The 288358-nt window shown below is 39.4% G+C and overlaps 3 protein-coding genes and 1 long non-coding RNA gene across 9 annotated transcripts; 2 read left to right on the forward strand and 2 right to left on the reverse strand.

Annotated features, from left to right (window-relative positions):
- The first annotated feature begins 8254 nt into the window (after positions 1-8254).
- STAU2 (staufen double-stranded RNA binding protein 2) lies at positions 8255-173844 on the forward strand. Of its 5 annotated transcripts, none has more exons than XM_048938628.1 (15): positions 8255-8371; positions 27175-27382; positions 28825-28955; positions 33201-33360; positions 35993-36128; positions 59452-59611; positions 63784-63891; positions 70034-70246; positions 73666-73803; positions 77024-77155; positions 80857-80917; positions 93425-93732; positions 108921-109034; positions 171810-171898; positions 172742-173841. In XM_048938628.1, the coding sequence occupies exons 2-15, from the start codon at positions 27184-27186 to the stop codon at positions 172833-172835; spliced, it is 2043 nt and encodes a 680-aa protein (XP_048794585.1). In that variant the 5' UTR covers positions 8255-8371; positions 27175-27183; the 3' UTR covers positions 172836-173841. The 5 variants fall into 5 exon arrangements, with proteins under 5 accessions (XP_048794585.1, XP_048794584.1, XP_048794588.1 ...); XM_048938627.1 differs by lacking the exon at positions 8255-8371 and adding an exon at positions 9111-9229; XM_048938629.1 differs by lacking the exon at positions 8255-8371 and adding an exon at positions 9490-9598.
- LOC125690388 (uncharacterized) lies at positions 172976-180634 on the reverse strand. The gene is made up of 2 exons (XR_007375656.1): positions 175871-180634; positions 172976-175773 (listed from the first exon to the last, which is right to left on the reverse strand). It is a non-coding gene; the product is annotated as an uncharacterized LOC125690388 (long non-coding RNA).
- Positions 180635-209932: 29298 nt separating this feature from the next.
- Positions 209933-238221, reverse strand: RDH10 (retinol dehydrogenase 10). Of its 2 annotated transcripts, none has more exons than XM_048940868.1 (6): positions 237642-238221; positions 237079-237314; positions 218674-218772; positions 217116-217261; positions 216648-216779; positions 209933-214823 (listed from the first exon to the last, which is right to left on the reverse strand). In XM_048940868.1, exons 1-6 carry the CDS (start codon positions 237919-237921, stop codon positions 214700-214702), a joined length of 1017 nt encoding a protein of 338 aa, XP_048796825.1. In that variant the 5' UTR covers positions 237922-238221; the 3' UTR covers positions 209933-214699. The 2 variants fall into 2 exon arrangements, with proteins under 2 accessions (XP_048796825.1, XP_048796824.1); XM_048940867.1 differs by having other exon boundaries at positions 237079-237317; positions 237642-238217.
- A 712-nt stretch (positions 238222-238933) lies between these two features.
- Positions 238934-245354, forward strand: RPL7 (ribosomal protein L7). Its single transcript, XM_048940873.1, has 7 exons — positions 238934-239061; positions 239832-239934; positions 240505-240671; positions 241340-241477; positions 241795-241904; positions 242934-243144; positions 245290-245354. Exons 1-6 carry the CDS (start codon positions 239048-239050, stop codon positions 243140-243142), a joined length of 741 nt encoding a protein of 246 aa, XP_048796830.1. The 5' UTR covers positions 238934-239047; the 3' UTR covers positions 243143-243144; positions 245290-245354.
- The last annotated feature ends 43004 nt before the right edge of the window (positions 245355-288358 follow it).

The following is a 288358-nucleotide window of genomic DNA, read 5'->3' on the forward strand; positions in this document are numbered from 1 at the left end:
ACCCAGAGTGGGACACAGTACTTTGTGGTTAGCAGCTAGCCAGTTTTTTCCTGGTGGACTGGACTCTATCACTGAGATTGGAGGTTTTTAAGAGAAATTCACACCATTTGTCATCTCACCCCTTTCTCTGAAGATCTTTTCAAGAAGGCAGATTAAATGTGATGGTTTTGCTATGTATTTATATTGAGTCAGCAAAGAATGGCAGCTGTCATTCTGACAGTGAATTATTGCAGAGAATCAGCCTTCTCTCTTACTCTCTAAACTGTTCATGTCTACAGAAAAATATTGGTAGCTGTTTCACATGTATGAGATAAAGTACACTTTTTTAAAATTGAATGTAGACAATTTATTGATGGTTAGTACCTAAAAAGTATTAGTATTGGAAGTATGTATCACTAGGCAAATGAGTTGCAAATACCTGTAAAAAATACTCATTATCCGTATGATTTAGAGTGTATCTAGCCTGAAGTCTTGGTTTGCAACAGTATTTGAGTTTTCAGGGAAAGAAGAAATTGGGGGCATCAGCCTGCACTGATGTGCTGTATATCACCCTGAGTCTATTGCTCTTTTCAGTCTTTTAATGCATCTGTGCATTACCACGTGCCCCAAGCAGCAATTTCCATTTAAGCATCATGCTGGGGTAATGGATGACTTTGGTCTCCTTAATAGGCCGGACAATCCCGTGCTGTGAGTGTTTTTCCAAATAGTCCTGTGAATTGTGTTGACTGACAGGCGACACCATATGGAGATAAGCTGTGCTAACAAAGAGGGCTTGGAGGGATTAATGAGAGTTTGAAGATCAATTTTGATAGATTTCTGTGATTCTTAGAATATTGGTGGTGACTGATGTTAGCGTAGGAAGGTTTTTTGGAGAGAGCAACAGTGATTGCACTAAGCGGCATGTTTTACATTATGAATCGCTTGAAGAAAGGTGGATGAGGGCAAATGCAGAGGAACTGTGACAATCATGCAGCTGATGGAAAGGCCAGAGTTTTTTCATTTTTGGTCAAGATTAAAAAAAAAAAAAAAAAAAAAAAAAAAAAAAAGTATTGGAAAACTTGTATCAATTTGCCAGAATGTGCTAAATAAAGAAAAAGCACCGCCCCAGTCAAACTCCAACTGAAAGGGTGGATAGCCTTCTCTACAAATGGAGCTAATGGCTTTCTCTATACCTCTACATTAGTTACTCCAGAAATCCTAATGAAGTCTCAGACAAATAGACTTCATACTTTGTCAGACGAGATTCTGAGCTTTTGCAGATGAAAAGTGGATATAATGTGATACTTTACTGTGTGTTTTTGAAAGTCCTTTGTTATCTTCCTTCCTTTATTTAGTCTACAGGAATAGACTAAATTGTATCACTTGTGTTCTTCTTTGTATCCCAGATGTTGCAATGGAATGTTATATAGAAAAGCTTTGAACCTTTTTCTTAAAAACCATGCAAACGCTTCTTTTAATAGTCTTTACACTCATATAGATGTCATGTCTGTTTATATTATCTACATCTGTGCTACTTGGTAATTGTTAAACTCATTTCAGCATTTTGTGAAAGCTAACATTTTAAAGGTTTACTACTTGTACGTGATGTGAATTGGTGTTTTATTTGGAAGGCAAATTTCCTTACATCAGAGACTGTAGAAAGCTTTAGGTTGTACCGAATGATTTCATCTTCCTAAAATTCTGAAGCATAAATTCATGTAAACTTTTTATCCAGTATTGGATGTTCTTGAGTTAAGTATGACAAGAGGTGTTTTGTGCCAGCCAGCCCAGCCTGGAGCGTTGCTGAACCCCTCAGGGTTTAATGTCTCAGGATTCTATATGGAGCAAATCAAACTAAATGAATGGGAAAATTTCTGGTGATCTTGTATAAGCTGTACTGTTTTATGCCAAGAGCTGCCTTGAAATGCACAAGAAAGTCATTATAAAACCTGCCTGATTTTGAGTTGTACGGTTAGGAGTAGTTTGCCACAGTGTGCATTTACTTTTTTTTTTTTTCTTATTTATGAAACACTATTGCTAGATTTAGTCTATGGAAAAGAATCTTGCATCCGGTTTTATGCTAGAACTTGGCTTCTTGTTTTTGATCTCTACAGTAGTTTTATGTCTGGGTAAATGTTAAAGATGCTTTTAATAAATCTTGCTTTGGTCACACATTAATCTGTATTGAGATCAATGTATATCCATCTTGATATGTATGCTATATTTACCATATTTATTTTCAGCTAGTCATTTTCTTTAAAAGTGGTTTTTACATGTTCATTCTTTGTTTTCTTAAAGGTAAAGATAAAAAAGAACTAAAAAGAACTTGAGGAAAAGGAAGTGAGAACTTACCTGTTTAGGTCTTGAAGTTGAAAGTTAAGGGCTGCCTCTCTCCCAGCCTGAATTTCAGTGTTAAGGATATCTTTCGTTTTTATTTTTTCTTTTAATAAATGTATATGTAAAAACAATAATATACCTGGTTTCATAGAGAGTTGTATGCATAGTGAAAAAACTGATTGGAGAATGTTGGGGTGGTGGTCTTCTGTCTGTACAGATGTGGTGCATTATAGATTATGTTTTGTCTTAATGTAACTTTGAAGGATAAAAACATTTTCAAGGTGGGGATGTTTTGCTAAACTCTGAAGGTGAAGTAGACACTGCATTTGTTCAGACTTCCAGAGAAATTGAAAAAATGTGTATCTGTCGTAGGGCACTATACCTATTTAAAAAGTAGATATACTTTGTAAGCATTTTCAATTGCTGTTCATGTAGATTGGTGGTGCTTTGTTAAATACACACAACTCCACAATTTAAGTGGGGTTTATTCTTGCTTAAATTGTCAAATATCACAAGTGGTTAAAAAAAAAAAGAAGTGTGTGTATGTGTGTATATATGTAATGGATGAGAAAGGCCTGGCTCAGCTGAGTGTTGTAAAGCAACACTGTAGAAGAACCATCCAAATAACACATTTTGTGTTGTTTCTTAAAGTATTTTGAAACTCCTCTAGCCCCATATTGCCATTACCCTGACAGCACATAGTTACAAACTGATGGTTTGGTGACAGTGTAGGATAAGCTTCCTATGGATGTGTGGTTTTTAAATTTCCTTAGCAGACATGAAAGACCTTTACTAAGGATAGTAAACTTAATTTTGACAAGATTAGAAAGTCATGCTAAGGAATGCTCTGAAGTCCGACAGACTTCATCTAACAAATAATTCTTATTTTCAAAATACATTGTTATGATATTCTCTGATGTCCTATGGAAAAGTTCCAATGCTAGTTGCTGTGACATGCACAATATTTGGCAAACTACTTGCATGGTAAACTCATCTAAAAATGGCTACTTGGTATGTGGAATTGGGTAGTTAAATCACATTTAACATATGTAAAAATGCATAGGTTCTGTATTTCTAATTGATGTAATGCTATTTAGTAATGAAAAATGAAAGGCATAAGTCACAGAATCAGTAATTCTGTTAAAACAGGATATCATTTGAGTTGCAGTGCTGCCAGTTGTCCTTTTTTAGTGCTTCCATTCAAGAGTTCACTGTAAACTTATGAGTATACGTAGCCAATAACTTTGCTTTACTGTCCTATTGATTGTGATAAAGCTCGTGTATCATTACTGATCTCTGTTTACAACACTTGTAACTTTTGATTATTTTTTTTTTCTGGGAGGATAAAGAAGCTTTTTTCCTCTATGAAAACTCCACATAATGTTGTGTATAGAGGATTTCTTTTTCTTATAGTGTGAAGTCATGTATGACTAAGATAGTCCTTGTTCCAAGAAAACAGTCATTTAGAGTCTTACTCATTTGACATAGCTTTGAATTACTGTATAATTTTATAACCTTGCCCAATTGCCTTACATCTTTTTTCTTCTTTTTCCAGAAGACTTTTTCTTTTCTTTTTGGTTTAATGTCACTGGAAAATATAATTCCTTTTCAACTTGTTGTAGGTTGTATTCAATGTCCTGCAATAAAAGGAGTATTTTAAGAAGGCTAGGCTTTGTTAGTTTTATAATCCATACCACAGCAAGGTAGTTAAGATTGCTAATGTAGTTCACAGTGTGCTTTTTATTAGTTTACCTTGCATAGCTGCATTGAAAAACAAACACGCTGTGCATTATGGAAAGCACCTTTCTACTGATTTGCTTATGTTCAGCCTGGTTGTGATCTCTTAAATACACTGCAGGTCAACTTATTGCAGTACAAAAACATATTTGGCTATGAGTAAAATATTTAATTTTGATGTGCAACACTGTCCTGAACTGAAAGATTTTAAAAGCTCAAATTCCTCCTTCTTTTTGGTGACTTTGTCTACTGAAGTCTTTGATTTGAGAAATGTAGCAGGTATGGTTATGGTTAGGTGCACCCTCTCACCAGCATGGCCAGTGTTCTTAGTATGGACCCTGGTGAGCAGACAGAGCTCTGCTCTTGGGAGTGTGTCTTCGTATGTGTTTGAAGTGTGCTGCTGTGATCTGTCTGCAGTGAGGCAATAATTAGAAACCAAAGCACTGCCAGATGGGTGCGATGCTTTCTTGCAACACCATCAGTGAAAACAGCACCACGTCTGGACTTGTTCAAAGGCCTCTTTACATAGTCAGAATGCTATCAGTAAAGGGAAGGGGAAAAAAAATCTTGTAAACAGCAATTTATTTTTTAATTACAGAATCTATTGCTGCTTTGGCTTGTGATTACACTTCAGCTTTCCCATACTTTTCTCATGAGTAAAAGCAACATAATAAGTAACAAACCCTCCTAATTCAGAAGCAGATACACTATGATCTCTAGGTTAGTAATTCTTGTATTATTGTCAGTAATTCATCAAGATGTAGTTACAGCTGTCTTCGCTGCCTGCAGTCAGGAGATTTGAGGCACTGATTAACCTGAATTAGCTTTTTCTTTTCCTTCTAAAACATTGTGGTCTGTGTTTCAGAGAGATAATCCAAAGCTAGTTTTTTGCAAATGTGAGGAAAACATTAGAAATATATGAAAAGTTTTCTGTGTTCAGTGTAGATGGTAAACTTGTGTGCAGTAACTGAATACACACACACAAGTTCATACAGTTACCCTGCCTAATGACTAGATGTGCATGAATATGCATAACATTCTCTCCAGTTATAAGAAGGTGGGATGACTGTACATGAAGTTCTTAAAATTCCTTGTGTAGAAAATAAATTAGGAAGATGTGTGATGATGCAAATAGCTGACACAAAGCCAGTCATGTCTTTATAACCCAAAACAAATTAAATGTGTAAATTCAAAGTAGAGGTTTAGGCCTGGCTTTATTGCAGTTTTGGATAAATGAGCTAGAATAATTAATACTGCTAGAATAATTAATACTGCGTAGTTTTCTTAATGTATGAGTGCAATTATTACTATGTAGTATAAAATAATTTGCCAGTATAATTTCTTAATTTTCACTAGCATTGTTAAAAGGGAAGGCATTTTTTTAGGCAGGGCTTGATTATTTCCAGCATGGCTGTATGAGTACAACGTGAACAAATAATTTCAGGGAAATGCAATTTTACCTGCAAAGCAATCTGGATTTGGGTCAGTGGCCAACTAATGAAGAACTGCCTATCATACCTTCATGTAGAGAAAACTAGATGCAAGCTGGTGGTTGCAAAGTCAGTATGTCATTTTGTTTGGATTCACTTTGGTCGTGTGTTCTTGAACAATGATATTTTTGAAAGAATGGAGGACCTCAGACTTGTGCAATTAACTGGAAGCGATGAAGAGCATTGAATATATGATGACAAGCACAAGTTCTAATTCATTTCAATTCTGGAAATGATTGTGTGATTCATCTGCTGTAGGGAACTCAGATTTTAGATGTGAATCATGAGAGATGATGTGTGAGTGGTTAAAAGTTTGCTGCTCCCAAGTTCACCAGAAGAACAGTTTCCGTTAGCTGAGAAAGCTCTGTGTTGTATTTGTAAATTATTCAGTTGTATCGTGGTTTGTTCATGTCTGTCATTCTGTGTCCTGCACCAGGTAATGATGGTTTTAGGCACCTGTGTAACACATTGTTCATGAATGTACATTTTAAAAGTAGGGCTAAAAATGAACATTTTATCAACGCCTGAAAAGGTATGCAAGGGGGGCTGTAAAATTTCCATCCTCAAATGTTTTCAGAGCTAAACTGAATAACCTGAATAACCTGCTGGATTCAAAGCTACATCCAACTTTAACATCGACCCTACTTTGAAGGAGTTGAGAGGCTGTAGAGCAGATGACATCCAGAGCTCTCTTCCAACCAGTTCTACTGCTCTAATGTATAGGTTGAAAGCATGCACCTGCTTCTGTGGTTCTGTCCACTTCTTGTTAAATACATCACTGTGTGGTGGGTTTTTTGGAGGACATCATGGGATCTGTTGAGGAATAAAAACACATTTGTTGATGACAAAATGTTGGGCAAGTCACAGCACTCTCATTGTGTACATATGAAGAAGAGTGGCTATGTATGAACCATGCACCTCTTACTGTCAAAAATTAAGATTTTTTTTTTAATGATAAGTTGTTCTTACTGGGAGGTACTGACTGGCTTTTATCCTGTATCTTACAGTAGAAAGAAAGAAGTCATAAAGGTAGACAAAACTTAAATAATGACTCATGGTAAGTTTTTGGATAAAACGTTTTTGTTTTTTTATTTGAATTCAGTTTTCTTTCAGATGCACAGCATTTTTTGGCACAGTGTATTATATTAAGATATGAGATTCGTCTGAGTTTGTTTAAAAAAATTCAACATACGTTTTTAAACTAAGTTTTTACCTGTTTGACACTATCATGCAAATGTTGAATATCAGTAGCACAGACTGGAGATACTAGGAGCTTGTTGGAAACACAGTGACTGCTGAAAGCTCAGGTTCAGTACTTTGTGGTACAGTAGTGTTCTTCAAGCTAACAGTCAGTTAAAATTGCCATAAGTAAAGGCAAACAAACGTTTATAGAATCTGTCATGATCCAGCTTCTAAATTATCTTTGTGCAAAAGCTTTTGTAGTAGCCTCACAGAAAGTATTTGCATTATTTCCCATTAGTATATTATAGCAGAAGAGTACGTAAGGAATTACATCCTACTGTATTCTTGACCTCAATTCTTACATGGAATACAAGGTAAGGAATGCCAGAAAACTAAACAACGGAAGAATGAGAAGGGAAGGAGATGAAAAGCTACCCCAGCTGAATCAAGGGTGTGTATAAAGCTGTCTTAGCAAATGCTGCATTCCCGAAAGTGTATTTAAACAAATTATGTCATAGTAGTGTTCTGTAAATGTGAATAAAACCTCACTGTCACCTAGATACTCATAACACCATCTTGTCACTAAGCATCAGTATGTGTATTCGATGTATAAATTGTTTCTAATATACAGATGTATACACTGTGTCTGGGGCTGCATTGTTAGGGTGCAATTATACCCCCAGCAACTGGTTGGGCTCCATCTATCATCATGCCACACCAATTCCCTGCTTGGTTTCATGACGATGTTTTAAAATAGTTCCATGGAATAGCATAGATGCTGAAAGAAATGCAAATTTCAGCTTTGTTCTGATCATGAGCAAGTATCTATTGGTTTCAAAAATTGTATTTGATGCATCTGATGTTCCAAGATAGTCAGAAATTAATTTCACCTGTGCCTCAGTACTTTCATTTTTCTATCTACTGTTAATTTAAAGAAAGGCTTCATTGCTGAGAAATGGTTCAGCCTAAATCTGGCATTACGAAGTGCTTTCCATTTTGTTTTTCCTGCCCAGCCCTGTATTGCGTAAGTGACAAGCAAAGCCCTGAAAGGTGGCACTAGGGACGATGGTTTGGTAATAGAACCGTACGACTGCTGTTAGGCGGAAGCCCTTGAAAAGCTGCAGTGTTGATAACCTGGAGGGGTTTGCAGCCTCCCTGGGCAGCTGCTCGCTGGGAAGCCGATGTTTTGTCACTGCTGCTGCTTGGAGCCTCTGGGCCTGTGGTCACTGCTCCACGAGGGCAATACATAACAGCTGCAGCAGCTGCACTCCTCTTCACCGTGTGTGTTGCTGGAAGGAGCCGTGGTTCGATCGGACACCACGTAATCCGCACGGATTGAGATGCTGACATCAGTCGTGTTAATGACATTCAGCCTTCCTCTCACCACTCCTGCCTGGGAGAGGCGAGCAGCCTGAAAGCAGGGCTGTTAGGCGCCCGGAGGCAGAGCGAGATGAATAAAACCGAATTACAAAAGCGGTTCTCGTCTCGCCCCGTATCTTTTCGCGGCGTTCGTTCTCCCGGCCGCGCACGTAGGTCTGCCTGCATGCCCTAGCGAGCAGGCAGCAGCTCCCGGTGCGGCATCGGCATGGGCCGGGCTGTCGGTAGGGGGCGGGTCACGGCCGGGGGAAAACGGGAGGAAAGGAAAGGTAAAGCGCTGCGGGGCTGCTCTCGGACGGGGTAAAAGCTAGCAGCTCGGCGTGTGACAGCTGCCGCTCAGACGGACGATAACGCAGCTGGAGTAAAAGCTGATTCTTCCCGGCGGGGGGGGGGGGGGGGGGTTCTCTAGTGCGAAACTGAAAGAACCGTGAAGTTAAAAGGACGGCGGGCGCAGCAGGGCGAGTGACGGAGCTACAGCGGCTCATCCATCCGCCCGCTGCGAACTTGCGGGTGCCGCGTTCTCTGCTTACGCCGCTCTCGTACGGCCGCCTCGTTAGGAGCCGGCCCGGCCGCAGCACGCGTGAATAGCGGAGCTCCTCGCTCGGTGCCGCGGCCGCCGACGAGTTAGTAGCCGGGCCCGCTGGGGCTTCGTGTCCGCACGGCGCCGGCAGCGTCCGGTCCGCTCCGTTTCGTCCCTACCCGGGGGCGCCGCGGAGGGCCCGACGTAACCGGCCTCAGCGGCGCTGCAGGAAGGGGGGCGGCGGGCAGGCGGCCCCGGCGCCCGCGGTATGGCTGCCGCTAGAGGCGCTGCGCGGCCTCGCCGGGCCGGGAAGGGATGCGGACGGGGCCATTCGTGCTGCGGGAGCGGGGGGGAGCGAGGCTCCGGAGCTGCGCCGGGAACCCGCCGCGGGCGCCCGGGGCCGGAGGGGGGATGGCGGGGCGGCGGGCGAGGCCGACGGCGGGCGCGGGGCGGAGGGCGGCGGGACGGCGGTGCGGCGGGGCCGCGGCGGGAGCACCGGGGGGGGGCGGAGTGGTTGTGGCCGGCGGCGGCCGCCGCGGCGGCGGGGTCAGTTCTCTTTAGTGTTTGCCGATGTTGGAGGCGGCTCCGAAGCGTCCCCGGGAAGCAGGTAACGGGGCCCGCCGGGCGGCCCCGCGCCTCTCCGCAGTGAGAGTAGGGCGGGCGCGGGACGGGGGAACCGAGCCTCGGCCGGAGGGGAGGGGGTTGCCGCAGCCATGATGTCCGGGTTCTGGTCCCGCTTCTCCTCCTCCCCGCTGTCTCCCCTCCCGCCGGCGCGGCGGGGCCCCGGGCAGGACTCCGCCGACCCCCGGGCGCCCTCCTCCCGAGGCACCGCTGCGCCACGGCTGGATGGAGGAGGAGGGCGGCGGAGGCGGCACCGACTCCGCCATCCGCCCCGCGGCCCTTGCCGCCGCCACCTCCTCCTCCTCCTCCCTCGGGCGCCGGAGCCGGGCAGCGGACGGCCGCCGCGGGCACGCAGGTGGGTGACCCGCTGCAGCCCCTGGTCCGGCGCGGCCCTGGTTTTGGGGCCGGGCGTTTGGGCTCGGCTCGGCGGGGCTGCGGGCCGGGCCTGCCCGGAGCTGCGCGGGGAGCCGGTGTGGGCTGAAGCGGTCTCGCTCACCTTGGCCTGCCGTCCCCTCGCCGGCCCGGTGTGCTCGCTCCGCACGGCGGGTTCGGAAATTCCTCGTACAGCAGCGTTCGGGCTTCTGCACCTCGCCCATCCATTTGCGTTACGTCCATTGCCTTCGCTTCGTTCACCGTGCTCCTCGCCTGAACTTGGGACAGGGTGCTAAACTTTGCCAGCAGGACTGCGCTGTCGCGCTCCCAAAATGGATGTCAGTGTTCCTTCCATGAGGCGGCTGGCAGAGGAGCGGATCCCGGGGCTCAGCGGGCTCGAAGGCTGCGGGGCTGTGTTTGAGGTGGGGTGGAAGGAGAGGGATACGTTTTGCAGCAGGCCGAGGCCCTCCCCGGCCTTCAGGTCTGTGAGCAGAGAAGGCTCATCCTGAGTGCGGTGGGGTCTGAATGGGGCCACTGGGTGTGGACCTGCAGCTCATGGTGCTGCCTGCCCAGCCCACGGTGTCTAAGCAGCACCTTTCCTTGGCAGTGCACCCACCCAGCTCTGCCCTGTGGCAGGCAAGCTGTGCCTCTGCCTGCTGAGGAGTGTCCCCTGCGCAATTACTGTAGTACCAAATAAAGTTTGTTGCACCGAAGAGTGGGTGGAACATCCCTACTGCTTCTCCTTACTGAGCCTCAGTGATTACTGAGGAAATGTGTGTGGATTGCTGCAGGGCACAAGTAAAGCTATGGCTCCGGTGTGGCTAGGTGGGGTTGCACTGCACTCATGTGATTGAATGCAGGTGGCTCTGTGTCTCAGTGACATTACTGCTGCCCAGGAGTAAAGCCTGAGATGTACAGTAACTCCAGGTTGGGAATATTTCCTAAACATTGGGAGATTCCACACAGGCTTTGTTGTGACACTGCTGCCTGTAAACGGTGCCAGGTCTGACAGTTCCCTGAATGAAGGCTTTCTGACATCCAGCAGCGCTATGTGATTCCCAGCACCGACTTCCAATAATGGATCCTCCAGTTTGCCCTAGAAAAACTCCCGGAGAGGGAAATGCCAGCTCTCACTGTGCTCACTCAGATTCCAGGTGCTGGGAGCTGGAGTGAAGCTGCTGTTTGGTTGTGGTTTGTGAGGGAGAGTGCAATTCAGGTTTTCCTTGCTTTAAGGAACTTTGGTGATATTTGGCTTTGGCAGAGGCCATTCAGTTTGGGTTCTGGTCAGGCTGTGACTTGGGGACTTCATGGAGTTCTAATTCCCAGCTTCAGCTACCTCTTCCCTCAAGAGTAATGTCCAAGTAATATCACATTTGAATAATCTTCAGACCTGAGCTGTGAAAGTGGTTTGCAAAAGAGCTCCCTGATTTTACATGTAGCAAAACTTTGTCAGAGCTGTTTCAATGACTTGACCAAGTTTAAAGAGGCAATTAACTCAATCAGCTCCTTCCTTGGAGGCAAATATGAGGGCTGAGTCTCCCGCAGAAGTTTACAAACACAGCTCCTCCACCATCCTGGTGCATGTTGGTGGAGCTGGGTGTACTGGGGTTGTGAAGTGCCACGGAATGACCTTGGAATGGTGTTGCAGAGCAGATCAGCAGTTGCAGCCCTGTTCCTCCAGCCTCTGGGAGGGCTGCACCTGTCATGCTCTGTCTCTTCGCTTTGACCTGCCTGGAGCACGTGGCTATTGATCTGCTAGTCCTCGAAAAGAAGAGAAGCACTTGGATTGATTGTGTCTGGTCCTTCAAAATGCATCCTATTACACTACTGTGCAGCAGAGGAAGCAGATCTTATAAGGTGTGCATATGCAGTGCTACTTTTGTTGTGTGTTTACTTCATGCATACATATGACACCTGCATAGATTTCATCCATTGGAGAGCTGAATATCTGCTTCTTCACACCATATAGGTATGGTGGGGAAGGACCTAACCTGTGATCTGTAGCATAACTCTAAGAAGATAACTTCAGTTAATAAGCTGCCAAAGCTTCACTTTTCCTTCCTTGGCCATATCGGTCTCCTATCAGCAGCAGCATCAAGGAGCTCCCTCAGATAGGCCTGCCTTTACCTGAACCAATTATGTTATGTTTCTCATCTTTGGATTACCCCCACAGCCTGTATTTCTCACAGTGGTGCCTGATTTTTCTCTGTCTTCCCCAAAGAGGAAGAGAAATTAAGGAGGAGGATGCTTTCCTTTAGCACCTATGGGTTCTGTTGCTGGAGTCTGTGCAGGACAGCCCTTCAGGTGCTCATGCTTTCTGCTGGACTGACCATGTTAGCATCATACCCACGTGAAGATCAGGGTTGTGAGAGCCCATGCTGTGGTCCTGACCTGAACACCCCTCCTTTCCTGCTTGCTGTTCATTGCCTGCTGCTGCAGTACTAACAAGTTCAGGGGTTCTGTTTGGTACGGGGTGTATGAGGTATGAGGTGGGGGTGCTGAGAAGCAGGCAGGGAAGAGAATGAGGTGCACATCTCTGTGCAGGGAGGAGAGATCTGTGATGGTGTAAATGTGAGGAGAGCAGAGCTGGTTGGAGCATGAGGCAAACCTTGGAAAGAGGAGAAGTGGAACCTGTGCATAACAACTAATATATAATAAGAGCCAAGTGCCCTGCTCTTAGTGCTCATGTCTGCTCATTGTCAGGGAACAGTCACCATCACATTATCCAAAGTGTGTTTGTGTTAGAAGAGCAAGAGTTCAGTTAAAACCCGAGAAGCAGTTTGCCGTGCCTTGGTCTGGAAACTATACAGAATAGAAAAACTTGTCACAGGTTCTCATCTGAAAGTGCCTTTTGAAAACCTATCTCTGGTGGTGTAAGACTGAAGTCACACGTGTGTCTGTAGCTTGCAAAATTGGTTCATACTGTGTCTTGACAGCCAACGTTCTGTTTTTAAGCTGGTGGTAGTTGGAGTGTTTCCTGGTAGTGAAAACTGTGCTCCAGTGCTAATAGTGTCCTGACCTGTGTCATACCTCTTATTTTTGGTTTATTCAAGTATGCTGCTGTATAGTATGTGACTGATATATAACAAATTTATTGATACTTTATCTAATAAAATCAGACGATTATTTCTTTTTCCTAGTAAATAACTTCTTTCATATAAGGTGTTTAATTTTATAGTTCTCTATTCCTATGATCTTCTAATTTAGTCACTGCTGAAATGATAGTGGGGGATTTTTTTTAGACTAATTAGAAGTCAGCATTTGGGCACAGATTTCAGATGGTGTTTGAGAGAGATCATGGTAATAGCCAGTGGCTGAGTCATACAGCTTATACACTGGGTTGTCTTGCTATCCTTAGATTCTGGAAAAAGGCAGCTTGCTAAGATGTTGACCATAGTACCACACACTCAAAGGATGTATTTACAATCTCTTGAAAATCTCCAAAGGATTGCACTGACGTTGGTTGTGCTTACAGTTTCTCTGCCTGCCAGCTTTGAGGAACAGGGAACTAGTGCTTTTTGCCTCCTGGCTGCAGGAAACGTTTTTGAGGGTAGGAAACTGGGTTGTTCAGGGCAGCTTCTTGCAGCGCGAATGGTCCTCTGTGGGAACAAGAAGACTTCTAGGAAAGTCAAGAAACCTCATTTTTACTGTTACTGCTATTCCTAGTTTTTCTTTTTCTGTTTCTGTTTCTCTTCTCTTCTCTTCTCTTCTCTTCTCTTCTCTTCTCTTCTCTTCTCTTCTCTTCTCTTCTCTTCTCTTCTCTTCTCTTCTCTTCTCTTCTCTTCTCTTCTCTTCTCTTCTCTTCTCTTCTCTGTTATATGTTTGTTGTTTCCAGTTTCTTGTACAATAAACCCAATTAAGAGAAGTGGTGTTTGACAATATGAGGAAGTGTCAATATACCAGACACGGAGATTGATTTCTGTCATTGAAGTTATTCAAAAGTAATCGTTTATCTCACTTTTTGGAGAAGAGAACTTTTTCTGTGTCATCCAGACGACACATCCATACAACTGAAATGTTTTGAAGTGAGTGAATCATCATACACTGTTCCCAAGGTGAAACTGCAGAGTTGGTACAAAGAGGCGTTGGGTCAATTTGTAGCACACGCAGTTGTACTGAGACGAACAAAGAACTGTTTGTGGGGCATCTGGCTGTGTTATTAGACAGGATAAAAACAAAAAGTGGTCTAAATGTTCCTGTTAGAAATTCACCACTTTTTCCCCGCTTTTGATCCTCCTTCAGTCCTGCATACTAGCTTGCAGGGCTCTTTCCTTTTCAGAATGTGGTAAACATTTCTTCTTTTGGTTTCAGTCTTATGTTTCTAATAGTACTAAACCAGCCTGCTTTGAGCTGTCTGCCATCTGTGGTGGCAGCGTTTTTCACATGGACATTGCCAGTGTTGTATTGTGCTTAAGAGAAGAGTATACCTTCAGGATGTATTCTTTTTGCAACTGGTGAGAAGCTGGGAATCTTGATGAATAGAAAAAATGACTACAGAGTGGTTTTCATGAAAATCCTTCTGTCTGTAACTCAGTCCAGCACGCTTACAGGTCTTGTATGAAATAGGCAAACTCTCTGCTTCTGTTCTGCAATTAAGGATGTCTGTCCATCATGAAAGGGGCTGAAAAGTTGTCCTGGATTAGGAGGCAGGTAAAACCCACTCTGCTTTCCGAATACTATTTCTTAACTCTGTTAGATGAATCCATAAGGTTAGATGTGGGATTTGACCTTTTCAGAAAGGGAGAACAGCCCACATTGTCTTTTCTTCACTCTTTTAACTGGGTGGTCTTCATCAATTAGGCAAAGCATTGAGCAACTGAAAAAATCATTGAAGATAGTAAGACCAGATCCCATTTCTAGGTACTGATGAGGCTGTTATTCATGAGCATGTTCTGAATGTGGACTTGAAGCCAGCCTTAGGTTCCATTAATTCATCAGTTTTCTCCAGCTATTGTATTATAAGACTGTGAACTCACTGCAGTATGTGCTTTGGAGGCCCTTTTACAAATGACCATTACATTAAACAGTAGCTTTCTTTGCTATTGTTGCAAACGATAGCAAAGGGCAATGAAACTGGTGAAGGTTCTCGTCTTACCAGATGTGGCTGAGGGAACTGGGATTGCTTAGGCTGCAGAAGAGGAGGCTCAGAGGAGACCTTATCGCTCTCTACAGTGACATGAAAGGAGGTTGTAGCAAGGTGAGGGTCAGCCTCTTCTCCCAGGTAACTAGTGTTAGGACAAGAGGTAATATACTTAAGTTTGCCAGGATGTTCAGGTTGGATATTAGGAAAAAATTCTTGTCAGAAAGAGTGGTGAGGTAGTGGAACAGGCTGCCCAGGGAGGTGGTGGAATTGTTGTTCCTGGAGACATTCAGGAAATGTGTAGGCATAGCACCTGGGGACATGAGTTGGTGGGCATGGTGGTGATGGATTGGATAGATGATCTTAGAGGTTTTTTCCAACCTTTATGATTCTTTGATTCTAAGTCCTGTACAGCTTACATTTGCTTAGACACCTCTGCCACCAGGAGCAGAAGAGATGTATTTGCACTCAAACTAATATAGCTAATGGTCTAGGTCATTCTCAGTTTCCTGATTTCTTCAGTTTTGGCAGCCTAGTTTTTTACTCTAGTTTAGGCATTTTTCTCTTCATTTCACTTCATAAAGACAAGGTAGGGCAGTGCACTGTGGTTGTACTTGTTCAGCCAAGGCAGTTCTAGTTCCAGGACCCATTCCGCTTTATTAATTCAGATGTCTGTGCTGTTAACAACGGATTGCAAACCTCTGCTCCACAGCGTTGAGTCTGCACGTTTACCAGAACTTCTGTTTTTGACACATAACAGCCAAGATGTTGGTTGTCTTTTTGTCAAGGAGCACTCCATCTCTGGTACTCAGGGCCATTCTTGTTGGTTAGTGATAAGACTACATCAGACACATGTGTGTGTCTGTAATAGCATCTAATAGCATGTATTCTCTTGGAGATCTTAGAAAAGTGGGCCCTCCTTCCCTTTTAAAGTGTTCTTTATTTGATTTTTGTTTTGAAGGTGAGGAATAGGACTCTTAGATCAGGAATGGACTGGAACATTGACTCCCTGCAAATTCAGAGCAGTTTTTTCTTTCACTCTGATTTAGAGTAATTCCCAATTCACAGAAATTAACTTTATCCTGCTGGAGTTAATGCCCTGGGAGTCCTGAAAGCACAGTAAGTGGTAAGAAGGAGATTCCTTTAAAGTGAAGCTGAGAGCATGATCCATCTGTCCATTCAGTCATAGACCTGTACTGTTGCTAGCAGTTTTGGCATTCCTCCTATCTGCAAACTTCTTTTTCATTGTTACTCAGTTGCAGGTTCTGTTACCTTTTATTTTGAATCTTTTCACGTTACCACCGAATCAACTTCTAGTCAAAGTTGTCCTTTTATTTTGTCCTTTCTAATTTTATATCTGTGTAAAAGTTCTTAAAAGAATTTAAAATTTTAATTCACTGTTTCTGGTTATGGTTTTTTTTGTTTTTTTTTTCCTGTAATAGTTATGCTTCCAACTTTCTCCAGATTCAGAGTCCAAGTTATTCTGAATCATCAATGATGTGGATTGAGATCTTTTGCTTGCTACTTTGTAATATATCCTACTCCTAATCATTAATATGTAAGCAGTTGGAGGAAAAAGTCTGCTGCTTTTGTCATGCTGATTTTGTGTACTCACAGTGTGCTCATCTTGAACCAAATCTCTTTTCACTAGTCTCTTTTCTGCTGTTTGTTGTTAGTTTAATATCCTCCTCACTGATACAGCTATAGAGATTAACCTTTTGCCATCTTACCAGATGCGTGTTAGACTCTGCTGTGCTGGAATGTGTTTGCTCAGTGTTCAGCAGGTTTTTAATGTTTAGCTTCTGTCTGATCATATAGGCAGAAGTTTTTCTTCAGTGTTTTTTGCCTTTGCTAATTTACATCAGCTGAAAGGATCTGTAAGAATAACACTAGGAGTTTTCCCCCTGCCAGGATTGCCAAAATCTTCTGTAATCTGCACCTTCTTGTAGAGATAAGTATTTTTTGTCACACCACTTAAAAATTCCCCAAGCATGGATTTCTAATAAGGAATCAGCAGGCCATTGCTTTACTCATGCACTGTGCTGAGTTGTTGCTGATGACTTTTTGCATTCTCAGGATACTTAAAGAGTCTGAATTGATGGCTGCTTGTTGCCTGTTAGCTTTGTCCTCTTAGGTTTTCTCTGAGAACCTCCAGGCACATGTCTTTTCCCACCTGGTTTGCTGGAGCTGAGAGTTAGTGTCACCAAGTCACCACTGACTAAGTAGGATCTTTTCACTTCCATTTTTTACACTGTTTTCGTCGCTGAGCCAGGCTTGTGTCATCAGTTTTGCAACAGTGTGTGACCTTGCCCCCAAACTTAGCAACTCTAAACTTTCCTCCAGTTGAAAACAGATCTTCAGCAAGATAACACCTTGGTACAAGATAACACCTAGGTACAGCGTATCTAGTCTCAGTAGTTATTTTGCCTTTATTCATCAACTGGTGAGGGCTGCATGTGAGATAGGAAGAATGCTCTTTCTTTGGACTCTCTGAAGAGCTCCTGATCTGACGAGGTAGGCTGCATCTGTTAGCAGTGTGCCCATTCTGTTCCTTGGCAAACAGGGAAAATTCACCACTTGGGCTGTGAAATGCTCTTTTTGTTTAAATATACTTGTGAGGGTAATTAAAAAAAAAAAAAAAAAAAGGCACACAAACCAAAGTTGTATCAACTTCTTTCAGTAAAGCATAACATCCACTACTTTGTCCACTGAAACATCCTTTTCTGAAGGTCTTGGAACTCTTATGATGGGAGATTGATTATAGAGCGAGGAGGGCTGGTAGGAAGGGACTTAAGAATTTGTGAAAAGGAAGAATTTCTTTTTTTGTGAAGAATTAGGCATGTTTCTACTGCTTCACTAATCTGTGTTATGTGGAATGATCAGTAGTAGCTTGTCGCAGTCAGCCTAGGAAAACCAAAATCATTTTCTGAATGCCATTGATGTGTAATTTCTAGTTAGGGAATATGTTTTTACTCAAGAAGGGATTTTTGCGTCTTTCAGAATAAAGTAGGAGTTGCAGGAATGTTTTGCTTAGAATCATCGTGGAATAAAAGTGTTTTGTAATTTAAACACAATCAAAGCTATTTTGAGATGTTAAGAGTAAAATTACAGGTTGTTGGTACCAAGTGGAGAGAATACAGCTTTTTTTTTTAATAATAATTGAATAAGAAGCTAGAATCTGTGAAGGAGTTCAGCTTAGATGCTGATATCACAAATAAGGAACCAGTTACAAGTTTATGAGCAATTCTGTAGTGGCAGCATGTCAAGTCTGAGTCATGGTTTTTCATTGACTTAATCTCCTTCTGAACTTTTAAGCTGATGATTGATTGTTAAACTAGTGGCTTAAGCTGCCCTTCTTTTTGGCTATTTTTCTTCATGAAAAAGCTTAGTTACTCATTTTTGTTTTACCTAAGGCAATTGTGTTTTATCTGCTCATCATCTGTAGTTAAAAATGGTGTGACATCCTCTGCACACAGTGGCAACCAAGAACCATTTCAGTGTAAACTTGTTTTCAGTCTTGGTGCATTATGTAAATGGTTCACTCGAATGACTCAGAAAATACGAAACAAACAAAAACATACAATAATTCCTCATTTTACTGAAATTCAATTTCTCACGATTTCTGGAGTCACTAAATCTTCATTTCCTTGAGCCTTTCTGACATGTTTTGTATGGATCAGTTCTGGGATAGCTGTGAAAATTCAGCACTTAGAGTCAGTGTTGCAAAGTCTCTTGGTGATTGTCCTACTCCACTGACTGGAACCAGGTGAGGTCATGTTTTGAAGAAGTTACAGGTGTAGCTAAGGAGATGCATGTTTGCAGTTTCCAAGAAGTCACCGGTAGTTTAGATCACTTCCTTACCATGACAGATAAGAGAGTTATGATACTGCTATTGCCTTTTGGATTAGTGGTTGCTCCCAGTCAGAGCAAGCTAATACAGTGAAGAACATAACCCTCTAGTTTTGTGTATCTGATCAGTAAGGTGTCTGTATGCTAGTTTTTGGGATTTATCTCAAACCATGATGAGTTTGGTATGTAGAAGGCCTCTCCGCAAAGAGGGCTTTGGTGATCATCTTGCTGTTTGGTGGGGGGAAGTTTCACATTTTCTTTTCCATAATAATTCAGGGCATCCTGGCTAGGTTAAGCTGGTGGCTGTGTCTGAACCAGTATTTGGGCTGGCTGGTCCAGTCTTTTTATTGGGATAAAGTGTGTGGGAGCGTGCAAACTGGGAACTTGGTGTTGGAAATTTCTGCCTTTTTTTTTTTTTTGACCATTTTCTTTGATTTCTGGACAGCATCAGTGAAACAGGGTGAGTTCATCTTTTTGATGAGTTTATCTTTGAAAGATGGTGGAGATTTGCATGAAAGAGCCTAATCTTTCCCCTTTGTGCTGTGGGTTATGAGCAGGTTGAAGAGTGTTGGAATATTATGCCAGACTCAGTTTTTGATGCAGCAGATTGTCTTTTGTTATCTTTCAGTTTTCCTTTGGCACTGCAATCTTCGAGTTGATAGTCTCATTCATCTCCCTCATCGTTTCACACAGGAGTCTTGTAATTATGCTTCTGAGACTGCCTTAGGCCAAGCTGCTTTCCCCAGGAGATGTTTGCTCTGGTCACAGTGTGCTCTGAGGAATTTCCAGATGTTTGAATTTTTTTGTTTTGTTTCAGACTTCGCTTCGGTGTTCTTTGATATCAGCAACGTTTTCTAAGACTGGCAGTTCTTTTTTCCATCCTGCTTCAAGATACATATTAATGAAGTTTCTCTACTTTAGAACTCTGCTACTTATTTGCCAGTGCAGTTTCCCATTGACCCAGGTGGACCACCAGCATGCACAGGACTGGCGTCTACTTTTAATCATAGGGAAAGAAATGAGCTGTTTGTGTCTCCTGGGGTCACGGTGCTTTGCCGAGTGTTTGTGAGGCACGGTGCTGCCTGTGTTGCTCCTTTCTCAGCATTTTGGCGTCAGCCTTCCAGTTGCTATGGGAGCCAGAGGGATGGTTTGTCTTTCCTCTCCTCACTTTCTGCTGAGATTCTCTCATAGCACGTTTTTAGACTGTGTAATTTGCATGTGCAAATGATAACCAATGTCCTAATCTGTGCACTTTCTTTCATTTGTTAGGAAAAGTCTGGTCTTTGGCAAATGCTTTAGGTGTGGCTCTTCAGTCTGCGGTGCTTCTCACAGGAGTTTATTTGCTTCCATAATTATGTCTGTTAGTTTTAATAAGGTCCATTATCACTTGTTCGTCTAAGACAGGTTTGACAGTAGCCTCTGAGTAGGCTTCAGTTGTCTGTATTTCAACATGCAGTGCAGTTGGAGGTGGAAGTTATCTTGTCCTCAGCCATCACCCAGCTACCCAGAGATAGTGCCTGTTGTTGATCGCCTTGACTGTATTGATTAGTGGTGTAATGCTTCTGTTCAAACACATGCAGTAGTGCCATTTCGTTGCCTTTTTACAGTGAGGTTTTTCTGAACCATCTGCCACGTAAAATGTCAGATGTAGAATTGGTCTTTAGTGAGGACTTTTGCTTTTTTGAAGGTATCCATTTGTGATGTTTTAAGACATCTCAAATGGTGCTTTTAAACTGTGGATGGGCTACTGATTTTCACACTGTATTTCCTTTCACCACATAAACACTTAGCTTATATTTGGAAACCTGAATTACAGCTGTCTTTATTCCTCACCCGAATCCTTTGTATCTTGCTGTACAGCTTTGTCATAAGGTGCAGTTTACTGTTCTGGTGTGAGATGCACCACACATGTGGATGGCCTTACAGATCACACATTTTTTGTCTCGGATACGTTAGTGGTAGTTGCTTAAGCAATTTACTAGTTCAAAAACATTTGATTGTTCCATTATGTATCAGAAAGCAAATAAATATGTATTTCAAGTTGTATGAATCTTATCTCAGTTGCAGGATAAGCCATTTCTGTTCTAGTCCTCTTGCTAATACATGATAATTAATAGCAGTAAAAATCCTCACCTTTGACCTTTTTGTTTACTGAGAATGTCTTAGATTTTAGCCTTTTGATTCCATACTTAGTTACCTTATTTGCCTACTCTGTTTATGTTTGGAAATGTTCTTGTCTTTTCAAAATTAGTAACTAAAAAGAGTTGTTAGAGAAGAATTAAATCAGTGACATGTGAGATATTGATTAACAAGGAGCAGTGGTCTAGGCACTGATTCATGCTTTATGTAGCATCTAGGATCAACATAGCACTGTAGATTAGGAAATCAACATGGTTTCATTGTGAAAGAAATAAACATGCAAGATGAAACAGATTCCAGCATAGTCTTCTCAGTCCTTGTTTTTGGTTTTAATGTGCTTGTTCTGTGTGGCAATTAAAGAAAGGTGTGACTGGTGTTTGAAGAAGTGGCTGAAATTATTAGTGCAGATTTTTCATCTGTTGGACTTCCTTTTTCTTTTTATTCTTCCCCAAAATACTTTTCTGCTTCTCCGGGTTTCAGCCAGCAATGGAACACTCTTCAGAAAACTTCACTGATCATATATAGAAGTTTGCAAAAGATATTCCTCTGCAGATGATAATATCCTGACAGAAATAACTTCTGTGTTTTCTGAAAGTGTGATAGGATTTCATGTCCTGACCTGGCGAAACCCCAGAGATATCTACAGCTGCTCATTCTGCCTGCGTCTGCCCAGCCTTCCAGGATTTGTGTGTGCCACCTTCTGCTGCCCTCAGAAAGCCAAGGAAGCCACTGTTGAGAAAGTACAGCATTTAGTTGTTCCTCTAAGGTGCGGCTTAATGCTGAGCAAGCAAGTGAGCTTTCCTATTGGCCTTGCAGCTCCTTTAAACTCGAGTGTTTGTCTGTAATCTCTGTCCATTCACCTTCTTCATTGTGTACATTTTTATCTTTGATTGTAAATCGTTTTATCGACTTAACTAAAACGAAAACTTTTGATTTATTTCTTATACCTCGTGAAATTAAAATGTTTGTAAGACCTGATTTCACTTACTGTCATATATTACTTACATGTTAGCTAGCTTGTAGCTGTGTCCATGTTTCCACTGAAGTTAAGTTGTCCCATTGTAAGGCATTGTAGGAAAATAATAATAATTAAGAAAAAATGTAGGACAGTGTGAAGAAGCAGAACTTCAGTGTATGATTTGGTAGGGAAGCTAAGCTGATTAGCACTAGTTGAAAGGGCTAATTGCTTGCACCCGTGCCAGGTCATGAGTTTATGGCTCTCTGTGTATGGGCACAGACTCTTCTCTTATCTGTCCCTTGCTTGTGAGCTGGTTCAGTCAGGTAACTTAACAGGGAGCTCTGTGCTGGGGGAAGATTGGACACGGGATTGCCCTCAGCTGTGGCAGCTGAGTGTTAGGTCAGTTGGCTGCTGTCACACTGCCCTTCCTAGGGCAAGAAGCAGCAGATTGATGGAGGAACAAATGCTGAGTGCAAGCAGTATGAGGACTAGCACTGATGGAATCTTCTTTGTACACCCATTTCACCTGTAGTTTCTTAATTTTGTGTGTTTAAAATGTATACACAAAGTAAATTTTATTACTAATTCTAGAGAGCTGTCTGCTCACTGTTGCTTTAACTCATGTTCCTGCTAACCTGTTTCTGTGTGGCTATCACATTATTTGATTTCATGGAACAGAAAAGATTGAATTAACTGCTGCTTGGAAGGTAGTGTGGAGCTGTGTGTGTTCTGTCATCCCCAAATCAGCTGCCAGATACAGCAGTACCACAGTAAAACAAATCAACATGAAGCTTAAGACCTGTGTAATATTTATATATGTGTGTGTGCATATACATATATGGAAGTATATAAGTAGCAGGTATTGCCTACATATATTTGTAAAATGTAAATATTTGTGCATTATATTTTTGCTTTATAGATTATACATTTGTATCAAAATATTTACAGTAAAAGTGAGAAGCAGCACATGGGAGATACATTTCGTTTTTGGCAGTTTTGTATGCTATAGAATGAAATCATATCAGGAGAATAAATGGATTTCATGAATTTTAAGGCTAAACGCAAACCCTCTTTGATTAGGAGTCTATATTAAGAGCTCAGTGACTTGTGAGTTTTTGTAAAAGAGTTCCATCAACAAGCTAATAACTACAGCAGAGATTGGTCTGGAAAACAACATTGAGATGCTGCCCACTTGGACCCTAATCACAGGCTGTTATAATGCTGGTCCTGAGCTTTTCAGTATTTTCATTGTTGTGGATGATAGAATAAATAGCACACTTGTTAAAGTTATAGATGCTACAAAGCAGGGTTGGAGGAGACTGCAGACATTTCAGAACTAGAATTACATTTCATTATGATCCTGAAAAATTGAAACAATTGTCTTTTTTTTTTTATTATTTTTTTTTGGTCTTTTTAAGGGAATTCTAGGAAGACAGGAACAAAGTCTCATTAGTTGCAAAACAGTCAAGCTCACAAATAAAACAGCATGTAACATGCTGAGTAGCAGTTCTGTGGTAAAGGACCTGGAATCATAAAGATGACACTGTTGTGAAAAGCGAGCCCTAATTATAATCTGTATCTGGAAGTACTGAATGTATGAGATACAAGATGTCAGTGTCTGGTTCTCATTGTTAGCTTTTGTAAAACACTGAAGTAAATGCTATGTGCCATTGGTTTCACACTTGTTCACGGAATAGACTATGTACATTTAGTTGCATGACACAGTAGCGTGAGCCTGTGGTTAGCACGCTGCTTATGTGTGTATTTTCACATTCTGCTCAGATGAACTTCAGCCTTCCAATTGCTGTTTGGGTCATTAGCTTCTCCAGCTGTGTTGCTTTTTCCCATGGAAGCTTTTCTTTCAAGTCAAGTTTTTGCTGTTTGCAATGTTCACATTTTGAAAGTACATTTAACCTGAAAACTTTATGCTTGTCTTTCTGCCTCCCTTGCTGTCTTACCTGTATTTTTTCTTTCTTTGCTTATTAGATTAGTTTTACATACTCTAAGAATCTTTTAACCTCAGCATTTCATTTGTATCTTATGTCCCTAATTGAAGGATACAATGTATCCTTGTATGTTCTAGAAAAGCAGAGGAAATGAAAATCATTAGGAAAAACAGAAGTAATTAATAGTGTAATGTGTGTGAAGCTTTTGAGTGTGACGTGGGTTGTGCTCAAAAGAGGACATTCATGGGACATTCATGTTTGTTAAAAATATTCTGAATCTATGAATATAACTAAACTAACATATTCCGGCATACAGAAAAAATAAATGGAATACTTGACAGTGATATTTTCTCTTTAACATCTGAGGGTTTTTTGTTCTGTTTTTTAAAGTGAGAGAAAAATTCATACATAGCTTATACATCATTGAATGAGAAAGGTAATACCGAATTGCCTACGCCTACTGACACCTGTGTCATTGCCTGGATACAAGAGGATTTCAAAAGCTGAGATTAAGAAAAATGCAGTTACAGTGTATTTACATCCCTTTAGGAGTCTGGTGGGGCCTTTCTGGTGTAGCCGTGTAGGATAGATTAAGAGGAAAAGCACTGCTGTATTTCAGAAGGCACCGCAGGCTTTTGGCTCTAACTACAAAACGTGTGGCCTCGTGCCTACGGACTTCAGCTCTGCGTACATATCTGCAATGAGGACTGCAAGGCAACATCATTGCTGTGGTGTTGGCGTGGCAATTGGGGACTTCATAAAGGAACAAAGCTGGCAGTCAGCAGCTGCACAATAAAGAATTCCAACAAAGATCCAAGTGTTTAACTTTGTGCACCACGAAGAAAAACTCCTTTGTGGGCCCTTTGGTGTATCAGCCCCACGGAGGGAGCTGGTTAGCCACTTGAGATGAGATGTGTGCCCTGTTCCGGCCGTACCCGTAATGGCCTGATGAGTTAGCCCTCTTTTATCTGCTGGATTTTTCACAGATATACCTGCAGAAGATTTGCAGTTGTTTTGGTTATGTAACTGGGTTTTTGTCTTTGACAGCTCAGTAGGATCTCCCTGCCTCGAGCCCTACATTTTGGGTTGGCCGTGAGTGGCTCTGTGCTGTGGGTCCAGTGTGTGCTCACTGCTCCTAGAATGCCATGACACTGGTACAGAGGTGGAGATGAGTGGGAACATATAGGTTTTCTCTTACATCACAGTTTGTTTACCTGATAATATGTAAAGGATGTTACAGCTATATGCTCTCTTGTCTCTGTTGCAGTGGGTTTTTAGTACTGGTTACAAGTTAGTGATCTGTGTGTCTCACCTACTGTGGAGTTACACCTTGCAATTACATTGACTGCCTGAGCAGCTCTGTTTATGCAGGTTAATTTACAAAACAGTTAATGGTTTCTTCTACGAGTTCTTCAGCTTTGGACACAAAAGAAAAGTAGTAAAATAAACAAAGCTCCACATCTCTAATAGGTTGTGATGTTATTCTCACTTCCTACATACTTGATGGCAGTACAGAATGTCTTTTTTTCTCTTAAACTTTATTCCCTTTTGTTCTCCATGATCTTATTACCAAACTAATTTTTTATCCTTAATAGAAAAGGATCGGACCTATGATGGAAAATCTATGGTGGCAAATCAGTACATAACAGCTATAAATATATCTCATAAAACAGTTTTTATTTGACTAATGCTATGTTCTGCTTTCTTGAAAAGAAGAATAAGCTCTAAAAATACTGGAAGCCAGAGGGTTACTTGAGAACTGACAGGGCTGAGGTGTTCAGAAGTATCTCATACAGTATCATATGAGTGATCTTTCTTACATTCATGGTTGGAAACTAAAATGCTGTAAATAGTCTAAAGTGTTCCTTAAGCTTTAATTATAATAATGATTTTTCATATTACTTATGTTGATGTCACTTTAAAGATGATGTTTAATAACTGCGGCCTGATTCTGCTGTTATTTACTTTGATACTTACAATTAAGAGACTTTTTGAATTGATTCTGATTCATATAAAATATTTGAAATGAGTATTAAATACATAGTTATATCAAAGAGTTCTATATTCTCAGTCTCAGGTCCCTCTAATAATATTGCTGTATTCTATGACACTTTCTGTTAAGTGACAGTAAAATGTTGGCAGTCTGAATTTAGTCCTTGAGTTTGAACACATGAAGTGGTTGAATGATCTCAGCTAACTGTGCATGTATTTTTAAAGTCTGTCACTGTTAGCATTTTACTTAGGATGTTTATGAAAAGAGCAAATAATTGCACCTCAGCTTCATTTCTAATTATTATGTTTTCCATTTTGGCTTTCCAGAGATTAAAAATCAATGTGTCTTCCCTAAGTAATATAAATAGGCTTCCAATCTGAACATCATCTTCAAAGTACAGTTTCACAGTAATATAATTTTCATTATATAAGTGCAGCTGTGCTGAAGTAGTCCTACTGCACAGTGTATGTAGTGATGTGGCATTTTATTCCAAATAGTGCTTCCTTTTAAGAACTGATATTTGGGTATTTTAAAAAAAGATTTGAGAGGGAAGGGTTCAAAAATATCAATTTAATCACCCAAAAACTTGCACGAAGCCTACTTGTTTCAGTAACATCCTAACTGGGAAGGGTTTTTTTAGGTGTTAAATGGGATTTTTGCTCAGGAATAGAGAATTACCCAGCAAACATAACAAGGAACTGCACAGTGGTGATGCCCCGTGTGAAGTATGAGGTCACACTTTGTGTCCTCCTGCCCCTTGGTCAGAGGGACCAGAGCTGCAGCCAGCAAAGGACCCAGATCCCAGACGGTGTATTGGCTGTTAAGGGATCGTCTGCACTTAGCGTGTATGAGCCTTGAAAATACACTTGTTATCTATTATTGGATAGGAACAAGTGACAGTATCAGGCTGTCCTATTTGGATAAGATGATTGGGATCTGGCGTATTCCAAGGTGAATGCTTTAGGCACTGCATTTTTGGCAGTACAGGAAATCTGTGGTACCTCTGCTTATTTATGTCAGTGTTGAAATGTTCAACCTGTAGCTTGGAAAAGTAATTTTTCAGAACTTACTTTCTTTTTTTTTTTTTTTTTTTTTTTTTTTTTTCCTTTTTATCTGTCTGTTTTCTAGTTTGCTAACAGAAAAAAAAAAAAAAAAAAAAAAAGGATTTTTCTCCAGTGGCCCTCTTTGGTATTTTGCATGCATGCACTTGGAAAACTTGCTACTGCAATTTGTTGCAAATCAGTTCTCGGAGAAAGCAGCCACTGCTGATCTCACCAATAGGAGAGCTGTATGGAATTTTGTTCTAGAGCAGTCATTCTTTCTGCTGTTCTTTAGGCAGGGTCATCCCACAGTTAAGTAACAGAACCTACAGCCAAGACATGTGGGTTCTGCTCTGGTGCTGTTCCCTGACATTGAGCAAACCTCTCTATTCCTCTGTACATTGCTTTGGAAGTAATTTTTGCAGGGCCATGACTTCTGTGGATAGTTTTGTGACACAGATACAGTAGCAGAAAGAAATGTTGTTGATATCAATACTGTCATTTGATATAAAAAATGCAGAAGCACCCAGCTCACGCTGATTTGTTTATTGTAGTGATACACAATGGCGCAAGTTAAGATGCAGACAACAGCAAACCTGTCCGGCCCTCCCATGTCCCCCATGGTGCTACCCCTGCCAGTTACAGCCGCAAACACTCTGGGCCTGCCTTCTGCCATGAACGGATCCATTCCGGAGTCGGCTGCCAGCTGCAGCAGCCCCACTGCTGGCCTTGCAGACCCCGCACCCGTCAGCAACCCACCAGGTAAGGTGTCCCAAGTGCATTCAGTGTGATTGGCTGAGGGAGCTGGGATTGTTCAGTCTGCAGAAGAGGAGGCTTAGGGGAGACCTCACTGCACTCTACAACTTCCTGAAGGGAGGTTGTGGTGAAGATGGGTTTGGCCTCTTCTCCCAGGCAACAAACAGGACCCGAAGAAATGGCCGCAAGTTGTACCAGAGGAGGTTTAGGTTGGACATAAGGAAAAGCCTTTTCTCTCAGAGAGTGGTCAGGCACTGGAATGGCTGCCCAGGGAGGTGGTGGAGTCGCCGTCCCTGGCAGTGTTCAAGAGGCATCTGGATGAGGAGCTGTGAGATGTGGTTTAGTGCTTGTGTGGCAATGGTAATGGGAGGATGGTTGGATACATGATCTTGAAGGTCATTTCCAACCTTGTGATTCTGTGATTCTGTGTTCAAGAGAGTCGTTTTGTTCACTTGTTAATTAAAAAGTAAATATATATATATATTTTAAAAAAGGAAAAAAAAAGAGGTCTTAAGGAGGTTAAAAGTAATGAAAGAAGATTCTGTAGAAAAATATTTTGTCTGAATTGGCTATTTACTAAGTTAAGGTTCTTTAATTGAGCCAGATTTACAGTGAAGTGCTGGTTAATAATATAAAAGCTCAGAAAAGAACATGTCTGTTTTGTTGCATTCTGAGTATCTTTTACAGAGAAGTTTTAGTTGCGCAGGAAAGCCTCCAAGTATATTTCTTTTCCCTAGAACAGAATGTCTTCAGACGGCTTGGCAGTATTCAGTGTTTCCTTTGTAGCCTAATAAGTGCAGTATTCCTATGCTGAACTGGGTATAAAATACAGAAATGTTATAAAAAGTGAACAGGGAAAGCATGTGCTAAGGTTAAATACAAGTAACCTGAAAAAAGAAGAAAGCTAAAAAATGCTAAGGCAGAGTACATGAAGTAAGTAGTCTAAGGAAAGTAGAACAAAATCCTTAAATGGAGTGTAGAAAGATCTTTGGTAGTGCTTTGAGAGTGACTTTATTATTATGAGAAAAATTGAGAACTGGGAAGGAGAGACCATAGAGTTTCATCTGTGTTTTATATAGCAACCTTCAAAGTGTTGGCATGTTATTCTGAGAGCACAGTCAATTCACAGAACTAGTTATACTCCTGAGAATGAACTTTGACATAGGAAGTGTAGCATATGCTTATGCCCATCTCCACTGTCATCTTTTGTAGGGACATTGTGAAAATATATTTTTTAAATTGCATGTTTTCAAAATGATCATTATATAGTGCATATTATCTTACGATTAATATGTAAAAGGTATTTAAACACTGAATTTAGCATATTTGCAAAAAAATATTTTTAGCCAAAGTATTTTTTTTTTAAACATTGTACTACTATTGCAAAGTTGGCAAAGTTATGACGTGTACCTTTCTCCACAAAAGCTTTACAGACTCTTTGTTCACAGCTCCTCTCCAGGATAACATGGCAAACCCCAAAGAGAAAACTCCAATGTGTCTGGTAAATGAGTTAGCCCGTTTCAATAGAATTCAACCCCAGTATAAGCTTCTGAATGAAAGAGGGCCTGCTCATGCCAAGGTAAGGTCACGCTTCCAGGTTATGAACTAGATGTTGAATGGTGAACAAATTATGTCTTGATCTTGATAAGCACGACTCTAAAACACAACTATGCTTCTAGTGTAAAGGGTTTCTTGCACTTATCTATTTTGCTTTATTATTTTCAATTTCAGAAAGTACGTCTGTGTTTCCTTTCGAGCTCTGACTTATAATTTGAGTTTATTGTTGGTCTCTGTAAAGACCTCCTGAGGGTATCACCACCTTTTCTATGTCATTCTGGAGTGTGTGCTTTTTAAATGTGCGAGTCCTTCTCTCCAGTTGGTGTGCCTCTGATGATAATTAACTGAATTTCTTTCATGGTAACGCAGGCTGCTGTGGAGCTAGTTATATGTAGTGATAACAAGACTCCCAATATGATTCTAGAATTAAAGTTTATAGTGAGTTGGCAGTTCTTGTTATTTCTCACGTTGATTTGGATATCTGTCTTCATTTTGTAAGTATGAATTAGGATGCTTTCAGGTTACAGGGAACACAGCAGGATAGTCTCATAGTAATCATTTCAAATCATTTTGAATATCCTCCACCATTAGGCACTCTCTAGGGGAGGAGAAAGAAGCCTGGTAAAGTCAAAGAGAGAAAATGACATAATTAATAGCTGCATTGTACTGAACAGTTTCAGGAGTGACAAAACCAAATACAACAGTGGCCTTGAATTTGCAGATTAGTAAAGTGTCAGACAGCAATGAGATCCCCTCGTGCCTTTTGGCCCTCATTTCCCTCGCCCATCATGTCAGATAGTGTAGAGCTGATGTAGATTCTTGACGTTCTGATTTGGCTGCTGTTGTGCATACTGTATGCTGGAGGAAGTGATGCTAGCAGGTACAGGGCTGATGAGATTTGTCAGGCTTTCAGGATCACTCATCAGAAATGAGGATTGAGGTTCTCATCCTCCCCCTGAAAGCGTTTGGCATCAGGTGATTCACAAGTTGGTTGGCTGTGGGTTGTGATGTATTAACTTGTGCTTTCTGTAACTTTTTCCTATGATGTGGCATGTTCATTTTGTTTTCATGACTGCAGTTAAAGTGCTGCAATCATGCAAAAAGCTGTGGTTTGGGGGTTGGAACTTGATGATCTTTGGGGTCCCTTCCAATCCAAGCCATTCTATAGTTCTATGTTCTATGTTCTATGATTCTGTGATACGAGTTGTATTACATTTGTAATATATATATATATATATATATATATATATATATATATATATATATATATATATAACTTTTAGCAGAAGAAGATACAGCTCAGATAAATTCATTGCTATTTTCCTGAATCATTGGAATTGAGCCTGTGTTAGCTTCACTTTTGAAAGACAGATTTTCCATGAGTTTCTTAGTTTTTCAGTTTTTTGGTTCACCTCTCATTATTTTTAATTATCCTCACAGTGATCAAAAACTGTTACGTGCTGTACAGACTGGCTGTTGCTCAGAAGAATGTTAAGTGTAATTTTGTCCTGTGCAGCAAGTGAGAATGGCACAGGAGGAGAGAGAATAAAGGACAAATATGATAATGCAGATTGATACACCTTTAGCCTTTGGAAAGCACAGACGTGGAGATTTTGGATGTGTTAGCAGTTCTATGTAGTGTGCGGTTTAGTTTACCTGATAAACGTCAGTCAGTGCTAGAGAACATGACGTAGAGGATGTGTGACTGCATTCCATTTAAGGAATCTCACATTGCTTTGTTCACACACATACTGTGTTACTGTCCAGTAGTGGTTTTCATGATTTTCAGAGATGTATTCTACCAGACAACAGCCTCTGTTATGGTCATGATAAATTCCTATATATTTTTTTTTTCTGCTTGTCTTTGACAAGCAAGATTTTACAACGAGGATGAAATGGGATGCTAGAAACTGTGGAGCTGTGGGAGAAGCAATATTTCTTAACAGTCTGCTTAGAATGTCTGGAGGTCTGCCCACTTTCTGAAAAATCCGAAGCTCTTTATTAGCATTAACTATGTCTCCAGGTGGATTTGTCAGATGGATATCATCCTTTGTCATTTACTTCTATGTCAGCGGCATCCCAGTAGACAAACTTGAAAGAAAGAAAGACCAAGGAAATGAAGCAGTAGTACATAGATGTGGGCAAGTATTGGGGGACATAGCGCTTAAAGAGAGAGGCTGGGGAGAAGGAGCGAGTTTGGCATGCAGAAAAAGTGAGGGAAGAATTACCAAAGTGAAGGGGGACTGATGTCAAGAATGCAGCACAGTGAAAACAAGCACAAACTCTTTGCGTTTCTGCTGTCTTGTCACCAGGTAATCAGGTTAAACATAGGGAATAAATGCTGCCACAGAAAATTGGTGAGAAATGCTTGTCTGTTCATAGCAGAACTGTGAGCTTGAGCCTTAGCATTTGAAAATTTCATCGGCTATTTCAGGCTTTGTTTTTAGCCAGTTTTATTCCTTTAATTAAATTCCTGCCTTCTACCCATTTCATTAATCCTATTCCTACCTATTCTGCTGTTTACTTATTTATTTTTTCTTGGAGAAAGGTTTTATGAGAAGTGTAAGTAAGAAGGCTAGAGCTTCAAGTACAGAAATTTACTGAGCAAGTCCTTCATTAACTTGAGATGTTCCATTTTGCTGCTCTAACAAATAAATAAGGGGTTACAGGCAGTTAAATAGCCATTACTGATCATATTTTTATTGGCTATACTCTTTTTATGAAAGTATTACACCAATACTTTCTTGCAAAATATGTATATATAAACTTCAGAAGCAGAAAAAAAATCAGGTCTGTTAGTAATAAGGATATATGTTTATTGATTACTTACATAATTATGGGTATTTAGCTGTATTACCTACCTTAGCTTTCAAGTTTGGGGAGTAGTGTTTGGCAGAATGCAAAAGTAAGAGACTTTTTTCATTTCCCCCTCACATATGAGGAAATTGTTATGAATGCTGTGAAAAAGTGAAATGATGGTAGGAACTGTGATCCAGGGTCTTGCACCATGCTTCTGAAGCTTGCAGTAGGCCAAGATTCAGGCCTACAATTAGGATAAAAGTATGAATTTATGGAATTGAGTTCAAATGCACTGTGTACATGTGTTAAGAGGCTTCAGTTCACATGCCTGTGTGCAAGTACTTGATAAGCAGCAATACATGTAAAGGCAGATTTAAGGGTTGTCCATTATGCCTATCTCTAGATACCTGGTTCCAAATCTAGCTAATTTAAATCATTTTAAAATGTATAGAGCAAATAACTATCCAAATGAAAATTCTGCTTTATGCTGACTCTAATACATAGATTTCTTTGTGCTTGCCTCCAGTAAGGTACATCTACCTCAGAAGATGGGCTATCATAATTTACCATGTGTATCTGACAATTATATCCTGCTGTATATGGTTAGAATTCTTATGGAAAAGATTTGAGTTTCTTATCTTTTCTCCTCTTGTTGTTAGATGCTCAATTTTAAACAGAACATGTACATATCATTCAGAAGATAGATGCTATCTGGTATCTTAAATGTGCTTTCAGATTTACCTTCACAGCTTGCACGGGCATAGATACTGCTTGGAATAATCCTTTATCATAGATTTTGAAGTGTGTATTGTTCTGTCAGCCACCAGTTTCTGAACTGTAAATTTTTCTATACTTCCTATCTTTACTGTAGAATCCACATAATGGAGCTATAGTTTTCATTCAAAAAAGATAATAGTTTTTTTCCTTTGTTACCTTGTATCATTGCACATGTATGAGTTGCGACTCTGCCCTTGCAATATGTGGGTTATGCAAGAAATCCTTTCACTGTGTACAAATATTTTGGCCAAATAATATGCTGTCTTGAAGAGTATGCAGTCATTTATCCAGATTATATATCAATTTATATTCAGATTTATTACAAAACTGTATGGTTTTAGTAGCAGTCTTCACATGTTATTGACAGGTGGAAGTGACTAAGTTAAAAAGTGTGAAGAAATGCGGTCTTAACTGACCTGTATACAGTCTTCCATGACAGTTTGCACAGTTATTATTATTTGTTTTTAAGAGAACTCTTTTATGATGTTGCTGTTTCACTTTGCCATCTGAAACACCAAATGTTGTCCTCTGTTAAGGAACCACTGATCTCTGTAAGAATCAGATGTGTTATCTGAGAGTTTAATATAAAGTAAAGAGGTGATGTATTCTCTTCATTCTCATAGGTTTTCATACAGAATGATGTATGTGCAGTGATAATCTTGCCAGTGTTCACTTGTTCTTTGTCTTGAAGATGTTCACAGTGCAGCTGACTCTTGGAGAACAGACATGGGAAGCTGAAGGAAGCAGTATTAAGAAGGCCCAGCATGCTGCTGCTAGCAAAGCTTTGAATGAAACTACTCTTCCCAAGCCAACTCCTAGACCGCCCAAAAATAATGTGAACAATAATCCAGGTATGACATAATAATTCTTGTTGAAGAGTTGGAATAGTATACTACTGATTAGTAAGTTGAACAAGATGTAGGTTAACTTGGCAGATGACAATCAACCTAGTTCTTTCACAGACAATATTAATTAAGAACCTCTGCTGGGTTTGCACAGGAGAGTTTTTAATGAACAGACTAAGACAATTGAGTGTAAGTGAATATTGTTTACTTAAGATGTCAGTGAATATTGTTTACTTAAGATGTAAGTGAATATTGCTTACTTAAGATTCAACTGTATACAAAGTGATTGTATGTGATCAACAGTAAACAGAAAAGATAGGAACAAATTGACCAATATTGCCATGGCAAAAGCTTTTTTTTAAAAAGAGGATTATTTTAGCTATTTTTCCAATGGAAGAGCAAAATTTTACCAAGTCTAATCCTCTGAAATTATGTCTGGTAGAAATGTAAGCTGAAGTTTTGGCATGTTTTTTTTTTCTATGAGGGGTAGTTTCAGTTTCTGGCATTATAAACTTTCCTTCTTAGCAACTTGTACTATTAAAAAGCCTTAAACAGCTTTAAAAGTTGTTTGAACAATTAAAAGAACATACATTGCTGTCTTGCATCATTCATCTTGAAGCATTACCTGAATGTTGCCTTCTATACATGAAGCACCTTTTGAGTGGCTGACATCTCAGCTGCATGATCAGTTCTGTCTTATTTGAGAAAGTTAGTAAAAAAAACCTGTTCCTAACTTTGTTTCACACTAATATGAAAGAAGGAAAATAGTGAGGAAAAAAGACAGAATCTTGCTTTCTTACTTGCTTTTCTTTCTTTACACTCCTCTTCACTTTTTGTGTCTATTGGGCCTACTCCTTTCAGGCACTTTCTTACAGTGGAGTCATTTTGCAGTTAATGTCTGGGCTGTGAGAAGGCAGGACTAACTTTCCTTTAGAGGTTAAGAGTATTATCCTGAGCATTAGACATTAAGGATTGTTCACTAGTGATGCAATAGTATTCTCTTGCTCCTTTGGAGATCAGTGCATTGCTTCTCCAGGATGCTGGTTTGATCCTGTGTCATTCACAGGGTGTTTTTAGCTGTTCAGAAAGTGGGTGGTAAAGATCTCTGTAAAAATGGATCCTGAGATTTGATTCTTGACATAGCACAGTACCTCTCAGCTTCTAGATTTTTTGGGAGGGGGCTTTTAGCATGTTTGTAAAGGGAAAAGCTGCAAATAAAAGAAATAGGCATTAAAAGAATTTATTAAAAACTGTATCATGTAATACTGTATTTTGCTTTAAATACAGTGTATTGTATATTCGGAAGAGAAGGCTGCAAGGTGACCTGATAGCGGCCTTTCAGTATCTAAAGGAGAGCTGTAGGAAAGAAGAGGACAGCCTCTTTAGCAGAATCTGTGGTGACAGGGCAAAGGGAAATGGTTTCAAAGTAAAAGAGGGTAGGTTTAGGTCAGATATAAGGAGAAAGTCTTCTACAGTGAGGCACTGGCACAGGTTGCCCAGAGATGTAGTTGGTGCCCCATCCCTGGAGACATTGAAGATCAGGCTGAATCAGGCCCAGGACAACCTGATCTAGCTGTGCATGTCCCTGTTCATTGCAGAGGAGTTGGAGTAGATGACATTTATGGGGCCCTTGCAACTCAGGATTTTGTGATTCTATGATCTTGTTGTCAAAATGATATTTTTCCATTTTTAGTATATAGCTGGATTCATAGCATCCTTGCTTTGGAATATATCAAAATTGTAGCTGATGTAGTTTCTGAATAAGTACTGCATAAAAACTTTCATCATTCGATACATTTTAACTATTTAAAAGCTAGATTCAGTTGTAATTGTAAAAATATTTTGAGAAAATAATAACTCCTTTTTATTGTAATGTATGTTTAGCTCCTTCAAGGTTTTGTTACAACCGGGAAGTGAGGAATATGGTAGATTATTGTATTCTTGAAAAAAATGTATTCAGATGAGGCTATAGTGTAGCTTCTTGTTTGGCATGGATGCAACTGGGCAAGTGGTGGTGGTTTTCTGTTTTTGTGTTCTGTCACCAGTAGGTGGCTGCAGAGGCACTCCTGTCCAGTAGTTCCAGTTCCAGTTTGTTAGATGATTCCTGTTAGATTGTTTGTAGTTCTAGTCTGAGCCTTTGAAGACTTATAAAGAAAATACTTTTTTTCCAACTTCTGTCATAACATTACTAAAGGACTACCAAAATGTATATTACTGCCTGTTTGTTTCAGTGCCTCTTTATTTGATCTGTGATTTTATTTAATGGTATTCAGTGGGAAGAAACATTGCTCTTTTATTTTTATAATTTCAGATTGTATTTTATTATAAGCACTTTGCAAAGATTAATTACCAGCTTGATTATTATTCTGATTTTCTCTTTCACTTATGAAGCTCAGTCTTCTGAAACTGCATAAAGTCTTCAATATTCTCTCCATTGCCTTTGATTTAATTGGCAGCATCTATATTCCCATCTTGTAGAGGTGGTGAAATGTCATTGTAGCTATTTACATTTTAATTTAAGAGCAACAAATAGCTTCTGAGTTTATTACAGCTCTCTTGCTGCTCATCTCCATCCTGGGTGTGTGTTTTGCAGCATTCATGGTTTAAGTACCTTACGTGTACTCTTTTCTTTCCTCAGGCAGTATAACTCCAACAGTGGAGCTGAATGGTTTGGCTATGAAGAGAGGAGAGCCTGCCATCTACAGGCCATTAGATCCAAAGCCAATCCCCAATTATAGAGCAAATTATAATTTTCGGGGCATGTACAATCAGAGGTTTGTACTTTTTCCATTATTTGATCTTTTTTCTCAGTTCTTTGTTAACGTGCGTTAAATCTTTATAAACTTCATAGAATATTTCAGAGTAAAATAAAAGTAAGATTTTACTCAGGAGAGTCTGTGCAGCCTCATTTAGAAGCGCACAACCTCCTTTTAAAAGAAGACAGGCACCCAAAGCTTGAATGAAAGAAAGGTATGTAAAAAAATTGTTTCTATTTTTTTTTAATGTGCAAATTGGAGTTATGGTCTCCAGCTGTGGCAATAAGGATGCAGGGCATTAACCTCAGAGAGGGGTTTTTTTAATTATTATTGATATTTCCTATCGTGTTGTTGAGATCCTTAGCACTAGAAGTGAAACAGTCTTTTCTTAGAAATTGGTTATAAAATTAGGAGGGCTGCATTTTGAATGTTAGCTTGAAAACACTCTCAAGTTTCCCAATTTTTACCATTCTGCATTGTCGGTTATCTCAATTCCTTAATCTTCAGTATTCAGTGAGTAAAAATCCTTTATTTCACAGTTTAGAAGCCTATATTTGGAAATCTCCGTTGATCCTGTAATGACAGTAGTAACTTGGAGTAATCTTTGAGAAGACAGTATTCCAAATTTTGCTTTTAAACTAACAAATTTGTGAAGGGTAAAATAAGATTGAAAACTAAATGTGAGGGGCAGTTTTGTTAAATGGCCATCAAAATATCATCTTGAAAATGTCGTACATTTTTGAAATATCTTCATCTTTGGTATTTGCATGATTATAGTAGGGATCGAAAAACTGTTCTACTTCAGTCTGAATAAAATATAATTTGTATTAGGTATGACAATTTGAGACAAACTTCAGGTAATATGTGTATTTTTTGCAACCCTGAGGGCTATTTCTCTGAGATTTCATCCCATTCTTCCTATTCTTTCTTTCCCAGAGGAACTGTGTTTGATCAGCTCTTTGGGGATTAGACTAAAACTCCAAAAGTAATATGAACAGTTAGACTTTCCAACAGAATGTTTTTGCAGTGAAATATGTTACCTTTCTGCTAAGGGGTTTACTTAATGGATTCTGTAACAATTTTATGCACCTCATAATTATCAAGAAGAATATGACTATGAATGCCAGAAAAGTGGTTTTGCTCAAATTGTTCTTGTTTGAAGCTGAATTTATAGCAGTGTTTAAAAATTAGGCAGTTTGAAATGAAAATGCAAGATGAAACAAACGAACTGGAAGAAAACTGTTTCATTATTCTACAGAGCAGAATGTCTGGTTATTGTGTTACTTGTGTGCTATTTCTTGTTGCTGCTGACTCATATATGGAATGGTTTAAGTAGCTGGATATGGGGCCTGAAATGAGCTTTGTTGGTATCCAGAAATCCTACATTTATTTTAATTGCTTCTGCAATGACATTATTTTGACTATTAGAAAAAAAGGCTACGGTAGAAAAAGTGCAAGTTAGTAAGAAGCATAAAACAGGAGATTCTAGAATCTCAGCTTAGTTACTGAAATATATTTATGGAAGCAGAACCCCAATTTAGCAGGTACTAACTTTAAAGACTTCTTTTTCTTTGCATGGGAAATGAGTAGTATGTCTACTGCAGTCTTGAAGTTTACTTACTTCTTGAACTTTGTTCCAATGTTAGTGTACAGATGGTACATCAACGTCACTTTTAAAATGTATTTGATTTTTTGATCATAAAACAAATAGATGAGGTGAGACAGAGGCCAGGATCTCCACTTATCTGCTCTACTTAGCTGAGTGCAGTAGGCTGTGCAGGATGGTTAATAGTATGGTGGATGTAAATTAATAAGTAACTAAAAGTAAATAAGTAGTAAATAACTATACCTGCCTGTCTGCATGTGTGCACACACCTCCTGTGCATACACTTGCACATGCAGTAATACCAGAGGAAGGAAGAATGGTGCCATATAATAATGTCTAGGGACTTGTCCTATGTCGGAAATAATTGTTTATCATCTTGTTTTGCATCAGAACATGCTAGTTCATTATATCATTATCATGCTCCCATAAGAAAAGCACTTAGACTCTGTAAGGCATCATTTGAATGCTGTTTATTAGAGCTGACATAAGAAGAGAATAGCATAGATAATCTTATGCCCTTTAGATGCCATAGCATCCAAACCTAAGATTTGAAATATAGTGTAGGTAGCATGCTGCACTCTGTATTTTTCATTTTCATCAGTTTCTAACTCTAGATTGAGGAAATAGCTGTGTTATTAAAACAGACAGTAAGTATGCAGAAAAGTTGGAAGACTTTTTTTTTTTTTAATATTGTAACTAAATTCCCTTTTCTCATCTCCGTTTTAAAAAATGTGCTTTTCAAGTAGGTGAAGATCCAGATTAAGACTTGGAGATTGTTTGGGGGGAATTTGATTCTGGCAAGATGAATGACTTGAGGGGGAAAGAGTAAAGAACTGAGTTCATCTCAGGACATATCTTTAGAGCAGTTATACCTAGTGTTTCAATTGGCACAAAAGCTCCTTTTCAGGAACTCGTGAAAGTGTGGTCTAAGAGCTGCTATTTGCATGCAAAGCTGAGAGCTGGCTTCCATGTCAACCTAAAATGATTTGTGCTGAGGTGACCTTGATTCCTCCTCCTCTTCCCTTGCAACCAGTCTGTGTTGCCTTTCAGTTTTCCTCGCTCCAGCACTGGGATATGAGCTGCTCAGAAACTAATCATTTTTGGAGGAGAGGAGGGTGTTGAGAAGAGGAATGGATGAGTTACTGCTTGACTAACAATCTGACCTCAGACACCTTCTCACCTGGTCACAAGGCCTTGTGCTGTCACCAGAGGGGCCAGGAATGAGTTTGCAAGCTAAGGCTCAATTAAATTTGTGAAAGACTGTGCTTGCTAATGCAGTAGGGCATATGGATATAGGCAGTGGGTGTATAAAGCACAGACAATATTGAAAGAGGTTTACACATAGAATGCAATGTTGCAATTGTAAGGTACACAGCCATTGGCATAAAGTGATGTTAAATATGAAAGTGAATTGTATGGAAGAAAGAAAAATAAACAAATGAGAGAGGAGAAAAAAAAGGGAAACAGAATCCCTTTCCAGTAGCCAGCTGGTAAGGGAAAAGTGGTGAGACCTTCTATATGAACATCCTCCTCTGAGCACTGTTTCTCATGCAGCTTGTGCTCCCCATATTCCCATAGTTCTGTCGTTTTCAGGAGGACCTGCTCACACTTCCTGTTGGTTGTCCCTGTTTGTAGTGCTGGTGGTGTTGCACCAGGGCAGGTGCTGAATGCCAGCTGCTTACTGAGCTTTGTGTGTGCATGGTACCAGGCTCAGTAATGTATACCAGGAGTTACTGCCAAGGAGAGAGGACAGAGGAGAGAAGAGCTTGAAGGTACCAGCCTGACTTTTCATTCAAAGGTGGTGCATGTGGTTTGGCACTGGGGTGGCAGCACTGGATGGTTGTCATTATATTGCATCTTGACGTGAGCTGATAGTCTGTGTAGTGCTGTGCTGAATCACGTCAATGCATCAGCTTTGGTCTCCAGTACACTAAGTATCTGTAGACTGCAGTTCATACTAGATTGAGATAAGTAGGGATAAGACTTTTAAAGCTTTTTCATCTCATTCATAGCATGGAGTCTTCTCCAGATTATTCCAGTAGAGTCTGTGCACTAGCTTTGTTGCTAGGAAACTCGATTGTCTCTGATAAGGTGAGCTTTAAAAAAGACTCTCAGCCCTGAATCCAGGGCCATATTAGACAACGTATTTTAGTTAACAAAAGGCTCAATTCTACTGAATTAAAATGAAAAGGAAAAAAAAAGGTTTTATATCACTCAAAAGTAACCAGGTGAATGCTACCTTTTTTAAGTCTCTCAGTTCTGAGCAGTTTTGCAGTAAAGGCATGTAAGAACCTTTTGGGTCAAACAATGCGCACTACAAAAAAGCTAATAATGCTGAGCACTGCATTTGGTATAGTTTGTTTTTCAATCTAAAAACTTTACAAACCAACTCTAGGGAAGTAAGTGCTAGTGCTTTCATGGACTGTGAGCTAACTCATTTTGGTTATGTGAATTTGTGAATTTGTCCACGCACCATTTGGCACCATTTGGGAGAACGGGCAGGCTGCTCAGGAAAGGATGAATTTTGAAACAGTAGGTCAGGTTTGAAAAGTATTGGCAGAACTGAGGATGAAATGTCCATACTATCCATATCAGTGGCCAGCTCTAGAAACTCCCTCGCACCCCTCAGTAGGCAGTTGGTTTAAACTATGTATAAGTTAAAAAAGAAAATTAAAAAATGCATTCAAATTAAAGCAATTAATATATATGTATATATAAATAATTAATAAAGATATGAGTTCAGACCAACCACAGGGTCATCCAGCTTGCCTTGTTGTACTGATTGCTTGCTGTAGGATATTTTGTCTTCAATTAGAACTGAAAACAGTCCCTGAGGTATTTTCAACTGTAGAATGTCCATAAATGACAGAAAAAAGTGATATCCTACAGACTTACCCAAACTAAGTGTCTTCAGCCAAGAAATAAAACCACCAGAAACTGAACACCAGCTTTTGATGTTTCAGTATGGAAAGCAGCGTCACAGAGATCACACAACTCAACCCTTGTTGTCTGGGAGAATTCAGAAGTTATTTGCTTATTGTATAAAATTCTCTAAAATGCGTCTCACCACAATCTAAAGAGCTTGAAAAACCTTGACTTTTTTTTTTTTGTTTTAAAGCTTTCAAAATTAAAAACACTTGTGAAGTATAGGAACAAAGGAAAAAACAATGACAAGCTAAAGGATGGAATATAATAATAATTAGAGCAGTTTCTTGTTTGGTTTTAGGGAATTTGTATGGCATGTTAGTTCTGTAAAGCACATGTCACGCAAGATGGTAATGTCCTTGGGATAAACAGCAGCTTCTGTGCACTGTGACAGTTTCTTCTGCACTGAGCCTTTATGTTCATTTTGTTCAGGGTTGCTTCTTCCTGCCTGTATATTGTATACTACAGACTAAGAAGACTGTTACCTTTCTCTGTAGTGCATGAGGGAAGAGTACAAAGACTGTTCCTTCTTGTTTTTTTTCTTCAGAGCTCATTCTGAGCACATTTCTTTGTTGTCAGCAAGTACTTCTTTACAACATCAAACTTGAGAAGTGAGGAAGAAGCACAGTCTTGCCTGTTCTGGAGCCAGCCAAGCTGCCTGGCCTTAAGGCACCAGGCATCTCCCTAAGTGTACATGTATATCCTTCCTCCTTCCTCCTAGGCTGAGGGCTGAGCTGTTGCGTAGGTCTTAGGTTTTCTTAGGCTTCATTGCTCCTGAAAATATGTGTATCAGCCCTGTGAATCAGTGTCCTAAATACTAAATAAGTGATTTTAAAAAGTGGCATAGTAAAAAGAAGTTTGAGGGACCAGTCTTTGGTTGATTCCGTCTGTGGACTTAATGTTCTCCAAATTCAGTTTGACTGAAAAGAAAATAGTGTGATTGTTGGATAAATAACTAAAATTGTCAGGTTGGATAAACTAAAAGATTGTATGATGAAAGAATGGATTAAAAATGAAAAGATTCTTTTTCTTCTGTGAATGCTGAGTTAAAGATTAAATATATGCATCAGAGGGAACAGATTAGAAGCTACTGTTACTTGACTTTGAGTCTGCTTAGGAATGCAATCTAAACCCTCACTCAGCTTTGTGTGTTTCACAAAAGTTACTTAGTGCTACGGAGAAAAAGAAAAATCTACCCAGAAGAACAGCTGCGGATAACGTAAGCCAAATTTTTGAGTAGGCTGCACTGCAGGATATGATACAAAATCTGTCGAGACTGTCTCCAGAAGTACACCTGCAATTATACAGCCCAGATACCTAATCTACAGAAATAGGATGAAGCCTGAAACTGTGCAGGCCTTTAGAAGTCCTTTTGTGCCACCTGAGTATACTGAGGAGATGTTTGTTCACAGAGAGCCTCATCCGTCTGAGGTTTCAGTCTAATATTGACCAGATCTGCCAGAAGCGAGGAAAAGATAAAGCTCTGTGGAATTATGTCTTTTCATTAATCCAGGTGTGTAATGAGCCTGTTATCTTTTGCTGAAATTCAGTTATTTCAGCTGAAAGTTATTCAGCTTTTTGCAACAAAAGTGGATTTAATACACAGATGTGTACAAAGCAGATGTTTTCACAAACATATGTACTGCAGCTCCTACGCAACCCTGAGTTACCCAAACATAACGCCATTTGAGGCATTGTAAGGTCTCTGAGATGCCTGTGTCAGACCAGCAGATTTGGCAGAAAACTTAGAGGAGACCATTGTAGGATGGCAGATGAAGGCCAGGTATACTGGGGCTTTTCAAATCACCCTGCATATCTATGCTTAGTCAAGAAATTGAACACCTAAAACCAAGGTTCACTCAGTGTGCGATTTTAGATAATCCACCAGGACTCCAGCTATTCATGGGAAACTACTGGTTTCCATAGAGGAGTGATGTGTCACGTCCTGCAGATATCTTTTGTGCACGACTGCATCCCACATGGTAGGGTGTGTTCATGTTCAGGCAGCCAGAGGCTAATGCAAGGCTGGGACTCAGATCCAAGCTCAGATACCTCAGTCGTGGTACCAGCCTGTCCACTGTAAGGCTGTTGTCTGTTACAACCAGTGGAAGGCCTGGTCAATGCAGTCATCAGTCTGGAGTGCTATTTGCTGTGCCGTAAGCTGTCTACATTTTATACAGGTCTCTCCAGGGCTTCATTGTAATCCAACTTAGCTTTCTACACATTATTAAATATATAAATTTTGGTGTCTGAATCTAGCACTGAATCCTACTCTAAGAAGTAATGCTAAGAATGTTGATGTGTAATAATTTTATGAATGCTGTAGTGGGAGTCATCAGACTATGACAGTGGAAGGATTGTAAAAAGATAAAAATCTCTCCTCAGAGAGAAAAAGTTCCAGAAGAACAGACTCTTCAGAAGTATATGAAAGAATGAAATCTTTTCTAGTTTCTGCGTAATAACAGCTCTAATGAGAGGCAAGCAGGCACATAAACTTTCTGCTGAAATTATTTTGATTTAACTAAGTCATGTTTTGCTACAGAAAGCTGTTAGGCTTTGTGCTCTGATTCCCAGGGTGAACAAAACCCTTGCTCATGGAGCAGGTTGGGCAGCACTGGGGATTTTACCTGGTTACAATGATTGGTTTTTCATTTAATCTATAAGGTACAACATCTCTCCCCTAAAATGACCAGAAGGAGCCACTTTGTCTTGCTTTTCCACTAACTGTTGAAAAGTTTTGTCCTTAAAATTTGTGTTTTATGAATTAAGGAGTGTAATGATAAAGATATTTACTGAGTGACTTTTAGAAAACTCTCTTCTGCATTCCTTACCCCCTTTTCCCCAGTGTTTTGGACAAGTGAACAAAAACACTTTGGGAAGAAATTTGAAAAACTTTGTGAGAGTAGAAATAAAAAGTTTGGCTGAAATAGATCTCCCTTAACGTAGTGTAATTTTATTCTGAACAACAGATATGGATGGATTTCAGAGAGTTCAAGAAAAGAAACAGTAGTCCTAACAGCAATGAAAGTGATAGTTCAGATCAGCAATTTAATTGTTCAGCTGGAAACATTTGATTTAGACCATTAGATGGCAGCATGAATTTGTGTTTTCATACAAGAATTTCACAGCAGAAGCACTGTAAAAAGTTGCCTTCTATAGAAAAGCTTTTCCTTACTTTAACATGTCATAATTCCAGTATCAAACTATCATTAAAGTAGGTTTACTGCACTGTTTCATCATTTTCTTCAAGCTTTCTTTTCCTATAATGATGGCTATAGTGCAACAACTTTAATGTTATTTTCACTTTTATGTGTGAATTTAGTGCACATAAAAGGTACCAATTTGTTAGCAGTGAAAGTTGAAGCATTGGGCATATCTACAAAAAGACAACAAGAATGAATTCTGCGTAGGATTGAATTTCTCAAGCTTAACCTAAAAACATTTCCTTAAGGTTAAAGGCTGCAGATTGGTCACCAAGCCCACACTCTGTTCAGTGTCATGATGCTCTGATGGTGTGGACATCAATTGTCTTGAAATGGACTGAGATTGTCAGCTGATTATTAACTTTTGTACACTGCCAGCTAGGACAGGATACAGAGCAAAATCTTGTACATCAGTGTTATTACCCTGCTGGTGCATCAATGTAACGGTGTAATAATCCACTCCCAGACTTATAAAAGAATTCTTTGTGTTCATCTTCTGCATGCTACATTTCACTTCCCCGGCCTGTTTGTTCCCAGTCATTGCATGCCTCCCACACAGACATATTGTTGTAAGGCAAGCGTTGAGTACAGCTGTGCTAGGGTTTTTCTTTGCTAGTATTTGTTTCTAGGAAAGGAAAAGGGAGAAAGTCAGTCCATTTCCTGTTGGTTTAAAACAGCAGAAACATCTGTTTGTCTTAAGATAGTTTTCCCAAAAGAAAGTGGCAAGGGAGCTTGCAGGTGATGAGCTTTGCCATTGCCAGTAGCTATCAGTTTAGACAATAGTGATTAGTATGGTCTGTTAAAAAAAATTTAAAAAAATTCCTAAATCTGTCAGAAAATGACAGAGGATATTTATTCCTGCAATAAAAATTCTGACAGCTCACGTTTAATTTCTATAGTGTTTTAAATCATAAAAAAAAATGCATAGAGTATCTGGGAGCAGAAAACCCAGATCCTGCAGTGGAATCTAGGGGCTCCATTAAGCTCTTCATGAAAGCTGTTTTTCTGTAGTCGCCTCATCCTGTTAGGATGAAGTTTCACAGTGCTCACAAAATGGTGTTAGGTGATGTGCCTTGACACAGGGAATGGATTTGTTCTGACATATTCATGCTATTGCTGCCATCCACTATGTTAATGGGTGCATTTAACCTATCAGGAATCAATAAAATATATATTCTTAAGTGTATTTGCAATCTTACATTGACAGCTGTTAAAAATAGTGTTATGTAGCTTAAAATTGAGCTCACAGGATATAGGGAAAACTCTGTGGATAGTTTTCCCAGTGCAGTGTCTCTGCAGTAGAGCATTTAGCTGCTTCATACTTCTTCATGCCTAAAATGTGAAACGTAAGGAATAACATTTTGCACCATTGTATTCTTCTGAACTGTCTTCACTCAAGAGTGGGTAGTTTTGTCAGTGACCTCTTGACCCTATTTATAGGGGAACTTCTGAGCCCTAATACTTTATTCTTCTCTCTCTCTCTTTTTTTTTTTCTTTTTTTTTCTAACTTTGATTTCAGGATATTGTGAGCTCCCTCAACCACTTGCATTCTTGCCCTATCTGCTTGCTCTTTCCTTTTGTGGTCCTTGGCTCGCATAGTGATTATTTCTCCTCAAGCTTCCATCCATGAACAGAGTTTGGGTAGATTTTTTCTTTGGACTTTCAGACTTCCTCCAATCTTGGCTTTGGAGGAGGTACAGATCCATGTCCTCGAGTGTCAACTGGGATTTTTCTTGTTCTCACTTAGGCTGAAAAGCATAAGGATGAAATAGAGATCTTCTTTCCTCATCTTTACTTAATGGATGTCTTTCGCACTGTTCTTCCATTTGAGGGACTTCTTTTAAATCTGATTCAAAAATCTTCAGACCCAGCATCTTTCCCCAAGACCCAAAGAATTTCTTCCCATCTTTTGGCCTTGCAGTTTGCTGAGTGTCCCCCAGTCCTTTCCCTATATCTGATTGTTTAAGGCTGCTTTACTATCAGGATACCAACAGAAGACTAGCATTGTTGGTGTGTATGAAAGCAAATAATGCTTCAGAAAGCTCTCCTAGGAGTAAGAATGTTTAGACTGTATTTCTTTCTTTTCTCAGTTAGAAACTTTTTTCCTGTGGTTCTGCTGAACTGTAGATCTGTAAGACATTATCAACAGAAGCAAGTCCAGATGCCCTCCTTTCTTGTTTTGGCCTTTCTGCTATGTCCAGAGCATGAACCCTCATCATCAAATATATTCTCTTTTCTTTGCCTGCTTTTCTTGTAATGCCACGGATCAACTGCTGTTAGGACTGAAATGATGGTTTGAGAGAATGTAATAATTTTACTGAAGAAAGCAAGCGGAAGAAAGTTAGTGACTAATTTTTACCAGATAACTCAATAAGATCTGACTAGAATTGTAATGGAAACAGCATCTCTTCTAGGCCAAGGTCTTTGTGCCTTTTGAACTGGAAGTTTTGCCACAGACTGAGAAAGTATAAAATGTTCTTTAAAAAGATGTCTGAAGATTGTTTTTATAACAAAATTCCTTTACAAATGAGTCTAGAACAGAAATTCTCACCAACTAACACTATAATGTAGTTCCTCTTTGTATCTTTTCTAAAGCAGTAATTTTGGTGGCTGCTTCTTTTCTGTGAAAGAAAGTACAGTTAACATCTTTTCAGAATGATTATTCCCAGGATCTTCTGAAGATCTGCTTTTCTCTCCAGGACCTTTTTAAAGAAGAATGCCAGTTTAAGTTGGTTATTGTCAGAGAAAGGTCAGCTGAACTCACAGCATCATGTACTTTGGCACCAAGAGTTGTTGGAATGAGTTATTTCACTGAAATGGAGCATCATCTCCAGTTGTGATCAAAAGGGAAATCATCTCCAGAAAAACAAATAAACAAAAAACTCCAACTAAACAACAACAGCTTTTCTTAGCTTTGAGTCCTTTTTTCATGACAAAAGAAGCGAAAATGGAGTCTGACCATCTTACTGACTTAGATGGAAGTCTGGCATTCATGACAGTGAAACAGAAGTGACAGTTCTTAAGATGGGCAGTAGCAGCTGGACCTTATTTCTACTCAATAGAAGTAATTCTCTATACTAGCTTTGTTTATTAAATCAAAAGTCAGAACAGCTATTTTGGATTCACATCTGATCAATTATCTTTGGTATCCCTATCCTCAAAATCTTTTTCATAGCCCTGCTTTCTAAAATGCAATTCCATACCAGCTTATAAGCATTTCCTGCTTTTCCTGCTTTTTAACAATTCTAGGATCCTACTTTTTAGTATATTAAGCTAACGCCATCCAACTTTTATTTCTTCATTAATATTCTGCATTGAATTGTATTCAGTGGACCAGCTGAAGCAACTCACTGTGTGCGTCAGTGACTACTGGTACTGGACCCTCATTGCAGTAATTTATCATTTTATTAGCTATGAGTATATATTTCCTCATTGGTCATTGGTGTAAATCCATTACATCAACTAAAATTTGAAAAATGGAAGCATTGGAAGAGAAGTATTATGCGTGCTTTTGATGAATGTGTGCTCCCTAGGAAATACTGCACTTTTTATGACTTTGTGTAAGAAAGAACTGAAGTACTGAAAGAATTCAGCACTCTTCTCTTTGCTCTTACCATTTTGCCCCTTACTGTCTTCACTGTAATTGATCAGCAGACCCCTCCCTTCGCTTCCCAAGGCTTCCCTTTCCTCCCCAAGTCTTCCCTTGTAAGGTCATCCTTGTTGTTTTCAACTTGTTAATGGGATTAGTGCATAGCAACAGAAGATATGTTCTGTTCCCCATTGGCCAAGCTCTCTCCATGTTTCATTTCTTTCCAAGACTGATGGTAAAGGTGGTCAGATTTCTGGACAGAAGCTGCTGCTGGCCGTGATAGTGCATTTTTAGAGGATGATGACTGGTGAGCTACGAGAACATGCGCTCTCAGTTAACTATGCTCAGCTGCTTAGAGGAAGCTTGCTAAGCCATAATTAAGTGTGATTTTTCAATTTGTTCTTAGTGTCAGTCCTTTAATTGCCAACCTTAAAATGATAGGTTAAATTTTGACTCAGCAGAATGCAATTTAGTGTCTGTATGTTTACATTCCTCCATGTGGGAACAGAATGTACCTCGATATGCACTAGTTATTTCAATTTAACTTAAATTGGACGGGGAGAATAGCTTTTTAAGCTTTCTTGGGCCTTCTTCCTCTGTGCACAATGTTAATTAACTTCTGTGAAGACCTAGCCCATAAATGATTTTATGTTTATACACATCATATTACCAGTATGTTAGATGAATGATGTACATTATTTTCTCATTTGCTAAGTCCATAGGCTGGCAAGTGACATGATTTTTTTTTTTTTTAATGAGAATTTCTTATGGAGAAGGAAAATAATATTGTAGTCAGATATGCAACACTATTTATGTTCTTTTACTGTAATGGGTATTTGGACAGCATTCTCAGTAACCACTCTGCGTGCTTGTAAAGATTAGTGAGTAATACAGTTCATGGGAAATTTTATGAGCTAAAGTAGATAAGAGTTTGAGATGTTTGTCTTCTGGATGTCTGTTCTAACCTCTAAGTATGCAGTGTACATCACAGCTTCACTATGTTTTCTCTTTTGTTCTTATTGTACTTGTTCTTATGTCACGGAAAAGAACATTTTCTTTTTACTTCTATTTATCTTTTTCTCCCCACCCAACCTCCATCCCCATTTCAACATTGACCACTTGACATTTCAGTGCCTTAAACTCTGGAGGCAATATTTCTGTTATGTTCTTATAGTGTTTATGCTATGTCTGCAGTTGAGAATAAGTTGATGTTGTGTTCACCATTTTCATGACTTAACTGCTTGGTTGATAGATAAAAGTACTTCTCCAGAGGAACATAACATTTTGTTCTGTGCTCTCTTCTTGATTTTGATTGTTATTTTTCACTTTTATTTCCCACCCTGTGTCCCTTGTATAGTACTTCAGAAGATTCAGTTCAAGATCCTTTTCTTCTTATTTTCTCTTTTTCACCCATATCTCATAGAATCATAGAGTGGCCGGGTCCTGCACTTTGGCCACAACAACCCCATGCAGCGTTATAGGCTTGGGGGATGAGTGGCTGGATGAGTGTGAAGAGGAAAGGGACCTGGGGGTTGTTGGTTGATGCTCGGCTGAACATGAGCCGACAGTGTGCCAGGTGGCCAAGGGGCATCCTGGCCTGCATTAGAAATAGTGTGGCCAGCAGGAGCAGGGAGGTGATCATCCCCCTCTACTCAGAACTGGTGAGGCTGCACCTCGAGTACTGTGTTCAGTTTTGGGCCCCTCACTACAAGAAAGACAAGAAACACAAGAAAGGCCCTGGAATGTGTCCAGAGATGGGCAACAAAACTGGGGAGGTGTCTGGAGCACAAACCTTATGAGGAGCGGCTGAGGGAGCTGGGATTGTTCAGTCTGGAGAAGAGGAGGCTCAGGGGAGACCTCATTGCACTCTACAACTTCCTGAAGGCGGGTTTGGCGTCCTCTGCCAGGCAACAAACAGGACCCAAGGAAATGGTCGCAAGTTGTACCAGAAGAGGTTTAGGTTGGACATGAGGAAAAAAAACCTTTTCTGTCAGCGAGTGGTCAGGCACTGGAATGGCTGCCCAGGGAGGTGGTGGAGTCGCCGTCCCTGGCAGTGTTCAAGAGGCGTCTGGATGAGGAGCTGTGAGATGTGGTTTAGTGCTTGTGTGGCAATGGTAATGGGAGGATGGTTGGATACATGATCTTGAAGGTCATTTCCAACCTTGTGATTCTGAGTCTATGGCTTAGGTTGGAAGGGATCTTAAACATCATCAAGCTCCAACACCCCTGCCATGGGGACACTCTTCCAGTAATTTTTTTTTTGTTTTAAAAAGGTTACTCAGGCTGGCTTTGAGTCCCTTCTTCCACTTTTAAGAAGGGCCTTAGACTGAATCTCTCAGTAGAGAGAGAAGTAAAAGCAGAATCAGAGATCTGAACTTTCTGTGCCGTGAACATCCGTCTATAACTGGTGCTGCAAAGCCGGCTTAGTGTATTTCACAGAATCAGAACAAACATTTGTTGTAGTACCTGTTAGATTGATTTGTGACGATTAAAGTATTCTGTAGCTTTCTGTTGGCTTCTTCTAATTACTTTGGATACGGAACACTCGTCAGGGTACATATTCTTTATTGCAGAAGGTAAACAAATTAGTAGCATATGGAGAGAGTAAACATAGAATATTTATTTTCAGCCAAATATCTGTATTGAGCAACTTGGAATTCAAAGATACAATGATGTGGCAATATTGTTGTCTTATCATCACAAGTTCTCCTGGGAAGATTCTATGGTAGATAATATTACATGAAACTGAATCCCCTCCCCTTTTCTTTTTAACATACAATTGTTTGAAGAGATTTCATAGCGTGATAGTGAAATCGTGAGTCTTTTTTTTTTGTTATGCTAATCATGTTGTTTGAAAGAACTGAATAGTCTCTGACCCAATATAAAGAAAAAAAAGTGAATAATCATTAACTTCATTAAATATTTGCAGAGTCAGCATAAATTTTAAAACAAAGCTTAAATAAAGACAGGGAAGTAAAGCAGGTTAAAGCTCAATCTCATGTTACCGTATACTAAAGGTAGAGTATGTCTGACTAAAGCATTAACCTTGTATGTGTTAGTTCATTTTTTAGGAAGAGAGAAAACTAAACCTGATTTAGTGGGTTTCAGTGAAGCATTTTATAGCATTTGATAAGAATTCTGTTTTCATTAAAATGAAGGAGGTGGGACTTTGTATAAGGAATGCAAGGTGGCAAAGGAAAAGAAAAGTGATCTGTAGTATTAAAAATCAAGCTTGGAGGAAGTTTAAGTGCTATTCCTCTTCCAGGTTTAGAAGCAATCTTTTAAATTATTTTTGTTAAAGGTGCACAGAAAGTAGGAAAGCAGTCATGGGATGCAGGTGTCATCACTACAAAGGAAGATCAAAATACACAGGAAGAATTGTGTGATTGTAACAACTGATGCATTAGAAATGGCATGAAACCAGGCTCTCCAATATAAAACGTAAGAGTATAGACACTTGTAGTACAGATTCATTTATCATGTGAGAATTATTCAGATGGAAATCTCAAAACAAGATAGTCATCTGATATTAGTAACTATTTGCAAGATAAACTATGAACAACTGATTTGATTGAACCAGAGGAAAGACAAATGTGATTTTTAAGAATGTGTTGATCAAGGTATTTCTGGTAAAGATCTATAAATACTGCTGTTATACAGAGCTCTGTTGGTCTTTCGTAGGGTGTGTCATCCACCAATCTTAACCCTTAAGTTTGGGAGCAGGACCAAGTATAGGAAAGGGCTGTGAGGGGTTGTAAGGGCAGTGAGGAGCCTTTAATTAAGCAGAAGGATTCTAAAATACCTCAAGTTGTTCATTTGCAGAACAAAGGCTGTGACAGAATGGAATGCTTGCATTAGAAGTTAAATGTAACAAAAAGGTACACGAGATATGTAGATTAAATGATAGTGTCAGTGCAAAACAAAACATAACATTATAACCAGACTGAACATTAGAATATTTCTAAATATCATCCCAGCTTCTAGATCATCCACCCAATAGAAGTACTGGAAGCAAGTATCTTGTTTTCTGATAGACCTTGGTAGATGAAGAGGACCACATAGTACCTGCCACTCATGGCACTTGCCTGTTTAATTCAGGATTTGCTTACACTGATATTTTAGAAGTAGAGAAGGTTTGGGATTTCACTTTCTTAAAGTGGGAAGTATCTCATTATTTCTAAAAAAAAAAAAAAGTAAAAAGTGTTTTTGAGTCTCTTTCTGCTAATATGTTTCCAACTCGGTTATTCTTTACAATTTAGACATAGGTAATTAAAGATGCAATTCCTTAGGAGGGTTCCATAAATGGGTCAGAATTGGTTTCATAAACTGATAATAGCAAGTATTATATAGAGGAAATACATTGAATCAAGTATTATACAGAGAAAATATATTGAATCATCCAGAATTACATTGGTTTTATCATTTTGTAAAGATTCAGATCACAGTTTAAATCATCTTTTGAATGAAGGGTAATCTGGGAAGATTACAATATTTTTATGTTAGCTGTGTGGCATGGCTGAGGGGATGTCAACATTAGAAAAAGTGCAAATGGTAAATAGACTTTAAATAAATCAGCTGAAGAGAATTTCTGAAATGAGAAATTTGTCTTTCAATCTAATATGGGGTATATATAGCTAAAAGTGTAACATCATGCCTTGTCTTGCTTGTTAAAGATTGTTTTTGGAGGATGTGGAGGTGATCCAGGAGAGGACAGCCAGACTGATCCAGGGATAGTGGGCTGTAGTTCTTCAAAGGAGTACTTGGAAAAGTCTTTGTTTCCAGGTATTGGTAAGGACCTGTGGAAAGAACCAGAAGGTAGATCATGTGAAGACAAAAGTGGCTGTGCTGGATGTTTCCCTCTTCAAAACATAGTACTCACATCTGTAAGAAATCCATGTGGCTAATGGACTGCTTAGAAAAATGGGGCACAGCCAGGGAACAGCTGCACTAAGCAACTTGCTCCCCCAGAGAAATTTCAGCTGTTATGGAGAAGAAGTTGCTCACAGCGAATTCTGTTTCCTACTCCACTGCACAGCCTGTGTCTCTGTCTCTGCACTTGTGGAGCTCAGAGCATTTTTCTAGTTGAGCCATGTCTGCAGAACTGCCAGTTTGAACCGGAGTGGAAAAGGAGCTCGAGGGACAAGAACAGAGAACGATCCTTTCAGCATGAAGCTGGCATCTGAAGAATGACTTTCCTGTACCAGTTTGGATGTCATATTTTAGTAGGTTTCATATTGGCCATACCAGTGCTTGTTCCTTTTCACTTCCAATACAAAATGGAAATAGGATAATAATAATTTCTGTAACATTTCCATATGGGGCAGTAATTGGGTTTAGTAATTGTTTATTACATAGGTGAAGAATACCTTGACCATCAGAATTTAGACAAAACCTCACTGAAGTTATTAGCTGGAGACAAAATCTAAATAAACTTCCTGGTTTCCTTATGCTTCAGCTTGCACTTGTGTTTTTTAGCCCCTTCTAAGAGTATAGTAACAATATTTATCAGAAACATTTATGCCATTGAGGAATACAGAAAAATGCAATATGAACACACGGCGCATGCACTAATACTTTATTTGTCTTTGTGTGTGTGGATTTGATGGCCAAGAAGGAAGAGGCCCCAAGGGCTCCTTAGTATGCAATTAATATTTTGGCTAGAAAAGAAGCAGATTGTTTCAGTATGCTTACATGTTATGACATCATATTCCAGTAAAATTATAATGAACAGAATTTTTGTTTGTCTCTGTGGCAAACCAAAATGAGTTTTCTAATTGTCAACAGACCTTGGTGATTTATTTAATTATAGTGGCGCCCGCTCACACCAACTTAGTTAAGGTCTGTCAGCATTTCTGTTATGAACCCCTATTTTTGGGAGTTTATAACTAGTTGTAAATATTTGCTCGTTGCTGAAACTTGGCATTCAAGGTCACAACCATAGAGCAAATACCCTTTTTCGAATTGACTATTCCAAAGTGATACCAGTGGTATTAGCTAAAATGCAGATTCCTTATTCTATGAAACGTAGAGGCAATTAAGAGAACCTGCTTCCCAGACCTCGTATGCGAAGGATCTTCTTAGGGATCTCATGTCCAGAAATGACAGATGAAAATGAACTTGTTTTTATAGGTTATGTATCATCGCTTTTTAATGTATTATCCTTTGTCACGTTCTAATTGAGCATATCATTTCATATCTGTATTGCCTTCTGTTGTCTTCTGTTCTTGTAGTCTTGTCATTTGCATGTGCCTGACAGAGAGTTTTTGCTCTGTGGATTGTGTCAGTATCACCTGGGAATGTTTGTACATAAGAATTTTCCTCAGAGCACAATCTTGACCTGTATGTAGTAGTAGGTATGCAGGGAAATGCATATTATTCAAATGTAGATAGTTCTAAAACCTAATGAGTCTGTGTGTGGTGTGTTGCTGTTTGACATCCTGACTGTTCCAGTTCTATGACTGAACAGACCTGCAGAGGGCTGAGGATTGTAGTGCTCAAGTGCTTGTCACAGAAGTACTGAGCTGGTATGTTACTGTGTGATAGTCAACAAATTCTCTGAGTGTCCAAGATTGGTATTCAGGCCTTTTGTCAACTCAGGTGTGTGCTGGGAAGGTTTGTTAATGATCAGTGGTAGATATGACATAGATATGACATCTTAACTTTGTGTGGTGTTGAATGGGCATGCCTTTCTAGGACCCAGAGTTATTCTGTGTTAAAACTCAGTTTAAACATTGCGTTCTGCTTTCAGACATAATATTATGATTACTTTAAAGGTTTTTGTTAATACAGATTTTATCCTTGCACTGAAAAGCTGAGGATGCTCTGTTTCTATTTCACACGTTCCATGTTGTAGAAAAGCCAATATACTCAGAGATTTAGGCCATCTTCTAAGGATTTCAGGTACTCCTTTGCACTTCCTCAGCAATGTTCACATTATCAGTGCTCTTAACTCAGCTTGAGGCCATGCAGAGCAAGAGAACTTTAATCAAAACCATGTAAAACCTAATCATTCTACCGATGCCGGAGTGCTGCATGAGGCTCTAGAGCCACAGGCTGAATATCATTTTCCATATTATCACATAAATAACTCCCTAAACACCCTTTAAAAGTAAAGGTGAGAAGGGGGTGAGGGAAAAAACGAGGGCCTACTGTGGGATATGAATCTGTAAAATGAACTTTTGTAGACTTTCCTCCATTGCTTGTAATGGAGAGAAAGGTAAGTTTAGTAGCTCAACAGGCAGGAACTTCTGATGGATACAGATGTGGAATTTCCCCAGATCTTTTTTTCTGCATAAAGACAATTGTATAGTAATAAGGTGGGATGTGCTATCTACATATCTGCTGGCTTTACGTATCCTCTGGTATGCTGCAGCCAACAGAGGCAGCAGTTTGCAGAGCAGTTTCCACCTTTTTGTTCTGGATTATCAGGGTGCTTCTTGTGGGAGGACTGCTGGAAACTCTGTAAGGAACTTGAGAGTGCCTCTTGCTGCAGGGAGAGGATAGCTAGAGGAGGCTGCTGCTCCTAGTAAGTTCTGTCAGTCACATCTAATCAAAACGTGCACTGAGCTTTTCTTCCAGCTAGCTCCTGACTAGAGAAAGCCAGACACCCTTTCATTGGATATGAAGGAGAAGCCCATAAAAGCACCACTCTCACAGGCAGCCAGCTGAAAGAGCATCTTGCACAGTGCCTCACACAGAAGGGGGCCAGAAGCTCTGCTGAGGACAGTGTGTGTGTGCTCAATGGTGGTAGTGGCATGCCACGCTGCACGGTTCCTAGCTCCAGCTGGAGCTGTCCCTGATGTATGGAGACTTGAGTCAGATCTCACCCTGGAGGGAAGACGGAGCTCTCCTGATCTCCAGCTGCAAGAGTGCTGGAAGCTGCCATTACCATGTAATGAAAATGCAGGAAGATGTCAGCAAGCTGTGCTGGCATTACTAGAAGTGATGAATGAGGGACAGGTTTGATCTTCTCTGAGACCCTGCAGGTATAAGCCTGATTCTCGAAGGAGGAGCAAGGAGAGTCAGTGCTTACTGATCTGGAAGATGGAAAGTCATATGATGATGAAGGCTGGAAGTCTGCAACTTTTGGCATCAAGAGGAAGGCTTCTGCTCCACTGTCAGCTCTGCAACTACCAGTTCAGTGCCACGACAACAAAAAAGGTTCCTGGAGCTCTCAAGCATCCAGCCGAGCTTGAGCCCTGCAGCAACACCAGAGGAATGTGGCATTTTATCACTGGGCAGAATTCTGCTGCTAGAGACAGAGCTCCTCATGTGTGAACCTGACCTCTGTTCAAGATCTGCTGCTTGCCAGGGGCTTGGAAATTGGGGAGTGACTGCCAAGGGTTGTCTGTTCCTTAGTGTACTACCTGCTGCTGATCTCCACTGTGGACACCAAAGATATTGCCAAGTGACATGTGGAGCGTAACAGCCATGACTACATGACAACAGAGACTGGATTTTTACAATTGTTGTGCACTCTTTGAGAATCACTGTTTGGAAGAGACGAGACCAGGGGATCTTGCCTTTGGCAGGACAAGCATTAGGCTAAGCAATCTAGTGAATTCAGGGGAGAGAGAGAATGGAATTGATCTACATTCAGGTACAGAATTGATGGACCATGTTAGTAAGCAAAGGCAATGTAGAAAAGAGAGATCCTGAAACAAACAAAACAATGCTAGTGGAGGCCCATCTCAAGTGTATGCACACAAATAAGGACAGTGTGATTTTTTACATCCTTTCTGTGAAATCAGCACTGCTGGATTCCCATCTGAAATGCAAGCATACTAACACACTTAGCACAGGAAACGAATGAGAGGAAAGGGAGGACTTCATGCAGGTGCAAAGCTATAACCTCACTGGAATCACAGACGTATGCTGGGTTAGTTCACAAATCAGGAGTGCTATAATTGGTGCATACAGATTCTTTAGGAAGGACAAGCTGGTATGGCAAGGAGAAAGTATTGCGCTTTTTGCAATAGAGTGGTAAGAATACATGGATTTCTGCCAGGGGATGAGTGATGGGTCACCTGATAGTTCATGGGTGGGGATTAGAGGGTAGACCAGTACAAGTAATGTTGTGATGGGTGACTCCTACAGATAGCATGATGAGGATGAAATAGATGAGGCCTTTTTCAAGAACTGGAAGAAGCCTCATTATCCTAGGCCCTGATCCTCATGGAGGACTTTAACTATCCCAGTAACTGTTGGAGGTGAAACACTGCAGGGCGCGAACAGTCCAGGAGGTTTCTGGAGTGCATCCGTGGTGAATTCCTCATGATGTATGAGGTAAAAATTAAAAGAGCCACGTTTGTTTAGTTTGGAGAAGAGGAAGCTGAGTAGGGATAGGGAGTTTACTGTGGACTTCATTTAATGTGATGTATTTTTAAAGAAAACAAAGTCAAAGTCTTCTCAGCAATGCACAACAAAACGTTGAGAAGCAATGGACATGTGTTGCAGCAGGAGAAATTACAGTTACATATATGAGAGAAAAACCCTTCCAGAATGGGTGGTCAAATACTGGAGCAGACTGTCTGGAGATGTTCTGGAATGTGCATCTTTGAAGATACCAAAATACCCTGGACAGTGCCTGAAAAAGATGGTATAACTTCAGAGTTCGACCCTGCTTTTGTCACTGCACTGGACCAGATAACCTCTAGGATCTTTTCCAAGTCAAGACATTCTATAATTTTATGAAAATGTTACACAAGAAAATGCATTTCTAGGCCTTAATAATTCCCTATAACCGCGTTAAACTGTAAACAGGAAAGCAAAGTAAGTGCCCACTTTCTGCATTCATAAAGGCAACTTAGCTCAGCCCTCCAAGGCCCTATAGCTGGAGGCTTATTGGAGCCAGTATTATGGCTTTCCTCTTTCCGTATAAACATGTTTTTAGAACTTGACACAAAGTTCAGGGACAATAAGAATGGGCTGCTTATTCACAGTTGTTTGAACTTGAAATGTGCTGCTAACAGAAGAAAATGTATTTTGCTTTATAATTGAAACAAATCAGTTACACGTATTAATGAAAAGTCAGTCTTCATATGAAAGGTCATCACACACAAAAAAAGGAAAGCATGTTTTAATAAGGAGCTTTTAAGAGGAAGAAGTACTTTGCTGCGTTTTTGAGTGGTTCTAGTATTGTTGCAGTGGATCGAGCTTTTGTCCAAGCTTTCAGAATTTGGGGCTTTTGTATATTATTATAAAGTAGGTACAAGTTATATGTCATAAAGGAGAAAACATTCCTCATATGTGTATGTTTTTCCAAGGAAAAAATCTCCGGTGTGTTAGAAGAAACACTAAGGAAAGTTCCTCAGGCAGACCAGACTATCGAATATGAAACTAATTTCCTTACCTGCATAAAATATAATTAAAGGATTTTTTTTTTCAGAATTTTCTGTTAAAAGATTATTATTTTAGCATTAATTACATAAAACTATCTGTTGTAGATTACTTTTTTGTGGTGTTTTTGGGGAATGCATTTTCTCTGTAGAACTCGCTGATGTACACAAGCTCTTAGGTTTGTTGTCATGCTCCTTTGGCAGAACCTTCCAAAACCAAGAATGGCTTGCTGACTCTTCATTCCCTGCTAGCAAGGGACAGGTGTCAGAGTAGGGAGCTTGAGTTGGGTTAGCTATTTCTGTTACTGAAAATAGAGATGTTGGAGTAGATGTGAATAAGGGTACTGCTTTCTCTGAGGTATAACTGTGTTAGTTCATAGGAAACTTGAGCTTGACTTGTGAGGCCCCATCTGGAGTACTGTGTCCAGGTGTGGAGCCCTCAGTACAAGAAAGACATTGAGATTTTGGAAAGGGTCCAGAGGAGGGCGACTAAGATGATCAGGGGGCTGGAGCACCTCCCCTATCAGGACAGGCTGAGGGAGTTGGGCTTGTTCAGCCTGGAGAAGAGAAGGCTGCGGGGTGACCTCATTGCAGCCTATCAATACCTGAAGGGAACCTACACCCAGGAGGGGAGTAAACTCTTCAAAAGGGCTGACAACAGCAGGACTAGGGGAAATGGTTTTAAGTTGAAGGAGGGAAGATTTAGGTTAGATGTTAGGGGGAAGTTCTTTACTAGGAGAGTGGTTAGGCCCTGGAACGGGCTGCCCAGGGAGGTTGTGGATGCCCCGTCCTTGGATGTGTTCAAGGCCAGGTTGGACGGGGTCCTGGGCAACCTGATCTGAATGTGTATGTTTGGTGGCCCTGCTAGGCAGGGGGGTTGGAACTACATGATCCTTGGGGTCCCTTCCAACCCGGGTGATTCTGTGATTCTGTGATTCTGTGAAAACTTTTCAGTTTTTTGCTTTATCTTTCAGTGCCTTTCAAACATATGCAAAACAACAAACTCTGCCATTATGCTTGGAATTTTTTTCTGGTGCAAAAAGGGAAACCAATGGGTGGTGATTTATGCTTTTCTTTCAGCACCTGCAAAAAAGTTTGGCTACCTTGGTGCTGGAGGAGAGCTTCTCCCTATGCTTTGTTATGCTTTTGGAAGAGAAGTCTTTAACCTCTGCGACAATTTCAATGCTTGAACTTCAACTAGAGGCCAGAAATATGTTGTCTAGGTCCTTCACTCTCTTCCATCTGACTTTCTCTCTGCTAAACTGTGCAGGCTTGTTGTCCCTGTGGGAGGGTCTTTGTGTTCCTTCTTTCTCTGTGCCACTTGCTCCTGGGGCTGGTGTTGCCTCCCAGATGTAACTTCCACAGGAGTTTTCAGTTCTCCTAGGCCTAATTCTCTCAAGGCTTAGGCCAGGAAGACAGCAGCACGAGGCTGCTGACTTGGAACACTGCTCAGCTTGTTGCAGAGGAGTGGAAATGGGGGGTGAAGAGCTGGTGTGCATGTAGGAGCTGCCTTGCTGGTCAATTTTCATGTATTTGAGAGGGCTTACTCTGTGAGCAAAAACAATGTTGTAGTCCTAGCTACCATTCTATATTGCATACAGTGGATGGTTAAAATCTGTAACTTATATTGCTGCTTTCTAACACATAGAAAGGCATTAACTTGTTCATGACTTCTTTACAGGTATCACTGCCCAGTGCCTAAAATTTTCTATGTCCAGTTAACTGTTGGCAACAGTGAGTTTTTTGGTGAAGGAAAGACTCGCCAAGCTGCTAGACATAATGCTGCAATGAAGGCCCTACAAGCTCTCCAGAATGAGCCTATTCCAGAAAAATTACCTCAGGTTTGTGTTTCAGAAAACATGCCATTCCTAACCTTCATGTTTTGGTACCATGTTCAACAATCTACTTACTAGTTTTTCAGTGTCTAATTTTAAGTGTTCTGTTTTCATATTAGCCCTAAAGGCAGAGAAGAAATGCAAAGAAATCATTAGTGTTGTTTCTTTCTTTATAACTGCACACCTAACATAGAACAAGACTTCAACAGTGAAAATAAGCAGGCATTTGAAGATGAAACTGTCCTCAGTGTAAGAGTTTATCCCAAAGTCCCGCAGCATGAACTCCCAAGGGTTTATACCAAAAGTCAAGAAAATGTCAATGTAATCAGTGTCTTCATGAAGAATTAATATTAAACAACTGTCGTCCACGAATGTGGTCTTAAGTGACATGTTGCCAGTGTACCTAGGAACATGGCTGAGGTCACTGACGTCTACTGCAAAGCTGTCTGATGGTTTTAGTCTTTCAGCTCTTTGTTCCCTTTTTGAATAATTAGCTTTCTCGGTGCTGTGTGTGTAAGTGCTGTATATTGCTACTGCAAAACAAAAATCATTTTAAAATAAGTTGGCAGAAAAATTAGAGTAATCTTGGCAAATTGAAAGTGCAAATGAAACCAAAATTATTTTAAAAACTGAATAATAAAATTGCTCAGTCAGATAGGCGAAAAATAATGCATCAGGAGACAATCTTTTTTTCTTATCTTAAATGCAGAGGATAGTACATAGTATAAGAAAGTAAATAATATATGTAAATAATCTGGATGCATACCTGGTTTATGTACAGAGATTTAATAACCTTTGTGTGTATGATATTTACCTAAGAAAAGTAATAATATCTTTAACCTTCATGTCTAATTGGATCTATGTAGTGTCTATTTCGATGTGCAGGCTTTTAGGAGATGTCACCATGGCAAATGGAGTTTCCTAAATTCTTGCAGCGTTCTGTATTGCTGTCCCACTCATGAGCTAAGGAAGTAACTTTATTCTCCTCTTCACCTCCATGAAGGTGGTGAAATTGAATCAAATCCACGACTAACTAAGAGAAAAATTAAAGGAGGACTGTCAAAAGAGAATAACGTGTGTTGGGTGTGTTAGGAGTTGCGTGGTAGTGATAAGATCTGTGGGAGTGCTGTGACATTCTGGTGCAGCAGCTGAAGGCCGTCTGGGGTGCTGTAGGATCTCAGTAGCAGATGTCTGTGGGCAGGAAAATGAATGAAGTTCCAAGGAAAGCCTGTGTATCTTAGTCAGGCTGAGGCTACTGGTTGTAGGTAGGAACGATGAAAGATCCTCTTTGTCTCTTAAGTGACTCTGGACTACACAGAGATGAATTATATGGGGTTAGGTGCATCTACCCCAAGAAGTGCAGGTTAAGGTGGAATTTAGGGCCTCATATTGCCAAGGATTGGGCTCTTCTCTGCTGCTGGTCATGTGAATTGCAGAGTGGAGGGATGTGCCCTCACCATAGGGTTGCACCAGCTTTGTAGAGCTCTGCTTCCTTTAGCAGAACGGAGATGCTGGGATCAGCCAAGGAAGATGTGAGATTCCCCATGCCTTACACATGGATCAGTGCAGTACGCGAGTATGACTGGTTCTGATTGCTTGACTGGTGGAGCTCCCCTCTTCTCTGGCCAGTGCCAGATTGCTTCTGATGAGAGCAGGAAAGGGAGGAGATAGGCCTGCTGAGACCAGGCTGGCCCTGCATCCCACTGGTGAGCCTCACTGGAGTGGGGTCTGTGTAAAATAGCACGCTAAGTAGGTCTTTAACTCTGATCTTCAGAACCCTGTTTGCTTAATGAGGCTTCTGTATAGTCTTTGTTCATCTTGATGCCCACATTTATTTACTTCTTTTTTAACCGCATTAAGGATAAAATCCCCCATCAATATTAAACTGTTAAAGAATATTACCATCTTAGTGCTTCCTTGAGCAAATATATGGAAAGCGTGAGGTGAGTAGAAGCAAGAAACGATCAGCAAGCAGAGCAGGAGCGTAGGTGAATCTGAAACTGCTTACATAAAAGAGCTATTGTGTGTCTGCCAAAGCACCTTACTATCGCATAGATTTGAGGCTAAGAAAGGCCTTACAATTAAAGTGTCAGCTCTGGAATGAAGATCAAATTTAAATTCAAAGTACTTGGGACACTCCTGAGCATATTTTATCTTCCTGAAGGTGAGGAAGTTCCAGCTAGTCACTCCACTGTTCTTGGTGAAAGGATATGCAAGGGCTGAAATTTTGAGGGTGGAGGGGATATTCAGTGATTTTCAGTATTAATTCTGTATGGCTCTGTATTATTTTATATTAACTATGCCAGTGACTACTGTTCCCCCTTTCAGATATAAAATAAATTTGGTGCGAAGCTGAATGTAGCTAAATTCACCTAGCTATTCTGTCTAATCAGTATTTTCTTATCTTTGCTAAATCTAAAAACAGCTATGAAAAGTCTCTTCCCTCTATGTATTTAGAGATTATGCTTAAGTAATTTTAAATCTTCTTGTAGAACTAATGGTTTCCATAATGTCCTGGTGTAAATTTGTTTTCTTTCCAACCAGCTGTTCATCTGTGTGGCTTTTTTTGTCTGCCTTTCAGATTTTCAGTTTATAAAACACAGACTTAATTGAATACCATATTGTGTAAGATTTTCACTAAAGTTGTTTACAAAATAATGTTACTCCACTATTTGTTTGACATTCTGTCTACCCGAAGATACATTTTCGGTTTTTAATATTGTCCTTTTAACTCCATTCAGCTGATTATTCTCAGCAAGTCTGAGTCTTTCACTGAATCAATGCTTTGCCTGTCCTGTAATGATGCACATTCTTAATTTCAGTAGTACTTTGCATTTCATTGTGTGAAATGAGCTAGAAGTCCTACATAATTTCATTCTAACTCCCCTTGTTTCTGCTTTACACTGTACCCTTTCTTTTCAGCAGGTTCTGCAGACCTTTATCAGTTTTGTCTTGTATGTAGCTGAAGATCAGTGACAGGGATGTAAATTGCTTTTACGGAGTCAAGCATTTAGTGAGACAAAAAATGCTTCAAAGACTGTGTATTGTACCACTGCTGGTGTATTTCTGGTCTTCCTTTTTATTACATATGGTATATATTAAGAGATAAGAAATGATAGATACAATATTGGTAAATTCCCTTGTTATTCTGAAGAACTTGTTACTTTTTACTGTTATTTTAACTTCAGTATCTGGATTTTGTAGCTGTGCTGGTGGCTGAAGATTTACATCAGGCTTGATTATGTAAGATGGGAGCTCTGCAGGAATCCACCTAGTTCATCCCAAACTTCTTTGATGTTTACCTCCAGTAATAAAAAATTAGGAGTCTGGCCAAAATTACACGTCTGTTGAGAGATCCCAGTTTGAAGCATTCAGGGTACTGCAGTGTGAAAGTAGCTGGAAGATCAACCTCTGTAAACTAAGTAAAATGTAGCCTAGGAGAGTGACACCAAAAGGCAGCAGTTACACGAGATGATATCTGTCCCTGTGCCAGTGGTTGTCTGAAAAAAATAGCGTTTAACCTAAAGTGCAAAGCAAAGCCAAATTTTATGCAGGATAATGTTTGCGTGTGCCTTTTGTTGTTTTATCTCTAATCCTCTTTGTTTGTTATGTTCCTATGGATAAATAAATAGCTCTCTGTGTTGAGCAAGCTGTTCTCTGTCACTACCTTTTCATACTGGTCATTAATTCCCAGAGGGAAGCCGACAGAGGGGCCGCTAAACAGCTGGACCTGCTGGGGACACCTGTAACCTGGTGACCCAGTCAAAGCACAGGAGGGTTCACTCTATCCCTTCTGACAGAAGTACTGTCTTCAGTCTTTCTTGAGAAGTACAGGAGACTTTGTCCTTGCTTAGGAGGGGCACCCACAGAGAGGCTGTTAAGCGGGTCACAGGGTCTTTAATACTTGTGTTCAAAGCTTGTATTCAGATGATAATTAGCCATGCCATTTATAAGACTAAAACCCATGGAAGTTGTTTTGCCCTCTATCATTGGTTTATAAAATAACGTGTTTGTGTTCGTTTGATATGAAGCATAACTGCTTCATATCTGGCTTCACAGGTCAGTGAGTGGCTGGTAATGGGGCGCTGAGGTGGGGTACCCAACACTGATTCACAGTGTGATGGAAGAACGCAAAAATGACAGAGAATTTATTATTGTTGTGTACTTTTCATTTTCAGAATGGAGAAACAGGAAAAGAAACAGAAGAAGACAAAGATGCAAACAAGTCTGAGATCAGTGTTGTGTTTGAAATTGCTTTGAAGCGCAATATACCTGTCAGTTTTGAGGTATGTATTCCATATTACCTGTTTGCTGAGAAAGTATTGAAGAATCCAGCACTGAAACTCAACATGGTTAACAATGACACTTAAATTCATGTAAATTATAAATAAATATCTTTGGTACAATCATAGAATATTCTGAGTTGGAAGGGTCCCAAAAGGCTCCATGCAGGAGCACCCAAAATTCAAACCCTATGTATGATGGACATAGTGACTAGAAGGATACTGTGAGAAACAGTATCAAGAGCTTTGCCGAAATACAAAAAGAAAACATCAACTGGCTTCCTTCCCTTCATCATCTAGGTGCGTAACTATCATAAAAAGACACTGAGTTTGTTAAGCATTCACCTTGTGATCCTGTGTTGCCTATGACCGATGGCCAGATAGTCTTTCAGGTGTTTTTCCGGAATTCCTAGAATAGTCTCTACAATTTTTCCAGGCACCAAAATAAGACTGACAGGGCTGTCCTCTGGAAGATTAAGATTCAGTCCCTGGAGTGGTATGTTGGTATCTATAATGATTGATTTGTATCAGTACCTGAGAAATTGAGCTTCTACTACAGAGTGAGACATTCTTTCAGAAAAAGTATAATGCCAATATTTGGCTGGAAACAAGTAAATTGCAGGAAGGCAGTTCATGCATTTTCTGTATAATATTGTGGGATCAGAATTAGTGGCCACACTCAAACTGACTTCAGATAATCTTCAAAATAGAGTTAAATGAAGTCTTGGCTTTAACTGCAAGTGTTCATGCTGTACAAAAGTTCCCAGTAAGAGACTTTGCATGCAGTGTTCTGTTTTCAGAAAGTCAAGGCTTCCTTTCAGTCTTCCACACTGTTTGACACCTGATCTATCTCTACTTAAGCCTCAGTCTACAAATCTACTTCTTATACCTTTGTTTACATTAAGTAATTGAGAATTTTTTTTGCTGCATTCATTGAACTACCTGGGGGATTGAGTGACAACAACAGCAGAACTTTTCCAATGAAAAAGTTTTTACACAAACTGTAAAAATCTAACCTTATGGTGGTAGAAGCCACCAGACTTCCAAGCTGTTTGCCAAGCTGTTTTTTTTTAAATTTTGCTTTTTTAATGCAGAAAAAGTGGATGTATTGTTACACATTTACACTGAGCAAATGTGAAGGACATGGGAAGTGCCTTCACTGGTGATGGTTATTTTCTCGAGGCCTTTTTCATCTTGACATGCATGAACATATTTGCATGTTAAAAAAACATATTCTTAAGTGACGTGCTGTACTGCATGCTTTATGCAGTTACTGATTTTTTTGGCCAGTACTCATGGTTTGGCTGATGTCAACTGAGCTACTTGGTCCTTATTGGAAATTTGAGAAATCACTCATAAGCTAGACAAGGGAGCCAAAGATACTGAGTATTGATTTTGACAAAGAAATTCCTTGGTATAACAAATTTGTATGTATTTCATATATGGGGAATATAACTGCAAAAAAAAAAAAAAGTATAATATGGACTAATTGGAAAGTTGAGAAAGTCTCAAGCATAAAACTGGAGTCTGGGGGTGTTGGCTTATCAATTTGCAACCGCATGGAAAGAATGTAATTCCTGTGTATGATCAATGCAATGGAAAAACATGCCTGTGTTTCAAAAAGGAAGAGAAGAATTAATGCTTCAGTTTTCACACAAGTTATTTTCTACCTTAAGTATTTAAAAATATTTGGAACAGTTCCACAGAAATCAGTACAGTAAAATACAGAGAGGTGAATGGTCACAGATCAAAGAATAGCTTGGATGTTGGAATGGAAAGAGGCGTAGTGCTTTGAATACGTTCCTAACTTTGTCCCCGTGTTTCAACTTATTTAAGGGAGAGCATTTGGTAAGGAGAGAATGAAGGAAGAGACACTTAGTGCAGAAAAAGTCTAATGTGTCCTTTGCCAAAGAATGTTAACAACATTGAAAAAAGACATTTTTTTGCTCTCCTGACAGGTTTTGTGTTATTTCCTGCCCTTAAATCTGAGTATAAGTGACACTTTAAGATAGAATTTTGATTTAACTTGGTACTAGCTTGTATTTCAGTAAGTCTGCTAAGCAATTATGGATAATCCCCAGGATCTGATGTTTCTAATAGGATTTTATTTACAAATGGTTTTGTGTTATTCCAGGCAGGCATCAAAGCTTTCTCCAGCTTGTTTTTGTGCGATGGCTATAAAATGATCTGCCTTCTCTTCATCTGACGAAGCTTTAGCAAATGTTCCAACAGTGCTGTGTTATGCAACTAATTAATGGTCATAAAGATATGTAAAGTTCTATGTAAACACATTCTCAGAATTGCATAAGGGGTGGAAAATAAGAAGAGCATGCAGAACCCAGGAGTTCTCTTTTTTTAATGTAACTGTTCAAACTATGCATGGTTTCATTCCAGCTGCTCTGACAGTGTGCTAGGTGCTTGTTCTGTTTGTCCTGTTTTGTATAATGTTTTATATTTTAAATTTTAATTTAATTTTAATTGCCTTGGGGCATTAGGAAGAGTTTTAAAGAATTTCTATCAATTAAATTGCTAGCTACAATAAAGCCATTCAGTTCTGATAATAATAATAATAATAATAATAATAATAATAATAATAATAAAAGCTTCATAACACACCTGCCATGGATGTATCCTTACTTACCCTTTATTTGTCAACTTTTCAGCCACTATACAACTCTAAAGGCTTATGTGGGCAAAATGAGCAATTTTTAAGGAGAGGTACAAAGCTGCTAGGAATTGTCAGAACAGTTCTAAGATTTTACCTCCAATTTCATCTTTTAGCATGAACTGAAATCTTCCTGCATTGGTTCTCTAGCACCATGGGTGTTTTTTATTTTCCAAACTTGTTAGTATTGAATTAGGTTGGCTTGGAAGACAAAACTGAAGTCAACAGAGTTAGAAGAACTGTGTAGAAATGGTCCAGTATTCACACCAGGCATCTGATGCCTTAGGATGTTTCAGACTGTTGTTTTATTTCCCGAATTGTTTCTGGTCAAAATGAGGTGAAGGCTCAGTGTTTTGAGCTAGAAGCAGAGCAGATTGATGCTTCTGAAAGGTTGAGAATGTTCTTGGCGAGGAGTTTTGTGCCCATCTAGCTCCTGGTCTCCTGGGCATTAGTCTTTCAGACTGGGTGATGAATGTACTGAGTAGCTCTCATTCGTCTGTTTTAATAAACCATCCAGACTCTTTTTATTTTAAATTGGAAAAATCTGACATGTCAGCCCACACAAGCACATGGAAATATATTGGTATTTTCTAAATAATCGTAGATATAGGTGACATGTTTTTACTGACCTGTTCTTTGTCTTGTCTGTTATTTTTTTTTAATGTCCATTTAATCTTGTCATTGTCTTTTGATTTTTATACCTGTAGTCTCTTTAATAATTGAAGCAGCATTGCTCTTTCATTGTAATTGGACTGCTGTTTTTCATTTGTCAGCATGATTCATTAAATTGAGCCAAATTCACTCTTGATGTAACTTGACCTTAGATGAGTTTTGGCCCCATGTGTTTTCTCTTGCTGGAATTATTCTTTAAATCAGTGGAACAGAGAAGAAAAGTGTATTGAACTGTCACCCTTAATCAAATTCTCAGCTTTAAATTAGCCATGATTTGATCCATAGGTCGTATCTTTCAACTGAGGAAATGGTTTAATGTACTAATGCATATAGTGTTCTTGGAGAGCAAAGGCTGAATTTCTTTTAAGTGTTTTGTGTGCCTAGGCTTATAGAACAACTGTTTGAAATCATGTGGAATAAAAAGATCTAAAATCTGAGGTTAACAAAAAAATGTTGTTAGGTAAATATTTTTTTGCTAAATTACCAATTTTGGATGTTTAGCTTGATCCAGATCCCATCCGAATTCTATGGGGTTCATTCCATTGACAGTACAGACTTTTTTCATATACTTACTAACAAAGAAACAGTTTTGAATGTTTTCCAGGCAATTATTTACCTTGTGCCACATGCTTAGATGTTTCAAAGATGAAAATTACAGCAGAATACATTGGTTTTATATTCATGCACATGAAAATATAATCAGGTTTTATATTAAAATTCTTTTCCATATATATACTTTTGCGTGCATTTATATATATATATGAGAAAACTTATATAAAACTAATATTTAAGGATCTCAGCAATTATGTTTGTTAAGCAAGTTACGTTGTCCTTTTTCATCTGGTCAATATTTACATTGTTGTATATTTTATTAATGTCCTGCATTGCATATAAGTAGAAACACCTATATAATGCCATTAATAAGACCACAAAAAGATTAAGGACTCTAGTAACATTAATTTAGCCTTACTATTTACAGCTGGCGTGTTGTAAGATTTGGATAGCGCTGTGCAGTAGTCAGTTAGGGTGCATACTAATGACAAAGGAAAGGGCAGTGCTGAAGGATGTAGTGCAGGAACATAGCTCTACTGTGCCTGCAGTGGAATGACCCTGGGTGTTCAGCTTCCCTGGTTTAGGCTGGGGGCCATGAAGGCACGGCCGCTTCTCACACTTCACCTTCAAGTGAAGCAGTGCTGAAAACACTTCTGAAATCATTACCCTGAATCTGAGAGTGGGAACACTCCCGGACTGCAGTGTAAGCGTTGCATGCTGGTAAAGATGCTGCCTTATTCTGTGAAAATGTGGACAAAATGCAGACAAAGTGGTCTGTTAGTCTTCATTTTGTGTCTTTTTATTGAGATATGCTGTGATAATTGTGTTTGCTGGGTGAAAATGCCACAAAAAAGAGTTTAAAAAGAAATACAAGCCTAGGGAGGCCTCATTACAGTGTAACTGCAAAACTAAATAATGCAAGGGACATGACCTTGATAAAAAGAACTTTAATACAAAACATGTTTTAATAATACTAAGGTTGAAGGTTCCAGTCCATTAAAAATACAGTTATTGCACCAAGAAGGGCCTAGCACCCTTACCTCCCTTCTCTTGCACTCAGGCATTATACTTCTTCAGTGGATGGTTTGATGTTACTGTACCTACTGAAAAACATATATTTGTATTGCTTTTGAAGACAATGGAGAGATGTGCCTGTCAGATGCTCTAATCTCTCCTTGCACACATTACATGTACCAAAGATTAAATTAGGTAACTGCTTCCGCCCATCAAACAAAATAACTGAACCTTCTCCCAGATGAGGTCTCTAATTCCGGATAGACATTATCCAGACCAGTAAGTGTTGCGTACATGAATAGATGGCTGCCTTAGCACGTGCAGTACTGTGGTCTGTTGGTAACTACATCCTACCAGCATTGCCTCCTAGGAGGATACCTGTGCATGGAAGAGTGTAGACAGAAAAATACTAAACAAAGGTGCACCATTCAGAACTTCTCAATTTTATGTTTTCATATTACAACTTTTAGTAGTGGAGGAGTACTTCAAATGCGTTTTCTCATTGTCTTTCATCTTGTGTATATTTGGAAATGGATGAATGAATTAAAATTTCCATAACCAGTTTCTGTGTGAGTGACGGTGCTTTTCTTAATCATTCCTTTCTGGTGAGAGGGACAGCTGATTGTCGTGGAGACAGTGCTATGGCAGCCTTTCTAGTGGGTATGATGTCTCTGAGCTGTGTGCTCTGGCAAGGTAAGAGCTAAGAGCAGGCAGTACTGTCTGCAGCTCGGATAATGTCAAAATTTTGGCCTTTAGGGATGGAAGTTTGGAACCATGTATGAATATTCCAGATTCTAATGATAATAGAAGAAAATGGTCAACATATTCAAACAGTGCTGTGTAAGCACAGTTTTGAATATGTTGTATGGAGAGAAAGATTGATGGACCTTCATGAATTGAAATTCTTTAGTATGGGAAGTGCCTTGCAAGAAGACAGCAGCAGCCTTGTTTTAAATATGCGTTACTGCTGTATACTGTGTAACATATATTTTGAAAATGCACGTCTACTGTATTTTCTGTGAAACACTGTATATGATGGTTAGAATCATGTTATCCTATCAGCCTTCATTTTCTATCCTCAAACCTGGCACTGCCATTAAGACTCATCTAGATTTTGTGAAAACCCATCTAAATGCTTCCGAGTAGGAGAAGGTATTATATTCATTGGTATTAAGTATGTTGCACAAAAATATAAACATTAGATTATAGGATGATTTGACTCCAAACACTTTTGTTTAAAAGGTGATAAAAGAAAGTGGACCTCCTCACATGAAGAGCTTTGTCACACGAGTTACAGTAGGAGAATTCACTGCAGAAGGAGAAGGGAACAGTAAGAAGCTCTCAAAGAAACGTGCTGCAATGTCTGTCCTTCAAGAGCTGAAGAAGCTTCCTCCTCTTCCTGTGATTGAAAAGCCAAAACTGTACTTCAAAAAACGTCCAAAAACAATATTGAAGGTATGTGTCTACCCTTGTCAGAATTAAGAATACTTGCTGGGAGAGAAACAGTTACTCAGATTTTAAGTCAGTAAAGGCTCATTTGCCATTTTATGTCAATATTGTTACTAATTTGTTTGTATCTCATACCTTACTTATTTATTTAATTCTGACAATGCTGTGAAATTCTCCAATGCAATGGCTTGTAAGGAGCTGTCTCTTAACTGAGCTCACATCACAGCAAGAGTTAGTTCACGTGTAGTGGAGGATTGAAGCCTCCAAGCAACTCTGCACATTCACAAGGATTTTTAGCATCATCTCCTTTGAGAGGCCTCATTGGAATAATGCTTTATCTCAACTCTTTCCTCCTCAGAGAGAGTATATGAAATACTACTGAGTATATGAAATACTACTGATCTGGAGAAGTGCTGTACAGTCCAGCTTCTTCCCTCATTGAGCTGGATTTGGGAGTTTCCTGCTTTCAACAGCAGTCTGTTTTGATTCTGGAGAGATTTAAAAGAAATGCAAGAGTTTGTTCCCATCTCAGCCTAGCATGTCACTTGTCATACTTTCTTCGTTTCATGTGCCTTTGTTAAGGTTAGCATTTGTTTGATAACGTCCTTCAGCTCTCAAAGAGGTTGAAAATTTTCTGGAGACCAATTCAAGGAGGACTTGTAGGCTTTGAACTATCTCTCCGTTAAAGTGTATGCAATCCTAGAAGATGTTGATGTGCTTTTTGCTGAACCAATGAGACATCACTTTAGGGTCTCTGGAATCTTCTAAGATCAAGTTTCTTAAATGGTGCTTTTATTCCTGGTGGCAGATTTATTGCTACTCAGAGAATTGAGTTATCCTGCAGTGACTAGCCCTGGTTTGTGTACTCATCCTCAATATGAACAGAAACAAAAGACCATCTGAAGTAATCAATCCTCCACTTGATCTAACAAAAGCAGCCATAGAGTGTCCATATATTTATGATGCATCACTTCATTGTCTCAGCACTGTGCAGCTAATCGGATTAACCTGTCATCTTTTCAGTCCTTGTGAAGATGCTTTGCAAGTGATCAAAATCTTCTAAGTGATATCTTATTTTAGGAAGTATTATTTTGTGAGGTAATAGTAAACATTTTGTACATGACTTTTCATCGTCTGGCATGTTGGGCTTAGACCTGTGCAAAATAATACTGCTTGAAGTATATGTAAAGCATACTTAGCCGTTCAAACTTGTGTTAGATTAGTGATGATCATGGAGAGTTGGGCTGTTAGTGCCTGGTGTTACAGTCACTTTTGTTCCCATAGTATGCAGCCTCCAGACAAAAACTACAGGAAATAGCAGGGAACCTTCACATCTAAAACCTATGCTTTGGAGTCATGTTTTAGGGCTTAAATTTCATCTCTGTTTCTGAGAGGGAGGAAAAAAAAACCTCTTCAAGTTTTCTGGATTTGATAACAATTGTGACGATACGCAGCTTTTGATGAAATGCACAGCTATGTCCATGGCTTGTATTATGTTAGGTGAGGTAACGTCACACCAGGATGATGTGAAGTTTTAAATATAGCTTGAATTCAGTCCTCATTGAGTATTATTGAGAAGGGTACTAAAATAAATAAATACACAGAAGTGTGACCATTTGAAATCTTCATCCTAAGTACATAGAGAGCAGATTTGTGCAGGAACAACCATCTTGTTTAAGCAAATACTCTGGAGACTGCAAAATCGTAAATAACATGAGTTGTTTCTTAATCTTCCTTATTTTGTTTGCCCTCAAAGCAGGACAAGTGATTTCCCAAGGAAATCTAGGTTAATTAGGTAATTAGCTCCTACTGAAATTCGTGGTCTATAATTCTCAAAAACCGCTAGGCAAAAAATAGCATTAAAAGTTATTAATTCAGAACCACCAACATCAATGCAGCTTTAAGGGTCTGAAGGCTGAGAGATCTGAAAAAGGCTGTTTTCTCTGGCCATCTCATTTTGGTACATTTTGCTCAAGAAGGATGCTAAGGGTGTAACCAAGTAAAAACCTCTTATTTCACCATACACCATTTGCCATTACAGTCTTGAACTGAATTATCCAGAGTTGGTGATGTTAGAAATAGACATTAGTGAAAATAACCTGATTGTGTAGGAAGCTGTTGGCTTTTGAATATGAAGTCTTCTGAAATGCTTTTCTTGTGTCCGTTCCTTTTAGTTTAACCTGCATGTATTTTGAGCATCACAAAGAATGACAACAATAACTCCTGTATGCTTGTGCATATATTTATGAGCCTGTATCTCATGTCGCGCACTTTATTTAGACTGCTCTCCCTTTGTCTCTGACTGGCTTCTTGCCCACACAGCTGCCCTTGTGCATGACATTGTCTTAATTCTTTCACCTTCATCTTCTCTAACAACTTCAGCGATAACGCTATAAGGATTCGCCGCACAGCTTTCTTAATATCATCTCTTAGTTTCTTGACCACTTGTTTGCTTGTTTGAGAAGCTCAAATAAGCACAACTTTGCCTCTTCATTTGTGCTGCAAATGAAGAATAGCTTTCACAGTAACATTAAAACTATTCTACATTCAAAAGTCATTTGCATTTTTAAGTTCTTCTGTTGTGTTATGATATTCATCTGTTAAATAAAACCTCAGATGAATGTGTTTGAATCTTAAATCTCTTTTCCTTAGGTTTTACAAACCATATTTTCAAAGTTGTTTGCTTTGGGAGAGAATTCATTGTATGAATAGTAACACTAAAAGTATTTCAGAACTAATACAAATAGATTGTAGAGACTGTGGTTTTTCACCTGTCTGTGCAATCTTGGACAAAAAAAAAAATTCTGTCCATTTGTTTTCCCCTATCAGATCAGTTCTCCCATTATCTGTACATTTTGAAGTATTTTAAATACTTTGTGGGTGACTCACGGTGTGTACCATTTTTAGCTATTGGAGTTTTTCTTTGTATTTTCTAGCTTCACTGCATACAAACATTTTGAGGGTAAATTCCTCTGGCATGCAAACAGAGCAAGCTTTCTCCACTTTTAATTGCACTGTGGGATGGAAGGCAGGAATGTTGAGATGGAAATTATGAGACAAATGCACCTTCCTTTGTTATATGGCAGATCTTTTTTGTTCCCATGTAAAATCAACTCTTCTTAATGTACTGCATGTTCAGCATTCTAGCAGTCTATTTTAAGGATCCCAGGGAAGGGTTGTAGAAATAGGGCAGTGAAATATAATGGATGAATCTGTATTTTGTCCATCTCCACAAGACGTTCATAGATAGATTAAGGTGTTAGTAGCTCACCTTTGATAAATATCCATGCTACTTATAACTGTGGCAGACAGTGGGTGGTGTGAAATTTGCTTATTTCTCTTAAAATGAGTATTAGAGGTAGTAAAGCAGCACAGCATATATAATACTGATACGTAATGAAATATATCTTTTAAACCTATTTTAGACTGGACCTGAATATGGTCAAGGAATGAATCCTATCAGTCGTCTGGCTCAGATCCAACAGGCCAAAAAGGAGAAGGAGCCAGAGTATGTGCTTCTTTCTGAGAGAGGGATGCCTCGCCGTCGAGAGTTTGTTATGCAGGTACCATCTGCTGTTGTGTCTGAGATAGCGCCCTTGTTCTGTCATGCTCTAACATGAGAAAAATGGTGGCATAACACAAAAGCTGATTCCAGTGTGTTTAGCTTTTTGCTTTACAGTCAGCTATACAACTGGAGTATGAAACATAGTACCTGTGTGAACTTCTTTGCAGTTAGACTACATAATCTTTGAAGGACTCTTCCAATTGAACTACCCTGCCCTATTCCTTCTTTCTTTTGGTGGAAAGAAATAGTTAGGGCCCTATGAAAGTTTTTCTTGTAGTTACATTTTTATACTCTTATTTTTGTTTCACCTAGTGGTTTCTGGCTGCATCCCTAATGCTGCTTTTTGTTCATAATTTAAAATAAAAATACTTCCATTTTTCTTTTTGAAAGTTTTGCAGTTGTTAATCAGAGTGTTGCACTACAAGCAAGTATTTTGAAATATGAAGAATATACTCCATATTACCAAGTGTTTTGGTTTAAAAAAATTAGTACTGTAAATCTTCTAAGAATTCCTTTTAGATTTTCATCTGCTTCGGTACTTTTATTGTTATTTGAAATATGACAGAAACAGCCTTCTGACACACGTTTTAGCCTCTCCAGTTAATAGATTTGGATATAATACAGTAGGTCATCAATGTTTCTTTGATTTTTAAATTGGAACATTTGCAGGGATTTGGTGTAGCCAAACATATGATATATATTGGAATAATTTTGTGCCGTCCAGAACAGGAAACCTGAGCATGTTTTGACCTGTTGTCCACAAGCCGCACCAAAACGTCACTTCTGATCATAAGCAGAGTTTATGATGTACTAGCATTTTCTTCTCAAGAAGAAAAAGTTACATTTTTACTGAAGTCTTTAAATCTTTCCTTCGTGTCTGTCTAGACAGGCTAGCAGTCTTTGTTTCCTTGGATCTCAGTGATAACAATTTGTTTTTATCTCTGGGAAAAAAAATACATATATATATATACATATATATATATATATATATATATATATAGGGTTCCTTGTGTTTTAGGTTCTGATTTATGCATATAATCTTGGATTTCCAACTGTTTATGCTATTCAGAAATATTTGAAAAAGACCATATTTTTTGCTGTGCTCAAATCCTGCCCCAGTTAGAGATGGTTCCATGTGGAGTCAGCAAAGTGCTGTGTAACACAGTCCAGTATTAGAATGATGAGCTGAGAATTTGGCTTTCCACTGAAGAATTCTCAGCAGTGGTAAAGCATTTGGCATGAATAAAAAAAAGAATCTTAAGAGCAGTGAATACATAAAAGATTCCACTATCTGAGACCTGTGAAGAAAAAAAATCAAAGAAATTTCATAGAGGGTTTGCTTTTCATATATACTTCTAAACACTGTAGCCATATATTTACCCTTTTCTAATTCTTTCACACAAAAACATACTTCTGCTTCTCCTGACTTCAGGAAGTCTCTGTGGATTCATTATGACGTGCAAAAGACCTTATCAGAATATAAAGCCTTTGTATAAACTACTTAAACAGTGTTTTCATTTAATTTAATTGAATGTGGAAGTAAAATATCTAAAGATAATATGTTCATTTTTATCTGTCACACAAAGAGCTAGTTTAGATGTGATGAAATGGATCCAATTACTTGTCCTGACCACTAGATAAACAGAAGAAAACCTCTGATGACATTAGTTGGTGTTCTGTTCCCAAAGTTAATTTCAGAAAGCTCTTTCTCTTTGTAGTCAGGCCTTTAATCCTTGATAGAGGTTATAATAATAGCTAAACCAGTTTTACAGGTCTGAGAAATAGCAGAACGTTGATTTATTGTGGGTTATGTTGTAAATTATCATTTTGTCTTGTCCCATTAAGGTCTCTCAGTTTTATTGCATATAAGCTTGTAGTAGATTGGCTGTTTTCTGATTGAAATTTCTGATCTACATAGATCATAAAGGTTTTATATTAAGGTTATTAATATTTCTGTTTTATGTGGTTGAATGTTTTTGTTTAATTATATATGTATTTTGAAGGGATGTTCGTGATCATTTATTTACAACCTCTTCTTTCTATTTAGAATTAATAGGTATTTGAGTAAAAAAAACTTAAAAGTTTTAGGAAAAAATATATATGAAAATTTGAGGAAAGTGAATAATTACTGAATACCATAAATTACTGAATAACACATACTATTTATTTAAGAGCTGTGTGCCTGTTTTTGTCATCTTTTAAGCTCAGTACAGAATGCTTCATCTCACTGACCTCTAAGCTTTCTCTTATTCAGATTGCCTTGAGTATTTTATTGTTTTTATTTTATTTTCTGTTTCTTTTTTTTTTTTTTTTAAAACATGGTTTGGAACCATGTATTATTTCCAGAGATAATTTGGAAAATAAAATACCTTAGTGGACAAACTGAAGTATAGCTATTCAAGAACTTTGAATAATGCACAAATGAATTGCAGTGACAGTACTAATGCCTCAGATCAGATGCATACAGCCTCAATAGGGTAAAAGTGGTACAAAACTCAAAGAATGAGCTTGAGACTTGAGGATATTCATCATCTATAGTTTGTCTTTTTTTTTTTTTTTTTTTTTTTTTTGACATTTTAACTTGTCTTTGCGGTGTGAAAGGCATCTTGTTTGTTGGAAGTGCTTTGGACAGTACAAACACAGGTCCAGCAGTGAGGGAGCCTTGTTTTCAGAGAAAGTTTTGATAAAAGCTTTCAGGTGTGAAGACAGAAAAAGGAAACGGCTCCTACTCCTGCATTTCTTGCAGTGCAATGAGGTGGAAGGAAAGTGAACATAGTTTTCATCCATCTGAAAAACTGCTCTTTTTGAACCACAATCTCTGGGTCATTGTTTGTCTCTCCGTTGCTCAGGATATTGTCCTGCTGACGCTGGCAAGCTGCTGAAGGCTTGTACCAGGGAGTCCAGGTTATTCTAATGTTAGGAGAGAGTGAGAAACATAACTGGGGAAGATGTTCAGCAGAGAGAACGGGATTGACACAGATGTTGGTGGAAAAAAGATAAATAGAAATGTAGCTCTTTGGTATAAGTTTGTGGATCTTGAAAAATCCCAACAAGCTTTAAGTTTGGAAGCAATATTGTAATCCACTTTGGTACTGTTCTTACTTTTACAGGATTGAATCTTTATCAGAAGAGCTGATGGTAGGTCAACAAGATTATTGTGTGGCGATGTTAAACGGTCTTGCATTTTTTGTAATTATGATTAATATTTTCTTTTTAAGGTAAAAGTAGGTAATGAGATTACTACTGGAACAGGCCCAAACAAGAAGATAGCTAAAAGAAATGCAGCAGAAGCAATGTTGCTACAGCTGGGTTACAAAGCCTCTACTCCTCTTCAAGACCAGACAGAAAAGGTGAGAACCAATTGTGATGCCAAAATTCTATCTTTGTCTAGATTTCTTAGCCATACCAGCTAATCACTTGGTATGAACAGAACCTTAAACTTGTGCAATGTGCTGGGTTGCATGTCAGAGATCAGCCTTCATTTCAAGGCAGCAGGCAGTATAAGTGTAGTAAGAGCAATAGAGAACAGAAATGTAGTTTCAGAAGGAAGTTGTATGCAAAATTGTACATGTAACTTGTGTTTATATTTCTGCTTAAAAATATTCCTCTTTTATACTGCTATAGGTACAATGAGAGGACACCTCTTCTGGAATGGGGAAGAATGTTGTCATTAATTTTCATACATAAAGTACTCACTGCTATTTGTCTTCCCATTGAATATATTCTAGAATAATTCTAGGAGTAGCACTCCTGGCCCATCCTGACTTCGTTGATTAAAGGTTTTGTAATCAAAGTAGGTGTTAAAGTTTTACTTTTTGTGTCCTGACAAGATCAGAGCAAGGCATCTGGCTAAGCTGTGGACTCTGGACAGCTTCTGTCATACACACACACACACACACGGTTCCTCCATGTGTATATTTTGATCACAGCTTAAATGTTTGCTGTGGCTGCATAAGCCAACTGTTGACTCAGGTCAACAGAATGTTCTGCTGGGCATTTATAGGGACCACATGATAAATCTGTTTGTAGTGCTGTTGAGTGGTTATGGAAGGGGTGATGCTGCTTTATTTTCTTGCATCCTATGCATTGTCCAAAAAAAAAAAAAAAAAAGACAGTAAAACAAGTGTAATTACATATTTGCAGAAATAGAGATCTTAGAATTGGGGTAAAGCACAGAAGCCTAATATTATTTTGAACATAATGATCAAATATGATACTGTATACACAAAATGTGCACTACTCAAGATTTGTGAAATGGGTGCATTCAAGATAATCTTTTTTTTTTATAGCTTTGTTGGGCTAAAGGACATAAAATATTTTTAGAACATCTGAATTGATTTTCTGTATACAGTAGACTGACCATGTAAAGCACATAAACATGATATTTAGTATAGATTTAAAAAAAAAAAACAGTTCTCAAACTGAACAAGTGCTCTACACATAGAGCAGGAGAGATAGTAGTACCATCTGGGTTTGGGACTCTTATTACCAGATCAAAATACTGTGAACACATAAAACAAAGAGTTAGTGCAGTAATTTATTTATTTATTTCCAGAGTTCATTGGAACTCTGTTTCATTGTTTAAATCTGGAGTGTCAGACTGTTTCTTTTGACAAGAATTCTCATGGTATCTGTACACAGTATGAGTGAAATATAGCCTTCTGATTGATCTGAAGGATGCTTTAATTCAGCACTAAAAATTGTAGCATTCTTGCTACACTAACTGGGACCTCCTCAGATAATCTCCTCAATCAAGACATGTCTGGTGCTGGAGAAGAAGGAAAATAGCTGTTAGAGCTCTACCAATTTGACCATTGTAAAATTCCTTCTGTATAAATTGCACTGTAAAGATGTGCCATTAGAAGATTTTTGCTTGTTTCTTTGCATGCCAAGTGGAGCCCAATGCATATTAGCTAGACCAAGTTGGCCTCTAAATGGAGAATTTTCACTGTTTTTCACTGATTTTCACATTGGTAGCATAAGTGCAGAGCACTGAGTTAGTGCCCTGGGAGATTTTTTTAGCTACCAAAATTATATTCTACAGGTGAGAATGGAAAGTAATGCTTTCACTTTTTCATTTTTTCGCCTTTTCGTTTCGTATTGCCATCTTTCTTCTCTTAGAAGAAAACTGGAGTATGTTACATCTGTGGGAGACAGCAGCACTAAGAATAATTTATGGACAGTCGAACTCTTGTTAAATTCTCCATCATGATGAAAATAATAAACAGCAAAAGAGGGGAATGGGAAGAGTGTTAGAAGTTTATTCATGTTGTAGCAGTGCATTTGGGAGAGTTTGCAGTCATATTTTTGTGGATTCATGCTAAAACCATGCTGTTGTAACAGCACATACACATACAAACATATTTGCAGATTCAGATTGTGTATTCTTTTGAAGAACTGTCTTTTCTCTGGATATACTTATAATATTTTTATTCATTCTATGAATAAAATAAGTTAAGTGAAATTAAGTTTGTGGAATTGTGTATCCAGTTTGAGAGACATCTGTCTCTAAGACCTGCCACAGAATCATAGAATCATCTGAGTTGGAAGAGACACTTAAAGGTCATCTTGTCCAACTCCCTTGCACTGAGCAGGGACACCTACAGCTACATCAAGTTGCTCCAAGGCCTGTCCAGCCTGATTTGAATGTCTCCAGAGACAGGACATCCACCACCTCTCTGGATAACATGTTCCAATGTTTCACTACCCTTACCCTAAAAAACTTTTTTCTTATCCAGTCTAAAACTCCCCTTTTTTAGTTTTGAAACCATTTTCCCTTGTTGTGTCACAACAAACCCTGCTGAAGTCTGTCCCCTTCCTTCTTGCAGCCCCCCCTTTAGATACTGAAACACTGCTATCCGGTCTCTCCAGGGCCTTCTCTTCTCCGGGCTGAACAGCCCCAGCTCTCTCAGCCTGTCCCCACAGGGGGGATGTTCCATCCTTTTGATCATTTTTGTGTCCCTTGTCTGGATATTCTCCAGCAGGTCCATGTCTTTCCTGTGCTGAGGACTCCACATCTGGATGCAGTACTCCAAGTGAGGTCTCACCAGCACAGAGTAGAGGGGCAGGATTACTTTCCTCGACCTGCTGGCTATACTTCTTTTTGTGCAGCTCAGCATATGGTTGGCTTTCTGGGCTGCAAGGTCACTTTGCTGGCTCATATTTAGCTTGCCATACACCAGTACCCCCGAGTCCTTTTTGGCAGGACTGTGCTCCATCCTTGCATCCCTCAGCTTGTACTGATAGTGAGGATTTTCTGTCTGTGTCTGCATCTCAGTGAAATTTGAAAAGGATCATTTGTGTCACATTAATTGATCTGACAGTCAATAGCTCACAGTTCATGAGGACATTTCTCTACATTTATACATAAATCTAGAATACTGACACTTCATTTACTTTGTAGATTTCAAGAATTGTTTTATTCTGAACATCATACGTTAATTGCTTCCTTTTCCTGTATCACATAATACCCAGTGTTATGCATAACCAGTTCTATGATTCTGTGATTCAATTATAATCCCTGTGAAGACCATTACCTTCCTCAAAAACCCTATATATTAGAAAAAAAAAATCACAGGAATCTGTTTTGGTTTTACTTATGTAACTAAGTGGATTCCTAGCAAGTAGATATTTTAAAATTACACTCAAGTACTTTGCATTATTTATGCATTCTTTCATAAGCAGATATTAGGATCTTCTTGTTTTAGAATGTAGTTTCTCTGTAGTCTGTGTATATTTTCAGTTGAGAGCTGCTTTTAACATTTAATTTTAAGTCTGATTTGGTAACATTGAGTAGAGCCTAATCCTTGGAGAAATATTTATATTTCAGTGTTAGGCAGTAGTTATTAATGTTTATTCATGAAGGGTACATTCCTTAAATAACCTACTTTAGACCAAAAGTAAAATATGTTAGCAAAGATGTGTGAGCAAAGGTGGCAATCCCAAGTCACCCTTTTTAGAATTTTTCAATTAAATTTATAAATATGATTGTGCTGTTTAAGTAATAGTTTAATCTTTACTTATTTGTCTCTTTCTTTTGTCTCTGTTTCAGCTTGGAGAAAACAAGAGTTGGAACGGACAGAATGTTGGGTTTACTGAGCCAACAAGTAGCAGTAAGTATAGTTTCCTACATTCGTATTTATTCTTGGTTCTTTTAGTCTCTGTAGGATTTAGATTATTCAAGCCAATTGAAATGTTTTCTCTAGATTTGCAATTTGATCACTAAAGTCTGAAGTATCCTGTCTGTGAATATAGATGTGAATAAATGCAGGAACAAGATGATTTTCACTTACCCTTATTTTCAACATTTTTTATTTGCTCATTTAATAAAATCAGTTATGATTTTATTAAACCACTGAGTCTTGCAGGTTGTTGGGGAATTAAAGAAGTATCTGAATTGCAGAGTCAGTACCGCATTCCAGCAAGGCTGCATGTATCTTATGCATCTTCTTCTTCTCCAAGGGTGGAGATGTCACAGCTTCTCAGAACAACGTATAATTTTCCTCACACTGATTTATTTATTCATGTGTTTTTTATTTTTATCCAGTTGGAACATGTTTGTTTATGATGATCATTTCCTGTTTTGCTGCTACCTTCCCTCTGTGAAGTGCCCAACTCCATCATTTTGACAAACTTTTCTTAGGTATTGGAAAGCTACTATTAGATCTCACAAAGCATACCACTGTCCTGCAAGCAGTTTTTCATCATTTAAAATTAAATTTTCTAGACTCTAAGATCCCAGCTTGTCTACAACGATGCTGTGGGATATTGTGTCAAAGCCTTGCTAAAATCAAGGCAAATTACATCCATAGTTCTCACTTTATTCATAAATCCAATTTTTCTATCATAAAAGACAATCAGGTTGTTCAGGCATTTATTATTGTTTAGGTATTTATTCTGTCTTTGATAAATTCATGCTGATTTTTCCCAGCAACTTTTTTTTCTCCTGTGTGTGTCTGTAATGGCTTTTAGAAGACTTCCTGCGTGAGGAAGTCCCTTTTAGTCCCTGGCCTAGGGACTAAAGTAAGGCTGACCAGCTTGCCTTTTTTTAAAAAGATGATGAGGTTTTTCTCTAGTTGTTGGAGACTTCCCCTGATCTGCGTGGCTCTTCAAGGATGACAGATAGTGGCCACAAAAGACAAAAAATTGTTCATTTGGAACCCAGAGATATATCTCATTTGGTCCAGTGGACTTCTATGGATTGAAATTTTCTCTAGAAATCACATCAGCTTCCACTTCTAGTGGTTTCTGTCTTCCTCCTTGAGACCTGTCTATGCACCCAAAGACATGGGAGACCTTGCTGGTGAAGACCAGCTTCAGTTTCACTGCAGACACTACAGTTGTTAACAAATAGGACAAGCCTGTAGGTCTTTCTGATAGATTAAGCTGGCAAAGGATGGCTTAAAAAAGTCACAGACATGCTGGAGCAGGTCCAGAGGAGGCCACAAGGAAGATTAGAGGGCTGAATGTACCTCTCCAACAAAGACAGGGTGAGAGGTTGAAGTTGCTCAGCTGAGAGAAGTGAAAGCTCCAGGGAGACTGTATAGCAGCCTTCCAGTACCTAAAGGGAATCACAGGAAAGATGGGGAGAGATTCTTTTATCAGGGAGTGCAGAGATAGGATGAAGGGTAATGGTTTTGAACTGGAGGTGGGTAGGTTTAAGTTAGATACAAGAAAGAAATTCTTCACTGTGGGGGTAGTGACAGGGTCTCTCAGGACAGGTCTCTGAGAGAAGCTGTTGAATCTCTGGATATGTGCAAGGCCAGGCTGGATGGGGCTTTGGTCTGGTCCCTGGTGTAGTGGGACTTGTCCCTGCCCCTGGTAGGAGCTGGAACTAGATGGTCTGTAAGTTCCCTACCAACCCAAACCATCCCATTTTTCTACAATTTTTCCCAGCTCTGGACTTGGTGTAGTGTGGAAAAGGTCAAATTCACTTTTCCATGAGTACCTAATTCTTTAGAACCATGTTGATTTTTGAACCTCATAAGAGTCTCAAATGTCGTCTCTAAACTATGAATTGTAATAGAGGTGAAAGTATATTAGCTGTCTTTTTTTTCTCTATTACACATCTGAATTTGACATCTGACTTAGTCCAAAATGTAGTTTTTAAGAGAATTCAGTACTCTTCAACTATATATGGAGTCTTCTCAGTTGCTGGACCTGGGGAAGAATTGAGGAATAATTTGTGCTTCAATTTACCCCAAAGTCTTGCCAGTATTTCTAGTGACCTTGGTTCAACATATGCCATTATTTTTTCCTTGAAATGGAGGATATTACAAGATCTAAGACTTATTTTTAATTGCTTCCTTCAAGCCCTGCCTTGAAGGAAGTCCTTACCAGTACTAGATTATTGCTGTTCGTATTGTTAAAATCTGTAGGGACATGGCCCATTATCATCTACAATTGTTAACATCTTCAAATGTTAACATATTGAAGTTTAGGACAGCAAAATAAGACCTCAAGCTTTTCTCTGTTATCCTCACCATGCCTTGTAGCAAAGATATGTACAGATAATAGGATGACCATTTACTACCATCTGCTACACCAACAAGAAAATATTATGCTTTACCTGGTAAGAGTACTTTGTTGAACATACATGTAAAGCCAGATCTAGAAGGTGAAGGCAAACTCATTCAACAGGAAACAGGATCAGCAATCATTGTGTTGTAAACCTGTGGTAACCAAAGGACTCTTTTTCTTGCATTGGCACAGACGTATTTTCAGATACCACACTCTGTAGTACAGAACAGATTTACAGTCTAGATTGCATTTCTAATGCATGGAAGACATTCCTAGATGGTCTAATTTTCATTCTTATGATACCCAAGTAAATTGGAAATCAAATGAGGGGTACTAAATATGTCAGTAGCCATCATCTTTTTTTCTGACAGTGCTATTCAGACACCATTGTGCTTAATCCCCTGCGTCCTTCACTCCCTCTTCTAGTCTAGAGGACTCATTCATGCTAACTAGCTGACTACAGTGTATCGTTTTTGTTTTTGGAGGGGCTGTGCTGTCATTTGACGGAATAGGAAGGGTTTCAATACGTATGCAGTATTCACTTGATGTTTGCATTTGTTGTAATCCTAAAATTTAATTTTAAGCAGTCTTGAAAACCTAGGATAGGCTCTAAGATCGCTGCATCTACCATTTGGCATCTCCTATTTGGATTTCTAATAATTTTATTCTAGGAATTTTACTGTATCCTGTTAGCCCAGCGTATTATTCATCAGTTTCCTTTCACAGGCAGGTACTCTTTCTTTGTGTACATAGTGCACTAAATTTTGATATAAAACTATGTGAAATAAAACCGGAATAGTAAAGTGAAGTTGTACGTTGTAGTACAACAGAAACAAAAAAAGTGGAGTTGAAGAGCAGATTCCATTGTGCTTTTATTATGTAGTTTGTTTTGGCTGAGAAATACCCTTCAGTCTATCCTCCTACATACTTGATGCGTTTTTAGTATTTCCTGTTACATGTCCTTGAAATTTCTCCTGTTCCCCTACCTCATGTGCTTTTGTAGCTACCGTTGCAGCAGACTTCATTTCTGTTCCTCCTACTCATTGGCAAAGCTTCTTCCCACTGATTTACTTCTTTACCTTTCATCTTCATTTCACAATCCCAAAGATGGCTTGAGACAAGAACCTGTTTGTTCCTTTGCTTGGAAGATCTCAGACATCTTCCACACGTGGAATAACAGAGACATGAGTGAGATTTTTCCATGATGCTCCTGAAAGTGATGTTGAAGCCAGTATTCTTTGAGCACAACACAAATATTTGCAGCCCATGTAGAAGATGTTTACTGTTAACAGGATGCTCATTTATTTCTTAGGATTTGACTTAAGCAAGTACTCACAAAAACAAAATGTGAAACAAATAAACAGTCCTAATGCAAACTGTTGTCTCTTGGGAACATTCAGCTTTTGGTTTTGTTTTTCTGGATAGGGATAATCATACATGTCATACAGCATGTGTTCTAGGAGAAGCTGTAGATGAGGCACAAAATATTGCAAAATTAAGAACATAACTGTGTAAAACTCAAAAGGAAAAAATAATTTGAGGTTTCTTTATATTTCTGAAAAGGAAAAAAAAAATTGCTTTCATAATTTTTCTTTTCTGTCCTACCCTCAGTTTTCATAGACTAGATTTCCTTTATCTATTTCCAGAAATGTTGGTCTCCACAAAATAAATATCAAAAAACTAATGATAAAACAATTGCATTCAGAAGAAGCCTACCTCTCAGTAAAGGACAGGCTTTTTGTTTTTACTGCCTAACATTTTATTACTAAGGATTCCTGTGTGACTTTACAATCTTTGTTCTTCAAAGTACATCTGCTCCTGCTGTTTGTTCACCACCTGAAATCATAATCATTTGTTTGTGACATCACAGTTAGTCACTGTGAAGATGGTTAGATTGTCACTAACAGATGACAATGATTTCAGATGGTAAATGAGCAGCAGGAACAGATGATCTCCTAAGGAACAAAGATACATGATCTCTTGCAATTGTTCTCAGTAGAAAACAAGCTGTGAGAGAACAAAAGCAATTAGATATTCAGAAGTTTCTTAAATCTGTAATGAGAAATTTCAGCATTTGTCCATTAATGTAAACCCTAACTGTATGGTTACATTCAAATTTGTATTTAGAAATCTCAGGGTTTTTTTGGGGGGGTGGGTAGGGAGATGGAGGTGGAGAAATAGGAGCACAATAAATAAGTTATCAACTTTTATAAGGGAGTATCTTCACTTTGGAGGAAATAAAAATTATGTGAACTACATAGTGCTGGCACTTGATGGTTTTATAAAAACTTTTTAAAATAGTCCTTTGTATGCTTATTTTCCAGCTGGGGATTTTGATGAAGACTTACAGTAGTTAATTTAATACCTGTGTATTTCTATGAACAGTAACAGAAGTGTACAATTTGGGTGTAAAGTTTTTATTTTATACTTCAGACATTTTAAAATGAAGTTTATCTGTGTTACATTTTGCTGAAACATTTAATTCCTTCTGGGGTATTTCAGAGGTGATTTCCAGTGCATTGTATGCATTTTTACTCAGTACTAAGTACTGTTGTTTCTGGAAGGATTCAAATCAGTGTGTCTGTATGTGATACGGGATTTGGGCACAACTGAGGTGTGCGAGACTGTTGGTCCTCCTCCATTCCCCAAGTGTCCTTCCTTTTGAGATGCTTGGTTAGGTAATAAAAATAATACAAGTTTTGCGTCTTCAGATGTGATGCCATCACTGCTGAGTATAGATGTATATTTCTAGCATACCTACTGTTTTAAACACGCATCCAGAAAGTTGAGAGGCTTACAATGTAGGTTCAGTTTCCTTCTTCACTAGGAGAGTACTCACGAGGTACAGAGTAATCTGGGTAATGGAAACCTCTGTGTGGAGATGTGTATCTAATGATCACTATGATCTGCCAACAGAGATTCAAGGATCAGATATTGTCAAAATGCAATAAATCCACAGAGAAAGTATGATCTAAAGCAATCATGACATTGTACTATTGATTATCTGTTGATTAAAACATTTTTAAGTGAAGGTGCAGTCATGTATTATAGTAGTTTGCACAAAATACCTTCTGTGTATTTTAGGTACAGGTTAAACAAAAATGTTGCAAGCAACCTGTTCCTTGGTTCTTGAATAGCATAGATTAAGCGTAAATGAGAAACATACACTTGAGCTGTGAGAGCAATGGTTTAAATGTTCTGAGGCTGAGAAAAAAAACAAGTCTTAGCTTTTTTAGGAGATTGCTTAACCACAAAGCCTGTAATGTATAAATGGGTAAGAGAGAACTGCCACCATGGCAGTAGATAGCCAGCTGTCTGGGTAGTTGATTTCAGAGAAATTCAGCTTTTGCTTTTCCAAGTCTTCTAAATTTGCTATATGAATTATGTTTGTTCAAAGTTGCATGTCCATTCCTTTGAAAAAAACTGAGTGGGAAATATCAGCGCAAAGCTCTTTCTTGATGTTAACTCTCAAATTCAGATTTAAGAATCTCATTCTGAAAATGATCTGCACTTAATCTTCTTTGTTCAGCCAAGCAAACTGAGCAGTATCCCTCAATTAACCTCAATACTGCATTTCTGTAAATACTTTCACTTTTGTCCTTTTCCGATCCCCACCCTTTTTCTCACCTGGAACCCACCAGCTACATTGCCATTAGTCTACAGTAATATTTTCCTTAAAGATCTTGAACTGAGGCGTTCTTGCTGTCAGAACCAAGACTTAATTTTCCATTCTCCCCTCCATCCTCTTTACTTACATCAAACATCTTAGCCCTATGACTTCCACTCCCCCACGGTTTTCTCCTCCTCTGATTTCATCTTCACTCATACCTATGCTGTGTTTGTTGATGTCCCCCTTGACCTTCTTAGCTTCAGCAGCCTCTCTATCCTTGTCTTTCAGACTTGCTCATTCTTTCATCTCTTCTATATACAGGTCATGCTTTTGTTTTCATCATCACAGTTCTTATTCCCTTCTTAATCTGTTAATGAATAGTCTTGCCTAAACAGGTCACTGTCTGGTTGTACTTAGGCACTCTCCTAATTACTTCACACCCTCAAAGATCACTTTTTTGCTGCTTTTACAAGCACCATGATCTGTCAGCACTCTAGCTTCATTTACTAATAGGAATAGTATCTTTCTGCATTTATATTGGTTCTTTTACTTCATCTAGATTGTAGATTGCATGGGACGCCATTATATTGTTGGATCCTTACTGTGCAGAAATTATAATGTAGAAATAATAGTGTAGGTGTTTTGCTTATGTCTTTTTCATATTATATCTGTAGAAATTTCCCATTACAAAGATTTATAAGGTCTTATTTTTAACAAAACTGTATGTTCCCATAATCTTCCAGAGTCAAGCTGTGAAATGTTTTAAAGGACTTTTCTCACTAGCATTTAACATCAGTTATTACATAAAATATATACAGTTTAAGTCTCCTGTGATACTACAGTTTCAAATTGGGTGTACTGAAAGAGTTTCAGTAAAATCAGTCAATCAATCTGTTTGTCTGTCTGTCTATCAAGACCTAACCTCATGAAGAACAAAATAGTTTTTACTTAAATGTCATGGTTATTTTAAGGTTAAGTAAGCTAGAATTTTAACAAGTGTCTTTATATAACATCAGTTTGTTTAAGGTCGTATAGACGAGATCATTTATGGAAGGACATTATGTAATGACAAAACATTTTTTCTCATCTAATTCATCAATATATTGCAGTAGCTGGTGACTTAGAAATACCGCAGATAGTTGTGGTAAGTAGATAATGATTGAATCCTGACTTTTCCAGCCAAGACTGTGTGTAGACTGTTACTGAAAACATAATGGACATACTATTTGCCTATTCACTTGTTTGACTGATGTTTTCTGAGTTCCTGCTGAGGTAATAAAATTGGAAAATATTTCAGTATATACATAGGCTTTTTTACAACGAGTGAAGTATGGAAGGATAACTGCTTTTTATGATAGTATTTATATTTTTCAGTCTTGTTATTGAAATAATTATTTATATAAATTCTCTTTTTTTGCTCCCAGTGAGTTTGTAATGGACTATAAGACGAAACATGCCAGTTCTGTGACAGAATTGTAGCAAGTGAAAATTCTCCATGTGTCTTAAGATTTTGTCCATTTTAACTTACATAATAATGAAATCAGAGTTGCATTTGGGTCTAATTTTTCTTACTTAATATCTTAGTTCAAAATTTTGCAACATATTTTCAGCAGTGCAGTAGAAGGCTTTATTCAATCTGAATATGGGTAGCATACAGTGAAACAAAGTTGGATGGTTATTGATTGAGTTTTTTATTCAGTTTCAAGAAATGCTGGATAATCTCTGTGAACAATCTTTTTTTTTTTTTTTAAATCCATTGATGAGTTATTTTCAGAGTTATTTCAGAGCTAATGGCTTTAAACAATTTATGAGCAAGTCAGATACTGAATTATATATCCTGTTCATTTTGTGTCACTACACAAGACATGTAAGTACTACTACATGTTTGTATCCCATTCCAGTGGTTGTAGTGCAAAGAAGAGCATGTGCTCTACAGGAATGTCAGGGGAAGCCATACACCAGCTACAGGACTCCTGACACACCAAAAAGTGTAACTTTTCTGTTGGATTATGGGAGCCCAGATAGAAAATTGTGGTTTGGTTTTGGTTTAGACCAAATATACTGAGTTTCCTTGAAACAGTCTATGAATGGCCTTGAAACTGGAAAAGTCATGGAGTAGATACTATACAGAAGAGTATCTCTACAGTGTCAATCAGGAAAAATGGGAAAATCAGCTCTGTTACATATGTGGATTGACAATACAAACCTGATGTTGTACATCATCTTTTGGAGTAACAATAAAATCAAAATCTTAGCTTTTCATATTTTCCTGACAGAAATAGAAAACTGAAAATGGGACACCAGTGTTACTGGTATAGACACTTCAGAGTTGCAGGCAATACTGTCATCATTGTGAACCTTTCTCAACTTAGAAGGCCCACTGTTATGGGGTAACTTGTCTCTGTTCCTGTATCCAGTAAATTCTATTTTACAGTCTAGTTACATTTTTGCTTATGTGGAGTGAAGGTCCAAAGCCGTTCTCTGGTGGCAGCCCATTTGCAGAAAAGTCCCCTGGAGCCCTCTGGCAGGGAGACCCTGTAGACAAAGGATTAGGGTTAAAAATAGAACCACTTCAGCAGATTTTTTGAAGACTGCCACTGCTGCTGCTATAAAAAGAAGTGGAATCAAAGTACAGAGATGCACTTCAAGGGACAGACTCACGAAGCCATTTTGCATCACACATTTGCGTTGGAGTCTAAATTGTGTTGCAGCTGTGACAGCAAAAGTAGACAATAGATGATGAGATTTATTCTTAGGTGAGAGAGGTCTTTGGTTTGGAGTTTTCAGAGACTATAGAAGCTTGTAAGAGACTGCTAGCAATTACTGCCAAGGATGAGTAAGACATGTTTTTCAAATGTTAGTGATTACATTGCATCTCTTGCTTGAATGTTTTGGTAACACATTTGCCCACAGGTTTAAATAATATAAATGGAAATTATTTTAACATGTTTCATGAATGTACCTCGTAGTTATGTCCAGCAGAAGGTGCAGTGTTGTTGGTCTAAGTGGTAGAATTACAGTTCCTGTGACTCTTAATAGTTGTGATGTTACCTTTGAAGTATGACAAAGTCGGTATGGGATAACTGTTTAGCAGAGACATAAAAATCTTTTTTTTTTCTGGGGGGGAGGAGGGAAAGACTAGCAGATATATGAAAGTATTCACCTAGAAGTGTTCTACTGCAACACAAGGAAGTGTTAGAGCAAAAGATTTCTTTGTCCCATGTTTTTTATTAAAGTTCTTGTTTGAAGACTAATTACGAGAATTCCTGGAGAAATTTGGTCTGACTCTTATTCCTCTATTGATGTCATACTCCTTGTTTTGTGATAGCATAGTTACTGCAGTAACTAAGTTGTTATTATATATCCTTGAAGGATTCAACAGAGTTGAAGTAAGCAGACAACAGAGGCATGATATTAAAAAAAAAACCAACTTCCTCAATAATATGTTACAAATACATAATGAGTTCCAAAAAAACCCTCCATGCTTGATAGACATTTTCAAAGAGAGCAAATTTTATTGGATTTTACAGCAAGTTTCTAAGAAGCTTTATGAAACATGGGCCCTGAATATAAAATCTTAATTGCTTGCAACTATATTAATGTAATGGCTATATTGTAATGGAATATTACATTACTTTGTTTCCAGAAATAATCAATGACTGTAATATAATATCTGCTCTCTGAGCCAATGTATGATTTAAATTAATTATTGCTTATAAAGCACTTTGAAGTCTGTAGCTGAAAGGTGTTGCATAAGTGTAGAAGTACTATTATTAATTTAACATCACCATTAGAGTAAAGGCAGTGCTTTAGATGCATTTGCTATACTTTGCTCAATATCTTTTTATTCATCATATGCTGCATATTAGTTATTTTAACATTTAGAGAGCTTAGTAATCTGGAAGTATTCCAAACCATTGTTCCAGACAGCAGTTAGACATTTGGGTGGATCATGTAAAAACAGTGAGATGGCTGAGAAAGCATGTAAAATGTTTGTTTTAAGTAATATTACATCAATGGAACAGACATCTGCTGTACTGGATTTGGTTTTAAACGTCTTGAAACCTTTTTTTTTTTTCATGTTGCATGATCTTTATTTTCTGGAGAACTAATGCATTATTTTTAAAGTATGTTATTATAGACTCTGTTCAATTTTGATTTTCATTTCTCAAGTACGTGTTGAAAATCAGACATACAGTGGGCCAGGTCTTAGGAGGGACCAAACACCCCGTCACTCAGTGTCCTTGTGTTTGTTTTTGAAACCTGACTTCACCTACCTGAATCCTTTTTAATTTCATTCATACTATCTCTTGTATAAAACTATATATAAGTGTGATCAGTGATAAGCCTTGGAGGCTGTAGCCTCAGAAAAAGGGTATATTACCACTCTATTACATGATGATTATGCACTATAGAATAATAATGGGTGTTTACACAGCTGCTATTCTCTGCAAGGTTATATTCTACCTTGTCTCAGATGGAGAGAAAGACACTTTGGAGACCCCGTCCTCCATCCTTCCCGAGTAGTACTGTTGTGAATTTCTTCTTAGCTCTGGATTTCAGTGCAAGATCACCCTTGATCTTAGGGCTCCTCAGTCCCACACAGGCAGGGCAAGCAGCAAGCATGTGGTACAGGTGCATCCAGCTCTGCCTCGGTGCTGGCACAGTGCTGGGTGCAGTGGCAGCAGCATTTCTCTCTGAAACTGAGATATTCACAAAGCAGAGCTCTATCATCTGTTTTACATGTTCTTAAAGAGAACAGCCGCGCTCTCCAAACTGGGCTCACATAACCCCACAGCTAGGTCCTTCACAGAACTTTTCCAGAGCTTTGTGAAGGGTATGAGCTGACTTTCCAACTCTTTGAAATCACTGTTAATTTAAAAGCCAAATGTGTGAGTAAATCGATTAAAAGATTCACCTGTGAGCAATTTGCTGAGTCAGCAGTGAGGAAGTTCAATTTTCACTGTGTGGTTGAAAATGAGAATATTAATCACTGGTAATATTTTTAAAGTCTTTTTGCAGTAGACATTTCACTTAAGAATACCTCTTGGACTTCTTGGAGCAGAATAGTCCTTTGCAGGAAACTGGAAATTATTTCTCTTCTTTGAATTTATTTTTCAGTCTGAGATTACTTTAATATGTATTGCAAGTGAATTAAGCATTGAATGCTTTGGTTTCTCTTGAGATAACTAAGTTAGTTAAAAAATAAGTTTGTCATTTCTAAAATGAAACGCCATGTGGCTTGAGTTCACAGATGTTTTTTTCAGGTGTACACTAGGAAATCAATGTGCTGGTATGAAATTAAACATTTCAAGCTCATTTTTCAATTTAGTTACAATAAGAAAGAAGCTTTCCTCTTACATCAGCAGACCAGGTACTTGTGCTTCCAACAAATATTTCATTGTGTATAAAATTACCAAACTTTGTCCCTAATTCTGCACATTTTTATACACAAAAATATTATCAAAACTGCTTACGTACATGTTCCTGTTTTTGAGGATGTTTGGGATCAAGATGTTCTCTAAAAATATTAAATATTTTAAATGTGGACCCGTTGCTCCTAGTTTAGATGTCACTAGAAATATTTGAATGTTTCCTGCAGTTCACATGAATAAATGTAATTCTGTAATGTTTGCTTTAATTCTTTTTGATATTTATAATGACACATGCATACTTTCTGTGCTCAGTGTGAGCGTGGTCCAAGACAACGCAAACTATAGGATGCTGTATATGCAGCTAAATGTTACAAAAATTAAAAAAGATTGAAGGGCAGGCAGTTGCACAGGAGTCATGAGCACAGGAACAATGTGGCTACAAGGCCATTTAGGATTAATTAAGCCCAGGCTGCTGTGGTAATTCAGCAGATGCTTTAAGCCAGCTCCTGAGGCACTGCAGCTACCTACAAGGAGCCGTCCCGCCCTCCTTTTGTCTCCAACTGCTGGTTCTCATGAGTGTCACTGCATGGTCTTACAGGTGCTTGTGCTGGCACAGGCAATAGAGCAGCTGGAGAGAACAAACAACATCTGTAGGTGGGAGAGGGAAGAAGGACTTCTGATGGTGATGTGCTGTCACAGGCTAGTTTAGAGTATTTGTCAAACAACAGCCTGAATGACTCTATCAGGTAGGAGGCAGAAGGTTGTACCAAAATAATGATAGTGCTGCTGTTCTGAAGCAGCAGCTGTTCCTCATGGTTTGCAGAACTCAGAACCTTATTTATTCACATTGTGTATTCTGTGCTTGCCACGGTTTTAGAGTCCAGAAGTTTTTAACTACTTAAAAAGGGTGAGGGGAGAGGGGGAGGAAGAAGAAGAGCACTTCAGGTCTGCTTTGCTTCCAAACAGTTAGGTAATTTCATTTACAATTACTGTGGAAAAAAGATACTGCATTTAAGTGCTTACTTTGTATTCTGGTGAAAAGTATGTTAATGAAAATTGTCTACATTCCAAGACTGTTCTAGCGTAATAAGAATGATCTCTGCTTTTACTTTCAGCACCAAAGGGAATACTCCATCTCTCTCCTGATGTTTATCAAGAGATGGAAGCAAGCCGCAACAAATCAGCCCCTGGTACCACTGTAAGCTATTTGTCACCCAAAGAAATGAGCCAGACTTCTAGCTCTTTCTTCAGCATATCTCCTACAACAAATAGCACAGCTACAATTGCCAGGGAACTTCTCATGAATGGAACGTCCCCGACTGCCGAAGCCATAGGTCTAAAAGGAATATCTCCTGCTTCCCCCTGTTCTGCAGTGCAGCCTTCAAAACAGCTGGAGTATTTGGCAAGGATTCAAGGCTTTCAGGTATGGGAGGGGGAAAATGAAGCTCTTCAGCCAGAGTCATAGCATTGCCATCAGGGTTTTACTCTTGCCCTCTTGAATTGGGCATGCATGTAACTTATCTTGTAAAATTAGCTCATGTTTATGGCAGTTTCTGGGTCCAGGAGATACAACCCTGCACCAGTATACATTACATACGTCCGTCCTCTTTTTAGTTCCTTCCTTCCATTCACTTTACTACAGCCTGTCTTTCTCTCCGTTGTTTATTCTCTGTAAGGAATTACAGGCTCAGATCATGCTTCTGCTTGAAATTTTTGATCACCTCTTGGCATTCAAAGCTTTACAAACTGCTCTGACATTGGTTTCTCATGGACTCGAATCCAGATGACACTAATGCATTCCCTTAACTCTGCATTTGTCCTCTGGGTTGGGTTGTTAAAACTGTGCCTCTGCTTCCCACACTGCACCTGTTAATTGTCACCTGTAGAACAGAGCTTCAATCAGAAGGTGCAACCTAGGAGCAGGTTTGGTATTAGTGCAGAACAGATTGTTTTTCACATCACTGTCAATACTAGAGAGTGTAAGATGTCCTATGCTGAGTCAGCATGCTGGTCCTTCAGCACTGATGATCTGTATCCAGCAGTGGCAAACACCATATATTTTGTAGGACAATGAAAGCCTCTGTAGTACATTCAGTCATTTCTGCAGTGTAGAAGATGGAGAATGAGATCCTCTTCCTGAACACCATTACTTGCAAAATTACATGCAAATTTGTATGGTAGCTCATGTTACTATGTTGCACCAGTGAAGGATAGGACCAATTATGTAGAAACATTCTTTTTCCTGTCTCAGAGGCTTTTTTCCTTGTTTTTGTTTGTTTGTTTGCTCCTTTTCAGAGTTGTGAATTTATTTCATTTGAAAAAGTTGGTTTTGTGTGTTCTAGCATATGTCATTTGAACGTGTAAGCAAATTATGGAAATGGAAGGTTTCTGTTAGAATTTTTGCATGCCTGATAATGATATTTTTCATCAAAGCCCATGTAATTTACAAAGTATACAGTTGTTGGAAGTGATTTAAAAGGGGCTGCTAGTATTATGGAAATAGTGTCAGATGTTCTATTGACATAAGCAGCATAGTTAAATAACATCTGTGGACATCGGCTATCACCTGTTGTAGATTTGACCTAACATTGTTTCTGTCTAAAATGTACATTCATTGAGATTTCTATTGGCTTTCATTTTTAAAATGTAATTTTAATTCAATTGTTTGAATTTCTCTTAATAGAAGAAACAATAAAATCTAAGCCTCACAGTATGCATTTAACCTGCTAAGAGGAATTCGGTTTTTCTGAGTTCCACTTGTTACCTGCCTTGCAGTAGAAACAGATGAATTCTGATGAAAAGAAATTCAATCCCTGATGCTTTCACTGCCTGCTTTCACATCTTGTCAGATTGCTTGTGTCGACTCGTAACGCTTTATTTTCATAGAACCAGTGCACAATTTGTGTTATTGTTTTGATTCCTACTTGCCTGCAGTATGTGGTGATTGTAAAATGATTAGTTGTTTGTCCTGTTTTTTGTGTGTGGGTTTTTTGTTTTTTTTTTTTTCCATGCTTTGATTCTGGTTGCTAATGTAGAGATTGTTTTTAAAGGGTCTTACCTTGAGCCAAAAATATAATTCAGTTAGTCCATAAACTAGACTACTACATTTTACTTGCCCTGATACAAATCAAGACATTTGGTAGAGAATGTCTGTTATTGGCATATATCTTCTGTGTATGTAACTGCTGTTTTTACATCATATTAGAATGCTTTCTAACACTTTGCTTGGATAAGTCTGGTATTGATGTGAAACTCTGACACTGCTGGATCCCTGAGCTGAGGTGGAGCGGTGAACAGAATCTCTGTGGGAAATGGCTTAGTGGCCTGGCAGGTGCATATCACAGGTCTCTTCACCATTTCAGTCTAGAAAGCTCTTTGTGTTCAAGAGTCTAAAAGCCTATTTCTTTACAGGTTAATTTTCTCAGATGTATTTAAAGTAGAAAACTGCTGCATTTACAAACAGATAGCTTGTTTCGTGTTTCCCAAGTGACCCAAAATGATTTTTAAATTTTTAGCATGTATTTGTATTATGGTCCAGATGATAACCACAGTTTTGTCTTTTATTGAAGAACATATACATTCTGTTCTGTTACAATGTATTTTTGGATTTTTAAAAAAATCAATAAATACTCGTATGATGTTTCATTTGTAAATGTAAAAACATGTTATTTAGTCTTTTGAATGTTTATTCGAACTTCTTTAGCTACAGGGAACTTGTATTTAAAATGTGATGATTTAATTTAGACTCTACTAAACTGTATATGATCTTTCATGTTCTATTGTAAGCCTTTAATATTAAGTTATTCGACCAGTGTATGGAAAAGTGCTAAAAAAATTACATTACAATTCTAAATATATTTGTAATTGATAAGCAGCAATTCAGTGTCACTGAAAAAAAACAAAAAGAAACCAACAAAAATAAACAGGTGTTTAGCTCAGATTCTTTCAAGGCTTGGGCTTCAAATTACCAGTGATAATTAAACAAAAATACTTTACAAGCAAGCCTTTACAAAGTCTGAATGGAGCATTTTTAGTGCTCTCTTCATATTGATGTACGCTATCAATTAATTGTTTTGCAGACTTTGCCCCAGATGTTGTTCAAAGAGAAATTCATCTTTGGTAAAATTGTTATTTTTAAGTGACTGTGGTGTTTTAGTCATTGTTTTGCAGCTAGATTAGTTAAAGTTATTTTTGGTGACCATGTAATTGCAGTAAGTTATTCAGTGTTTGTTTTTGTTCAAAGAACAGAGAAACTCTTTACAGATGAATAATGTGAGCCTGCATTTGTTACGGAGGCAAAACGTATGTTGCAGGTAGCTTGTGTACAGTAGGAAATGCCCCTGGCTGCTTCCATGGTGAACAGATAGTACAAATGTGGTGCCAAGAATTGGACTCAGTGATCCTTGTGGATCCCTTCCAATTCAGGATTCTGTGATTCTAAAATGAAAAAAAACATGAGGGAGAGCCCACTGTCCCCTGCATGGCTGAAGCACACTTGGCTTGCAGTTTTGGCAGGACTTAGGTATGTTAACTTGTTGTCTGTGGTGACCATGTAATAAGACCTCACACATAGTGTAGTATGTTTCTACTTCTTTCTGAATACAGTGGTTACACAACTGACCTCTTTTTTTTTTCTTTTTTTTTTTTTTCTTTTTCTTCCCACATCTGTTTAGTGGTTAAACATTCCGTTTGATCAGTTGAGTGATTTGAATCTTGTACTGTTGGCCATTTCTGGATGTTTCCCATTTCCAGTAATGCAGGCACACACTTCAGAGGAAGTCCTGCTGGACACTCAAGTCAGGTTTACTTGTGCCTGTACATTTCAGCCTGTGGTTGAAGGCAGCAGTGGGTCTAAACCAAATTCCCACAGCAATATTGAGTTTGATGTTGAGCTTAGGCCTCTCTCTGCAGTAGGCACTCATTTTGTATTGTTAAAGGCTGGATTTGGAAATCAGTCAAGGACAGGATATTACTACTGAGATAGGTATGCGAATCTGAGCAAAATTTGTACCTCACTGAATTTCAAGTTAAAGCTGTAGTTTTGAACTGATCTTTGTGTATTTGCACATTCCTTGCAGCAGGACCACAGATCAAATTATATAATGTACCTAAATACCATTTTCAAAGCTGACGCAGGCACAATGGATGCTCACAGCAAGTCATTGAGTGTGAAATCATCCAGAAAGGTAGATGCTTAGGATTTTAATAAATGCCTGTGCAGATTAGTACCCAACTTCCAGTTTACTTGTAAGCATTGCTACCCTACATGTTTCACAGATTTGGGCTGCTGTCTCATACCAGGGACTGTGGTACTCCCTGTGAACTCACTGCTTGAAGTTATCGTACCTGTACAATTCCTGCCTTGTGCTGTGTTGTCTGATTCAGATGTGCACGGGTCTCAGGACATTCTCACATGCTTTGGATTTCACTCTGGTGTGATCCATAATGCTGCTTTCCTCTGTCTGCTCACACCTTGTGCTGACAGGTGCAAGCACTCTTACAGGAAGAGCAAAAGAGGAAGTCTTGTCTTTTCCAGACTTAGCATAGTATTTGAAGTAACCATCAATTTTAGTTGAGGCCTTGCTGTGACCAACTTGTGTTTTCTCTTTGTGGGTTTAACTTGCTAAATAGTACAGAAGGGTCATTTGTCTTCCAGAGTAAAGGACAGTGACCTTCTCATCCACCCCTACTGAGTTTGTGGAGGTATTTGAATCTTGTTAACAGTTTTAATGACAGTTGACGAGTTCCTGGTCTTTTTAATAATAAAGAGTTTAGGCTTGAAACCATTTCTCAGAGAGATAACTAAGAGACCACCAGGACAATTGGATTTGAGTTCAGTGGAAATTCTTAATACAAAAGGAATGAACAAGGAATCCAACATTAAGCCTGAAGTAAATAATTGAGATATAAATTGTTATCACAACTTCTATGTATATATTCTTGAAACTTGATGCAATGGCCTTTAACTTCCTTCATTAACATTTTGTTCTCAAGTACAACGACTCATTGATGATGGACAAAATAACAATTTCCATTCAAAAATTCTTTTCCGAAGCTGGTTGCAATTAAGAAATGTTGCTTATTTAGTTAAATTAAAATTTATTGCTCTTCACTGGATGGAATCAACTCTCCTTTCGTTAGTTTTTGTTAGCTACATGGCTCAGTAAAATATGCATACTGTATTTGCTAGAGCTCCCTGGGAGAATTGACAGTAGCTATTTCCCTCCTGTTTTCTTGCCTCTGAAGCTGTTTTTTACCTCAGTAAAAACAATACCTTACCCTTTTTCAGTCCAACTTCCAACTTCCCACAGCAAGCAGAACAAATTCTCTGAATTAACTCTGATTATTGCAAGAATTCTTTGGTATGGGTTGCAAGGTTAGGGATAAAAGCAGGCTGAAAAAAGACCCCAAGCATTCCCCGTTGATTCCAGATTTAGATAGCTGCAGATGGTTGGGTGAAAGTAGTCTGAGAAATGCTTGATACTGCAAATCATTCTCAACAGAGTCTAAATGTCCTGTCTTGGTTTTTTCAACACAGTGATCTTCATTTCTGTTACTGCTTTCATTTGAATAGAAGTATAGAATCATAGAATAAACTGGGTTGGTAAAGACCTTCAAGATCACCAAGTTTGATTGTCAACCTGAGCTGCTGAGTCCTATCACTTAATCATGCCCTCAATGCCATTCTTTCTTCAAAACAGGGAGCAGCTTCTTGCTTCTTCCAGCCTTTTCTCCTGGCTCTTCTGCATTGTGTAAAGTGACCCCATGCTGTGCAATTCATCTCTTCTTTGGTAGTTATCTACTGATCCTACTCTGCACAAGTTATAGCTAGAAGTTTAATCATTTTTGGGCGATTGTGACTTCTGGTGATCAAGTGTTTAAGGTAACTAAACTGTGGTAAAATTAATGAAAACAAAGACCTGTCTCCTATGAATCATGAAAGGTCAATATGATTTTGCTCAGAGAGTCACCCAAAACTTAGGGTTTGGGGAGGAAAGTTTCTATGTATGAAGCCTATGAAATGAATGTAATTTTAATTATAAAGTATGTGAGTTGTCAAAGAAAGTACAGTTTCAAAGTTCACTGCAGATGAATGAAAAAGGTATGTTTGGTCAAGAACCATTCATGAGTAATGCAGCAAGTGCTAAAAACTGGAATGTAAACCTGGATGATGCTCTTCTGTCCTTGAGTCTGGCAGCTGCAGAGTGGCTTGTAGCCACTGTCTGCTTGGAACTGGAGTCTCAGCAAATGGTCTAGTGCCAGTGAGTATAAAGATCTCACCACTAGTTCAAACTGAAAAATATAAGCACTAGCTAAAGGAAACTCTTGAAACTGCAGTATCAGTCTTTCTGGCATCATTAATGTAATACAGATTTGAAAGCTATGTCAGCAAACTGTTTTTAAATAAATACTTCTTTGAAGATGGTCCTATCTCCTAAATCAGGACAAACTGGGATTTAAAAAAAATTAAATAAGGCTGTTAAAGCAATTGTTGCTTCATCCACATATGTGAAACCCCTTGAAATAGCTTGAGGGTGACTGTGTTGCCTTTTATTATCAATACCTGCTGCAGCATACAGGCATTGGAATTGGGCTTTTGGATCCTCTCCCTCTACCTTGGTTCTTTGTCAAGTTGATTGGCACTGTACTTGCTCATTGATCAAATGTGTGGAAGTCATCACTGAAAATATTGAATTTTGGCTCCCGCAGAGGGACGTGTGTTCCTATGTGTTTGTAATACACCATGTTCAATGGCCACTACCAGAATCTCAGCAGCAATTTTTGTCTCTTACCAGCAGGGAGCATAAACACCTCCTATAGAAATGGATGACAAAGTCCTCATTATCTTGATGCTTTTCTTATAACCCTAATGTGAAGTTTGCACTTCTACTGATGACTAAACTATTGTGTGATGTTCAATACAGGTGTTTATTGTGGGCTAACCCTGGCTGGCAGCTCAGCACCATACAGCCACTCAGTCTGCCCTCTGACGTGAGCTGGGAGTGAGAGCTGGAAAGGCAAAAGTGAGAAAATTTATGTGTTGAGATATAAACAGGTTAATACATAAAGCAAAGTTACACGCAAGAAAAGTGAAATCAGGAAATCATTCATTACTTCCTTTTGGTAGACAGATGTTTAGGCTTTCCTAGAAATCACTCATAATGGTTATTTGGCAAGAAAAACATTGGAAGTTCAAGCTCCCACTCTCCTTCTCTCCCCTCATTCCTAATGCTGAGCACAGTGCCACATGGTATGGAATTTTGGTCATTGGAGCCAACTGTCCTGATTTTGTCCCATCTCAGCTCCTTGTGCCCCTCACCCCATCACTGGCAGGACAGTGTGAGAAAATGAAACCTCCTTGGCTCTGTGCAGCGCTGCTCAGCAACAGCTAAACATTGCTGTGTTATCAGCACAGTATTGGTCACAGTTCTGAAGTACAGCACCATACAGGCTGCTGTGAAGAAAATTCCTCCCATCCCAGCCAAAACCACTGCAGCTTTCTAAATTTCACTGGCATTTTTACAGTTCTGTACCAGTAAGCAGAGATCAGGAAATTGGAGAACACTTTTATCTGTGTGAACTTACAGTCTTTGTTCTCTGGAGAAAACTTACACTCTTTTATCAGGTTATTTTGTTACAAAATTTCCTCCTTTATTCAAGATTGCAAGTTTTGTTGGAGCAGTAATAGAGATTAGCAGGGAAAGAAGTTTCCTCTGGGCAAGAGCAGCTGCTCAGTCAGGTCTTTATTGATGATTTCAGTGGCGTTTGTGATTCACACAGCACCAGTTAGGAATATGGCCAGAAGGAGGTGACTGTGCATATCAGCCAGCAGCGAGGTGAAGATGCAGCATGGAGCTTGTGGTAGGTCCAGCTTGACCTGGACTGAAGGAACTCAGGTCTGAAGCAAAACTCTTAACAAACAGCATGAAGGGGTGAAGGGGGAGAAAAGAGGCGAGTCATCTCTCACTGTGATTTTCAGGTGAGGCTCTCAGAGGCTTTTTGCTCAAAACTCAGTCTCCTTTAGCATCGGGAGCACAAATGAAGTGGTATGTTTTCCAGCAGTGAGATGATTTCTTCTTCCCTGAGTTAATTAAAGCAGGGTGATTCTTTCCACACGATGTTATGTATCTTAGCTAGTGCACACAAACAGTCTATTCTTGGGATGGGTCTTTCAGTGAATTCAGGCAGCTGGTTCTGTACGTGCAGTTTCATGGTGATTCTATTCCTTGTTCAGCCCTATAGCATTTTGGGCTTTCACACACAGCGTGTCAACAGTATACAGCTCACGCTTCAGCTCTTCACTTGAGTGGCAATCTTCCTAAATTAGAGGAGCGTTCCTGAAAATGTATTCCCACTGGCACTGTTGATATCAAGGACTTTCTATCTCCAGACTGACTGAATTCCCCTCTCCCCTTATCCAGCTGTGGGGCAGGTACCCAGGAAACAGCTCCTCTACACATGCCCTATACCATGCTCATCCTCTGTCAGCTCCGTTAACAGAACACAGCTCTCATCTTCCTCTCATTCTTAGGCCATGTGGTGAGAATAAGGGATCCAGGCCCCCCACCCATTCTTCTATTTCCATTGACTAGGAGTTATAAAACTAATTTCAGTTCCTATTGCTGTGCGTACAGTATTTGTCTGAATCAGTACGTGTGAGGCAAGTAAGTTGTTTCTGAGAAGAACATCTGGTGTTATATATTGCTTCATTGTGCTTTGTAGTGATTTCACTTCTGAATAACTCAGTTTTTCTTATTTTTATCAGGTCTTTCTCATTCTTTCTGGGGAGGGATTGTGTTCAGCATTTTAATTTACTGGTTAAATTACTCTCTTCTACGTCTGTGTTACATATTTTAGTTGTAGACTGCAGGAAGGGAACTGGGCAGCAAGGTGCTCTTCAACATAATTGTGGTTTTTTGTAGCATGCCATGTCCCACGGCATGACTTCAGCCTCCTGCCACAGGCAGCAGAGATTGCTCTCTGCTCTCTCGAGTGCTGGCTCTTGAGACTAGGATAGCTCACTTTGCATGTGCTCCACAGGAGCACCATCTTTACTAATATAAATGCTTACCAGAGTTAGGGTCTAACAGAGGTAAGGTGAGCAGTAGGTCCTGTATATTGTATCCATCATCCTTTAGGCTGCAGCAGCAGTGCCAGTGGCCAATTTTCTCTTAGTCAGAAGCAAGCATCACATCCAGAGGTAGGAGAGAGCTGGGTCTGCTTGGCCTGACTGAGTATCATACATGGCCAAACCTTACTTATCCCCCATGTCACTGAAAACAGGAGCTCTGAATATACATAAGTAGTATAAAATAACTATGTGCAAGTTTCTTTGGCTCAGATACACTGATTTTGCTATTATGTTATGCTATATATTCTCTTTGGGAACTGTGTCAAGTTTTTTTCAGTCTTATTCATACTTCTCATGCTTTTATAGGTGACAAGTGTCTGCCTTGCTATACAGTTAGGAATGTAAAATACTGCTGCAGCAAACTGTGACTGTCTTTTGCTGCTTACTGTTATCTGTTTCTGGCAGAGTAATGGTTTATTTCTTAATCCAAAACCTAGGATTGCATTTTAACGGAGATTTAAGGCTACAATACAGCTGGCATTTGAGCTCTGTAGGAGAAGAGCATGCTAGAATCGCTCAAGATTTACTGCTGAGCTGTCAGTCTTCGGGCTACCGCGTGGCTTCCCCCATCTTGCAGTAGCTGCAGCAGAGCCGTGGCCACTGCTGGGAAGCAGACACCACGATTGATGAGCCCGAGGCGTGCTAATCAAACATGTGTTTTGTTGACACAATGATTGTGTTATATATCACATATGAATGTGCAGACCTTTATCTTTCCTTAATGATCTAGCAAGGGGTCTTTTTAAAATGTGGGTGTTTTTCATGCACTCCTTAGATTTGTTCCACAGGGGGTGACTATTAAACACATCTGACGGGCACGCAGTTAGCCAGCTCCCTGCTGAGATTAGTAAAATACTATATTTAGTAATCGCACTACATCAAGGAACTCCAGCATTGCAGGAAACAGTTTGATTCAATGCTTTTGCTCTGATTTTTTCAATATATTTTGTTAAATTTTCTCTCTTATTTTTTCGTCTGGGGCAATTTTTTTCACTCATTCCTCTTCTGTTCCGCTCTCACAAATGAGATATATGGGACTGTAAAGCAGATAGGAAGAAAGCAAAGTGGTATTCTGAATCTCTCTTGTGACGTTTTGTGTCTAGAGAGACCGATCTCTTGTTTCTTGAATTGGTGAACCTGTTACTTGTTAGGAAAACTCTACGAATAATATAAGGGTTCAGTTTTTTATGTACTAGAATACTGTATTATGAAAGCTTCTGGAATTGACTTTGAGGGAATGGTTTGAAAATAGCAAGTGGATTTAAATGGCTTTTTTCACTACTAGTATTTCTTCACCGATAAATGTGCATGAAACAGCATTTGAGCATCATTTTTTGATTTGGCCGTTTGAATTGTTTTATTAGGTCACCTGGCTGCCAGTCGATGAGTAACAGAGAGGGTAAACTGAAAGGCTGACATAGCAAAGATAGGCAGTTCAACAGGAAGCTGAAGGAAGCTTCACGGGACATTTGTTCAATTCGGAATCACTGTTTCAAAACCTGATTTTTCAGTTCATTTTAGTTGGTTTAGTTAGCTGTAAATCTAAAGCAATCTATGTAGAATCTGAGAAGTTCTGTAAATTTGGGACAAAAGTTGGTGCTTTCACTTTAAGGGGCAGATTTAAAGAAATAGCATCCTTTGTTCTAACAGAATAGTCGGGGCTTGTCAATCCAGAAGATTTGTGCCTTGCTGAACATAATGGCATTTTATTACCTAGTTTATTTCTGCCTAGCATTCTGAGACTCCCGCTGATGCTTTGACTCAGAGTAGTTTTTGGTTTGGAAACATGAACTCCAGCGTCACAGATTACTTCTTTCTTTTGGTAATTCATATATTTTTTTTTTATTTTTTTTTAAGTTAATAAATGTTCAATAAAGAAAGCATTTGGCCAGACAGAAGTTGTGTCTCAAACTGTGAACATCTAAGCATTGCTGTGTGAAAATAGCAGCCTTTCTTTTCCCTCCCTTCATCTTCTGTTGGTGCAGTCAGCCCAGCCCATTGCTGACCATAGATGAGTGAGTTTGTGCCTGTTAGCAGCTCTCTTGCCTTCCTCAGTGATGCCTCAGCAAAACATGGCCCTTGTTCATGCATGAGGGATGCTCAAATCCCAGTGTGCCCACTGAAGACCAGGAGAGTAACTCTTGCATGATGTTAGGGACATGTTTGTAGAATAATGCATGTGGGTTAACTATGGCCGTTGTCTGAAGTTGTGTATTGGTCCATTGTTTGAAACTAGCCCATTGCAAGACAAGTCCTGCAACATTTTTACTGTTTTTATTATAACACTGAAGAATACCATAGTGAAGCTGGATTCGAGAGACATGTATGTATATGAATGCAAAATAAGTGGGAATTTTCCTACTTATGGAGTAAAGTTACGATAGAAGTAACCTTAACTACAGCTACAGTCTTATACGCTGCAGCTTAGTTTTTCCTCTATAAAATAGCATGCATGGTTGAGAATTTTGGCTATGCCATTCCACATTCAGTTGTGACATTGTAAACATTCATTTTATATCTTCCTTTTTGCAAAGCTAAAAGTGTTCATCAAAACATTTCCATCTCTACAATAATTTAAAATATTAAAAACAAGGGCTAAATTTCAACGTGGCTGTAAAATGTCTTCAGATCTTCACATACGTTTCTATATGCACGTGCCTGTTGGTAGAAACCTTGCATGCATGCTCGTGCCATACAGCTTGTTCCTGAGTGACTTAATCTTTTAAAAAGATATGCAGTCGCATCTCCTGAGAATATCAAACATAAAAACATGGATGTATGAGTAAATCCACTCGGATTTTGGCATGTGCTTGTGGAAAAAAGTCATCTAGGATTTATTTCATTGTTTTGATGCCTGGGATGCACTTTGCGTTTTATGTGCAGCAGTTTTGTGCCCTGTCTACACAGAACAATGGGGCGCTGTGTTTGGGATTCCTGAGCGGGTTATACATGATTTATCTCAGACACTGGCCGTGTGCAGTTACCCAGGAGAAAAGCAAGCAGTGCTGTGTGCTTTTCCCAATAAATGGGCACTCATTTAGAATTATTGCCAGGATCTGGCAGTGGCACTACTTCATGCTGTGTGGAAGTACCTTTGAGCAGAGTTACACGTAAATCACTCGTAACAGGCTGAGGCTGAGTTCTTGAGTTTTAACTCAGGAACTTGTGCAGCCCACGCTGCAAACATCAACGCGTTGGCCATTATTTTCTAACCAAATCCTAATGCTGTTCTAGTAAAAGAAATCTCTGCTTTTATCCTAACCAAATCAAACATTCCGAACCTTAATGAGTGAAATTTCATTGCTGTTCAATCTTTAAAGCACATATTAATCACAAAACACAAACACACATTAATTACAAAAAATCAAAGCCTGAAAATTAGGATGTAGATTGTAATTATTCTCAGAAATTTTTAATTTTTTTATCTACATAATATATGGAAAAGGAAAGCGACCAGTTACGGCTGTGGTAGAGCCATTCCTCATGGGCCACACTGCCTCCTCTCCTGCCCAGCAGAGGGGTAGTTCAGGCAGGCTGGGGGCAGCACTCACAGCTCTTCAACCACAGGCACTTAGTAACTTAAATAAGAAAAGGATTACTGCAGTTGTTAATCTTAGCAATAGCTGTGCAAGCACTCTTGGAGCACTTGGCCAGCCTTTAGTTGCTGCTCCTTGTCACAGATTCTGAAGGAAGCACTTTCTACATCTTTTGTGTTCCCCTGCCCGGATAATTGTGATATTCTTAAAGCAGTTTTATAGACAATGAAGATTCTCTCATACTTAGTCATAATAGCACAGACATGTCAGACGAAACATTTACAGTATATTGCTGGCTGAAAATCTAGAACCATCTGCTGATGTGTGGACTATTTGGTAATATTCAGATACCACCATTTCTATCTGAGTGCCCATTCTGCTCAAATCAATAAATACCGCTCCACATTTAGTTGACAAAAAGCTCTCAAACTTCAGATTGCAGATCACATTTGAAGAAGAAACAGAAATAAAATAGTGAGTTTGAGAATGCAGTGTCTGGGCTGATAAATAGTAGAACAGGACATTTAACCAAACTACGATATTAGTCACATATGTGCAAAAAATATAGAGAAAAAAACGAATGTTCCTTTGCTGACTGTGTGAATCTCTAGGCTACAGAGACTTAATGAAAGGACAACATTTTATTTTGTCCCACTTTCGAAGTCCAGTCTTTTGTTTTTATATCACTGTTTTCTATAATTAACATCAAGAGTGTTTATTTTGGTTAAAATGAAGAACTTCAACAGAGCAAGAAATAATTAGAGGACTATTGTCTAAGAAATTATGAAGTAATGGCCTCGATCCATTAAGATGAGGCCAAAAAATGCATCAAGAAATTTTTTCAGGGAAGTTAAGCCTAGAAAGATACCAAAATTCTGAATTTATTGCAGTTTCAACATGGAACTCAAAAGTAGGGTGTGGATCAAATCTGCTGTTGCAGATGATGATGTGATGTGGTACTTCTAATTTTTCCTCAGAGTGTCTCCTGTTCTTTCATCTTGTTAACTTTGCTTTATTCCAGTGAGCATTAGTGTACTGTAACTTTATTCTTATTACTCCCATTAAAAATAAACCTACCGCATGCTAAGCAGTTCAGAAACTTTCTCAGAAGTTTCTGTTTTTCTGTATGCTCTCTACAACGCGTAGTTTTCTAGGTCACCAGATTTTGCCTCTTTTGCTATGTCATATTTGCAGGACACAATCTTCCTTGTCAGTTTTTCTGCCCCATTTCTCCACATTGCTTTTCCACAACACATACTGGTCAGGATATCTAGCTTGCAACTAGATACTGCAGTTGTGAAGTCTTGATAAGTTCTTGTCATAACAGTAGTCCTTGACATTTAAAGAACTTCAGTTTATATATGCAAGCCAAATTTCATACCTTCATACTTCTTTCGATTAATCAAAGTTAAACCATTGTATATGTGAAGGGGCCTCTTGTGGTTTCTAAGTAAGTAGTATGGCTTTTCTGGCAGAGAGCCATAGGCAATTTAGTAGGCACGTACTGTGGGGGTTGAGAGAGGAGGAGAGACAGGGATAATCCAGAAAGCTTTAATAAGGCCTGAGTGAAATTAGTGTTTCTATACTGACTGCGAGAACTTTGCATTCTGTATCCAACTTTTGGCCACAGCTGAATTATTTGGTTTTTGGTTTTTGTTTTTTCTTTAATGTGTTGTCAGTAAATTAATTCTGCAATACAGCAATGATTTGGTTTTCCTCTCACTCAACCAGTCTTGCACTGATTTTGCTTCACTTGAATGATTCCCAGTTTGCACCTGTGGCAGGGAAGATAAAGGCACAGTGAATACAGTATGCATGGTTTGTGAATCAGTATCATCAATGTTGCTAAATCATTTCCACAGGAACAACATGGCTCCTAGTTGTTCTCAAAGATAATTTTGTAGCCCACGTTTAAAGGTGAGGCTTTCTCATGTAACCTTTGCCTGAGATCTATACAGCTGTAAATAGATACTAACATAAAAGGTCTGTCTCCAGCAGAGCTGATCTCTCTTTCCATTTCTGACAGGGGTCACATAGCCAATGTAAATTACCACCATAAACCAAATTCCATCTTTCTTGTAGAACAAAGTGCTTGATCTGCCTGTCTAGAAGCTGGGAGCTACAGAGCAGATTGTAATATTTCAGCAATTCAGCATGAGTGGCAACATGTTCTTAATAATGAAATGCTGGCAACATTTAACTTAATTTTGTCTCGACATATTAAAATCCATCCTTTCTGTAGGGGATTTAAGAACTATCTGAAGGGGGACTGAAGACAAGAAAAATAATTCAAGTAGAAGCAATAGCTTCCTCTGTATTTCATGCAAGAGTCAGGTTTAATGTGCACATCTTGACGTTAGTAAAGAACGAGTTACTCTTAGAAAAAGATAGCCTAGACATCTCAGGAAGAATGCGAATTCTTCACCATACTATCTGTCATTTTGATTTAATTACAAAATCAAATTAAAATATACGACAGTGTGTAGCCATGCCAAGTAAGTTAGTGAATTTTATTAGATATGGCATTTCAATTGAAAAATGAAAACTGTTACTGCCAGGGTTTTGGAGGTGTAATGACTTACATGGATGTTTTATAACCAAGCTACAGAATGTTAAAAATGGCATCTACCTTTGAAACTGTGACTTGAAACTAGGTTCTTGTAATTGTGTAGGTATAACATCTTGAATTCAGTCTAAAAGGCTGTAGGGACTGGAGAACATAGCATTTGTAAATTATCCAACAGTTGACTTAGAAAATTTGGCCCCAGTACAATATGTGACTACCTAGAATATTTTACACAATCCTTGTTTTGTATTAAAGATGAATTCAATGTAAATGTTTGGAATTCTTCTTACAAACTTGTTGAAAAGGGACAGTATTGTAGCATGACTCCCTTGTACAAACCTGGTGTTTAGCAGATTACGTATGTTATTCTGTTATAGGTACACTACAATGATAGACAAAATGGCAAAGAGTGTATGACCTGTTTGACACTGTCTCCTGTGCAGATGACTTTCCAAGGTATCGGAAGCTCCATTGAAGCCAGCCATGACCAGGTATAATACCTTCACCCACACTCCTGTACTTTTATTACTATCTAGTAAGGCCAGAATGTCAGCATTAGTAAATTTATACGTAGACACGTCTTTTGGTGTTTGTATGGCATGTTTGTCAATGGGATTTGCCTATCTCACCATAGTAAAATCCTGAATCTCTAAAGAATTCCTGAAAAGGAGGCAGAACTATGTTCCCTTTTATAGATTCTTAAGACATATTAGGAAAGCCTGAAGAACTTGCTTTGTTTTTGTAGTAAGGTTTCTGCAAAGGTCTTGTTGTATTTTAAATATGTATCACTTCTTGTCTATCTTATTTTTACTGAAAGACTGTGAGTAGCTGGGAAAACAAAGAGGTGAAGCCGTCATCTCTAGCCATCATCTGTCACAAAGAAACTGTCATTTTAGAGGGAAATGGGATTTTCAGTCAGGCTATATGAAACTCCCATTTTGTTTGGCTATTGTTAAAATGTTTAATTCAAGCTTTGGGCGAACAGCCAAGAGAAAAAAATGTCACTCATCACCCTACTGCTTCCGATGGGAACTGAGGGGGACTTCCATTCTACTCCTTTCCTCCTCCATTGCTCTTATGTGCAAAACCAAGATAAGACAGTAATACTGCACAAATTTTCGAAGGAAAAAGGAAAAAAGTACAAGAAAATTTTAAACTGCACCTTGCACCTTTTAGATATTTAGTAGATTGGGAAAAGTACCATTTTTATTTGTCTTTGCAGACCATCTTTAAATTGTGCTATGCTCACATTTACCATACATTTAATCAGAATCTGTGCAAGAAAAGGGAAGTCACCTGAAGAATGATGAGAATTAGTTACCTTTGGGGAAAAAGTTCAGACACTTAGCCATGTTTTAGGTTGATGGTTTGTCTTTTTGTTGTTTTTTTTTTTCCTTGTTTTGTTTTGTTTGAATTGGAAGTCCCTGAGTTAGTTGTTAACATAAACTGAGCCCATTAGTTATTTACATGGTAACATGAGGATACTTCCTGTCCTTAAGTGTTTGGTGTTTTACAGTAATGGAGAGCTGGGGTAAGTCAGACGACTTCAACAGACGTATTCCATTGAGTCCTCATTTCATCCAGCAACTTGTTTATGCTGCTCTAAATCCGCTCAGTTTTTCTTTCAGTGAAGATCGCCTTTTAAAATTTACTTATGTCTCAAATACAATATTTAGACATTTCCATGAGTATAAGGTGGTCCCTGTCAACTTGCTAACAACTACATTCTGGGCTACCAGCCAGCTTGGCCTTTGTCTTAGCATTTATTTAGGCTAGAGTATGATATGTAAACAGAAAAAGACTTTGTAAGCAAAAAGTACGTTTAAGTCATCTAAATAATTATATATTTAAGAAGTCTAAATGAAAAAGTGTTACTGAGCTTGAAAAGTTAAGCACCTAGATATTAGGAAATTCCAGATTATACGCAGCATTAGTTTGATCCCAGAGTACCCATTCAGTGCTAAAAACAGGACATGCTTCTGGGAGGAGAGAGACTGCATTAAAAAAATATAGCTAAAGATTATATTATTGGCTGTACACAAGTGGGTAGAATTAAGTCTGTTTGGGCCATTATGAAGCTAGAATTTCCTAATCTTGTTTCAGTTTGCAGTTTAAGTAATGTTCCTTCATCGTTTCTTTTAGTTATGTAATTTTCCACATAGCTTTTAAAAAAGAGAGAAAAATGATTTGTCATTGCATGATGGGGTGGTTGTTGCATTACTGAACCCACATCACTTGTGCAAGGATTTCATCTGAGCTGGGAGCAGAAGAAGATAATCATCTCAAAGCCAACGGCCAATTCTTGGATCACAAAAGAGATCCACATGGTTGTCAGGAGGCACAAAGTTCTGCTCATCCCTTTTCTAGATGTGAAAGGCGCCCACTTTTGGGGGGAGGAAGATGCTGCTGACAGCTTTAGTTTGGCATGGGGAATGGCAGGACTGGGTTAGCATTATTTGCCATCACATAAATAAATAGAGAAAAAGTAGTAATTAGTAAACAAACAGAACCTACATAGTGTATTGGCCAGGCACTGGAATTAATTAGTGATGGAACTGGATCTCATGATGGAGTGATAAAAAAGTTCCCATTTCTTTTTAATTTCTATGTGATTTGGTATGATTTTACTTTTTACTTTTTTTTCCTACGACTTCACTTGCAGCAGGCTTATGTGGAACCCTTATTTTTATAAATTTAAGAAGCAGAACTGCTGTACGTTGTTAAGCTGAGTTGTCCTCATTTTGAAGTTTCAGATGGAATAAATGCAAGGTAGCCATATACTGCTATAAAACTGCCTTTAAGTCAGTTGCTATTTCTGCATGATCTATTTTGCACTGTATTGTAATTCAGGTGGGCTGCTCACGTGGACGCCTCTAATTTCGGTGGAGATGTGTGATTTGTGAGCTGTGAGCAGCTGTGAGGCCTGGCATAGTTTAAGTTAAGGATCTGTCTCTTTCTGTGTTTATGAAGATAATTATACTCATGTTAAATGTAAAATATCAGTTCTCTAAATTCAGTTGATGTTTTTTGTTGGTTTGTTTGATTGGTTGGTTTGTTTTAGTGGAAAACTGTCTCGGTATGACTGGAATTGTTTCAATGTGAGAAGGTAGTAGAATCTGTTATGTGAGTGTGTCTGATAAGACAAATGTATACCAGAATTGTCATTATGTTGTGGCAAAAAGGCTACAGCTGACCAAATACTTTGACCAAAAAAAAAGAAGCAAAAAATAAGAAAATCAGGTTTCCAATAGTCTGCTTTTGAGGCTGAGTTGCCTTTTGTAGCATAGGAAACTCACTTTTCACATCCAGTGGGAGATTTGTACCCAACAGATCCCAGTGATGCTGCAGTCCTATGTAAGTGTATTACTTTGCTGTTTCAAATTTACCAAGTCTTGACACAGCACTTTTCAAAGTCATTTGCTCTTTTCCTATTCATGGTAGGAAATTTGTCTTTTCATTCCTTAGGCTGTTTTAGATTCTGTGTTCGATAGGAGTAATTTTTTTGTTGTTGTTGTTCCAAATGCTCCATCATTTGAGCAATTTCAGATTGAAACAAATTGTTCATACTGGTACGTTAATGAGTGTGGATTCCAAACATCTGTCTGACAGAACACATTTCATTTGGTTATGTAGCAGTATTTTCAAAGCTATCACTATTTTTTCATTTTTCTTTTGGCAAACAGTAAGAAAAAAGAGCAACATTTCTACAGTGTAACTGTAGAAGTCAAAGTTTGTTTTGTTGGGTTTTGCATTCATGTATGCCTACTTCCTTAGCAGAAGCGTCATGATTTTTACAATACTTTTTCATGATTTATTTCTTTTTCTATTCTGTTGTGCAGTATCTAACTGCATCCTTCTAAATTTCTTTTTCCTTAATGACCGCTATTATTTAGTTGGCTTTTGTTTTGTTTTGTTTTGTTTTCACTAGAACTCAGCTACAAGCTACTTTTACTTAAAATAGTCACAGCTTGTAGTAAGTACCACAAGTTTCTAGAGATGTTCTCCACTCAGTATCAATTACAGGGCTTGTTATAATGATATGTAGGTTAAATTTGACGATTTGTGGAATACAAGAAATCAGAATTAACATAGTTTAAGTATAAAAGTGATGCTTCAACTTCATCTTGAACAGCTTTCATATCTGCACATCTGTTTTGCAAACTTGCAGTTAGTATTTACTGTCTTTTGTGACTCTGTAATGGTTGGTGCTTTTCTCAGTGTTTCATCTCTGAATGTGGGACCTCAGGAACCTAAATACCCCTGTGCTTCCCATAACTGTGAAGAAAATCCTGAAAAAGGGATATCTTGGGTACAATCTTAAGGCTTGTAGAGAAGCAAACAAATTGAAAGTAAGAACATTTGTTTTAAAATGAAATTATTTTTAAAAGTCCATCCTGGTAATAGAGAAAACAGGTTAAGCCCATCCTGAGATTTTCAAAGCTTGACATAGAATACTCTGCCGTTACAGCTGAGTTTTTAACCCCCAGATAACTTGATGTTCATTGTGAGATTACCAGTTCTCTACATAGATTTTAAGAAGCAGCTCAAAGACCAATGCATTTTTTTTTCACTCTCATTTTTTTAGTACTTCTTCATGATTGTGGAGACTTGAACATTTGTTTGTATGTTGAAACTGGCAGTGCTACCTACTTGTTACTAACTTTTGCTTCAGCCAGCAGTCTCTATGACATGTGCTGTTAAAGGAATGAAAATTTATCTTGTATGGTCATATCTTGAATCCATACCATCCTAATTGTATTCATTGCATAAGTTTTATGTTAGATCATGTTTTCTGAATTCTCCTACACATTGCAATGCATAAGATAGAACTTTATTTGTTAGGGCAACAATTTGGTAATGTTATATATAATCATATTTATATTTTAGTATAAATATAACTGGAGAAAAAAAATAAGCGGGGTCAGAAGTAGGAGTGGAAGACCTATGGGTGAAATAGACTTGGTGAGACAGCCTAGCATGGATGGGAAGGCTGTCCTGAAAGGATGCTGCTGCATGGAGCTCTTTCAAAAACTGCTGGTGAGAACCTGGAAAGACAGCAGCAGCAAACAATGAAATGAAACGTGCTATGTAGGAAACTGTCACTGTTGGTTGTCACCTGCAAACAGATGTTCCTGGGCAACGTTAAGGCCTTATGGTGATACCCGAAGGTGAGCAGCTCCTGGCGAGGTGGCAGTAGTTTTCTGGGGACAAAAGGCCTTGGGAATGGCCTACAGGCTTGAGACATTAAAACTTCATCCATACGGAGGTCCACATGTCTCTATTTTCTATGCTCTGAGTTTGTAGAGCATGCTTAGGAACATCATCGAGGGAAGTTACGTCAGCTGGAGTCACTGACTAACCTGTGAGAAAAACAAGCACAAAAGATTAATGGTGCAGTCAGTGATGATATAGAGGATGGGAATTCATCCAGTGCTGTAACCATCCACATCAGAAAAGGAAAAGGAAAAAAAAAAAGATTGTTTTACTGGATATTGCATTAATTCCTGCTTGAAATGAATTTCATTCTGGACTGAAATTAGTGCTTTCTAAATGTTCAGATTTACTTCTGAGTAGACATTTTTTATCCTGGACATAGCAAAAAAAAAAAAAAGGAGAAAATGCTAGGATTTTCTTTTAAAAATACAAGTATTTCTTCTTTCAACTGGTATTGTATGTTTCCATTGTCAGCTAATTTCTGCTTTATCTACTGTCAATTCAGTGCTCATCTCTCTGGGGTGATTTCCTCAATAAAATGAGAAGGATTTAGTATGATGCACGGAAAACTTCTAGTCATTTTCCCAGGGCTGGGTGATTCTGTCACAGCCCCTTCACTACGAGGACTCCTACCTGCTCTTGTGAAACCACCTCCTGCAGCCGAGGTTGCTGCTGTGCTGGTGTGAGCTGGCTGGCTGCTGCCATTTCTCTGACAGCTCCATAACCTTCAGGGCATGGCTAGAGCTGAGCGCCTGGTGCTCTCAAGGAGACAGTTTGCTTGTGACAGAAATATAAACTGCTTTTGATATATAGCACCAAGCTTCGCTCCTCTATCATTGTGTTGGGAAACTTGCACCTCTTAAGGCTGACACTGCAGTCAGGAGTCATCCCAGCAGGTTTAGGTTAGGCTTACCAGGTTGTTGTCTGCTATTTTGTACTTTCTTCCTTGTCTGCTGTGCTCCCCACAACTGCATGAGTGCATTAGTACGCTGTCTCCGTAGCCTTCATCTTCTGTTTCACATTAACTCACTCTGGATGTACGTGACAGAACATTTGCTTTTCCCTGGCAGCAGCTGAAATTTTCCTTGATGAGCCTGAGATCAAACATCTGTATTTGCTCAGAATGTGTAATCTTTCATTTTCCAAAAGTGAGTTACTAATTAACTGCCAAACGGGAACAAAATGTAAACCAAGACACTGCTGTCTCCCAGACCTTTCAGTGCTCTCATCTGGGGCTCCTTGAGCAGCATCCTAATGTGAATGCCACTCACTGAAGATGCAGAACAAGAATGTTCAGTGCTCTGTGTAGGTATGTTTGTTTACACAGTAATGTCAGTGGGGTATAAAATGCTACTGTTGCAGACTGTGGGTATCTTACATGTTTGTCATGTAAATGATGACAGCTGCCTGTATTTTGGGGTCTGTTTCCTACTCTGTTAAAAAAAATATCATGAGGTATCCATGTGACAACTATAGATGAAGTTTCACAACAGTAGCGAGGTTCACAGAATCACAGAATACCTGAGGCTCACAGGGCCCTCCACGTCCAACTGATCCGAATTATGCTCAAACAGAGACACCCAGAGCAGGATGCCCAAGCCCATGTCCAATCAGTCTTTGAGTATCTCCACTCCACTTGGAGTATCTGGGAGTCTTCACCGTGGCTGTTTCCTTCCCTTGACTTCCTCTCCAGCCCTGGCTGTTGATTCTTCTGCTTCCTAAACCACTGAGCTGGTAAAAAATTAACTCAAGTTTTTAGCCTGCTGAGTTGAACTGGCCCACTGAGAGTGAGAGGAGTACTAGAGCCAAAATGAGGGAGATATCAGGACATACCAGATATGACAAGTAAGATGGAATGGGTGGCATGCACTATTCACAGCAGCCAGCCGGTTGATCAACTTCCTATCTCATAAAATGTCACTTGAAGATGGCATGGCAAAAATTAACCCTGTAGAAAGTTGATTTTATTGTATAAATGTTTGGCTTATTTAGCATCTTTGAACCTGTTCCCTGTTCAGTACCATAAAGAAGAGAACAGGATTGCACACAGAAGGAGAAAGAGCAGGATCATAGCGTCTCTACCCTCAAGCTCATAACCTAGAGAATTTTAGCTGCTTTGGATGTGCACCCTTAGTTGTTGCTTGTATTAAAATACCTAAGTGGGTTTTCAGTACAGTGCAACATGTGGAAATGAAAAGAAAAGCATTAACAACATGCAATGAACCAGCTTTCCAAGGACCAGCTGCTTGCTATCCTTTGTAATGTGTTTCTAGTTTATTTTGTTTTACTATTACTTTAGGCTCATCAGGCCAATTGTGAAATAAAAGATCTTGATTTTTTTTGCTGCTGCTATTGATGTTAGGGAAGGCAAGAAGATAAAGGTACAGGAGAAACTTGGGAAAGCTGAAAGTGTCCGTTTTCTGCTTTTCACACTGTGGCAGGATATTCAGCCCATTTGCATTATCAAGAAATCTAACAGCTTTTTCCTTGGCAGGAACAACCAGCGGGAAGACAACAGGGGTAGGTTCTTCTACTCAGTAGTTAAAAATGAATAGACAGAGTCCCACTAGGCAAAAGTTGGTGACAGAGATGAAGTGAAAGTAGACTCCTCTAGAAGCTTGTCTTGCAGTTGGGATTGACAAGGTCTCATCTTTCATCTTGGCCTCTAATGAGGAGCATTTTCTGTCTAATAGCTATATTTGTTTCAGTTTCTAGGTCTGGTAAAGTTTTCCAAGCCTTTTGAATTAAAGCTAACGCTCAGTCAAAATGCAGTTGCCTATTTTAAAGGCACTTCCATTTTAGACTGGTACTAGGAAAATATACACACTACTTTATTGCCTACACTGTACTTTCCGAGTTATTTTTCACACTCTAATCAAAGTAATGCCATATCTGTTTGCTGATATGTTTTTAATCACTTGTCATTCAAATAAATTGCTTACCACACTAATTATATAATTGGCATTTCATCATGCATTTCCTTAATACTTCTACAAGACAAAATAATGGTTTGCACATGTTGCATCTGAAGAATTGTGCTTTTGCCAAAATTGTGTTTGCCACCTAGCTTTCTCACTCCACTGTTAAAATAACATGACATGGCTGGCATTATGCATTCAAGTGCTACAGAGTTTCTGAGCTTTTTGTCTGAGTAGTCATCATACAACTGGACCTACACAGTGCAACCAGGAACTGAATGTGACATCCTATACCCCTTCATTTCAAAGAGGCCAGGATGTCATAATTAATCTTCTGACAATAGAGAAATGGAGGAGGTTGGGTTTTATAAATAATTGTGAGGGAATAGTCATGCTTATGTACTGTGAAAGACATCAGGACAGCAAAACAGACCACTCCCTTCTGTCACTGGTTTCATTTGGTCCCAGTGTTACAGTAAGGGACTGTCTGCTCAGAGTTTTAGAAACTTTTCCTTTTTCTGTTTAAGATAGGCCTACATTCTGTAACCAGCCTGGTGGTGGGCTAGTGTAACTTCTGTAAACTTAGACTCTTTTCCAGCACCACCTTCCCACAGCCAACTCTTGTTATCTGTGTCTACAGAGCTTAAGCACTCATCTGTATGTAGTTTGGCCCATGTCTGTAGTGCTAAAGCACTTTTCTCAGTCTTTTAGACAAACTTGTTTATATTTTGGGCAGGGATAGGTTTACTGGGAGAACAAAGGAATAGTCAAGTACTGGGAAGAGCGTGAAAGTAGTCATGCATACATGCTTTGTGCAGATTGTGGCAAGCTCCTGTCCCATTTGAAGTTCAGTTCTGAAGTTACTCTCCTAGCTATGCAACTTGGGGTGTGAACTGGTGCATGAAAGATCCGGATCTCTGCAGAGCACGTGGAAGTTTGGGAGTTTTGTTTAGAAGCACCAAGATTAAATTCAATTCCTACAAAGTTGTGCAACAGCATCTTGCTTACTTCCTTGAACAGTTTTTTGTATTCTTCAACAGAAATGCCTTGAAGAGAAAGAGCTGAAGATTTTCCCATCTTGATTACTAGTGATTTACCTGAGAAAATGATTTAACTTCTTTCCTACTGTTGCAGTCACTGCCCTGATTATAGAGAGAAGTTGTCAGACAGATCCAGGGAAAAAGGTGTTTCCATTCTTTAGTAGAGCCCCGCTAACATAACAGTTTTCTCTTGACTCCCAAATTCATTTCGTGTACAGTTTTTATAATGTGGAGTCACACAGTGAGAACATTCGCCTGTTTGAGACAGAAAGAAAGGAGTCACCGTCTGGCCTTCTCTCTGAAGCGTCAAATGTGTGGCATACTCATTTAATGCAGGAGCTCCTGCATCCCCAGAAGCTTCTCATGTACTCATTTTCTCCATCTTGTAGCATTACAGACTGCCTGAATTCCAATATTGATATGTCTCATTCCAGCGAGATCCTTCACATATGCTAAATGTAAGAGTGCTTCCAAGTAATTTACTCTCTCAAGGATCCAGTGCTAGAGATAATAAACACTAAAATGGAGATATCGAGCAAAACCAAAACAGTGAACTCTTAAGTTAAACTTTACATTTCATACGTATTTCTTTATATCCACTCTTTCTCTTTCCCATCATTAAAGAGACTGGGAGACCTAGTTTTTCACAGATCCTTACGGCTGTACAAATAATTGATTTTACAGTCCAAAATCTCCTGTCTCATCCTTCATCCCCTCAAAAAATAGTTCAAATTGGTCCAAAATAAAGAAGAAAATTATCCCCGCCAAGAACAATAACTCATTTTGTACATGGGCTTTTGTAGTGAAACTAGAAAATTGGCTGAGATTTACAAAAATTGTGGGAAAGATGATGAATTATTTTGCCTACTGGCTCTGATGTTCATGCACTCACGCAAGATGCAGATGATGTAAATCTTACTCTATCCATGTTGCCACCTCATGCTAAATGGCAGGAGAGTTAGGTAGTCACAGGCATGTGAAGCAGTAACCTTGGCATGGCCATCTCTTCTTTCACTGTTTAAACAGAGTGCTCAGCAGGGCTGCGTGAGCTGAAGAAAATGAATCTCATTTCATATACCCTACAAGAGAGCAGCTATTCTGTAAACTGAGAAGGATTCAGATCCTGTAAATCAAAGTCCTTCCCTGTTGGCTATTGGGCGAATCAGGTTGTCCAAGGAGGTTGTGGATGCCCCATCCCTGGAGGCATTCAAGGCCAGGCTGGATGTGGTTCTGGGCAGCCTGGTCTAGTGTTTGGAGACCCTGCATGTAGCAGGGGGATTGAAACTAGATAATCATTATGGGCCTTTTCAACCCAGGCCATTCTATGATTCTATGATTCTATGATCTTGCACTTTTGTTTTAGCCAGAAATGGCCAAAGCTAAGAAAGCTTAACAGATAACATCCCAAGACTGGGAGCAGATTTGGTCAAGGCAACACTGCTTTCTCCAGTATATGTATTTTTAGGACAAACGTGCTTGCCCCCAGGCAAGGCCCGGAGAGCAGCGCACATCCAGCTGGTGGCGGCATTGCCAAACCTCCGTGCCACTGCTAGAAATGGGTGGTAGTTCCCACATGGGTCACTTGGCTGCCGGATTGGCTGCAAGGACAATTTCAGGTAGTAAGACACATTCAGCTAGTCTCTGCACCTCCCAGCAGCACCCAGGAAGCCTCCCTTCTGTAATTCCTCTGAGCATAACCTGCAGACAAATTGAAAGCTTCCTTTCCTCAACAGTGTAAAAAAGCGTCACATTTGTGTCAGGAAGTTTAAAACCGAGTTGCATGGATTTATAGGGGACATCTTGGCACATATTTATTGCTAAATCTGTTACATTGTCAGCGTTGCTCTAAGATGGGTGCTGAAGGCAGGACTGTGTGTGCTGCTGGCACTGGTGCTGCAAGCAGTCCCAGTCCCTGCACCTGTCACGCCTCAACTATTCACATGAAAAGCACACCTATTACTGATACACGTCTCCTCCCAGCAGCTTAAAGATTCCAGCTGCTTTCTGAGATCATAAAAGGCCTGCTCAACCATGACTTCAAAATGCCAGGCTATTCAGCAAGCCAGTCCTATTTCAGACTACTCCCTAAGTATTTCATACTTGAGCGTTGTTGTAAATAATGGCGGTAATTTTTTTCCAGCAGAGCATGCTGTGTGAAATTATGAATTGAGGAGATTTCCATGCTGTTGTATTTGATTCAGTACCCCATTGTCACTGATGTAAAGTGTTGCGCTGATACACTGTCATTCATTTCGTGGGACAGCAGGACCTGTATGAGGCTTTGCTCATGCACGTGAGCCTTCATAGTGTGCCTCGGTTTATCGGTGCAGGATCTAGGGCTGGATTTTGGAGTGTGCTGGAGAACAGGATCATTCTTTCAAAATCAAAAATAAACAGGGATCAGTGTGTGAGAACTTTGTTTCAGTCCTCTTATGCATGTCCATCCTTATAAGGAAAATAATAGAGGAGGGGGAAAAAAAATACAAAGGAGCATTTGATATAATTTTCTAATTTCTGCATAATAGTTAAGCAAGGAGACACAGGTTTTAGAGGGAGTTGAGGAAGGGAAAAGAAGGAATCAAATGTTGGCTTGACCCCAGAATGTTTAAAGCCTGATTTGCCCTTACAGAACAAAAATACCAGCACAGAAGTCTAACATGCTGGGAAATATTACACAACAGTGTAGACATGTCAAACTACCTTGAGAAAACCTGCAAAAAGTTGAAAGGTTTTTGGCCCTCATGTAAATGAACTGGATCTTGTGGCATTATTTTTGAACTCTTCTGATACGTAACACTTGAAACATTTTTGATCAAATAGCTTTTCTCAAGCAATTACACGTTCTTAATTTAGAGGCCAGTTCAAATGATTGCTTGTTACCTTCATTTAGCAAAGGTTCCACTGCTCTGGTTTTCTGATCCTTTTAAAAAAAGCAAACAGGGAGAGTTTACACAATAAAAATTCTTTTTTATTTTATTTTTTTTTTTTTTTATTCTCAAATTAATTATTTTGAAATATCTCACAGATTACATCAGTTTCTTACTTGCATTCATGTTGCAAGATGGCGACTATTGTATATTGCTAGTGATGCATTAAATTAGTTGTTTACATTATAAAATCTAAACATATTAGAATCTTTTGTGTTTGTCTTCAAAGATTCCTATTCTAATAAAGCTTTCTGAAACAAGTAAGGTTGTCTTTTTTGTTTAGTTAATGCATCAGTGGAGAACCTAAAGATTTTGTAGCCTTTAGCCATCCCTGTCTGTGTTTAGTAGAGTGTAAGGAAATTGTGTTTGGGACAATATGTATTTTCATTTAAAATGGGAAGTTATACTTTTAACTTAAGCATTTTTCCATTTAGGCAGAGTAACACCTGAGCCAAATGTAGGCAGAAAGTGTCTAAATTCATCCTCTTTCCTCAAGGACTCTGATTAGCTGTGGCTTTTAATTGCAGTAAAAGTGGTACATATAGCATATTGAAAAATAAGATTTTCACTGCATCCTTCCTATTTCTGATATCTGTGAGTCTCTCCTCTGTTCTGAGGGTTAAATGGTACAAGACCAGTATTTAGTAAGGGACGTAATTTACAATTTTAAAGAAGCTCTGCAATTTGGACTCAGATTTGTTCTTTGTCAAATACTTTAACAGAGATATAATGAAAGGGGAAAAAGTAAAAGCTGACAGCTTTAACATGGCTGGAGCGGCTCTGTGAAAGTAACTTTTTCTTTTGAGGGAAGTGCATGAACACATTTTTAGCACCAGAGAAGCTTCTTGAAGAAGCAGCTGAGCAGCACAGCAATGAAAGTCCATTCCTTGCCCTCAACGGATTCCATTTCAGTATGTTACATCTTAGTTTTTCAGCTAGCAGAATGGTTGCTTTACTGCTCACGCTGTATCTGCCTTATGAATCTAGATTTTAATATGTTTAGGCATATGTCCTCTGTCTTACAATGATTCTGAAAGACAGCAGTATTTTATTTACCTATCAAAGAAACAAAATAACTTGCGTTACAGTCAATGGCCAAATATAGTTGTCACAGTTATTTGCTACATCAACAAACATCACTGATAGGAAGAGGAACAAAGCAAATCTTAACTTCAGAAACGACTTATTTTCTGTGTACATGATATGCCTTTTAGGATAACAAGCCAAGAGCACTTCATGTTTAAACAACCTGTAGAGCATACAGCAGTATAGCAAGCTCTGAGTTATAGTAAGACTTGGAAGTGTGACAAAATGAACGATGAAATGAGGATACGGTACCGGAACTGGTTGGAAAAATTATGGTATTTGATAAAATTAGGAAACACCTTAAGGAACATCTTGTATCTGATTATGACTAACCAGTAAGAAAAATAATGAAGAGTAAACTGGTGGCTTCAGTAAACAAGACTTTGGACAAAAATTAGATGAGACGAAGACTTTTGATCAAAGAAAAATTGGTAGCATTTTAACGTAAAATGCAGGATTGAAAATAAATGAACATTTCATTTGCTGGAAAGACTTCTTTAATGAAAGAAGGTATGACAATGTGTTAAATAGTAATATATGTAACAGCCTACCAGACATTATTTCTGGGGCTGTCACTTGCTGAGGTATTAAGGCAAGATGTGTTCCATCAGCAGCTGAATAGACAGTGCCGTGTGTAACAAGACATTGGTACTCATGGTATCTGGATAGTTGTAGTAAAGTTTGAAGTAAATCTTGAAGCTTCAAAAATAATATGGGAGATCTTTGATTTGATCTACAAATCAAAGCCCCAACAGGAAAACTGAAGCTGGCATTCTGGATATACCCTCTATTTCTGGACTTCTGACTAGAGATACCTTAACCTGTGGTAGCCAGAAGCAAAGAGCATCCACAGCTTTTAAAAGGCTTTGTGCTTTGTCATTTGCAGGAGCTTTACCCATTCTCTTTTTATAAGATACCGGATGAGTAGCCACACTGTTGGGTCAATAAGAAAATCTGATTTTTTTTATTTTGTTGTCCAAGCGTCCTGATCCCATACACATTTTCTATTTTTATAGGTCTGCATATGTGTTGTCCCATTAAGGTTACCTGATGATTGGTCTGTGCAAGTGTACATACAGTCAGAAATGAAAGTTCATCTGATGGGAATGGAAGCTGATCTGAAGTAAAATACCCACTGTAGCTGAATTGCCTAGGTTTCGTATTCAGACACTGTTTTGGCTAAGATCTTGTCTAAGTGCATGAGAATAAAACACAGCATCTCAAGCAGTATCACTGATGTTCTTATGGTTAGTCTTTAATCTCCAAACTGCATAAAAACTGAAGTTTCTAGCCATATCAACAATTTCTATGGTATAATTAATGATTTGTATTTTGGGCCCCTTTTTGTTCTATTTTCTTAAACAAGTTATTGTGACTGGAGTTTGTATGGCTGTTGCCATACAAATCACAACCCTTGTCCTCAGTATGGATATATGTGCTGGGCTGTGTCTTGAAGAGCCACATTGTCTTTTAGACCTCCCTTTAGGTAGTGCCTCTTCTCTCCTAGGCCTCCTTTCTAAAATATCATTCCAGGATACAAATTCACAATTGAAGGAGAGGGAGCTGCTCAGAATATCAGGGAGGTATATGTCACTGACATTTTGAGCAGGAGTGCAATATTGTTGGGGATGGTCTTTATCAAATGAGCCTCTGGGGTGCTTGGTATGAACTTGTGCGTTCCTGATCACGTTCTTGTGCTCAAGGAGGAATTAGAAGGTAAGCAAGCCAATTCGTCAGCAAAGATAGGTATAATCAGGGATGTCCTCTAGCTTCTATTGTGCAAAGAAGCCAGAAAAGTCCTTTCAGGTGTTGAAGCAGACTGTGCAAGTATTCCAGTGTTTTGATGGAAGAAGACAGTCATAGAATCACAGAATCATAGAATCATTCCAACTCAGGTTGGAAAAGACCTTAAGATCATCGAGTCCAACCGTAACCTAACCATACTACCCTAACAAACAACCCTCCACTAAATCATGAGCACCACATCCAAATGGTTTTTAAACACATCCAGGGATGGTGACTCAACTATCTCCCTGGGGAGCCTATTCCAGTGCTCAACAACCCTTTCTGTAAAGAATTGTTTCCTGATATTCAACCTAACCTTACCCTGGTGCAACTTGAGGCCATTTCCCTTCATCCTGTCACCTGTCACCAGTGAGAAGAGACCAACCCTGCTCTCTCTTTAAGCACATTTCAGGTATTGGAAGAGAGCAGTAAGGTCTCCCCTCAGCCTCCTTTTCCCCAGACTGAACAGCCCCAGTTCCTTCAGTCTCTCCTCATAGGCCATATTCTCCAAACCCCTCACAAGCCTTGTTGCCCTTCTTTGGACCTGCTCCAGCACCTCAATGTCCTTTTTGTACTGAGGTGTCCCAAACTGAAGACAGTACTTGAGGTGATGCCTCACCAGTGCTGAGTACAGGGGCAGGATGACTTCCCTAGTCCAGCTCACCACGCCATTCCTGATACAAGCCAGGATGCCATTGGCCTTCTTGGCCAGCTGGGCACACTGCTGGCTCATATTCAGCTGACTGTCCATCAGTACACCAAGGTCCCTTTCCATCAGGCAGCTTTCCAGCCACTTTTCCTCAAGCCTGTAGGGTTGCCTGGAGTTCTTGCGACCAAAATGCAGGACCCGGCACTTGGTCCTATTGAAACTCATGCAGTTTGGCCATCAATCCAGTCTATCCAGGTCCCTCTGTACTGCTCTTCTCCCCTCAGGCAGATCAACACTCCCTCCCAACTTGGTGTTGTCTGCAAACTTACTGAGGGTGCACTCAATCCCCTCATCAAGATCATTAATAAAGATGTTAAATAGAAGCGGCCGCAGTACCAAGTCCTGTGGGACACCACTCGTGACCAGCTGCCAACTGGATTTAACTGCACTGACCACAACTCTTTGGATCCGGCCATTCAGCCAGTGTTTCACCCAATGGAGTGTACATCCATCCAAACCTTGGGCAGCCAGCTTCTCCACAAGAATGTTGTAGGGGACAGTGTCAAAGACCTTACGGAAGTCCAGGTAGACCACATCAACAGCCTTACCTTCATCCACTAAGCAGGTCACCTTGTCATAGAATGAAATCAGTTTTGTCAGGCAGGATCTACCGTTCAGAAATCCATGCTGACTGGGCCTGATCCCCTGCTTGGCCATTAATTGATCCATGGTGGCTTCTGAGATTATCCATTCCATAACCCTCCCAGGCACCAAGGTGATACTGATAGGTCTGCAGCTATCAGTATCATCTTTCTGGCCCTTTTTGAAGATGGGCGTTTTTTTTTTTTTTTTGCCAATCTGTAGTCCTTTGGGACATCCCCATTTAGCCAGGACTGCTGAAGAATAATGGAGAGTGGCTTGGCAACCATATCTACCAACTCCCTCAGCACTCTAGGATGCAGTCCATCCGGCCACATGGACTTGTGTGCATCCAACTTTCAGAGCAGGTCCAAAACTACCTCATCATGGATTATGCAGGGCTTATTCTGTTTCCCATCCCTATCTACCAGCACAGGGGGCTGTGTTCAAGGGAACACAAGGAACTTCAGAGAGTAAGAAGTCTTACTATTAAAGACTGAGGCAAAGAAGGCATTAAGTACCTCAACCTTATCCTGATCCTTGGTCACCAAGTTGCCCTCGGCGTCCAACAAGGGATGGAGATTCTCCCTAACCCTCCTGTTGCTGTTTCAAAAGTTTTGTATTTTGCAGCTAAAGTTTCCCTTACATTCCTTGTATGGCAGAAGAAAGTGAGGGCTCAATACCACTTCTCTCTGTACACTGACAGGAGATGTGCACCTTTCTGGTTGTCTGATCAACCTCTTACGAGATCTTGTTTTGAACTGTGTTACCTTTGGCACCTTTCTCTGAAGATCTCTCAACGTAGGTGAAGCCAGTACATTGTGAGATTACCTCCTCACCTTCTCTCACGAGCAGAATAACTGAAGTTTCTTTAGTCTCATAATACAAAGAAGCTTGTACATACTCACCTTCTACCAATGCTTGTTCAGAATATTCAAATCTATCAATCACTTAAACTTGGAAGCTTAAAGCTTAACATGGCCAAGTTCTGGAATATAACGCTGTCTGTATTGGTAATACACTTTCCTTTTCTTGATATTGTTCTAACTGCGTGTCTAAGGGTCTTGATTGCTGTTGTAGCCATTACACTTCTTTGGCTTGTGCAGTTTTTTCCATCTATTATTCTACTTTTTTTTTTTTTTCGGGAATAAATGAGCTGTATCTGAGTGAGATGCAGCTTGTGCCATTGGTGATTACCTGTTGAAAAATTTTATAATGCTTGTATCTCAGCATTACGGGTACACTCCAAAATAGCTGCCTTTCTATTAATTCATAGTCTGTGCTGGGAAGAAAGCTGAGAATGCAGCAAGAATGTATTGCATGTGTTGAAAGTAGGTCTTTATATATGGCAAACAAGATTCAATTTACCCTAAATTTCATTATTTCATGAGTTGCATTCTTTGAGTGCTGGCAGTAAAGTTCAAAATGTTAATATGCTGGTATGATTAGGATGCTTTTGATGAATGTGAACTGTGTGAGGCTGGGCTCCTATTCAGAATCAATCAATCAGTGCCCAGGGAGGTTCATAAGCAAATGTCGTTAAAGCGTGCATTTGCTGAGGGTGTATCTGTGTGCTTTAAATAATTGTCTGACATGTTCTCTGCCTAATATCCTTACATAGTGTCAAGCATTACAGACCAAATAAACCATAAAAATGCAAGCCTTCTGCCTACAAACACACAGGAAGTGGCAGACCTCTAAGCAGTCCTGGTGAAGTCGGTTATTAACCCAGTCTTATTTCAAAACACTTGTACAGTCTTAAATGAAATAAAATTAAATCTCTGATTAGGACAAAGTTCTTACCGATTATCTTAGAGCAGAAAATGTATTCACCAGCTGTCTGTGCAGTGTAGGAAGTAACGTATGTATGTTTATTCTCATTGAGTTACAAAAACTTAAAATGTCTGATTGCAGAGCACTTATGCAAGAAGTTAAAATTAACTCAGAGGGATTACTTGTACATAAAGTCACTCTGTTACGTAGGATTTTCAAGATCTGGCCTGCATTATATGCATCTATCAATGTACTTAAAACAGCTTGTCACTATGGTGTATCTCATATAAATTACTAATCTGTGTATACATCAGATACGCAATCAAATTATATTTCACATTTGAAATATGTTTAAAATATTTTCTTTTTATATAAATTTCTTCAGTGCGATGTTTTTTCTGCTGAAATCCGAGATGTTCACTTTAATTGTATAGTGTTGTGTTTCAGTAATTCAAGTCACAGTGCAGGTGGCACATGCAGTTTACTGATGTTAGAGATAGTACTTAAACAACTCCATGCTCAGAGGTAGTATATCAAAAGTTTTTAAATTGAGGGTGACAGGAACTGGTGCTGCGCTTTCATGTTATCCAACAATGTGGAAGAATTTTGACATACAGCTGGAATGATCAAACCACACCAGTTTTCCTTTCTAACTTCAGTTGACATGAATTTCAAAGGTATTTGGAAATTATTAAATTGTATGCTATGTTTTGAGAGTTAAAAGTCCTTAGGGAACTTGTTTATTATGCCTGATAGAAAGAGGCTTATGATCTGAAAACACTGAAAAAGCATCAGCAAAGCTGATAGATTTTTCAGCAAATCTCTTTTTATGTCTAATTTGTGATTCATGCAGAAGCTGTGGTTTCTGCAAGAGCTGTTACTATGAAAGTGAAACATGCCGCTCCTAACCTGCCTACATTATTTTACAAGTGTATTTCTTTCATCGATCAAGGAAGAGGCTGGCTTGAGAATAAAAAGGGTGTATCAGATTGTCCGTATTTGATGTAAATATGGGTAATATTCGTAAACATAATTAGCAAGAAGCCCAGAGTAGTTTGGTGATACATATTTGTTTCTAATTCACATTGTAAGAGATCTGATTTGTGCAAATTTAGGAAGTGCTGTGGAATATTTACTGGCTTGTTGCTTTTTGTCTGAAAAAAAATGTTGTAACATTTGTTAGAAGGTTGTTGTGTTGCTTAAAACCGACACAGCTCAAAAAGCATAGCTTTAAGCTTACTGATATGCACTTCGTTATAGGCTAAAAGCCATGTGGAATTTACAGTTTTCTGTGAATTCTCATCCTTTGTCTGGTTTCTGATAGCCATTACCCTTAGGACGTAATTTACTTCTCTGGTTATATGTATGTGACTTCTAAAATAAATGAGATTTTCAAAATATAAAGAAGGAATTGAATTTACAAAACAAAATGCTGTAAAAGCTCGCGGTTGTACGTTAAGTAGGAAAAAGGTATTTTTAAAATGGCTACCTGGATTTTTATTTAAGCATTTATTTAAATCTTAGTTACAACAGACAATTTCTCTGCATTTTTACCTACGGAAAGGTCTTTTATGTCACTGATGCTTTTTGTTGTCCTAGCACCAAGCGACTGCTGCATAGTGATGCATACCTCAGCATAGCAGCTTGGTTTCATAGTTATCTGACGGAACAGAGAGTGATCATTTGCTGTTTGCTGTACTTATCTGCTGCAATAACAAAGGATTAAATGCGTCCTCACTCCTGTGCTGCAGTTCTCACACTTTCCCTGCTGGTCCAGAGGGGTGAGAGAGAAGTGTTCATACCGAAACTCGGCTGAGATGGTAGGAAGGAATTAGTTATGAAGAAATCAATATACATCTCATTAAGTGAAAACAGTGTCATGTGTGATAGTGATTTCTGTTAAATAGAAGCCTATGGGGGGAAAGGATTATGGCGTATGATTGAGACACCTGTTGAGAAAATAGGCAACTATTGACAAGGCTGATACATGACTGAGTGACTGCTCTGCTAGTCTTCACATGATCCCCACAGAGAGTGAGCTTCGACCGCCTGCTAAACAAGGGCTGTTTGAAGTTTCTTTTTAACATTTCCAAGACGTTAATTCAGCGGGACATCTCCACCGGGGTTCTCCATGTCACCAAATCAGCAGCTGTTGAAATCCATTCACTTCAGCATGAGATGTTTGTATAAGTTCTTTTTTTTTTTTTTTCCCTTTTTCTTTTTCTTTTATTTGTGACAACAGCAAAGTAAATAAAACCCTAAAAATTCGGCACTACTTAGCTCACATATGTGTGAGAACGGCTTCTGATGGCGATTGTAGTTGCTAAGGCAGAATGTTTATTTGCAGAAAACATGACAATCTGAGTAGTTTATTGTGAGACACAAAAAATACTGGCTTTAATAGACATCTCTGTGACATTTTTCCAACGTAAACATTCAGTTAACTTCTGTGCCAACCATCAAACTTGTGCAAAAAGTGTTTTGAAACAGAATTGTCTTTGTTTTTCAACCCCTCAAAAATCTTAAAAGTCTGAAAGCAAATGTTTCCTATTTTTTCCAGTTAGTAAATGAAACGCTGTTTCTTGGGTAGGAAAACATTTCTATCTGACTCACATTTCCCTGAGAAAACAGCTTGTATCATAGAATTAGTTTAGTTTGAGGGGGAAGCAGAACAAGGCAAGACATGTAAACATATTACAAAGCTCACTTTGATATTTAAATGCTTTTTTTTTTTTTTTTTTTTCCTTTTCCTGGCCATCTGAAAAAAGGTGTGGTGAATGTAGTCAATTGTAAATAGAAACTCTGTATTTTCGGTCAGCTTCATTGTTAAACCCGAGAACTGCTGACCACATATGAAGACTCCCGGTTTGAGCTGTTTCTCTTCTGTTTATTAAATCTGTTAAGACTTAAGTGTATTTTTACAAGTTCATTAATGTATTCCATTCTCTCTGATGTGTTTTTTCCCACTATTATCAGATTTCATTATATGGGACGAATTATCTGATCAACCCATTATACAGCCAAGCAGCGTTAAGTCTGATTGGAATTTGGTCTTCCTTCAGTTTACAGGGGGAATATTGTGTAAATCAGACTCTCGGGTTTCAGTGGGAGGCACAGGGCTGCACAGCATCCATTTGTCAAGTTGATTGCACCTCAGTGAGGTTGCATTAGCTTGTCTTTGAACAGAAGTGAAATCCTATGCGAAGCTCCCCTTTCTGTCATTTACACTAACATCCATCCTCTTAAACCAAGGCCTCAGAGAAAAACAAAGTGATGGCACAATATCATCAGTCACTCAAGTTGTCTGTCATCTGTTTTCTTAAGGAAATGACTTTTAAGTTAGTGGAGCAGAAAATCGAAGAAAATTAGCAGAAGGTTGTTGTGGAAGTGGGAGGAATTTTTGAAAATTGCAGATGTATGTGGAGAAATCCGATGGTGAGCAGCGAGTAGAAATGCAGTTGGTTCCGGCTTTTGGTTTCGTGTTAATGGAGTGCCAGCGTACCTGATACGTAATAATTCAACTCTTAATGAAACTTTATTCATAAACTTGAATGGGGCTGTAAACGCACAATAAAAAGCTGGTATGCACATTTTCAGCTTTTATATCAGCGACTGTGTTTTACGATGCTGAATACTCAGGCAATTTGCACTCTTTTCCATGTGTCAGGAGAGCTGTGTGTGTATCTCAGAAATGTTAAGGTGGAAAGGCTGCTGTAAACAGCTCTGAGAGGGTGCTTGGGAGTTTTTTGAGTGCGAGAACTTGGTTTTTACCCCGATGCCCATGCAAATGGCAGCAGTAAGGAATGTGACTTGTTTAAACTGATGTATCAACCAGCTTGTGTGGTACTATTGCAACAGTGTCCGTAGGGTAAATGGTGTAAATGAAGAGAAAATAAAAATGTGTACGTTATGCACAAGATAAAAAGCACCACATTGGAATAGACGTGTTTTTTTTTTTCCTCCCACCTGTCCAAACTCTAACTTTGTTCACTCTGGGTGTAAATTTTTAATTTGTACTTGGTTCAACTTCAGTTTTGTCTTGTATATCTTAAGAGCACATTTTCACTGTGTGTTTTGAAGGTGGCTTATGCAGACTATTTTAGCTCAGAGCAAAACAGCACACTCCTAGTTTAAAATAAAAACTGTGATCTCTTGCAACAAACCAGTGTGAATTTTGAATTTATTTAGTTATTTTCAAATAGATACGCCTTCTAAGGTCTTTCCAGACATGCATTAAGTGATATGACTAGCATTTGTCAAATGTACTTCTTCCTTCTCTTTTTCTCTACCCAAGGAAAATTGCGTGAAGGTTTTATTTAATTATATGATACAAGTATAGTAGTCTAAATCGTACTGCTCAGTAATAGGCAGATTCCCGATCTTGTCACAGTTATTCAGGATGAGAACCTGTTTCCTTATATTCCTATTCCTTGTTTCCTTATATTCTTTTTTTTTCTTTCTGCTGTTATTAGAGGCACAGAACTTCACAAAACAGGACAACTTATTATATTGCTGATTTTAGCATGATTTGGGTGGAAAATGGTGTGACAGTGCAACATTCTGATATTCCTTTGGACATATGTAGTAGCACATCATCACTTAGAAAGAAGAAGGAAATGTAGATAAAGGTTAGTCTTTTAAATAATGTGCAAAGCATATTCTTGTAATGTTCATTTGCAAATGTAATTTTCAGCTAGTTTAGTTCTTCAGTCAGTAAATGCTCGATTTTTCAGGTGCTTCCCAAAGAAAACTTAAAATGAGTTTGCAGTCTTGAACACGCTTAAATTTGAATATCTTTAGTCAACAGAGACATTATATATGCTAAAGTCAGTCAGATGTGTAAGGGTCTGCAGGATCAGATCATAAATAAATCTCTGTTTCTCCTTCAAAATAAGTCTTAAAGTGTTTCAGAAGCCAATTATTTTTAAATGCAGCATGTGAAATTATGTAAAAAGTTACAGATTATAGAAATATCAAGTACGCTGCTCATGCAGCTCATGTTGCATTGAGATATATATTACTTCAAGTTGTGCTGTGAAGACGGTAATGGCTACATTTTACACTTCTTTCCCTTTTATAACCTAATGTTAACATTTAGGAATTTGGGAACTTGAGAGCCCTAGTAGATCAATCTTGATTAGTTTATTTTTCTTTGTAAAGATTTTGATAGCCTGGTAATGCTTTTGTTTGAAAGAGTATTCTTTACTTCCTCTTGCGGGGGATGAATTATTGTTACACCCAGCTCTTCCTCTGAAATAGTGAAAAACAATTTAGGTAACTGAATCTTTGATGAGAAGACCTTAGATTGAAATGTCTGGCATTTAATTGCCCTTTTACTCATAATTCTTCTGCATTTAACCTCAAAGGTGATTTTAAAAGTTATATCTTAATTGCATAGCCTCACTCAATCATTAGTACTTTGCTTTGCAGCAATTTATTACAACTTTATTTCCCTGAACCATCAATGAAGATGATGCTGAATTTTATATTAGCCAAATGTCTTTTTGAGATTAATGTGGTAATATAGATTTTATGCATGCTTTTCAGCTTTAATATTTGTGTTATTTGGGGCTATAGTCATAGCACAGTTGCTTAAGTAGTTCAGAGAATCCTCTGAGTTTTTCCTGAAGAATTGATGCCTTCAATTTATTTGACAATGTGCGTCTGCAAGAGAAAAGAATAGCAGTGCAGTCTCTGAAGTGCTTCTTTCTAGATATTTTTACAGCTTACTCACATGGGGTTTTCCCCTTTGAAGATAGTAGCTAAACTCCCATTGTGAGGTGAGCTCTGTGGTCAGGCAGCCTCAGAGATGGGGCTGCAGGCATAAGGACTTTGCCACAAACATCACTGTGAATGTGGAGCAAGTCACTTACTCTCCCTTTAAACTGTGCTTCTCTTTCATGATGTTCTTTTGGAGATGACTACATTCTTAAAACTTTTAAGGGTTCCAGATGCTAAGGCTGTGAAATACCAGGGAAACCTTGTGTCAGGGCAAGACCATGGCAGGATTCACTGTGAGCATGTTTCCTGTTATGTTTTCCAATTCATTTTGATAGGTAGTTAAATATGTCAGATAGAAAGAGTTGAGCCCACTCTGTGTAACTGTCATAATTTAAAAATTCACAGCTTTTCCATGTAGTCCATATCCAAATTCTCTCTGATTAGAACCAGCAGCTACTGCTGTCTCCTTTGCAAGCATTTTTGCTAGCCTAAAACTCCCAGGGATTTCAGTGGATAAGGCTAGTTTGATGAATACTTTAAGCCAGGTGTGCTGACACCAATGCCAAATGCGCCGTCCCGCCTTCCCCCACTCTTGGCTGCTCATCCCTGAGCCTCTACCACTCTTTCCTTTGAGCTCTTGCAGCTGTTTTTCCTGCAAGCACTGATGGAGGTGAGGATGGGGGAGGACAGGACTGTTTCCTGTGCCAACACTGCTGGCACGACCCACAGAAATGTTGGTTTGGGTGCAGACCCTAGAGCCAGCTGGGTGAGAGACATCACAAGCAAACCAGAAGGATCTCATGTACACTTTGGGGATGTGTCTTTGGGTGAAAAGTGGAATTTAGTGTGTTGCACCCTTTTTTAAGGAACAGGTAAGGTAATTTTAGTAGCAGTACAAACAATAGCAGCCTCTGCCCTAATTTCACCTTCCAAAACAGAAGACTGTGTGGGGATGAACTGGCTTTTTAATTAAGTAGAAGGAGGGTATGACTGAGTGTTAAACCAAGCTCCCTGGAAGTTGGGTATATCTGGAAGACAAAGACAAGGAGAAAGTAAAAGAGAGGAAGCAGGAGAAAAATACTTAGCCAAAGAAGCCACGGGAGGATAAGAAAGTGAAAGAAATAATTAGGTAAGTACTATGACAGTCCCATAAGAGGATGCGAGTCTGCATCCTGGTTGAAAAGGCTTCAAGAAGGGATGGTAGGAAATTTTTATTGTTGTGTATCTCCTGCATTCAATGAAAAAGGAGTGATGTTGGGGGCGGGTGATTTCAGAGCTGTTTTTTTAACTAGATATGCCTAAAAGATTCTTGACTTCATAATTTTCTCCTCCTAATAGGAACGACCCTCAGGGCCTCAAACTTTGGCTAATCATTTAGGTCAAAAGGGTAATAATAATGTAGAAGACCATGAATTAGAAGTGTACCCTGGGGAAAGCTTGACCCAATGCAGAAATAGAAAATAACCATACAAAAGTCTGTAATGGGATCCTCTGAAGCTAAATGGGAAAATGAGGGCTCGTACAAATACGCTCGCCATCTAATATGAAACATAACTCCAGAAGTATGTATTTTTATTCCCTGTTACAAGACTGAAACCACAGTGGAGTTACTGTAACACTGAGGCTGAACTAATCCCATCACAGGATCAGATCTTGGTAATAAATAGTTCCAGGTGTGATCCAAAGAGCAAGAATGTTTTGATTTGTTTAAGCTGAAAGGTGTGGAGTTTTTTCAGTCTTTCCACTGACAAGGGAAGGTTGTATGAGGTGTGTAACTGTGGTATCTTGAAAGAGAGACCTGTTTACTGCATAGCACTTTTCAGCAATATGTCTTAAATGCTTTATCCAGAAAGCTGATAGCATGTGTTACAGGTAGGGAGATGAGGCATGAAGATGCTCAACATCTTGCTAAAAGTCAGTCACCATGCTGATGGCAAGCCTGGTGGTATAAACCCTGGTAGAGCAGTCTACTTAGCTGCTTCCCCTGTATACAGAGCATCCTTACAATCTCCCACTTTGTTTACCATGAAACTTGGAGTTTGTTATAGGAGAAGTTTGGGAAAGTGCTATTATTCCCTATATATTCATCTTGTGAATGGCAATGGCTCAGAATGGAATGAGCATGTGTTTAAAGATTGTACCATAGATGTGCACATCTATGTGCACATAAAGGACCATGCTAGGGTCATGCTGATAGTCTTATGGCCAATGTCTCTCTGTTTTCTAGTCTTCAGTTTTGCAGTTTTAGACTACATCTAATCAAGCACTCTAAGGTCTACAAAGTAGGCTATAATTTTATATTAGGTTGCTAACCTAAATTCTCAGTACCTTTCTACAGGATGTAGCTGTCCTGGCAGCAGATGGCATAGCAGCAGATAGAATTGAATGCTAAAGAGGGAATTGCCTAGGGCTGGCTCCTGGGACACACTAAACAGTTCTGTATGTTTCTGACCTGGTCAGAATTTATACAGCTGCATCAGGGGCAGAGATTGGTGCTAAGTTCCACTCACAAGTCAAGAACTTACGAGCAGGAACAAAGTTTGTGGTGTGGAGTGTTTTTCTGTTCTGCTTCATCCACTTGTCTGAAGACAGCACCATAGCAATGGAGAAGGAAGGCAGTGATGACTGCTTTTCTGTACCTGTGCTGACACTTAAGAGAAAAAAGCAAGCGGGTGCTACCTATCTGTACAAATGGTCAATAGTAGGTACCAAGTACAGGACCTCTGAATGTACTTTCCTTTAGGCTGTACTGCTGTGCAGAGGCTCTGAACTAGGGAGAGTGTTTTAGGGCACATCCCCTTACAATACTCCTAGATATCTTGAATAATTCATAAAGTTTTGGACCCCTTTTTTCGCCTCAAACACACAGCCAGTTGTACTATAGAAGAGTTTGTAAAGCTCTGTAAGGAAAGCTGCTTAGCTCTTCTGCCTGTAAGTATTTTCAAGCAGTTTTTATTAGTCCCCATTATCAGGGGATGACTAAGCTGACCACTTAATTTTTGCAGAGTTTATACACTATAATAATTTACTTTTTATCTCCATATTAGGATTTTACTGCCTTATTTACGTTGTAATAGCAGTAGTGATCTTTTGCATATAGTCACATTGCCTTTGATTGGGAACAATGCCAAGAAAACTGAGTGCTTCATGATTTAATTATTTGTGTTCTTTGCAAGAGTAATTAAAGGATCATGCCAAAATCTTATCAGAGCATGAAAATTTAGCATACCAAGACTGAAGCTATTTAAGTGGCATGCCAATGATTTATGTGCTGACAAGATTCCCTTTTAGAAACTCTCTCTTCACTACTGGTAGTTAGAAGTGTAAAGAATGCAGTTACCAAAAAGTGTTAGGAGGAAGAGGGAACAGGTTTGCAACTGGCGAGTGACTGTAGATGTCTTAGTATCAAAAAATATCACCAGAGAAATTGATCTTTCAGGAACAAGCAAATATTTTCTGAGAACCAACCCATGGGCATGTATTTGAGAGTCATCCAGCACCGATATAACTATTCTTGCTAATCCTTTTCTAAACTTTTACCATAATGTTTTTGAGATCTAGTTACTTGTTGGGAGCATTGCTTTCATCTGTAAGCACTGTGTTGTTTCAAAAGTATTATGGTGTAGCTATTCCATGAAATCAAAAAAGCTGAGATATCTTATCAATATATTCTTTCTAAGCCACATATCTCTACCTGATTTTTTCTTAAGTATTTCCTCTGTCAGGTTAGTTAATACATTTTCAGGCAACAGATTTAATCATCTTCGGTATAACACTTCTCATGGCACACCTACCGAGGCCTACAAAGTTAATCCACATCTGTTCCTGAAGAGTTTTTGAATACTTAAAAATAATTCTTCTGATGAAGAAGGTGCTTAAAAGCATTTCTTTGTAGATGCTTGGAGAAAAATTATTTAGTAAGATAGCGTTCGGATCTGCAGATCATGTTTAAAATTTGAAATACATCAGTAGCACCGAGTCAGTTTGGGTTTCTCAGTTCAGCAACTAACTGATCCCAGAAAGAATACCGGCAGCATCCTGCGCAGTGCTGATCTTCAGCACTTTTAGAGCTTTACAGAATTGATTTCTCAGTCCCAAGGCAATTGTTCATATCATGAAAGTGCTGAATACTATTGTAGTCAGAAGCCTCTGTTTGAGATCAATCCAAGAAAAAATACCAGTATTTTGTTTCCAAGTTCTTTTTGTGAAATATTTGGCTCCAATATATAGAGAATTTTCATAAGGCTCTTTGAAAGTCTTTCGTTAGAAAAAGATGTATTTTTTTCTATGTGCATAGTTCACTTTTAAACCAAAACTAACTGAAAGTTGCTATATAAGCTTTTTTCTTAATAATCAGCGACAATAGCTGTATTTGTACCTCCCCAGAGAATTAATACACTTAATGTATTTAAAATATTTGAGTAGTCGTATAAAATAAGCAACACAAAGGTGCCATATTGAACTCATTAACATTTCTCTCATATGTAATCCCAAGTATCTAGATCCTTATAATTTTATTGGCAAAGGGAGCAAGCACACAGCTCGGCATACCAGCTGGGTTATGAGCATCTAAATATTAAGTCACTTCCACAGGCCTGTGTTCTGTTTTGTTTTCCTGCCTTGCAAGTGATTTTAATATTGGTTAAGAAGTCCCAACCGCTGATGCTGTCTACAGACCATACTTAGCCACGGAATTTGCCTGTTTCATTACCCATCTCCAGTGTGGTGAATGGGGTCTCCCTCAGTCCCTCCCTGGCTGTTCCATGTGTGGCTGCCCTGCTGCTCTTTGCTCACCAGAGCAGAACTGCTGCACTCAGGCAGCAGCTCAGCCAGGCGCTGGGACCGATGGACCCTACAGAGCTGCCATTCCCATGACTGTTTTCGTCTGGAAGAACAGGGGACACAAAGAAAGCTGAAGGTAAAGGACGGGTCACTGGTTTGCTTTTTTTGTTCTTTGATATGAATAATTGTTAGAAAACAAAATGTAATTTTCACCTCAAAAACAGAAATTAGTACCATTTTTGTTTGACGGCGTGACATCTTATGTTATTAAAGAGAGCCTCAGATGGCTGCTAGGGATTAGTAGGGAAAAACATTTCACTTGTAGGTCACCCGCACGGGTCTGGCCTGGGGCATGGATGACTGACAGCTGCTGAGATGCGATGTCCATGGGAGGCCCCTGTGAAGGAAGCTGCCTGCTTCAGTCTGGTAGGATAGTGTCAGTGTCACCAGCCCACAGCACCACGGTCAGTAACCTCTGCAGCTTTCCTGCCTGGAGCACAGCCTCAGAGTGGTGGGACTTGACATCAGTGGGACATGAGGCCTTGTGCTGCTGTGCTGCACTTGTACAGTAAGCAACATCAGATCTGCAGCCTGTACAAGCTCTTGCACAGGGCAAAATTCTGCAAGGAAAGCCAATAAGAGCCTCTTTGATTGCAATCTTGCCTTTAAGCATGAGCATTGCTTTGTTGCGTAGCCATGAAGAAAGCAAGCTCAGTACAGGATTCCCTAGCAAGTACAGGATTCACTGCCCATCACATTCTGTCCTAGATTCCTCCCCGCAACCTTTCCCTCTACCAGGCCTCTCTTTTACCTCTTTCGCTTGCTGCTACACTTTCCCATGCCATTTTTCCCCCCTGTAAATGATGTGAAGCAAGTATCTACTGTTGTCTGTAGTGCTGACACAAGAAAATTAGACAAGGTATATTACAGTTGAGTTCAGTATGCTTTCTAGAGAAAACTGGTTAGGTCAATTTACTTGGCACTGTGTGCTGCTTTAATCTTAACTCAAGGCCTGCTGTAGATGTACAGCAGCTGGGGCTGATGTCTTCATGCATGGTTGCAAGTCAGCCAGTTAATTTCTGTTTGTTGAGAGGTAGGAATCAAGCAAATTTTTCTCTATTGAATGAAAACATTGTGGTGCTAGTAACAGGTGAATAAGCAGGGCTGGATAAGAAAACAACCTGAAATTACTGCCTAAACTTTGAAGAGCTGGATTCCACAGCAGAGAAGTCACAGTTTCATTCAATTTATAATGGCAGTAGTGTAACCTCAAATCTTTTATTAGAAGCATTAAAAAGACAAACTGACAAACTTTAGGACAAAACATGTCACTGATGGAAAAACAACTCTAGTGCAGTGCAGTAGGCTGCTAATAGGGGTGGTCAGTATATTGGTAAACCTTTATGCAGGCTACAGAATCTAAGTAAGTTGCTCCTCCTATCACGCTGACGTGTGTTCAGGCTCTCAATGACCTCTCAGGCTATCCCCATTAAGTTTGTTGCCATATGTCTCTAGAGGTACTTTTGGCTATGCAGTATGTGACCCATGAGTTCCTGCTGCATTCTGTGCACTCCACAAAGATTAGCACTACATTCACCAGGACTTTTGACTTTAAAGAAGTGCTCGGAGTTACAGACAGTCAAAGAATAAACTACTTTTAAATTGATGCTACTTAAACACCTATGTTTGAATGAAATGTAACATGAAAAAGCTATTGCTCTGTACCTCACCTTACTCACAGTTTTCTTTGATATCAGTGGTAGCCTAATTCCAAATATACCTTAGTGTTGTACTTAAAATTATTTGTATATTTAGAATATAAAACTTTGGTTCAAATGGACAACTAATCCTAATAGTAGAAAATTAGATCAAGGTCTTTCTTCTTCCACTTTTAGAGTCAGGCACCTGTTTCCTCTCTTTCTGGGAATCCTGAGCTATTCCTTGCTCAGCTTTGCACACCTCAGTTGAGGTTGTGATGTGGGAAAGGTCAGAGAAAGAAAAGTAACCTGAAGGTTAAAATCCTTTTTTTCCACCTCAGTCTACTCTCTTTTTTTTTTGTCACTTTTTCCTGTGTCTATATTTGTAGAAGAAGACCACGCTCCCTGTCACCATATTATTTTATCAGACTTTCTTTTTGTACAGCCTAACTTCTCTCATTTAGTGCTGAGGTGGAAAATTCAGACTAAAAGAGATGAGAAGTCATCCCCTCTTACTCTATAGCTGTATTACTGCTGAAGTTGGTATTGTTAAACCACTGATGAAGCAGTTAAAATTCAGGGACCTTTTTTTTTACCAAAGAATCAATAAAAAGCTATCATATGGAAATCTCCAAGGGTTAAAAACGAATCTTGTATGTTTAATTTCCATAGAATATGTCCCCACACCTAGTTATAAAGACAGCTAAGGTACAAACTTTAGTCTGATATTTCCTCTGAAACTTGACTGCTTAGATGCTTAGAATGCTTTCCTGTATAATTCTGTATTTACCTAAACCTCCAGGTGAAAAGCCATCTTCACAGCCAATGAAGCCTTACTGATTATTCCCTCAGAAAAATTAATACATTTTCTTTGCCCAACTCTAACACATGCTACCATTTTAAGTTAGGAGGATGAACCTGTCTGAGACCCTTTATTGCTCACTGGAGGAATGGCTGGCAGATAGGTAGCACTCCTTTGTGTTTCCGTCGTCCATTATGCTTTTAGTTTGACACTACAATTCAGCTTAATTGGTAGCTGCTACAAAAAGAAATGATCTCATCCTTTTCCTGCCATCTTGCTCCTACTCTCATGGCTGCACAGGCACCTACAAGGCTCGCTTTGGAGGGCTACCTTGTAAAAATGAGAAGAGATTTATGACTCCCCTTAAGAGTTGGTTGAGTGCCCATAGTGGTGGAGGACTGGAGGCAGGAGCATGTTTCTAGGGGAAGGAGAAAGGCTGGGCAGCTCATTTGAGCAGTGACATGGTGTTAGATGGGCTTAGTCGTCCAACAAGCCTTAGTATTCTGTAGAGAAATGCATAATTGCACTATTCCACAATAAACCTGTGGTTCCTGTTGTGAGTCAGCCTATATAACTGAATTAAGTTTCCAAATGAATCATGCTCCTAATGTAGTCCATCAGGCATGGTTGCATAGACCATCTGTTAGTGGTGACACTTGCATGTATGCCTGGCACTGCCACCCCTTGTGTCAGTGCAACAGTTTGGGTCTGTGGGATGAATGAGTCTGGAAAGTTGGCCAATGTGAAATGTAACTTCTATTTTCCTGGCAAATAGATGGTTGTATCAGCATAATTAATGGAGCAACATGGGCTGGAATGGCAGTAGGGGAGAGGAGAAAAAAGGAGCAAAGATCTGTGTAGATATTGGCATCAGAAGATTTATCTGTATAACCATTGCTGTAATAAATGTTTAGCAAAGGTTTTCTTTATCTAAAGTGTAAGGGACATCTGTGTTTGGAGCAGAAGGTCTGAGTTTACTCATACTCCCAACTTGCCGTGCTAGGAATCGTGACAATCTTGAAGATTAGAGTAGTAATGCAGTTTGCTTCATGTTGTCAGTCAAAGTGAGTGTGACTCTGAGTCCTGAGTATGGGGTAAGATAAAACAGTTGTCTGACCAAAGCTGGCAGTAAGTCAGCTCTTTAAGGAGCTCCTAGGATTAGATAGCACAGCTAGGGTTGATTGTTCACACAGTGCAAAGGGGAGAAAGGGGCTGAGGAAGAGCGGAATTTTGCTGGTGTCACATCACATGTTCAGGAACACGTTCACATTACTGGAAATGCTAAACTGGAGCAGACAGTGTAGGTGACAGGACAAATGTGGACCTGCAAAATATTGCAGTTATATAAATATACTTTTGTTAATGTGTGAAAGAGCTACACATAGAGCAGTGTCTTTGAACTTCAGCTCTCTATTCACTCTGCTGCTATTTTTTAATAACTGTCATTGTGAAAAGAGCGTGGGACCAATGTGTTCTCAAATGGATTCCAAGCAGGAGTTTGTTGAAAGGGAAGGAGGACAGCAGGATCAGTCCCACAGCATGATAGTAGAATTTTACAAACACCTTTGAAGCATTTGGATGTGTAGTGTTTTGCAGTTGCTTGAAAGTCCTCTGATGTCAGTCAGAGCAAATAGAAACCTTGCCATATGCTCCAACCTTCTTTTTGTGTGGCTGTGGGTTATGTGCAAATCTTTGAGGTGGCTGGTTGAACTGTTGTGAGCATATTGGGTGCTTGCATGAGTCAGGGCGTGACTTGCAATGTGCTCAGCATCCCACACTGATTGCAACCCCTTGAACTGGAGTGCTCTCAGCACCTCACCACGTCAGGATCTTAGAGGGTGGACTGCGTTATGTTACCTTCCTCAGAAATCAAGTGCTGTTCTTGTCAAATCATCTGCACCTTTCTCTCTGCCTAATTTTGTAGGGGTAACCAAACTTTCTCCCAAGTAATTCCTTGCTGTTACTTTGCTCTGCAGTGTATGAAGGAGGCTTGTCACGCAGAGAAGCCTGTGAGTCAGACCTGTAGGGCATGTCACTGTCACGTCAGGTTCTTATGCTGAAGCTAAAAACAGTTTGTGTCAGTGCTCCCCATTAGCCGCCCTAATTTTTAGATGGAAACTTGTCTGTCACTTCTGCTTAGCTGCATCATTTCCTAACATATAATGATGTGCAGGTTTTGTTTTGCTAGCCCATACTCTGTGTAAAGGCTTTATAACAAGACTCGAGATGTTGATTTGTTTATAAAAGAAGGCTGGTGTTACATGTTCATTCTTTCTTATGACTCTTCAAAACAAAGACAGTTACCTATGTTCAGCTTTGTTGCTCTTCCTAGTCTAGAAACCATTCATTTTATGCTAATTCTGGGTAACCTTTTACTCAGAACAGGATCAACTGATGTACTTTTAAAGTATGTTTACAGAGCATACATGCATACTACATCATGTGTTAAAAACTTTGACTATTTCACATGTGCAAATATGCCTTATTAGTAAAAGTTTACACGGTTGAACCCTGGTCCTTATTTTATGACTTTGCTTTACTTCTAGTTGTTTCTATGACTAATTTCCAGCTCCAATTTGCAGCTCAATTGTTGTCTATGTAAAAAATGTTTCTCTTGGTTCCTCTGGAAAATTCTGAATTTCTAATTATGAAAGGAAGCTGTTTATCGTTGTTTGAGGTGTCTGTTTGACAAGCAGTCATGCAGAAATAGTGCAGTGTGTAGGCTACCAGAATAAATAGAAGCAATCGTGATCCAAACTGTGGATAAGTAATTGGAATAATAACTAGAAATAAAGAAGCTTTATTTGCATTCCCTTTTCTGAAGCTGCTAAGGGAAAGTGTAGAAACTGATCCTTATCTTTAGTTTTTCCCCCAAAATGAGGATAAAATTGGAGTTAAGAATAAGAGCTTACCATATAAATTTAGGTTTGTGGAGGATGTACTGTAGACTGTCAAAAATAGTATGCCTAAGGCAGATTTGCTTCTGAGGGGAAGAATGCAATAAAGCTTAGGGTCATACTGAAATTGAACTGCAGTGTATTATGAAATAGTTCAGTTCTGTAATTCCTGGATTGTTACATTCAGATTTTTCAGCCACTACGGTTCTCTGTTGATTGAAAAAAATCCTCTGGTAAATGCCAAGGACAAGAGAAGTTAAGGATCTCTTTTTTCCTGTTGAAGTTGTGCAAAGCAAGAAGGAGATAATAATTCATTCTTTATAAGATACTGAATAGTGACCTGAAGCTGTTAAGTGTATACCAAAGAGATGATTGAGCATTGTGGCAGTGAAAATATACCTGGTGAAAACTGTCCACTACATTTATGTAATAGATCTTATATATTTTGTATGTCTAAGAAAATAATGAAGGTTTGGTCTCCTTTCAGACGTTTCTCACCCTCTGAACTAGGACCTAGAGGAGGAGGTCAGAGAAGACTGCATATTATGTATGATCTGTACAGTATCTAGCATGAGTTAATCAGACCTAGTGCTGCTCTAAATTATACCAGAACAAACTAGTCTTCTGACTCTTCTTTACATAATCTACTGAATGTGACAGTCTTTTTGGATTATTCTTTGCAACAGGTTTGTAAGTGTTCTGAAACTAACAAAGAAGCAGATGAAACCCATTTTTCTGGTACTGACAGTTCTTGTTTGTAGACTAGCTTTATAAATAACTCCAGGACATCTGACATCTTTTTCATATAAAATGTGTTGGCAAAAATTGGCGTGAATTGGTTCCATTTCATCAACTTTCTTTTTGGTTCTCACTTTTTTTTTTCCTTTTCTGTGGGAGTATTATATTTTTTTAATCATTTTGGAATTTGGAAGTTTATTCATATCTCCTTAAGCGTATATTATTTGAAGGAACACATAATCCCTTTTAGGCAGCAACTTTTACAACATGTGGCGGGTGCTTCTGAATCAGCATCAAAAGTTGGCATCTCCAGTACCTCCTTCATCAGAAGCAGTGAATTTTCATCAGAAGTAGTAGGAGAAACTTTTTTCAAGAGAACAGAAAGAAGTAGTGCTCCCTTACTCAAGGAAAGAGATAAAGTTGAGATTTTGTTATTAAAACGAAAAATGAATGCTTCAAAAACTGTCTTGGGTGCTACCTTCAAACTTAACAAAGAATCAAAAATTTCTAATTGAGGATAGACATTGTTGGTAAATGAGAATTGAACATGACTGGTCATATGACAGCACTATATGCCTGCTTATTTGTAATGGGATTTGATGATTTTGATGATGTGTGGAAACATGGGATGCAGTATATCCTCTTTGTGGCAGATCTGGAGAAGAGTAAAATGCAGAACAATATCATTTTCAATCTGTACAGTTAGACTAATAAGCTGCCCCCAGACTACTTTGTCCAACCTTTTGGTCCATTTGTTGTAACTACCAGAAAATCATCTGAGCTCACTGTTTAGGAAAATACACTGGAGAAATGTGTTAGAGCTCCTGAGACTGTTGCATGCTCTGACAATCTAACTGCTATGTGTGAGGACAAGAAGTGTGTGCCCAGCAGCTACTCTTCCCTCCATTCCATTTCTCCAAATGTGACCCACATGCATGGGCTGATAGCAGAATTGCAGCAGGGCTCTCACTGCAGGTACCTGATGCATTCATCCTAAGCACCCAGGAACTGCTGAGGTATTGACTCTTGGAGTATCACCCAGGTGAGAGCAACATGCAAGGCCTCGTCCCAAAGAGCAATGGAAGTGTGTGGATCATGGCCATTCTCCTGTCTGATGTTCACTTCTCAGCTAATTCAAATCTATTCAGATCTTCTGCCTCCAAAGCCCTTTGTTCAACTCATTGAACTCTGGAAGAAATAATTCAGGGAAATGCTTCAGGCAATGGAATGTGAGCCTCAAGAAAGGTCCAAAGTTTTCTGCTCATAATGGGATCCCAGTGTCTCTTAAATTTGTGGATTACCTGATCCCTTTTTTCCTTTCTTAAATTGGATATTTATAAGACAGAAAATCCACAGTGTTTCAGCTTTCAGGAGTACAGTGGGAACAGCCTATTGTAGTTTAGGCAGGTATAATCCTGATCTCTCTCACCAGAATCCCCAGTTGGAAAAACAACTGGGAGAACAGGTCACTTTGTGTAAAACAATAACTCTGGGGGATTCGTGGCTTTGCTCTTCCCAGATTATGAGCCTAGACACAAATGTCTGACCAAAGCAATGGAGCCTTTACAGAACCTTTCCAAAGGAAGGGCTGGATGTTTAAGCTGTTTTCCTATCCCAACTCAGAGAATGACTTTTTTTGTGATCATATATCAACAAATAAACTTTTAGCTAAGCTGTGGGAACAAAACCAAGTGGTTTTGGCCAGTAATAACATCACAGTGGAGTGAGGATGATGCAGAAAACTGAATTTTCTGATCTTAATTTTTGTCTCGTATTTCTAATACTCTACTTGAAGTTAATAGATGACATTCTATCTTATTATATATATATATGCACTTAATAGAAACCACAACGTTTCTCAATGTTGAAATCCATATTCTCTGATAACTTAATTCCATTTCTGGATGCAACAGACCTAGATTCGTTTCTACACTAAATGAAAACAGAGTGAAAGGTATTTAATATCCTGTCATTGAGACAGTGCAGGCTCCTATTATACAGTGAGTAATATATTAGTATGTGATTTTTTTACTGTTAAAATGGTCTGGTGGGCTAATATAAGGGTAAGATTTGAGGATAGACGTTATTTTTACATCTAGGCTGCCCTGAATAATTTCACTCTATCCAAATTTTTGAACAGTCTTTTTTAAAGTAATCTGTGCTACTAATTCTTTATAATATTAGTTCTTTGAAGTAATTGATTTTCAAGTACTGAAGTTAGCAAAGCATGGTTTTTAAGACTGCAAGGCAATGTAGCATCATATGAAAACCTGATTTTAAAAAAGTAACACAAATTTCAAAGAAACACAGTATTTTTTAAAGGAAGGGGAAATTCAGAGCTCTGTTGGTTGTAACAACACATTCTCAAGGCTGTTGAATTTGTGATCTACAGCTTTTCACAACATTATACACTCTATAGCCAGATAGGATAAATAACCACTTGGGCTAGAGCAGCTTTGGTAATTTAATCTTTTGCTTTCATGATCTTAATTCTGTACCCAGTACTGCTGCATTGATGCCCAGTAGAGTACTGAGACTGGCTAGGATGAAGGTAATGTTCTTCCTGGCAGCCAGTATGGTGTCATTTAGATTTGCGACCTGAACTGTGTTGGTAACACACTGATGTTTCAGCTGTTGATACAGAGTGCTTGCACAGTTTCAAGGTCTTTGTTTCTCACTCTGCCCTTCAAGGGAGTTGGCTAGGGCTGCAGAAGACCCAGGCAGAACTGATCAAGGAAATGTTCCAGGCTTTATAATCTTACGCTCAACTAATAAGCTGGAGGGGAGCTTTTTCAAAGTAATCATCATTCAGACACTGGCTGGTCTGCAGTGGGAGGTGATAAGGGATTGCCTTTGCATCACTTGTTATTTTCCTCTTTTTTAGTTTATTTATTAAACTATCTGCATCCACCCACAATGTTTTTTTTTTTTTTTTGCTTTTATCCATCTCATTTCCCCCTTCTCTCTGTGAGGAGGAATGAATGTTATAAGACTGTATGTTTCTTTTTTCCTTTCTCCTTTGCTAGCTCTGTTGAGAATGCAGTAGACTAATACACACCATTCCAGACAATATCTTGCATGTTTTCCTTAAACCTAGTCTTGCAAAGAAGTGACAAGGCCACAGATTTTGAGTGTGCCATGTACTAGGCTGCATAAGGATGGTTTACTGACCCCATCTGCACAGAAATCAGATAGTTTGACTTGCAGCGTTTTCCTTGCTCACAGGAATATCTTTATTTCAATCCTATCATTCATTTGCACAAAATTGGAGACTAAGGCAGAAAACATGACTTAGCCTTTTATTAGCTTCATGTGTACAGCCTTTTGTGGGTCATCCAATCTGTTCGAAGTAGGTAAGAAATAGCTCGTTCCCTACAACACAAAAGCAAACACTTCAAAATTCAGTTTTAATTTTCACTTACATGCATTGTGTAATTCAGTGGTCTGGAAATAGGCATTAAATCATCTCTCAGTAGTGTTCGTTGATAGCACAAGAAGAGCAGAGTATGCTCTTAAATATGGTAAGTCATAGAATAAATTGCAGCCAACCTGCTGGATTCAAAGAAGGTCCGCAGTGACATAGTTAACCACACAATTATTCACCAAGGAACAAGAGATCAAAGCCATACTGACAGAATGGAGAATTTTAGCCCAAAAGTAAGTAAGTGATCAGGAGTGGGCATCTGAATAAGAGTTCCCATTACAGTATTCAGCCACAAATGTGTTGGATAACAGTAAGTATGCTACAAGGTACATTCACATAAACGGCATTGGTCAAGTTGGTACTGGAAGAATTCATCTAGTTCCAATGTCAGCATTTTTAAAAGGATATGGAAACACTGAGGTAAGTTCAGAAAACAGTTGCAAAAAAAGTATTTGCTGGAGGAAGTGGAAGGGAAATGTCTTCTGGAGAGAGATTTGCAAGCTCATTTGGATTAATTTGTAAAGGGAAAAACTAGGAGCTGACTTGACTCTGTCAGAGTACTTACAAAAAAAAATTGTTGATTCCTAGGGGACTCTTTGATCTAGCTGAGAAGGACATAATAAGAACCAATAGCAAAATTCAGTAGGTTCTCAAATTCAAATGACAATGAGTTCTGAGCCGTAAAATGCTCACCAGTGGAATCAAGCTGGTAAATGTCTCTGCAGTTCTATGGGTCAGGGTAGGATTTCCGTAGTCAACACATACACACAGCATTAATACAATGTGACATACACAGGAGGTCGGAGTAGACCAGCTCAGGTTTCTTTCTGGCTTTACGAAACACTGACTGCATGTGGTTTGTAAATATAGCACAGAAATCTCGGTAACCTGTAACTTTCTTCACTGGTCCAGGTAGCACAGAACAGTAAAATCAGCACACAATTTCATGGAGGAAGAAAGAGCTAAATGGAAGAAAGCGTATTATGGGATGGGGTGGCAACTTGTTTTCGGATTGAGATCTCTGGTGAAATTTTAGGAGTTAATCCTGCTACCTGAGGGTGCTTCTTTTTGAAACTGATGATTTGGACAGGTCTCTTTTTCACTTCTCCAAGGGTATTGAGTAGTGCATTCAATTTTTTTGTTGTTGTGTTGTGTTTTAGACCTGTATCTCTGCATCTCTGTACAAGTAGCTAGTGGCTATGACGTAGGTAGAACATAGTCTTCCTCTCAACATAAGAGAAGAAAACTGATATCCAGTCTTTGGTTAATGCAAGCATAACTCACAAGTGCAGTTTTGCGAATGGTTTATATCTGTACCATCAGCCTCACTCTTTGGCTTGCTTGCTGTTTTTTTCAGAACAGTAAGCAAGAAGAGTTGCTTTTTAGAATTCTAATGTGCAACCTGTGTCACTCAATCCCTAACTCTCTCACTCAGTGCTTCACAATGCATGGTGAAACCCATGAGTGCTGAATATTGTGGGTCACTCTGTGGTTCTTTATCCAAGTAACGAGTCACTTTCACACAGCTACTACTTTTTCAGCACTAGGTAGTTTTTTGGGTTTGTTTTTTTGTTTGTTTGTTTGTTTGTTTTTTCAGTTAACAATGATTAATACTTTCCTGTAGATACTGTGCTTTACCATGATATGTGTTTCCTTCCACAGTATTTTTCTGTTTGTAGAGTGAACCTATGTTTGCCCATGCTTTATGACTCTATGAAAGCCTGAAAACTACAGAGGAAAAGTTAAATAAAACTCTCAAAAATGTATGATGACTTAATTTGGGCTTTAAAGCTGTGAATTTAAACCCTGTCTTGGGTCTTGAACACACAGACTGTAACACTCAGTTTGAATATTCCCTTTCTGAAGCATCGTTCAAATAAAAACACAGTCACTTTTTTTTTCATTAAATCTCCCAGAAAACTTCTGTTTTTTTCTTTTGACATCTTTTTCCACTGCAGTCTTAATAGTTGAATTTTGGGTAGGAGCTTACCTTGCATCTTTGGAGGATTTCTCCTTAAGCCACAGTGTTGTACAGTACTTTTCACTGACCCAAGTGCTGGCTTTTCATTTCTTCCCAAATAATACTCATAACCCATTAGCAGACCTAAGCATATATAGATAGATCTGGCACAAGTCATTATCTCTATATGGTTACACTTGTACAAAACAGGGTTCTGCAAGTGCACAGAGTACACCTGACTCTTCTCTGGCACAATTCCCTCTAGATTCTGTTTTTCTTCCATCTTCCCAAAGGAACCCCACTATTTGGTTTTAAGACTCCTCAGGCCCTGCTGCAGAAACATGAACAAATGCACAGCATGAACAAACAACAGCATTCCATGTTTTAAACCTTCTAAGCAGAAGTTCTGATACCCAAAGCTTCTTCGTTGCATCATCACTATAACGTCTTGGATGACCTTCAGACAACTACAAGGCTTCCAGGTTGGGATAGTTGCGTAGTTTTACCTATACTGAAAGAATAGAGAGAGACATTTACAGAAGCTGATTCCTTGCTGCTATTTATTTGGGAGATAGCCCAAGTATCATGCTCCAGAGATACCTATTTTCTTTGACTCACAGAAAACAGTGAACTTTGGCCATATCCTTGGTGAGTTTAGGGTAAATGAGGAATGGATCCATTCATGAATTGCTAGCGTGCCATCTCTTCTCCTACTGACAGTTTATTGGGGATTTTATTAAAGTAAAATATACTACTTGTTTTGGGGCAAATAACCTTAAATATAGGGATACTTTGAAATTTTGCAGTGGCAAGGCATGCAAAATCACAGGTAGTGATGTGTTCTAATATTTACATATGTTTTGAAAAACAATATAGGACATCAGATACATCTAGACCTAGGTAAGTGGTACACAGTATTATATTCTTGCCTCGTCAATTTTAGGAGTGGAGTTCCTACTCTGAGCAGTCTAATTCCCAATAATTATGCCTCTCCAAAGAAATTAAGAGTTTTGTTAGCTTAAGGATGGGCACCATAATCTACCCGTATTTAGCTCTAAGAGAATATGTATTTCATTGATAGAGGAGAGAAATATGAAGGGATGACTTTGAACTGGAGAAAAAAATGTTTCAAAGTGGAGGGACACATTTAAATGTTTAACCTCTGCTTGTATTAGCCACTTCTTGGCTTCTATGAAAGCTTCTTGGCATGTGCCCTGCCTGGGGTCGAGTAGGACGTGGGAGAGACTGTGCTTGGATGTCTGAAGTACTACCAGTTGGGGGGGGTTGGGAAATGTGTAGCATTCCAACAGATATAATTAATGACAAGTGTTGTTGTCTTTCTCCTGTGCCATCCACCCACTGGCTGCCTGGTGCTGACCCCTTGCTGTCCTGCTGACCTTTCCAAAGTTTATTTTAAAAAGGCATCCTTGCTTTTCCAAACTTTTCAGCTGGGCTTCCCTTGGGCTTCTTGTTCAGTGCATGCCCAATACTATGCCTGTGTCCACCGCTAAGTGATCAGACACAAGTGTTTCCATTAGAAGGATGATTAATGGAACCTTCCTTGGGAATGGAAAAAGGCAAGTGGGTAATAGAAGTCAAGAAACGTGTTAAAACTGAACAAAAGAACTTTGTTTCTTTGTTTCAGAAGGGATTTATTGCAGCAAATTGACCAAACTCTGTCACTCGCTTGGGTCCTGCCCACATCAGTAAAATATTATAGTTGTTTCCTCTGTGGTAGGCTTGAGAGAAGCTTGTGCTTTCAATCCATTTCCCAGTGAGCAACCACATCAAATAAATCCACCAGTTGAATCGGCTTCTGTGTTGGTAGATTTAGTAGATGTAGGGTTTAATGCTGTGTAATGCAGGTGCATGAAGTTTTGTACATCTCAGTACAAAGTAATAAAACAACGCCCAGGATTGAAGAGTATATTGGAATCTGATCTAGCTATTGTGAGAGAGCAGCTGTCAAGTTACTCCTGCCTCGTAGCATTCTCCGAGGAGAAAAGAGTATGACTAAGTCCCTCATTTGCATGATGAGGATCACAGAACAGTTTCTGTATGATCTCAAGCCTCACTTCACCCTCTGTTTACCATTTTCTCATTATGGGATGTTAGAGGCAAAGAACTGCCTCTTCTGTTTTCTTTTATTAGACCCTTTTAGTGCCCAGGGACAGCATCCATTCCCTCAGCCAAACTGACTTGTGCATGGATGGCACAGCATGGGCATGGTGACAGATTTTTCACTGCTAAAAGGAGTTGGTAAAAACAGTGGATGAGGCTTAGTGAGAGTGGGAGAGGCTAAGAGCCCCGTGCTGCCTCTTCACTGGAAAAGCTGAGGACTGAAGTTTCTAGAGCTACTGGTAAGGCCTTCCACAACCCTTTGTAAAGAAGCAGCTTCCCTATTTTTCATGATAAATCAGGGCTTTTGTTGCTTGTTCTTTCTGGTCTAATAGTATACTAAAAGTTTTAAGAGAAAATGATAATGTTATCTTCCCACAAGCCAAACAGAAAGGACAGTTCCTCTGCCTGCCAAACTTTGCTGTTCTTCAGAAACAATCAACTGTAAAGACTTGGTAAGTTTTTATTCAGCATGTGCACATGTATTCTTTATGGAATCAATTTTTTTTTAGGGCTAAAGCTTGATCCTGTTGCCAAAGCAAGAAAAACCATGCAATTCCACTGTATTGCAATGGGGAGACTGAGGCTTGGGGCTGGAGCTGCCGTTTTCCACTTAGCAAACCAGATGTGAATGAGACTCCTTTGCCACCTGTACATCACCAAAAAAGTTTATTCCATGTTTTGTTTGTTAAATCAGTTCTGCACGCTTTCCTGCCCTGCCCCATGTCTAAATCCCACAGTGCACAATGTGCTGGAGAATGGCTGGTGCTGCCTGGCATCTCCACGTGCCTGCACAGAGGAAAGGGCAGCCCCTCCCCTGCATAGCAAAGGCATTCTGTTTTTATGGCATCTGGGCTGCTGCAGCTGTTATTAGGAGGGGTTTGCTCTTTTTAGAATTTATTAGCAAATTAAGCATGACATTTAGTAAAATATGCAGTCCACATTGTGAATGTGTAGCTATTATGCAAAAAATATCAGTATATGATTGTCACAGTTTATTGAAAACTCCTTCTTGCCCTTATCCCAGTGAAAGGTGAAGATTATATTCTGACTGAACGTTCAACTTAAAAGTACATTTATTCACTTTTTGGTTTTGCCTTTAGAATTCAAAGTAGTATTCAAATTTAAGTTAGAATTTCACATTAAAAACAATATCAAAATATTGGGGAAAACTGATTGTCATTAGCTCTTCTTATATGCCTGGTTTTGATGATATCACTGCATCACATTTAACACAAGAGAACTAGTGGTCACTAAGAGCAAAGATTGTCTTGTGCTTCCTGAAAAGTGCTCTTTGTGAACAAATGCATTGTTAACTCAATATGCTACTGCATGTGTAAATAAGACCTAGAAAAAATGAGATGTTAGCAATTCAAGATTAGAAGCACATATGGCTATATGAGGGAACAGCCTTTATATAAATGCTGAATAAACTTTTATAAGAATGACAATGTATTCAGTTTACTACATTTTTTTTCCTGTTTTCTTAGTAAATAAAATGTTCTCACCCTGTTAAGTCTAAAAATGACTTTTTTCCCCAAGATTTTTGAGTTTTTATCAGCTACCACTCTTCATTTTTTTACATATATATGTGTGTGTGTGTGTGTATTTATATAGGTTTTTTTTAACTGCATTTGAATGATTGCTATTCCCTCACTGTATTGTTAATTGTTGCACTCTTTCTGGAGGGGACTAACAAGCTTTGTCAGTTCATTACTGCTCCTTTTGTTTTCTTTCTATGATTAATACCCATTGTTCATACAAAGTTACAGTTCAGTCAATTGTAGCCTAAAGAAAAGAATGAGATTAATGTTAAATAAATATAAATTATTAACCAATTTGCAGAGATGGTTGATTTCCATGAAGTAAGTTTCCTTACTAAGTGCATATATGAATGACAAAATTTCTCTATGGCATAACTAGAAACCAAGAAATGCCACTGCTTTTCCCAGTGTTTGGGAAAGGGAGGGTGGATGTTTCGTATCATTAAATTCTGATTTGAGTTACAATAATTTCCAACCTTAAAGGGTATGGAGTGGAAACAGGCCCAGAATGAGTAGATTGTAGACTTTATTTTCACAGCAGCTGGCTTAATCCAGTGCATTAGAGTCCTTCATATTTTGTGACCTGCTCCTTGTGTCTAACCTAAGAAGTATGCAGTGTTTTACACTTTCAGGACAACATCCACAGAGAGAGAACTGGCTGTATCCTTTCACATCTCTTTTAGACATAAGGCCATGTTAATTCAGATAATTTACTTTTGGCTGCCAGGGAAGAGAAGAACTAAAATCCAAAGGTGGAGGCCTGGTTTCCAGAAACACTGTATTTTCCTGAGAGAACCAAAAGTGTTTCATCCTGGATTCCTACCTGTGCGACCTGCTGTAGGGAACCTGCTTTGGCAGGGGGGTTGGACTCGATGATCTCTGGAGGTCCCTTCCAACCCCTACAATTTTGTGATTCTGTGATTTAAATGTCTTGTTTTGTGTATAGTCCATAGCACATAGAGATATGCTGTTTGGCAGATACATATTTCTAAAATTAGGCTGAATATTCCCATATAGCAAGAAAATATGAGGACAAGATTGTATCATGGAGGAACAGGTTGAAATGCTCTATTGGTCCTAGACTCATTTTTATGTAGCTGGATGTGTGTTGTAGTTTAGTAAAGGCACACAAGAGAGCTATTACCCTCACTATAGGAATTAAGTTGTCTTCTTTAAATTTAAGCAAAGTATTCCTTATTTACGGGGAAAATGGTTAGGTAAACGTAGAAGTGTTGATGTACTGATGACTGTTCCAGGAATTTGCTTTATTTTTTATTAGAACCATTGTGTTACTATCTTTTGCAGACTGACATTGGTTTACATGGCAGTTGGAATGATCTTCTCCAGTTGTATAATCACAGGCCAGCATGCGAAATCTGTGGGTGGTTGTAAGAGATTTTCTAGGCTTCTTTGTTTCAGGAGTTTGGTGTCCAAACATTATACGAATTGTTTATACCGATTTCATTGTGAAGGAAATAATAAGTCTGATCTCCTCCTCTCTTTATTGTAACTGGATAGCATAACATTTATCTCAAACATGGTTTCGGTGAGGTCTTATTTGTGATACTTGAAAAGTATCACTGTACGGTGTGCATGGTCATGAGTGCATTTTCTCCTCTTCTGGTGGTAGCCTTATAAAGCTAGCATTTCCTTCATGCCGCCACTGTACTCTTTATGTGGTAGTTACAAATATCAAATTCTTAGCATAAAATAAGGTTGGGCATATCGTTTTACTGCATTTTAATTAAAATTAATAGTTTTCCTTTTATTTTTACATTAGTATTTTTGCTTCTATTGTGAGTGTGTTGATTTTAAACAATTTAATTTTGCTCCATCGTGGAAGAGTAAAACTGCTTGTAGGCTGATCCTGGAAATCCTCTCATGGAGTTTGAATGCATGAGGAGGCTTATAGGAATTCATTTGCATAAAGACAGCTTGACTAATTAAGGATTACTATTACTTATCTTAATAAAATCTTTTAGTAAGGCACGGCTGTATACTAATTAAAATGAATCATATGGAATAAATATTGGGCAAAATAGCATCCTGAAGACTTTTCTTCTCAGCTGTGGCTGAAGCAGTTACTTTTCACTTCCATGCTTTACACGATAATGCTGACTTACTCAGACTCAGTTCCTTACACAGCCTGAAGGTATTCATGACAGGCCACTGGAGACACACTAATGCAAGTATAGCTATTTATCTACCTTCCCAGATAATCAGAGACACTATATAACAGATAACAGAAAGTTAACACGCTCAGGCTCACAAAGAGAAAGCACAGTATACGGAATATGATTGTATCCTGCAGGTTAAAAAGTCATTGAAAGGCAGAAGTAGTGGATTATGGATTCTGCTTTTACCACTTCTGAGCTTTGTGTTAAAGCAAGTGTTGGGTGAAGAACAGAAATTATCTTGGGGACATAGGGTGCTCCTCAGAACAACTCAGTAATTGTCATGATCATTTTAGCTTACAGTGTCAGGCTCTCTCATGCAGTATCTTTCAATTGTGAATCTTGAGTTACTCTTTCTGCATAGTGGCCCAGTTCAACAGCCAAATCTTCTCTATCACTGAAGAGCCTGAAGACTGGATTCTCATGTTGGAGCTGGAACATGTGTCTTGTTTGCTTAAAGCTAAGAAACTAAAATCTGTCTCACCTTTTCCTGCTTCTCCAGTGGTCACCTTATCAGTGAAAACAGTGAGCTCTGCTCAGGTCTGTAGTAGAGCTGGAATTGCTATCGTAGAGAAGGATCATGTGTCTGTGGGTCCTGTCTGACCGATCTCCTGGATCCTCTGTGCGTGAACCTGGTTTTGAGTATGAACTCTGGAGAGTAGCAGTTCAGCCACAGGTAGCTCCATATCCAGCTCATGGTTTTCTCAGGTTCTTCTGAGAAACCCGCCTCTTTTCTTACACCAAATAAAGAAGCCAAGTACTTAACTTTAGACCTTTGATTTTATTCCAAGGATGTGCTATTTAAAACCTCGCTCTTACAGTGCCTAATTTGTAAGCACCTAAATTCTTTATTGAATCTAACCCTGACAGGTTATTTTGTAACTAGCAAGATTTTGCATAAGCTCTTTTTGACATCTGTGGTTAATGGATTTTAATAATAGCTTCTAAAATGAAATGATAAAATAGCCGTTAGCAGATCTTCCAGACTAAAAGCCAGCTGTTCGGCAAAGTTATTGGACATGTATCTGGGTGGGTTTCTTTGACTGTAACTGTAAGTGGAGGAAAAGCAGGTCCATAGTTGCAGAGCTCCGTTAATCAGAGTCAAGGAGTGCCTAATCTGCATTGCTGAGCTGCCAGCTGGAGATGTTCCTGAACTCTGAAGTCAGAGTTCTTGAGAAAACCTGCTTTCTGCTTGGTAATGTCTCAGTTTAAGCATTTGCTGGGTGACAGAGTACCCTGTGTGTTCTCTTTTTAGCAAAGAAGCATGTAGGACAGCATTCATGGAGACAACCTGGTCAGTATTAAATGTGGAGGTTGGTGGCCCTGCCTGAGGTGGGGCTTTGGAGATTCATGACCTTGAGGTCTCTTCCAGCACTGGCCATTCTGTGATTCTGTGATTCTGTGATTCTGTGATATCTGGAAGCATCTGGTTCCACAATGTTAGTAGTCCTTTTATCTTCCTACCTGTTTCAGTAGCAGCCAACACTGGGAATCACTGACTGTAGAGCACATTCAGGTACAGATAAATTAACATAAAAATGTAAATAGATGCTGAATCTGAGGGTAGATTTAGCCTATCTATTAAAAAGGAGAGGTGTAGGAAATAATAGAAAATTTGGAATAATACTGTGAAAATTACATCTTCCACTTCGCAATGTGGATAGGAAAGTAGCAGATACTGATTTTAAGTAAGGACTAATCTTTCAACCTGCCTTTGCTAAAGAAATGGTTGAATTTTGTGGTACAATAGCAGGGTTGGGCTAGCCAAAAACAAGCAAATAATCAAAGTTTTACTAGAGTTTTTTACAATGCTGTCATTTAACTTGATCATTGAAGTGATGAATTGTTGAAGGCAGACTAGGCTTTCTCCATTTTCTATTTCTCCTTTAAGCAATAATCAAATGTCCCTGAAAGGTAGAACTGTGAGGCAAAAGGAGGAACAATGAAGTTAGTTATGATACTGCTTCTGTACTGTAAAAAGATAGGCTGAAGTATTTTATTTGAAGAAACAAAGCGTATTCAAGCATGGAAAGGGAATGGGTGTACAGAAATAGCATAGTTTTCTTTTGTTGCTAGAAAACCAAGGCATTTTCCGTCCTTGCTGTACAGTAAATACAAACTTTGTGCCACTTGAAAGATATTCACACACCTTTAGAAAGCTGAGTCCAAGCATAATGCTCAGCCTCTCCTCCGCTGCACTGAAGGGCTAGGTGAAATACAGCTGGCATTCTATTCAGCAGATTCAGCAGTGCCCTCCATGTCCTCCAGATACTGTCAGAATCCTCAGATCCAATTGGTAAATTGGAATTTATACTTGTAATCTAAAACTGTAAAATGCATGTGGAAGAAGTCCTCTTTTGAAAAAATAAGCTTTGCAGCTTCGTTCTTATATTAGTGTGTATGGCACTCTTCCCTAAAAAGCTGTTTTATTTTGCAGTTCACCTCTAATTCCTGACTCTGAGAGCTGGGATTGCTGGACGCTGTGTGCTAGTGAGGAATGTATAGGAGCTTAACAGCAGGAGCAACAGACCCAGGTTAAAAACTCAGTGACCAGGAACAAACGTGCCCTTTATTTCATCTCCCAGCTAAAACCCTAGATGCAGTTTATTGGCTTTAAACTTTTCTCATTTAGTAGAAAAATCTAAGCTCAGTGTTTCTTCTTAATCACAGCCACTTTAAATGGGACATATATGGCACTATAAATTAAAGTTGCACAGAAGTATTCTTTGTTCAAAAGACTTGGAAAATGTTTGACAGTTAACTGTTAAATGGTATCTAAAATACCTGGAATTTCCTTTAAAGAAGTGCATGCCTCTGCTGAAACTGGCAAAATCAAATTTACACGAAAAGATTATCAAAATGTGCTACTTGATCTCAAAGTTGAGAGCTAAGTATACACCTGAAAAATATTCAGCTAAATTTGTTCCCTAATGTCACATAGCAGATTAATGACAGAGTCACTCTTTTGAATGAAACAGATTTTTTATCCCACGTAACACATCAAGATTTCAAGTATTTTCACTCACTTTGAAATGAATTAGAAATCTCTTGAAATTTTTCACACAGAAGAGCGAACAAGTATGAATGTGTCACCCCACACCCCACACAACAGCCCAGTGGTCATGTGTGGCACTTCCCTGTGATTTTCTGACCGCCATTTGTTCAAGACTTAGAAAGACTTTCCTCAAAACTGAGGTGTTCTCTTAAAATTTTTGTTTCTTCATTCAGTGTCCTTCTGAAAAAGAATTTTGACTGTCTCTCCTCCTGACTTCTAGTCCAGGTCCCATCCAGCTGGCCATACATCCCCACCAACAAATACGTGAGTCACCTCTTTGAGGGACAGCAAGATCTGCAGCATCTTCATAATACTTCTAGTGTAATTTTCTTCTCAGATTTTGGGTCTTGACATAAAAGGGCTGGAATGAAGGATATGGTGTTGTGCATACCCAAGTGAAGGCAGAGAGCCAACAAAATGCTATTGTAATTACAAGTGAACATTCTTGTATCATAAAACTGCAAAGAAAAAACTATAAATCAGAGCTGTCCTGGTGGTCCCTGGCAGCAAAGCACAGGAGGTTTGAGCTCATTCCCTAAGCTAGCCAAGACTGGGATCCTCATGGAGACAGCAGTTCATTCCAAGGGAAGGGAATTCCTCGTGTCTCCTGAGTGATGGTCATGAAACGCTGATTTTGGTGGGAGTCAGATCCAGCCTTCAGCCCTGCAGGAGTGATGGTCTAAAAGTGCTGGCCATTGTGGAAAATAAGCAAGTGGAGATCTGGAGGAATTTTATCTTCAAGTGCTCTGTCAGGGTGTCTAGGAGCCTTCCACTTTCAGTTAGGTCTGCACTATTGTCTACATCCCATGTTCAATCATTCATTGTTATATCCAAGTAAGTAAGATTGTCCATGGATTGTTACCTAGTTTCATGGTTCCATACACTGACTCATGGCAACAGTGCTAAAATACTGCAATGGGAATAGAAAAATGAAACTAATAGTATCCAAAGTATCTCGACTGAAGTTCCTGTCACTGATAAACATGGGCTCAAACTTTATCTTCATTTAGAAATGGGTCCTTCTGCTCTCCTGGAGCATTTTTCTTTTTTTTTCTTTCTTGTTTCTCATGGACATACAGCTCTTTAAAAATCATTGGTCTGTCTGGATGTTTTACCACTTTCAAAAACAAGTCAGTAGCATGAGAGTGGAAAAGCTTCAAAGCTGTTAGCATTGGACAGGTTTCTAGAAACTTTCTGTAACACAGTCTGGGGGGAGGAGGATATTTCCTGTGTATCCAAAAGACATGGCTTGAGCTGAGCCCACATTTACAAACAGCTGGGGAGGGGCAAAACAAGATGATCTACTGTTGTGAAAATAAAAAATTAAAAAAACAAAAACAAAAACCTGAGAGTGTGCAAGTGCTTACAGCAAAATAAACCCCAAATTGACAGCTGCACAAACAGCACTTGCCCAGCAGTGGTAGTTAGTCACTAGGAATGCCCAGTTTCCCATCAGATTAGTAAGAATTTATAATTAATAGCACATTTAGCATCTCCTCTGTTAGCTTAATCTGCTAACCTGATTGTGGAGGAGGTAAAGGAGACAGAAATTCAGGGTCCTGCTTTGCTGAGCACGTTATCTCCCTGTTGATATAGTGTGAGATGAAGACAGACAGCTTTTCCAGAATCAGCCCCTCCACTGGTTTAAGAGCTGCAATCCTAAAAGGTGAGGTGCTCCTTCCTTAACAGATGTGACCCCCTTCAACTCTGATAAACTTCCTGAAAAGATGAGGGAAATCTGTGCCACACAGGATGTGCTCAGCACATTGAGGGATTGAGTTAGTAATGTCCCTGATAATTGTGGATACCTCATTGTAGGAGTCAGTTTTTATTTAAATTTTTTTAATAGGAGTATACACATCTGTCTTTATACCCAGCAGCTTTTCTGGCCCACAAGAAGTCCTCTGTGAGTTTCCCCAACTGAGCTCAGTGGGATCTCTGTCAGCTGCAAGATTTATGTCATCTTTTTCAGTCCTGAGAACTGTTCCTTAAGCTTTTCACATCTGGATTTAATTGGAAAGACATTAAAAGACATTAAGTGTGCTGGAAAAGCATATTTTAGAGAAGATCTTTATAGGCACTTCCATTAAAGGAGCTGATGGTTGTAGGTTAAAACGGGATGAGGATAAGCCATCAACAGTTAGCAAGGACAAAATTACATTACAAACTGCTTCAGATGAGAATTTCGGTGTGTAGCTCTTGGGCCTGACTCTGATCTCACTTAAATCAACTTCAATTAGGAGAAAAATACTGGTTAATGCAGTATAAAAATACACTGAGATCAGAATGAAAAACTTCTGCCTTTTGGAAACACTCAGATTTCTAATTACATGCCATATGTGCTAAATATAACACTTCTAGCTGTCAATCTAGATTTGGTACTTTGTTGGACATACACGCACACTTGTAAAATGAGACTTGGAGAATGAAGAGAGGGATTGGTCCTTACTGCTTTCAGGGTGGAAGCATCCTTCTCTGAATAGCTATGTGTAGATTGCAAGAGTAGAGTTACACAAAAAACAGAGATACTACGCAATTTAGTGTGTGGACTTTGCTGGAGATGTTGTAACGCAAGAATCCGGATCCCCAAACACTCCATTGTTCAAGCTCTAATGCGCTGCTTGACTGCACCAGTGGGCAGCCCTCTGTATTAAGTGTAATCTATTGCTTTTGTCTTCAAAGTCAAGTTTCTTGTCATATTTAGACTGACACACACTTATAATCTACGTTAATGGACTTGAACAAACACTCTTTCATTTTAAAACAGCTAAAACCAAGGAATTTGATATTAAGGAAATCAACCCCTTATCTAAATTAAAGTGTATAGACTTTAAAAATAGTAATGTGTCAAATGTTAATGAACAAAAATAAAGAATTCTTTTGTAAGAATTGGAATAAAAAGATATTCTTTAAAACATTTCAACAAAAACCCATTTCAATGAAAAAAACAAGTTTGTTAGAGGCTCTCACCTGTTTCTCTTTGAAGTGAGTCTTTTAATCTGCTATGTTGTGAAAAGTATTTAATATTAATGGAAATATTACCTTGCTGTGTGGTAGTGGAAGGAATGAGGTACTTGAATTACAGTCATGTGGTTTTATTTTCCATCGTTGCATACTTTTTCTCAGAATCTCCCCATCCCTCTTGGGCTATGATAAAATGCATGTAAACTAACAAAAGTGCCTAATCTTGGCCAGCCATGTTTGTGCTTGTGCACTCTCCCTTTATTTCAGTTTCCTTATCTAGAAAAACAAGAGTAATAAAACTAGCTCTCGTCCTTGGGTGCCGTTTTGTCTTATGAAGAACGTACTTGCAAATAGAGATGAAAAGCATTTAAACATTAATGATTGTGTTTCACAGGTAGAGTTTACTTTGCATGAAAGAATAACCATGCTGAAGTAAGCAGAGTAACACATAATCTTTACAACTTCGTTGTATACTAATTTTTGTATATCAATTTCTGTATTATTTTGTTGTATATTAATTTTTTATATGAATTGGATTTGAGAGTTCACAAAAATCTCTTAATATTCAGTGAGTTTAAATCAGCACTTGCCTAGGAAAAACGCTTAAATAATGGAATAAATGCTTATATCTTGTTTAAATGCAACACAGTTTAGAGCTCATTCGTTTTACTGGAACAAGTTCTGGCAACATGTATGTTATTAACAATATGCATCAGGGCCCATTTCCCGGTGGAGAATGACAGGGTCTTTACCTCATTTAAGGACTGGGGAAGTGATATGAAGCAGTACAGAACTGTGACCATCATGCTGATGAAGGGGATGGTCTGTTGTGCTGTGTTTTAGAAGTCACCGTGAAATCTTACGCAGCCAAGAAGCCTGGTCCACTTATTCTAAATCACTTTCTCCTGCAGTACTCATAGGGTTAATGACACTGGACTTGCAAATCTACACAGGGATGTGTAGAAATGCCTAGAAATAAATAATTAAATAAACCAATTTTTTTCTGAGAACGCAGCTGACAAGGATATTTTCCAGCCTTCAGTGGTGAAAGAGACAGTGATTCATAGCCTTTCTTCCCTGCTGGTGCAGCATTTTGCCTGAGGACATACATTCTGCTGTTTTCAGTTTTAGGTTTAAAGTCATACTTCTTAAAATCTCTTATAATTTTTGTCTGCAGCTTCTCAACCATTTTTGAGTGTTGCCTAGATTGTACGATATACCTCTACCTGTCCATCCAATCACTAGCATCTAAATGCCCTCATCTGTAGTTACTGAATGAACCTCTGTTACTTTGGTGTGTACCTCCTTCTGAAAGTTAGTACTTAAGTAGTTTCTGGCTGAGGATACAAAATTATAAGCAAGATTACTTTGAATTTTAATCGCTGCCTGGTGGAATTCTCTTGCATATAGAGTAAATGCTTGGAAATTTAATTTTAAATCATTTTCACTATGCCGATTAGTAAGATGTGATGATGCATTATTCTTTCCATCTTTATTCTTTCTTTTGTAACAATTTAAGGAAAAATGAGAAATTTAAAGATAAATATGCTTCTAAAGAATTTATAAGCTTTTAATTCAGATCCAGTGAAGACTGAAAAGGCAGTGAAATGACCTGACAAAGGGAGCTTGATTAGGATTTAATTGTTGATACTTGGGCTAAACTTTCACACCTCATTTCTTCACTATTAGAGGGTGTAGACACACCTCAGTAGATACTAGCACCGAACCTGAAAGCTATTCTGAGCTATTCAGAATGAATTACTAATTTACTGATTTCCAGCATCAATTGTAATGCAAAGTTAGCATTTTGTTATCACTTGAAATTACTGTTCCTCACAATAGAGTATATGTGAAGAGAAAGAAGTCTGAGAAGGTGCAGATTTAAGAACACTTCCTCTCTGAGTTTCTTACCTGAAGCTGTCCCTTCATATCTTACTCTCACCTGAAAGTAAAAATGAATTGAAAGTTGGCAAACAGACCAGCATTTCTGCCCCTGATTCTAATATTAAGTTTCTTATTCCATATTGTTTGATCAGGTACTCTTCATTAAAAACAAAACAAACAGACAAACAAACAAAGAAACCATAACTTTTCATTATTTTAATAATTAAGTGCTTTTCATGTGTTTTTTTCTCCTTGTGGCCAGAAACTCTTGAATTACCATTAAAGCAATAGAACTGTCTTGCTTCAGGTAATCATGCTGCTGTTTCATAGGTTTAAAGGTAATGCTTTGCCAGTCATTACTTCTGAAATTACTTCATGGTCCCAACTATGGTGATGGGTTATCTAGTGTGATTCACATGCTAGAATATAGCATCTCCTAAGTGACTCTTGACTGTTAATTCAGCTAGTCCCTGTACTGAAGTAGATTGTTGAAGATCTGCAGAAATGAAATGTCATGTTCAATAGTGTTTTTCACTCCATCCACTTCTTGTAGTATTGAGAGGCGTGGAGGGTTTCAAACCATGAGTATGTGTGTCCAATAAAACTAGGTGGATGAAGGTGACATGATTGCTGTTGTTGATAGAAGCTCTGTGTAATCTGTAGGAAAGTTTGTTCAAGAACAGTTAATCCTTACTTTATGATTACCCCCAGAAAGCTGGCAAGGTCAGACTTTACGTTGATTATATGTCATTTTAACTGGTGAATGCCTGAGTTGCCTTGGGATAGCATTAACTACTGCATGGGACTTGTTCTAAGCTACGTCTGTGCAGCTTCCTTCTTAGTTCAAACATACTGGGTTCCTTCTATCCTCCAGCCTTCTTCTCTTGACAGGCGCAATCAGTATCCTTAATTGTAGTGCCTATCAGGTGACTGTTCATTTGTGCAGACATTAATCAGTTTGGAAAATGCTGCTTCCATGTAAATTACGTGAGCTAATCAGATTATAACTCTGCGTTTTTCATGCATATCAAAAACGGTGCGAGGAAAGGGCTTAAAGTCATTTAATTAAGGTTTACATTGTGCTGTGTGAAAAGCCTTTCTGAATTTAATTTTTGAACAGATGTTAACATTGGTTCACATGAAATCTAATCAACTGGGGAGAACAGTACATTGTGAGGAAAGCAGTGAGAACTCCTAGCAGAAATTATCACTTCCAGTGTAGTGAAATCATTTAGAACAGAAGCTGTTGGGAAAAGGGATTTGTTTCAGTAACCGTCTCCTCATTTCATTTTAGCTTATATGTTGCCAACCTGGTGAATCCAGGGGGATTAAATGAAGATGTTAAGAAATCAAATCTTAGCTACCTCATGCACATGTGTGTAAGTCTACACATACAGATATTTCTTCCCTTTATGCATCTGTGTGTGCAGTTTTGGATGTGGACAAGTTAAAGGTGGAGGCTTGGTCAGAAATATCTTCATCAAGAGGAAGCAAAAATAGCAAGAACAATATTTTTAAATACATACAGAGTTTAATAGTTGCCTAACTTTGGAATACTAAGTCCTCAAACTCACCTCAACAGCTGTGATGTTGGGTTGTTTTTTTTTTTTCAATTGCCATTAAATGTTAAATTTAAAGCTGCATATTAAAAAGTCACGAAATGCATGCCATTACTGATGCAGACAGGATTTCTGCAGAGTTGTTGCACAGAATGATATTGCCTTCTGAGGCCTCAGCTGTCATAGAGCGGAGGAGAACCTTCCTGCTTTGTGGAGCACCATTTCCTCTAGCTTAGAAAGCAGATGAACACTGAGTGTTTGTAAATACACTTGCAAGCAGATTGATTCATTGCATCAACTCTGCTATTTTCTAGGCTTTTGGTTTGCGAGGGTAATCAAGGACTAGAGTTCGGTGTTTCTGTTCTTTTCACCTGGCATGCAAGCATTTTCTGAAGCGTACACTCATATGTGTTCATGTATGTACATGTGGTTTAAGATCACGAGTCATTTGCAGATTCAACCTTGTTCTCAGACCCATCTATTAAGATGGTAAAATCTTGTCGCAGAATCATAGAACCATAGAGTCGTTTGAGTTGGAAGGGACTCTTAAGGGTCATCTAGTCCAACTCCCCTGCAATGAACAGGGACAGCTAAACCAGGCTGCTCAAAGCCTGGTCCACCCTGACCTCGACTGTCTCCAGTTATCCACCATCTCTCTGGCCAAGTTGTTCCAGTACCTCACCACCCTTATTGTAAAAAACTTCTTCCTTCTATACAATCTAAATCTCCCCTCCTTTAGTTTGAAACTATTTCCCCTTGTCCTGTTACAGCAGACCCTGCTAAAGAGGCTGTCCCCTTCCTTCTTATAGCACCTCCTTAGGTATCAAAAGGCCACTATCAGGTTTCCTCAAAGCCTTCACTTCTCCAGACTGAACAGCCCCAGTTCTTCCAACCTGTTCTTGTAGGAGAGGTGTTCCATGCCTTGGATCATTTTTGTGACCCTCCTCTGGATGCACTCTTAACAGGCCCACATCTCTCCAGCACTGAGGACTCCACACCAGAACACAGTGCTCCAGGTAAGGTCTCACCAGTGCAGGGTGGAAAGGCAGGATCACCTCCCTCATCCTACTTATCACGCTTCTTTGGATGCAGTCCAGGATACAGTTAGCTTTCTTGGTTGCAAGGGTACTTTGCTGGCTCATGTCCAGCTTGCCATACAACAGTACCACCAAGTTCTTCTTGGCAGAGCTATGTTCTGTACCAACTTCTGTACAAGTAACAGCTTGTACTGATAGCAGGGGCTGCCACAACCTGGGAGCAAGGCCTTGCACTTTAATATGTCGAGCCTCATGAGGTTCACCTGGGCCCACTGCTCAAGCCTGTCTAGATCTCTCTGGATGGCATCCTGTCCCTTGGACATGTCAAATGCATCACACAGCTTGGTGTCATCCACTCACTTGCTGAGGGTGTACTGAGTCACACTGTACATGTTATCAACGAAGATGTTAGAGAGCACTGGTCCACGTACCTACTCCTGAGGGACACCACTTGTCACCAATTTTCATCTGGACATCGAGCCATTGACCACCACTCTGTATATAATCTAGTAACCAGTTCCTCATCCATCATGTAGTTCAACCATCAAACTGATATCTTTCAAATTCGGAGAGAAGGACATTTTGGGGGACCATGTCAAAGGACTTACTGAAGTCCAGATAGATGACATCAGTGGCTTTTCCCTTGTCCACTGATACAGTTACACCATCATAAAAGCAAAAAGGTTGATCAAGGACCTGCCCTTGGTGAAGCCATACTGATTATCCCATATCACCTCCTTCTCTTTGTTGTGCCTTAGCATAGCTTCCAGAAGCTATCCATGATCTTCACCAGCCAAGAAGTGGGACTGACAGGTTGGTAGTTCACTGGGTCACTCTTTCTACCCTTCTTAAAAATGAGTGCTGTATTACCTTTTTTCCGGACACCAGGGACTTCACCTAATCACCATAACTTTTCAAATATCAAGAGTTGCGTGGTGACTACATCAGCCAATTCCGTCAGTACTCTGAGATGCATCTCATAAGGACCTATGCCTTATGGGCATGCAGGTTTCTCAGGCAGTCGGAAACATGATCTTCACTTACAGTGGGAGGGTCATTTCTCCTTCGGTTCCCTCCTTTTGAACCATCCACTTGAGGGCTGTGTATAGAATAGTTACTAGAGAAGACTGAGGCAAAAAGTTGTTGAGTACCTCAGCCTCAGTCCGTTGTTACTTACCTGTCTGTATTGCTCACTAGAGGGGACTTTCCTTTTCCAATTGATGTACCCATAAAAGCCTTTCTTATCCTGCTTTGCACCCCTTACCAAGTCCAGTTCCAGTTGGGCCTTGGTATTCCTGATCCTAGCTCTACATAGCCTAGCAGAATCTCTGTACTCCTCCCAGGTTACCTGTCCCTGCTTCCACTGTGTGCATTTTCTTCTTGCTCTCCAAGTTTGACCGGTGGGCTCTGTTCAGCCATGCCAGTTTCCTATCTTCCTTTCCTGACTTCCTCCACCTGGGAATGGAGAACTCTTGTGCCCCAAGGAAATTTCCTTAGAGATGTGCCAGTACTGCTCTGCCCCTTTGTCCTTGAGGACAGATTCCCAAGCAGTTTTCTTGACTAATTCCCCAAATCGCTGGAATTTGACTTTCCTGAAATTCAGCTTCCTGATTTTACACTTTGCCTGTTCAGTATCTCTCAAGATTCTGAACTCCGGCACTGCATGGTCACTACAGCCCAGGCAGCCTCCAATCCTGGTGTCACTAATCAGTACACTTGTATTGGTGAGCAACACATCCAGCATTGCATCCTCCCTTGTGGAGATGTCTATTACCTGTCTCAGGAAGTTATCCTCAATGCATTCCTGGAGCCTCCTAGATAGCCTACAACTCGCCATGCTACTTTTCCAGCAGATATCAGGGTGGTTGAAGTCCCCCAGCAGAACAGAAGCCTGTGAACATGATGCTTTCTGTAACTGGAGGAAGAAGACTTCATCAACAGGCTCCACTAGATCAGGTGGGCTATAGTAGATCCCAAACACAAGTCTCCCTTTGTTGCCACTGTCTCTAACTCTCACTCATAGGCTTTCCACTTGCTCATGGCCATTCTTCAGGGACAGCTCTTCACACTTTATTCCTTCCGTGATGTAGAGGGCAACATCTCCATCCCTCCTACCTCCCCTATTCCTTCTATCCCTTATTGCCTACTGTGGACCCTTCATTCATTTAGAAAAACGACAAAATGAAAATTTTCAGTTTCATAGACTAATCTGAAATGCAATATGGATTTAAGGGGAAAAGCACGAAGTACATATAAGCTAAAACAAATGGGAAAAACTTGTCATGAGGATGTGGGCTTAAACGCACATGGGCTAGTGTAGTGCCTGTCTGCAATTCTTGCTAAAAGTATGATCTAATGTTACTAGATTGTCATTACAAGATGCTTAATCCCCAGAGTGAGAAACAGGAAGAATATTTGCAAGTTTGAATGCTATTTACTAATTGCCAATTGACTTGAGGAAAGTTAAAAAATGACTGGAAACATCCATCCCTGTCCTGATACACACACACAGTAATAATGGAAATGGCAGCCAAGACAAACAGCTAGCAGCGCGGTGCATCCTGTTGGCATCGTATTTTTGGCACTGTTGTAGCTACACAGAAAACAAGTGATACAAGAAATGTGTAAGGACATCTGTTCTGTAACCTATGGGGCTTCACTCACAAAACAGTTGTAAAATCTTCTGGGGGAGAGAAAAAATTCTCTGTATCTGTGCAGATGCTCTATTGTAAGAAAAATATCAATAGAAGGAAGTGTTGAGCCTTGAAAAGAGGAAATTGTTCACCAGATTCACTGTCAAATGTTCCATTCTTTTCTTTCCTTTTCATTTAATCTAAATTATGTGCCATTCACAAGTTAAATTTAAGCCAAGCCATGTAAATCCATTGGGACTAATAGAATTGAATCATAGATTAAATTAGCCTAATGTCTGCTTGTAGAGCTTCTTCACTGCAGTTTACTTGGGTTCTGTGTCACTGCTAATTATTCAGGTCACAGCCTTCAGCTACCTGCTTCCTTCCTGAATCCAAAATCTTCCTGCCTGCCTAGGAGTATTACAGGGCAAGGAGAAGCATTAGGGATATCTATTAAGGTCCAAAGTATCTCACTCTATCTTCCATCCACTCCTCTTCAGTCACCTCACACTAGTAGATATTTTTAAATGAAAGGAACTTTCCCAAAATGCAAAAGTTGTTGCAGAAGTTGGGATATATGTAGTTAGGCTTCCTCCACAGGTAAGCTACAGGGAGAAAGACATTTTTCCATGCAAAACAAATCAAATTTCATGTAAACCTGGAATACATTAGGAAACTGGAAGATAAAGAGGGTCTGTAAGTTGTAAGAGTTTGGGAGGACTTGGGGAAGGAGAGCAGCTGGAGATGTTGAATGGGAGAGCACTTAGGAGTGGGAAAAAGAAGAGGCCTAGGTAGGGGGAGATTTGTAGTGAAGTAGAGGTGTTTTCCTCTGCTGTTAAAGAAGTCCAAACTCTGAAGAGGCATTAATGAGGGAAGACCAGGGGCACTGGATTGGCTTGGGAAAGATGAGGGAATAAGTCAGAAGAAAGGGAGTAGGGACTCAATAGTGAGAAACCTGAGATTTTGAAAAGATTGTCAACTTCCAGAGCAGCAAAGGTGAGAAGGCCATTGCTGAGGACTGATGCAGGGGGCTGGCTCTTCAGCAGTTCACACAAGCACCTGACACTTCTGCCTGGAAGGTCAGGAATACCAAATACAGGATTGCTTTCCTGCTGCTTGACTCTTTTATAATTTGGTTTTAGTAATATGATGTACCTGAGATCTCACCTTTTATATCACGTTTTGATTTGGAAAGGGCATGGTTTGAAGAAGGATGAAATGGAGAAACGAGGTCATAACGAATTACAAGAATTAGGATTTGGATGTTGTGTTCTTATTAAGAATGTCTGTCTTTACTCATCTTTAATCTTACCTTCATTTTATATGTTTCCTTGAATTGTTCTATATTTATATCATTGACACCCATATAGTAATGATCCATGCTTACAGGCAAAGGATTTCATTATTGTGTATTGCAATACTCCTTCCCTTCTTGATAGAAAAGACTTTCCCTTTGAGACAGTTGCTCATATTCCTCCAGGACATTCCAAAGCAGTTTTTTTTTTTGTTTGTTTGTTTGTTTTTTTTCTTTTTTTTTTTTTTTTTTTTTCTGGAAAGCAACTATTAAGGTTGCTCTGTAATTTGTGTGATCTGCCTTGCAATAGCCAGTTCTGGGAGTAGAACAGTAGTGAGTAACATATGTACTTATTCAAAGCAATTCTAGAACGGAAGATTGGGTTGGTCCAATCAATCTCAATGATTTGAGGGTTTCAGTGACCACTTATCAAGATCAATCTGTCCTGCATATCACATGATTACGTTGTGATCTAATTTTGAATGAAGCATTACTTGGCACTGCTTGTTACTATGATCAGGGCCTCTCAGTCTAAGCCACTGTACAAACAAATAACCTGAACAAACCATCCTTTCACAACAAGTTTACAGTTCACACGTCAGACCAGGAAGCTAAGAATGGATATTAAAAAAAGTAAACAAGGTAGATTTGAAAAAACAGATGGGATAGCAATAAAGCTGTAGGAGGAGCAGATGTCTCAGCTTCCTTCTCACAGTACTACCTAGTAAAGTTCTCTGGGCTACCATACATAAGAACAAATGAGACCTGGTTGTTTGTTGATGTCAATAAAAAATAGGTATGAGAAGAAAGGAGATTCTTGCGTGCCACCCCTTCAATTGTTCGTGGCTGGTAGTTGATAGCCCATGTTCAACTGAAATACAATACAGAAACAGCCCTGTGTACGGAAGCACAGGAGCCCAATTTTAGCCTCTCTCTCACTTGCTGAGCAATGCTTGCATTGTGTTGGAAATAATCCCACAAAGAGGAGTAGGTGGGAGAAATTAGGATGTAGAAAGGTGTTGGGTTCCTGGAAGAAACAGAAAAGTTGAGAGGAGAGAAGAAAAGCCTTTGCGCCTTTGGGAAAAATTGGTTTGGCTGGAACAAACTTAGCGATTTCACTGTGTGATCAAGATCCAGAATGGAAAAGTGATCTTTTCTGATCTGGTGATCAGAGCCTATAGGAGCTGGGAATGCACTTCTGAAATGGCAGGCTCTGTCAGGTGGCAGAGAAAGAAATGTCTCATAAGAAAATGCAAATATACCAAGTGTCAAGAAAACTAGAATAAATGGGGAAAGGAAGGATACTGAAGGATGATAAAACTGTTAGATCCTTCAACAGGTGAAGCTGTGTCTGAGGTGAAGGTCTGGGGTTCAGCCATAGCAGGGAAAAGTAATAAAAAGGTGTAGGCAGCAGATATTTTAAGATGAAGGGAATCATTATATGAACGGATGGGAAGAAAGAACTAGTAGAGAGCTGGACAGATTTCAGATACAGGGGGCATAGAGCATATGGAAAAAGAAGAGTGGACAAAAAGCAACAGTGATAATCTGATGTTTAAGAAATGTTTAGCTTTTTATTTGCATGCTAGCACAAAAACCATGAAACCTCACAAACAAAAAGATTCCTCTCCATACGTTATGGGTGGGAGTACTGTGTACAGCCTTCTGAAGCTTTGGCAGCTAGTCATTACTATAGACAAATCTGGGATACACGGACTTTTAGTTTAGGACAGCCTGGCAATTTTTGCACTGTTATTCATCTTGCCAAAATACACATTGTCTGATAATATTTAAGTTGTATAAACATACCTTTCAAGGGAAGGAGCTGTTGAGAGAATCCAGGCAAAGAATTAGTTTGAGAGCAAATCTAGTACTTCATTACAATGGCAGCCTCTGTTCCTGACAGAGCCTTTGCTGTCCAGAAGGAACGGGAAATTAAGATAGAGACATTGATTCTTTCTATCCCAGCAATGACAAAGACAGCAACTTCCAATTCTCTCAACAGCAGTTGCTGGCTTCAACTTCAGCAGCAGTGCCAGAGAACCTGCAGTCAGTTCCAGTATTTGCAATGTCACCTTGGGTGACAGTGTCTGTGGAAAGCCACCTCTTTTTCTACCGTGTGATAAATGCATCTTAGGTGGGAGTGATTAAATAGAAAGTTCTGCTTTGCCTTTCACCTTTGAGACAGTAGAGACTTCATTTGTTTTATTGTTCTGGGTGTGTTTTCTAAGCAAGGCATGTGGTGCCTGAGAGTTTCATAATCAACCTTTGCTAAATTAATTACAAAAAATCATTTGTCTGTTGCCAAAGCAGCTAGGGGAGAGAAGAACAATGTGCCTCTCAGAGCTAAAGCAGGACTCATGAAGCTGAGAGAGAACTGTGTCAACAAAAAATGCAATTATGCAGAAAAATGTGAACTAAAATTTGATCATTATTCTGATGCTTTGTAGTTGTCTCATGTTGGCTTACCCTGTTTAGCACAGTTCACTAATGTGTAAGACATCAGTCTGCGTTTGTTCGGGTTCCAGCTTCAGGGTGCTGGCAGTGCCCTGCTGCACTTCTACCTATTGCTCACACCTTCTGCAGTCATCTGCAGGACAAGATCTGCAAGCTCCATGGGAAGTTCCAGGAAGTGTGAAATCAAAGAAAGCACGGGGGGAAGGTGGAGAGTCTTTTCTAGCCAGAGAGGCAAATATCCTAAAAGTGTATTATGTTATTGATGTAGATAATGCAGCTTTTGTTAGCACATACAGAAATCATTTCCACACCCAGAAAGAAGAAGATATCTCCAAACCTGTGCACAAGCTCAGTTGTTTATCATGGTGTTGTTCTGTACCCTCTTTATAAGCTCTGCAGTCTAAATGGCTTCAAAATACCAAAATATACATCCTCCTCCATTTGGTATTAACACAGTTGTGTCAGTGGGTTTTTAACAATTCATTTTTTATTTAGGCAGCATTAAGTGCCTTGAAACAGTTTTCAGAACAAGGACTGGATCCAGTGGAAGGGGCTATGAAAGTTGAGAATGGATCACTTGAAAAGTAAGTACCATTTAAATCCTTTGCATTTTAATGCCTGTGTGGCACTGTAGATAAGAAATATTAATTAAGAGCTTAGTTGCCCTTTTAGACCTGTGCAAAAACTTTCCATTTGAATTTGCGTAGTTTTTGACAATTTGAGAGGATAAGCAGGATTTCAAGTTTAGTATTACTGATAATATTTACTAATGAACTATGAGACAGTCAATCTTCCTATGGAAACCCCAAAGAAAAGGATTTTCTGTTTATTGTATGGATTATCTTTAAGTAGCATAACATGATTTTTCTCCAGTGTATTGTAGCACGTGATATTGCCTGTAAAGAGGATAGTTATCTGCAGTGAATCCCTATGTCTGCAGGGTGAATTTTACCCTAGAGAATTTAGAAGTAAGTTAAAAATTCTTTCAGGTCTTCAAAACTCTTATACAGAATATTATCTTTAAGAAGCAGACAATGGATACAAGTTTCACAGTAGATTTTCAAGTATTTAGGAAAGTTGGATTGTCCATCCAGTACAGATTTTTTTTTTCCTGCTGTTAGTATGTTTACATAAGGTCTTGTATTACCACATAAGTTAGGGAATGATAGTAAAAGAGAAAGAAGACTATAAGTGGCATTGGGAGTCTTCAGTAAATATATCGTAGCTATTTATAAACTAATTTAATCAGAAACAATTTTCCATATGATCTCATCAGCATAGTATTTGAACATAAATATTGTTGTTTCACTTTAAAATGTTACCTTCCACAGTGACCTTTGAATTTCATGTGCCATCTGCTAATAAACATGTCTTAAAGATGTGCAACCCTGGACCTTACCACTCTTGTTAATGTATTAATCTTTCAGACAAGTCAAGCATCTGGGAGAGAAAGCAGACAATAAACAGACTAACTCAGGCACCATTGCTCAGGACTGCAAGGATTCAAAGGCTGTCGTCTAGGAGCTTCCCAGCACCCACGGCTGCCACTGCATCCTTATAAACCTGTCAACACGCAATAGGGTGTATGTGTACAAGGAAATGAATGACTAATACCATTATTTGAGTCTTATGTGAAGACAACACTATTCTAACACAAGAGATAGTATACATGGTACTGTTTATTCAACTGTGGAAAAAAACAAAATTGAACATTTCCCTTAGAACTCGAGATCAGAGCATAACTCAATTGCCCAGAGGCAGAAGAAATCTGATCATGTTACTGGAGGTTAAAACAACAACTAATTAACAGAAGTGTTAGAAAAAGAAAAAAAGAAAAAAAAAATTGATTAATAGTGAGGAAATCCAGTCAGCATTGTTTCAGTTATACAATTTTTCGTAGTGTAGTTTTAAGTTCAGCTTACTGTTTTTTAAATAATGCTTGAATATTTTAAAATTAACCAATGACAGTGCTGTGAGAATTGTAGTTGTTGTCTTCATATATAGTCATACAGCTTATCTTTTTATGCAGACATTATGCATTCTTCATTCTATATGAATATGTATGACTTTAAGATGCACTACTCGGAGTTGTATGCAAACAGAAGTTTAAATCATGACAAGTATTTGCTTAACATGAACAGATGTTAGTTATGATCAGTCTCAATATACTCCAGGAAAAAGCAAATATGGTATTTGATTTTCCTTGCCATTATCAATTAAAGAGGCGTCTTGCCTCCAGGCGACATGTTCCCCTTCAGTTCTGCTCTCTGTTGTGTGAAGCACATCTACACCCCATCTGTGTGTTGTATCAGCCCACCGTTTGCATCAACTGAGTGTTTTTAATCTCTGCATTCTGACCAACAGCAAAAGGTAGGATTGCAACCTTATCAAGCCAAGGTAGGAAAACTGTTTATGTGGAGATTATTCTTTTGTGAAGGGAGCAGCAGCAGAGATGAGACCTGTGGCTGCGCTCTGTACCAGCATATCCCATTTCGGTGTGTGGCCAAATGCAGTAAAACCACATCAGTTCATGTGCACAATGACAGTGTCGTCTCTTTCTTTACCACTTGCAGGTAGACAGCTAAAAGAATGGGTTGAAATAACAGCACAAAAAGCAATTACAAATGAATGAAGGTCTGGCTACCATGCCAGTGCCTGGTTCAATCTTCCCTTCCCCATGCCACTGCCTTCTACAAACCTACTGTGTTACAGCGGCAAACCTGGCATGTATGTCATTTGTTTTGTCCAAAACAACTATTTTATTTTTATAAACCTCTTGCAATAAACACATAAAGCAACTGCCAACTGCATAACAGTCCTGACAACATTGCACAAGGTCTCAGAAGCATGTAAACCAGGGATCACAATCCTAGTGACTCACTCAGGAAAGCAGCACTGTAAGGACATGGTGCAAGGTACAGCGGCATTGATTCAGCTCGTGGGGTGGTGTGTATCATGCTCTTACAGAATCAGCAGTCTCTAACACTGACGAGTTCTTCTTTCTGTTTCATATTTCTCAAGGGTATGTTTCACATTTCTCAGGGGTATGTTTCACAGTCCCAAGGAGCCTTTGTGCTAAGAGTCTGCAATTTCTCAAGGTTCTGATTCTGTGATATGCAATAGAGTCAGGAGCATGCAGACTCTGTCAGTTTCCACAGAACTGGGAGGTTTCCAGTGGTGTTTGGCACCTGGCAGACTCAAGTTAGTGAGGTAGCAGAGTATAATAGTTAGCTCTTGCACACTGTATTTCTCAGTGATACCTAACCTGCCCGAAAGAGCAGAAATTCTGTTCCTTCTTCATCTCAGCAGGTAGAAAAGCTCAGAAAACAGGCTTGGTCTGTTCTGTGGCAGTACCTTCCAGTATGCAGAATACGAATGGCATTACCATCGCCTCCCATGGGCAACAAGAGCAAAAGAAAGGACAAACAGGTTCCTTGATGAGTCGCTCCTCAAGGCAGGAGGCTGAGCTTGCTGGGAGGATGTGACATGGAGACTGGCAGTATGGTCTCTTTGGCACTAGCAGCACCTCTGCATGTGTTCCCAGTCCAGCGACTATGGAGAAACCCTTTGCTTTGTAGTGGTTTGCTCAGAAGATGAAGGTACAGGTTGATACTTTGTCACCCACAGCAGGAAGAAAGCTTCCCATGTTCAGCAGCAGGAATGGCAAACCTTTTTGTTCAAGCACTGGTGTCAGCAATAGTGCATAGTGTTCAGGCACAATGCCAACATGATGCCATTCCCAAGTCACAACCACAAAAATGCATCCAGTAATTCTCTAATTATTTCATGATTGCACTGATGGTAGCTTGCACCCGTACATGCAGGAGACCTCTGAATGGACAAATGGCAGCCAAATGCATGCCACCCTGCCTGACCTCAAGGCGGCTCATCCGGCTCCTTCCATTCAAGACAATGGCAAAGCAAGGTCATCTCTGTGAAATGTTCACCGTCTCATTGCTGGTCAAAGTCATGCTTGATTCTCACTCCATCTAGGTAGGAAGTGGTGGTGCTTCTTATTTTTCTCAAAACTCTTGAAACATTTAATAGATTTTTGGGGACGTCATTTAATAGCAGGACTTCTGACTGTTTTCCAAATGCAGGACCGGCTCATAATTGTCATGATCACAAGTCAGAAGGTTTTGTGCAGCCTGAGGTAAAGCACATACAGATGGTGGTTTTAAAGCACCTCCCAAGCCACGGGTTAAAAGCCTCTCCAAAGAGGCTCCACTGAAGGCTAAGACAGTGCTTTTCCTGACATAAATCTGAAGAAAGAGTTCCTGCTCCCTGCCGATACAGATGGGAGCACCGAGACCATTGCACAGAGCTCATCAAGATGCTGCACCTGAACTCCATTATGTCATTTCAGTGCTACTAATGCACTCTGAGGCTCCTGTCCCAACACAGAGACTTCCATTTGTCTACCTGTGTCTCACTCATGAGAAGTTTCTCAGTGAAAACCCTGCAGTATAAACACACACACGTACAGAAATGCACTTTAAATGTAGTTTGGCATTATCCCTAGCAGCCTCCCAAGAGCCCGAGGAAAATTCTTGTACCAGAGATGTTGCAGCAGCCGGTGGACTCGTCTCTGATCCTCAGTCTTGTTGGTTCACAGCTGTTCCTCCTTGTGTCTGAGCTGGCAGCATCTGAAAGCTGCTGGGAAGAACTTAGACCCAGTGATTTGAAAACTGATTTGTTTTTCCTCCAGCAGCCGCTTTTATTTTCTGATTTTGCTTCCCAAATTCAAATATGGGCATGTGAAACAAAGCAATGTCTATATTTACTTTGTTTAATCGTTAGCTGGAGATAAACACTGAAAAAGGATCAATATGTTTAGAAAGCTCTTATTTGTTCTAGAGTGTCTGAGTTGTTTTTTTTCTGACAGCAGTTAATCATTTCTAGTTATTATTTTTAGATTATATTGTCTCTGAGGTAGAGATTGGCCAACCTTCTGTTTGCAAAGCACCAAGAGTAGTTTATTTCCCTGTTTAGACTGCATCCCACCTATCATATCCTGCATCCCACTGCACTTTATAGATGAGTGAATGCTGTACTGATGTGGATCTGAGGTGCACACTGATGCTTAGGAATAAGGCTGGAAACAGTGCCTATCTAGCAGAAAACAGTGGGTTCTGTGATGAGCACTGTGTTAAACTCTTTTTTAAGGACTCAGAACACAAATTATCATTATTCTAGACCTACAATCATCATTAATCGGGAGGAATTATGCTTGAGAGAAAATAGGACCCTCAGGTACCCTCTCAGAAAATCTTTTCAACACCTTCTGGAGATCAGTGAATTAAGAGCTTGCATAGGAAAAGTGCCATAACAGAATGAGGGTATCTGATAGGGCTCGAAGCATGAGAATTCATATGGTTAATTTTATATCTGAGTTATCATCTCCAGTTGCACGCTGGCCTGTCAACAAATCAACACGCTCTGGAAGTTTCTGTTCTCACTTTGACACATGAGGCACCGACTTCCAAAAGGACAGATGTGCTGCTTCCAGCAAATGCAGTGAGCAGCAGGGCGCAGAGCTGGAGAAGAAACACTGATCTCTGTGGCCCTTCTGCAGGCACCCCAGCGTTTACCTGTCATTCACAGTGGGGATGAAGTTATCCCACTGCTGTAGTCTCTACCAAATTCAGCAAAAAAATTCTACCAGTGTATAATTTCACCTGATTGAAGCCAAAGTTTAAGAGATTTGGTGCTCACAGTCAGCTTTTTTTAGAGGGTCTTTGCAGAATGAGTCCTTGTTCCCTCTCCATATCTCTGTTCTCACACATGAGGATGGGGCTGAGCCACAGCAGGTTTTGAATGTCAGAATGGGAGTAGTTGGTTCAGGTGACTGCAGGATTATGGAATCCCTTCTCTGTGGCTTGAAATGACAGTGAAATCAAATCCTTCCTAAAGAGTATGTGAGGCCCTTGATCTCCCTGACAGTCCTTTACTACATGCATTTTATTGGCGGGAGGCTGCATGTTTTTCTTGTTCTCTCTGGCTTGCTCCAATTCCCCATGAAACAGCAGAAAGTTTCCCACTTCCTGCAGTGAGAGATGAGCAAAAATATTAAGCTGGATTTGTTTTCCAGCTAACGGGCAGAGGATTGGTGATTTTTCTTATTTGTTTCAAAACACAGTGCAGAGAATACACTTGTAAAATCTATCTTCTCCCTGAAACACACAGGGTTTCTCCACTCTCATTTGTGAGCAGATACAATTTTCTTTCTCTGCTCAATTAAGAATGGCAATTGCAACCCCAAAGAAAAACCAGCGGTGGTTGGAAGGTTATTTTTAATGACAGTGAAGACAGGGACTTGACAGAGCCCTGAGTACCACATTGCATAATTCTGTACTCTTTGGGGAGACGTTGTTCTGCAACAGATGGGAAAGGCTGGTGACTGTCCTTGGTCATCTTCTCACTGAAACACAGGAAGTTATCAGCACCGAGCTACACCTAGAGCAGCAGCGATCAGCACCGATGTTTGCTGTAGCACCCCAAGGATACCTCCACAGAGCTGCAAGAAGGATGTCCTGAGTAGCTCTTGCCTTCCTTCTCTGCAGCCGACGAACCATCCGTGTAAGATAAGGGAAGCAGCCTCCCTCTGGGTATTTACCTCTTGTGCAGGTTTCTGACTGTGTTGCAGCTGCATTCCTGAGGCATCTTACGGGCTGAGCAAGTGTGTGTGCATTGGTAGTTCAGATGTGTATGAAGTGTCATGGTGGTATGATTTCTATTATTCCACATGAACAGCACTAGCTTTCATTTTTGATCATAGAGCTTGGTATTTGCTGTATGCTGTTAGTCATGGATGGCTGTGCACTTTCGTGCTTGGGGTTTTAACTCTGTAGCACTTCAGTACAAAGGAAATTTAAAGAACAACAATGACAATGTTTCTAATCTGTTCTTAATTAAATAGCCCTCAATAATTGATTTATGGGAAGAGGGGAAACAAGACAGAATGGTAGCTAATCTGAAAATAAAACTTACTTGGCCCCCTTAAGGGCCAAAGTTTCTTTCTATCTACAGTGAACAGTATTTATGGAAGCCTGAATGCCAGAGAAGATTTGTTTGACAGCAGTCAATAAATGAGAACAAAATTCACCCACAGAAGACAGGTTATACCTTGCCCTATAATATATTAAGATTTCTTTGTACATTAAAACAGGTCACATAGGTCTATTTATTTACTTTCACTTGTGATTAAATGTGTGGCATATTTTTTTATAAGCCACTTGTTAAAAACATTCAAGGGCAATAAAAATGAAGTCAGTATAGTGCTTTAAAATGGTCCCTTTCCATTTGTCCACCCATACCCTGTCCACCCAGTACATGATAGTTGAACTGGACCTAAGACAGATTTATTATTATTACAGTTATTTAGACTCAAAGACATGAGATCTTCCCATGTGGTTCAAAGTGAAGAGCACACATATTTTGTTATGGTTGGCAAAAATGAAATGAAAATGTATGTGGTGCAAAAAATTGCATTACCTATGCCCAAGATATACCTGATTTTTTTTTTCAAAGTGAAAGACAGCTCCAGGATCAACTGAAGTTTGTCCATTGACTTGAGCAAAGCATAAATTTGATCAAATATTGTCCCCTTAGGACATGTAGCTACATCAAATACAATAGCAATAGGACAAAAAGAACTTACACTGAGCTGTCTTGCCTTGTATTATCATAAAATGAAAATTTATTGCAAACCAATCTTAACTTGCCTTTATACTGAAACAAAATATAAAGTAAAAGAGATGCAAGATATTTTCTTTGTCAAGTAAGACATACCAAGCCAGAGTGCAGTGCCATAACTGTACTCAGACCAGGTATTACACATGGCTAAACTAAGTTCTGAACTACTGTATCTCTAGGACTATCGATTGCAAGTTCAGCCCCAATAATGACTCACAAAGTTGGGAATTGTTTGCGTTCAAAATACTGCAGGTAGGTATCTGGTAAGCAGAGACTACGTATCTCGCATACAATAGATGGTAGAAGTAAACAATTAAATGAGCAAGCACAGAAAATAAGCAGTTCCACACAGAAGAAAAGTCACCAGGCCTAAGGCTGTACAGCTGATTTATGCAGCTCACTGCAAAGATGCTCTTATTATTGTGAAATATTTGTTGCATGTGATCAACAAAGCACAGAGAAAGATGTTGCTACTATTTCAATGTTTCTCCTAACTCATAGACACAATAACCCAAGGGCCAGAATGTTAATAGCGCTGACCTAATTAAACCAGAAAATACAAGATTTTCAAACATCTTTCAGACATCTTCTGAAAATCTGATCCCAGCTGGGCACAATTGTCTTCAGTATCACCTTTGGAGTCATTTTGAAACTGCTTTGGAAATACTGGCAGATCTACCAGCCTGTGGTGAAGTTCTAGAGGAAACCAAGTGGCTTGTAGAGGAGGAAGGATGCTTGCAAGACACTGACACCATTATGTACAAAATTTCACTGCAGATTTTGCAGGCATCTGAAGTGTGAGGATGTCTACGCAGATCTGAAAAAGATTGAAAGATTGTGCAAACATTTTCATGAAGCAAAAACTTGTGAGTAATCAGGGACTTGGTATTTTCCATGATTTTTATTTTTATTTTTATTTTTTTTTGCTATTTTCTATTAAATTTTGACTTACCAAAAAAATCCCCAACAAACGTTTCCCAAAAAATTGTGGTTTGCTTTTTCTTCTACAAACAGAAGTCCCTCACATTCTATTTCAGTAAAAGAATAAATATAAAGCAACTATTGTGGAAAAGAGGACAGTACTGGACTCCTTGGAATGGGTTTAAACATAATGTATATGTATAATATACTTTTTATACTGTATATCTACTTATCTATATATCAATATATATCTCAACGTATTTGTATACATACCTGGGCTTCACCTACATTCTAGATAAATAAATATATAGTTGTCTTATCTGAGGGCATGTCAGGTATGGAAAAGTCCCCATGTACTCCAGATCTAACACAAAAGATCTTGAAGTCCACCAGCAGTCTCTGCTTCAAGGCAGAAGCTCATCCACATCAATTTCCATTTCTGCACATGTTCAGAAACATTCGGGGCTTAAACAGGTATATGTTCAGGGTCTCATACCAGTTTGGTCAGCGTACAAAATCCTGCTGAAAGAGGAGCTCCTGGTGATTTTTTTAATTATTTTTTTTCTAATCAGTAGCTAAGACTGGAGTTTATCTTCTTCCTCTGCACCTTTCTTTGTAGTTTCCACTGAAGCTGGGTGTCATCCATCTCTCCACCTGGTCCTCTTCAATCTGGTTAGACCTATTTAGCATTCACTAAGGCAATGAGGAAAGTACTGCATTACCTAGGGTAATAGTGGGATGCAAAAGAGGTTGGTGCTCTAAACTTTTTCTGTGGATTAGTGATTAGTGTCAATATAAGCTAATCACAAGGCAGCTTTTCATGTTCAGTTCCTTGACTCTCAACCACTGAATATTAAATGATTTTGTTTGAGTGAGATAGTTTTCACAGAGATGTGAAGTTGCCCAATGACTTCTGTATGCTGTTGGTTAAAGTATTCTTTGAAGGTGGAATATGTATTTTGCCTGCGAATCGAAGACTTTGACAAAAATTCACAGTAATCTCACCCTGTGCATTCTTACAACCTGGTCTAGTCTTTGAAAGTAAAGCGATTGAACATGAAATACATGTGCCACCCTCCCCATAAGGAAGCATAAGCTCTGTTACTGAGAGGGAAATTACCTTTCTTCATGACTACTCCACTCAATTGATGAACTTCCCTCTCTGCAACAGGTGATGTAAGTCTAAGCATCGCATGACCACGACATAATCAACATCTTCAGAGAACAGGCTCAGTGTCAAGGTTTTTTGGACTCAAAACACCTATAACATCTGAAGTCAGAAGGGCATTATGTACTAAAACATACCTTAGCTTTTTTTCCTTCTTAGTTGCTTTTCTCTTTGATTGAGAAGTTGTATTAAAACATCATAAATTGCTTCAAGATTCCATGTCCTCTCAGCTCTGCTCTTGCTTGCATTTTTGCTTTCTCTGTTTAAATCTTTTACTTTTGTTTGTCAGCTTGGATTCATTCAGATTCATTGTCAATATTTCAGAAAGAAAAGGGCAGAACAAAATTTCAGAGCAAAAAGTGAAAGTGCTTTGGAAATAAAATTAGCAATTATATTTTACTGCTTCAGGCCTTCACCAATGAACAATTTCTGCAACATTGCTTGAAGTCAAAGAAATCTTAACACAAAAACAGTCAATAGTCAACTTGATAAAACCCAGACCTCCTGTGTTATGCAATTAAAGGTTAGACAGGGTGATAAGAGCTTTAATTTACCTTTAGGAGATATTGGTCAGATTTTTGGATTAACTTAAAATATATTTCCTGTGCATTTCTTTCCTATTTCTTCAATATTTCCTCTGGTGCAGAGGAAAAGAAAATGCTTTCCCAAAGAAGGCAAACTCCACGCTCCATAATTCTGTATTATTTCTTCTAGTGGCCAGGAAAAGCAGTGGTATGAATTCCCATACGGGCTTGTTTGATGTGAGTTCTGTTAGTATTAATTATTTATATGGCACTATATGTGTGCATGATTCTTTATAGACAATAGATAATATTCCCCAAGAGCTTGCAAATCAGGTGACCCAGTGGTGCTAACACTTCTTTAGCTTTCCTAGGGCTTACTACCTGGAATAATCCACTGATGTCAGTGGACTGCTTACACGCTGGTAAGTGCTCTGCTGGGTAGGAAGTGTTTGCAGGATTAGACTATAGTTAAAACATGATGTGATCATTAATGATGAGGGGCAGGGAAGGCAAGAGTTCCAGCAATAAGATCATGCTGTTGCTTTGGTTATATGAAGGTGTCAAGGGGTTAGGGCATTTTTAATGTTTTATGTTATTTGTGATCCTGTTACCAAGAAGGAAAAGCTCAGCTTTATAGGCCACACGGAAGAAGTGATTTTTCGAGCAGGAAGACTTGCTTCAAATGTGGGGAGAGACACAGCTTGTTGCGTGAGGAAGTGGACTCCAGAGGTAAGGAGGAATGCGCAAGAGAGACACTGACCATATGCTCTGAGAGTCTCCATCCTCTGCTGCAGCAAGCACGTGTCCAGTAGATCCTTGAGAGCTTTTTTTTTTTTAATTGAGGGCATTTTCTGAAGATTCCCAGTGCATTTCCAGCTCTTGGCAAGACCCAGACACATCTGTGACATTTAGCTGATAGCCTCCTTACTGAAGGGAAGGTTGCCAATGAATCCTTGTGCAACTGTTTATGCTACAAACCAAAGCATACAATTGCCAGTTTCACTCTTACAACATAGCATTTTTCTTCTTTAACTGAAAGTGTGGAACACAGCAGAGCTTATAAATGCTGAGAAAACAACCAGCTGAAACAAGTAATAAGAGACATAAAGGATGACAGACAGTAGGCCCTCTGCCCAGTGAGACACACAGCTAGGGCACACTACATTTTTAAAAGCAGCCTACAGACTTTGTGAAGAATATAGGATTTCCATGTGGCAGGAAGAAAACTGTTCCAGGATTTCAAACTTCAGAGATACTCCATCCGTTCAGAGAAACACTCTGTCCTCACAAATATTCAAGGCAAGGTTGGACGAGGCTTTGGGCAGCCTGATCTGTTGGGTGGTGTCCCTGCTCATGGAAAGGGCACTGGAATGAGCTGATCTTTAAGATCCCTTCCAAACCAAACCATTCTGTGATTCTGTGGAATACAACCAAAGGAGAGGGAAAATGCCTTCAGTGTAAAGGCACAGACTAGCTATGGAGTTGGGTCAAGGTCCCAGAGGAAGGCAGAGGTAGTAGAGAGGCCTGGTGTCAATGGAAAAGTGTCCTGGGAGACTTGTCACATGAAGACTTCTGCACAGAAGTGTGGCTTTACAGTAACAAGGCAGCAGTAGAAATGGTGTGTGCAGAAGGCTCCAGCATCTTTTCACTCCTGGTCGAGTGGGAGAACCTCCACCCTGCCAAGGGCTGTAGGAATGGATGAAGTGGCTGAAGAAAAGTTCTGTCTTTTGGGGTAATGTGGGAGCACACAACCTAATTGCAGTTTTGCTTTTTCTCACAGCTCCAAGGGTTGAAGTGTGTGAGAAAATAATTATAGTCACAAAAGTATCAAAATGATGAAAATTAGCAGGGAAATTCAAACAGGAAGATGATCTTCCATTGACATTCTACAGCATGAATACTTTAAGTTTTCAGCATTTTATGGAAACTGAACAGATGCCAAAATGGTTAAATGAGCCGAGAGACATCTAGACTTCGAGGGTAAGGATGGCACTTGCACGGAGACAGCCTTCCCCAGCCCTCACTTTTCTGAATCCCCACAACTTAATCCCTCTGTGGTCTGTGGGACTTCTCTTTCTCCTGAAATAGTCCATGATACGTGACTAAATTTGTTTCCATACATTTTTTAAAGTTTTTAAATAATTCTGAAATGCTCACAAAGAGCACTTAAAGCAAACAGATACATGAAGGCAGATCCACAGATTATGGGACTTGGATACTCTGAATTTTCTCTTCTCTTTTTGGTGTTTAACACATTTCAGACAGTATTCCTGCTTTCTCTTACACATTTGATACTTTTTAACCTGAATTTCTATACTTTATTAGTAATATGCTTTGAATTTGCCATAAAAAGAACCGGGGATGTAAACAGCCAGACCTTCCTGTCTGACAAATCTTTTATGTGTGACAAACACAAAACTAACCAAGAGGTGGTGTGGTTCTGATTTCATTTTCCTTACCGTACAGCTTTTGATGTAAGAACCCCGTGTGTATTTACCCAGTGCATCTGACACTTGAGGTGAAGCTTTTCTTGGCACAAGGTACAGCAGAGTGTCAGTCACAGCGAAATAAGCCATTGTCCTCACAGTTAATTAGCGTGCCCCTCCCATCGTACAGGCACATTTTCAAAGTTGCTTATGACCTCCCGCGTCAATGGCGTCACACATTCCTTAGTTGAAATGCGTGCAAAATAACACCAAACACATGACCAAGAAACACTCATGTTCTCTCTTCCTTGCAGCCAAAGGGAGAGCTGATGCTTCACAGGTTCATGTGTCATCTTCTTGTCCTTGCTGACATCAACCAGCAGCTCTCAGAAGTACGTACGGGCTTGACATTTGTGAATCAATGCAGATCCAATCTAGTATTTTCAGCAGCTGTGACTTGATCTTTAGTAGTAGACTTCTACTAGTAGTAGATCTTCAGTAGTAGACTGAGGAGTACAGAAAGACTAAAAGAGCTACAATAGCTCAGAGGGAAGAAGGTGAAGAATCATGGCCCTTTCACACAGCCAGGCCTAGAGGAAATTTAACAGAGAATGATCATCCTCACACACTTGCTGAGTCTTGGGAATAACTGTGACGTGGAGCATCACCTTAGACCATGCAGATGTGGCCTCTGGATGTATTTCAGCTTTCTGTAACACCACTGCCAGTCTGCAGCTACAGAATTTTACGTTAGTTTTGTACTGAATTGCCAACAGAAATTCTAAGAGATTTGGTCTCAAAAGCGTACTACAGAGTATACAGGGAATATTGTCTGGATGTAATTAAACTGACATTGCCCAGCAATTCCATAGATCTCCTCAACTGGTGACATTAATATATGGAGCAAGCATATGAATGGATTAACATATACAGTCCTATAATTAGCTGTGTTATTAAATTTTATAAGTAGTTGGGGGGAAAGGGGCTTGTTTGCCATCTGTTTCAAAAGTATCTCTCTTTCCACTGAAATCTGGATATAAAAAACATCAGACATGTGGGCATGACTGCCTTACATACATTACTGGGATTATTTCCCCTGAGTTAACCAAAGACAAGCGAGATTCATGTATCAGTAGAATGCCACACAAAAATGTGCATAGCATTTTTTCACATAACGTTCCTCTCCCTTCGCACTGTAAATTACGAATCGTGTAAACATCACGAATTACAGATTTTTGTTGGTTTGAGGTTTTTATTTTTTCATAATGAACCTCAAAACTATGTAATGGAAGAGTAATTATGCCAGGCTGTATGATAAATTCTTCCCAATAATGACTTTTTAATCCTATTCTTGTCATAACGGAATAATGTAACCACACAAGCATTTGCTTCAGTTTCCCTAGAAAACTTGTAATAATGAAATTATGGCTTTAAAACACAGACACAGACATGTACACTGACATTGAATAGAAAGCATATTTGTATAGAAAGAAGGAAAAACTGAAGGAGAAAGAGATCCATGTTGGGTATTTAATCACTACCCTTAGTTACCTGGAAATAGTCTTTAAAAAGTGAGAAAACTGCATTTTATAATTTTATAATTTTAATTTTATAATTTATAATTTATAATATATATATTATATATATATATATATATATTTATAATATATAATTTATAATTTTAATTTTATAAGCTTATGGACTAAGAGTAAGATCCTTATTTACAAACTCTTCAGCAGAGCTTTGTCACTTATTGAGGTATCCCATGGAACTTTGTGCTGTGAGAGCACAGGAAAATGAAAGCAGATAAGAAAGACAGACACCCACACCTGAAAACTTACAGTGTGAAAAGACCTCCAATACAGTAGCTGAGCACCACAATAAACCAATATTTGTATATACAGCCTTACTCTTAATGCCACATATCTTTAGAGTGATGAGCAAGCATTTGTGATTTCCAATCAACCATTCAGCAGTGGCTCCTGCACCGTGCAGATCAAACATCTAAACAGGTTTCTCAAAATGAACATATAACAGCAGTACCTGAGGAAAAAGTAGTTGAAAAAAAGGAAACCTGGATCTGAGTGGCTTTTCCATTTGCCTCAAGTTGTTTGAGAGGATATTCAGTTAAACCAGAGGCAGAGACCCACCCCGATATTATAAACCTGAGTTTGGCATTCATTCTCACATCTGCAAGGATTAATTTTAAAAGTTATGATAAAGCCATTGTGAAGGTATAGCACAAACCAAATGGAGAACATAAAGGGAAGGTGGTTGTTAGGTGCATGGATGTGTACAATCTAACTTCAGGCCTCCCATATGGTCATCAGAGAGGGCTAAGCTTTCAGCATGGGTGCTCTGAGTCACTGCCCAGAGGAGCTCAAGGGGTGATTATTTATACATCACATTAACCACACAGGAGTATATAGGAGGTCTAAAGTTCAGGAGCTGAGTGTGAATACCCCCCAGAAGGTGTAGAGTTTGCATTTCTTTCTGTTTGCTGCTGTCCTCTTGGCCCCCGTGAGCTCCTCTAAACCACATTATAGAAGACCAAGAAACTTTCTAATTTACACCAGCCAGAAAAAGCCACTATCAGCGATCCAGACTTAAGTTTCTCTGGTCATGACCTTCTCTCTGGCAGTGGTAAAAAACAAGTTATATGCTGGCTGTTTGTGCCTGTGCAGAACAAAGTGGCCAAGACAAAATAGCTGGGTATTCTTTGCATGCAAAACAAGAAAAAAAAAAGAAAAAAAGAAACTCCCTAACAAGGACTCTCATCCAACTGTTTTTCTCTAGAGATGCCGTAACATTAGCTAAATATCACTTATTTACACCTGAAGAAGTTAAATGATCTTGTTCCCATGAACTCCCTTACAAATGCTGTCCTGGTCTGCGATTTATATAAAAGTAGCTGTTCCCTTAATTTTATCCACAATAGCTTCATTCTTAGCATATGAACCTGCTTTGTCAGTATTCGCTTTGATTTATGGAAGATTTCAAACTACCAAAATAACTATCCCTTTTCTTTTCATTAAAGCTAATCCCCACAAAGACACTTTCATCTGCTGATTAGTCATGCTTCAGCAATCCTTGCTAACCAGAGGCTAAGTTATTGATGTGTTAAAGATGTAATCGCAGAGATTCAAGACCACTGAAGAAAATTCAACGTGTCGCTTGATAGTGTCAGAATTTCATAGCGTCTTGCCTTTATTTAAGCAGCCTGAGCAGCACATGCTCAGCAGCATGCTCAAATCCCCTGTTAGTCCACATGCAAGAAAGACCTTATCAAAAATTGTTGAAAATCCACGTACGAACATGATATTACAGACCATGAATAGAAGAGGTAGGGATTTCCAAAGTACTTCAGGGAAGTGGGAGCACCATCCCCATAGAGCAGAAAGCAAACTGAACTATGAATTCCCCCTCAGTTTTCTGAGCTGAAGAGGAACACATTTTCCGTTATAGCTTGTCCAAGTAATTGTGAAAAATTTGCCATCACATCTTGTTTTCTCCAGGCTTTGTCTCATTTCAATATTTATTTAGAAGTCGTCTAAGCAAATCGTCTTGCACCTTTTTATACACAGACAGTTCTGACTGCTGTGCCGATGATGACAAGCTATGACAATAAGCTCATATACCAGCAGTAATTCCCTATTTGCAAAGACGACCATCCCAGATACGTAACTTAATAGATGTGCTAAAGAGAATGAGCACTCATGGAGCTCTACACCTTGACTTAGCAATAACGGAAGTCTTCAGAACTAATCCACCACCCAGCAAGGCAGCTTGTATTACACTGCAGGGAGAGAACATGACAAGCCTTAACCTCCACTTCTGGCAACTAGCACCTCTGTGTCACAGTGGTGATTAGCAGATATGAGAGGCACATTTACATTCATTAGAACACATCTTTACTGCATGCACACCACCACTTTCTTCTGTTATATATGTATTCAAGGCTGATGTTTCACTATGTTGATCCTAACAGCTTTGTGCTGTTTAGGAAATTAAATATGAATGTGACACCTCTAAATCCCGGCTGGCTTTACAACTGGCGTGTTGGTCATGGTCTTCAAACAATAACCAGATTAAGTCCCATGTAATCACTTTTTAGGGCATAAATTCAGCTGCCATTACCAATAGTTATCAAGCTCTAATTAAAATCCACTTTAAAGAGGTCTTCTCCTTCTTTGGTGGATGACTGCAAATTAATGATGTTGGGAGGTCACAGTGGTTGCTGCAGCCATCCTGAGCCTAAAAATGGGTTAGCCATTTTTGTACCCTGCACCAAAACAGCATGCTGAGCCTGAGATGGCTGCCTTCAGAGTTGGGCAGTGTCACTGCATTGCTTCCCCAGACTGAAGGGGACAACAGCACAACAGTAGCAGAAAGATGCCCATATGTTGGCTCAAGAGGTCTCCAAGCTGGGCTGACACCTTGGTGTCAAGATGGGAGCCAGGCACAATGCATCTCGCTAAGTGTGGAGTCCTGAGGAGTCCTTCTGAGCCATCTGATGCTCCTCCTCCCACAGCCTTTTTACACAGTCAGGCACTAGCTGTACTGACTCAGATGTTTCCTTTGTCCCATTTTCAAAACCACAATGTGGATGATCCCATGTTCCTTCATCATTCTCTGTGATCTGCTACCAGTTGCTCCAGGAAGAGACCCTCTATTCCATGATCTTAATGTGCTTGGAGTAATTGTCTTTGCCTTGGATCAGTATAGCTATATGCCTTTCTTCTGTCATTCAGTTTCTGTCAAGTTCTGCCCTCTGGTAGACTTGATTTTTAATTTGGGTCTCTATACCTTCAGGTTGATCTCCTTTCTTGTTGTGAGCTTGATGACACTGATGACGCCCTTTCTGCCCCATCTGGCCTTATATTAACAGCATTCTTTTGTATCACTGATGTTTTTCCAATGTTTCACCCATGTTTTGTCAGCCTCCATTATTTTACAGCCTAAACTCATCATCTGCCCTAGCTTCTTAGTAAATCCATGAGCTGGATCAGAATCTCCCTTTCCTAGTGGATATTAGATGCAGAGCAGTATGTACAGGGTTCATGGCAGCCAGCTTTCTGCCTCCTTTCTGTAGCAGCTGCTTCTTCATCTGGTGTATTTCTGTATGGACAGAGTCCAGCTCCAGGGCAAATACTGCTCCTCTAGGAATGTTCTTGGAATTCTCTCACTGACCTTGGTCTGTAAGCCCAAATCCAGTGAGCACATATAAATTGGTCCACTGCTAATTTATGCTGGAAAGACCTACTCAATATAGCAATATGTCAGTGATATGTATATTTGAGATCTTTTCAAATGGAATGGGTTATTCTCACTCTCACTACCTTTCAGTTTTATCCTGGACAGGTAAGACTGGTAACTTCTCCACACAGTGTATCCAAGACTGGCTTCATCCAGGTACAAATCATGCCTGGGAAGTGAGGAGATTGAGATCTGCGCCACAGTCAGAGCCAGTCCTGCAGATTGGCACTGTATAGTGCTCTCTAAGTCCTATGATGGCCATTTGTTTGCTGCTGACATTGTAAACGAAATCAAATGAGGCAATCAAAATTTTATCCTCATATATGTAACAGGGGTTTGTATTACATACAGTTAGGACAGTCTGACCATAGGCTGCATGGAAAAAGGAAAAAACCAACATCTCTGCAAACACCCAAACTTGCTAAAGCTCTGACTTGGACCAGGTCCACGATTTGTATTTATACATTTAAAGCAAGTGATTAGTTCTCATATTTTGTGCAGCTTAAATGGAAATCTTAAGTATTGGACTTCCATTTTGAAATACCTTCATTTCTTCACTTCAGGAAAGTGATAAATTACTGTGAGCAATTGATCAGATTAAAATGTACAAAATCACTCATAACCCGTGTATGTCAAATTCCAAGGCAATTAGGATATTACTAGTGAAGAAAGAGATAGCACAGAGGAAAAACATATTTTTACTGTGACCTGTCAGTTCAGTGACTCAGAGACAGCCTATCTGTACCAGATCTATGAAGCAATCCAGAATATTTTAACCAGCTGGAATGGATAATGCTGACACACATGAGACAGAGCCAATAGTTGTATCTCACAGACGCAGTAACGGGACGCAGTGTAACTAACAGGTGTTGTGCTGCTCCAGAGGCTTCAAGGGATCCCATCCTACTTTTATTCTAGAGAAAAACAGTTTATTTTACATCACACTGTCTGTACACCTCTAATTTTTGCAAATGGTACGCAGGTAGTGAGTCTCTATAGGTCTTTGAGTTCAGTGACATTGCTATTTCTGGACAATCACCCATGGATATGGTAAGGAGCGCTCCTTGTTGCTAGGTGGCTTTGTTCACTCTGATACTGAGGTAGCACCCAGCCTTTCACTGCTATTTTTCAGATCTCCTTGAAAATAAGTCCTTCTTCCTCAAAGGAAAGAGTTAGTTAATTTGTGAATGCTGACTCACTACCCATTACCAACAGCTTATCAGCCCTTCTTATTACCCAAGAAGGTTTCACTGGAATCCTGATAAGATGATGTTTCTTGATGACAGTATGACCAGAAAGTTATCCCTTATGTGAACTTATGAGCTTTTTCCTTTCTTCTCCAGTATCTCCCCTTTATGGAGTATTACCTCAGAGCAGGAGGAGCCCTATCCTGTGTCACACGTGTCACTAGCATAGTCAAACTTCTTCAAAGGATTGAGCCAATACATCCTGAACAGCTGAAATCTTCTGCCTCCACATGAGCTGGCACACATTTGGTAGCTTCTCTGCAGTGGCACCTAAGGAAGCACACCTGGGGACACTCAAGATTGGAGCAACTTCTGCCCATCCCAGGCAGGCTGCTTTCTCTATTGGGTGAGCTGTTTGTCGTCCCTCCCCCCACAGCTTTTTTCCCTAGAAGGCTTGGAGTTTGCCTCCAATAGTTTTCTGATACGTATCCAATAGTCTTCCAACAGAAGCTAGAGGTATGACTAATAAATCAGGAAAGGAATTGTGAAAAATAATTTCACTAGAAGAAGGCAGAGTAGAGGGGGAAGAGCATCTCTCTCAACTTGCTGGCCACGCTCTTTTTAATGCACCCCAGGATACCATCAGCCTTCTTGGCCTCAAGGGCACACTGCTGGCTCATGGCCAACCTGTTGTCCACTAGGACACTCAGGTCCTTCTCTGCAGAGCTCCTTTCTAGCAGGCCAGCCCCTAACCTGTACTGATGTGTGCAATTATTCCTCCCCAGGTGTAGGACTCATCACTTGCCCTTGTTGAACCTCATCAGATTCCTCTCTGCCCAACTCTCCAGTCTATCCAGGTTCTATTGCATGGCAGCACAGCCTTCTGATGAGTCAGCCACTCCTCCCAGTTTCATGTCATCAGCAAACTTGCTGAGGGTGCATTCTGTCCCTTCATCCAGGTCACTGATGAAGATGTTGAACAAGACTGGAGGCATAATCTCTTCACTTGTTCGTCATTCATCCTTATGCAGAGCTCAATACATTCCAATTGTTCTGTGACATAAAGAGCAACTTCAACACCTTGTTCTGGCCTGCCTTTCCTAAAAAGTACATATCCACCCATGGCAGCATTCCAGTCATACAAGCTGTCCCCCCATGGCTCTATGATCACAGTGAGATTGTGGCCCTGTGGTGGTTGCATACAGAACTTTAGTTCTTCCTGTTTGTTCCTCATGATGAATGCATTGGTATACAAGCATTTTGGAGGAGAAAAGGGAACCGGGTTTCCCTAGAGGGTTGCAGGGGGATCCCCCACAGCTATTCACACCTTTGTTATCACTGTCCTTTGGCTCATGTCATGGGACGCAGTTAAGGAGCTTCTGTCACTGTTATGGTTGGTCTGGCTTATTCCCCAGTCGGTTGCAAGGGTGTAAGCTTTGCCATTTTGAAACCCACTGCCAAGTCCTTCAGTTTAAAGTCGTCTCACCAGGTTGGCCAGCCTGCTGCCAAAACATTCTTGGAAACACTCTTTGGTACTATTTAATTTACCAACACTGGAATTGGCAGCATATCTGGAGCAGATCTTGTTTTATTATTTTATTGTATAATTCAAAGTAACTTGAATGCCCCTTTTCCAATCTAAGAAGTCCTAGATTTAAGATATAATTACTCAAGAGCAACAACTCCTGGCTAGTAAAAAAGGTATTTCCGGACAATACTTCTATGAACATTTGTGATAGCAATGCTTGGCCTCATGCATATGCACAGAAAGTGACCATATGTGAGAAGGAATTTGCAGAGAATGTGAGATTTTTGTTTGTTTTTTTTTTTCAGGCACATCCAGCTCTTGGTGATATGGCTGGAAGTTGTGAGATTCAGCTCTTGTTTGGAAGCCTATGGGACAGGAATCACTGGTCTTGCCTCCTTTCATACCCTTTGGCTATTCATGTCATAGAAATTGTCACTGGGTGTTGGCAGACTTATGGAGAAGGTAGAGTGAATAATACCTGTAAATGAATGCATCTTTTATTCCAGGACATTCATTCACCAGGAAGGTTCATACAAGGTAGTTGTGTCTAGGGAATCTAAATGTGAAGTCATGTTGCCGAAGTAATTTCTGCTGTTACATGTGAGTCCATAGGTGAATTTGTATCTTTCACATGCCTTGAAAAAAAGAAATGGCTTAAACATTTTCCAGTGAACATGGCAAAGCCTTGCTGGTATAAACACTGCAGGGTGGTACATGTTGTCTTGTACTTTAACAGTGGCAGAAGTTTCCCAGTTCTAATAAGAACCCATGAATGCTGCTGGAAGTGTTGCGTGGTGCCTCTTCTTTATTAAAATCAGTAAGATACTTAGAGTCTATGGTGTTTCTCCCTCCCCCACTCCAATTATTGCTCAGAATCAAGAACCAGAATAATCCATTCTTTGCTAAAGATCTTCATCTTGCTTTTCTTAGCAGATCTCAAATCCTATACAAGGCACAAATTCACAGTTCTGCATGCAAGTATGAGAGGGCATTCCATCTGGGACCAGGAAGGAAAAAGAACGTTAACGTGAGATTACTTTCAACCAGTTCACATAGTGCATTTCCTCCACTAGCACTCCACCACCCACAATCCCAGCTGGCTTTGGATTTTTCTGAAAACCCAATTAAATGTTCAGGACATATAACACATAGAGTATACCTAAATGTGATAAAATTCCACTCTCATCGCCATGTCAAGGGGTCCCAGGTTGTGAATCACAAATGTAAATGAGTGCAGCTGAATGCTTTTCCATTTTCATTTTTGTTTTTACCATGGGGTTTGAAATGTCACGTTCTGTAATATAACTTCCCTTTTCTAGTCACAAACAAATGACATCTGTCCACTTTCAGTAATAAACCTGAATGGAGGGGACATTTCCTTTTAGCTAGGTGGGCCCCTTCTTAACCTTCAGATTCCTAGTAGAGCTGGGGAAAAGCAAAACTTTAAGAAAAAAATCCCCTACTGATTAAACACACTAATGAAAAGAGTTTTCCTTCAAGCCCCTGAGTACTGTTTGCCTCACACAATCTCAAGCATACTGATACAGTTAATGTTTGAGGAGCTGCTTGCTTCTCCCACTCTCATTCTTACACCATACAGGAAACCCTTTCAGGAAATGAATATTCAGTTAGCCTTCTCCTCCCTCAACACTTTTGGTTTACCAGTCGAAGACAGAAAGCATATAAGGAAGAATTAAGGTAGGGTAAGAGCACTGGAGAGGCAGGCCAAACAAAGCTATATCATATACCTTGATTTTTTTGTCTGACACAAAGCTCAGTCTTCTTTCTGGAGATGCTTCCATCAAATAATCTGGGTTTCACTGAGCAGGAAAACTTCACTTCTTATCCCACTCTGGGGCTTGTCATTCTGAGTTGCCTGTGCTGAATCTGCTCTGTGTCCCACAAAGTCTCAGTATGCTTTTTTAAAGGAATACCTCTCTACAATTTCATTCATTACAAAAGCATGGGCTTCCAGCCCTTATTGTATCCCAAGTCTGTACCTTCTTGTTGTTGCAACAGTCAGGTGCAGACCACTCTTGGAAAGGCAAGAGTGTGGTTTAGACAGGACTCATCCAACTCTTTCATTCAGGAGCAGGGAATGACTGAGGTTATCAAGATGAATAAAAACTGGGAAACAGATTGCAAGCAGTCGTAATGAAAAGGTCATTTATTCTTTTGTTCTTAGTCACCATAAATACCAGACACATAATTTTAAAGATTAGATCGTCCAGGGCAAATGTGTGGCAAGTCTGGAAGCAGTATCTAGTTCCTCTGTGAGGAACCACACGTCCTCCCTTTCTGATGATTTATAGATCTCCTTTCAGAGAACAAGAGAAAGATTTTCCTGCCTTCCTCAAGCTACAGCTGAGGACTGCAGAATAGCACCATCCCTGCCACCAGAGCTAGTTAAGTGCTTTCTAGATAAATGCTTTTTCTTTCTGCTGGAAATGTAGATATCCTGAAATTGAAATGTTAAATGAGAGTGTACTGGTTCTGACTGTTTCATGGATGCTCATTCCTTGCCTCCAGATTTTCTGCAGCCTGCCTGGCCAGTTGCCTTGACAGGCTCAGGTTTTCTGTCTTGCAAAGTATTCAGAAAAGCACCTCTTGGTTTCAAAACACAAGGAAACTCCACTGAAAGAATAGTTTTATTTTTCTCAAAGCAGATAAGCAGCTATCACTAAAGATTGGAGGGACTGTGAGAGCTTAGAAAGTCACCCTTCTAGACGGTCATCATCACAGCCTGAAACAAGAGTTTTCTCTTAAAAAAGGCACTATTCTTTGCCATGAACTTGTCAAACAGTTGATAGAATCATAGAGGAATTGAATCATAGAATCATAGAATTATTAAGGTTGCAAAATGCTTCTAAGACCATCTAATCCAACCATCAATCCATCACTACCATGCCCGCTAACCACGTCCTTCAGTGCCACAGCTCTTTGCTGCTTGTTCTGTAGAAGGCCCTCAATGTTTCCATGGACAAAGAAGCAGGTTCCTTCCCAATTTTCCTCCTAAGGAGCACTGCCAGGTCATGCCAGCCTGCATGAATTCACCAACTTGCATTTGATTCTTCCTCAGGTTATAACAGGCACAGCAGCTTTGCCATGCTATTGTGGGGTACAGCAACTTTTAGCTCTCCTTAACCATAGTCCTCTCCTTTAAGTGTAGCCTTTTCTATGTAGCATCCCCCCCAGACTCACTGGGAGATATTTCAACTCTGGAAAATGCAGCTGTACTTCTTGCAGCACATGAAGGAATTTCTCTGTATTGATCCTGCCTTGCTTGACAGAGATGGTGAGATATTAGCTGTTGCTAGCATATGGTTCCTGGGGCCAAACTTGAATTGAAGGCCATTATGGTTTCTGCTGTTACTAGTGGCAGTGCCATGCTGGTTTGGGAAATCATCAAATCATCTGAAACATAAGAAATATGCAAAACTGAAGACAGGCTGGTCTGCTGCTGCTATCATCACCAGGTCACACCTCAGTTCCCTTCCATGCCCATTCCTATCTTGCATCCCATACCTTGCTCAACTGTAAGGAAAAACCCTTGAAAAGAAAAGAAAAGAAAAGAAAAGAAAAGAAAAGAAAAGAAAAGAAAAGAAAAGAAAAGAAAAGAAAAGAAAAGAAAAGAAAAGAAAAGAAAAGAAAAGAAAAGAAAAGAAAAGCAACAAATCCAAATAGTAGCAGGAGCAGAGTTGTGCTGCAGCAGGTGGAGTGTTCGAGGAGAACACCAACAATGGTATGGCATGAATCAAAATAGTATCTTATGGATAGTAACACTGGGGACATGTTTACACACAGACCAGCACAACTCTCTGTAGTGACTGTAAATTTTCAGTGCCACTATGCAGGCTGCAAAGATTTGAGATGTTACTTGGTGAGATGAAAAGAAAAATCTAACACGGAAGTTATTGCTCCTTGGCACCCTTTGTTTCTAATGTTTGTTCAGAATCTTCTCAGTGGGTAACCAGCCACCCAAAATTCTGCCAAATATCAGTCAGAGCATCTCACCATCATCCCTATCAATGCCATCATCATCTTCTAATGGCATAGACGTGCTATTTAGAAATAAAACAAATACATTGTACGTACCATGTCCACCTACAGAAAAGACATGGATATTTACATGTCTATGTATTTACAAAGCCATTGTGCCTACTACTACTACTACAGAACTCATGAGAATGTTCTTTGAAAAAAAAAATACATGAGATTTAAGCAATTATCTTGTATGGGAACTGCTGAGTCACGGCCTGAACCTCTGATTGATCACCTGAGGCGAGCCATGAGTCAGCCAGAGGAGCACAGGTGAAGGCAATTCAGCTGTGCTTCCCAGACCTATTTAAGAGCTGGCTACCAGTGGGGAAGGATCTCTTCTGGAGATTGTCTCTACTGGTGTTTTGTGGGTGAGCCCAGTGTAAGGGTAAGCCTTCCATTTATTCTCTTTTGTTATCGTAGTCTACTTTCCCTAACTCTCTTGTTTATTTTGTGGTTATAACAGCCTAATATTCTTTGATTATACATATCTTAATCAGGTTCTATTTCTCTATGGCCTTCTGATGTTCTTATCCTTCAAGACTTGTGCTCCTCACAGCATTTTTCTGCTACAGGGATTTCTAGGAAAAATAGTATCAGATCTCCTAAGATGAGTCACAGCACTTGGCCACACAGAATTCTGTTGTGAGATGAGGGAAAACACAAAGACATTGGATAGAGATAGTTAATTGTAACCCCTGATTTGGAGCACAAGAGCTTAGGCCATGTCACCAAATGTGGGTCACTGACTTCAGAGCCTGCGGTTGCATACTGTTCCCATCTCTAGTTCAGAGGGGATGTTCTGGGAGTCAGCTTAACTTTATAGCCCGTGAGAAGTTCACCCATAGTTTATATTTTCCAATATTTTCATGGTGACTAACAGTGTTATTGAACTCCAATGAGGGCAACCCTTCTGGCCTGGGTGATCAGGCCCACCATGCTTCTTGTTTCAGAAACACTGTGGTCCAGAGCTTTATGGTCTGTCCCACATCTCCCTGACCAGCTGCAAGATTGTTATCATCCCTCAATTTCTTCCTGATAAGAGTAGCTGTTTGAAGAAAAGATGTGGCTTGTCATGCTTGCCAGTATCAGGGAACTTCACAGTACGTATGATGTGAGCACTCACCTTCATGGCAGCTGAACTACCTAGAGTTGTCTCTATGTGCCTCCAAACACAGACCTTAGCTGTGGCCAGCAAGTTATCTGGGGTGCCTACGAACAGGAGAGACTGAGGATGTGGACCGAACTTGGACACAGAGCAGACACCAGCAGCTCTGAAACCTCTGAGAAGAGCCCCGAATAGAGACAGCATGTGGATGCATACACGATGCTGATATGCCTACCATACAAAGGTGGTAGAAACATGCTTGGCTTGGAAAGTCACAGTGGTTGTACTGTGCCTGACTGGTGTAGAAAAGTTCCTGTATAAAATGACCAACAGCAAATCTTGAGAGAATTCTTTCATAATCAAGATCATTTTCTATCCCACATGCAGGAAAGCAGAGGGATATTGCAAGAGGGAGATTTTGCTAAGCGGATTAACATATTAACTAAAAATAAAGATTGGACATATTTGGAATTCTAGGATAATCTTGCTTTTCTGGCGACAATAGAAACCACTCAAGCCCCTCTCCCATGCTTACTGTAGAGCTCAAATTGATTCTAGTCAGTTAATTCATGAATTTATCTGTATTGTGCACGAAAAAGATATGTCTGTGCCTAGAGCCCATGCTGACATTTGGTCCAGATGAACTAATGATTGACATGTTTTGATTCAGAAGCTGCATACCGCAACATTAATTAGATTTATTTTTAAATGCAGAATAGGTCCTTTCTGAATTAGTTACTTCAAATTTCTTTCCCGTACCGCATCTCCCTTTCATTTTGTCCATCCAAAATTATAAACCTCACTAGGAAGGAGATCTTTAAAAGCTTCCTATGTTCTCAGAAATGTCAGACCTCCATGTCCTAACACAATGTGTGAGCCCACAGAGCCTGAGGGGGTCTAAGTTGTGGAGATATCCATTGGGATAACAGTGTCCACTCTGAGCTATGTGCTGCAACTTCACTGTAGGATGTGCAGGCATATGCAAGCTTCTGCTTTCACCAACCCCATGGCTTCTGTTTGTCTTTCTGTGCTACAAATACACATTTGGCTAAGCAAACTGATATGCTGACCTCCTCAGTGTGGCCTCTGTGCATCTCATCAAAGAACAGTCTCACACCCTCTGCAGGATCACCTGGGGGACATTGTCGCTGGGAGCTATGAATGATGTCCTGTTAGGAGAGTGCCCAGAAAGCCAGCAGCTCCACAGGGGTGCAGGGTGCTCCCACTGCCTATGTTATCTCCAAGTTGTGTTAATGAAGGTAACTGATGTGTTTTCTCAACCGCTCTCAGAGGAGCTCTTGCATCAACTTGGTGACCAGCTTTACTGCAATTCATGTCTGTGGAAGCTTTAGGCAATTCAGTGAAAAGGACAAAGAGCCCATGGGAAACTGGGCTCTGTGGCACAGCCATGGGTATGGTATGTCTGTTAGCCAGCCAGCAGCTATTTACATTTGGGCAAATCGATCTCACCATTCCTATCTACCCAAATCTTTTGCAACTTAAAACGATTTCCTTTTTCTGAGCTGTAAAGACAGCAGAAATTGCTCAATAATTAATGAAAAATAAATGCTGTAACATTCTTCTGTAGGAAACTTCCAGTGGGTTTATATGCATATGCGTATGTGTGTTTATGTATATATGCACACATAAACAGACTGCACAATTTCGGCAGGGGGCTTTCTATTTTACATTCTGCTTGGACTAACACTTGCAGTTTAATACCAGATATCACTGTGAGACATAATGAGGGTCATTAAAACTATTTATTAGCTTATTAAACTGAACTGCCTTCACTCTTGCAGCTGGACTGTGTTTTATAGAAAACCCAGCAAATCCCCAAAGTCACACAACAGGAGCCCAACGCACTTTAGCTGATGACAGTGTAAATATCAAATTTACTAGAGCTAGCAAGTGGCAAACACAGTTCTGGTATGTTATTTAAAAGTCTGCCATGAGGCACAGTACGTAACTCTCAACTCGTAAGAGTAGAGCTGCTCAGTAAGGAAATATGAGAAAAATTTGATCAGATTTAGTGATATTTTCAGGGACAGAATTTAATTACTATCAGCCTGAAAGCTCTTAGGTATTTTTTGCAGGTCTGATCCAACAGCACTGAAGTAAGAGGAAAGATTGCAATAGTTTAATGTGGGTTTTAAACATAATACATGAGATATACAGGAACTGCCTGCAGCTTTATCAAAATCTACATGTTAAATAAGTTTTTTATTTTAGTTAAGTTCAGGAAGGAAGTGAGAGGGCCCATCAGGCTCTGGTTGTGTAAATGGTGTGTGTTTCTGTATGCGTAGGTAGGTGTTCAGTAGGCAAGAGCATACGTCTCTGATTTTTGAGGTGACAGTATCAGACGCCTTTGGATGTGAATGCTTTTTTCACATGGTGGTTCCTCATTTTCAACATTTGAGGGACTGCAATAATGTGGTTTCCACCATTTTCTGCACCTTAGATGTGGGTGGAGGTGAAAACAATGCAAACATAGGCCTTTGTTCAACTGTTCACAGCCCCTTGATTGGGAGAAATGCATTTAAGGATCAGCTGGTACCTAACTCCTGCTGTAGGTACAGGGTGATGCTGCACAAGGTTCTACCCACAGCAAGAAGCTGGGCTGGTGTCTCCTGTTCCTGCAGATGCTGCAAGGGCTGAGCTAATGGAATTACGCTAGGGTCATACAGCCCTTTAACCTTAACTTTCCAGTAGTCCCGCACTTGTGAGGATGATGGGAAAGGCTACAAACCACTCATTTCTTGAATTGTTCCTCCAGGTCAAAGATGAATGGGCAAGTCCCTGGAGCAACTGCTAGCTGCAGTATCAGCCATGCTTTTGGCACTAGAAAACTTCATGTCATCCAAAAAAAAAAAGTCAGAAAGAGATTAGTCACAGGGAAATGCTCTTTGTTCTTAAAACATCCTCTCCTGCAAACTCATCTCTCAAACCTGCTGAGGAAAAGAGGCTGCCAGGGTGCTGGGTGAGCAGTGTGGCCAAAGGCAGAAAAGCTGCTTGGTCATTTTGAGATAACCGTGACTAAGATTGATGACCGCACAAATCTGTGGTCTGCATTAATAATTATAATAACAATATCACATGTCCCTTTACACTGCCATTACAAGGAACTCATGAATAGTTTTGCATCATTTTCCATAAAGTAAAAGGAAAACCCCTGCTGAGGTATTTTTATTCTCAGCCTATCTCACTGTCCTGCTCCAACACCCACAGTTCTCCTGAAGATACAGTCACTGCTTATTCAAAGTTCAAGTGTAGGGGGACCTTGAGCTGTTCTGCCAAAAGCTTTCCCCTTCCTTCGCCACCCCCGCCTGAATCACTGGCAGCAAACATAATAGCAAAGGGTGTCACATTCATTTTACTGTAATCCTGCAAAGCAGACTGGAATATTTTTCGACATTTCTTGTAAAGCTGGATGCAAGCAACAGTGTGTGTGTACACGTGCACACGTCCAGTTGCCAGTAAATAATCTTGGACTCACACATTTGCAAAATCAATGGTTGATTTGGCTCTTCTCTTACAATTAAGAGTGTATATTCAAATTACAGTCAAAGACTTACTTCTCCAAGCTTTGTTCTTCCAAGTGCTTTGTTACATTTCCTATACTAACAGCACAGAAGTGTGTCACAGATAGCTGAAAGGCAAAAATTATAAGTACCCACACCCCTATACATACATTTTTATAATGACTTACATTGACATGAGCCAGGAAATTTAGAGTTCAGTCTCACATAGCCTTAATTCATACCTTTGAACACAGAAACTCTTCTCTCTATAGGGCTATATTTTATAAATAACCAGTGGGACTTAACCCCAAATTTTTACGTGGCCCTGATTGATCTGGCTCTTCTGTTTTCAGCTTTATCTTTTACAGCTTTTCTTGCTTATTTTTCAAAAGGCAATTCTTACAAAGGGAGATCGGGAAAGAATGGATTAGTTTTCTGTTAGACTAGTGCTATTTTGCAAGTATTGGGGTATTTTTTCAATTTTAATTTATCTTAGGCATGCATATGCTTTTTATGTTCTTATGAACGCAGTGGAAAATATTGTAATTACCTTTAAGGACTCAACAGTTAAGAAAAGCCAAAATAAATTGCTTGTACAACCTTGTTCCCTTGTCTTACACTTACGTACATAGATGGCTTTCACTTAGGGTTGATCCCAGTTCACCCTGGCCTTTGCCCTTAACACTCCCTCCACCTTCCCTGTCCTGAGTCTCTGTCACCCTGGACAGCCCAGTCCTCCAGAGCACTCATCACATCACAGCCTCTCACACCTCTAACCCTGTTTTTCCATCCCCTTCTAAGCTCCTGGCCCACAATAGCCAATGCCTTCTCCTATCAAAGTGTGGTTTGTCACTGAACACTCTGACACACAGTGGTGGTGTATTTTGCACAAAGACAAGCACACCTTGTAGCAGCAGATCTCCCACACACTTTGTTTATAGTCAGTAAAAGGTACAAATAGCCCCACTCTGAAAACGAAGACAGAGAAAGGCCATAGGGACTTAGGCCAAGTGCTCTGCAGAGGTGCAAGCCAATTTATTAGTCTCTGTCTGCAGCCTTTGGTATCTATAGATCAGAGGAAGGGGCGATGTCCTAAAGGACCCAATAGTGGTAGAAGAGGCATCTGCAGAGAAAACTGGGACCCTGACAAAGGGTGGTTACCTCTTCTAGGAAAAAAAGCCCCAAACACTTAACAGAATCACAGGATCAAAGAATGGCTGAGGTGAGAAAGGGATCTCTGGGTCTATCTGGCCCAACACCTTCTCAGGCACAGACATCCAGAGGAGGGTGCTTAGAATCTTGTCCATGTAGCTCTGAAGATCTCCAAGGAGGAGATTCCACAGCCTCTCTGCACAGCCTCTTCCATTTCAGCTGGAGGAAGAAGCAGTAGGCAAAGCTGCTCTTTCCTCCTGCACAAGGAAAATCCTTTCCCACATGCAGCTTCCCAGAGCCTTCCTGGGCTGAAGCTGAGAAGAGCAGCTGAAGCCAGAAGAGCAAGGCTCTTGGGCCAGCAAAGCAGTGCAGGCAGGACCATGGCTCTGCAGCTGAGCATTGCAGATCTTGTCTGGAAAGCAGCTGAATTCTGTTTCCTTTTTCTCTATTTTCCCTTTAAATTCAGTGACTAGTCATTTTTAAAAGTGCATGCTCAAGGATCTCCAGTAAGGAGCTGCGATGTCATGCCCCTTCCTATGCTGCCTGTGCAATCCCTGCACTGTTATATTTGTTCAGAAATGTGATTCTGAGAGAAGCCTGAGGAGAGGCAGTATCCTGAGCAGAGCACTGACTGACAGTGACGTGAAGCAGGGAGCAATATGACTGTCACCTGCAGCCTGAGACCTCCTGGGAAAGCATAGTTTCTGAATTTTTTGCAAGTAAACAGGATTGCCTCACAGAGACAGCTGACTCCATCTTTGGTTTCCCATGCAACACCTGCAGCTCCACATATTTGACTAAAGTTTGGGTCAAAAAAAGGGTAACATTAATATAATTAAAAGTGATGTAATGAATGTAACTGAATGAATGGTTTCTAAACAATCCAAGGTCTTCTGGGCTATGGACTGTTGGGATCCTGAACCTGAAAGCTTGTCAACCCTTTCCAGAAATACCAGCAAGTGTTAGGAAGGATCTTGAATACATCCTCACTGTCACCCTGATGGATCGTGTTCCCCGAGCACCTAAGAACAGCTTCCACCCATGTGGGGACATTCCTAGTGCCCTCAAAAGAGGTATTTCAGGGCTTCAGCTCTGGTTGCCTCCCTATCCCTCATGTCCCACAAAGGTGTACAGGATAACAGTCCAGGCATTGCCCATTATACAGCTGACCATAAAGAGTGTGCAAGATCCATATCCTGTAAAGAAACTTGTCCCAGTCATATCCCAAATACTCCCTTAGCTCTGTATCATCTTTCTCACTCTCTCCAGCTCCTCAGGATGGATTTACATACCCAGCTTCACTCAAGGCATCTTCCAGCACTCATAGAATTATAGAATCATAGAATCATAGAATAGCCTGGGTTGAAAATCATCTAGTTTCAACCCCCCTGCTATGTGCAGGGTCACCAACCACCAGACCAGGCTGCCCAGAGCCACATCCAGCCTGGCCTTGAATGCCTCCAGGGATGGGGCATCCACAGCCTCCTTGGGCAGCCTGTTCCAGTGTGTCACCACCCTCTGAGTGAAAAACTTCCTCTTAATGTCTAACCTAAATCTCCCATCTTAGTTTAAAACCATTCCCCCTTGTCCTATCATTATCAACCCATGTAACCCATTTCACTCTGCCAATTCTTTCCCACCAAACTGTTCCTTTGTTTATTTTTCTTGGTGAAGATTTCTCCTTTTCTCCTTATCAGAAAGGATGTCCCCTCCACACTTAAAACTTCTCACGAATCTTCAAAAAAAACCTGATGGCAAAGAGCACTTTGCTGGCTGTTCTGCTGTGTGGGCAGGTGAAGTGGCCAACAGAAACACGGAGTTTTCTGCCCTTGTGCTGATGGAGGCGCAGTGCTGCCTCCAACATTGCTGGCAGTCTCCAAGAGTACAGAGTAACAAAATAAGTACATGAAAAAAGCCTGGCAAATGAGGTACTTTATGCAAATTTGGTTAAAAGACTTCTTTACACCACTTGCTTTGTGTTGGTCAGAATGTTGATGAGGCAGAGAGGCAGTAGAAGCTGTTTTCTTGCCTTTTGCGAGAGGCAGCATCAATTGGCTGGGTTTTATATAGCACCACTTATTACAAATACATGCAAAACCGCAGTGAGCAGTAAAAACATCGCTTGCCATGTGGACAGATTTGTTTCAGAGCAAGATGTGTGGTTTGGATGCAGATCCAGGGTACTGAACAAGGGGAGGCAAGGCTGAAAGTTCTGTATTGTGTCGGTGTCTGCATCCAAAAACTCTCTACAAGTCAGATGCTATTAGCTGTATCAGTTCAAAGTGAAGAAACTCAGGAAAATATTGTCAGAAGCAACTGGTAGTTTGTCTCCACTTTTTCTCCCAGTGGAGGAGCTTTCCAAATTCACTGATACACTTTTGTGAATTAGCCATTGGGATGCTGAGAGCACAGGTGCTCTGAAATGCCTGCAGTTGAGGTTACAATATAGCTCCGAGGTGATCTTTTGACTTTTGAGTCTGATTGTTTTAAAAAAATAAATAAATAAAAGAGGAAGAAGCATCAATGACTCCATTTCATTAGAGCTTTCAGTCTGGCAAACAGGCCAGAGGAATTTCTTGATCCTACATGTATCCTCTATGTTTAGTTTTGGGAACTGATGTGTAATATCAAACAGATTAAAAGAATTGCATCAGTTTCTCATTCAGCACATGCAGAACTTTGCAGTTGAAGTTTCCCAGTTGATCCATCCTCTTCCCCCCAGTCATAAATAAAGCCAGGAGTGGAAGATTCCCTTCAAGGAAATTTATCTCTTTGACAGTCAAACAGGTGGCAAAGTTAATGCTAAGTCCCAAGAGAACTTGGTTGGTAAGAATGGCCCTGCAATAACTAACCACAATGATTTACAAGGGACTAAATTGCCAGATTAGGCCTTGATAATTTTTCAACTCTTGACTTCGTTATTACCTCGTGGATCTGGATCTTACATCACCTCTAGGAATGCCTGGGATCAAATTAAAGTGGAAACACCTGGTTGAAAGTCAGTTCAAAATACAGATTTGAGAACGAGGGGGCTATTTCTGCTTGCTGGATTTGCTTTCTATGCATGGTAGACATCTATAAATTTGTTTCTCTGTATTTGAATTCTGCATTCAAATGCCAGTCTACCTTGTGTGTTTTTGCTAACAATCACTGCTCTTTGTAAATACATCCGCAAACCTGATCTGTGAAGCTGATGCAGTAGTTACATCTCTGAAGTCGGTGTAGTAGGTAAATGAAGTGTTCAAGTGAGGTAAATTACATGTTCCAAGACCTAGTCCAAGATGAAAACCCGTGTTTTGATCTAGTGCAGCATGAGTGCAGCATGACTACATAAGGAAGAAGACAGAGGTAGCCATGCAATAAAGGTTTGCAAAGAAGCAAGATGATACCACAGGACAAGTAAACCATTTTTGTTTAGTGGCATGTGAGATATGAATGACAATTTTCACTAGGAATTTATAGACTTGAACAATACATTGATGCATTCAGATGCAGAGGGCCATGATTTAATGGATGGACACAGATGGATGAAGCACTGTTTGTGGGCAGATTTTTGCAGCCATTACGATTTCTTTCCCTTTGTATCTCAGCTGCCCTTCCGCAGCACTGGGCATGGACATGGAACACACAAAGCAGATCAGCAGTGGGGCCCTTCCACAGGGCATCAGGTAGAAAGCCAACGACTTATCTGGTTAAGACTGATACCAGGCCAAGGGGCTATTTAAAAAGAAATTGAAATAAAAGAGGCATACAGATGGTGGCAGTTCCAGCAGAGAAGGCTTCCACTCTCCCAGTGAGTCCTGCTGATTTTGATGGGAGCCTGCCTGGATGGCTTTGGGTGATGAATCTGGCCTAACAGCCTTGATCCTTGAAAAGTGATCAGTTCTACCATGGCTGTGGTCTATGGTGGCAGAACTTGGACTTGAGGCATTTCTCAAGCGTGTTGTTCAGAGACTGGGGTACTGGTGGCACATAGAATGCCCATCTTTGCGTCCCTCCAACCAGTGAACTGCTTTGCCCTCCTTATAGGTGGGAGGTGAGGATCTCCCACCCCTGAATGCTTTCTACTTGAGAAGGTCTCACCTGGGGAGAAGTCAATAGATCCAGGAGTTCTTCACCACGAGGACACACAGTACTGCCCCTGCCCCATCCCTGCCATCTGACTCATCTGTGCAAGTGCCAAATGCCAGCCTGGTGCTTATTGTGCACTGGGTGTGTCAGGAATATTTTTCTTGGCTCTTGCAAGGACAGAAGGAGCCAAAGCAGACTCAGCCCACACAGCAGCACAGCCAGCCCTGCCAAAGGCCTCAGTTCCACTCCAGCTTTGTAAGGAGGTGGGACAGTAGCTGTCCTCTTCTTGAGGGCAGAGGAAGACAATATATATGCTGCAGAAGGATTGGTTCACAATCTTCAGGATAGCTTTGTTTAGTACCTGACCACCTCTGTGTGCTCCTGCTCACATGCCTGTGTTCTCTCACCCCCTTTCTGCCAGGTGAGAAGGGTGTCAGGGTACGTGCCCCCTGCTTTTCTCATCTGTGGCTAAAGATGCTTTTGTCCAGCTGAAGGGCTGTGGACAAAAGGACGGCTTCTCCAGCTGCAGCAACACCAGAAGCTTGGGCAAGAAAAATCACCGCTGTGTGTGGTAAATATCACCCCCACTTCTTTTTTGGGTGCTTGAAACTTCCCAGCGTAGGCTGGGAGAGAAGCAAGAGCACGAGAATGATGGTAAATAGCTTCCTTTTCCCCTCCAGAGGCTGACGCGGTCAGCCATGTCAGTCAGTTCCAGTCCCCTGGGCCAGACCCAGCAGCCCAGCAGGGACAGGGGTGAGGATGCGGCACCTTGGCAGGTGAGAGGCCTCACAGTCCTGACCACGACACTGGGATTATCTTCAGGGAGTGAGAGTTGGGGAAAAACTCCAGACAGTGACAGAACAGGAAGTTACAGCAGCTGTAGGAGCCGTGGTTAATGAATTTCCCAGTGGGGCTTTAGCTTTTGCTCTGCCTTGTTCCCTCTGGCCCAGAGTGCCGTATTAGTTTCTCCGCTTCCCAGCCATCCCAGTCCCACAAGCTGTTTTGTGTAAGAATTTTCAAGGCAGCAGATTGTGTTATGAGTCCCCAGTGAGAGAATAATTTTAGGTCCAATTCCAAATATTTAGTAACAAAGGCTCGGCTTCCCAAGGTGAATCCCAGGAACACTGACAGCATCTCCACATCTGATCATTCAAACATCAGGAGGAAGGCAAAAATGAAAATATGTTTTTTTGAGAAAACAAGAAACTTGGGTCTCACAAGCTCAAGGGTCGTGGAATTCCAAGTGCAGCTTTGCCCTTCGGTAAAAAGGGGCTGCCTTGGCTGACCTGACTGCTCATATTAGATGCTCTAGGTCTTCAGAGGAGAATCTTCACAAGGGACTGCAGATATTTATAATACCAAAAAGCCAGGGAAAGTTAAAAGCTGTTTCTTGGAGACTCTGAGACCTCCAGGTCTATTGTACTTGCTCATTCCAGATAAAGTCTTGCCTCTTTTTTTAGCAATGGATAACTTGGGCATAACTTCCTTCCATTCACTGCTCTGGTCCAAGTCCCATCCTGAGATGGACAGTGGCTTGCTGAAAGTCACTATGATTCTTCTTCAGTAGAAGTGAAATGAGTTATTTTCTTTAGAAAACTCCTCCAACAGCTGTGGCTTGTAAGTACTCTACCTATACATAAAGATTCCATATTAAAACATATTTCAACTTTTTTTTAAAACTTACTCCCAAAGCTTATAAACTTCTCTTACACCTGGCATTACTATGGAGAGCTTAGCTTGTTCTGCTGCCAAGGAAGGACACTTACACACCTTCTAATTGCTCTCTTTGTTTGGCTTTGCTACACAAAGTAAGGATGTAAAAGAATACTACACCTGAACAGTCAGTCTGAGCTATCACTTGAGCAATCTGAATTTTCAGAACCATACTAGTATTCCTCAGGAATTCCCAGTTTAGCTGTGAGACTAATGAACTGCCTTATTTTGCACATGCTAGGAGATGATGTATTATGTGAGCTACACGTTACCTTTACACGTCAAAACTGTTAGTTAAAGAATCAGAGAAATGGTTGCTTCTGTAAGTTTGGAAAAAAAATAAGGAGAACAATTGTTTAAATGATTTTTGTTTTGACTCTCTGCAAGCGGAGAAAAGCTGGCATTTCTTATCAGGTTGTTTGGATTGTGGATACAAGTGAGAGATGAGAAAATCCATGTATCAGTGTTTTTGCTGGATCATTCTGGTTTATGATCCCTCCACTGGAAGCCTCAGTGTCATCTGCCTTGTGCTTATTTCCCACCACTGTGAGCACTTGTTGGACAAGAAACTGGCAGCCCTCAGCATATCAAGCACTGCAGTTCACAGGCAAGCCCTGGGAAAGCTGAGGCTTTGAGGAAACACTGGTCCCTTGGAGATGTATTCATGTTAGGGCTCCCACTGTTTCTACCAGAAGCAAGGTTGAATTAGTAGAAGCAACATGGTAAGAGCTGGTGATGAAAACTCCATACAGATACCCATAAAAGGAAGAGAAATGACACTATGTTGATTTGGGAATACTTAGAAGACCTTAATTCCACCCTCTACTCTGATCTTTCTGCTGACAGGACATTCCTCAAATTACATGTCAGAGGTTGAACTAGCCAGGAGTACCTGTCCAAAAAAGCTGGAAAGGTCTATATTCCTGGTTTCCAGAGCGTTGATCTTGCTTAAATGAAGCCAGAACAGTTTACACTTGTTGCAAAATATAAAGGTGCATGCACACAAGACATGTAAGTGTATACATGTAAGCACTGTCATCCCAGAGTAATTTCTGAGCTGGGATGTGTGTGGACAAGAACTGGCAGTGTCCTTGGGACAATGGCTGGCTGCAGCTGCGATCCAATGGGGACCTGATGTCAGCATGTGGCCGAGTGCTGTGTGTGCACGAAGCTGCTAACATGGGGTATGGAGAAGAAACCCCTAAGGCTATATTAGCACCCCATTCTTCCTCTCCTATCAAAAATCTGTCCCTGGACGCAGCAACTGGCTTTGCTAATGGCTCTGAGCTGATCCCAGTGTCTCAGTGCCACAGCAGCTTTTATCAGTAATTGGATTAGGAAAGAAAGGCTCCAATTATCAAAGTGCCATAGACACTGGGACAGGCATATTGCTTGCTGAAATGTTTTTGGTCAGAACAGGCTAACATGTTGAGGGCAGTTTTTGGTCAGGCTGTGTTTAAAGGAACTGTTTTTGAAAACGCATTGCAGCTTCTTCATTAAGAGCTACAGTAGCCCTGTTTAGGGAGGGGAAAAAACATCCTGATGATCTAACTTATGCACACACACACATGATCATGACTTCTGTGCATTCATCATTTAGTTCAAAAGCTTTTTTTAATTTTTGTGGAAGAGATGAATTGTTTGTGTATAGCCAGTATTTAGGAGTTAGGTAAGTATGCAAGCTGTAATGCAGTTTCTGAAGTTATTTTAAATATTTGGGTTGTCCACTTAAACTATGTTTAAATAAAGTTAGTACGGATTTCTTCATTCCTTTGATGGCACGATAAACCAGACTTTCTGCCACTACATACATCAGCATTTAATGGCCAGGTTGAATCATGGTAGACTGATTTAGGATACCAGGTTTTGAGGATTTCTGTAAGTGTATTTCTAACTTTGTCAGGGACTGCCCCTGGACTTCTCAGCTTTCCTTTTTTTTGCAAGGAAGAGGAGCAGCTGTGTGACTAAACACCTGGCATTCAGGGTTAGGAGCTTCCTGACAATGTCAGCCTTAAATCAACTGCCCTCATCAACCAGCTCTGCCTAACTGTGTTTTGGGGGCACTGAGAAAAGCTTCTGCATGGGATAGACAGTTTTCTTTCTTTCTTGTGCAGTATGGACTTGCAAGCAGTGAGTACAGCCCCAAGCTTCTGTACTCAGGAAACATAGGTTTTACGCGTTAATGGGCAGAAACAGACTCTGCAGCTAAGTACATAATGGATTACCACTTAACATTGTGATCATCTGTTTTTGTTAAATAGATGCTTAGAACTGTTTACTCAGAGACGCTGAGAAAAGTTAGGAATCAAATTGAGAGGTTAAGTTAACACTTTAATAGGCATTAAACTCTTGTGCAGATGCACATGTTCAGAGCCATAGCGATCAGGTATAATCCTTTAATTTATGTGCATTAGCTACACATCTTTGATTCCTCTGAATTCCCCAAGTTCCTCATAAAGAAAAGGCTTTTCAGGGTTTGCCCACGTACATAAGCTATGACAGTTTGTGACAGTGTTTGAATGTGGAGAGCAAAGGTTGCTCCTGGAGTATTTATTCATTATGAAGTGAGAGGATATGGTTCCTGATTAGGTTATCTCAGCAACAGATCTTCTGCACCACTTATATGATGTAAGGTAAGGTATACGTTTACTGTGCTCTAACGATTCACCACCTGACCAGGCCTAACTGTATGTGAGGAAAGAACTACTTGAACTACAGTAGGCATCTAAGTTTGGTGCTCCAATCTGCAAAGAAATTAAAACACAAAGTAACCAACATGTACATGGTACAAGAAATTGCTAACACCAAAACTGAAGATATTTAAAGCCTAAATTTGCCTTTTCTCACTCGGATTACCTAATGGGTATACCCAGTTTAGAAGCCCAGTGACCGCATACTTCTTATAAAGGCTGGGGAGTGGAAGAGAATGAATACTCTGAGAACAGCTTGGATTTTACAGCAGTGAGTTTTCTCCCCCAGATATATCAGCCCTACAGAAGGAAAGTCTAGGCTTTCAGGCTCTTATTTTGCTCATAATTTTATGAGACTAATCCAGGCTCTGTTTGCCATTAATTGGTTCACTGAGAGTGGATTCAAATTACTGTAGATTTCTTTCCTATATGGCCCAGCCCTTAAGAGATGCTAGTTCACTTCCATTGCACGTCTACTAACCAGAATGAAGGCTCCTTCCCTTCTGTCTGGAAGAATCATAGAATAGTTGAGATGGGAAGGAACGTCTGGATCCATCTGGACCAACCCCCACTCAGGCACGGACATACAGAGCAGGGCACCCAGGCCCATGTCCAGGCAGCTCTGAAAAACTCTAAGGAAGAGACTCCACAGCATCTGGGCAGGCTGTACCAGTGCTCTCTCACCCACGCCACACAGAATTTTTTCTTGATCTTCAGAGGCAGTCTCCTGTGCTCAAGTTTGTGCCTGCTGCTCTTTTATCCTGGCACTGGGCACCAGTAAACACAGCCTGGCTTTAAAGGACTATTTGTGTAGACGTTTACAGACAAATTCTCAAAGTGTAAGCCAAAGAGCAAGCTACCATGAGATAGAACTGGTTGTGAGAATACATTTCTGACATACCATTTACACTGCAGTAACTGTCTGTACACAAATACTTAACACCGACCAAATGCAAGAAAGCTTATTTCTTAGAGAGAAAAAAGTGTTATCTCATACCTTTCAAGCTTCAGTTTAAAAGGAACATGTGTAAACTCCAAAGGCACCATTCCTGTGACCAAACAGATGATAATGTCTCAACTAGCTAGCCAAACATCTTTAGTGAGAAAGAATCCAGCTCCTCCATAGTGAAAGTACCCAATCCTCATATAGGCACACAACTAAAACAGGATGAAAAATCCCCAGAGCCTAACTCAGGTAGTGCCTATTTCTCTCCACTGACTGTTAACCCATAAGTGCCACTGTAGATGTGCCAAGTAGAGGGTGTGATTTGTCCTGTGTACTAGGAAAGCAGTTCTAGAGAATGATCTTTGGATACCTGATTTACATGACTACAAGCTTAGCATTGTTAAGATAGGAGCCTTCTGTGAAATGTTCAATGATCTGCTTATTCCAGCTGGTTGTTACAGCATGACAAAGACAGACAGTTACCCAGAGGTATGTCGCATTTGCTCACCTAGGTGTAACAGGTAATGTCCTACAGAATGAAGGAAAATGTTCCCATATCAAGTTGCATATTTACAGTATTAATTTAAAACTTCTAATCTGATCTATTTACACAGTAATTGTCATAGTTTCTGATCCCAGTGTTAAAGGAAGCTCTGAGTGTGACACGGTATTTACAGCAGTTCAGGACAATCTAAGCCAAGTCACAAGTCGTCACTTCCTGCTCTGTATGCAGCACCTGTGCAACTGGAAAGACATGAAGTCAACAAAAAAATTTCTTGGATGAATGACAACCTTTCTAATGTTCTGTTCCTTTTAAGGTACAGCCAGAGTTAACAGAAGTTCCAAAACTGTTTCCAAATCAGTTTTTTTTTTTTCCCTGAAATGGAGAAACTAACATTTTGAATTTGTTTAATGTGAAGCTTGAATTGAATTTAAGCACAGTGTAGCATTCTGCAAGGCATGCTATCAGTTGGGCTAAATCAGTAGTTATGCTGTCTCTGGGGACATTGTCTGCAATAACTTTGATATTACTTGACAAACTAGAAAAATAAAAGATTAATCTCAAAGGACCTCTTGACAAGCACTTAGGCAATTCTTCTAAGATCTACATGGCATTTGTTATCTCCTTTCTCTACATGCAGCTAATTGACTATTGAACAGGAGATGGAGTTAAGGGTCTGAATACTTTTAGAAACATGGTCACAGAGGGCACCAACCATGAGCCTCAGTTCACAGAGGGCACCAACCATGAGGCAAACAGTTCAAACAGAGAGATGAACCATATGTTCTGGGATAGTATTGAGCTCACAGAAATCAGTATGATAACGTATCTACTTACTGAAGTAGAACTCTACAAACCCTGAAATTTGCTTTTTAAGTTGGTCTATTATTCTCATAAAATGGTATGATGCTTCACAGGAACTTCGTATTATGGTCAGCTTTTTATTTTTCCATTTCTGCCAGACTACTACGTGTTTTGGGAATCAATATCAACTATAAAATCTGCTTCTCAGTCACAGACAGCAATATAGATTAAAACACCTTAGAGGGGGAAAAAAGTGCATTAAAATTATGCTGTGTAATGGAATGAAATTTGCTGTACTTACTCTTAGTGAGTTTGCTGCAAGAACATGAAGTTAATTACTTCCCTAGGGTCAAATTAAGAGTCATTTTCAAGAGGATGGAATTTGGAAAAAGGGCTAATGTAAACAGTTTCATCTACTTTAAACTAATTTCTAAAAGATTTAGTTAAAACACTATTTTCCAAACATACAAAATAAAAACCAATGTATGTATGCTATGCACATGTAATAAGTAGTAACTGCAACTGCACTGAAATATTTTTTAATCCCTTAAAAATCACACCCACACTAGGTTATTTTTATGTATATCTAATTAAGCTCTATAGAAAACCAAAACTCTTCAGATGCTCACTGACCAATTACTACATTGACCAGGTTAGAAACTAGAGAGAAAAAAAAAACCTGTCAACTCCTGAAGCCTAATTTCACAGTACTTACTAATGCTTAAGAGATTAGACTAAACCTTGTAGTTGACAAAGCAGACACAGGAACTGAGCAATAAGTATGTGAACTGTGTTGATGATAAAGAGCTATGGAGCACGCACAAGTAGCTTGAACTAGTCTTTCAAGGAAGCATTCCAATCACGGATTTAAGGAAAAGGTGGCTCACTTTAATAACCACAGGCATTGGTCACTATGTAACAAGACATCCTAAAAAAAGTAATCACAATTTGTCCAATAGTAGTTTACAAGTGGATGGTATACATTAAGATACAGAGGTAGAAGTTCACTTTTACAATGCTTCACTAATACAGATTACCAAATTCAAGGCACAAAATTGTTCGCTTTACAAAAAATACTGTAAAAATGTCATTTGCTGTTCTACAATGTGAGTACAACTCAAAAAAATCTTTACATCCTTCCATACTCCACATGTAAAGTTGCATCAGGCGTTACTCTATTTTTCATTTGCTAATAGTTGGCATATGACCAGCAGTTACATAAACAGTTTGTATCTCAGCTGAGTTGCTTTGTCTTTTAGGCACAAGTCCAGTTACAGAAATTTAGTACAACAGCTTCCTCAGGGGTGGGAGAACTCTGTCGGAAATAAGTACTACGAAAAGAAACATAGTCCATAACAGCAGACTGGACTCGGACATATATAGAGGGAAACAGAACAGAGCATATTTCAAATCAAGTGACTTGAAAAAAAGTCGATTTAAATTACTGACTGCATTCCTAGAAAGCCAGATGCCCAGTACAAGTTTGAATGTATTTCTGATACATTCACTTGCCTTTGAATCTGCAGAAATTTCAAAAAATTTTATCTTTGTTTAAATAGAATACACACTATTGGTACAAAAGAGAATTACACCACAATCTGGCCATGTGTCCTTTAGAGAGCTTGGATTAACAAGCAAAGAGATGCAGTCAGAAACTGTCCTTGAATTTGCTAAAAGGGCATAAGCAGTAGCTTAAATATAAAGATTTCCCTCCCTGCCCCTTACCAAACACTGTAGGGAAAAATGAACAACTTCTGAGACATTGCATCTTCTGGTTGTAGACAGCTTTTATAAATCTTGGTAAGCTGAGGAAGAGATATCACACAGTGCATCCCTACAAGAAGTAGTATGACTAGTTTACTGTACATACAGTGAGATTCTAAAGGACAATGGTGGCAGCTACATTGTAAATTCACCTTGTTTACCTATCACATTTTCCAAGTACTCTAGTCAGTTTTATTTACAGTATATTAAAAAACATTGATTTTTAGAGTTCAATACACAGGTTGAGGACCCAAGAGAATGCCACAGTAAGATGATGACTTTTTGCATCTCTTAGATGCAAGTGCACTTCACAATTCACTCAGGTAACATTATCATATTCACCTATAAACGTTAGTCCATCCGAACCAGTGTTAAATTCCATTTTTTGCTTCATTGTTGTTTGTAGCCTGTTTCCTTTGAGCAATGAAGGGGTACATACACTTGTCTGCTCCCAGAAACCGGTACATGCATACAACTGCTTCAAAGGGCAGAATACTGCAAAACACAAGTTAAAAAATTGTTAAAAGATGGCACAAAAATAAAAACGCCCTGTTTATTATGTACTTGGGCTTTCAAATGAAACATACTAGCCATCGCAGGGGTTTCCTAAGACAGTTTGGTAAAAGTATTTTCCAGGACATTTTACTGAGAAAATTGAAATTCTAGAGACCCAGCCATACAAGCAGGCATAAAGGTGGAGGAAGAAGTTACTTGCTCACCAGCTATCAGCTTAGAACACATTTTCTGCTGTTCTTCACAAACCTGTGCAAAGTGCACCACAAAAAGTCTACTAACAACCAAAAGTAGTGCCAGAAGTCATCACATTTAGAAAAATCTAATTTGGAATTAGTATTAGTTTATGCAATTCTTTGATCATCAGATGTCTAACAACTTTTACACGTATTCTAAACTCAATCACCCATCCTCAAAAAGAGGTCTGAAATAAAGAAAGCAATTTCCTCTCTGCCCCCTTCAGATAAAATTCCAAGAGGTAAAATGAGATGAATATCTGACTACAGACCCTCCCCTCCTTCCTATATACTACTTTTATTTCAAGGATAATAGGAGTTCTATCAAAGGACTAAGACGGAATCTCTTCAGCCTCTGGAAACAGTGTGACAGACACTCATTTAGTGGAAAGTAATGCACAGAATCTAGGCATTAGGAGTAAGGATCACTGAAATAGATGTCACTGGTACAGGTGTCCTTGCTGGCAGTAGTACTGTTTGTGCAGTAGCCACTGGAGGGCCTTTGATCTAAGTGCGGCTGCCTGGGGCATGGATTATGCAGAAGCTTTGATCTCCCTGTTGGAAGCTAAAGTGTTGAATGCAAGAAAACCCCAAGGGCCTTTGATGTGACTGTTGTTGCAGGAGGCACTGCTTGTGCAGAGAGCACTGAAGCACCCTCTGAGCTTCTGGTTGAAGCTAGCTCAAAGATTGTAGTGTTCTCAAGTTGCTGGCAGAAGAAACACATACATACTCTCTTCCAGCAAAGATGAGAGCAGTCAAGGTCCTCCCTCGTCTTTGGTGACCCTATCCACCAGGAGAGACTTGAAGGAGAGAACAAATGCTTTGCAAGTACAGCAAAAATCCCAATGCTCTCAGTTTCAACCATCTCTCACAGGACTGCAAGATTTTAAAGGTTCCTACTACACACTTAAGGTTAAAGAAAAAGAAAAATCCATACAGCTGTGAAACTGTTCTTTACAAACTAGCATGCAAGTGATGATGCATAAGTGGAAGTGAGCCAACTCCTGTATTACATTGCATCACTGAAATAGAAGGCTAGTTACAGAGTTCTCATCCCAAACCTGAAGTGTTAGACAGAATAAAAGAAGATGATTCCTTTAAATAACTTTTTCCACAAACAGACTCTGCAATTTGGCTCTGAACATGCAGATTTTTACTGTATTGATGCAAGTCCTAGAGAATCTGCGGGCAGGGCCTCCTCCATACTCATCCTAGACACAAATGACACAGGTTCCTTTGCTGGAAGCTTCCTTATTCCCCCATTCCTAAATAAAAAGAACTCACAAAATGGAAGAAAAGTCTGTTGAAGAGAATATAAATCTAATGAGAATGGAAGATAATAGACATTCAAAACTAGGATGTTTTGATGACAACGCATAGGATCACAGTTTTATGGAACTTCCCAAGAAGGCAATATTCACTTATGTGAGCCAAGAGACAGGAATTATGACTGAACAGCACCTACGGCCTGTATATGAGAGTGTTTAAATCTAGAAAGCGGACATGTTCACATATTTCACTAGCATTCTGCTGCTTGTATTGCCAACTAAACAGGCATCTCAGATGTTACCTTTTCATGAAGGTGACCATATACATGAGGCGAGGCGTGCAGATCATCGGCTGATCTGTAAGGATAGCTCTCATAGCCTGCTTCACACAGTATTCTGGTTTCAATGGTGGAAGGAAAGGCTCAATTTCTTTTCTGAAATATTTGATTAAGGCTGATTAATCAAGATACATAAAAGACTGCCAACCTCAGAGAGTATATTAACTCACTTTTTTTGCTTTTGGAATGCCTTAGCAAAGAACAAATACTTCAACTTTTGTATTCACTATTCACTTATAGGTCAAAATTTGTGCTAAGGACCATGGGACAAAGGAAATTCAGAAAGTCCCTTTCTGGGGTCAGCACTACTGATCACACTAACACATGCAAACAGACATAATATTTATTTTAATATTCTTATGGTAATGAGGTTAAATTACCATGAAATATTTTTATAAAACTACAAACATAAAGAAGACAAATTTTACTCACCTGATCCTGCATCCTCTGAACATTCCTGTATCTACAAGATAAGGGCAGACTAAAGTTGTTTTGATTCCATCCTTCTCAGCAGCTTTCAGTTCATGGCTCAAAGACTCGTGAAAACCTACAGCTCCAAATTTGCTAGCACAATAATCCTGTGTTGGCAATGAACAAGGGAAAAAAAAATAGCACCTTAAAAGGGACAGATATGAATCATGTTTAAAGCCAAAGCATATTTGATGCGACTCTACACAAACTTAGATAGCAACAACAAAAGACACCCACTGAATGCAGCATCACATCAACTCATCTGTCACTTCAATTTTAAAGCAATCAGCACAGAATCATGAAAACAGAAAAGTTGAATGTATGAGATTAACTTGGAATCAAGTCTCTGAAGCAGGCAGGTTTGTATGGCAAGTTACTCTGTTTACCAGTTTGCTTAATATCAAATGCTGGAATGGAAGACTGAGAAATCTAATACTACATAGGGGTCAGATTTGAAGAAGCCTAGTGATATGGCAGGACATAGGTACAGAAATCTGAAATGTTTCACTTTTTGTTAGTTTCAATAGAAGGTATAACAAAGATTTGGTTGTATTATATATTTAATTTTAGAAAATTGTATAGTTTGCTTATCTCATAAAATACTCCAAATTCAAAAATAATTGCAGAGACAGCAGTTAACATCCAAGTTTTCAGTTGGATGTACCCACACCCATCATCAAGGAAATTCTCTCAAGAATTCTCAAGAAAGAAAATACATTGAAAAAAAAGCTTTAACTTACACCAGCTTAATTCATTTCTGCTAAAAAAAAAACAAAAAACAAAAAACAAAACAAAACAGGGCAGTTTAAGATTCTGGATTCAGCCTAAACAATATGCAAAAAAAAGAAAAAAAAAACAAAAACAAAAAACCTGCATTTTACAAGGTAGTATGACCATTATTCTGTAAGACTTATTCTTTTTCACTACTTGAATGATTTTTGTCTCCACTTGCATTTGTACTAATGACTCAAAATGCAAGCTAATATGCTCTAATCCTTACCTAGTTTTGTGTATCAAACGAGTCACAGGAACTGGTGTTCTCAAATGGCTGCCAGGTCCTAGATGACCTACTGCTTATAACTTGGAGCCTAGTAAGGCATGTGAGCCACCTATTCTGCAAGGAAAGTAGGTAGCCATTTCCTCATGGAAAAAAAAAAGGAAATAAAAAACAAGATTTTTCAAAAATCCTTGCCTTTGACTTCAGCCTTAGCACTACATTTCTTGGCAGTAATGGGTAGCTGGATGCCTTTGGAATTACCAGTAGTTACCAGGCTACTCAACAATCATTAGCATTCTGAATGAATCCATGTGGCAAGTGCACAGGTATGGTGTCTGTTTCAGTCCTGTGGATCCCACTCACAGAGGGATGTTAGATGATTTGGTATCCATATTACTGTAATCTCCAAATACCTTTGAAGATTTGACTATTTTCTTGAGCTGCTAATACAAAAAAAAAACCTTATTGTAAGCCAAAAAAAAAAAAAAAAAAAAAAAGCCAGATTATTACAATTCAACAAACCTCTACTCCAGCAGTACTGAACAGTCCCAAAGAACTTGCAACTGTCACAATGTGTCCATGATTCATTTCCAGCATCTTGGGAAGGAAGGCTTTAGTCGTCTACAAAATAAATAAAACAAAGAAGAAAAAAAAGGTGAACTACTACATTAGTTATAAGTGTTCAAAACCTTTACCTCAGTTTATGATAACGAAGTTAGAAGATCATTGCATAGATATGGAATTCCTTGGTTTTTCAAAAATGCCAACAGAGAATCTATAGCAAGTTTGTGAATTCAGACAGCAATGATTGTATCTCCAGAAATGCGAAGGTTAAAAGATCAATTGAGCTCAGACATGTTTATTTTTCTGCAAGAGACTAGTTATCAGAAAGAGATAATTTGAACCTAAAATGGAGGTCACTTTTTTTTAAGACAGAAAAAGGAATGCAAAGTGTTTAATTACTCTGTGCAGCATTTCGGTGTTAAGATCAGTGCCAATTACCAGTTCTAATTATTGATAATGTATTTTCTCAGCTAGATATGGTTGGTTTTATCCACTTAACTTACCCTGTGCATTTTACAATAACGAAATACCTGAGAGGCAGATGTTTTGTTGATATTACCTTTCACATACAAAATGCATTAAACATCTGCTAGTTTGAACTGCTTTCCATCTTTATTAGTATCCATTAGCATTGCTCTAATTAAAAGTAGATGTATACATCCATCATTAATTCCATATCTGAAGGGTTTCAAAGATAAAACAAAATCAAGTGTCGAGATGAAACCTTATGAGTGCTTTTAACCACCACTCTGATTATCTCAAAGTTTGTTTGCTTAAACACCTTTAAAAAAATAAAATTTTAAGTGATAAATTGAAGGCAGTTCTCAGAAGACCACCTCTACTACAATATCTAGCTTTCTCATCTCTTTTTGAAGCCAACTCACACTAACATTTTTTTATATAACATCAAGCAGAACATCATATATGCTGAAACTCAATTATGTAGTAAAATGGTTTGCTCAGTTCTTATTTACTTCTGCTTGTATGTAATCAGCATACTATACTAGAACGCTTTTAAGCTGCCAAAGAATTTCAGATAATGTATGTTAACCACAAATGTGTGGTTAATATATAAATCTACTCATAGCAAAGCTTCTATTCCATTCTAACTCAAGCAGAACTACTAATTCTTTGTCCTCCCAGAAACCAAGTTTTCCCATGTAATTTGGATCCAAACCCAGAGTATGCAAATGCCCCTGAAGTATTTGCTGCTTGCTTAATTGTTGGTCTGAATCTTGTCAGCTGCATTGTTAAAGAGACATGCAAGCTACATCTGAATCCATCTAATTCCATTCTTATGCTGTCTGCATTTTCCAATCACAGATGTCAGGATAGTTTTGCTCTAATGATTTTCACATGTTCTTGTACAGCGTATTTGCCTGCAGGTGTTAAATGACTAATCCAGACCTCCTAACACCACACAAAAGAGTGTTTTCACTGGATAGCTGGCAGATGATAGAAGATTAACAGACCTCCTGACTCTTTGCCTTTTCTACTGTTGATTCATATAACTCCTAGATTCTGTCATAACTGTATAATGAAGCTAATTATAAAATATAGTCTGAGAGCAAGCTGTCTTGCATTTGTTTCTTTCCTCGTGGCAGGGATCTCTAAACCTCTTATATAGAGCCTCAGACAAGAATTTAGTTCACTTGTTAAACTAATCTGTGCCAGGCACATGAAGTTTCAGCCTCTCTTCCCATGTTGCCTGGTCATCACGAGGTAACACAGTCTCAAAAAGGTAAGAAGCTTCACTTTCCTCAAGTTATACAGTACATTATTTCTCCACAGTCACCCCACAGCACTGACCACTGTACACTGGCCCATGCCTTCCACACCAACCTCCTCAGAGACATCAGAGCACCCAGTTCAGTCCTGCTAACAATTTACTCCCCTCCATAGCATTAGTCAGTTCCATCAGCAGTTTTCACTTAGGTTTCAGTTATCTGTCCACATCACACTGGAATGACTGATTGCCACCCCACACTGCCAGAAACTGTGATAACACAGACTGAAGCCATGCCTGCAAAGCATAGGAACTACAGAAAGAAAGAGGCACTAGCCTTGGAGTTTGTCCCTCAATAGGTGAGGGGGGGAGACAGAAAAAAGTAGCAACAGATTTTTTGTCCTACCACATCCAAGGCATAGACAATGTTTATCTCATAGGAGAAACTCAACAGGAAAGTGCATCTTTAGGCTTTTGGGGTGGTTTTCTTTTCTTTTTTGTCTTCTCTATTATATTGTCATCTTCTTTCTTTTCATCTTTGTTGTTGAGAGTTGTGGAGGAAATACGCTGAATTGTAGTTGTGTCTGTAAATCCATATTATTACCTACTCTTACAGTTGGTAAAGATAGTTGCACTGTCAAAAATGTACAAAACACAGCTGTCAGCTATCAACACCTCAGCTAAATAGATAATAGTAAGTCACCTTGGTGCTGCCATCCTCCAGCCATCTGCTGCAGCTGGGAGTCAGTACTTAAAAACACGCATGGCGAGAGGCAGACACACCCTATTGGGGGACACATTTTCAGTCTCAGAGTAAGGCTTGCCCACTGCTCCTCCCAACCTCCTCTTGCTGGGAAAAACAATCCCAAAGTGAAGTTATTCTCTTCCGTGGTATAAGCAATCCCCAAATAAATCAGTGTTCTTACTGAGCTTCTGGCACAGTCTACTTCGTTGATCAAAGCAGCTTCCTCCATACCCTGGTCCCCAGTTTTTCTGTCTGGTACATAAACCAGACCAACCTAGTTTCTTGTTTCTAGTTTCTTTCAGCTTTAGCTACATCTGCCTACCAGACCTGACATCTTCTCTGTGCTTGTCGTGATGCTGAGAAGGCAGTTCAAAGTTCGATTGTTTCAGGGGCAAGATGCCTCTTGGGTGGCCTTCCCATCTGGCATTTGTCTGAACAGGTAGCACAGCCCACATGGGCTTTCTGAGGTGACGCGTGGACACACTAATCCTCCGCCAAAAAAAGCATTAGAAAATACGACGCAAGAAATGTGGTATTGTCCACGACATTAGAGGTCAAGAACCAGGCCCCCAAACTAACTGAAATGATTTAATCAAACTATCTGCCTCAGGTTTGATCTTTTAATTTCAGTTTTACATCTCACAGCTGTGGAGGAAGACATATAACTAAAATCATTTAAGTGGTTCAAGTTGAAGTGAGGTCTTTTATTAATGACAAATGTCATACAGTTTTCAACACAGAGGATAAACCAGAGAGTACAGTAGATGAAAGGAATTATGCTATGAGGAATCAGGAAAGATGCACGGTGTTCAAAGTCAAGAAATTTAAAGTTAAGCATCTTCTTTACTCAGAATTGCTCTTTTATTTCCCCCTCTCCTAGAAAAACAGAAAAAAAACCCAAAGTACTGAACAAACAAGTTTTCTAATCTGCAGTTTAGATTAGATAAATCTGAACTGGTAGGTAGGTAGGGCAGACTGATTGTAAGAAGCTACTCTGAACAGAGAGCAGAGCTAGTTCTTTTGTTTGTTTGCTTTTGAGACTGTTTAATTTTTATGTTCAGGCTCCACAAAAGACCAATTTCAAACCTTCTAAGCAATTTCCTCCATGCTTCTGAATATATAAGAACTATTCCCAGTAGCTGTAACATGTATTCCATGTGCACACAGCTTTAATGACTTATTTCTCGTAAGTGTGAAACTGAACAAGCATTTACATGTCACTTCATAGCTTTCGTAATCTGTTCTCAACATTTTGGTTTACGGCAAATTAACTTCTAACAGTCTAGCACTTCTTCCCTCCCCTTCCCCAAATTCTTTAGTTCCATTCTTAATGAAACAAAACTCAAAAGATTGTGCAACACAAAGAACAGCACAGCTGCAATGTCAAGACAAATTAGCCTAAATACAGCAAATGAGAATATGAAGAAATACCCTGTTTGGGAAAGTGATTTTTTTAATTAAATTTTGGAGTAATTATTCTTAAAGTAGAAAGCAAGCCTACATAGAAAACAATGTTAGATGTATGCAGCTTGAAACAATGAATACTGAATGAACAAAGCACACCGAAGTGGAAAAGCACACGCTACCTCATGTTTATAGACTTGTTTTTATATTAAAGAAACAAATAAAGCAGGGAGCGATGTGCAAGATCCTTTAAAGTTTCTATTTTTCAATATAGTATTTTTTTTTCCCATACTTTCTGCCTTTCATCAACACCCAACCAGCCTTTACAACTATTCTGATAGCACGGACAAGCTGCTTTACATAAAGGCAGAAATTCCTTTATGCCAAAGGGATAGCTTATTTTCCACATGATCCCTTCAAATAAGGTGGATAGAGTGTAGTTACTTTTCAGGGGCTGATAGGAATAGGCAAGTTTGGCTATTGCTGATGTTAATCCACAAGAGTAGCATGCTGGTGTAACAAATAATGATTTTACTCAAGCCACAGCTATTCCTGACTGCCAGAGCAGCCAGATGCATAACAGTATTAATAGGTACATCTGGGTAACTGCTTTTTTGTTGTTGTTGTTTAATCTTCCTGTTAAAGACTTTTCAGCCAGATCCACAAGGCAGAGTTGGTGACATTAGTCACAGACCCATCTAGATGACTCTATTTAAGCTTGGAACTAAGGTAGCAGAAGTCACAACAGCCTGCTACCATGGCTAATAACATGAAAGCATTAATATGAAGCAGTGGAGACAGTGACAAAAAAAAAGTTCCGGTTTCTATTTAAAATGCACCTCCATCTTCTCTTTGCCTTGTGCGGACATTTGATTTTACATTCTTCCCTTTCTTTGTGGACCACAGTACAGCACTGCAGGTTCTCCTTCCATGCAGGACAGCACATGGCTGCCATGGGGTAAAACTCAGAAGTTATCACATGCCCCAGCTTTCTTTTCATTCCAATAACTGGAAAGTAAGGTATGGAAGTCTGACAAAAGAGAACATCCAACTGTTCTGCAAACTGTCTGTGGCAGCCTAAGTCTTAATGGAGGTTTCTCAATACTGGATAGAATAGCAGTAATGCACTCCTGCACGTTGAAAGGAAAAGTGAGGCACCTAAAAGGCAGAAAAAAACCATGGCAAGCTTGTCACTAAATATACTCAAGTTATTTTCAACTATAGTCATATAGTCGCTCTTATTTCAGAAGATAACCACTTTAAGTACATTTTATAAACACGGGGTAAAACTTCATTTACAGCATTACAACAAAAGCCATTGCCAAATATTTTTAGAAGAGTCTTGAAAGTATACCCTAGAACAGTGTAACGCTCAAAGGAGCATTTATTCACATTAGAGGCTACAATATCCAAAAATGCCTTCTCACACACCAAAGCATACCATTACAAGATTGGATTTAACTGTTCGTTTTCCTTTTATTTTTCAATTGTTTCCAAGAGAACTGAGCACAATAGTTTGACATTTGCACCATCACTTAATTACTTTTTCTGTATTATATCCCTACCCTTAAATTCCACTACACAAGTATCTCCAAAATATTAGTTTAAGGTGAGATTATTAACTGTGCAAAGACTACATCAAAAGTCCTGAACTGGATACTAGAGAAACCACACAGCACAGCAGACATGGCTGTGTTAACAGGCTGACTACAGAGGGCAGATACCAGTCTACAACTATTGTTGACCTTGCAAATGTAAGGGACCAAAATCGTGCCTCAACTTGAAAGGACCTCAGATGTCTCTGCTGGCTGGTTTCAAGAAGCACTGGGCCCCCTCGGGATAATTAGCCACTGTCTAAGTAAATATTTAAATAGCTGTAGAGATCAGTGCTATTTCTGATCTTCAGTTTCTATTCTCAATAAACTATTGTGAAAAACAAGTCAGAATTATGTAATTTTCATACAGTAACGAATTAAAAAAGCCACGCATTTTTCTGGATTGTTCACAGGTGATCACGCCTAGATCTTTCTATATGAGATTGACTGTCTTGCTCAAGCCAAGCTGCCACAGACATCTGTGGCATTAAAAACATGGAAAGAAACTATCTGAACAGGCTTTGCATTCAAAATAAAAAGCTAGCACTTCAATATTTCATTTCAAAAGGAGTCCCTGAGTTATTTACCTCCTGGCAGGCAACACAACCTTTAATTTCTCATTAAAGCTTTATTTGTCCTCCACATAAAAACCCACTGCTCTGGGACCACAGGGATTCCTTTAATATTGAACTGCAACAGCAGTTAATGCTTAACGCACATGCACAGTAATAATGTTACAGTTGCCTTGCAACCACAAGCTCCTGAAAGAACAAGTCTGTAAGGATGACAAGTAGCAAGGAAGTGAAGCCACACACGGGCACACCAATATTCTGTGTGCCCTATAACTGTAGATAGAGTGAAACTACAGATAAGATCCAACCAGGTTAAGAGGTGAAGGTAACAAAATAAGTACTTTGAAGAACTAAGTCACTAAGACAACACCAGATAATTTTAAACTCTATTTGATTTACAGAGAAATAAACATATTTTTGCTCTCTCTAACTCTGTGTGAAACAGGACTTTGAAGTACACAGAGTCTCTGCTTAGTGAAATCATAATCTATTACTTAAATCACTTGTTTGGAGTTTTTTTTTAATTAATTTGTATCAGTAATTAATGCTCCTGCTTTCTCCTCTCTCATGGCTGATCCATCCACAAAATCCTTTGCTTCTCAAGAGACACAATCAGCTAAGAAGCATCATATCTGTAAAAAACTTCCTTTATTGAGGTTTATAAGTGGATTTGTTAGTAGTTACAAAAACGTATCACGCAATTTGCTAAATAAAAGTATGTTACAGTCCATAATTACATTTCTACATTGTTTTGCATTCGTAGTACTTTTAGGGTGCCATAACAAAATTTCTTGAAATTTCAATATCAATAGCTACCACTGTTTCCAGTGTTTCCAGCTCTTGTGGTAGTTTCCCTTGCATTGAATAAACTCACGTTGAGTGTATCAGAAGAAAGCTGAAACTGAATAAAGTAGTTTCCTTAATCAAAACTTAGTGCCAGAAAGCTGTTTACAATGCATAGATAGTAAAGATAAGATAAGTAATGCTAATAAAAAAAAAAAAAAATCACAGGAAACTAATACACTAGTTATCTCTCAGTCATTAATCATTGTTTTCCACTCTTTACTACCAGAACTAATTATGCCAAGCCTAGGACAACTGAACATAGCCAGGATAAATTGTCTTTTGTATAGTTTGTTAACAGGGCTTAGTTGGAAAAGGGTTGTGTATACAGACAGTAGAATATGATAAGTGCTTAGGAAAGGACCTTGCAACAGAGACTTTTGTTAACTTATCATGTCACTACATTGTCTCTCCCTCCCCTTTCGTTTAAGGGCTTCATTTCCTGTGATATTATCCCAAATTGCATAACCAGGACTGGAACAGAAAACAGCTTTGTTCTCCCCTTACTCTGACGTGTAGGTAAGTACTCAAGCATGCTACCTAAATAACAGAATTCCTGTTTCAGAAGCTTTCTTCTTGAGAGTCAAGATGGAAATTCCACTGTTCCCTAAGCCTTAAGGCAATCTAGAGCTAACCAAAGTCCCAGTTGCCTTACACAAACCTTTTCTTTGTGTTCAACACCAGAGCAGCACTTTAGACACCTTTAAGGGCATGTACTTCAGGTACATGTACCACAGCCAAAAGGTGGCCCCAGTTTTTCCTTAAGAATGTTTCACTTAAAAAAAAAAAAAAAAAAAAAAAAAAAAAAAAAAAAAAGAGAAGCCTCTGCTTTGTATGCTTTCTGGGCATTCAAGCTGAACTACCCCTGTTAATCTATACCAGCAAGTGGAAGTTAGGGCTTTCATGTTACTGGTATGCAGTCTCCATCTTTTTGCTCCAAGATCTTTTGTATTTTTTCCTACTGAGAAGAAACGGGTTGTAGATTTTTAAAGCTTTTAAAATTATTTCCACCCACAGATGTCAAGACTTCTATTTAAGTGTCTGGTCTTCCTAAAGAGCATACGCTGCACCAGTCATTTCTGTGGAAGCATCTGTCTGCTTCTCATGGACATGCTTGTATATATTCTACCATACATGCATATAAACTTATTTACTTTATCTGTACTTACAGATATGGCTTGCATAACTGCTTTATATATGTGCATCAGTATATACTGCTACTTAAATCACCTATTGTACAGTTAGGGCTCTTCACTTCTTGCAAATCTTTGATTTCATGTAGCTATAAATAATGGAGCACATTCTCCACTCTAAAAAGGCATCTTTTCCACTTCCACTCTTTCTCCTTTCTAAAGACCCTTCAACTGGAAAAAGTGAGTCCAGTAAGGTAAGGCAGCACAGGACACCTAGATGAGTGTGCTCTGGAACTAACATATTTTCAGCTGAATCCAGGACACATGCATATTGTGTTATCTTCAAAAATAAAATGATGCTTCCCTTCTATCAGAAACCTTTCACTGACTATACTCCTTTGCCAGCTTCTTAAAGGTATTCATTCAGAGCACTCACAGACAATTCTGCCTGCACTGAATTTCAATGGCTTTTAAGGCTCAGACAGTACAATCATACTGGATTCTCAACAGCTAGCAATGAACAAGGGGAAGAGTTTATCTCCTCAAGCAGGGCAGAAGTGCAGAACATAGGTTGCCAGTGATTGTGCATTCCAAATGCCAAATTAAAATTTTAAAAGCTGAAAAGTTTTAGTAGTAGGTTAGATAGCATGGTAAGAGGGCTGTTGGAGACTTGCTATACATTTAGTTCTGCCTCACATTGCAAAACAAACATGATAAATGTCTATTGGAACTTGGGAACAAACACATACATGCAGAGTTCTCTGGTCAGCACAAGTTTAAGACATAACCAAGCTGAGAACTCAAGCTTTCAGATGAAGTCATTATGCTGAAAAGATGAACTCTTTCCACCTGCCCAAAGATATCTCATTAAGCAGATTGATGTTTATTGTCTACAAACAATATTTCAATACGCTTTCAGACTATAACCACTATCAAGCCATGTTCAGTTTAAGGCAAGTGCTACACAGTTGGCAGTAGTCTCTGAAAACTAACATGCAGTTTCAAGCAGAAGGATGTGCTTTCTTTAAACAATCATATTAGCATCTGAGCTTTTCATATATTCAAAACTAACAGAGTTCCACCACCACTGTAAGAAGCTAAAGGACTTAAGTTGCAGTTTCAGTAGACAGCACTATCAACATTATCTTCTTCCATATGCATATCTGTCAGTAAAGATCTAACTTGCATTTATCCAAATGCCAAATTTAAAGTTACTTCAGAGTTTGCTGGTCAAGCAATATCAGAAGATAACAGTTGGCTACTTCTTTCCACAAAAGCTGGGTTTAAGCCCTGTTGAAGTCAAATGACTAGAAATTCTGCTTTGTTTATATACTGACAAATGGCCCAGTCAAAGGATTCGTGGTATTTCAGAGCAATGTTGACATTAGTGTAACAAACACATCAGTCCCTCACCTTCATTAGCACAAGTTTGTAGCAAATGTCCAACCATTTGGAGAGCAGTTATTTATTGCCAGCTATTTGATAATCTTGACCAAAAAAATGAAAACATGCCACTGTGAGTCAGTGAAAAATCCACACAACAAATTCATTTTAGAAAAGCTATTAGATAAGAGTTCAGAATATTCTGTTCAGTGAACAGGAACGCAATTCAACTTCCAAATACACATTCTTCTCCAGCTTGCCATAAGCTTAGTCATGCTCTGGAATACTTAGTAACGCTTAATATTTTAGTCTGCATCTTTCCAAATATTACTAGAGAACAGTACTTAGGGAAAATATGAGGTCATCACTCATGTTTTACAATTTACGTAACTGACTTTTGAAGATGTGGCTAAACCAAAAAAGTATATATATATAGTCTCTGATTTCTTTACATACCTTAAGGCAGTAGCTCCACAGCACTGTTATTGCAGTGCAATATCTGCATGAGTATGAAAACTGAGTCACTACATTCACCCTTCCCCACTCCGTAACTTAGGCCATTGTTTCAAATCAATTACTTTAAAAAAAAAAAATGAAAGTAATTGCACCATAACTGAATTTCTCACCAAAAAAAAAAAAAAAAAAAAAAACCAAAAAACATACAGGATTAGGAGGAGAGCTTCTCTCTTCACTCAGTAGTCTAATTTACTGGAAACTAAAAAATGCAGAAACCATTGCAATTGAATGAAAATTCAGCTTTAGAGCTTGTTTAGAAACAAGCTAAAACCCTAAAAGAAGGCTCCCATTTACTACAAAGTAAATCACTGAATGAGGAACAGTATTTTTTAAGCACATGGAGATAAGACATTTTTAAAATTCAAAGTGGAAATACTTCTCCCTGTCCTTCCTAAAAAAAGATGTCTAAAAAAAAAAAGTTTTAGCAGGTAAATATTCTCTTGATAAGACACAACAAAAAAGACCAAAACTACAGCTAGTAATTGACCAAAACAGTGCAATTGCCTTCTATGATGCACATGAGCAATCACAGTATCAGTGCAAAGCAATAAGCAAAAGTCGTCAACCCTTTATCTAAGGGTTTTTAATAGTGCATAATTAAAATACTGCTCTCTCTAGAAATGAAGTTACTAAATTCAGACTATTATGACTGATGGATTTAAATAGCTTGGAACCACATATGCCTATTTAAACGATTTAAGCCCATACATCCTATTCTAGAAAATCTTGTCAAGAATGAGGTTTCATTAGACAGCTGTGAAGGTCCTGTCTGCTACCACATGGTTTTATCCTACTTCCAGTTTCTTTCACACAAATGCTATTTAGCGAGTGCCAGTCTAAAATGTTGATGAAGCAAGTGTAGTCTCTAAGAAGCAAAACTAATCAATTTGAACAAGAAAATGAAGCTTCCCTCTGCAGAGTACTGTGAGCTGAATTGGTTCATCCAAGGATCAGATGAACACCAAAACTAGCGTAAGGTAAAACATGGATTCAAGGGATGTCCCATGCTTGCTGCCACTAAGCTGTCTCTAAATTTTTTTCCTAAGTCAACAGAAATTATGGCCAAGTTACTTTTAAGCATATGCTCAAGCACTTATACAAGCCAATGCTGTAAGTGGAGTGCTTGAGAAGCTGTCACACAAGTTCAAACAGATGGCAGAATTGACCAGGGCACATTTAGGCGCAGAATTCAACAGCCAAACAAACTTGAATTTCAAAAGGCTCACACCAAGAGAGTCACCTCTGCTCTGCAGCTGTTTCTGCATTCCGTGGCCTATAACGCCCTCCCCTCCTGATTGTGATACCTCACTTGTGTCAAGTGTTAATTTGGCTGGCGTATAAATCATTATTCTAACACAATTATTTACAAGAACAAAGCGTTCATTCAGAGGTTTAAGCATTGATGTAAATCTCTTTCCTGCTTGTTACATATCTCCTTTCAAAACAAACGATAAGAAACTGAGATGCCAGCAGCTTATGTCTCCTTATTTAGATCATAGCTGTATTTTTCAATACACCTTTTTATGCAGCCTAAGACCATGAATACAAGCATACAGCATAACATGTGACTCAGTACTAGCTTGCCTGTGCAGAAATACTTCTACCACTCTTCACAAAAGACACACACGTATCAATTACTCAGTTTTATTATGACTGTGAATAGCCAGAAACCTTAAAAGCTAGGGAGCAAGGTTTATCGAGTAAATGATGCTTTGGCTTTTACATACAGAGGACTTCAGAAAGTCCTTATATTATAAATGCTTAACAAAAACCTCAGGCAAACAAACAAGCAAAACACACACACACACACACACACACACACACACAGTCCAGATCAAATCAAGTTATGAGACGCACTGGGAAAGGATAATACTTTCCAGCTCATACAGATATAAAAGTACAGAACACTATAAAAACATGATGCTAAAAAATGGCAGGGATAGTGCTAGAAAACACAACATTCATCTTCCTTCAACCTGTCTAGAAAGAGTATTTGATGGCCCTCAACTACAGACAAGGATTGCTAGCTCACATTGTTCACTTGAGGCTGGTTTGTCAACGAGGAAAATACTGGGTTAGCAAGACACTTATTCACATCTTAATTAAGATTATATTTCTCCATATTTGAGCACATAAACACATCTGCCTTCTAGAAGTTCTGCTATTGTCACTCAGTTATTACAGAAAGGTAATAATGTGTTAAGATCTCATTAACATCATCACTTTTTGTAAAATTATAAATGTTACTTTAGACAGAACAACCAGTAATTTAACACTTCATCATACTCTATCAAAGCACTGCTCTTCCAACCACTAAGGGACAAAGAAGGCACATGTGTAATTTTTATACGGAGTATTTCCCTGAAACAGCAGAGGCACTCTCTCCACTTCAAGCTAGGTTAAGCATCACATTGGCAAACTATCCATTCAAGGTTTCCTGCTTCCCAAATTTTCCATAGTATCAAACCAAAGTCAGTTCAGGAGTTTTTGCTTATTCAGCTGACTTAACTCATTCCAAAAGAAGGAGAAATTTAATCACCACACTGATCACTCATCCAGCACCATTTCTTCAGAGCAGATTAGCAATCCCAAAAGCACTGATATGGTTTGCTGACAAGTCTTTAACCCTCATAAAAGTCACAGGAGACTGAAGTGTGAGATTACCTCAAGGACCTTTCCTCTGCAAGCTACACTACACTTCCAGCTTTATTTTAGAAGTCTTTGGAATTACAAGCCACTAATAACTGACTAATACTTCAAATGTATTTCAATTAGTTTGAGAAGTCTTGGCATGTTCTCTTCAGAGAAATTCTCCTTTCCCTTAAAGGGCCTATCACATTTCTGTTCTGTGAAAATAATGTTATTGCTTTGGCCAAGTGGTACACCACTTTCACAGCCACTGACCTACAGGCAACAAACAATTAACAGGCTGCAATTCAAAAACCTTTATTTTCTGGTTTTTTTTTTGTTTTTTTTTTTTTTTTAAGCCCAAGTTCCATACATCTTTCTAATGATGCAGAAAATCCATCTCAAAAGTATGCCTGAAAGCAGCCACAGAAAATTGAGCATAATTGAAGCACTTTAAGACCCACTGAGCCATCATTTCAGCTTTGTGAACTGACAGGGACAAAAACAACAACAACACACTTTACACCATTGAAGAAAAGGGAGATGCATGGATTCAACTACTGCTTGAACAAAACAGGCCAGCATTCTCCATCACACAAATAAGATTACCTAGCACAGAACACACATGCAGGAAAGCTTGTTTTCTAACACATGTAAAGAATCTTCAATACACTCTTCTCACAGTCCTGATGGAAGTGCTGCCAATGAAGCCAAGAGCTCTAGAAGCTGTTTTGGTAGAGCTCCTCTCTCACATACTAATTTATTGCTTGAATTCACACAATTCCTACAAATGACAAACTAAAGGTGTTTGTTTGTTTGTTTTCTTTCAAATATGGCTGAGACTCATCTACCTCCCCAACCCATACTGCTCGGTAACTCTTCGGATCAATGAGTACACTCATTTCAATCCACACGTATGGATACTCTTGGAAGTGATGCAAGATCCCTTCCACAGCAGAAACTCTAGGTAACTAATCAGATGTATTTCTTTTGTTTATTTGCTCAAAAAGGATCAGAAAACTGGAAAAAAGTCAGTAAGACTGATTTTTTTGAAAACAATCACAGTAACTTAAATATGAGAAGACTAGCTTACAGATGCATACAGATTGCAAGATGCAGGAACCAATTGTTACAGAATATAAGAGTCCAGGTTGATAGCAACCATACTTGACAAGGTCCTGGTACACTATACAATACATCAGTAAAGAAAGCTCAAAGCCAGTAGTTTCAGAATCATGAGCAGGCATGAAGTATACATACATCTGTTTATTTGCTTAAGATTTTGTTAAATATATTGCTGCATTAGAGGGAAAGATGGATATTTTAGAAAACTACATCTGGAAGACAGTATTTTCCTCAACTGATAGAAGATTTCCTCTATTTCCTTGATAAATAAGCCCAAGAACATATGAACCACAGAAACATACCAAAGCACTTGCAAGATTTAAATATGACCAATACCCTATTTCTGTAGCTAAGAGCCTGACTGCTTTTGGTTCATTTTCATTACCCAGCATGCTACTGCATTATATGAAACACATGTGCTGTCTAGGGTAATTTACTGGTGGCATGTAATTGGAATCACTTTGCAAGGGAAGAGTTAGTTTTGATGACACTTTTTGGATCATATACACATGGTTTGGTTTGAATTTGATCCAACTCATTTTTCAAAGAAAAAAGTCAAGAACTTATAAACTTAGTAAGCAAACTTCTTTGGACATGTTATCATGAAATTAAAAATTAAGACAGCTAACTCCACTCATTCCAAAACGCTAAATACAGCTAGTTGGCACATAAGTGTGCATGTTTTATCATAAACACTAGAACTTCAGAAATGAAGACAGAAATTAAACTACTGTGCCAATAGTTTATAAAAGATTTGTCCTGGCACAGTTTCAGATAGCAGCTTCGTATAATTAAATTAACTTTTCTTCTGCAGAACAGTCACCGAGCACACTTGATGTGCAACATTTTTACATAACATTTTCACATACTAACCACAGGTATGAGTTCTACTGAACACTGGGGAACTACATGAGATTAGAATCAGAATCCTTAGAGTTGGAGATTAGGTAGTACTTATAGATAAATCACTTATTCTCCAAGGTTTTAGCAAGTTTTCCAGTCTGATTAAGCTGACAACCTGCATAAATACGTATTTAATTCAGTAGCCTCTCTAGATTCCACCAAGCCTTTTCTTTCAAAGGTGCTTACATTCAGGGGATTATACAGTGCAAAATACCTAAGTTACTCAAGCAGTATTTCCCTCTTATGGAGTCTCTCTCACCTCATATTGTCAGTGTAGGGCCATTTAGAATTTGTTACATCCCTGCAAAGGGAGAAATAAAGTAGTTTATAAGTGAAATGAACAGCAAGGCAGCAACGTACAAGTCCAGGCTTTAGCCTTCCACTTCTTTTTAAATATGACAGAGCCGGAGCTAAATGCTTTTGCTTCCCCCTTTTGGTAAGTTGAAGAGAACTCACTAGGAGGAGAGCTTCAACTTGCAAGTTTCAGAGGATTGAGGTGACAATAAAAAGCAGTAGTATCACTGTTCTCTCAGAGCTGGATGCTAAAGACCTGCTGTACAGAAGATCTTCTTAACACAGAGCTTTGTGGTACCCGATCATCATCTCGCTCCGTTCAACAACTGAATCTGGGAGAAGTCACCAGGAACTATGCTGAGGTGCAATACTAATACCTGTCTATTCAGCAGTGGCTTTATAACTACATGTTCAGGCAGAATAATAGATACAAGAAATCTCAATCCATCCTGAAATAGTACAGTAGTTTTATTGAACACTTTTCTATGATCTAAAACACAGTGTGCTGATACTTTACTTAGGCTTTATTGTAAAATCTTATAAAAATCTTTTTGCTTAAAATAAATAAAACAACTGCTTAATCTTGCACTAAATATTTTTTTTCAAATCTGGATCCTGACATAAAGGAAAAGAACTCCCAGTCTGCAGGAGTCCTGTTCCAGTATTTGACAAGTGCAGCCAAGTTAGTTATTCTTGCAACAGACTGGCAAGAAAGATACTGTTACATTACTGCTACAGTTGTATGCATCTGCAAATTATAGTATACTAGAGCTGGCTTGTTTCAAACTGAGAATGGATTTTGTCCCTGTGTTTTCAATATCAGAAGCATTCAAGTTATCACAGCATGAAATAACAGGTTTTTAATACTGCAATGGATTTTATGCTGTGGAAATTGCTACATGATGCACTGGTGACATGTTTATATAGAACACATATAGGAAGGCTTACACAAATCATGGATGTCAGCAAAATGGAAAGCATCTGTTTAGGCTGTGGTATGCTGCTAAAGCTCTCCTTACTGCCAGTTTGTGATATGGTACACAGCCCAGTTAGAGTCACAACAGCAAACCAGTGACAGGCTTTAGTTTTACTGCCTACTGCAGAAGTTCAGCAGCCTTCAAATCATAACTGCTAACAAAAAACAAGTTCAGTTCACCTGCACAGAGAACATGCAATCAACTCCATTTCAGAGGCTTCAAGAGGACAGTACCATAGTTCCATTTGACATTTTTATGTACAAGCACACTGAGGCTTGTTAGTGATCAACATATGCTGGAAAATGTACTGTGTTACACAGGAGGGAGAGGAAAAAGAAATTAAAAAAGAAAACAAAGACAACCCCAAAAGCACAAACGCCGAACTACTGAGCAATATTACAGGGAAGATTCATGTCAATACAAAATTCTTTTACAGCTTTTTGGATGAAACATCCTTCAAGAATAGTTAGAAGTCTACATAATACTCCAGAGTATTTGCTTTGCTTTTGGACCACCAGTTTAGCTGACATGGAAAAGTCTAGCTGCATAAGACTTCACACATCTAGACAGATTGTTTTATTTAAGTCAGCATTGACTTGCATTAAAAAAAAAATTGGCTTCAAATCAGCTGATTCAGATGATATCTTATGAATTAAGTATTATTTTCTAATACAAGTCCACCCACTGTTGGCCAAGCCAGTCTTTTCTGAGATCAGGAAGGGGAAGACTAGGAAAAAGCTTTACCAAGAGCAAAAAATAAATAAAAGGAAAAGCAAAGCAGGACACAAGATCTGCAGGAAGCGTACATACGAACAGATCCTCAAGTAAATAGAAAGGGTGTTGACTACTCCTTAGAAGATTATGCCAAGATCTCAATTTCCACAGTTCAGATCTTAAGGAGAAAAAAGTTATCTAAGAAGGTATAGTTAAGTCATTTGATACTAACATTTAGAGATGAATGAAACTTACAAAAATAACAGTCACAGCAATACTAGACTGAGCTTAATATTTAATTACTGTAAAAGAACACACACAAGATGCTTTAAAAAGGTCTCTGAAACAATGTTATAAATAAGTGTATGACTTAGGCCTGAAGGAAGAACAGCTGGAGCATTTAGGATCCTCCCATATTTTAATTCATGGTGATGTCATAATTTCGAGTTCTTGGAAACTTTGTCAATTCTGCTTTTAAACCACATCAATAACAGTCATTAAATCCAGCGTACATCTCTATTTGCTTCAGCATCAGTTTCACTTCTATGAAGGGAATACACAGAGCTCTTAATTGTTGCTGAGTCTTATGCACTTTTTCAAAACTTTCAAATTGCCCAAATTGCCTAAAATACACTTTAATAGTTTCTAAACAACCTTGTGTGCATTGAAGTATAAGCACACTTTCTGCAAGCTTTACAATACATTGGAAAAAGACTGCTCTGCCATTAGGTATTTCACAGTGAGGATTTGAAGGGGCTCCTTTAGGGTTATGAAACAGCATTTAACTTCCATGTTGAAGCCCCAGGTTTGTGAGGCCCTTCTAAGTTTTAAAGAGGAGGATTTTACAAAATTTTATCATCCAAAGGTAAGAACAGCCAAGGAAAGCTCAAGTTGAAGCGTATTTCAGATTGCTTAATCGTTTGATTGTTATGCAAGTGTATTTCATAACACTATTTGAAGGACCAAAGAACAGTTCAATACTAACAATGGGCTCAGTCTGACAGCTAATGCTAACCCGAGTGTGCATCATGCCCTCCTTCAACATAACTTTCATAGCTCACTACAGTGAGATTAAAAATAAAACTTGCAAGGAAACAAGATTTAGGCAGACAAGAAGAGCAAGATCAAGTAGCTTCATCAAATAACTTCTTGATAACAATCTGCTAGTTACAGAAATAGTATCACCTCAGAATCAACTTTGAAGATTTTTCTTACTTCTACTGGTAGCCCCAGGAGAAAGTATGAAGACAAATACACAGGATTCCCAAAAAGTGCTCTTGGCTTGATTTCTTGGCCTTTTCTCCCAGCCACCAAAAGCAACAATTTGCCTCCAAGGCAATTCAAACAAGATCTCCAGCGGGGCTTCTAATAAGCCTTTTTCTCCAGAAGTGTGCAACTGTGCTATTGTAACCACCTTCAAAACAGCATCTTAAAGCTGCTGACATTGTGCTCTAAGACTATGGAAGGAGGGAGCAAAGTCATTCCTTAATAGCAAGGACCTTTAAGGTAAATTTAGAAGTGACAGTTGCAAGAGATTTCATATCCAAGGCTAAATAAGGCTGAATGAGATTGTGAACTCAAGATTTTAAGAGCACAGAGCCAATTCAAAGCAATTTATTAATAACTTCAATACCCACCATTACCTGTTAAACAGACAGTTAAATTAAAAGAGAAGCCTACAAAGGGGAGAGCTTGCAAATGAAAGGGACCAAGTGCAAAATCCAAGGAGACAGGAGTTAAGCAACAGCAGTTAATTCCCTCAAATTAACTGAGAGAAAAGGTAGGACAAATGAACATATAGTTACCCAGAAATGCGCATGACAGTTGACCATCATGGTCCTCTCAATCAGCTCATCAGGACACTCCAAAAGGTGGTGCCCAGAGACCACGCCAGCATTGTTAACCAGGACCGAAACCTCTCCAACCTCTTTGCGGACCCTCTCCGCTGTTGTGTAGACGTTTTCTCTTTTGCCCACATCACAGGTGTATGTGTAAACCTGCAAGCTGCAATGGGGCAGCACATCTTTCTCTCCGTCTCCAGCTACTAAATAACACAGAGGAAAGAAAAGAGAAAACGTTCTCAGTTGGACTTCAGCAGGCAAATAAAGAATCGAGCGAAAGAGCAAACTTACTTCCAACGCACTAAAACTTCTGTTTACTTTAGTGTCACCACGGTACACGAGAACTCGCCCGCTCGCTATTGCTGCCAGCTCCCAGAGCCGCCGCGGGGACGAAGGGACACTCGGGACTCGGCCCGGGCCGTGCAGCCCGGCTCCCTGACAGGAGGGCCTTCACCCGGCGCCGCCCCGGAGCTCGGGGCGGGACGGCCGCAGGTGGGCTCCGAGGGGCAGCGCGCAGCCCCGCTTACCTTTGGGGGCGGCCTCGGCGAGCTCGCGGTAGATGTGCCGCACCATGCCCGCCGTCTCCTCGTTGCTCTGCGTGTTGATGTCCCACAGCACCAGCAGCGCCCGACGCCGGGCAAACTCCAAGGCGAAGAGACGGCCCAGGCCGCTGCCCGCCCCGGTGATCAGGCACACCTGCCCCGCCACGCTCTTCTCCTTGGGCCGCACCAGCCACTTGGCAGCGGCCAGCACAAACGCCCACAGCACTCGGAAGGTGACCACGAACAGTTCCAGCAGGATGTTCATGCTGGCGGCCCTTCGCCCCCGGCCCGGCGGCCCTCACCCCCGCCCGCAGCGGTGGGCACGGCGCGGAACGGAGCCTCCCTTCACCCGGCTCCGCACCTGGGGCCGCTGTTCTGGCCGAGGCAGCCCGGGACCGGAGGAGCTACCGCCGCCGGGGCTGCCCCGCCCCGCCCGCCGCCACCCGGGACGCCCCGTGCTCCGTCCCGCACCCCACGCCCGACGAAGGAGCACGGGGAAGGAGCTTGCCACCCGCCCCGTCCCCGCACACCCGCGGCCCCGCTGTTGGCAGTGAGCATCTTGCTCGCTCGGCGCCCTATATAGGGCGGGCCGGGCGGCGCGGCCCCACCTCCCGGGCTCCCCGGCCCTCCCCCGGGCCCGCCCCGCATTCCCCGGGACCCCCACCCCCGCCGCGGCCCCTCCTCGCCCCGCTCTCCCTCCCCGCCGCCGGGGGAGGGTCCTGTGATCGCTCCAGGCCCGGCCTGCCGGCAGCGGCTTCTCTCACCCGGGCGGCTCGGCTGGACTCCGGGTCGAGCCCGCCCTCCGACTACATGTCCCAACGTGCACCGCCCCGCGCGCTGCAGCGCCACCCTCAGGCAGAGGCCAGAACGCCGCGCTGCTGGTCCGCCGGAGGAGGGCGGAGGGCGCTCGGTAGCCGCCGGAGGGGAAAGCGGGTTCTGCGCTTACCCCTGACTTTACAGGTGTTTTATCGCACATCTGTGCTCTGGTAGAAGTTATTTGCGTTCCCCGCTATAGTTTTAATGACCTCGGTGGGATATACGGTGGACTAGGAACACGGGTAGATAGATGTTCGCAGAGAGCAGCAGGAGAAAACTTCCCGCACACCGGCGCGCTGCGGGGCTGAGCTGTGCTGTGCTGTGCTGTGCGGCGACCCGCGGTGCCTCAGTGCCGAGCGCAGCATCTAAGGCTGAAGCACGGAAAGCTCGCACGACGCACCGCAGGCTGAAGCGACGCAGGCGCTCATGGACCATCCCGGGCTCCACACCGCGGTCCGGCACCGCCTTGGACACCCAAACGTGGGGTCCTTCCGCAGCTCAGGGCCCTGCCCGCGCAGGCAGGCGGCTTGAGTTGTCCCTGCGCATGCTCCTGCTCTCTCTCTTCCGGGCTGATCATGGCGGACAAGGAGTAAGTGGCCGCCCTGCCCCATGACAATCCGCTGCCATCCGCGGCTGTGGCGGCTCCTGTCGGTAGCCTCCGCGGTCGGGATGCTGTTTGCCGTCCCCTGGCTGCAGGGTCTCTGTTAGTGACCTGGAGGGCGGCCTGGGAGCGCCGGGAGTTGGGGCCGAGCGCGGTGGGGATGCGGCTGCCGCCTCCTCTCCCTTCCTTTCTATGGGCTGCCCTGAGGTTGGGGGGGGGGGGGGGAGGAGGCAGAGCCGGCATCGGGCACGGCTGTGCGGGGCCGGAGAATTGTGGGGCTGGGGAATTGCGGGGCCGGGGAATTGCGGGGCTGAATGCAGCCAGGGCTGTGCTGGATTGGGAGGACTCGCAGGCGCAGGCCCGAGCTGTTAGTAACGTATAAACGCCAGTCTTGCACGTGTTTAAGCATCAAGGAGTTTCAAATGCAAGTAAACTTGAACGTTGTGAAAGTAAAATTTAATTAAATTATCGGGCTTTTCTCTTCCTGAAGCTACTTCCTAAATGCTTCATGAAGTTGAATTGCTAACTATTTTTGATAGGTGTGCAGAGACTGAAGAATAGTATGTCAGACTTCCTTGTCTTAATCTTGTCAGGCTGTGTCGATGCTGTAAGTGCCAGTGAGAACAAGTTGTGTGCCTCCAGTGAACTGGCTGGAGACAGCGAAACCTGTGTATATGTTGTCTTTCGTTGCTTTTGGTGTTTATGATGTGCTGGTTTTAGTAAACGTGGGTTTCAAAAGTGTTTTTCTTGTCACTTAGGGCAAAGAAGGTGCCATCTGTCCCGGAAAGCCTCTTGAAGAGGCGACAGGCTTATGCAGCTGCAAAAGCCAAACGTTTGAAGAGGCTGTTGGCACAAAAAAAGGTGAGTATTGCATGACTCCTTGCTTGGATTGCTATCTATTTTGTAGGCAGTTCAGCAAGCTGCTGTCACTGCTGACAGAAAGCAGTCAGGAACCTTGTAGTGTTTATATCATAGAATGACTGGGGTTGAAAAGGGCCACAATGATCATCCAGTTTCAACCCCCTGCATGTCGCCAACCACCAGACCAGGCTGTCCAAAGCCACATTCAGCCTGGCCTCCAGGGATGGGGCATCCACAACCTCCTTGGGCAACCTGCTCCAGTGTATCACCACCCTCTGTGTGAAAAACTTCCTCCTAATATGTAACCTGAACCTCCCTTGTCTCAGTTTAAAGCCATTCCCCCTTGTCCTATCACTGTCCACTCTTGTAAGCAGCTGTTCTCCTTCCTGTTTATGTGCTCCCTTCAAGTATTGGAAGGCCACAGTATTTTCAAATACTAAGATCTGAAACATTCACTAGAAGGGGTTAAAATTGAGATCCCCATGCAGGAATATGCTGCATTATTTGAAGTTTGACTTTCGTATGTTAAAATGCATTATATAGCCTGAAGTGATGTTTGGTTTATTCCAGTTTCGTAAAGCGCAAAGGAAAATCATCTATGAAAGGGCCAAAGCTTACCATAAGGAGTACAGACACATGTATAGACAGGAGATCCGTATGGCCAGGATGGCCCGAAAAGCTGGTAATTACTATGTTCCAGCTGAACCCAAGCTTGCATTTGTCATCAGGATAAGAGGGTAAGAATAAGAATACGTTGTTTCTATTCAGAAGCTCTGAAATTCTCTCTCTTTCTTTTTTTTTTGTCACCTCCCTTGTTTTGTGGGCTTAAACGTGTAAATAAATCCAAGCTTTTGACAGGATGCTTGGAAAGGCACTGGCAGTCACATTGATGATACATTAGTGACTTTATTCAGTTGAATGAAAAGTCCTTTTGCTTCGTGTGTACTGCTATTGGGAATCCTTGATTTATTAAAACAACAAATAAAGCAAAACAAGACTACAAATATGTGCAAACTGTTAGGCTGTTTAAGTTCACCTTGATAAAATTTTATACCACTGTTCCCTACTGAGTGTTACTAGTCTTTTGGTAAAAGTGTAAAGAGAAAACTAACAAGAGAATGAACTATATGCAGGAGAACACAATGATATGTAGTGAAGAAGTGTAATTTTTGTTTGAATTATTTTCATGGAGTTACATCTGCTTTAATCCTAGAATTCATAACTATGATAACATACTAGCTTTACTTAGTGAAAGGGGTCAAATGGTGATGCGTTTTAAGATAGGAAGACATTACTGTTTATTTTTCTGTTTGAGTTTTTGTTTCTTTAATGCTTTTTATTGCTGTGATGATACCTGTATGTTTTCAGATGTAGATAACTGAGGCTTTTTGCTGTGTTCCTCTAGTATCAATGGTGTCAGCCCCAAGGTCCGCAAGGTGTTACAGCTTCTTCGCCTGCGCCAGATTTTTAATGGCACCTTTGTGAAGCTCAACAAAGCTTCTATCAACATGCTGCGGATTGTTGAGCCCTATATTGCATGGGGGTGAGTAACATGCTCAACTGTATCAAAGTGATGCGAATGTTGATTGTCTTGGATTTTGTTATGCTAGTCTTGCATGTTTTCCTGTGCTCAGTTTTGAAATCAAAGGAGGGAAAGAAAAAATTGTGGTTAAGGCAGTGCTTGAAAAGGCAGTGCTTGCTACATATGATTACATTCTGTTGCCAGCACTGTTGTGAGCTATGTTACTTTTATGTTTACTTTTGGGATGTGCTGTAATTACTTTGAGTTGTTTGCTATTGAAATTCCATTTGGAATCTAGCTTGTATAGTTTACTAACTTTTACCTGACTGTTATTTCAGTTATCCCAATCTGAAGTCTGTGCATGATTTGATCTACAAGCGTGGTTATGGCAAGATCAACAAGAAGCGCATTGCTCTGACTGATAACTCCCTGATTCGGAAGCGCCTTGGTAAACAAAAATTTCCCTCTACAAAACAAAAACCAAACTAGTTGCACTTGGACAACTAGTGCTAAGCTGGACAATTGTACTTACTTGTCTCTTGGGAATAGAATTGATTAGTTAACAGGCTCTTTTTTAATATAAAGCATGCAGTAATTTTCACTATTAAGTATTGAAAGTAAAAGTGTTGAGAACCAAAGTTTAGGATTTTAGACCTGTAAATTTTGACTGTAATCTCCTTGACCTTTAATGGACTGGTAGATGTTTCTGTAAGGAAAAAGTGCTGGAACAGGAAGGAAGTTCATCATACGTTTCCTTGAAGTTTCAAATTCAGTATTGGAATTTGCTTATATCTTAGGCATTCATGCTCTGGTAAACAGGTGAACTTTTAATGTTTCTGTGAGAAGAAGTAGCTATTAAAGCCATCAGTGTACTTTGTCAAAGCACAGCATGGTGGTCAGTTGTCACATCAAACTCTAAGGCTCTTTTTTTCCCAGTCATGCCAAGAAATTGTAAAGTCTCTCTTGTCTGAATCTCCCTTCCAGTCAGAAGTGTCATGTTTCATGCTTTCAAATTCTGAAGGTGCAGGTATTATGTTATTACCACCTGCCTTTGTAGTGTTGTATTTGATGAAGTTCACTTGTTACATGTCACTGAAGAATTTCAAATGGCATGAAGAAAACATGCTATTGCATCATTCAACAACACGAATTGTTCAGTGAGTTTCCCTGAGCTACACAGAACTTGTATCCATGTGTATTTAAAAGTCTATTTTCTGAAGGTCCACTGAGCACTTATTTTGTTCCTCATTGCTGGACACGAATACGAAATAAGTATCAATGAAATAATGTTGAGTTAGCTGCAGCTGATGCATTTTTGTTGGACAGTCTGTTGTGGGCTGTATTGACGGAGTGGATGCTTTTTGCTTAGTGAATTTTGTTAAGCTAGATAGATAAGGCAATTAGAAATATATAATTTTTAGCTTGTCATTGGTGGTGGCTCTGTAGACTTTCTAGAAACAACTTCTCTAAATTTTAGGAAAACTTGGCATCATCTGCATGGAAGATGTGATCCATGAAATTTACACCGTTGGCAAGAACTTCAAAGTTGTGAACAACTTCCTTTGGCCCTTCAAGTTATCCTCTCCTCGGGGTGGAATGAAGAAGAAAACAATCCACTTCGTGGAGGGTGGAGATGCTGGTAACAGAGAAGATCAGATAAACAGACTGATAAGGAGAATGAACTAATGGTAAGATACTGCCAAATGTTAACATTATTCACTATTCTGCTACGTAAGCTGGAGTTGCTTCTGGTTGATGGTTCGTTGGTGCTTGAGTGGTAGGTACCTGGAATAGCCAAGTGGAGTAGTCTTTGTGAAGCTAAATGGTGATTATAGATGATACATTTATGAAGTGGAAGCATTACAGTAATTTGTTTTCCCTTCACCAGTAGCATGTTTGAAAGCATTGTTTAAATGTTACGATGGGAGGCCTTCAGATTTTTGGCTGCAGTCTTCAGTTCTCTTTAATAAATGCTTGATACAACTACTGTTGTGATTGTAATACAGTATTACTTCATACTGTCTGATTTCTCCAAAAAAGAAGGAAGTTTATTTAAGACTGGGAGAAACTGAATTCTCAATTTACAGCATTTTAATGATCTGAATTCTCAGCTTAAGGTTTTGTTTGAAATGATTCAATTCATATTAACGTATTATTTCATATTTAATTTAGAAAGACCGATTTGCCACTTAAAATATGCTGTCCTTTAGAAATGTGTCGTTTTATTGACACACCACTTAAAGCAGTTTGGAAGTGGCTGCTGAAGCCTGAAATTAGTATCTGCTTCAAACTGTCTGTCCTATCATTTACTGTTGTCATTCTGCTATTTCTGTTTTGGTGAAAAATCATTCAGAGGCAAAGGTTTTTTTCAGAAGTCTCGTATTTCCCATCTTTCCATCTTTCTCACACACTAAGCCAACTTCAATGTTGCCATTATCAGTTTTTCCTCAAGGATAAATGCCTTTTTGTTACACCAAATGTTCTGGAATTTAAGATTTGTTATATCAGAATGGTTGGAAAAACTAACAGGCAAAAATGCAGTTTTTCCCAAACTCCTCAAAAGCAAGAAGCTTGTGGTTTGCTTAAGAACTAGTAACTTCCAAGGGCTTGGTTAACATAAATAGCAGGTAGTAATGAGATTTTAGAGCTAAAAATCAGAGTAGAAGCTACTTGTTGTTAATAAGATTATTAACCTATTTATTAAAATAAATAAATTGTTCTTAGAGACATGTTTTTGAAGGGAAGGTGATCTCTGCTTCTTTTTAATCAGGCTTTGCTGTGGTGTTTTGTTTTGTTTTTTTCTTTAAGTGGATTGAGCTCTTTCATATCTACTCTCTGTGCAAGAAGCCAGAGAGCCTTGTGAGATAACCTTCCAGTTGTCTGGCTGAGCTGTTTTATTGAAGCTTATGTGTAGGCTGTTCTTCCTCTGTTCTTCCTCTTCCAAACTTCTTGCATATTCTTTTGTTTGTCTTGTATGAAGCGGTGGACCTTTTAAAGTACTGATTACACAGCACATGGAAGCCTGGCAGTTCAGGAAAACAGGGACAATGTTCCCATAAAGCTTTTTAGCTTGCCTGTGTAAAGAACTGATTTTGAGAAAGTGAGCTGCTCTAATGTTTGATTCCTTGGGTGGTGTTATGTTGCTCTTGGTAGCATTCTCTAGAAATTTTATGTTCTCGCAGGTGCTTCTCTAAAGTTAATCTGTGAGTCTTCAAAAGAAAGATTGGGCACAACTACTATTGTGTTTCTGGGTGGTTTTTGAGCATAAGATGAAAAATACTATATTTGATTCAAACTTTGTAACTTTTCTGTCAGCATGGATTCTTTGCCCTCCATCTTCTCTGTCAAGCATCTAAACAATACTGGCAGATATTGGAGCCTTACTCTCCTTCAGTTTAAGCTACTGGATGCTCTTAGCTCTTAACCAGATTTTAAAACAAACTTGAGACAAGTTTGCTTTTTGTTTTAATTACTCTGTGTAAGCAATCCATGAAACTTACTGAAACTTACTGAAAACAGGGTTATTGGAGAAGATATTAAATACGTTCAGTGCTTCAGGAAGTCTTTGTGTACAGAATCGTCTATTGAAAAATAGGAAAACAGATAGCAATACTTCAAGGTAGAAGTGTTTAATTCAGTTAGCTCTGTAAGTGGAAGTTGATGTTTTAGTGTAGAGATGTCAGTTTAGAAGTTGGCAAAATTTTAAGTCTGGTAAAGAAAAAGTAGTGTTTTTAGTCTGCATTATTAATTGTAACAGTATATGAACTCTTCGGGTGGCCAAAGTAGTTTCAGATCTGTCTGTGTCTAATGATGCTTCTTTCTTTCTGTTTCAGATTCAGATGCCCAGCAGCAATTTTTCAAAATCTGGTCTGTTAATAAAATCTTCTTGCACAAAACAGTGTCACCTCAGTTGTTCTTTTTGTAACCCTTTTTCATAGCAGCATTAGTTGGTAAGACAATTTGGAGCAACCTCTTTAAAAATATGAATTACTCTTTGAATCCCCAGTATGCAGGTAATACTGTTTTCAGCTTCAGACAGGCAAGGGATTAATTATTTAAGTGACAAGAAGTATGCGAGAATTTCTTTATTTAAAGAATAGCCAAGGTTAGATCTTTTGTTCTTAAAACATAAATATGGTGTTTTTAATGTCATAGTATTTACTTCTAGCTCTTAACAACTTTGGATTATTTTTTTTTTTTACCAAAGGAAAAATAAAATGCAATATGCAAAAAGTATTTTAAACATTCTGAGTAATTACTCTGCTTTACCTAATATTTTTGCAGTGTTTTATTTTGGATATCGTAGAATTGGAGGCCACAAGATTTGTTTGGATTAGAACAGTTGTTGCTGATGTGTTGGACTAGCAGTCTAATAGAGAGACTGTTAAAATTGCAGAACTCTTGAGTGGAACTTGTATTCAAGCTAACATTATGGATGCCCACTCCATGGAGACGTTGAAGGCCAGGCTGGATGGGGCTTTGAGCAGCCTGGTTTAGAGGGAAGTGTGCCTGCCAATAGCAGGGGGTTGGAACTACATGGTCTTGAAGATCTTTTCCAACCTAAGCCATTCTATGATAACTGAAGGATCTTAGCCTGCTGAGACATTTAGTCCAAAAGATAAACAGATTGCATCTATTCTATCTGAATGTTTTTCTCAGGGTGAGCTGTGGCACTGTATTGCACTAACAAAGGGTGTTGATTTAAAAATTACTGGTGCTGACTTTTTTTCCAAAAGCTTGTAACAGGAGTGCCAGTTTGTTAAAGCTTGTCAAAAACTAATTTTGTTACATCTTTGTAAATGGCTCAGGAAGTGAAAGCAGTGGCTTCACTGGAAAGACTTGAGTGCTTTCAGTAATTACTAGGAAGAAATTGCTGAAAGGGCTGAGTGTCAATTGGTAACAGTGTTTACAGATTGAATCAACTGAATTGCGAAACCTGAAGATATCTGACGGTTCCCCTGCTGTGACTTTGGAGGTCCAAAATGCATTGACACAGTTTATTGTGACGAAAGTGAAAGTAACACCATCTCTGTCCAGTTAAAGCTGATCACTACTGAATCGGAATGTATCAGTTCCTTGGATTTTCAGTGCAAGTAAATAAATATTATGGGTAAATAAGTGGATTTCTGGGTGAGTGAATTGAAAAACGTTGAAGTAATTTGTTTTTTAAAAATCTTAATGTGACACGCAGTCTGATTTGCAGTGAGAAGGCATTGTCATGAAGATGTTGGACGAAGGGAAAACTGTCTTCCCCTGGAAATTATACATACGCTATTAGAATCATGAGAAACCTCAGTTCTCATCTTGTCATGCCACAGACTTGATTCTGTTAACTTAAAGCTGCACTGATAAGATTCAGGGGTTGGTCATCCCTTCTGCTAGCACAAATTTAAGGATTTTAATATTGCTCGCCAGGCATGTTTCATAGTATGCAATTACAGAAACAGCTTGTGGTTGGATAGTTAAGGTCAGAATTTGTACTGGAAATGAGGCATGATCCGTTTACACAATGCGTGAATAATACATCTTGGAGCATTTACAAAGTAGTAAGAGTTAAATGGAGATGCTGAAGAAAATCACTTGGTCCCTAAGCAATAAAAAATGTAAATCTTTTATGATAAAGTTTGGGTTCTTGTAAACATGTTACTTTCTCACTGTTTACAACTGCCAGACTCTGACACGTTCTGGAATAAAATTTCTGTGAACTCTTATCCTCTTTTGGAATGGCCATCATCATCTTTTTTTTTTTTTGTCAGAACTGAAGCCAGAGGCTTTACCTAATAGCCATTGGAATAGCAACAGGAGACTTCTGAAGCACCAACAACTTGCTTATAAAGTTTTCAGGTTTATAGGCTTTACAGTTAATTGGTATTCCTTTGCTGGTGTGCAGCTCTTACAGCCCACTTCACTATCACCAAGTGTAAAGTCATACATCTGGAAACTGAATGGGAGTCCATCCCAGGCATCAGCATTTTGAGAGAAAGTTAGGAGACATGATGGATAGTCAGCTGAACGTGTGCTCCCACTTGGCTAAATGCAACTTTTGGATGCTTTAAAAAGGGAATATCAAATGGTATGGGGGAGGTAATACTACTTTTGTTCCAGTAGTGCTTATGCTAGTGCCAAATGCAGTATCCAGTTCTCATGCCAAGAATCGAGAACATGCTTTATAGTACTAAGAGAGCTTAATTTATTTAGTTTAAATACAGACATGGTTACAAAATGAGCATCTACCTCTAATTTCCTTCATGGAGAAAAATAGTTTGATAAAATAATTCTTTGATCTAGCAGTTATAATACGATGAAATGTCTTGAATTTGAGGCCAGATAAAATTTGGCTTCAAATTAAACATTTTTAATAGCAGATAATTAGCCACTGGAACACTTAACCTGTAATATGCCAGGTCCTTTGTTAGTGGTCGTTATTTCCAAATCGAGGTTTGTTTCTTTTTTTCTCCCCTTAAAGACGGAGCCTCTGAGTAAGAGCCTCTCTTAGTAGAGATTTCTAATGAAAGCTCTTCAGGTACTCAAAGAACAGAAGTTAGGCCCTTGCTTCCAGATAACTGCAGCTCACAGCGGAGTTGAGAAGTGCTGCAGCAGATAGTATGTGCTTAGAATGGATTTGGAATTAGGCAGCACACGCAGTGGGAAGTCACCCAGCCGTGTCTTAGCAGTATACGTAGTGCTCAGGAAAAGGATGGTAGGCTTTTGCCCATCTTCAATGAGTTTTGTTGATTCTGCCTGTTGGGCATGCAGATCTTGCAGCTCTCACTGGAAGACTGGGACCAATTATATTTATTTATTATTTTTAGAGAACTGTCAGGGCTCACAATCAATTCTGAGTCTCCAGTAAGGAAGGAGGATGGAGTCTGCGTTGTGCAATAACTGTCTTACACCTCAGAAGCTAGACGCCTGTGTTTTGTTCAAAACATTCCTTCCGTCTCCCAATTTTCAGAGTAATGTCCATAGAATTGTAAGAGAAAATCTCTGTGCTGCTCCTTATTGAAGTTACATGCGAGTCAGGCAAAGAGAAGATCTGGATTTTTAGCGTAAGTTTGAAAACTACAAAGCGGACAGAGATCTGAAAAGAATCAAACTTAGAAGGGAACAAAATTTCAGTCTCCCAGATCCTAGAAAATACATTCTGCCAAACTAGTTTCGTTCAGTACGTTGCAGTAAGAATTTCTTTAGTGATGTTTAAATTGATTGATTGTTATCTCTTATGGAGTTCCCACTCTTCTTGGCATTCTTGTTTATTTTCTAACAGCTTTTGTACCACACCAGACTGTGGTATCTGAGATCCCAAAATATCTTCATGGTGCTTAAAGACAAGTTCTGATATAAGCAGGCTCTTAAGCAGTGTTTCTCATGACCAAGGGGTCTGAAAAATCAAGTACTAAGTTTATGAATTGTGGGTGCTAAGAACAGAGATGCTCAGAAACATTTTTCCACACAAAGATTCCTTAATTTTTTAATTTGTCCCTATGTGGTAATACCAGAAATTGCTAGTCTTATCCACGAACACGGGAAGTACTTATGATTTTTTTGTCATACTGCAAATAAGCAAATTTTCAGAGCTCTAAGGAATTTTCCCTGAATTATTTTTCTAAAGATAAGAAACTCCACAAAGACGTTTTTTTTTTAATCTGCTAAATATTTCTTTGTATAAATCCCTCATTGTGTCTTACGTCATGAAATAACAACATACTTGGTTAGGAGAAAACAGAGAAATAAGGGAGTGTATTGTCATAGGGCCATATGTTGTGTATAGGGAAGAGACTACATGCAAAGTAGGATGTAGGGTACAGAAGAAAAAGGGAGGATGGGGTACAAACAGCACTTCACTTGCCTAGTGCAATTTTGGCAATATGAAGGAGCTTAAAGTCCAGTATAGCCAGCATGCTGCATGCTCTATATCCTTCCCATCCTGAGCTGAAGATGTTTGGTACAACTTAGCCAGGTTTGTGCTGTCCCCGTGGTAATGGGTACCAGGTATGTATCCACAGTACGTGTTTCCACTCCTACTGCACTTTGTTAGGAGCTACACTGGGATTCTCATGCTTGTACATGAGGGCAGCTGTCACTGAAAACCTGCTCTTTCTTAACATCCCAGTAAAATTCAAAGGAAGTTTTCAGGTCAATCATTCTGAACATCTAATGTCTAGAATACCACAACAGGATCTAATAACTCCAGGACAGTGATGTTTAAATTTTTGATACTAATACTGTATATCACACATCATTATAAGGCCTCCAAGATAGAAACAAATACATTGTGAGCAAAGACATAAAAGAATGAGAGTCAAGCCAAACATCTCTAATTTTAGTTTGAAAAACAGGTGGACTCTTATTCTTCTACTATCTTTTGACCAGCATTGTTTAATATGACTAACTGTAGGACGTGTCTAAGTGTTAAATTGTAGATTGTAACACTGGCTTTTTTTTTTTTTTAATGATATTTTATAATCTCGTATTTTGCTAATATCTTCTAATACTGAAATATCTTTTGGTGAAAGAAGGAAGGAAAATGGTGGTAAGCTTTTGTTTTATATAGACAGTCTATTGATATAACCCTCCTTTGTAAGAGAAGCCAGAAGAATTGAAATCAGCAAAAATAATGGGCAATGGTACAGTTGTTTTGAGTTAGGTATAGGAAATGCTATTAAGGTGTTAAGAAGAAATTAAATCAATTATTTGGTAGTACGAAGCCCTAGACTCTATACTCTAGAAGACTAGAGAATCTAGGATGTACGTGTTGCGTTTATTTATAACCAAAAGTGTTGAAGGTGAGGAGGTCTTAGCTCTGACTTGAGCACAGTGTTAGCTGGTAGGTGGCATTGCTTTTATTATTATTATTGTGGTTTAGTTTAGTGATCACTTTGTTAGATTGGAGTCTGGTGTTTTGGGGGGCTTCTGCATGATCTTTGCTGTTTTATTTCTCATTACTACTTCTGAAACTGTTGCTCTCAAGTAATTGTTTTGAGGGCGTGAAACTTGATAGACAAAAAATCTAAAACAAAAAGAAAACCTCATTTAATCTTTTAATTTATTTTTATTTCCTTGCTGTATATAATTAAAAATTATCTAGTTCAGTGTAGGAAGAAGTGAATGACTCTAGAGGCATGCATTTTCAATAGTACTTCAAGCTAGCTCGTTTCCAATACCTGGAAGGACTGACTTAACTTTCTGCTAGCCTGTCTGCCTGACATCTGGCCTCCTGCTGTCGAGCTGTTCTTTTCTCCTCTTTTAGATTCCAATTGCTGTCTGTCTGAAATGAACTACTGTTCTACAGCTTACATTGCTACAGCCTTTGTATGACAGCACTTTTCTTAGCAGACTTTGAAGTAATTATCTGATTCAGTACTACTGTCTTCTTTCTGCTAAGAGAAAAGCCTAAGTAGAAAGCACAATTTGCCAAGGTTTACATGGCAAGCTAGTAGCTGAGCCAGGACTCATCCTAAAAGAGCAGGAGTGGAATCTACAGCCTGGAATTATGGAATTAATCTTCTGTGTGCTGCTGGGGAACAGGTAGCTGTGGCCAATGAAGGGATTTGTGCCAGCTGATGTACTATGGCCAGGGAGGACTCTGATGCCTGGTCAGTCACAAATGAGGGGAGTTAGACTCAAAACCTAACATTATAAAGATATGATTGCTTCCTATCTTCCCACAGCTGCCCAGCTCAACTGCCTTTGCAGGTGGACTGGGGACTGTTCAGAATCTTGTCCCAGATTTATTTTTCTCAAACATGAAACTAGGTTAGGTTTTCAAAAGTACCTGGACAGGTGGTAACTGCTCTTCTTCTTCTTAGATTGGAGGAGTGCACTTACCTGTGAAGAAGTTTTCTCTATATACAAAATAATATTTTGTGATTGAGATGGGTTCAATTTCACATGTCTGCTTATGGCAAAAATGACGTATACTTCTTAGTGAAGTGAGTATTTCTGGATAATAACAATGCTTTCTTTTGACCTCAGCATTACATATGGTATAAGTTAACTTAATGGCTTGAGTATATTTTGGTCTATAGATTTGTATTGTGAATGTTAAGCAAACTTAGACTGAGATTCTTTGCCCTGCCAAAATGTTTGTTATTTGGAACAAGCACGGTAGGAGAATTTTAGGTGACACTTTTGGCTTTCGTACTCTAGAATTAAGCTTGTAGGTACATGTACCCAGTTAAGTACCAGTGCAGGTACCTATTTTCAAACAAGAACTGGATCCAAAGACAGATCTGATTCAGGGAAATTTTCACCTGCAGTGAGGATTGGGCTGGAACAGCAGAGGGGCAACATCCTTGGAGTATTCCATTCTAGGTCTGCTCTCCTTACCTGTATTCAACTGAGGAAGGCCTCAGGTATTCGATATTTTTTTACTTTAATTGGTTTATTTTTTTACAGCTTTTTGTTGTGTAAAAACTGGAGCAGAGGGGAAGAAAAAAAAAAAAAAAAAAAAAACAACAAAAGGAATGCAGTCATTTCCATCCCTCCCTTTAACATGTTTTTCTGTTTGTTTGGTTTTTTTTTTGCTTTTTTTTTTTTTTTTAATCACGTCCATTGATTCTCCATCATACAAGTAATCTAGATCAGTAGTAAGGTTGGTTTTCTTTTGGAGTAGCAAACCAAGACCAGAGTTAAACACACAGATTTTTCTCTAAAATTATACTCATACTTTCTTGGAAGCATGTTGTACTGAGGATCCTGTAAACTAATAATCTGCCTCTCTAGATTATTCTTCAGATTAGAGTTCGGCTTTGACACACAGGGCTTCCTATTGCTTAAACATCTTCAATGTCTTCTCTTGAAGTACAGAACTGCTACAAGTTACAGCACTGCTGTACCATATAAGGATCTCTTGGGTCTTTATGACCATCAGGATCCTATGAAGACGCCAAAGCTCATGATACTGACCGCTTTGGCAAATTCACTCCTCTGCAATAACATACTGTGTAAATGTTCTTCCTGGTAACACTCCTGTACAGAGGTACGAATAGCTGCAGGCTACAAAAAGGCAATTGCTGCAGTATGTTGAAACTGTTAAATTTCAAACCATCGTGCCTATATCAAGATCCAGCAGTACTACTAGTTACATGAAATTAACAGTAGAATTTCATCCCAAGTAGGCTTTGGATGGGAAGATTAAATAGCCCCAGTCCAACAGCTACCATCTGGAGCCTTCATGAGTGAAATGCAGTTCTGGTGATCTACGCTTTTGGCCACTGTTGAGTACCTATGTTTCAAAGCCCATGGCAGCCTATAAACTGCAGAAAGTTTTACTCTTTCTTAAAGTTCACTTAAATATAAAGAGTTCCTTTTAAGTATGCATGTTTTCTGGGGTCCAAAGGCCATGTGTGTGTTTTTATCTGACAGCAATCACAGCATTAAAAATAGGTCTAGATACTGAATTTCATGTACCCCTTGGTCTCTTACACAAAGCCCTCATGGATACAGTGGATGACTGCACTGCTGTCAATTTGTAAATGAATCTCTAGATGGAGCCAAAACAGATCTAATAATGTGTGAGTTTTGTAAAGAAATGACCTTAAGACCTTTTACTGAAGGCCTATAGCTATGAAAAACCATCTTATTCCATAACGGCTGTTTATATGCACCTGAAAATTGTTTCTATCCAGTTTTTAAGCCTTTAAGCGCAGGAGAGTTGTGGTGCACATAGTCTGCGCAACTGTAAATCACAACATTTTACTACATAATAATTGTTAATGGAAAGCTAGAATCCCTCATTCTGAGTAAACCTTCACCTGTGCACCCATCACATACACAAAATCAATACAATACTCTCATGGTTTTTCTTTGAATATGTATTTGCACGTTAGTGATTTTCAGAACTGTCAGCTTCTACAACTGCCTGTCATAAACGTTCCCTTTTGTTCCTGTATTTATGCTGTGATGCCTAGTTTGCCAATCATTTACATGTGCACTGTTTTTAAAAAGCACGAGCCATGTTATATGTGCAGGATTAGGAATCCCAACGTTGCTATTGCCACAAGTGCTTATTGATATTTTAGGACAGACAGATGCTTTAAACCCTTTCATCCTTGAAAATTACAAATGTAGCACTTGTAAAATAACTTTTGATTAATTTTATATGTTATTCTTAATTATTTTTGTTAAGTAGGCCACACCATAATAAAAAACTGTTCAAAATTGTATTTTGTTTCCATGTTTTCCTCATAAAACCTTATAGAATACATGGCTTTACAGAGTCACAATGCTAACTGCTGTATTTCGAAGAGTAGAGAGGCATCTAAGTTAAACTGACCAAATTAAAACAACTTTTTGGGCTATCAAGATACTTTCTGACAGAGAACCTTCTCTGTTCTCCTTTTCCACTGAATCTGAAGGTAGCTGTACAGGAGAACAGGGACCCTCCAGCCAATTCTAGATCAAAACAGTGAACTTGTGCCATACTGCATAAGACTAAGAAAAAGTTATATCTTGGATATCTTTCTGCACTGAACCTAATTACTGCTTGGACTGCACAATCTCTGGTGAATGCTCACTGCCTTGCAATTTCTTCCTACCTTGGCAAAAAAGTTACTTACCAGCAGTGATTGTGCTCACAGATTCTGTAGAATCCAGTGACACATGTTGAGAACTGTGAGCATTGCCTTGCACGGAACCAAACTGGCACTAATTCCTGCTAACTGCTCCTCTAATGTTGCAACAATAGTAAGTAATGGCTTTGGCAAAGACTGCAAGTAACCCTTACTTGCTCAGTCAAAAATCGCATAACTCATCAATTTATTTTTGTCTTTATTGCATGAGATAAATCCTCCTTTCAGACAATAGTACCCACATTCATACTGATCCAGAAACTTTTTGCCCAAATTAGCAGATGATCCTTACTTTGTGACTGAAGGAAAAACTGCAAGCACGTACTTCTCTCCACAGACTCATTTGCAGGGCAGGAATATCTTTGCTCAGGCTATTTTTGATGAAAGATGTCCATTCAACACAAAAAGTGAAAGCAATTAGGAACCACATTGTTTCAGTGATTTATTACCATTGTAGTGACGTGCAAAGAGAGAATGAGACAGATGTAAATGTATGCAGACAGTATCTTTGCCATTATCTGCTGTTCAGTGTGAATAACTGCACTAGGTGATATGGAAGCTCTAGTTCTACTACAGTATTCTCCTATGATCCCTGGCAAAGACTTGAGCCAGATAAACACTCATAGTGCAATGTCAAATAGTAGGATGTTATCTCTAGCCTCAGAGCAGCACTGAAATGTGATTTATGTAGCAGAAGAGTGTGCTCTGTAATGGCAAGAAGATAATTTTTAAGTAAACGGTAATCTCAGTAGATAATAGAGATGAAAAGAATAGGCTGAATGAGAGCTCTTGAAGTCAATCACCTGCTAAAAACACAATAACTTTTAAGTTAGCTCAGGCTGCTCAGAGCCTTGTTGCTAGATTTCTCCAGGGATGGAGATGTTACAGCCTCTCTCCATATTACCCAACTACTCTCATGTAACTAATTTTACTTCTTGCAGCTTATGGCATTTGCTTCTTGTGCTTTTACTGTGTGCCTCCATGAAGTCTGAATTTGGCTCTATCTTTCTCTCCAACATCTAATTAGTTCTAACTAGAGACAGTTAGAGTCCTCTCTGCCTTCTTCTTTAGCCTTCTCTCCTGCAAACAAAACAAACTCAGTTCCTCCAGTCTCTCATAAAAAAAATGTGCCATCTTCCTAAATATCTCAGTGACCCTCTTCTAGACTTTCTGCAGTTTCTTGGCATATCTTTTGAGAGGCCCTAAACTGGGCCCAGTTCTCCAGATGTAGTCTCACCAGCACCAAATAGAGGGGAATAATCAACTTCTTCAGTCTACTGGACATGGTCTTGCTATCACAGGTCAGTACACAGCAAGCCTTCACCACTGCAAGGGTACATCAGAGGGCTCATGCCTCCTGGGATCCCCACATCATTTGTGAAGAAATGATTCTTAAACCTTGTTTAAAGCCCACATCACAAGGTTCGCAAGTCTGTTGGCAAATATGCTCTTTCTCCACATTTTGAAGTGGACCCTATCTTTCCTTGGCAGTTCTCATTCTTCAGAACCCTACAGTCATAAGGGCCAAAACCCTTCTAATAACACTGGTTACACAGATAATGAGCAGTATTTCCCACACATCCCAGAGTATTCACAGAGTATTATGGCCTCAAGTTGCACCTGAAGAGATTCAGATTGGACGCTAGGAAAAAGTTTCTCCAAAAGAATGGTCAGGCACAGGAATGGGCTGCCCAGGGAGGTGTTGGAGCCACTGTCCCTGGAGGTGTTCAAGAAACATGTAGCTGTTGTACTAAGGGACATGTTTTAGTGAGGAAGTATTGGTGGTAGGTAGATGGTTAAACTGGATGATCTTGGAGGTCTTTTTCAGCCTTGGTAGTTTTATGAGTCTATGATTCCTTTGATAAGAAGGCTGAGGAAAACGCTACCTGGAGCTCCATACCTTTCACTCTTGCCCCCTAGAGGACTGCAGTAATCTGCTCAAGGACTGCACTAGGAGAATAATATCATTCGTGTCCATACAGGTAAGGACTGGAGGCAAAGCACAGTAGTTCAAATCAAGATTACTCAGCAAGGTCTCCAACAGTGTCCCAGTACAGGCCTCAGGCAAGCAGCAACCCTCTGGAGACAGCAGCTCAGTGCAACATACAGGGACTTCTGTCTCTTTCAGAAAGTAACCCAGCAAGCAATATCAGACATTGCTTCCTTTTTTGATGCTTTTTTGGTCACTGTTCTATGACATCCTTCCCCTTTTTCACATTAATTCTATTGTAAGCCCCCAAGTTTGTTCATACCTGTTGCATCTAGCAATGATGGTAAGTTAAGATATGGGGATGCTGGGAGAGAAAGATCTCAGTTCATTCTACTTCACTGTAAAGAATTGAATTACATTGCATTTAAATGACTGTAAGTATATACTGACTTATTTTCTACATGCCTGGCTGGAGATCTCAGGCTATCACTTGCAAAAGCTTTCAGAACTTGCAGTATGAGCAGTGAAATCTGTATTTTATCATATGAAGGCCTATTCATTACAAATACTTTGAGCAAACCAGATCCAAAATGCCTCAGATTAGGCAAACAAAACTAGCAAATAATTTAAAATGTAATCTTTGTGTGGTGTAGCCCCTTGTCTATAAAAACAGTAAAATAATTTGCTTTGTGAGGCATGCGTGTGCACCCTAGTGAGGAAAATTCCTAACAGTCTTCATAGCTCTGTCTTGAAAACAATATGCAATAAATCAGTCTGAAGGCCACACACTGAGTAAGCAAGGGAAAGCAGTATTGAATTGTTGTTCATTGAGTGAATGTCCTTTATCTGCTACACCAAATGAGGCAAGAGTGCTGCTGAGTAAAAAGCTTAGGACTGTATAATGATGTGACAACTTAATAGCTTGTGCTAATGGTCAGTGAACAAAGAATCTGACTTCCGCGATATAAACTTTGGTACGGTTATGTTATGGAGCCATTAAACTAGACAGAAGCTGCTCATCAAAAGCATCACTAATCGTTTAACAGCTTTCCCTGCTAACCACTATTAAACATTTCCATCCTTCATAATTTATTGACCTTAATTCATCTGAGAAAGACAACAGTGATGAAAGCATAGCTGTTCAGAAGGAGGCAGTAAGATCATCTGGTTTATCAGCTGGAGGAGGCGCTTGCTTTCCAGGGGGCTGGTGTTTGTGTCTGAGCTCTTTTGGACCATACATGTCTATCAAACTTTGTCATATCACAAGGCCAAAAGCCTGACCTAAACCTTTTCTGCCTTCCTGCTGCCTGTTTCTGAATGGTTGGTTTTTCATAGAATCGTGGAATTGTTTGAATTGGAAGAAATCTTTAAAGGTCATCTAGTCCAACACTCCTGCAATGAACATGGACACTTGCAGCAACATCAGGTTGCTCAGAGCCCTGTTCAGCCTGACCTGGAGTGCCTCCAGGGTTGGGGAATCCATCTCTCTGGGTAGCCTGTTCCAGTGCTTCACTACCCTTACTGTAAAAAACATTTTTCTTACATCCAGTCTAATCACTCATTTTTTAGTTTGAAGTCCTTTCCCCTTGTCCTGTCACAACAGACGCTGCTAAAGAATCACCTTCTTTCTCATAGCCCTCCTTTAGATACTGAAACATTGCTCTTAGATCTCCCCAGAGCCTTCTGTTCTCCAGACAAAACAGCTCCAGCACTCTCAGCCTGTCCTTGTAGGGCAGGTGTTTCCTCCCTTGGATCGTTTTGTTGGCCCTCCTCTGGACACACTTCAACAGGTCCATACCTCTTCTGTATGGAAGACTCCACATCTGAATGCATCCTTCATCACTGTCATTATCTTCCTCCAACTTGAGTGAATTTTATTTACCTATCAACGATGAAGGATGAAAAACAGGATAATGATGACAGTTAGCAAAACAGGGTATTAAACAATGTGGCGGATCACCCTGAAACATCTCAGCTGTCTAAAATCCAACACCTCCTCCAGCTCACAGTCCTGCTTCTGCCTCTTCACCTCTCACAGCATCCACACTGTCCCCATGTATATAAATTGTACCTAAGTCTGTGTTTGCATCTCCCATCTGTAATAGTCATTTTCATGGGGGAAAAAAATGCTTTGATATCTGCTGACTTGTTAATCACAGCACTTTTTAGGAACACAGTCTTCTTGGATGAAGGGGAAAGACTGTATCAAACTAACCAGAGGGATAACTGCTCTGTGAAGCTGTGATAGATGAAAATATTGTTACGCTAATATTTGTCACTGTATAATCAAGGTGTTATAACCACAATGTAATTGTATAATCAATAGATATTAAGATGTTATAATCTCAATATAATCAAGAGAATTAGGCAAAGTAAACAACAATCACAAAAGAGAATAAGTTGAAGAGCTTACCCTTTGGCTGAGCTCACCAGAAGACACCAAGAGAAGTGATCTCCAGAAGGGATCCTTTCCCTCTGGTAGCCAGCTCTTAAATAGGTCTAGGAGGCCTTCACCTGTGCTCCTCTGGCTGACTCATGGCTCACCTCAGGTGATCAATCAGAGGTTCAGGCTGTGACTCAGCAGTTCCCATACAGTCACCATCTCCCTAAACCTGCTGATACAAGGAAGTAAATAATCTTTTATCATCTCAGGCAAAGTGGACCAGCTCCATTCATCCAACAGTGAAGGTGGTTTCAGACTAGGGAACATTCTCTTGCATGGTTTTGCACGAAGCTCTAAAGGTTCCAGATGGTGGGCAGTGACAACTAGCTAAGAGCAGCACAACTAGAGCAGAAAGTGGCTGTTCTAAAGATTTATAGGAATGATCCTTTAAAGTTGACCTTTTCTACCAGTAGGAAGCAGAACAAATTATAATGGGAATACAAGCCCAGTTTACTTTTGGTTGTTATTTTTCTACCTTTTTTTTTTCTTTTTTTTCTTAATTTTCGTAACAGTCCAAAGGCATAACTGACAACACTTACCAGCTGATGCAGGGTACTCAACTACTGCAACGAGTATTACAAAGATTCACAAATTCATGTTTCCTTTAGTAACTGAGTTTACAGTGTTGCAGGGTTGGTGGCTGCTTCTTCTCCTACTGGATGAAGGAATAATGCCAATTGTAAATATCTCTTTTGTAAATAGAGGTATGCTTTATTTTTGGAACTCACAAATACAAGTGGGATGAGGCACTTTCTATCATCCTCATATTCCTGGAGAACTCAGTGTTCGTAAAGATTTTTTTCTCTGATCCATATTTACACAGAATACATGTAATTAGAGGTTGGGACAAAGAAGGTTTTAAGTAAACAAAATAACCCAGCAAAGAATTAAAGCAAGGCTTAGCAATTCTTACTGCATTTCTTGTTCCAAGAAAGAAGCAACCCAGTCCTTACTCTTGTGGTACCAAGAGAAGTACAAGTACAACAACAGAGAAGTTGGGCTGATGTCAGTATTTTCTGTAACAACAGTTTTCCTTGAGATAACGGTTTAACGGTTGGGCCTTATTGCAAGATTGCAACTCTAGTGTTAGCGGGAGAGAAAAGAGAACACACACAGACACACTTCTGGGAAGTGGGCAAATGATGGTCTGGTTTTCTTCCAGCAAATAAACCAACAGCAGCTAGATTTCAGTCTGTTGTAGAGATTTCTCACAAGCAGATTCTCCCTCAGTGGAATCAGGTTAACTCCTTTTGCTTGTTCAGTGTTTTCTTTTTAACAACTGCATTACTTCACATAGGAAACGGTAAGTGTTTACAGCATGGTTAAACACACTCCTGAAATTGCAAATTTGCACATTTTGTACTGACATATACAAAAGCCTCTGAGTATATAGAGTAGTATGTGTTGCATTGTCTCCAACTATGCAGAAATAGCTGTGAAAACATGGTGTCTAAGAGAGAAGTTATGGACAGCATGATGCAGAAGCCTCTGAGTAGCTATCCATGGAGATGGCTCAACCTGAACTGAACATTTTCATGCTAATTCTTGCTTAATGTTGGAACTTGGAAGTAGGTGTTGAACAGCAACACTGCAGGCTGTTCCTTGTGCTACCCAGCACCACAGAAGATTTGTTATTCTATGAAGAATCCCAGACTAGGGCTTGCTGAAAAATTCACACGATATAGAGAATAAATAAATAAGCCTTATGGGAACTTAAAGGCCAGAGGAGAATAGCACAGACAAGAGGAATATGAATAACTCCAGCAGATTGTTGCCGAGACTGATTCATTACAACCTACTGCAATCAAATTGCCCTCAAAGAATCATAGAATGGCTTGGATTGGAAGGGACCTAAAGGATCATCAGTTGCAACCACCATGCCACAGGCAGGGTTGCCAGGCACTAGATCAAATACTAGATCAGATTGCCCAGGGTCCCATCCAACCTGGCCTTAAACACCTCAAGGGATAGGGCATCCATAACCCCTCTGGGCAACTTGTTCCAGCACTTCACCACTCTCTCAGTAAAAAACTTCCTCTAAATTAGAGATTTAGCTCTAACATAAATCTCCCTTTCTTTAGTTTAAAACCACTCCCTCTTGTCATATCTCTATTTACTCACGTAAAAAGTTAATTTCCCTCATGTTTTAAATACTGAAAGGCCACAGTGAGTTCTCCCAGCAACCTCCTCTTATTCAGGCAGAACAGGCTCAGTTCTTTCAGCCTGTCTTCATAGGAGAAGTGCTCCAGCCTCTGGCTTATCTTCATGGCCTTCCTATGGACTCTCTCCAAAAGTTCCACATCTTTCCTGTGCTGGAGGCCCCAGGCTTGAATGCAATACTCCAGCTGGCTCCTCACGAGGGCAGAGTAGAGGGGAACAATCACTTCCCTCTCCTCTTCTGATGAAACCCAAGATACCATTGGCCTTCTGGGCTGCAAGTACAAACTGGAGGCTTATATTAACTTTTTCTTCAACCAGGACCCCTAACTCCTTCTCAGCAGGACTACTCTTAAGGACTTTTTCTCCCAGTTTGTATATATATCTGGGATTACCTCACCCTGAGTGCAAAACCTTGCACTTGGCGTTGTTGAACCTCACTAGGTTCTCAAGGGCCCACCACTTGAGTTTATTGAGGTCCCTCTGGATGGCATCCCTTCCTTCTGCGGTATCAACTGCACTGCTCTGCTTGGTGCCATCAGAAAACTTGATGAGGGTGCATTTGATTCCATCATCTATGTCACTGATAAAGATGTTAAGGAGTATTGTATGATAAAATCTGATAAAATCTGCCTCTGCAGTATCCTTCTCCAACTACACATAGAACCAGCTCAAGGAAAAGTGAGGCAAAATCTATAACCATGGCAATGCTGAAATCCACATAGCTCTTTAGTTCATCTGAATACTGTGGTAGTTAGAATGGCCAGAAATAAGTTGTCTCTTGATGAAATCACTTCTGGGCATGATTGAAATCCGTACCACAAATAAACTCAATAACTGAAGGCTGAGTGTTGAATATTGCCCCAGCTTTAAAATATTACTAATGTTTCACTGAAGTTCATATTCGCAAAAGCTACATCCTAATAAACCCAAGACTTGCACCATCTAGGAAAGACCAGCATGTGTAATCTGCAAAAGCAAGATGTAGTGAAGTCAACATTATATGGATTTGTGAGGAAAGAATGAACACAAACACAGAGCCACCTCTTATTTTATTGAGTTGTCTCTCTATGGATTAACAGTACTGCAGACAAATGGCAGTCTGGTTAAAACTACCCAGATTTATTAATTAAGGATGGATCCATGCTAGTATGACTATGATAGTAGGACAAGTCTCTTACTATTCTTTGAAAGATGTTTCTTTTAACAAGAGCTTTCAAATACAAGTTTTGTCTAGCTAGTGTATATAAAAAACAGACATCTGTATGTGTGGAGAAAAAAAACAACAAGAAACAAACAACAACAAAATGGAACAATCCTGACAAAAAATAGTTATGATAGAAGAAAGTAAAAGACTGGTAATGAAGGATAATGAAAACCTTCACATTTTTAAGGACTTTTTTTCTCATAGGATTCCAAAATATTTCAACTAATGTTCAGTTCAAATGTCAAAATGATATCACAGAATCACAGAATGGCCTGTGTTGGAAGGGATCTTGAGGATCATGAATCACCAACCCCCTCACCACAAGCGGGGCCACCAACCTTTTTTGCTAGACCAGGCTGCCCAGGGCCCCATCCAATCCGGCCTTGGACATCTCTAGTGATGGGGCATCCAGAACCTCTCTGGGCAGCCTGTTCTAGCACCTCATCACCCTCATAGTAATGAACTTGCCCCTGATATCCAACCTAAATCTTCCCTCCCTCAAGTTAAAAACATTTCGCCTTGTCCTGCTGTTATCTACCCTTTCAAAAAGTTGATTCCCCTGCTGTTTGTAGGCTCCCTTTAGGTTACTGAAAGGCTGCAATGATGTCACCCCGCAGCCTTCTTTTCTCCAGGCTGAACAAGCCCAGCTCCCTTATCCTGTCTTCATAGGGAATATGCTCCAGTCATAGAAGGTAGATCTTCATAGAAGGCCATCTTCATGGCTCTCCTCTGGACCGTCTCCAACAGCTCCCAGTCTTTCTTGTACAGGGGCTCAAGACCTGGACACAGTACTCCAGATGGGGCCCCACAAGGGCAGAGTACGGAGGGACAATCACTGCTGGCCACCCCTCTTCTGATGGAGAAGAAGGAAGGCTGATGGCTATTTAAATTTTTGCTTTGAACAAAACCTTTTTGACAATGAAATAATTTTTATCACACACCCCTGTCATTTTGGTGAGACATGAGACATAAGTGGAGCTTCGAAATTGAAGTTGTAGTGATTTTCGAAAGCAGTTTTGCTGTCTTACTTACCCAACTAAATCTAAATTCTGTTGCCAGTTGTTTATTTGGGACTAGTTCTAAATGGAACAATTCAGTTAATGCATCTATCTGGCACAGATTCAGGGAAACTCAGATACTGAACTTGATCAGATTTTCATCATTTAAAAAGTAATAAGCATTTTAGAACACTTTTTAAGCAATTTGCCTAATATAGGTCAATGCAGAAGCTAATATAATGACAAGGAAAAGTTCTTTTGGGATACTGTCTTTCACTTCTAGATTGTCTTGTTTAACAAAAAGCAACAACAAAACAGCAACAAAAAACAATCAGAAAAGACACACCACAGCTTTTATGCGTGAAGATATAGTGAATGCTCTTTAAACAAAAGAATCAGCACGCAAACTCCAAGCATATTATAAAACTAAAATCACTAGAAATTCTGTTGGAGTCTTAAATGTTTATTGTAAGGGCTGTATCTATTTCTAGCTTTGACAGACTCAAGAATGTTTACCAAATAAGGCAGCAGTTTGCTTAGTTTATTGAGATAAGCCACTTATTTCAATACTGTTAAACAACAATTCAATCATCATATTGAGAACCAGCTGTTAAAAATTATTCTCTGCAGTTTCCACAAAAGTTTTCTGGATTCTAGCAAGAAAAATAGGAAAGTAAACATATTTTTCCCCCTATTTTGTTTATAAGGATTATAGCATAGCAGCTATTCAAATTAAAAAGCCAACAGCTTCTGATTATGCCAAAACACCCTACAATTACCATTGAAAAGACTTTTTTAAGAATCAAATTCAGCCCATAAAAGAAAACTATGCAATTATTTGGCTAAGCCAAATCCTGAAACTTATCTAGCATAAGGATAGTTGTACAACAGTACCTGGATATTAACGTCCCAGATATTCTAGGAAATACTCATAGGAAAAAAAAAGATCTTCTGTGTCACACTGAAGGGTTCATCCCAGGACAGAACATTATTGATAAATGGAATCATGGAATCGTCAAGGTTGAAAAAGATCTCCAAGATCACCTAGTCCAACTATCCACCTGCCACCAATATAACCCCACAAAACCCCGTCCCTTAAGTGCAAAATGTGGCATTCCCTGTATCAAAGATTTAGACTTACAGGGCTTCAGTAGTAGAATTTGGGATAAATGTCTCCTGCTGCTCTACTTAACGAAGAAGCCCGTGTCGAATAGTAAGAAAGTTTTTCAGGAAAGAGATTGTTCTGAGTGACCATAGCATGACGTGATTGTGTTTCAGATTCCTGAGAAGACTGCTAGATATACACAGTTAGACAGTTGATGAGAACTAGAGTGACAAGATAATTATCTGCAATTCAGAAGAGCCAGAGCAAAATGATAAATAGTTCAACTATAGAAAAGAAAAACTTTACTTCTTGGCATGAAATATATGAAAAGGAACATCCTTTTATTGCTGCAATGAACTCATGGGCCATGTGTTCAGAGATTGATTATAAGCGTTTTCTGAACCATAAGCGTTTTCTGTCATAGTCAGACATTCAAATTCCAAAGAAACATTACTGGAAAACATTAAGCAGATAATGTTTTTGACTTGAACTAGAACATAACTTAATACAACTATCTATACTTAATTTGGTGTTATAAGGTTTAGTGGACAGAGAGATGTCAACATCCAACTCTGTTAAATGCAAGAAGTAGTTCCTTGTGAAAAGAAGAAACAAAAGAGAGAGAAGAAGACATCTTTCAACTTCAAGACCATTGGCACACTAGTTCAGCATCTCTGTTGAAACCCTTGTGTCCACGCAGACATCAGACATGCTCTTCAGCTACGTTTGTACAAGATAGCAAAATTTTTTGGTAAAGCTTCTGAAAACACAAACCTGCCCAGAAGTTGTGATGAGCTGTCATGAATGAAGTGTTTTTTCTCATTTTAAGCTAACTAGATAGAAGGATCAGCTATAGAGGAAATACCCTGCAAAAACAAAATAGAGTTTATTATGCACACTACACATTGGCAAGACATCAATACTAAAATGTTAGGAAAAAAAAAATCAGTAATCCAGGCAAATAGAAAAAAGTCTGATCAAAATCTGATATGAGTAAAAATTCAGCATGTTAGAAAATGACCATATCAACTTGGAATATTCACACTCTTTGAAACAAATCCAGGCAAAAGTATATGAAGATCTTGAGATACATGGGACAGTGGATAAAAAACTAAGACAAGAAAGTACAGGTTTTTCAAATTATAAAACCCAGGCCTGCTTAGATACTCGATTCTTTTTTTTTTTTTTTTTTGGCAAAACTTCCCTAAAGCTAATTTTGAATATCATCCTTAAGTATTCTGTTTAGCTCCATTGCAAGAGGAAAAAAAAAAATACTAAAAAGAAAAACCCTGCAACTTTCATAGCTGAGTCATCAAATACTCTCACAGAGAAGGATTGAAGGTTCATAGCGTCAGAGTTGTGAATACGTGTTACTGTAATACTGAGATACAAAGAATGGTGTGTATATACATTTATATCACAGTTGACAAGGTATCACAGTGCAATTCACAAACTTTTACCTGCTCTGCTTTCTTTTATGACCCATAGATGAAGGTCTGAAATGGAATATGAAGCCTGCTCTCAAAGTAATGCATCCTAATTTATTAGGTTGGCCCATGACACCAGAGGTAGAGGCAGTAGAGGCTGAACCTTCCCATCAATTGTACATTTCATTTTGTTGCCGTGTGACAGATAGCAGCAGGGGATAGTCTGACAAAATGATGTCTGACACAGAAATGCTTTCATAGCAATTGTGTGGAATTGAATTCCTCTCTTTGGAAAAAATCAGACCCATTGACAGTCATAGACCCTTGCTGAACATCTATGGAGAGCAAACAGTGGATGTGAGCACAGTGAGGTGGTGGTGATGTGTTTCAGCAGTGGTGAAAGTGGTCTGAAAGATAAGCCATGTTCCAGACCATCATGGGCAGCTGTGGCAGCACAAAATGAAGAGCATCTTGATCAGCTCATCCACATGAGACAGATTACAACCAGGAAACTGTAGAATGAGCTGAATATCAGCTTCAACGTGTTGAAAACGATGGTGCCAGTGCTGGAATACTCCAAAGTTTGAGCCAGGTGGATCCCACAGGTTCTCATACAAGAACAGAAACACCATATGTCAGTTTGTCATGACCCACTGAACACGAGGCTGAAGAGGACGATTTCCTGGATCGTATAATTTCTGGTCACAAAAATACATAAGCAGTGATGGTGATTATTGAAAAATAGAGTTTTGTAGCTGAGAATTTGTTCTGTCCGATAGCGCTATTGTGGTCTTTGTAGTTGTTGTAGTTTCCATGGAAACAAATAGGAGGCATTACTTTCAGAGTGATCTATGTACATTTATACTTCCTAGCTTTAAAGAAGAATAACTATTCAGCAAGCAAAATCTGTTTTCTGTGTTTTGCAAGACCTAAGGATTTATTCACCATACTTCTCTTGATAGTAGGTGAATTCTAGAACTTAAGGGAGAAGCAAAGATTTATCTCCCTAACATCAGATTAACTACCTGCAGGCCTTTTTACTCAACACAATTATCCAGTCACTTGAAAAATTCACCCTGTAGACATACCAACCTTGGGATGTTCTTTGGATGCACACTGCACAAAATAAGCATTTCATTTTGTACTAATGTGTACATCTAGAACTTATGGAATGATCCCATTTTCTAATCTTGCACCACTATAATATTATACATCAATAAAGATTGGACTAATCTACTGTGCTTTTCATGTTCTTTAAGCGTCACCTCAATTTCTGGGTTCTAAGATGTAATAAGTGTTTACTATCCTCTGAAGCACCACCACATTTCTAAGGATTTCATTCACTTAAAAATGCTTAGCAAACATTTACCATCCACTGATTTGTTACATAGACTTGTCGGAATTTTAAAACTGCTAAGCACCTGCAGCTCCTACTGAATGCTGCAGAAATCAGTATGGAGCTTTCGCATTTTTCCAAAGGCTGCCATCCACATAATGAAACTCAGCATACTTATTTCCTCACAGTTTGGCACCATGCATTAAAAAAGATGTGTTATCTTCCTAAACCAGCTAAATGTAGGGTGAAACATTTGTCAGCACTTATAAGATCTGAATTGCTCTCAAGGCAACTGTCATGTTTTGTCAAATTTTTTTTGCAGATCATGATATTTTTCTGCAAATCATGACACACCTGCTTAATTGCAGGCCATCAATAAAGCAGTTATTCACTACATACAGTATTTCTTAAGAAGTTTTCAGATAAAGACCAACTATTTGGTAATAAAAAGGTTGTCTAGCAGCAGCACGCAGCATTTAAGGAGTACTTCATTTTCAAAGCAGGTATGTGCAGAGATAGAATATTTAACAGAGGTTCATTGCTGTTCTACCCATCCTGTCCAAAATACCACCTTGAACCATAAATTGCCACAACTGGATGAGTACATCTGTTAAGGCGTATATTCAGATTAAAATTGAGCTCCTTCTGATTTTCAAGCTGAATGATGCTGTATGTAATTATGTAGTTTTTGTTTTTGTTTTTTTTTTTCCATTGCCTGAATATTTACTTCTCCTTTATTTTTGAGAACTAGTCAGTTGTTCTTATACTAGATCTGGATAAGACAATAGAATTATATTATGAGAGGAACTAACCACTAAAAACCAAAAAGTATAGAGAAATTAATAATAATTAGGAATAAGATGATAGTTGTCACCCTACATGCCAAGAATTGTCTTCTTGTATATAAAATAATTTGGCAAGTTGTACATCCACAGACCTGGAAACAAAGCAGGAAATGTAATCTTCCTAGCTGTGCACCAGTATTATTTCACTATTTTTCACTGGCAAATACAGAAGAACATTTGACACTTGAACATTAGGCAATTGGTGGCTGTAGAAGAGGTCTAGGATTCTACATGTCCCATGCCAGCACATGCTGACTGAAGCTAACAGGAATATAATCAGTAGGATAAGGATATAATCAGTATCATCAGTATAATCAGAATCATTGTTTAACAATGAGCATAGGAATATTCACAAAAGCAAGTACATTTACAGGCTTCAGTTTCAAATTCTACAGACTGGAGATACTTCTCACCCCCTCAGTTCAAGTCATTTTTTGTGCAAATTCTTTCTTTTTTTGGGGGGGTGGGGGGTAGGGGGGCAAGGAGCGAAGGGAGGAGGCGATTAAAGTCTGTACTCCTTTGAGAGTTCTTCCAACATGGATGCAAGCTTCTATTATTGTGTTCAGTAGCAGCTTTAGGTGCCAGCATTCTGAAGCTATTAGAAAGAGACTCAAATATGTGTTGCCTGGTCCTCGTACAGTACAGTTCTTGGATATTTTTTCCTCCATTATTTCTTTGCTGCTGTTTTCATTAATACTGCCTTCTCAATAAAAGGCTTTGTAAAATACGACACAATCTGTGTCAAATATGCTGGTTTCCTCAGACGCCTGGGATAGAAAAGGAGAAAACAGAAGGAAGGTACTTAGCAATTCTGAGAATAGTCTGGAAAAACTTAAATCAGAGACTGTTTGTAGACTTCCATAAATAGGCAGAAGAAGCATACTCCAGAGAGAACATCCTCTTACCATCTCTGCCACCAGTGCAATAACAACAGTTGTCCAAGAGGCAGAGCAGCTGTAAGTCCCAAGTTTACTGGAGAATCACAGAGTTTGGAGAGAACCACGAGATGCTAACGGGAGAAGCAATGCCACCCAGTGGAAGTTTAAAGAAGAAAATGTGCTGTGGCGAAGAGAGGGGAGAGGACTTCCCTGATGCTTCAAACAGTCAGAAATAAAAGTCATGACAAAAACTATCTGCATAAATACGAAGCTATTACAGAGCAACTTTACCAGCAAAGTAATTCATCAGCAGACTGGATTGAATATGGTGCAGCTATATGTATATATTTATGTAGATACAAAATATGTATCACCCAATTGTGATATGTATAAAATACATCAGTAAAAGCATTAAGGATAAAATTGCTGAGTATGATAAAGCATAGGAAGTAATTTTGGGATTTCAACAGCAAAAAAACAACTATGTTCACAAAGTGACATTTTTAAGAACTTGATTTTGCCAGTTAGCTGGTCTTTCAGTCTCTTACTATATTTCTTTTCTCCTTTATTCTCAGAAATAAATGTACTTCTTCAGTCCTGGCACACAATACGTGGTGTATTTGTGTACTTATTGAAGCATCACAGTGCATAAATGATAACTTTTGTATTTTAATAGGACCACCCATACACTTTCTCAAGTTTTGCCCATCTCATGCAAAATGTGGAATATTAAGTGATATTTCTAGACAAGATGACCAGTGACTAGATGACTACTGACTAGATGACATTCTGAGTGCTAAACATCCTGCATTACAATTATTATGTCTTGCACTCAGTCTCTTCCCACCGCAGCTACAAAAAAGCACAATCTTTTTCTTCACACAACTGAAGCTGTTCTGTGTAGCTCCATTGTTTCCTATAGAGCTCATGGCTACTTAAGAAGTTCATGTGAGGAATCTCCTTCCTTTCTAGTTATGGATTTCATTGCTGTACAGCGCTCTATGTCTCTCAGTTATTTGCTGAATCTCCAAGCCAGTGTTAAGTCTGGTGCCAATTAAATCATCATGGTTTAGAAAATCTTCCCAAGTGCTTCTTTAATAGGTGTCCATACTGTTAACCTGACACAGTTGTATCCACTTCATCTGCTACAATAGACTTGATTTCCTTTATTTTTCTGATGGGGTACTTAGATGAAGGATATTGCCTGTTGTTCAGTATGGCTTCTTACCCATGTAAAATTGCATCCAATTTCCTTGTCAAATTCCAGACAGGGAAATTATAGCTCAGCAAACCCCAGAGATTTCTGTGTTGCTAAACAGAGTATTAAAGCCAAACCAAAGATGACAGAATTTTCTATGGTATGTCTTCTACTGGCAAAAAAAATCAAACAAAAACAGAAACAATAAACAATGCATCCCCACAGCAATAACAGAAGCACAGAGCCACTGTCATTTTTGTAGGAGCTATTCTTTCCTCACAACACTTCTACTGTATTTTTTACAGATTCTTTTCTCATCTCACTCTTCCCAAATTTTTCTGGATATTATAATGCAGACATAGAGTGTAGCAGAAGGGAGATTTTCTGGCACTCCTCTGATCAGTGAGCCAATCTAGAGAATCAAACTTACAAAAATCTATTTTTTTTCTCTCTCGTAGCTCGTTCCCAGTTTCCTGCAATGTTCTGATATCTAATATTCTATTCATATATAATATAACATAAAATTATATGCCTTACTACAAATTATTTACCTCCAGTTTTGCATCTCTGCTCCTCCTTTGTGCATACTTTCAGTCCCCTCTGTGCCAAAGTACCAGGATGCTTTACTCCCATCACAGATCCACTTCTCTGCAGAAAGAAGTAGTGTGATAATGTGCTCCTTCCCTTTTTTCTTTCTCTCAGCTTCTGCCTTTGGTCTGGCTTTGCACAGAAGGCCCTGCACAGGAAGACGATGAGCAACAGTACTCATAACACTCTGGCTAGAACAGATTAACAACCATAAATCTGTCTCAGACTGGAGAGATGAAAGAACTGATAGCAGACACCTTGTTCAACAACTGAGGACCAGTTGGGCATGAGTCTAAAAAGCAACCTTGTGACTATGAGTCAGTCATCTTATCCATTAATAGTAAGCAGCCCAAGAGCCCCTGGAGCTGTCAGCAAGCCTCTCGAAGTTACACCTGTACAGAGATCCCTTACACCTTGACGGCATGATATCTTGCCAACACAAATCCTCAGTAAGTGACTAACAGTTAGTTTTAGACTTTGTTAGCTTTGCAAAGATTATATCTTAGATTGACTGTGCACGTACAATCCCTTAGACATAAACTATTGATCAGTTCTGGGACTAGCTGTGGATTCAGTCACACCTAGGCTCCTTACCTTAGTGGTTCAGGTCTTGGAACCAAGAGGGTCCACTCTGAACCTTGCATCTCAACAAGAGGGTCACCTACATGAGTCTATGTACTCTGCTCTCTGTACAGTTAATAATCAAGTGCATCCAGATGTCTCTAATCTTGTTAAGTTGCTGCCTTATGTACAGTTAAACTTTGTGAAATCACTATAATGTTTTAATGTATATAGTATATATATATATAATATATATTATATATAATATTATATATATATATATAATATAATGTATTATATCAGTAAATACAATCTAGCTTCCCTTGCATGAGTACAGCATACAGAATCACAGAATCACCCGGGTTGGAAGGGACCCCAAGGATCATGTAGTTCCAACCCCCCTGCCTGGCAGGGCCGCCAAACATACACATTCAGATCAGGTTGCCCAGGACCCCGTCCAACCTGGCCTTGAACACGTCCAAGGACGGGGCATCCACAACCTCCCTGGGCAGCCCGTTCCAGGGCCTAACCACTCTCCTTGTAAAGAACTTCCCCCTAACATCCAACCTAAATCTTCCCAGATTACAGCATAGTGTAGTTGTTTCAATCCATGATGAGTAGTCTTTCAGAAAGTAACACAAGAGGATTAGATCTTTATCTTCACTACAGTTATGAAGAAAACATGCGTGGTCATTCTATTTCTCACCATTGCTACCTTTACAGCAGAGACAGAATGGATGACTTATACGGGCTCGTGCTTAGTTATGCCTACCTGCTTGTGTTTATCACAAAGAACAGCTTTGAAGCATGAAATGTCCTATTGTTTCAGAAGGAACAGTGAAGAGGAAGTCAACATAGATTGCTTTATGCTTAAAACAAGCAAATAAAGAGGAGAGGTTTGTGAAGACTCTCAGAAAGGTCAGCACATTCATCAGCAACATTTTACGTGTGAAGGGGCAGCAAGGAAATGTGCCCACAGGATTGGGTAATACTGAACTGCCTCAAAAGAAATTTGGATAAACAGCTGAAAAATTGTTTGACTTAGATTATCTAAAATCAAGAATGCTCCTAGTACAAATAATACAAAGGGAGAAAGGGGCTGAGGCCAGCTGCTTGGATTTTCTTGGGCAAATGTTATCAGCATAGCAATGTCTTCTTGTCAGTTGTGAACATGAAAAGAAAAAAACTGAATCTTCTCGGATACTGAAGCTGGCATAGATGGTACTTGAGAAGTTATTTCATCACTGCATTGAATACTTTGGATCACACAAATATATCTGATCTGGAATATTGCTGTCAATTATCAGAAAAACCCAAACTCTTCTTTATTATAAGATTCAAGCCAGTCACATGAATATGTCATTCCAGAAAACAGAAAAAAAAAAAAAGAAAGGAAATGGTTGTTTGGTAGGTAATGCACTCAGTATCAAACCCGGGCTCAGTTTTGGGTGGATGATAACTGGGCTTGTTTAACTTGGAGAAGAGAAGGTCTCTGGGGAGAGCTCATTATGGCCTTCTAGTACTTGAAGGGAGCATATAAACAGGAAGGGGAATGCCTGTTTACATGGGCTGATAGTGATAGGACAAGGGGCAATGGTTTTAAAATGAGACAGGGGAGGTTTAGGTTAGATATTAGGAGGAAGACTTTCACACAGAGGGTGGAAGCACTGGAACAGGTTGCCCAAGGAGGTTGTGGATGCCCCATCCCTGGAGGCATCCAAGGCCAGGCTGGATGTGGATCTGGGCAGCCTGGTCTGCTGGTTGATAAACTTGCACGTAGCAGAGGAGTTGAAACTGCATGATCTTTGAGGACCTTTTCAACCCAGGCCGTTCTGTGATGATTCTATGATGATGGAAAAGTTTTACTGCAAGAAGTATGTATTACTTCACATTGAACCTGACTTTTTAATGAACCAAGCAATGCTTGTGTAAATAACTGAATGTATAGTAATGCATGTACATTGAACATAAGGAAAGCAGCAGAGATGATTAAAAGAGCTTCTGGTCTCCAGCCTTCAACCTTACTGCTTGTGTCTTGTCTCCATACTGATCTGCCAGCATAAAGCGCTGTGATTTGAGTCAGGGGCACAATCTAGAAGAAAAATGTGAAAACTTTTAAACACTGAAATGCACCAGAGGAGAGAACTGTCCTACATGCTGCATGAGCTACATGTCCACAGATTTAGTTGTTCTCTCCCTGTTGAAGTAGAAATTTGTTTTTCCACAAGCCATTCATTCAGCACAACACAAAAGTGCTGATACATTCACAGAGTTTTAGGAGCTTATTGAGATTTTTGTTTCGTAAGGTTTTGAAGAAAGAATAAAATTGAGTGTGCTCCATCTCTTAATCCAAGGCCAGGCCTGTCTTGTACTCTTTTGTCAAGATGGCTGAACAATGACATCCTACAAAGGATATGTTATGCCAGAAAAACACTTATTTATGTAAAATGCCTGTAAGAACAAAGTGAAAAAATCCTGTTGGAGTAACAGAACTAAATTAACAACAAGCAGTGCAATCCCATGGTCTATCCGTGTCTTCTCTTGTAGCAGTGCTGTTTAGTGACACGAAGACAGACTGAATTGTATGACATCATTAACTTATACTGGAAATTAGAGATTAGAATGTACTATGGGATTTGTTCTATTTTGGAAGGGAAAGGTAAATTTTATCATCTTTTCACTGGCTCCACAGAAACATATTTTCAGAATTATGTATCCAGTGTAACTGCTATTCTTCTATAAACATCACTCAGGAGTAAAATGATAATATAGCTATACATTTAGCTTGCTATCCTCTGGACATAATAACTGAGACTGTAGGATTAAGCACCTACAGGGAGTTATGACAGATAGCAAAGCAGTATCATTCATGCTGCATTTGATCTGTAAAAAACTGACGTGTGTATATACCTACATTATATCTCTATGTTCTTAGTATATATATAGAGTACCATGTTGGAAATCAGAGCACCAGACCTTGGTGGGATTTTTTTGTCTGAAGAAAGAAAAAAGATGAGATAGCTTGGCAGCTCTAGAGACTTAAAGTAAGACAAGGTACTGCATCACTCTGCTCACTATGCCTCAAGAGAAAACTGAAGTATATTCTGCTTAAAATGAATATTTAGAGAGACGCATATGGGGCATCAACATTAGATGATAGTAATGACATTGGATATATTTAAGAGTTTCAATGAACTAACTCCTATTAAAGTCCTTGTATAAATTTAAAATAAGAGGCATGTTATTTTGAGAAAGAGGCCTTTCATGTGTTGGTCTTACAATGCTGAGATACTTGGTTATGAGCAACTTCTAAACATAACATTTGTCTGAATTCATCTATTGAACAGGCAGGAGACATCTGTACCTCTTTGCCACTAATATCACGTCAAATGCATTGCTTCTTCACCTAGAGATGCTGTGTAAATGCTTTCTATCTTATTTCCATTAAAACATGAGCAAAGTTAATATAAAGTGTTAGCTTTCTGCTAACTTGTTGTGACTTGTGATTGCTCAGAGAGTGACCCACGAGCAAAGAAGGGAGCAGTGAGGCAGCAGTGTGTGTCAGCCTTCAGCAGGAAACACTGACACTGCTGCTTGAGGCAGGTGAGCAGCCAACCCACACTGCATTATGGGCAGAGAGTGCATGATCTTGCAAGGGAAATGCAGAATTCACATTGAAAGGCTCCTTCATGCCAAGGAATGCACTTGGAAAAGCAGAATCCACATGTGTAGATATCTTAGATCAGGGCTACTCAAAACTCACTTCTTCTCAGATTACAATGCACAAGTGTGTTGATTTTTATCTCCAAAACACTGTATGTCAGTAAAATGCAAAGGGAAGGAAAAGGCGTGGGAAATAGTGAAGAAATTCATAATTCAGTGTTCTTCCCCAGGAAATCCAGGAAATTTACTTGCTCTTTCTAACCTCTAGAAATAAAAGTATGTATGTGTGTATCTACTGTAACACGACACATGGCAGTACCAATGAATGCAGTGAAAAGGCAGAAACTGTTTCACAACACACAACGGTAAGCACATCAGTTACTGACAGGCACACAGACAAGTTCTTCAGCCCCTCACATTTGTTTGCCCTGTTATCCTTCAGGCTGATCTTTTTTCAGTGGCTAAATTTTTTCAACAAGTCAAAAGATTTGTGGATCACAATAACAAACGACTATGAACAAGAATGGATGACAATGTTGTATTTTATGACAACGTCTATTGACTGTTCTAGCAAGAGGGGGATTTAGCATATTTTAAATGGAAAAAAATAAATTTGAACATATCAATCAAGTTTTTCTTCTACTTACTGCTTTTATGTACACCTCTGTACTTTCTGGTAAATCATTTATGTTCCTTAAATTCAAATGAAGCATGATTGAGTAAATGATTTCCGTGAATGTAAATGACCCACATTGATTCAGAACCATAAAAACTTTATGTTCTACCTGTCAATGCAGACTGTCATTAAAAACACTGGGACAACAGCAAAGGGATTAAAAAATAGGTGTGAGTTTTCAAAGAAAGATCTCCGTGATTTCAGCAGAGGATAGAAATCTTTTAAAACTTGCTGAAATTATTTATAAAACTCTTTGTTCTTCAAAAACATACCCTGTAACACATCCTGAAATCCTTTGGATATCGGTTTTGTATTCTTTATGAGTAAGACCCTGTATGAGGCTGACTGTGCTTTACATTGTTTTTATTGTAATGCCAGCACACTATTCCAACAAGAACAGAGGATGCTGACAGATAGGATTACTTCAGATATATATAGGGGATAGACTAGACCAGCATAGAAAATGGTGATAAAGCAGCCATTAAGGTGATTCTACATCACCCTCAGACATTAAACAAATAGTTAGAAGACTGGCATGTTAATGGAAAATTGTTTAAGTTAATAAAAAGAAAAGCTATTAAAAAACTCATAATGTCAAGAAATTCTTTAAGCTCTTTGTGATGGGAAACAGAATCACCCGGTGGAATGCAAACAAATGTTTCTGTCAGCTATGAAGAGATCTGGTCTCCATTACCAAGGCTGTCATGACATCTTGTATTTGTGAGGTAGATTTTTGAAGATGTCAGGTGTGATTGTCAACACCATGTGCCTCCTAACCAGCAGGTACCATCCGGATCAGCCAGATCTCCAAATCATCCATGCTGCTTTTGAGAGGAACAAATCTTGTTTCTTTAATCATGCTGCCTATCCAGCAGAAATTTTTGCTTCTGACCCACATAGGCAGTAACACGGATTTCTTGCGGCCAGAGACAAGTCTGATCATTGAGGGTGGCCTTCTGTCTTTTGGAATTCCATGTCTGCCTGAACTGATTGCAACACCAAGGATCCACAAAGCAAAGCAGTTAAGAATGCTCTTTTCTGAGGTATACAAGTATTAGTGAGAGTTCTCAAATCTTTTAATTGGACATATATTTCATCACAGTCTAACAAAGTTAGAGAAGACACGAGTGATGACAGGAAAACACGCAGTGTTGTCCTTTAAGTTTTAACAAGCACTGCATTCCCTTGTTTAATTTTTGAAAGAAATTAACAGACCAAACGCAACTTGCAACATTTACATTAGTCTGCTCCTGGAAATGAGGATGTGCACATAGACAGAAGTGAAAGAAATCGAGATTCTACATTCTCAAAACTTTAACTTTATTGCGGTGTTTATAATAAAACAACTAACTAAATAAATAGAACAAAAGCAAACAAACAAAAAAAACCCCAACACATTACTACCACCACCAACAAAGCCCAATATCCAAACAACTGAAAGCCACTGCTGTGTTTTTGATCTACGTGCAACCATGGATTAACTAATCGGGGAGAACTCCCTCTGGGGAAGAAGCAGATTTAGTTTCCTGTGGCATGGGCCACCTAAACAGAGCAATCCTGAAGTCACACAGACACAAGGTGGGATGCAAGTTGAAACACAGGGAGTTGGCAGCTAGGGCTGGAGCACAAACTGCAGATGGAGGTAAATTGTAGTGATTCTGCTCTGTTTGGCAGCAGCTCACCGTCACATTGTTTAACTGTAACATAACACCACAACCTCAGCCCAAAAGGACACAATGCAAAAAATTACAACCTATCTGCCATAAACGCCTCTCTAATTTCTAGAATTATATCACCACGTTTTGAAAAGTAGATTGCAGGAAGAGGAGAAGACTTGGAAAGAGCAAGAAGCAAAAAACATGCTCCTATCTTTCCCCAAACTGAAAACCTGGGACATCATCAAGTTTGCACATTTCTCCTTTTCACACTGCATGATGGGATGCTGTCATAATGCTAAATCTTAATAGAAGCCAGTGACAATGGTGATCCAGTTCTCTCCTGATCTGAAACACAGAACTGCCTCTTTCACTGAAATGACCTATAAAAAATCAGCATCTTGAAGAGCTCAGAGAACCTCCGTGTCCAGCTTTAGTACAACAGACCCTGCATCTCACCTCACTGGTGTCTTGCTGTTTATACTACATAAAAATAATAAAACACTTTTATTTAATGACAAAAATGAAGGTCTTGGGGAATTTTTTGCACATGATTCTGAAATGCAGAAGGAAATAAGCAAAAAGATCCAGAAAACCACCTTTAAATATTAAAATAAAACATAAGCTTTAATGATTTTTTTAAAAACTTTAAATGTTAGTCGATTTTAAAAGTGAATTCATCACCAGCTTCTGTACTGTGCCAACAGACTTTAAGGTTTGCTTTCCTTAAGACCCTGCTCCCAGTAATTATATACTGTCCTCTCTTTCAAACTTTCTGGGTTTCCAACTGCACATACGATAGCCATGCTTGACTTGGCCTTCCAGGTTGTTGTACAGCATTCTGTACACCACTGTCATGTTTCACACTCCTCTAACAGACTGAGTTTCCACTTACTCCAATTTATCACTCACAATAAATCACTTCATATTTCTAAGTATAGCTGTATTTTGATGACGCCTTCTATGCCAACCACTTCTTCCTCTTTTCTTCTGCAAAGGAAGAACAAAGTGCTCAAACCTCTCAACAAGAGGTACGCAACAATACAGCCAGCAGGAAAGCTGACAGGTTCCAAGATGGAGCAAGATGAGCAAAGAGAGCCTTATTCCCCTTTCCCATCATCTCATCTCAAGCACTTCACAAACCTGAACAATCACAGACAGCCTTGAGTGGCGTTCCCCCACAACTTACCAGACAGAAGACAAAAACTTGGTCTTCTACCTATGGTAACCTTAGTCTGGTGATCCCAAGGAATTCTCACACTGGGGTAGAGTTTCCGTTGCTGTCCACAAATGTAGGGTTAGATCCTGATGTGACCTTTGCGCTCTGCTTTAAGGTAGCTGCAAGCCAAGATCAAGAACTGCTGTGAGATACTGGGATCAAACTTGGTCTGTGGTGCTGGTATTTGAGTGACTGGATGTTGGGTATTTTAGAGGCACCTTTGGAGTAATATATTCTGTTTCTCTAGGAATCTTATCAGAGGGCAGGTTATACATTTTTAACAGGCCCAGTAATCTTTTCCTTTTTCATTGTTTTCTCCAGTTTCAAATAGCAAAGAGACTTTTATCCTACTATACTTAGAAGCAATGAAGAGCCCACTGTCACAAAATGCTCTCTCCAGAGAGAAATCTGAAATTCCAGTGACTATCTCCTAATTCACAGGCTGGTGAAACACGTCCTTTGTATGCATGCAGTTATCCTAGTTTTTAACTTGCTTTTCTGTTCCGGTGTGCACGCTGTTGCAGTGGCATTGTTTGCAATTGAGACATGGAGTAAAGTTGGAAAAAAATAATAGAAAACAGATTCTCACTGTAACATGTAATTACATCATTTCCTCAGATAACATTTCAGCAAAATACTGTAAATTCATTATTTTCTCATGAAAATATTTGCATGATATCAATGCTGTACCTCTGACCCATAAAAACTATTTTTACATTAAAAGAGGATATTAATTTTTCCTGGCATCAGCTATTTCTAGGGCCCTTTAGAAGAGATATCAAGTTCTGCTTGTCTGCTTCTTGGGGCCTAGCTTCAAAAGTCATCTACTGTAAGATCTTGTACTTTTGAAACCTCTTACATGACTTCACTAGCAGCCAGGACTGTGAGGGAAAAAAACACAAATACAAACAAGTACAGTATATTACTGTGTTTGGTTACCTATGGCAACACCATGGAAAAATTCATTCATTAAAATTTACTTCTGGAAGTATTGTAAGGTCATTTTATTTCTTTGAATGTGAGCCAGAAGAAAACCCCTTATCATTCTGATGTGCTTTCTTTCTAACCCAGGCAGACACACTTGATTGACTTGAAGTGGATGCTTGTTGGGAAATACATGATTTTGCTTTTGCCTGAGTAGCTGTCAAGCCTGTTGATAGCAGATTCACCAAAAATGAGCTTTTCAAATTCTTAGCTACTGCTTTGGCAATCCTCTGAATGTATGTAAAAGGTCATTACAGAAGTTTGGAGAACAGAATGTATGGGAGAGACCTTATTGCTCTCTATAACTACCTGGAGGGTGGTTGTAGTGAGCTGGGGGTCGGCCTCTTCTCTCATGTAACTAGTGATAGAATTAGAGGGAACGGCCTTAATTGTGCAAGGGGAGATTCAGTCTGGACATTAGGAAATACTACTACTCTGAAAGAGTGGTCAGGCACTGGAATGGGCTGCCCAGGGAGGGCTGGAGTCACCGACCCTGGGGGTGTTCAAGGAACGTTTGGATGTTGTGTTTAGTGAGAACTATTGGTGACGGGTGGATGGTTGGACTGGATGATCTTGTAGGTCTTTTACAACCTTGGTGATTCTGTGATTCTATGATTGTGATAAGTGGAAATGGCTACGTTGGTGCTGCTTACAATGTTAAAATGTAAATTCAAGTTATCTGAATCATGATAGCAACTGAGCCTGCAGGGGAGCCTAAATGTAACACTTGCAGCTCAATGGCATGAGCAATTTTTCTCTGTGTGTAAGTAAATAATGTGACTATGATAAGGTCTCACAATGCTTTATTGCTCTTTTCTGATCAGTTTTGTGCCATTAATGTTTTGGTCCTTGCTCGTGTGCTAGAAAACCCATTCTTATAAGAACCTATTGTTCAGTTTCCTGAATGCATGTTTTCAGATCAATATTATGGGAGCAGTTCCTGTACTTAGGGAGAAAAACAGATGAGTGTAATATTTGCAGTCCAGTGTTCTGCACAGATCAGACAAGTTTTAATAGCATTTATGACAGAATTATGTAGGAAAAGACACAGAGGACCATAGAACCATTTGGGTGGGAAGGGACCCTTAAAGGTCATCTAGTCCAACTCCCCTGCAATGAACAGGGACACCTACACCTCCATCAGGTTGCTCAGAGCCCCATCTAGCTTGACCTGGAGTATCTCCAGGGATGACTCACACCTTCATTCAAAGACCAGAACAGCTCATAACTCCTCTGTGAACTGCCACTGTTTTTGAAGCAAAAATGCTATTGACTTCAAAACATTCAGCCTACTCCAAACTTACATTTCCTCCATGCCAGCAGAAATCTTTGCTCTGCACGGTAGGGAGAAGTGAACATACACTAATCCTTGTCTGAGATGGAGCATTCATGCATTTTCTTTTAGAGGTAATTAGGACTGTTGTCTGATCATCAGTATTTTTATTATCACTTGGCAAATTGCAACTGTTTTGAAGTGCTCCAACTTATTTATTCTTTTTCCTTAAATGGAGAGCTCAGGAAGAGTCGTGCATGAAGCCAGAGTATCAGAAAGCACTGGGAATGCAAAAGACATCACCGCAGCAAAAGGACTCGCTTTTTCTACAGCTTTCCTCAGCACTCCCTGCACGCATTCCCTGGCACAAGTGCTCTCTCCTGATGTTTCCAGTCCCCAGATGGCTCAAGTGGCAGATGGGGGTGTTCTGGGAGCAGCGTGAGGTGATGGGTGCAGAGCACTGACTGCTTGGGCTGATAAAAGTGGGTAGAACAGATACTGCAGAAAAGTGTGGGGGTTTACTGGGCAAGATGGGAAATGAGGCCAAGAAAAATGAAAATGGAAAGCAAATGGGAACAATATATAGGAGAGAAGATAAAGGCATTAAATCAATAATAAGATTTTATCTTTTCCATCCTCCAACATTTGGTTATCAGACACCACTGCAAACTAAAATTAATCACCTGAGTTAAAGCACTGCATAGCCAAGAAATCCACCGACATGGTAGCATTCCTAACAAGATTCTTACAGAATCATTACCTTGTGATTTTCTACTTTACTGGTTTGATACCACAGGCTGTGGTGCACCCCCTGAAACCTAGAACCACTCAGCAGTACAAATGCTGCTAGAAACTTCCTTAATGGTGACACTTTGCAAAATGTCCAGACTTTAGATGGAGGTGGGCAAGCAAATTTCTGGGAAAGTATGTCAAAGGGGTTCTGGAGTAGTGAACTGCTGAAGGATTGAAATCATGGCCTGTAAAGCATGTGCCCTATGTGTTGCCTCATTGTGGCAAAAAGGTAATGCTTTCTTTGGAAATTATTAGGAAGGCATGCCTTCCCAGTAAATGATCCTTACAAGTTGCTTTTGAACAGTAATACATTTAGCATAAGAATTTAGACTCTGGAGTAACTGAACTTTATGACGTTGGCTTCGTTTCACTGTGGAACTCTTAGCTTAGAGCATTTCAGAGTTCTGGCTTTGTAAACACATCTGTGAACAAACTTGCCAAAAATAGAAGTGAGATGCCACTCCATGTTTTCTTAAATTATTTTCTATCACTAAGTGTTTCAAGAATCTTTCTGCCATAGCAACGAAAGGAAAAGGCTTGCTTATTAGATTTTATATGTCACAGAGGGGAAATAAAACCAAACAAATATTATGCTGCACATCAAACCATGCACATACCCAGCATATTAAATAGGAAAAAAATCTAATAAAGCTGGATTCTCTCTCATGAAACAGAGAAGCAAAATTGTTAGAGATACTGGCCAGATATTCAGATTCAGCCATCCAAGGCTATCCCTGGGAGGCCTATGCATTCAAGCAGGACAGTTATTCAGAATAGGAGTTTATAAGATAAATGTTGTACTCATGACAGAAATAGGTGTTGTATGAAAGTCTGAAAGAGACTTTTCCATTGTCATTAGGTGTTAGAACACATCCTTAGTGTTCTAAGAGTTTCTTCAGCAAATAAGTTCTTCCAGTGGCTTTGATGCCATTCTACCTAGCAATTACAGTCTCACTGTACAAATAGTGCTCTAAATGCAATATCATTACATTCTACACTTTATAACTGTGGATGGACTCCCTGGGTTCTATTAGTCAGGCTTTTTGAGAAGGTTGCTCAAGAACTGCAGGACAAGAATGTATTTCCAAAGATATTCTAAAAATCACTTGGTAAATTTATTTAAAGGCAATGAAATAAAAGGTTTAAAAGATTTTAATGTCAGTTTATAGTTTGTGATGTGCCTCAAACCTGCAAGATTTTTAGATTCAGTCTTAACACTGTAACTGTTAAAATTAATTTTCACTAATTGCTAGGTTTTCTAGCTGGTACAGCAGTCTTCCCACTAACATCACTGCAATCTTCGCCCTGCTGCTCTTCATCTAACAACTATGTTTAGTTAGAAAGAACTGGTTCCATTTTTATGAGGAACCCTATATTATCATCAGTAGGAAGCAGGAGCTTACACAGAAAGGTTTATAAGAAGAAGGAGGAACCTTTTCCCATTTTCCCACAGGTCACAGATTTTCTTTTATTAAAACTAGAGATAATAATACTTATCATCTACCTTTCAGGTGAAGTAATAAGTAGTCGCTTACTGCTGAAATAAAGAATGTCCTCAAAAACTGTATGTTATTAGCATTCAGGTGAAGGAAAAAAATCTCTTCAGAGTGAGACATTAAGGGGTATAGAAACTTCATGGAAAGAAAACACCAGCCTGTATAATCAGAGAATGAAGTAGGGGACCTTACATGCTGAGAACTCAGAGCTCCCACTGAAATCACTATGAGCCTTAGATGTTTAATATATTTTAAAATACAGCTCAATAGTCATGTATTTATAAGAAACAGCAGCAATAGCATGTGGGAGGCAAAGAGCAACTTCTCCATTAGTAAAGAAAGATGTCTTTGTTACTCAAACTGTAAAAAAGCAGAATTAAACCTTCATTCATCTGAAATATAACACACTGACATCTTGCTATCTCTCTCAACAACTTAGGGGAGGAGGTAGTATGCTTTATTTCAACTTTTAGAAATGTGTTAGGCAGCTTTTCACTAAGACTAATGTTCAGTACTTGCAGAATATAGCACGTTTCTAGATGCTTGAAAAGTTTGAAATTTCTGGTGGACATGGTAGTTTTCTGTGCCACCTAGGTTCACACTAAGCACATAATTATTTTTCTGTGTCCTGTGGTAGTCTACTGTACATTTAAATGCAAATAACACATTGATGTCTGAATCCACAACTTGTTCGTGTTAACCTATTAACATATGCCAGCTAAAATTAAGAGTTCAGTGCCTCCTTACTACTGATACCAGTGGGGGGAAACAGGGCACTGGTGATACAGACATGGTCTGTTACCTGCATGAGAAAATTAAACACAAAGTTCTAGACACCACAAGAATTTTTTAGGCTGATGGGTGATGAACATGTGGTCATGCAGCTACTATGATGCTTCTGTTCTTATGTGTTCTCAGGTTTTTCCAAAAACTTGTGCAAACTTTCAAGGATCAACTGAATCAGAGCCAATGCCAGAGTTTTATTACAGTGTTCTGGGTTCCCAGAATAGCATTGTGAGCTGGCATGTTTGTGGGGAGTCTGCTATGGGTGGAAGCCATTCACACTTACGGAGCATAAAAGGTACTACCAAAGTCAAAGCACATGGTGTAGTAGTTAGTAAGAATTCTGTAAGAAAGGAGTGCAGACAGAGGAATGGAACAGACCACCTTCTCCTCTGCTCCTCAAAGCTCGTTGCCCAGAGAAGCTGTGTACCCCATCCCAGCGAATGTTCAAGGCCAGGTTGCATGGGACTCTGGGCAGCCTGATCTAGAGGGTGGCAGCCCTGCCCACGGCAGTGAGGTTGGAATGGATAGTCTTTAAGGTCCCTGCCAACCTAAGCCACTCTATGATTTTAAGTCTACTAAGAGGGAGGGCAGTCACAGTGTCTCTGTCACTGCTGCTTGCAAGAGAAGGAGTTAGTCACACGTTCCCTTTATTTTAGTTTCCAGTAGTTAATATGACTTATCAACTAAAGAGCCAGATATATGAAATAAAACAAGCTGACCGTGGAAGAAATTCAACCTCTTATGCTTACTAAGGATGTAGCCAACATTATTCAGTGTCAGGATATGAACGTTGTAACACATTAGGTCAGATTTCTGGCACAATTTTTATGCACGGGTGGTTTCAGACATCAAAGGGAATTGCAATAGAGTTATTTCCACAGAAAGCAGTTTCTCTCGCCAGTTCCACACTGGCCTGAGTTATTGACATGTGCTACCCAATTGTTAGCCACATATGCAGTAGACATGCCTGAGCTACCCTCAACACCTGAGGAAAAAAAGTTGCATATTCTTTCTAAAAAAAGATAAATAAAAAAGAGCTGTTTTCAGAGTAGCAGCCATGTAATGGATCTAGCTTGTCCTGAGAAAAAGGACAGCAAGATTTGACATAAGACTCCGCAGAGTACACAAAGTATTGAAGACCTGCAGGCTCTTTTTCATGTTTGTCAGCAGTTACACACCTTTCACTGACTGTGCTGAAAATGCTTTGATGAGTAGCAGTCTGACAGTGGGAGTGAAGGGCTTGCAGTGTTACATATCTTAATTATTAATTACAAATAAAGTCTGAGCCAGCACTTTTTTTTAACTCCTCGGTAGTTATCTGTCATGATGATACATTCCCAGGCTTAGTTTGTTTGGATCTACATAGATTTTGACAAACAGTAGGTAGGTGCTGTTGCATGAGAAGGGTAAGATGCTCATGACCATCAAGCACTTAATAAACATCAGGTGTAGTACAAACAATGTCCATAGAGCAACGTTCAGAAATCAGAAAGAGCATAAATCCCAATATATTCAAACTTCTTCTTGGAAGACTGCAGTGGAATTATCCACATGAGCATTTAACTGAGAACCAAATAAGTGTAGCAGTCATGCTCCAGGGAGCATAAAGAATCAGTAATATCCCCATCAGTTTCAGCATGCCAGTCTGTCAATTGCCAGTATGGCAATTTTTAAACTCTAATATATTTTCCAAGAGGGCAAGCCTCAAAGGGAGTTAAATTGTGTCACTCTGGAATGACATAGAGAAAGACTTGGTCTTAATTTTTGTTTTTGTTTATTAGCATACAAAGAACATTTCTCAAGTTACTTACTGAACTCTGATGAACGCTAAAAAAAATGTTACAGATCTCAGTCCAAGCCATACTTGCCTTAATGATTTCTGTAACCACACTGAATTAAAAAAGACGAGAGTTTCCTTGCTTACTATTTACATTTGGTTCAGATAAACCTCCTAGAGAAATCTTCAGAAAACTTATCAGTCTGATAACATGCCTATCTTTCAACATGCTGGCAGAAAACAACTAGAAAAAAGAGGGATTATTCTGATTCTTTCTTGAGGAAAAAGATAGCAAGGCAAAAAAATGAAATAAAAAAGCCTCTCATTCCCTCCTAGACAACTTTTTTGCTGGGGCCAAGGGAGTAAATAGAATGATACAGAGAAGACACATTTCCATGGACTGAGCAGTTTAAATGTGCAGAAAGTGTGCAGGTTGGTTGTTAGCTTACCAGTGTCTATCTATGAAGTGATGGAGTCAGTATCCCCATGCTACTGCCAGGAAGTGGGGCTGATGATGGCTTTTGCCCAGGTCTGTGATTTCTCTAGATATCTCATTTGATCACTTTCCTGTAGGAATTATCTCTCTGTCTAGCTTGTATTCTGAGCCTTTCTCACACTGATGGGCATAGTCACTACATGCATGCTGTGAGGTCTATTTTACTCTCAGTTTATTCACTGCACAGATTATGCGATACTGCCGCAGCTCCCTCATGTTTTTGGCACTTGCCTGGGCTGATGCAGTGAATTCAGCTGCATTATAAGGGTGAAATCACACTTCATCAATACCCACTTTAAGGTTTTCTCATTTTACCGACCATATGCAAAACCAGTGTGGTCCAACTGCCAGCATGCAAGTCAGATATGGGTAGCTGGATGCTCCCCCTGCTTCACTGTTGTTTCCTCAGAGCAAGCAGAGGAGGAATTTTTGGCTCCCTGACACCAACAACTGGCTGCTTCTTGCTGAGCTTGCAAGCAGGCTGGTGTGTAGTTAACCAGCTGTAGTTAACCAGCCACTTGTGCTGTGTGAGTAAAGAAAGCTCCAAATTCATCTCCTGATGCATGTCTGCATGTGTACACTCTTCTGGTTTCAGATCCAGGAGCTATCAAAGCTGCACCAGAAGACCTAAGGAAAGGATGTACCCTACTGCCAGAGGCATAGTTCTCAGTTCAGAGCTCTTCAGCCCAGAACATTTTCATTACTTCAGGCATTGATTTCAGGACATTTTCTTTTTCTGAAACAGCAATACTCTTCAGTCACTGATACAGAGGCACATAATCCCCTAAAACTGGACAAATCTTAAATGATAATTGCTGCTATACTGGCAATTCTCTGACAAAGCATCATTTAACAACCTTTCCATTTCAGTCAATCAGTGAATCAGTCAGTTATTTTCTGTCAACTGTACTGTCAACGGTTATGAACTGTACCTATATCACAACAGATTTAAATTCTTAAATTCTACTGCCCCAAGATTTACTTAATGCCTAAAGATTCAGTTATTTTAATCCTTAGATTACAAAAATCTACCCTTTATTCAGTCCTAAGTTCTAAGGTGTTCCGTTTTTTTCTTGCCCAGCCATTATTATTTTTTAAGTTTCATTTTCACTCAGTCTATATCACAATTTGGTTGTTGGTAGGTTCCTAATTTCCCAGTTTTAATACATTATTTGTGGATCTCTTTGTTCACATTTCCTAATAAATAAATAAATATATAATTCGGTGAACGTGATTTTCCTCAGTAAAGACACTTCTAATTTTCTCTCCTCTGGGATAATTTGCTCTTCAGTCTAATTGATATTTCTTTTCCCTTTCATAATACCCTTCCTAGAGATCCTTCCTGCTATATTACAGGCTACCTTTCGAAGTCCATGGTCCATAACAGATTTAAATGTGACCATTTTCAGTAACTGAGCTTCCACCTTTATTTATTCCACTTTTCCCATCTTACTATCTTCCCATCTTACTCTATTCCACTTTTCCCATCTCACTTATTATTCTTACTTATATTACTTATATTATATATTACTTATATTCCTACTTATTCCAATTGTCTTCAAGGACCTCTCATCTTCAAGGACGTGCTTATTTGTCAGCCTACCTGTGACCTATTCCATTGGCTTCCCTTAATGCATTTTCTTTCCCTGGTTCGGACTAAATCCAGTGAATCCATTGTGGGGTTCCCACACTTCCCAGTGGATGAACTGGACACCATTTCTGCCTGCCCTGTCCCTTCCAAGACAGAAAACCAGAGGTATTTCTTCTCCTTGCTTACAGCTCTTTATTACTGCTGTTTTTCTCTTTTTCTCTTCACCTTCACCACAGTCAGTCAAGTCTGCCTATTCTTTCTCCTTCATCTTCAGCATATGGAAAGTTCATAAAGTCAAGACATACATTCTGTCCATACAGTAGAACACTTACTACTTTTTTATCCTTTTTCTTCCCCATCCTGCTATATCCTTCCATGCCAGTATTCTACCTTGTGGCTGGTGCTGGACTTTGTCAGAGACAGCAAAGCAGACTAGATCAATCATGTCTGATTCCTGCTTGAGGTAACTGCATCTTCCTTTTGAACATTTTTTTTTAAACATATGGGAGAATTTATGGAGCCTTTTTATTTTTTTTATTTTTTTTTCCCCCCCAGTAGAGATGCACCTATATAACAACTTCCAATAGAGATGCACCTATATAACAACTTTGGTTTTACTGAAAATAGATTTGCTATTCATGGCTATAGACAGCTTAGAAGCAGCTCCAGAATAAAAGAAGTCTGCAGAAAAGTTGAAAACTAAAGGCACAGATAACGTATTTGTGTTTGGGCCCAATCCTAGAGAAAACTCCCATTAAACACACCTGCACAAGGAATGGAAGATTTTCCCCAATCAAGTTTTATAGGAAATCTAACCCCACCCAGAAAAAGAAAGTGTTTCCAGTCTTTGTTTCATATAATTATTTCTATCTGTCTTCTAGAACATGTGTGTTTCTTATGACTACAGTATATTCGGTTGTAGTTTAAACAGTGATAAGTATATTTATAGATCTGTGTAAAACAAAATATTACTAGCATGTCAGCATTTGGTTGATCTTCACATTCTTGGCTTCAGAATGGTTTAAAATAAAACATACACACAAAGCAGGGTTGTTTTTTGGCTCCAGTTTCCTCATTTTTGCCCACAACAGACCTGGCAGATGTGGGATAGCTGGAATGTGCATATCTAACAATTCTCTTCTGTGCCATCATTTGAAGCTGTAGGAGTGCAGTTATTTGGCCGTAGCACGAACAGAGTGATGAATGTGATGAAATACAGATTTCATTTATGACCAGGGGATAAACGCTA

The sequence above is a fragment of the Lagopus muta genome, chromosome 3, assembly GCF_023343835.1.
Source record: "Lagopus muta isolate bLagMut1 chromosome 3, bLagMut1 primary, whole genome shotgun sequence".
NCBI lineage: Eukaryota > Metazoa > Chordata > Aves > Galliformes > Phasianidae > Lagopus > Lagopus muta.

What these genes read in the sequence shown, in the direction of transcription:
- STAU2 (XM_048938628.1), top strand. Translation starts at nt 27,184, where the DNA reads ATGGCGCAAGTTAAGATGCAGACAACAGCAAACCTGTCCGGCCCTCCC. An exon ending in GAGGGCCTGCTCATGCCAAG is followed by an intron (nt 28,956 to 33,200) that starts GTAAGGTCACGC and finishes TTTGTCTTGAAG; the next exon opens with ATGTTCACAGTGCAGCTGAC. An exon ending in TTCCAGAAAAATTACCTCAG is followed by an intron (nt 59,612 to 63,783) that starts GTTTGTGTTTCA and finishes TTTCATTTTCAG; the next exon opens with AATGGAGAAACAGGAAAAGA.
- RDH10 (XM_048940867.1), bottom strand. Translation starts at nt 237,921, where the DNA reads ATGAACATCCTGCTGGAACTGTTCGTGGTCACCTTCCGAGTGCTGTGG. An exon ending in ACTGTCATGCGCATTTCTGG is followed by an intron (nt 218,773 to 237,078) that starts GTAACTATATGT and finishes TTTATTTTGTAG; the next exon opens with ACGACTAAAGCCTTCCTTCC. An exon ending in ATGGTCACCTTCATGAAAAG is followed by an intron (nt 214,824 to 216,647) that starts GTAACATCTGAG and finishes TGTGTTTTGCAG; the next exon opens with TATTCTGCCCTTTGAAGCAG.
- RPL7 (XM_048940873.1), top strand. An exon ending in GGCTGTTGGCACAAAAAAAG is followed by an intron (nt 239,935 to 240,504) that starts GTGAGTATTGCA and finishes GGTTTATTCCAG; the next exon opens with TTTCGTAAAGCGCAAAGGAA. An exon ending in TTTGTCATCAGGATAAGAGG is followed by an intron (nt 240,672 to 241,339) that starts GTAAGAATAAGA and finishes GTGTTCCTCTAG; the next exon opens with TATCAATGGTGTCAGCCCCA.